A 288,358-nucleotide genomic window follows, 5' to 3' on the forward strand; every position below is an offset into this window, starting at 1 on the left:
CACTGATATAGATGTGATGTATTTAATCAAAGAAAATGCCAATAAAAATGATTGTTTAATTTTTTTTTTTAAACAGGTTACGTTGGCACTAGTATTGGCAGTAGTGCCCTTCCATTTCTGGTGTTTTCTAGTAGTTTTAAGATCTTTGAGCTTCTCGTTGCTAAAAGTGGTGTAATTTCTGATATTTATGTATATGTTTCTCTCGTCTTTGCTTGATTTTGCTCACTAGAAAGTGTCACTCATAGAAATTTGAAACCTTGGCAGCTATGCACAATCAGCCTCGTAGCTGTGCACAATTAAGAAAAGAAAAGCAGTCTCAAACACAGCGTATGCTAAAGCACACGTCATGTTCGAGATGCTGTTTTTCTTTTCTTAACAATGCACAACTGCGGGGCTGATTGTGGGCCTTGAGTTAACAAGAATACGGTTTCGCAGGATAAGGTGTTGTTGTGTGCCCGCTAAATTCAGCACACTGTGCGCTTGGTCAGACTTCAGTGAGTGCATGCCCATGTGCAGCTTATTGGGAACAGTGGTCATGGCCGCCAACACGCTCCTGTTGCCACGATCTTAGGGCACTTTCTCACCGCCGCATTTTCTCGGCATCTCGGGTTATCATGACTGCTAATTTTTCCAAAACTCGCATTCGTATGGGTCAGCCTTACTAGTGGTTTTGTTTCTCGTCGCTGCACGTAATCACTTTAGCAGGATTATGTTGCATATATTCCCCGGGCTGCAGGAGCCTCACCGGAGTGCGGCTATCTTGCTTGCCATCTCTCTAGCGCCCCCCAAATGATATTAATTATTTCTATATTTTTTTAATTGATATTTCTAACCTTCAAATCTTGGCAACAATATTCTTGCACTCAATATTTCCATTCCAAGATATTTCCAACTCAATATTAATGTAGTTCGAATTATTTGCCTCGATATTCTGCCTCATTACCATAGCATATGTTTAATTCCCCATTTTTGTAGTTTCTGCCACAGTCTACTATAATTTACTTTATCGAAGGTTGAACTTTAGTTGAACTTTAGTCAATACAGTAGACATAAAAAGAGAGAGTTTTCTTTAATGCCTTATCATTACTAATTTAAGGAAATTATTGTATCCGAAAAAAGAGGCATGACCGAAATCCAGTTTGGTTCCAATGTATAAGATTATGTTTGAATGACTATGGAGATAATTTGTCCAATAAATATTTTCTAAATATATTGCCTTCACAATCGATACTAGCACTTAGGCGATAATTATTTGGATCAATTTGCAACTCTTTTTTGTAGATTGGATGGTGGAATCTGCCCAATTTGTAGCACACATGCAAATAGTTGAAAAGTAGTTATCTCCATAAGGAGGTTGTGATTATTCTATTGTAATGGGTATATCATTAAGGCCTGGTGCACATGAGAATTACATTTTTTTAATTTAAATTCATGATTTCTTTTGCAATATATATTAAGTGTTGCTTTTGAATAATTCATCTTTGGATACTCGTTACAAGCATTGTTTGAATAGAGACCCTTAATGTGCTCAGATTTCATATGATATAAAGTAATCATTTGATATTCTATGTATCTTGCTTCAAAGGCAAAATCAGCGACCAATAAACTTTCACAATATTTGATTAAATATCCCCAATTAATTTCGTCCAAACTGCTTCACGGTGGCTCATCTGTAATTCTCTATTGACTACCTGCATCACATCTTTTGTATTTTAATGCATACATTTTGTTGTATTGAGAAAGGTTTCTGCAGTAAAAAAAAATTCCAGTGCTGCTTTTTTGAATTAGTAATTGTACAGTCAGTATAGCTAATTTGAAGACAATGGGTACGATTCCGATTCGGGAAACGAATCCGTACGACGATTCGTATTCGTAGCTGTTTCCGTACGAATCGTAGTAATCCGACCGAATCGCGTAGTACGATCCGTAGGTAAAACTCCGTCCGAATCCTTGTAAACCGTATGAAAGACAAGGGAAAATCCGCACGACATACACCCGTACAGTGAACCGTACGATTCGTAAACATGCCGTACGACCGGCCGAGTACGATCCGGACCAGGGACTGTGTACAAGATTCGTATGGTAAACGTCGCGTATAGCCAATTCGTACGTAGAGCCACACAATAACATAAGCACCGTACCCCTGAATTCAAGGGGTGTACGCACGGGGTGTACGCACCGTACACCTGCGTCCTTGGGGGATATGGACTGCATCCCTAGGCACCGTACACCGACATTCATGCCTTGTACGCACAGGGATATACGCACGGTACCCCTGAAATCCAGGGGTGTACGCACTGTACACCGAAGCACCGTACCCCTGCAACCATGGGGTGTACGCACAGTGAGGAGACATGAACAATTTGCACCTTGCCAGTAAGTTGAGAGTCAAATTTAAACCCTAGGTTCCTGGCAGTGGGAACTAGCAGTGGAGGCAGATTTAGCTCAGTCGGCCACCAGAGTACCGATCGAGGGGGAGTGGATTGATTAAGAAAACAAGACCTCGGTTTTGTCAGGATTTAATTTTAAGCAGCTATCCATCATCCACAATGAGAAATTTAGAAGACACTGCTTAAAATTGGCGAAAGCTGTCTCGCTGTGTTCCCTAAAAGAGAACACCAGTTGCGTATTGTCGGCATACGAGACAACTTTCACCCCACATTGTTCAACATTTACCATGAGGGGAGTAAGATAGACATTAAAAAGCGTCAGGCTCAAAGCCGAGCCCAGAGGGACACCACACATGGGGGGACTGGAACTGGAGACATGGGGGTGGAGAATCACTTGTTGTGAGCGAACCTCAAAAAATGAGCGGAACCAAGCCAAGACCATTCCCGTCACTCCTAAGTATTCAAGCCTATTTAGAAGAATCCTGTGTGACATCATATCTAAGGCTGCAGACAAGTCCAACAGCACCAGCATCGCACAGCTGTCCTGATCTAAAGTTTCACGTATTGACTCTGCAACTTCAAGCAGAGAGGCAGTCCATCGTGGACTTCAACTTCAAGCAGAGCGGTCTCCGTGCTATAGCCCAATCTAAATCCTGACTGGGAGTTGGGCAGATGGTTATTTGACTCCAGAAACTCTAAGAGTTGTCTCTGGACTTCCTTTTCAAGAATTTTGGCCCGTATAAGGAGTAGAGAAATTGGCCTACATTTTTTTTTTTAGCTCTGCTGGGTCAGCATCCTCTTTCTTTGGTTGGACATATGGATAGACCCCAGTCTCTAACAAAAAATTCCAGATAAAGTTCAATATAGGGTTGAACCAGGAGGCTAATAAAATCTGTCCAGGCAGGGGTCCAGCGGAGAGCCTGATTTTATTTTATTCAATTCCACCAGGGATGCTTCTGAGCAAAAAGGGCAGAAGGCAGAGCACATGCCCGGATGATGTGAGTATGTGTTGACAAATAAGATATTACCAAAGATGGAAAAGAGGAATAGATAGCTGGAATTTTGTTCTAGAAGAAAGTGGCTACATCTTCACAGAGAGCCAGTGAGGGGGGATAGTTCTGTTCAGGGTTTGTGGTTTAATAAAACCCTGGACTGTCTTAAAAACTTCCTTTGCGGAGTTCTCAGAGGACTTAATCTGCTTTGCGACGTAGCCCCTGATAAGCTTACATTTTATGCTGTGAAATATCCTCTCTGCTGCTTTGCACGCGCACTTGGCCATTGGCTCATAGTTTTTTCGCCAGGCACGCTCCAGTCTCTTACATAGGCTTTTCACCATGCGAAGTTCAGTAGTAGACCACAGGGCCGAAGGTTTACACCTGGCCAATTTCATGGTCTTAATTGAGGCTATTTTGTCAAGGGCTGAATGGATCCAACCGTTGAAGACTAAGGGGTCATGGCTCGAATCACCTGTAAGTTTAGGGGGAGTATTTTGTAACTCATAGATTCAGGTGAAATCTTCCTCCAATTTTTCCCGTCCTCAAATGTTGATCTGACCTGATTATTACAGGCAGCCCAAGTAAGTTTAAAATGGACCAGCCAGTAATCTGACCAAGTCACAGGTGAGGGATCCTCTGCCTGGAGTGTGTGATCATTGGTGAAGAGTAGATCAAGCGTGTGGCCAGCCACATGAGTGGGTAATAATACCTTTTGGAACAGGTTTAACTGTATAAGAGTGTCAGCCAGTTGAACTGCTAAGGGGCAGTTCTCGTTGTCCATGACTCATAACATAAAGGATTGAAATAAAGAACTTCAACAAAAATGTTTCTGAAAGTAGGACCTGCAACCATTTCATTTACACCTTAAAATAAGTATGCAGATGCTAATATCAAATAAAAAAAAATTATGAATTGGTTTCTATGAAATGGTGAACGTCATCATCCTCAAAATTTTCATTAAACCATGTATATTAAATGGTTTATCAGTAATGGTATTACTTTAAATCGTTTTTCTATGGAACCACATACCACTATAACATTTATCTCTACTGAATAGTGATGGCCATTGTCAATTGGCATTAAGTGGTGAAAAAGACAATCGCAGTGGGATTGAAATAATCCAATGGATAATTGGGACACATTTTATTCTTTCTCTTTTAACTTTAGTGGACCAAAACAGTTATGGGCTTATTGCTGTTTAGTCTAGTTGTCAGCTTCGTATGGCAGTCATCAAGTATAGTAACGTCTAGAAAGCCCACAATGTTTACATTGCTTGGAGTATTTTGGGCTCCAGAAGATAAAGATTTTATGAATAATGTATTTGTAATGATTAGTTTCATCCAGCCTTCTACCACACTCTTATTGATTTATTCCTTTAAGACAGACCCCCATTGTGAGACAGTATCAAGGAAGAAGCTGGGGAGGAGCGTGCGCAGCAGGGCACAACACAGTATGCTCTCTATACGACACACATGGCATATCACAGCACTGGCTCAAGAATTCCTCAGAATATTAGTAAGATCAGATGTTGTAGACCTCTACCTCTTATTGTGTCTCCTCTCACAGTTTGATGTGTTTCCATGTATATGGCTATTTACTGGAGTTAAATATAACAATGCAATAGTCCTAGCTCTTGTATCAGCTTTTCAAGTATGACACGCACATTGTTGACCTATTGGCTATGCCTATTCTTTTTGCAGATGCTGTGAATGCGTTATGACATATGCACATGTGTTACAATATATGTGTGTGTCTTCAGAATAACTGGGGTGTAAATTTCTTTTTACTTTTCAAATGACTGTTCGGTGTTGAGAAGCAGGTGGGTGAAGCATAAAGGAGTGTGCAGAGAGTAAGGGCGCAATAGTGACATGAGAAAATGCTAGTTAGGGCCGTCAACAAATGACAGATATCACAACTTGAGAAAAAAGTCAACCTAATGTATTTCAAGGACTACAACAGGTAATGGAGCAGCAGGGGGCGACTAAGGGACATGTGAAGGGAAAGCAATGGGGGAGCAGCTATTAGAGTGGGTATGCAGCACTCTAAAGAGAGCAAAAAAACACAGGCAGTCTCATGGAGTATTTGAGAAATTGGGTTGTTGGTTGAAGGGGTGATCCCTGATCAAACAACAGCCACAATTCCCATCAGGATGAACCACAACATTCACTAAACTAACCTGTTTTTAACCCTCTGGTAGGTTGGCACAAAAGCAGGCAGGTTTAACTTAAAGGCAATGTGTAAAGTATGTCTACAGCACACAAACAGTAATAAAGTCAAATCACAACAACAATTTAGAGAAATATAGTTCATTTTAATAAATAATTTGACACAAAAATGACTACAAACCAATCAGCAGAACTGAAGGAATTAATTTTTAAAGTGTTTGATAAAAACTGGCACCTAAAAAATCAAAGTGGTAACTGTAGACATCCCGTCATCCGGGACTGGTTCAAGGTAAAAAAATATTGCTGAACGTGTTTGAGTGCAGGTTGGAAACAAAAAGTGGATTGGGCTCGGTCGGTGCTTTACTTCAGACTTAGAAGAAATGTCAAAGAAAATGTTCTGAGAAGGTAAATTTCAGGGGAGCAAGGCTGCAGGAGGGGAGCTGCTTATGAAGTCACGGTGAAGATTTCTAAGATTGGTCTAAGTCTCTTCTTGGGAAGTTGAAAATAGTAGGGTGGGACGAGGCTGGAGGCTGTACCTGATGAGTGTTCCAAGAGGCCAGACAGCTTTGCTGAGGGCTCACTGAACCGCATTTGTTTCTGCAGATAGAACATAGCCGGAGCTAATGCAACTTCAGCCCAACTAGCGATGTCCCTTGAGCGGATAGATGAGCAGGTTTCTGCTGGTCTATCCTCTGTTCTCAGAGCAGTTTTTAGCCAAAAATCTTTTAAGTCCCAGGTTTTGGAATTTGGGTATCTGGGCACCTTTAGCACCACAAACAACAGACCAGGAGTGGAGGGGTCACCACTTGGGGTTCAGGACTCACTCAGGCTGGTTCTTGGTGTGGGTTCAAGATGGTGGGTGCCTGTTATGTCTATGTGGCTCTGCATAGGGGGGCCAGCAAACTAGCCCTTGGAGTCACTCTGGTAGTCCTTGGGTTCAAGCGATGAAGTAGAGCTCAAGCAGGATAAGGATAGGCCTCTGGTTCAAGACAGGCTACAGGCAGTAAAGCAGTCCTTCCAGGTGCAGTAAAGCAGTCTTGTTGAATATGCAGCAGGCCACAACAGCAGGCACTCCTTTGACAGTCCTTCTGCAGGGACAGAAATGAAATGATGCATGGATGTGAAGCTCCTATCTGTATACCTGGTGCATTTGAAGTAGGAGAAGTTTCTAGAGGTTTCTTCTTAAAGTTTTTTTAATCTCCTGACTCGCCTGCCCTGGCTCCAAGCTGGCAGCAGGGACAATGTAGTGGTGACATGCCCTTTGTGTGAAGGCAGAGCCCAGCCTATTCAGTTGCAATTGGGGCTGTGCCCAGCTCCGCTCCCTCATCCTGCCAGTAGCTGGCCCATTCAGGCACTCCTAATCCCCCTATTGTGTGACTCTCTGGGAGGAATTCACATAGTTCAACTGCCAACTATGCCCAGTCATGTGCCAGGGAGACATCAAATGGCAAAGGGCAGGAAAATCACAACTTTCTAAAAGTGCAATTTTCAAAAATGTAATTTAAAATCTGATTTACCCATTAAAGAGGATTTTTATTTTCAGTTACAAAGACACCAAACTTAAAATGCTTATCTGTTTCCAATCAAAAGTTAGCACTTTTTATATGTAATAAGGCAATCCAATGTTACACTATGGGGAGGTAGGCATTATAGTCGTAAAAAAATGTATGTAGGAGTTTTTTACTACCAGGACATATAAGACATAAAAGTACATGTCCAACCTTTTAATTGCAAACAACACTATGGGCTACCTAAGGCCTTCCCAATCAGGAGTAAATTACATGCACCAAGAGGTGAGTATAAGGCTTGGCAAGGGGGATTATATTGCCATATCGAATTGGCAGTTTAATGCTGCACTCAGGCTGCAATGGCAGGCCTGGGATATGTTTTAAGGGACCACTTAAGTGGGTGGCACAATTAGTGCTGCAGTCCACTAGTGACATATAATTTACAGGCCCTGGGCATAAACTACGCTGCAAGGGACTTATAATTAAATTAAATATGCCAATTAAGTGCAAGCAGTTTTACCATGTGTAGGGGAGTGAGCACAATCACGTTAGCACTGCTTAGCAGTGGTAAAGTCCCATGGCCAACAAAATTGAATTTCAGCAAAAATGGAGGGAAAAAGGCAAAAGGTTTGGGAGAAGACCCTCCTTAGGCCGATAGGTTTAACAAAGTGTTAAAAACAGTAGTTCCCTTAATATGAACAGAAGAATGACACAATCAAGCAATGAAGGGAATGTTAGAGAAGCTATTCTCTAGGAAATTGGCAAATACATGAAGAGCAAAACAAGCCAGCACATAAGAAGTAAGCAAATAGAGAGGCAATAAAGCCAATCAATGGTAAGCAGTAGGCACTCTCTCAGCCCACTGTATGTTTTTGCTATAGTATGCATATCTACATTTTAAGAGAAGCCTTCCGTCTGCCATCACTGTACAAATAAAATGTGCTTCTGGTATTATTTTTTAAATAGCAGGGGCACATTGTATTGACTGAGCCACAGTGAAATTTGCACATCGGAAATGTTCTATCCAAGGTAAGCTGTCATTTGTTTTATAATCGTTTCACTTGATTTAATTCAAAGTTCAATTATGCCTTAATTGTGAAAGAGGTACACATGATTTACAGAAGCTAAACATGTCCTTGTATTTACTTGTATTTGCACATGTGTGGCCAGGGCAGCTAAAATATAAGTGCCATTCCTAGACACACATTGGAAGTATTTGCTATAGTGGGTGAGTATAATTAGTTCTACCTTCCAAATAATATTATGAGTAAAAACGACATTTTCAAGTCTCAGGTAAAAGCTGACTTTTGCCTAAATGAAAATTACTGTACAATTGCTGCTAAGGAGAATGAGGAAGGATGGGAAAATGCATGTTCCTCTTTGGAGAAGAAATTATAGTGTGTTGGCCTCTGTGATTACTGCTTAAGAGAAATGTGCTATTTTTATCACCCTTGCACATGTTTCTGGTGGCAACGGTCCTCTTTGCATCATAGCTGGTTAGACTTCTGTCTTATGGAAGTACTGAAGATACCCACTAGTGCTGTTAATTAGATTGTAAACTACTTAGAGGAGGATGTCACTGTTTGTCTCCAAGTGCCACGTTTGTGTTTCTCTGTATCTGTATCTGCACTGCTGCCAGATTTAGAGAAATCTTCAAGGGCCCTACCAAGCCTTCGTATCCATTAATAATCAAATTACGCTGTCTGTAGCCCATGCACTAGCCCACTGATTTTACAAGTTTGTACATGGGAGCCTGTTTCCCTGCTTTTCTGCATGTGATAAAGCTCAGATTCAATGAAGCAGAACTGCCGCTGGGTTGTACGACATTACATGCTTTTACAATGCATGCCTTTACCTCACATTGTTTACAACACATGTCTTTACCACACATATACCTTTACCGCTCAGATAAGTAATAAAGTAGGTCAAATACATATAAATATATATGCATATACACACCCATATATATATACATGTATATATATATATATATATATATATATATATATATATATATATATATATATATATATATATAGAGAGAGAGAGAGAGAGAGAGAGAGAGAGAGAGAGAGAGAGAGAGAGAGAGAGAGAGAGAGAGAGAGAGAGAGAGAGAGAGAAATTCATTGAAAAAAACAAAGGTTACAGGGATGTTATAGTTAGGATGACATTTCGTATGAGTGAAATGTCAGCCTAACTATAACGTCCCTGTAACCTTGTTTTTTTTCCAGTGAATTTCTAAAAAATGTAAACTCCATTTCCTAACGATAATGCCCCTGTAACCTTTTGTTTTTGCAGTGAATTTCTATGGTTTTTCAAAATCTATTTTCTAACTATAAGTCCCTGTAACATTTATTTTATTTTCAGTGAATTTCGAAGGTTTTCTTTCTATTTCATAACTATAATGTCCTTGTATTTTTTCTATAATTAGATATTGAACATTACATATGCATGGTGCACCACTTATTGCTGTATTTGTCATCTATTAGTTCAAAAAGTACATTAATCATCTTATTTGACATCACAATTGCTGAGGACACACTGCGAATACCGTGGGTTTTTGACAAAGTGTTAAACACATATATAGACATGTTTTACATAAAGTTTGAGTCTAGCTGTTTAGTAAGATATTAACCTGACTTTTCCCTTTGAATATGTTTCTAAAAAAAATGGCAGCCGAAATGCAATTTTCTTGTTTGTGGTGACACCGTACATTCACGATGACGTCACACATTACTAACTAACTATGTCACTGCTTAAAAAACATGTTTGTACACATATTGTTCTAGGAAGTTCTTGAAAAACTGCATTTTAACCCTATTTTCTGTCTTCGCAATGACACTGATAGTCGTGATGCCTTTGGTAACCTCAACAATCGTGCCTTTATATGCCACATATATGCACATATTTACAGTATTTTAAACATCAGGGGTTTATGAATGCACTGTTTAAAGTCATATTTTTATAGGGAGTTTGCATAAAAACAATCTTTTAAACCAATTTTCTGTTTTTGCAATTACTCTCGTAGTTGCAATGCCTTAGGAAACCGCGACAATCGCACATTTTTTAAGTGGTGTAAAAAACATATATGCATACATTTTACGGTATTGAGAAACCATTATTACTGCACTGTTTAAAGTCATATTTTTATTGGGAGTTTGCATAAAAACAATCTTTTAAACTGATTTTACGATTTTGCGATGACTGATAACCACGCCGATTGTGCCTTTTTTAAGAGGTGTAAAATACATGTACGCACAAATTTTACAGTATTTTAGAGGTTCATTACTGCACTGTTAAAAGTCATATTTTGGTAGGGTGTTTGTATAAAAATAATCTTTCAAACCAATTTTCAGTTTTTGCTATGATGCCAGGCCCATGATGATGTCGATAGCCGCGATCACTGCCAATACATCGCAAAATGAAAAAAAAAAGCAGAAATTCAATAGCCACCACCACATACAAATCTTCTACCTGCAAACTAGATTATAATCAACACACTCAACACATTAAGACTTTATAATGGCATGTATAACTTCCTAATATCTCCATAACACAGTGTATAACTGTTTTGGTGGAACCTGTGACTGCATACAACACTGTATCAGTAAGTCTCTCTTCACTGTATAAGTATTTAGTGAGTCTGAGATGGTGCATCAGTCCATCAATGGTTCTGTAACAAATTGCATGACAGTCTCAGTGCATCAGTGACAGGGTGCATCAGTGTCTCAATGGGTAGGTAAATGGTTGCATGAGTCTCTCAGTCGATCTGTGAGTAAGTGCATAAGTGCCTTTGTGCATTTGAAAATAAGTATATAACTGTATAACTTGATCTGTGAGTGGATACATGAGTTTCTAAGTGGGTCTCTGAGTGGGTGCATGGCTCTCTGAGTGGGTCTGTGAGTGAGTGCATGTGTCTCTCAGTGGGTCAATGACAAAGAATGAGTGTCTGAGTTGTATTCTGAGTTGGTGAATGGGTTTCTGAGTAGGACTATGAGTGGGTGCATGAGTCTCTGAGTGTATCAGTGGAGAAGTGTGGCTCAGGGGTTAGAGGCAGCAGACCCAGAAGCTGAGATCGGTCCTGGACCAGGGTTCAATTCCCCGCCTCGGCGGGGTCTTGGGCTAAAAATTCCACGGACTCGATAATTCTCGCCCCGGTGCCTCCTCGACTCACGGGTTCACACTCTGCGACTCTGGGCAATAGCTTGCTTAATCTCCACAACGGCCCCTCGCGGCGGGATGCCTGACTTTCACCTTGTGGATACCCTGCTATCTCACAGGGGAATACCAGGAAGGGTTCCCTAAGCAAGCGCCGGGAAACCCACTGCGGGTAGCTGTGCGCTATATAAGCTCAACTACAACTACATACACATATCAGTCACTGAGTACATATGTCTCTGAGGGGGTCTGTAAATGGGTGTGTGAGTGACAGTATGGGTATGTGAGCATCTGAGTGGGTGTATAGTGTCTGAGTGGATCTGTGAGTGGGTGTATGAGTATCCCAATGGGTCTGTGAGTGAGAGCATAATTCTCTGAGTGGGCGAGTGAATGTATGCAAGCATGAGTGTCTGAGTGAGTCTGTGAGTGGGAGGGTGAATGTCTGGGTGGGTCTGTGAGTGAATGTGTGCATCTTTGAGTGGGTGAGTGAATGAGTGAGTGCATGTATATATAAGTGAGTCTATGAGTGGGGTGGGTGTATGAGGCTCTGAGTGTATAACTGAGTGCATAAGTCTCTAAGAGGGGCTGTGACTGAGTGTGTAAGTGACTATATGAGTGTATGAGTGTCTGAGTAAATCTATGAGTGAGTGTATGAGTGTCTCAATGGGTATGTGAGGGTCTGTGCATCTGTGAGTACATACATGAGTATGTGAGTGGGTCTGTAAGTGGGTGCATAAGTCTCTGTGTGGGTCTGTACATAGGTGCGTGACTCTCCAAGTAAGAATGTAAGTGGGTGCATGAGTATCTGAGTGGATCTGTGAATGGGTGCATGAAGGCCCAGGTGGATCTGTGAGTGAGTGTGAGAGTCTATAGGTAGGTATGACTGTGTGCATAAGTCTACGAGTGGCTCTCTAAGTAGGTGCATGAGTCTCTGAGTGGGTTTGCACATGGGTGCCTCACTTTCTGAGTGAGTCTGTAAGTAGGTGCTTGAGTACCTGAATTGGGTGCATGAGTGGATGTATGAGTGTCTGACTGGGAATGTGACTGTATATATAAGTGTATGAGTAGGTAAATGAATAGGTGTATAAGTGTCTGAGTGAGTTTGTAAGTGTGACAGTGACCGGCAAGTATGCACAAATATACATATTTTTTGTATTTCCCCCAATATTTGTAGTGTCACTGCAATAATCACAATGTCCCCATGATGGTACACGGAGGGCCGTTCTGGTGATCATTGTCATGAATATCATGCACGATTAAAAAATCAATTTTGGACACATAACATGTATCAATAACACCCCCATTTCTAAAACATGGTGTCGGAGTACCTCCAGCACGACCCCTTATGTTAGCTTTCACAGAAATTTTCGGCTCCAGGAAACATTCACAATTGATAAAATTCTGGCCCCAACTTTCTGTTCAGGTTGAGTCCGCCAATCACAGCATTCCCATTTGTGATCTACCATGAATTCATCGCAAAATAACTTACCATCATGAAAAACCTGCAAAATATCTATGGCCAGACATTGTTCAGTTTTAATTTCTTAAAAACTACTGAATGGATTTGCACCAAATGACAAATAGCATAATCTGTGTAACAAGATCTATCTTTCTGCCACATTTGGTACAATTCCTTCCAGCAGTTGGGCTGAAGGTTCGACAACACGTTCTTATGGGAATTAACATTACAAAACATACCCTTATTTTGCACTTCTATTTTTCAGTCCCCACTGCACGGATCACCCTCAAACTTTCCATAACATACAGAATCTGGGCCAGGACCTACAGCTTGGCCTCCTCAACTGTAGGTCCCTCCCTAAGCACTCCCACGAAATCAACCTTTTGATACATAACCATGCCGTCGACATACTGTTCCTTACGGAAACGTGGCTCACACCCTGCTCTGACTCTGACATTGTCAACGCTCTACCTCCTGGCTACCAAATACACACTCAGAGTAGACCCCTCGGCAGAGGAGGTGGCCTGGCAATAATCTATAGAGAACAATTCTCTTGCAGAACCGACAACGGTAATATAGAAAACTGCGAAAGCTGCCACTTTACCTTACAGATATCCCCTGTAACCTCCCTCTCTGGTCTACTGATATACCGTCCGCCGGGACCCCCAGCCAAATTCCCTAGCGCTCTTGCCGACACAGTTATCCAGATGGCAACCACTACTCCCAATTTTTTAATCCTGGGGGACCTGAACCTCCACCTACTTGACCCCAAGGATATAATTGCCTCCGATCTTCTCCTCGACCTCATGTCCTATGACATCCGACTAGTGAACGCAGAGCCCACCCATGAAAAAGGACATCTCCTGGACCCCATTTTCACCAACATCCTCGACCTCAAAACCCACACTCCCCTTCCCCTACCATGGACAGACCACTTCTTTATACCCATTCATTGGTATGTCCCTGTCCCACCCGCCCTTCTGCCTAAAACCCGGGTCACCGATCGGCGTTGGCACAAACTTTCGCCAGAAGAATGGACCACTACTCTCAGGGCCGCTATTCCCCCTCCGGCCGCTGACCCGGTCACTGCGGATAGTCAGTTCAACACCTGGCTCACCCACTCACTGGACGTTCTCCTCCCTAAAACCACCAGCTTAAAACGAGTCAAAAGAGTGAACCCGGCCCCCTGGTACACTCCTGATCTCAACCTTTTACGTAAGGAGTGCAAAAGAACAGAACGCTTATGGAGAAGGGATAAATCCACAAGTAAAAAAGCCGCTTTTCGCACCTCCTTACAAAATTACAAACTCGCCCTTCGTAATACCAAAAGCACTTTCTATGATGAAAGGATAAAAAACTCCTCCTGTTCCGCCAGGGAAACCTTCATCATTTTAAAGGAACTACTCAAAGTCCCAGAGTCCCGACTTGAGAAACTTCCAGACCCACAAACCTCGGAAGAGAAATGCCTCAACTTGGCCAAATTCTTTGATGACAAAATTCAAAAAATTCTCGCCTCCCTACCTCCGGTCGACCTCAGTCTCAACAATGAGGGCTACACTAATCGGGACCCAGTCACCCCCACCTAAATTCCCTTGGCCCAGTAACTATCGAAGAGGTTACAACGACGCTAGCTACAATCAAAAGCGGCTCCCCTAGTGACCCGGTGCCCCTACGTATTCTAAAAAAAGTGGCCCCTACCATCGCCCCTCCCCTCACGGACCTTATCAATTCATCACTGCTCCAGGGAATAGTCCCCCCCAGCTGGAAAGCGGCTGTTGTCAAGGCGCTCCTCAAAAAACCTTCACTTGACCCCCTTGACCTGGCCAACTATATGCCAATCTCCCTCCTCCCTGGAATCAGTAAAATTACTGAAAAGCTAGTCAACAAAAAGCTCTCGCAGTTCCTCGAGTCCAACAACTTGCTCAGGAACTCGCAAACTGGATTCCGCCCAGGTCAGGGCACAGACATCGCCCTGCTTGCGGCAGTGGAGGAGGCCAGAATCATCCTGGACGCAGGAGGATCAGTGGCAGTGATCCTCCTGGACCTCAGTGCGGCCTTCGATACTGTTAACCACCGGGTCTTAATCCAGCGACTCAAAAACATCGGTGTGGATGGTACTGCCCTGGCATGGTTCGCATCATTTCTAGACCACCGCTCCTTCCAGGTTTGGGAGAACGACACCCGCTCCCCCGCAACCCCCCTCCAGTGTGGAGTGCCCCAGAGCTCGTCGCTTAGCCCGACATTATTTAATGTCTACATGTCCACACTGGAGGAGGTGGTCATCCCGTTCGGAGTAAAAATCATCAGCTACGCGGATGACACGCAATTAGTGGTGTCTCTGTCACATCCCAACCAGGAACCATCTAACCTCCATAGCTGTCTTTCAGAAATTCAGGGATGGATGAATTGTTCGTCATTGAAACTCAACGGATCAAAAACAGATATCCTTATCCTTGGCCAAAAGGGGACCTCCCTTCCCCCTAACATCTGGCCCCCCTGTCTGGGTGAACCTCCAGTCCCCAAAACTGAGATCAAAAGCCTGGGAATCTGGTTGGAAAAAGATCTGTCCTTTAAGACCCAGGCCAAAAAAAACACTGGGATTTGCTTCGGGCTGCTTAAATCTATCAGGAAAATCCTGCCCCTTCTCCCCCCCCGTCTCCCAGAAACTGCTCACCCATGGCCTTATCCTCTCAAGGCTGGACTATAGCAATGCCATATATCTGGGGGCCCCCGAAGCAACCTTCAATAAATTGCAAAGGATCCAGAACGCCGCGGCACGGATCCTCACCAACACTCCGGCCAGATCATCGGCCAGACCGGCTCTGAAGTATCTCCACTGGCTCCCAGTGAGAGAGCGAGTCAAATTCAAGGCTCTCTGCCTGTCCCATAAACTCCTGCAGGACAAAGGTCCCCCCATCCTCAAGAAATTCATCAGGCCCTACAAAGCCGCAAGATCCCTTCGCTCTGACCCCAAACACCTTATTACTACTTTCAGAGTGAAGAGGGCACGCACTGGCGGACGGCGTTTTTCGGTGAACGCGGCCAGCCTGTGAAATGCCCTCCCCCCCAAACTCAGGATGGAGCCAGATTACCTCCGGTTCAGAAAATCTCTGAAAACTCACCTTTTCCCCTGATCTCCTCCCCTACATCATCCTCTTGAGTGTCCTGATCTTAGCGCTGGGATGCTTACGGGTTACTACGCGCTTTACTAAACCTTAAAAATAAATAAAATAAAATAAATAAATCTACTCTGACACTTTTTTGGAATATTTATTTAAAGATTGGTCAAACGATGCCAAGGTTCTAGGCAAGTCAAAATTAAAATGCTTTTCCTATGGAAACTAGGTCCTAACTATGACTACCTACCAGTGACCGCCAATAGGTTATAAATATATATATATAACCTTCTGGTTATTATAGTTAGGACCTTGTCTCTATTAAAAAAGCATTTTTTCTTTTCTCAAAACAAGTGGGGCGCTCCAGTCAGCTCCTATCTTGAACGTTTCGGGGTGATTCGGCAAGCGGGGGCCGAGAAAACGGGTGTCCCAAAACGTGTTTTTTCCATGTTAATTCCCGTTGGAAACTTTAGACACGGCTACAGTCAGAACTGCTGAACAGAATTACACTAATTTTGGCAAAAAGGTAGCCCTTGGTTTAGAAAGAGACCTTTTTTTTCAAAATGGTGTAAATCCGTTCAGTAGTTCCTGAGAAATTAAAAAAATAGAGATAAAAAAATGAATTTCCCATAGGAAACTTTAGACACGGCTACAACTCGAACTGCTGAACGGAAATACACCAAATTTGGCAAAAAGGTAGTGTTTGCTTCAGAAAGCATCCTTATTTTTAAATGGTGTAAATGCGTTCAGTAGTTGCTGAGAAAAGAAAAAATAAAAGTTTAGATATTTAGAGGCACAGAGGATCGGTGCACCCTCTCGATCACAAGCTTTATGCTAAGTGGCTGTCAACACTCCAAACCAGGAAGTGTTGGCAGCCATCTTGTGCCTTGGTAGAACAGAGGCACAAGAAAAAAGTAAAACAAACGTGCAAAACAAGAATAGGGGGCAGGTTGGAAACACCCTGACACCCTAGGCCTGCTCAGGGGGTCCCACTAGGACCCCCAGGGCCCAGAAAAGCATTTTTTTTAAAAATCGGCTGAATTCATGCTGGGTTCGCGAATCTGGCCGAGAAACATTTTAAAAAACTAAGTGTGGGCTCCTGCGCGTCGTTTATTTGAAGCCCCCGGGGGGCCAGGTGCCAGGGGCAGTAAAAAATGTGTGGGAGGTCCAATCCCCCCGACACTGCCCCAGGGACCACCGCTCCCCGGGGCTTTGCATAAATATTTGCGGGTGCACATGGCCCCCCTGCAGCCCCGGGGACCGCCATACCCTGGGGTTTGTTTTGTTTAAAGTTTGGGGGCCTCTAAGGCCCCCAAGCCCCGGGCTTAATTATGATCAGGGGGGCAAAAAAGAAAATACCTGTATGGGGGGCTCGAGCCCCCACATGCATTTGGGGCCTGCCACCTCCCCTAGGCACTAATATTTAAATTTGGGGGTCCGTAATGAACCCCCGAGCCCCAGGGACCACCACCTCCCTGGGTCTGTTCAGATGTTGGGAGGGGGGCAGCGCGGTACGGTGGTGTGTGTATAACTGTATACGCAAGTAAATTAATGTTTCATATTTTCTTTGCATGTGTGACTATGTGTGTGAGTAACTCTATGGATGAGTGGCGGTGTGTAAGTGTATGTCTAGGTGTATGAGTACATATGATGAGTGAGTGCCTGTCTGAGTTACTGTATAGAACTTTTGGTGAATGAGTGGATGTGTGTGTAAATCTTGGAATTAGTGAATGGGTATGTTGTAACTGGTATTAGTGTGTCCATTTTTTCAAAAATGGTATTCTGTATTTTAGAGTGTGTGTGTCAAAGGTTATATTAGGTTGAGAGGAGGTCTGCCACTCTATCACAAGGATGATGTCATCAGTGATGTAATTTGAGATGTCATGAGTGATGTCACTGACCATGTCATGAGTTATGTAATATGTGACATCATCAGCAGTGCATTGAAGGGGTGCGAGTTATAGTTAGCTGAACTAACTATAACGGGGGGTTTGGGTGAAATGTCCAACTAACTATAACGTCCCTGAAACCTATGGTTTTTTCAGTGAATATATATATATATATATATATATATATATATATATATATATATATATATATATATATATATATCATGTGATCAAGGGTTCTTGAGCCCGAAACGCGTCATCTGTCCATGCTCGACTGGATATATAAGGTTAAATAAATCATCTTGCCTGCAAAAGTGGTCAGTTTCTCTGTCTTCGCCGCTGCGTTGTGGTGGAAGTAGCTGGAGAGTTCTGTTCAAGATATATATATATATATATATATATATATATATATATATATATATATTACCTACTGGCGGTCGCCAGTAGGTATATATAGTTAGGATTTTTTCTCTATGGGATTTTTGAAAATTCTATGTCTAATAACTTTGGCGTTTGTGGACGGAATTGGCTGAAATTTTCAGGAAAATTGAACATTTTGTTTCTGAGCAGCCACTGAAAATTTGGGGGGGGTTCGTTAAGGGGGGGCTGAGAAAAAAGGGGGGTCCCAAAACACGTTTTTCCCATGTTAATTTCCATAGGGCGGTTGGCCTCACTTTTAGCCCGAACGGCTGAATGGATTTGCACGAAACTTGGCAAAATTGTAGGGACTGTTAGCCCGATGTGCCTTTGCTAGGTCTCAAGATATGTGCTCCAGTGGATTTTGAGAAATTAACGTTCAAAAAAATATATATATCTGTAAGCGCGTTCCGGGCAGCGTCCCGGTTCGCGTACTTGACGCGTAACGGAACTTCGCGAAGCGAAGCTGATTGGCTCTCTGGTGTCTGTCAACATTCTAAACAGTCCGGAGCGGCCGCCATCTTGTCTCTCGGTAGGATCGAGAGACAAGAGGAGGCCAAAACAAAGGGGGAAATGACCATAAGGGGGCATAGTAGATCCTCCCTGACCCCCTAGGTTTGATGTGGAGGCTTTAAAAGGGCCCCGCGGGGCAAAAAAAAAAAAATATATATATTTTTTTTTGCGTGGGGAGCGCCCGGTACACGCACCGGGAAGCGGTCCGGGGAGCGTACTATAAGAAAAAAAGAATGATAGACTATGATATTTTGAAATATTGTATGTTTATTGATTCTTTTTGTTGTTTTTTTTTTATTTTTTATTTAAGTAGCAGTATTAATGATTATTAAATATAAATGTATTTTTGGAATTGTGCACAGTATACTATAAGTCTGAGTTTACATTATAATCAATTTGGTACTAGTTTATGAATTACATATAAAAATAATTAAAGACTCAAACAATTTTTTAATATTAAATATAATTTTATTTTTCTGATTCTTTTTCAAAATGTAATAGAACGTCTAACATTTGACTGTCCGATATGTCCTCTTGTTGAGTGAACATAACTTCCCACATTTGACCTTCATCATAATGAAGTAAATAATCCACAGATTCTACACATTGTAGAAGTTCATGGTCTCGTGATTCATCCATGAATTCCAAGTCAATGGGTTCAATGATTTCCTCATTGTTCATGTCTAGGACAATTTCAAAGGAAACGTTCTGTTCTCCTTGCATTTTTGTGCTGAAATTTGAATAAAAAATAAATATATCAGTAGAGATAGGGCACTGTTGGGTTTAAGTTCAGACAGGTACTTTTGAGGCATGAAGTAGTACTATTAAAAAGTGCCTGTGAAAAAGCCTATGTAAATTCATATTTATACCACAGAAACCTAAATCAATCCATAATTATAATAAACAAGCCTTTCTCAATGTCTAACTCTTACAGAGGGATAGTGTATAACTATCTGAAAATGTTTTCAAATTTATAAAAGAATATCTTACCTTTTAAAAACAAGTTTAAGTTGTGAGTGAAAATGATCTTGCAATGTAGTTCAGGAAGTAGTAGTCAAAATGGCTGTGTTTCTCTCTCTTTTTTTTATATATATTCAGGTACATAACCAATCAAATGTCAGGTAAAAAAAGTAGAAAATGAAAGTAACATTTTAATTGGTTGTCAATTCCAACACTTCAGATGTGTTTTGTGAAGTAATTTACCTCAGGGTATTTAGAGAGGTCTACAGGCTAAATGGCTAAATGGAATTCCAACCAAATTTGTGAAAATGGTAGGGATTGGTATGTAGTATGAGTTAATCTATATTTGGTGACATTGTCTACAGGGTTTCTTCTGTAAATTACTTTCCCACCTTTTTTAATGGAGCGCTTCCCGGTGAGCGCCCCGGTACGCGAACCGGCAGCGTTACGGGAGTCCACCATTTCGGTCGAATTAAGATACAAGATGGAGGGCAAATAATGTTCAGAATGGGTAGAAGGGGGCACGGTAGACGTATCTTGACCCCCTAGGTTTTCTGAGGGTGGCTGAGGAGGCCAATATGTGCGGATTTTTTTTTTTTTTTAACATTTCGCGCGGTTAGCGTCCGGAGCGCGTACCGGGTAGCGCTCCGGGGAGCGTACTTTGGTGAAAATTAGTGAAAAAAGTTAGAGTAAAATAATAATTGTGAGTGATCAGATGTAGGGTAGCTCTGAAAAGAGCTTTTGGGTCCTGTGGCTGATTTAGGTACCTACAAGTAGGTACCAATGCACAGTCTTAAATTCAGGATGAAAATTCTGTTCCCCTCATCTGAGAAGTGAACTCCATCTGCTCTGTAGATATCTTGCATGTAGTAACGCAAGTTATTGTTGTATATGGAGCCCATTCCATGGTCTCTCATGTAAGCTGAAACAGACTTATTTACATGCTTCCTCGATTTCTCAATTTGTGGACAAAATTGGTTCGACCACCTCCATTTCTGTCTTTGGCATATATTTGAATATACCAAGGCAGTTTGAGAAAAAAGTGCCATCAATTGGTCAAAGGTGTCCTTTAAAAGCATTTCCAGACCTACCCCAGTCAAAGTGCCCAAGTCATTTCCTCCACAGTGCTCAATTAACAGGTCAGGTTTTGGCAAATGCATAAAGGTTTTCACCAATGGTATCAATTGGTGACATTTTAATCCTCTGTGGCTAATCCACTTAATTTCCACATTTTGTAAATTGAGGTTAGGTAAATTTCTGTTATCAGTATACCTTTGAGCCCAGGAGATGTAACTATGTCCAACAATCCAGACAGAAAACATGGTGAGAGGAGGTTCTGCTGCAGTCAGATGAAGTGTGGTAATGAAATGGCAGTTGAAAAAATAAGAGTTTAAAATGAAAAAAACTGTGGAGTTTCTGTGTTAATGAAGCAGTAGCAGTGATTGGTGGATTTTGATTGCTGAAAACAGAAAGTTAGGGTGCATGGATGAGTTCTTTGAAAGATGTAATTTGAATGGTCAAGAAAAAATCATTTTATGAAAGATTGCACTGGATATGCAGGTGTACTGAGAGTTCAGAGTTCAATTGAAACATTGTTGTGTGAACTTGCAAACATCAGAGGTCTTTCAGGAGGTGGTTGCTATGCAAAAAAGGCAGAAAGGGCAGAGGGGGGAAGGGTGTTGATTTGAAAAAGGTGAGGGAAGAGTTTGATTGGGTGACATGAGAGATATGTGTGATGAATTACAGCTTTTCTGTGCTTTTTATGGCTGCAGACTCTGGAGTGCATACCTTTTGCTCTGCTAAAGACAATTTGGTGTGTTTCTGAGACTGTTTTGAAACTCATAAAGTATTTGCTAAGGTGAGAAAAGATTCATTTAATTTAGATAGAGAATAGTGTGGTTTAGGGAGAAAATTATGAAGAAAGTTGTGTATTTAAAATGTTGCTTTGTGTCAAGTGTTTTACAAATAGATTTTGTTTCTTTGTGTTACATAGCCATGTTAAAAGTGACGCAAAAAAAGTGCAAGGGTCTTACAAAAATGCTTTCATGTGTCTTAGGGTATTTTAACTCACTTCCCCATGAATGTATGAATATAATTGCTTTACAAGATGTGTTTAAAAACGTTTTTTGAAATCAATTAGATTTCTTGATATGTACTGCTAGAGTTTCATAGGTTGCTTGGGGCATATTTTCAAGGCTTTTGAGTTCCTTTGATGTAATTTTTCCCATTTTAATTTAAGACCTTTCACCGTGGTGGAAGGTCCTTGTAAATATGCCCCCATCTGTGCTTGGCAAATTTTGATTTTAATTCTTTGACTAACATAGCCATGTTAAAAGTGACCCAAAAATGTTGCAAGGGCCTTAAAAAAAACGCTTTCATGTGTCTTAGGCCATTTTAAGTCATTTCCCCTTGAATGTAGGTATATAATTGATTTAGATGATGTGTTTAAAAACGATTTTTGAAAACAATTAGGTTTCTTGATATGTACTGCTAGAGCTTCATAGGTTGCTTGGGGCAGATTTATAAGGTCTTTGAGTCTCTCTGATGTTATTTTTCCCATTTGAATTTAAGACCTTTCCCCGTGGTGCAAGGTCCTTGTAAATACGCCCCCATCTGTGCTTGGCAAATTTAGATCTTGATTATTTGACTTACATAGCTATGTTAAAAGTAATCCAAAAATGGAGCAAGGGTCTTACAAAAATGCTTTCATGTGTCTTAGGGTATTTTAACTCACTTCCCCATGAATGTATGAATATAATTGCTTTACAAGATGTGTTTAAAAACGTTTTTTGAAATCAATTAGGTTTCTTGATATGTACTGTAGAGTTTCATAGGTTGCTTGGGGCATATTTTCAAGGCTTTTGAGTTCCTTTGATGTAATTTTTCCCATTTTAATTTAAGACCTTTCCCCGAGGTGCAAGGTCCTTGTAAATATGCCCCCATCTGTGCTTGGCAAATTTAGATTTTAATTCTTTGACTAACATAGGCATGTTAAAAGCGACCCAAAAATGGTGCAAGGGCCTTAAAAAAACGCTTTCATGTGTCTTAGGCCATTTTAAGTGATTTCCCCTTGAATGTAGGTATATAATTGATTTAGATGATGTGTTTAAAAACGATTTTTGAAATCAATTAGGTTTCTTGATATGTAGTGCTAGAGTTTCATAGGTTGCTTGGGGTATATTTAAAAGGCATTTGAGTCCCTTTGATGTTATTTTTCCCATTTTAATTAAAGACATTTCCCCGTGGTGGAAGGTCCTTGTAAATACACCCCCATGTGTGCTTGGCAACTTTAGATTTTGATTATTTGACTTACATAGCCATGTTCCATACAGTTCTCACCTTCTGCGTAGTCTTTGATATGCTAGACTCAATCAAGTGAAGTGGACATAACTTACTTCATTGGTAGGCCTTCACATGTATTATCTCCTCTGTACTCTTCAACAAGCGTAAATTTCATCTGCAACCCTGAGTAGGCCTCACCTTACACAAACCTCTGGATAGGCCACACCTTATCATCATCCTGAATCAATCATTTAAAATGTTAGGGACAGATTTATGATAGGTGTATGCCTCTTTTGCGTCACTGTGCGTCACTTTTGTGACGCAGCGGCGGTGCAAAAGATTTGCTATGTGGCGACATATTTACAACTTGACGCATCTAGGCAGATGTGTCATGCTGTAAAGTCCCGTGCCACATGAAACCGATGCAGCAGTGATGCAAACGATGCACCATGTTGCAAGACAGGCCTCACTTCATCTCCAACAAGATAAGAAGCTGAATCTTCTGTAAATGTCAACATTGTTGTATACACTGCTGAACTTCTGTGTACTCTTTGATATGCTAGACTCCATCTGCACTATGAGATACCTAAGCAAAGGAAACACAGGTGATGTGATTGTGAAATAAGGAGAAGAAACTCCACATTTTTCAATTACATCACCTGTGTTTCCTAAGTTTACGAATGACATTGTGCAGATGAGGTTTAGGCCTGTCCACGGACACAGAAGAGGTCTGGCCTTTGTTCAAGAGTGAAGTGGACATGACTTACTTCATTGGTAGGCCTTCACATGTATTATCTCCTCTGTACTCTTCAACAAGCGTAAATTTCATCTGCAACCCTGAGTAGGCCTCACCTCAAACAAACCTCTGGATAGGCCACACCTTATCGTCATCCTGAATCAATCATTTACAATGTTAGGGACAGATTTATGATAGGTGTATGCCTCTTTTGCGTCACTGTGCGTCACATTTGTGACGCAGCGGCGGTGCAAAAGATTTGCTATGTGGCGACATATTTACAACTTGATGCATCTAGGCAGATGTGTCATGCTGTAAAGTCCCGTGCCACATGAAACCGATGCAGCAGTGATGCAAAAGATGCACCATGTTGCAAGACAGGCCTCACTTCATCTCCAACAAGATAAGAAGCTGAATCTTCTGTAAATGTCAAAATTGTTGTATACACTGCTGAACTTCTGTGTACTCTTTGATATGCTAGACTCCATCTGCACTATGAGATACCTAAGCAAAGGAAACACAGGTGATGTGATTGTGAAATGAGGAAAAGAAACTCCACATTTTTCAATTACATCACCTGTGTTTCCTAAGTTTACGAATGACATTGTGCAGATGAGGTTTAGGCCTGTCCATGGACACAGAAGAGGTCTGGCCTTTGTTCAAGAGTGAAGTGGACATGACTTACTTCATTGGTAGGCCTTCACATGTATTATATCCTCTGTACTCTTCAACAAGCGTAAATTTCATCTGCAACCCTGAGTAGGCCTCACCTTAAACAAACCTCTGGATAGGCCACACCTTATCGTCATCCTGAATCAATCATTTAAAATGTTAGGGACAGATTTATGATAGGTGTATGCCTCTTTTGCGTCACTGTGCGTCACTTTTGTGACGCAGCGGCGGTGCAAAAGATTTGCTATGTGGCGACATATTTACAACTTGATGCATCTAGGCAGATGTGTCATGCTGTAAAGTCCTGTGCCACATGAAACCTGCGTCAGGTTTCATATAGGTGTTTTGTTGCAGGGTGGGCATTCATTTGCATGAAAGCCCTGTAAAACTAACACAGTGAAATTTAGAAGATTTCACTGAGTCAGCTTTATAGCATTGCTGAATCAAATCCTTACGCCTGTTTGAAACAGGCATAAGGAGTGATGCACCATGCAATGTGAGGCTTCCTCCTGTGCATTGCAGTAGACATGTCGCGCTTACGACGTGATTCCTGCAATGTGCTGCTTTTGCGGCACAGATGCGTGACGCATCTGTGCTGTTTTTGCTCAATGGTGCTCCACATTGTAAATGCGGCACATCATGGGTGGCAGAGCAGCGGTGCACGTTAACTGGTGCATCCCCGGGGATGTGCCAGTTAACATAAATCTGCCCCTTTACATTTAAGTATGAGCAGGGTAAAAAGAGTTGGTGAGGCTTATCGAAGGTTAAGAAGAGATGAGTCCTCTTCACTGAAAACTTGGACATAGGCCTCACCTCCTCAGCATCGCTGGACATGGCTAAATAATAATTGCAAAATGTTACTCTTGTTAAACAATTTTAATATTATAGTCTCTGAGATTTGTCTCTTACTCTGCAACATCTCATTGTTGTTCTCTTTCTTTAAAGATAACGACAACATCAACCATGAGTGATAATGAGCAATCCGTTGATCTCGATATTATCATTGAAATTGTGATTGAAACATCAGTGGAAGTAGATCCCTTGGATGTTTTAAATCCTGAGGATGATGAAGAACATGATGAGGATGCCGATTTGTCAGAATTGTATGACATAGGCTGGGAAGCTGACCTGCTTGAGCCTATGGAACTATAAACATTTATTTTTAAAAGTTACTGGAAATGAAAAGTAAACATGTAAACCGTTTCATTTAAAATTAAACACAACTTCAAAAACAGCTTGTGTGTAGTGTCTTTAATAAAATACTCAAATATGCTCATAAAATTAGTTCAGATTCACATATAAAACAGCACAGGTAAAATGTAGAAGCATTCCATTTCTTTGCTACTATTTGTAACTACTAAATTTGCCAATGCACTAAAAATTATTCTATGTAAAAATGAAAAGTAGTGTGTTAAATTTTTGACGACTGTTATTGATTTACTGTTTGGTAATAGTGGTTAATAACATTTTTTATTATATTTTACCACAGATTCAACTGCAGATCATTTCAAAATTAAAGAATGCCTTCGAAGGACAGAAGGCGAAAGGCTACCAAACATCAAAGACAGCAGCTTAAAAAAATATTGCAGCAGACCTCTACAATAAAAACTCGTCACGTCACCAAGAAAGGTCCGGGTAAGATAAAGAAATCATTCATAAGAAACATTTAAAAAAGTAGTACTACAGAAAATGTTTTAGTCCAGAAAAAGAGAAGCAATTTAAACGGAAAGGGAAGGCCAATCAAAAATGTTACTGCTAGAGCAGGAGATAACTCTGTTCATGGTAGTAGAAGGAAAAATCAGTTTAGGGACATTCGTAGACGAATGTTCCGCAACAGGATAATTGGCAATTTGTTAAAAAATATTAAGAAAGGTCAGCAGAAAGTGGTTTTTTATAAGAGAAAAAAAAAATTGAGAAAGTTATTGATCAGGCATTTGAAATTAAGTGAAAGTTATTTATTTTGATAATCAATAGAATTAGGAAGCTAAACAAGGCAATTTATGATTTCAAAAGAAATAGTAGATGGAAGAGAACAGTTAATCGTAGTAATTTTTGTGAAGTTTTTTCAGGAGAATGAATGCATAGTTCAAGTTGTGAGGCATTTTTTAATGAGGAGAGTTATTTCCAGGATAATGATTTGGTGCATGCAGTTGACATCAGTGGTCGAGCTTATGAGGTGAAAGATGGTTGTCCAGTTGAAAAAGAAAGACTTGTGACAACAGAGGCAGAAGAGGTGTTAGGTAATGAGGTTTTAGGAAGACGTCCTAAGGGACCTGTGTACACCTGGAAGTGTAGTAGTATTTGCAGTGTGCGACAGGATTCCATCAATTTGCTTTGTGATTTTGTACAGACATTTAATAAGAAAAGTTTGAAGCAGAAAATGAAGTTGTTGCAAGAATTAGATCCTTGCAGAGTGAGAGAAGTGACAGGTTTGCATGGTCATTCACTGGCTTGTCTTTCCAAGAGAGTATGCCAGAGTGTTTTTCATCATTTCAGGATGCTAGCAGTGCATCATTATAAAGTGAGGACATTAGTTAGAATGTTGTATTATGCTAAGAGTCCAGCAGTTATGCTTAAACAATTATGCACTGCTCTTTTGCATGGTTCTGAAATAGATGTGAAGAATATCTGTGAAGAAATTGAGTTTTGTTACTTTGGAAGTAAAGAGGAGAATGTTGAAATTGACCCAGAAGAAGAGGGTAATGTGGAAGATAGTGTACAGGTTTCCAGTACAGATAATTTTCAGAAGGAAATTGCCACGTTTCAGGTGAAATCAAGTGAGAGGCCTAATTTCACTTGTGTGTGTTGTCGACGCACTTATTATAAGAATCAGACTAAGTTAGTGGATTTATATGCAAAAAGTGAAAGGGAAAATAATAGTGAATGGAAGGATTTTGCAACATACTTGATGGTAGAAAATTGTTTTGATTTGGGATTGGATCAACGTGTGTGTACTTATTGTTGTAACAAATTAAATCAAAACCAGAAGCCTGCTAGAGCGGTTCATAATAATCTGGAATTGGTTGAGATTCCTTCTGAATTGAAGGATTTAAATACTTATGAATCTATTTTGATTCAAAGTATCCATCCCTTTCAGGCTATTGTAAGAATGGAGCCAAAGACAGGGGAATTGCCTCCATCAGATTTACAGAGAGGATTAAAGGGAAGAGTTGTTTATTTGCCTCTAGATTTGAAGAAAAACATTAATACAATTGGAGTGGAAAAAGTGGAAGAGGAACCTCTGGTTATCTTAGTTAATGGGGTTCCGACAAAGAGTAAGAAAATATGGCAAGATTTAGTGGATGTTAGGAAAGTCAAAAAGGCAACATTGTATTTGAAAAAAAACAATAAGTACTATAAGAATGTATATGTTGCAGAAGAGGAAGTAAGTGAAGAAGAGGATAGCGATTTGTGTGCTGGTCAAATTGAGAAAGTAGAACCCTCTAAAAGTGAAGAAATATATGAACATTATAGTGTTCATCCTTTGCATTCCAAGGAAGTCATGGGGAATGCTATTGAGTTGTTTCAAATGAAACAAGCCAAAGGGAGTCCCATTAGTGTTTGGGAGGAAAGTTTAGAAGCTCGGTGTTTCCCACAGCTATTTCCAACAGGTCAAGGAGGAAGATATGATGAGCGACCTCATCTAATTCCTGCTTCTGAATACCGGACTTTACGATTGTATGCAGAAGATCCTAGGTTTCGACAATGCATTCCCTATTTGTTTCATCTCCTGTTTGAAAGCGATCTGTCTGGACTGTCATATGCAGTGAACCATATCTTGAAAAGTGGTATACAGATGCAAAACATCTCGGCAAGTGACTTTATGGATAAAGTCAATGTGCAAGACAGTATTTTGGATTCTCACCTGATTAATCTCATGGCGTGTCAGCGTGGTACTAATGAGTACTGGTACCATCGTCATGGTGATTTAAAATGTATGCTGAGGAACTTAGGAACTCCCACATGGTTCCTCACTCTCAGCTGTGCCGAGTATGGCTGGGAAGACTTACTTGAATTTCTACGAGAGGCAAATGGAAACATTGAAAATATCGAATTCAAGACACCCGGAGAACTGTGCTCTTTGGATCCAGTGAATGTATGCAGGTACTTCAATCATAGATTTGAAGCTATGATGTCTTTCATCATGAACAAGAGAAATCCACCTCTTGGAGAGGTGTTGGATTTCTTCTGGAGAAAGGAGTACCAAGCAAGAGGTGCTCCTCATATACATATGCTGCTGTGGATCAAGGATGCACCTAAATTTGGAACAGATCCAGAAGACTTAGTGATGAGTTTCATAGAACAGTATTCTACATGTGCTGTTCCAAACGCAAAGGAGAACAAAAGCCTAAGAGAACAAGTTCTACGCTTCCAAAGCCATCGTTGCGGAAAGTACTGTCGTCGTAAATTCAGAAACAAGGACAAGTTCTACATCAAATGTCGTTTCGCCCTTCCACGACCGGTGATTTCTAAAGGAAGAGTGAACAGTTTGATGTCTTCGCTGCGACATAATCTGATGAAGAAATCACCTAAAAACACATACAATTTGAAAAGGAACGAAGAGTCCAAGTATATCAACGACTACAACCCAGTGATTTTGTCCATGTGGAATGCTAACATGGATATACAGTTCGTGGCTGATAACTGTATGGCTGTGGCTCGGTATGTGACATCTTACATCACGCAAAAAGAAAAGACAGAATTGAAGGATATGTGGGAGGACATTTCCCATGAAAAGAGCCTCAGTAAGAAGTTGTACAGTTTCAGTCTGAAGATGTTGTCACATCGAGAAATCGGAGCTTACGAATGTTCTGACCGGTTGTCTTCAGCAAGTCTCTATGCCAAATCCAGGAGTATCGTTTGGGCGAGTCTTGGTCTTGCTGCAACGCGTAATCGAGTTCTGAAACCTGTGTGGGAAATTGAGTATTTGGCGGAAAAGGAGCCAAACAGTACTGATATTTTGAAGACCAACATGTTGGATACATATTATCCAAATAGAAGCAGACACCTCGAGAATGTTTGTCTGTATGAGGTGCACAAAATTACATATTCAAGAGGAACATCAAAGAAGATATTGATAAAGGAGTGTATGCTGTAATTGGAAGTGAGGGATGTCTCGTCAAGCAAAGAAAATGCCACTTGGTAAACCATCGAAAATTGAGTGGCGAATCTCCTGAAAAAAAAGAGTTTTTCTATTTAGCACTTTTGCAACTTTTCAAGCCTTGGCGTGCAGAAGAGGAACTGCTTGGAGATTTCCTCTGTTACGAAGACTCTTTCAATGCCGCCAAGGAGACCATAGAATGTCCTGTTTTTCTCAAATATCTAGAAATGTTGAATGCGGAAATCGAGCAGGAAGCAACGATTGCAGCCGAGATTGCTAGAGACAGTTCTCAGGACAGTCAGAGTTCTGTTTCATTGAGTCAGGATCCACTAGGAGGACCAGTTATCGAAAATGAAGCTGCCACTGCCATGATTGAAGTGGAAAGAGCCATGGCACATGCTCAGGAGGATGCGGTTAACTTAGAAGACTTGGAAAGACAACTCAACGTTGAGCAGAGGAAAATATATGACGAAGTTACCAACCAAATTGATCATGGATTAAGTCATGAGAAGAAGGAGTGCTCATGTACGTCGTTGAAACCTGTCCGACTGTACGTGAGTGGAGAAGCAGGAACTGGAAAAAGTTTCCTCATTAAAGCAATTTCATGTTATTTGCAGAAAAGGACTGAGTCATCGCTGTCTTGTGTTGTCACCGCTCCAACTGGACTGGCAGCTCATAACATTAAAGGTATCACTTTGCATCGTCTACTGATGCTGCCAGTGGAGCATGATAACAAATTACAATACCACAAGTTATCTGGAGATGCTTGTTGTGAAGTTTCAAGAGTCTTGAAGAAAATGAAACTTCTTATCATTGACGAAGTAAGCATGGTTTCCAATGTCATGCTTGCCTTTGTGCATTTGAGAATGCAAGAAGTTCTCAAAACAGAGTATGATGTGTTATTTGGTGGCAAACACATCATTGTTTTCGGTGATCTTCTGCAGCTGACACCAGTGAAAGGACAACCTGTGTTCAAAATGCTCACGCATGAAGATACCAGGAAGTGCCTAGGGAGCATTGGCAACGTTAATATATGGTTAAACTTCAATTATGCTGAACTGCATGAAAATATGCGTCAGGCGAAGGATGAAGATTACAAGAATATTCTACAAGATGTTAGAATCGGAAAAGTGACCGAGCATGGGAAAGAAGCTTTACATGCACGATTACTGTCAAATTTGTATCCAGAACAAGACGTTGTGCCTGAGAATATTTTTCAGAAAATTACTGAGAAGAAATCTGGAATATGTTTGATGCCAACTCTTGCAGAATGTGCCATCTTCAACAACAAAATGTTGTATTTAGAAAACCAAGATATTGTGAAACTGGAAGCTATTGACAGAGTAGAGCATATGGGATCAACAATTATTTTGTCTGAGAATTTGAAATCAAAATTGGATTCATTAGAAAAGAGTATATCTAAAACTGCGGGTTTTGAAAAGACTCTGAATGTGTGCTTAAATTGCCGTATAATTTTAAGAAGGAATTTACATGTTGAAAGAGGTCTGGTAAATGGATCAATGGGTAATGTTGTTGATTTTGAGAAATACAGAAATAGGGATGAAATTGAATTTTTTAAAATTAAATTTGATGGCATTGAGGAAGTACAGCTAATTGGTCGTTGCTCTGCTAAGTTTTTGCTTGTGAAAGACTTATATGTTCGCCGTAAGCAGTTTCCTGTTTGCTTGGCATATGCGGTGACAATCCATAAATCGCAAGGTTTAAGTGTAGACAGTGCATTGGTGAATATTGGCAGTTCTGTGTTCAAGGAGGGTATGGCATATGTGGCATTGTCACGAGTCAGAACTTTATCAGGATTGTACTTGATTGAGTGTGATGTCACAAACATTTGTGCGGATCTAGACTGTGTTAAGGAATACAATAGGTTAAGAAGAGAGTATGCGCCACATTTGCCTCAATATCCTTTGTTTGAGAAACGTGTGGTAGGCCGGAAACGAAGAAATGTGACCAATAGTAGGGAGGTTTTAGCAAAAAGACGAAAAGTCGATGAACCCGAAATTATAAGCAGAAAGAAAATGGATTCTGTTGAAGATGTTGTTGGTTTTCAATTTGAAAACAGTTCTGGTGTCAACTGCTATGCTAATGTAGTGGTTAATGTTTTGTTTTCTCTAGAAACTTTAAAACAAGAGATTGTGGTCAATTCGGATCAGAGATTTTGCAGTTTGTTGAATTCTGTGTTAGAGAAATGTAGCACTGATAGAACAAAAATAGAAAGTGTGTCTGAAATTCGAAATCTGTTAGACAGATGTTCAGGTCAAACACAATTCTCTCAAAATATTCAGCAAGATTGTCAGGAGTTTTTAATGTATATGCTTGATGTATTGCATGATGAAGGTGTAGATGTAGATCACCTGTTTGGGCTTTCTTATCAATGGCAGCATGACTGCGATAACTGTAGGGTATCAAGTACTACTAGTGTAGACTCAGAAAAATTTATATATTTAACTTTGCCAGACAGTAAATCAGTGTCTTTTAATAAGCTAGTAAAAGCAGCTGATCACAACATGGAGTGTAGCCAATGTAAGTCTGAAATGTTGTCAACATTATTTATACGAACATATGGCCAGTATGTTATTTTAATGTTCCAACGATGTAGGCCTGATGGAACAAAATTGACAACTTTGATTAAAAATTTTGTGGCTTCACAGTTGTCAATATCAGGAAGGACTTTTGTAACTGCAGAAATTATATATCATGACGGTCCTTCAATAACATCAGGACATTACACAGCTTATTTAAAGTCTAGAAATGGCTGGTCATTCTGCAATGATTCTGTTTTAACTTTTAAAAAAAAATTGCCTTTTGACCTTAAAAATTCTTACCTGGTGTTTTTAAAACCAAAATTTTAGGGAAGGAATCTCAGGATTTGCTCTGAGGAATTTCAAGAGGTTCTAATGGCTCCTACACAATTTGGCCTTGAGGATAAGTGTAGTACAGAGTCAAAAGTTATTTTTGAGTTTTAAATAGTTCCTGGAAAAAAAGAAGGTTTTCTTACAGAAAGTGGTGGGCACGGATTAGTTAAAGGACAACAGAGTATTTCCCAAAGCAAACGGTGTTCTTACCATAACACTTGACGTCATGGAAAAATAGCTGCACTTTGAATGAGTTCAGAAAAACTGTTTCTTTTTATAAGCTAATTCAAGCAGCCAATAAAAACATGGAGTAGAGGTAATGTAAGTCTGCAATGCTGTCTAGATTATTTGACCAAACTTTTGGTTATAATGTCATTTTAAAATTCCAACTATATAAACCTGATGAAAGTAATTCTTCAACTTTAATTACAAATGTTGTGGCTACACAGTCGTTTATTTTAGGAAGAACATTTTTAACTGCAGCTATTATATGACATGATGGTCCTTTGACAAGATCCACTTATTACACAGCTTATTGAAAATGTAAAAAAAGCTGCTGTTTCGTAAATGATTCCTATTTGACTACGATACAATGTTGCCTTTTTACTTAAAAATATTCTTACTTTCTGTTTTCAGAAAAGAGAATTTAGGGTAGGTAACTGGTCTATATTGATTCTAGGGGTTGATATAATTTAATGTACTGTTTTAAATTGCTTTGTGATTAAAAGTGATGTAGAGAATTAAATAATTGTAGTAGTCATAGAGGTAGTGTAAGTCTGCTTCATAGTAAGCATTATCAGTGTCATAGGAAATGTGGAACATGAGTGAGCAAGAAGGGTAAGATATTACTAGTCCAGGATTGTGAAAGTGATCTTGAACGTTTTCTTTCTCAAAGTTGCGGAAATACAAAATGACGGGATTTGCTTAGAAGAATTCCAAGAGTTATAAATGGCTCTTACACGATTTGGCCTTGTGGAAACGTGTGGTAGAGAGCGAGAAGTCATTTATTGTATGTAACATATTTTTCAAAACGATGGAGGTTTTCTTTCAGAAAGTGGCGGGCTGAAAATAATAGCAGCACAACAGAGTGTAAGCTATTCATAGGACATCATTCGACGTCATAGAAAGTAAGTTAATTTTAAGGAGTTCTGATTTCTGATTTGTCATGTTGTATGGGTTTTTTAAACACAATCATTTTGATTGTGTTTTTTTTCCCCGCTGTTATATGATGAATACCTTCAAGTCACTGTTTTTAGTGAAATTTGATAAATTCTGAGAACAGCAAAAATAAACCATTTAACATGTATAATTAATTCTGTACTTTTTGTATTTATGATATACATTTAGAAATGTGTAGTAGACATGAAGAAGCTGAGGCTTCTGTAAGTGTCAAAGTTGTTGCATACAGTGCTCACATTCTACGTAGTCTTTCATATGATAGACTACATTTCCACAATGAGATACATAAGCAAAGGAAACACAGGTGATGTGATTGTGAAATGAGGAAAAGAAACTCCACATTTTTCAATTACATTACCTGTGTTTCCTAACATTACGAATCACATTGTGCAGATGAGGTTTAGGCCTGTCCAGAGAGATAGAGGAGGTCTGGCCTTTGTTCAAGAGTGCAGTGGACATGACTCACTTCGTTGGTAGGCCTGCACATGTATTATCTCCTCTGTACTTTTCAAGAAGCTACATTTCATCTGCAAAACTGAGTAGGACTCACCTGAAAGAAATCTGTGGATAGGCTACACCTTATCAGCATCTAGAAACAATCATTTAAAATGTTAAGGGCAGTTTTATGAAGGCTGTGTGCCTCTTTTGCGCCGCTGTTCCGTCACTTTTGTGACGCAGCAGCAGTGTAAAAGATGCACCATGTTGCAAGATAGGCCTCAGTTCATTTCCAGCAAGATACCGTCAGTTTAAAATGTATATAATTAGGACTGTGTAGGGGGCATGCAGAAGCTGAGGCTTCAGTAAGTGTCAAAGTTGTTGCATGCAGTGCTGCACTTCTGCGTACTCTTTCATATGCTGGACTACATCTGCACAATGAGATACCTAACCAAAGGAAATACAAGTGATGTGATTGTGAAATGAGCAAAAGAAATTGCACATTTTTCAAATACATTACCTGTGTTTCCTAACATTACAAATCACATTGTGCAAATGAAGTTTAGGCCTGTCCAGGGAAACAGAGGAGGTCTGAACTTTGTTCAAGAGTGCAGTGGACATGACTCACTTTATTGGTAGGCCTGCACATGTATTATCTCCTCTGTACTCTTCAACAAGCCTAAATTTCATCTGCAACCCTGAGTAGGCCTCACCTGAAACAAACGTCTGGATAGGACACACCTTATTGCCATCCTGAAACAATCATTTAAAATGTTAGGAACAGTTTTATGATGATTGTGCACCTCTTTTGCGCTGCCATTGCGTCACTTTTGTGAGACAACAGCAGTGCAAAAGATGCACCATGTTCCAAGATAGGCCTCACTTCATCTGCATCAAGATACAGTTAGTTTAAAATGTATATCTTTAGGACTGTGTAGGGGCCTGGAGAAGCAGAGGCTTCTGTAAGTGTCAACGTTGTTGAAAAACTGTTTGTCCTTCAATCTTTTCCCTTGTCTTTTCTAATTTTTAAATACATGTTTTAATATTTTTCAAATGTTTGTTCTCTCTTTCACAGATTGAAAGTATAAAAATAACAAGTGACTAAGTTAACGACAATTATAAGGTAAATGTTTTGTACTCTTTTCGTTACATTCCTATCACATTTAACTACTATTAGTTCCACTGCTTCATTTCATTTCTTTAACCCTCACTTTCCTGCCTTTGCTACTTCCCTCATTCCTTTCTCTATTACTTACTTACTCTACTCCTTCCACTCCTTTTCTCAGTCCCTCTCTTCTCATAGTTCCTCACTCTTGTTCACTCACTCCGTCTCTCTTACTCTTAGTGTCTCTGACTGATCACTCTTTCACTACTTGTTCATTATGTTTTCTCTGTGTAATTGAAACACACTAAGGGGCATATTATGAACACAGCCAATAAAATTATTGCTGCTTTTATCGGCAGAAAACTGCTGCAAAAGCGGCTTTAGCGGCAGTTTTCTGCCGCAAAAGCGGCTTTAGCGACACATTTCTGCCGATAAAAGCTGCGAAACGTTTATCGCCTATGTTGATAATATGCCCCTATGTTATTTACATTTCTTTGCTGTTTCAATCATTCCTTTTCTGTTACTTCTTCTTTTATGCTTTCTGTTTTTTCTCTCTGTTATTCCACATGTTTTAATCTTAATTTGATCATTCAGTCACATTCTCTAAGAAACTCTTGTTTGTTATTCTTCTACTCTCCTTTTTTTCTTTCACTTCCTTATCTATTTTGTTTTGCACAATTATACCCTCTTCCATCTTTTCTTCGGTAAATAGATCTATTAAACAGTATCTTTAGTTTAGTCTCTATAGCTGTCTTTCTTTTAACAGTACTCTCTGTTTCCTTCCCTTATACTTACTCTTCTTTTTGAAAAAAAAAAAATGTTGGTTCGCTCCCGGTTCGCGTACCGGCGAGCGAACCGGGACGCGAACTTAAAAAATAGCGGTTGGCAGAGTGCTAAACATTCTACCAATTTTTTTATAAAGGGGAGGTAGTTCTGAAAAGAACTTTATTTTATTATTTTTGTTGTTTTATATTTTTTTATTATTTTTCTGAACATTTTTTGTATTTTTTGAACGGTTTTATATTTTTTTGGGGTTTTTTTGGGGGGGGGGAAACGAAAACGATTCATTGTAAAGGGCTCAACAGGAGCAACAACAAAAAAAGAATTTATTGTTTGGGGCGTTTCGGACAATCATGATTGTCGATAGCTCTGTTGATTAGAGTGATGCTACTTTCTCTGTAGCATATCAACTGATTGCAACGCACGCACACTTGTTTGACTTCCCCGAACCTCATCTGTATATTTGGGACCGTCTCCCTCGCCTCTGGTCCCGTCACTTCCTGTACAACTGATCTTCTGGCCACAGAAGGGGGATTATCTTGCTGGTCACGTAACTGCGCAGCACTGTAGTTGATAGGGTGCCACCTCTGCATATGGCGATGCATTGTATAATTGCCGTAACTATATTTTTTATCTGTCCCTCTGGACAGACTTTCTTTACATATAAGGCAAGTTACGTACCGGGCATTGACTTTTTTTTGGCCCCGGGGATATTTAAAAAATTGCCAAATATAATTTTCTTTGACATGAGACCTCCTGGGCTCCTCACGCAAAAACTGCCTCTCTTCCTGCTCTTCCTCTTCTTCCTCTTCTTCCTCTTCTTGCTGAATGATAACTTCAGCAGGTGGTCCTCTCTTCCTTGGAGGTGGTGGAGGTGGTGGGGAAGCACCAGCTGAAGCTACTAATGAAGCCATTGCTCAGTGATCACAAAAGGTCTTCCTCTCACAAAGATGAATGTCAGAGTGAGGAAAGAAGGAGGGGTTTTCATCATTTGGGAAAAACAATAGTTCTAAACCAATGAAAAGTGTTACTTTTAGGTCACATGACCTAGTCTTACATCATTAGGAAACCAAAAGTGAAATGAACCAATGAAAAGTGTTATTAACAAGTCACATGACCTGTTGTGTTTACGTTACGCGCTTTGGGCCGCGTCCCGGATCGCTTCCGGGAAGCTGCGCTTCGCGCCTCGTTCGCGTACCGGTTCACTTCCGGGTACGCTAACGCGACGCGTCATATGATGTTTCACGCGACAACGCGATACGTCACGCTGACGCGACGCGTCACACTGTTGTTTTCTAACGCGCCAGTTGCGCAAACGGAACGTTTACCGGTTCGCGGACCGGGTCGGGGCACCATTTTGAGCTAACGGGAAGCGACCCGGTTCGCGGACCGGGAGCGAAACAAAAAAAAATAATAAAAAAAATACATAAAAAAATTGTATTAGAAACATAAAATATATTTTTCGAATTAAAGAAGAATACATTTTAAAGCTTTTGATATTTGCTATTAAAAAACCATTGAAATTCACAGAAAAAACCATAGGTTATAGACCATATATAGTTAGGAATTAGCATTTACAAAACCTTGAAAATTCACTGAAAAAAACATAGGTTATAGACCATATATAGTTAGGAATTAGCATTTAAGAAACCTTTTTTTACTCACACAAAACCATTGAAATTCCATATATAGTTAGTTGTACTAACTATATATCGCGCACCTGCAATCCACTGCTGATCATGTCACATATTACATCATTCATGACATGGTCAGTGACATCACTGATGACATCACTGATGACATCTCAAATGACATCACTGATGACATCACTGATGACAACATTCAGTGACTGTATGTTTCTGTAAAGTTAAAATATGTCTTACATATTGAAGAATGAGTGGATTTATAAGTGTCTGGATGAAGGATTTAGTAGGTGCATGACTGACTGTATGAGTTAGTGATTAAATGTGTCTCACTGAGTGCATGGGTTAGTGACTAAACTGTCTTAATTTGTGCATCATTATGTCTGTTGTTCTGTAAACTGCTGCATGTGTTGATCAGTAGCTATATGAGTAACTATATGGGTTATTGGTTGATTGCCTAAGTATTTGTATGGGAGACTGAGTGTGTGTGTGGGTGGCTGGGAGGTGTATAACTCTGTGCATAGATGTGTGAGCATTTGATTCACTAGATGTATGGGTTCAAAAGTGCATGTGGAAACAGCTGTATGGGCGGTTGACTGTGTGCATGAGTGTATTGGTGAGTGAATGGATATCTAAGTGCTACATGTCAAAGTAAGTACATATGTAAAACACAGTACATGTGAGAGTTGACATATATAAATAACTATGCAAATTCAAATTCAAATTCAAAGATAGCTTTATTCGGTATTTAACAAACACCATATAAGCAAGCATTACAAAATACAATTAAAACACCAACATTAAACATTTAAGTACAAAAATTCCTATTCATTGCACTGGTCATTCAATTTAGTCTAATATTAAAAGTTATAAAAAGTTTTCTAAAAACATTTGGTACAAAAATTAATTCATTAACTTGATAGGAGGTTGAGGTAAATATGACATATTTATGTATTATATGGTGTTATTAGGCACAGAATAATACTCCTACAAACCCTCAGCCTTCTACTCACTTCTCATAGACCCTCTACATCTTATAATGAACGACAAGAATTTTATCATCACTATAATAGTAAGCTCATCTTGGAGCAAGTACAATCTATGGAGGGCTGCTTTGCAACTTCTCACACCCCACAGCTTTAGTAGTGGCAACAGGTGTTTTTTTCTCCCCCAGTGATAATACTTGCAGAATAGGATGCAATGTATATTAGTCTGGGTAGCTACTCCATCACACGGGCATTTTATCAATTTCATAGACCAGTCATTTGGGACAGGGAACGTTATTAATCTGAAGAAAGAATCTGTCCTCAAACGTGCTAAAAGCATTCTGTGATAACAGGAGAAATTTGGGTCCAAGTAAGGATGAAGACCATGATCATGGAGTATCTGACGATGGGCTATAATAGTGGACTTATTCCCATCCAGATAATATCTCCTCTCCTCCAGTAGACCAAGACATGTCTCTTTTAATGCTTTTTTTGAGATTTGGGCACATGAGGTTGGGTCTAAAAAGAATTCTGGTTGGCCGATGGAGTTCAGAAATTTTTTGACATATGCCAGCCATGGCTGTTTAACGCCATTCACTTGCTGCAGACAATCTTGAATTATTTCCCTATTGAAGGTCGTGTCCTCGCATGTCCAGATCTTGTGCCACAGCATGACTGGGGCTATCTTTATCAGATCGCTAATATGTGATCTGTCCAGTTCGTTGTGGCAGATTGTAGTAGATGTGGAACGCGGGACTCCTAGGAGATACCTCAGGAAAGCATTCTCCACCCTTTGGATTTCAGAGCTATCTGCAAGTCCCCAGATCCCCGCCCCATAGACAGCTGTAGATACACATTTTGCTGCGTAAATCTTAAGTAGTGTGTCTACCGGTTTCCCGCCAAGTTTTTTGGCAAATTGCTTAAGCGCCCCTATTGCGCGGGCAAAAGCCAGATTTCGGGAGGTAATCGCTGCAGACCATGTCCCTCTATTGCTGAAAATAATCCCCAAATAAGAAAAAGTTTTGGTCATTGCTATCTTTGAATCGTTAACATAGGTTTTGCAGTCAGGTACTTTTTTTCTGGTGGTGCATGACATCGTAAAAGTTTTCCCCACGTTTATTATTAGGCCTCTAGAGCTCATAAAGGTTGCGAATCCCGTTAGTGCCTTTTGGAGACCCCGCTGGGTGCGGGCCATAATCACCGCATCATCAGCGTATAACAGTAGTGGGACTACGAGTCCATTTATCTTTGGGTAATCAACCTCCAGATTGTTCATAGAAACTGCTACCTCATTTATGTACAAATTAAATAAAAACGGTGCGAGAATGCAACCCTGGCGGACACCCTTTGCTATTGGAAATTTTCTGGTTTGCTCGCCATTTTTGCCAAATCTCACCGTAGCGCCTGCGTCTCTGTACAATTCCTGGATGAAACTTAAAATGTTTTTATCTATCCCCATTTTGGTCAGGGTTTTCCACAAAATTCCATGGTCCAAACAATCGAATGCCGAGGTTAAGTCGACGAATGTTAGGAACAGGTTCCCTTTTTTTGATCCAATGTATTTATTTATTATGAGGGACAGGTTTAAGCCTTGCTCTATAGTTCCCACGCCCGACTTAAAACCGTATTGGAATTTTGATAGTATCCCATTGCTCTTGGACCAGGTTTGTAGTTTGGTTAACAACACTCTGCCTGCTACCTTCATTAAATTATCTAACAGGGAAATGGGGCGATAACATTTTGGGTCTTGTCTATCCCCTTTTTTAAATATTGGGATGACTATCGCTTCTTTCCATGTGTTGGGAAAGCCTAGTTTGGTGTAAGCATTGAGGACATTTGCTAGTAAGGGGGCCCAGAGGTCTATGTTCCCTTTAAACAGATCGATGGGGACTCCATCAGGCCCCGGGGCCTTTAAACTTGCGCTCTGGGCGATCGCTTGTTCCAGGTCTGTAGGGGTGAACATTACATTTAGTGGAAAATGTCCCTGTGACTGTAAGGGAAGCTCTCTCCCCGCGTCCATCTCCTCTTGTGGGATCAAATCAAGTGATTCTTTCTTATAGAGGGAGGTAAAATGATTGACCCAAACGTCTTCCGATATGCCTATTTCCATAGAGTCTACCTTCCTATCCTGAAAAAAGGGGGCATTAATTTCTTTCCAGAAAGACGTGTTGTCCCTTAATGCACTTGCCTTTATCAAAGCTTCCCAAGCTGCGTTTTTAAGTTCTTTCTTCCTAGTTAGGAGGATCAGCTTATAAGCTTTTCTGGCCTCCTTGACTTGTCCGCTATCCCTAGGTACTGTTTTTAGGGCCTGTAAGAGTGCTTTGTGTGCATTAGTACAGGCTTGATTAAACCAGCCATGTATTCTCGTTTCATCCCCTGCCTTTATTTTTTTAATTAGCTTCGTATTTATTGTAGCTTTAATCTCATCATATGCCTGTACAATTTGCTCGGGGTTGGTACTTAGTTCCAAACAGGTAGTAAATTGTCTAGAATCTTTCTGTAATAAATCTTTTAAAAAATTTGTGGGTTCAATTTTTGCCCATTTAATGGCATAGCCATTTTTCCTGGCCAACGCCACTGAACGACCATGCAGTGTATTCGTAGTGCTTATTTTTTGGGTGTCAGGTTTCCCTAATTTGAGGGAAGTACTGATGGGAAAATGGTCGCTTATTGCTAAGCCCTCAGTGTCGAAACCCCCCACCCAGCCTTGATTCCTGTTTGAGACTAGGATAAAATCGATTATAGTGCCTGCCCCATGACCAAAAAAAGTTGTTTGAAAAGCTACGGGTGGCTGACAGAGTTCATTTATAAAGGCCAAATCCCATTCATGCATGAATTGGTTCAACAAATTTCCCCCTAAGGAATGGTCAAAATGCGTAGTGGGGTCCCCTTTTAAATCAAAAATGCCACAGTTTTTTGTCTGACTATAGGGACATAGATGGCAGTTAAAATCCCCTGCTATGAGTAAGCAGTCTGCCACCTGGCCGCCTCTCTTTAGCAGTGAATCCAGTTCCGCTATTAAAATTTTAACCTCAACTTTTGGCGCGTTATTATAGAGGTTTATCAGAAAAAAGGATCGCCCATTTGATTTGATGAGCAGGCCTTGTAGTGAGCTCCCTACTCCTGTTTTTGGCCCACTTGCCTCATGTATATTCTGTTCTAAGTTACAGAGGTTAGAAGTAAAGATGCACAGTCCCCCAGAGCCTCTGCCTCGGTTACCCTGGATCGAAGGAACGTAGAAAGTGCTAAAACCCTCAATATGGGTCTCAACTGGGTCCCAGCACTCCTGTAGGCAGATTATGTCCTGCCTCTCCATAAAAGTTAGGAATGACTGGTCCCGCGCTTTTTTCGCGAGCCCCGCAATGTTCCATGATGTTATTCTTAGCGAACATTCCCCCTCATCGGTTGGACGGGGTTCTTCCTGCCTGATTAGTGAGACAATGCCCACGGACGGGGCTTCAGTCTCGTTATCAATTTGGGTCTTGGTCGTGTCTACTTTGCTCAAGTATGGGATTATGCTGCTAATTTCAGTTGTGGGCCCTAGACCTCTCTCCCTCCGTGGGATACTGGGTTTTTCTATTAACTGCTGTCCTGACCAGTTTCCACCCCCCGTGTCTTCCACTGATGTAATCTCTGTTGTCGCGGGATTTGTGTTTTTTACCTGGGGAGGGACATCATAAGTCTTTAATTGGGCGACATTGGCTTCTACTACCCCTGTGATGACCTTTATTGGTCAATCGACCATGTCTAAGCAGTCGTATCTGTTCCTTGTGGGAAACCCCCCCCAATAGTCAACATTTTGGTTGCCTCTACTATGGTGCCAGGGGCGGGAATCCCAGCTTCTGTTCCAGGATTTATTGGTGTTCCTATTTCTGCTTCTATTGGTGTACCCCACCTGTGTCCAAGGCCAGTCTTGGACGCCATCCCAACCAGTTGTATTCTCGTAGTTGGGAGTATTTAACGGTGGGTAGAAGAAGGAAAGACGCTGTACGTCCACCCCCCCCCTTTTTTCAAGCGCTGGCCAAGAAGAAATATAGTCAACCATGGCAGGGTCGTCACAATTGACTATAACACAATCACCCTGTAGGCTTTTTTTCGTGTCCCCAATCCAAAACACTCTTTTAACTGAGTTAATTCTGCTAAGGTGCGATGGCTGTATAGGTCTATTTTGGCTAAGCCATTGCAGAACTTTATTTCTCAGTGACCACGGGGGCTCATCCGAGCCCTCTGGCAGTTCTGAGACCCCTGTTAAGACAACAGTGAACGGGGTAGCCTCAGGTGGAAGGTGGTACGGCCGCCTGAATCTAGAACCCGACCTCTGTTTCCCCTGAGTTTGAAGAGGCTGGGTTTTTTGTGATTTATATAAGGTCTCCTTTAGATTGGCTAACTGAGTATTTAAGGCCACTAGGGCTGGGGTGGGTTGTACGTTATCACTGGTGGTAACGGGTTGGCCCTTCCCCTCTACAGTTTGGGGTTTGGGGGTGTTTTGTGGGTTTTGTTTGACGCTTTTAGTAGTCTGGGTGTTTCCTTCTTTGTCTTGCCCACGAGGCTTTGGGCACACAGCTGGTAAGGTGGGTGGTTGAGTTGGTTTAGCCGGTTCAGCCGGTTTACTTGGCTGTTTATTTTTCCCCTCCCCCATATCTTGAGTACTCAGTGACTTCTGGGTGAATACAGGAGTATTTAATTTAGCAAGTTGTTTTTCAATTATCCTTATACTTTTCTCCAGGGGTTTCAGATGGTATTTTAACAATTCCCCCATGCTATTTGTAAGAAAGTCATGTAGTGTCACACATGTGGTGCATGGTTTTTGTATACCACCTACTGCACCTAGTGTATCTAGGTTCCCCATTAGCATGCTATTCTGTGGGGACGTGTTAATAATCACACTATTGGTTTGTGGTGGGGTTTGCAGCATTACGATGTTGTTACTATACTTATTCAGGTTACAGGGGTTCACACCATTTGGTGGAGCTGATGGAAGCTCATGTGGATTCAACCCCTTGTTTAACTTCTTAGGTATGGCACCCTCCCTATCCCCCATGGAGTTGGGTTCTAAAACCATTTCGTGATTGTGTAGGAGTTGTAAATCTGGTGTTTTTTCCAGATCCTCCACAGAATCAGAATCTGAACCTAGTGATAACTGTGTTGCTGACAGGTCCACAGTATTTGGAACTGTGTGAACTAATACACTTGCTTGATTCAACAGGGGTATCATCGGGCCCTTTTGCAATGGGGTTTGTGCTGAGGCCAACGGGCCCATTGATGATCTTTTCCTGGCCATTTCCAGTTCATGAGACACCCGTCGATCTATTATTTGAATGGTGTTATCAATGACGGCATTGGCCTTATTTAGGAATAGGTCAATGGGTCCAGTTATATCATTAATTTTATCTACCTTTTTACTTCTGGTGACTCTAGTCATGATCGTACGCTAAACTTCTCGTTCTTGAGGGACAAGAAGATAAGGCACGAACAGACAGGTCTCACTGTAGGCTTTTAACTGTGATAATAATAAAACCCCACAATTTTTAACAGAAAAAGTCTACAGATGACTCAGGGAGAAAATGCAAATACCGTGGCCCAGTCCAGTCTCTCACAGTCTGGAACGGGCTGAAACGGGCCCGCCCTTGGCCCGGGCTTCGCCTCGCGCTTCTCCTCGCGCGCGTCCCGCGTTGCGTGTAATGCGCTCCAATTTATGGGGAGGTTGGTACAAGGGGGCGTTACCGCCGGGGGAAGAGGCACCAGGTGTTGGAAGCAAAGGCTTCTGGGCCTCGCAGTCCCCCGGTGCAGGCAGCCAATGGAGATGGGGTCAAGCGCTTGCTGGGAGCTGACAGCCTCCGTCGAGCACAGGAGAGCTCCCACCAGCAGCGCGACCTCGATGGAAACAGGATACAGGCAAAAAGAGTTTTCACGGAAAGCGCTCCTCGCTTCTAGTGCTGTAGACGCTCCCACGCAGGCAGTGGTGAGTTTGTGAGTGGCACCCGCGAAGCGGGTGTCACGAAAAGTTAAAGGCCACAGGTAGGGGGCGTTACCGCCGGGGGAAGAGGCACCAGGTGTTGGAAGCAAAGGCTTCTGGGCCTCGCAGTCCCCCGGTGCAGGCAGCCAATGGAGATGGGGTCAAGCGCTTGCTGGGAGCTGACAGCCTCCGTCGAGCACAGGAGAGCTCCCACCAGCAGCGCGACCTCGATGGAAACAGGATACAGGCAAAAAGAGTTTTCACGGAAAGCGCTCCTCGCTTCTAGTGCTGTAGACGCTCCCATGCAGGCAGTGGTGAGTTTGTGAGTGGCACCCGCGAAGCGGGTGTCACGAAAAGTTAAAGGCCACAGGTAGGGGGCGTTACCGCCGGGGGAAGAGGCACCAGGTGTTGGAAGCAAAGGCTTCTGGGCCTCGCAGTCCCCCGGTGCAGGCAGCCAATGGAGATGGGGTCAAGCGCTTGCTGGGAGCTGACAGCCTCCGTCGAGCACAGGAGAGCTCCCACCAGCAGCGCGACCTCGATGGAAACAGGATACAGGCAAAAAGAGTTTTCACGGAAAGCGCTCCTCGCTTCTAGTGCTGTAGACGCTCCCACGCAGGCAGTGGTGAGTTTGTGAGCCAGTGAATGTGTGAGTGGCTGTATGGATCATTGTGAACTTGTATCAGGGATTGTATAAGAGAGTAAATATGTGTTAGTATATGTTTGAATAAGTAAGGTGTGTATAACTGTATAGTTGAGGAAATGGATGTGAGATTGATTCTTTGCATGACTGACTAGGTGTGTGAGTAACTCCATGGATGAGTGACAGTCTGTGAGTGACTGTTTACACTGAGTGTATCTAAGTTTTTATTAGAGTCTGAAGAGATTCATCGTATTATCACATGAATAATGTCATCAGTGATGTCATCAGTGATGTCTTTTGAGATGTCATCAGTGATGTCATCAGTGATGTCATCGGTGATGTCATTTGAGATGTCATCAATGATGTCATCAGTGATGTCATCAGTGATATCATCAATGATGCCATTTGAGATGTCATCAGTGATGTCATCAGTGATGTCATTTGAGATGTCATCAGTGATGTCATCAGTGATGTCATTTGAGATGTCATCAGTGATGTCATCAGTGATGTCACTGACCATGTCATGAATGATGTAATATGTGACATGATCAGCAGTGGATTGCGGGTGCGCGATATATAGTTAGTACAACTAACTATATATGGAATTTCAATGGTTTTGTGTGAGTAAAAAAAAGGTTTCTTAAATGCTAATTCCTAACTATATATGGTCTATAACCTATGGTTTTTTCAGTGAATTTTCAAGGTTTTGTAAATGCTAATTCCTAACTATATATGGTCTATAACCTATGGTTTTTTCTGTGAATATATATATATATATTACCTACTGGCGGTCGCCAGTAGGTATATATAGTTAGGATTTTTTCCCTATGGGATTTTTGAAAATTCTATGTCTAATAACTTTGGCGTTTGTGGACGGAATTGGCTGAAATCTTCTGGAAAATGGAACATTTTGTTTCTGAGGAGCCCCTGAAAATTTGGGGGGGGTTTGTCAAGGGGGGGCCGAGAAAAAAGGGGGGTCCCAAAACGTGTTTTTAACATTGAGTTTTCCATAGGGCGGTTAGCCTCACTTTTAGCCCGAATGGCTGAATGGATTTGCACGAAACTTGGCAAAATTGTAGGGACTGGTAGCCCGATGTGCCTTTTGTAGGTCTCATTATATGTGCTGCAGTGGATTTTGAGAAATTAACGTTCAAAAAAAGATATATATCTGTAAGCGCGGACCAGGCAGCGCCCCGGTTCGCGTACCTTACGCGTATCGGAACTTCGCGTAGCGAAGCTGATTGGCTCTCCGGTGTCTGTCAACATTCTAAACAGTCCGGAGCGGCCGCCATCTTGTCTCTCGGTAGGATCGAGAGACAAGAGGAGGCCAAAACAAAGGGGGAAATAACTATAAGGGGGCATAGTAGATCCTCGCTGACCCCCTAGGTTTAATGTGGAGGTTTTAAAGGGGCCCCGCGGGGCAAAAAAAAATTTTTTTTTTGTTTTTTTTCGTGGTTAGCGCCCGGTCCGCGAACCGGGAAGCGTTCTGGGGAGCGTACTACAATGAAAAATGAATGATAGTCTTTTCAAATGCTGTATGTTAATTGATTGTTGGATTTTTTGATTATTTTTTATTTCCTTTATCTTCCCAGGGAGTGACCAGGTACGCGAACCGTTGAGCGCCTCGGTTCGCGGACCTTAAGCGTTCCGGGAGTCCACCATTTTGTGTTTCGGTCGAATTAAGATACAAGATGGAGGGCAATTAATGTTCGGAATGGGTAGAAGGGGGCACGGTAGAGTTATCTTGACCCCCTAGGTTTTCTGAGGGTGGCTGAGGAGGTTTATATGTGCGAAAAAAAAACATTTTTTTAAAAAAATTTCGCGAGGTTAGCTCCCGGTACGCGTACCGGGTAGCGCCCCAGGGAGCGTACTTTGTTGAAAATTAGTGAAAAAAGTTAGAGTAAAATAATAATTGTGAGTGATTAGATGTAGGGTAGCTCTGAGAAGAGCTTTTGGGTTTATGGTACATTTAGGTACTTATAAGTAGGTACCAATGCACATTCTTAAATTCAGAGTGAAAACTCTGTTGCCCTCATCTGAGAAGTGAACTCCATCTCCTCTGTAGATATCTTGCATGTAGTAACGCAAGTTATTGTTGTACAGGGAGCCCATTCCATGGTCTCTCATGTAAGCTGAAACAGATTTGTTTACATGCTTCCTCGACTTCTCATTTTTTTTGGGCAAAATTGGTTTGACCACCTCCATTTCTGTCTTTGGCATATATTTGAATATACCAAGGCAGTCTGAGGAAAAAGTGCCATTAATTGCTCAAATGTGTCCTTTAAAAGCATTTCCAGACCTACACCAGTCAAAGTGCCCAAGTCATTACCTCCACAGTGCACAATTAACAGGTCAGGTTTGGGCAAATGCATAAAGGTTTTCACCAATGGTATCAATTGGTGACATTTTAATCCTCTGTGGCCAAACCACTTAATTTCCACATCTTGTAAATTGAGGTTAGGTAAATTCCTGCTTTCAACGTACCTTTGAGCCCAGTGAATATAACTATGACCAACAATCCAGACAGAAAACATGGTGAGAGAAGGTTCTCCTGCAGTCAGATGAAGTGTGGCAATGAAATGGCAGTTGAAAAAATGAGAGTGTAAAATGAAAAAAAAACTGTGGAGTTTCTGTGTTCATGAAGCAGTAACAGTGATTGGTGGATTTTGATTGATGAAAACAGAAAGTTAGGGTGCACAGATGTGTTCTTTGAAAGATGTATTTTGAGTGGTCAATAAAAAATCATTAAATGAAAGAATGCACTGGATATGCAGGTGCACTGAGAGTTCAGAGTTCAATTGCAACATTGTTGTGTGAACTTGCAAACACCAGAGTTTTTCCAAGAGGTGGTTGCTATGGAAAATAGGCAGAAAGGGCAGAGGGGGAAGGGTTTTCATTTGAAAAAAAGTGAGGGAAGAGTTTTGATTGGGTGACATGAGAAATATGTGTGAAGAATTACAGCATTTCTGTGCTTTTGATAGCTGCAGACTCTGGAGTGCATACCTTTTGCTCTGCTGAAGACAAATTGGTGTGTTTCTTAGACTGTTTTCAAACTCAAAGTATTTGCTAAGGTGAGAAAATATTTCTTTACTTTAGATAGAGAATAGTGTGCTTTAAGGAGAAAATTATGATTTATGTGGCGCAAATTGCTTGTAAATATGCTCTCACATGTGTATGGAAAATTTTGATTTTGAATGTTTGTGTTACATAGCCATGTTAAAAGTGACCCAACCATGCTGGAAAGCCAATCAAAAAATGATTTCATGTGTTTTAATGTCATTTTAAGTCATTTTCCCATGTGCAGTGTTTAGAAATTATGATTTGAAAATCGTTTTTGGGGAAAAGGAATTGTTTTTAAATTCATGACAAGGACATAATGGTGTATGGTTCTTTATAAGGCAATTGACTGTCCCTGATGTTATTTTTCTCATTTTAGTGTAAGACCTTTCTCTGTGGCGCAAATTGCTTGTAAATATGCTCTCACATGTGCATGGAAAATTTAGATTTTGAATGTTTGTGTTACATAGCCATGTTAAAAGTGACCCAACCATGCTGGAAAGGCAATCAAAAAACGCTTTCATGTGTTTTAATGACATTTTAAGTCATTTTCTCATGTGCAGTGTTTTGAAATTATGATTTGAAAATCGTTTTTGGGGAAAAGGAATTGTTTTTAAATTCATGACAAGGACATAATGGTGTATGGTTCTTTATAAGGCAATTGACTGTCCCTGATGTTATTTTTCCCATTTAAATATAAGAACTTTCTCTGTGGCGCAAATTGCTTGTAAATATGCTCCCACCTGTGCATGGAAAATTTTGATTTTGAATGTTTGTGTTACATAGCCATGTTAAAAGTGACCCTACCATGCAGGAAAGCCAATCAAAAAACGCTTTTATGTGTCTTAAGGACAATTTAAGTAATTTTCCCATGTGTAGTGTTTTGAAGTTATGATTTGAAAATCGTTGTTGAGGTAAAGGAATGTTGTTAAAATTTATGTGCGCCATATGCCCCCAAATTTCTTTTTTAGGGTTGCAGCAGGGTGTTCTTGAGACACCCCTGCACCTTTGGAATAAATTCCTAATTTGTGATGAGCAAATTGTTAATCGCAAATTGCACCTTCATTTATATGAGCCTCCTAGCCCATGGAAATGAATGGGTAAAATAGCAATTAGCAATTTGCTCATTGCAAATTAGGAATGGTAAAGAATTGCTATTTATTCCTTAAAATTCGCTATTTAGGAAATGCAAAATAGTTTGATGATACATAGGTTGATCTCTAACAAGATAAGAAGCTTATGGATTCATTTATGGTGACTGGCGCAATGAAGTAGACATCACTTACTTCATTGGTAGAGCTTTACATATATTATCTCCTCTGTATTCTTCATCAAGCGTAAATTTAATCTGCAATCCTGAGTAGGCCTCACTTTAAACAAACCTCTGGATAGGCTACATCTTATTGTTATCCTGTATTAATCATTTAAAATGCTAGGGACAGATTTATGATAGGTGTATACCTCTTTTGTGCCACTTAGAAAACATTGTCCATGGGGAAATGACTTAAAATGTCCTTAAGACACATGAATGTGTTATTTTAAAACGTTTGCAATTTTTTTGGGTCACTTTCAACATGGCTATGTGACTGAAACAGTCAAAATCTAAATTCGCAATGCACAGGTGGGAGCATATTTACAAGGAATGTGCTTCATGGGGAAATGTCTTATAATGTAATATGGGAAAAATGACATCAGAGACACTGAAATGCCTTATAGAGAAGCATACACCATTATGTCCTCGTCATAAATTTGCAAACCATTACTTTTCCCCAAAAACGATTTTCAAATTATATTTTGAAAACACTGCACATGTGGAAATGACTTAAAATGTCAATAATTCAAAATTTGCGATTCCTTAAATGCAATGTATCAAAAAAAAAATATGTAAAAAATGATATTAAGGATTTGGAAACTACCACCAACTTCTAGTTTGTGGTAATTTGCGAATTCTTTTCAAAAAGCATTTTTTTCAACAAAAAAAAAAGGTCCCATATGACGCCCATACATGCCATTAGGGCATGTAGGTTTGCCATATGCTCCCAAATTTCTTTTTCAGGGGTGCAGCAGGGTGTTCTTGAGATACCCCTGCACGCTTGAAAAAAATCCTATTTTGTGATGAGCTAATTGCTAATCACAAATTGCAACCTTCATTCCTATGAGCCTCCTAGCCCATGGAAATGAATGGGTAATTTGCAATTAGCAATTTGCTCATTGCAAATTAGGAATAGTAAAGAATTGCTATTTATTCCTTAAAATTTGCTATTTAGGAAATGCAAAATAGTTTGATGGTACATATGGTGGTTCATCTGTAACAAGATAAGAAGCTTAGGGACACATTTATGATGACTGGCGCAATAAAGTGCACATTACTTACTTCATTGGTAGTCCTTTATATGTATTATCTCCTCTGTATTCTTCATCAAGCGTAACTTTAATCTGCAATCCTGAGTAGGCCTCACCTTAAACAAACCTCTGGATAGGACACACTTTATTGTCATCATGGATTAATCATTTAAATTGCTAGGGACAGATTTATGATAGGTGTATGCCTTTTTTGTGCCACTGTGCGTCACTTTTATGATGCAGCGGTGGTGCAAAAGATTTGCTATGAGGTGACAACATTAAAAATTGATGCATTTAGGCAGATATGTCATGGTGTAAAAAAAAACGTACCACATAAAACCCAAGCAGCAGTGATGCAAAAGATGCACCATGTCGCAAGACAGGCCTCACTTGGGGCCATATGTATCAAGCTAATTAGCATTTGCAAAGATCAAAATTCTATGAATTTCGGCCTTTGCGAATGTTAATTAGACAAATGGTATGTATCAAACAACTTTGATGCAAAATAAGGAGTAGCAAAATTTGCTATTTCTTATTTTGCGATTGCACTGAAGCATTTGCAAATTTTGTGACTACTTAAATGCAATGTATCAAACAAAAACTATGTAAAAAATGACATTAAGGATTTGGAAACTATTGTGGTAAATTAGTGGTAATTTGTGAATTCTTTTCAAAAAGCTTTTTTTCAAAAAAACAAAAGGTGCCATATGACGCCAACACATGCCCTTAGGGCATGTATGTGTGCCATATGCCCCCAAATTTGTTTTTCAGGGGTGCAGCAGGTGTTCTTGAGACACCCCTGCACCCTTGGAAAAATTCCTACTTTGTGATGAGCAAATTGCTAATCGCAAATTAAACCTTCATTCATATTAGCCTCCTAGGCCATGGAAATGAATGGGTAACTTGCAATTACCAATTTGCTCATCGCAAATTAGGAATGGTAAAGAATCGCTATTTATTCCTTAAAATTCGCTATTTAGAAAATGTAAAATATTTTGATGATACATATGGCAGTTCATCTGTAACAAGATAAGAAGCTTAGGGATAGATTTATGATGAGTGGCGCATCACCAGGGATGTGACAGTCATCCTGCGCCACTGTTCCGCCACCCATGTTGTGCTGCATTTACAATGCGGCGCAGCATGGGGCAAAAACGGCACAGATGCGTGACGCATCTGTGCCGTAAAGGTGGTGCATTGCTGGAGTTGTATCGCAAGTGCGATGCAGATCCAGCAAGGCTCAGGGGTGCCCCATCTCCACAATGCTGCGTCAAGACCTATGCCAGCTTCAAGCAGGCGCAGGGTTTTGACGCAGCTTTCTCCTATCTGATTGTAAATGCGGCACACCATGGGTGGTAAAGCAGTGGTGCACATTAACTGGTGCATGCCTGGGGATGTGCCATTTAATATAAATCTGCCCTTTAACATTTAAGTATGTGCAGGGGACACAGAGTCGTTGAGGCTTATCCAAGGTTAAGAAGAGATGAGTCCTGTTCAGTGAAAAATTAGACATAGGCTTCACCTGCTCAGCATTGCTGGACATGGCTAAATAATAGCTGCAAAATGTTAATCTTGTTAAACAATTTTACTATTATAATCTCTGAGATTTGTTTCTTACTCTGCAACATCTCATTGTTGTTATCTTTCTTTAAAGATAAAGACAACCTCAACATGAGCGACAATCTGCAATCAGTTGATTTTGACCTCATCATTGAACTTGTAATTGAAACATCAGTGGATGTTGATCCTTTGGATGATTTAAATCCTGAGGATGAAGAAGAGCGTGATGAGGATGCAGATTTGTCCGAATTATATGATATAGGATGGGAAGCTGACCTGCTTGAGCCTTTGGAATTATAAACATTTATTTTTAAAATTTATAATCAATAAAAAGTAAAAAGGTAAACCGTTTAATTTAAAAATAAAGACACCTTCAAAAACAGGTTATGTGTAGTGTCTTCAATAAAATATTAAAATATGCTCATAAAATTAGATCAGATTCACATATAAAATAGCATAGGTAACATAAATATAAATGTCATTTCTTTTCTGGTATTTCTGTATTGTAAAATTGCCAATGACTAAAAAATCTTCAAATTAAAATGTCAAGTAGTGTGTTATGTTTTTGATCACTATTACTGATTTACTGTTTGATAATAATGTTTATTAACATTTTTTATTATATTTTTCCTCAGATTCAACTGCAGATCATTTCAAGATTTTAATATGCCTACAATACAAAGACAGATAAAGGCTGCAAAACGTCAAAGACAGCAGGAGAAAAAAAAAACGCAGCAGTCCTCTAACAAAAAGATTTATCAAGCCACGAAGAAAGCACCGGGTAAGAGCTCTAAATATTTCATAAGAAATATTTGTAATAAAAAAAATATTACTACAGAAAATGTTTCAGTCCATAACACGAGAAGGAAATCAAATGGAAAGAAAAGGACAATGAAAAATGTTACTGCTAGAGCAAGAGATAAATCTGTGCATGAGAGTAGAAGGAAACAACAGTTTAGGGAGATTCGTAAACGAATGTTCCGCAACAGGATAATTGGCAATTTGTTAAAAAATATTAAGAAAGGTCAACAGAAACTAGTTTTTTATAAGAGAAAAAAAAAAGTTGAGAAAGTTATTGATCAGGCATTTGAAATTAAACGTAAGTTATTTATTTTGATAATCAATAGAATTAGGAAGCTAAACAAGGCAATTTTTGATTTCAAAAGAAATAGTAGATGGAAGAGAATAGTTAATCGTAGTAATTTTTGTGAAGTTTTTTCTGGAGAATGGATGCATAGTTCAAGCTGTGAGGCATTTTTTAATGAAGAGAGTTATTTCCAGGATAATGATTTGGTGCATGCAGTTGACACCAGTGGTCGTGCTTATGAAGTGAAAGATGGTTGTCCAGTTGAAAAAGAAAAACTTGTGACAACAGAGGCAGAAGAGTTGTTAGGTAATGAGGTTTTAGGAAGACGTGCTAAGGGTCCTGTGTACACCTGGAAGTGTAGTAGTATTTGCAGTGTGCGACAGGATTCCATCAATTTGCTTTGTGATTTTGTACGGTCATTTAACAAAAAAAGTTTGAAGCAGAAAATGAGGTTGTTGCAAGAATTAGATCCTTGCAGAGTAAGAGAAGTGACAGGTTTGCATGGTCATTCACTGGCTTGTCTTTCCAGGAGAGTATGCCAGAGTGTTTTTCATCATTTCAGGATGCTAGCAGTGCATCATAACAAAGTGAGGAAATTAGTTAGAATGTTGTATTATGCTAAGAGTCCAGCAATTATGCTTAAAAAATTATGCGCTGCTCTTTTGCATGGTTCTGAAATAGATGTGAAGAATATATGTGAAGAAATTGAGTTTTGTTACTTTGGAAGTAAAGAGGAGAATGTTGAAATTGAGCAAGAAGTAGAGGGTCATTTGGAAGATAGTGTACATGTTTCCAGTACAGATAATTTCCAGAGGGAAATTGCGACATTTGACGTGAAATCAAGTGAGAGGCCTAATTTCACTTGTGTGTGTTGTAGACGCACTTATTATAAGAATCAGACTAAGTTAGTGGATTTATATGCAAAAAGTGAAAGGGAAAATAATAGTGAATGGAAGGATTTTGCAACATACTTGATGGTAGAAAATTGTTTTGATTTGGGATTGGATCAACGTGTGTGTACTTATTGTTGTAACAAATTAAAACAAAACCAGATGCCTGCTAGAGCAGTTCATAATAATCTGGAATTGGTTGAGATTCCTTCTGAATTGAAGGACTTAAATACTTATGAATCTATTTTGATTCAAAGTATCCATCCCTTTCAGGCTATTGTAAGAATGGAGCCAAAGACAGGGAAATTGCCTCCATCAGATTTACAGAGAGGATTAAAGGGAAGAGTTGTTTATTTGCCTCTAGATTTGAAGAAAAACATTAACACAAATGGAGTAGAAAAAGTGGACGAGGAACCTCTGGTTATCTTAGTTAATGGGGTTCCGACAAAGAATAAGAAAATATGGCAAGATTTAGTAGATGTTAGGAAAGTTAAAAAGGCAACATTGTATTTGAAAAAAAATAATAAATACTATAAGAATGTATATGTTGCAGAAGAGGAAGTAAGTGAGGAAGAGGATAGCGATTTGTGTGCTGGTCAAATTGAGAAAGTAGAACCCTCTACTAGCGAAGAAATATATGAACATTATAGTGTTCATCCTTTGCATTCCAAGGAAGTCGTGGGGAATGCTATTGAGTTGTTTCAAATGAAACAAGCCAAAGGGAGTCCCATTAGTGTTTGGGAGGAAAGTTTGGAAGCTCGGTGTTTCCCACAGCTTTTTCCAACAGGTCAAGGAGGAAGATATGATGAGCGACCTCATCAAATTCCTGCTTCTGAATACCGGACTTTGCGATTGTATGCAGGAGATGCTAGGTTTCGACAATGCATTCCTTATTTGTTTCATCTCCTGTTTGAAAGCGATCTGTCTGGACTGTCATATGCAGTGAACCACATCTTGAAAAGTGGTATACACATGCAAAACATCTCGGCAAGTGATTTTATGGATAAAGTGAATGTCCAAGATAGTATTTTGGATTCTCACCTGATTAATCTCATGGCGTGTCAGCGTGGTACTAATGAGTACTGGTACCGTCGTCATGGTGATTTAAAATGTATGCTGAGGAACTTAGGTACTCCCACATGGTTCCTCACTCTGAGTTGTGCCGAGTATGGCTGGGAAGACTTACTTCAATTTCTACGAGAGGCAAATGCTAACGTAGATAACATCGAATTCAAGACACCCGGAGAACTGTGCTCTTTGGATCCAGTCAATGTATGTAGGTACTTCAATCATAGATTTGAAGCTATGATGTCTTTCATCATGAATAAGAAGAATCCACCTCTTGGAGAGGTGTTGGATTTCTTCTGGAGAAAGGAGTACCAAGCAAGAGGTGCTCCTCATATACATATGTTGCTGTGGATCAAGGATGCACCTAAATTTGGAACGGATCCAGAAGACTCAGTGATGAGTTTCATCCAACAGTATTCTACGTGTGCTGTTCCAAACGCAAAGGAGAAGAAAAGCCTAAGAGAAAAAGTTCTGCGTTTCCAAAGCCATCGATGTGGAAAGTACTGCCGTCGTAAATTCCGAAACAAAGACAAGTTCTACACCAAATGTCGTTTCGGCTTTCCACGACCGGTGATTTCTAAAGGAAGAGTAAACAGTTTGATGTCTTCGCTGCGACATAATGTGATGAAGAAATCACCTAAAAACACATACAATTTGAAGAGGAACGAAGAGTCCAAGTACATCAACGACTACAACCCGGTGATTTTGTCCATGTGGAATGCTAACATGGATATACAGTTTGTGGCTGATAACTGTATGGCTGTGGCTCGGTATGTGACGTCTTACATCACCAAAAAAGAGAAGACAGAATTGAAGGATATGTGGGAGGATATTTCCCATGAAAAGAGCCTCAGCAAGAAGTTGTACAGTTTCAGTCTGAAGATGTTGTCGCATCGAGAAATCGGAGCGTACGAATGTTCTGACCGGTTGTCTTCAGCAAGTCTCTATGCCAAGTCCAGGAGTATCGTTTGGGCGAGTCTTGGTCTTGCTGCAACGCGTAATCGAGTTCTCAAACCTGTGCGGGAAATTGAGTATTTGGCGGAAAAGGAGCCAAACAGTACCGACATTTTGAAGACAAACATGTTAGATACATATTATCCAAATCGAAGCAGTCACCTCGAGAATGTTTGTCTGTATGAGGTTCTGCAAAATTACATATTCAAGAGGAACATCAAAGAAGATACTGAGAAAGGAGTGTATGCTGTAATAGGAAGTGAGGGATGTCTGGTCAAGCAAAGAAAATGCCACTTGATAAACCATTGAAAATTGAGTGGCGAATCTCCTGAAAAAAATGAGTTTTTCTATTTAGCACTTTTGCAACTTTTCAAGCCTTGGCGTGCAGAAGAGGAACTGCTTGGAGATTTCCTCTGTTACGAAGACTCTTTCAATGCCGCCAAGGAGACCATAGAATGTCCTGCTTTTCCCAAATATGTAGAAATGTTGAATGCGGAAATTGAGCAGGAAGCAACGATTGCAGCCGAGATTGCCAGAGACAGTTCTCAGGACAGTCAGAGTTCTGCTTCATTGAGTCAGGATCCACTAGGAGGACCTCTTATTGAAAATGAAGCTGCCACTGCTATGAATGAAGTGGAAAGAGCCATGGCACATGCTCAAGAGGATGCGGTTAACTTAGAAGAGTTGGAAAGGCAACTCAACGTTGAGCAGAGGAAAATATATGACGAAGTTACCATGCAAATTGATCATGGATTAAGTCATGATAAGAAAGAGTGCTCATGTACGTCGTTGAAGCCTGTCCGACTGTACGTGAGTGGAGAAGCGGGAACTGGAAAAAGTTTCCTCATTAAAGCAATTTCATGCTATTTGCAGGAAAGGACAGAGTCATCGCTGTCTTGTGTTGTCACTGCTCCAACTGGACTGGCAGCACATAATATTAAAGGGATTACTTTACATCGTTTACTGATGCTGCCAGTGGAGCATGACAACAAATTAGAATATCACAAGCTATCTGGAGATGCTTGTTTTGAAGTTTCAAGAATCTTGAGGAAAATGAAACTTCTTATCATTGACGAAGTAAGCATGGTTTCCAATGTCATGCTTGCCTTTGTGCATTTGAGGATGCAAGAAGTTCTCAAAACAGAGTATGATGTGTTATTTGGTGGCAAACACATCATTGTTTTCGGAGATCTTCTGCAGCTGACACCAGTGAAAGGGCAACCTGTGTTCAAAATGCTCACGCATGAAGATACCAGGAAGTGCCTAGGCAGCATTGGCAACGTCAATATATGGTTAAACTTCAATTATGCTGAACTGCATGAAAATATGCGTCAGGCGAAGGATGAAGTTTACAAGACTATTCTACAAGATGTTAGAATTGGAAAAGTGACTGAGCATGGGAAAGAAGTTTTAAATGCACGATTACTGTCAAATTTATATCCAGAACAAGATGTTGTGCCTGAGAATATTTTTCAGAAAATTACTGAAAAGAAATCTGGAATATGTTTGATGCCAACTCTTGCAGAATGTGCCAAATTTAACAACAAAATGTTGCATTTAGAAAAGCAAGAGATTGTGAAACTGGAAGCTATTGATAGAGTAGAGCATATGGGATCAACAATTATTTTGTCTGAGAATCTGAAAACTAAATTGGATTCATTAGAGAAGAGTATATCCAAAACTGCAGGTTTTGAAAAGACTCTGAATGTGTGCTTGAACTGCCGTATAATTTTAAGAAGGAATTTACATGTTGAAAGAGGTCTGGTAAATGGATCAATGGGTAATGTTGTTGATTTTGTGAAATACAGAAATAGAGATGGAATTGAATTTTTAAAAATTAAATTTGATGGCATTGAGGAAGTACAGCTAATTGCTCGTTGTTCTGCTAGATTTTTGCTTGTAAAAGACTTATATGTTCGCCGTAAGCAGTTCCCTGTTTGCTTGGCATATGCGGTGACAATCCATAAATCGCAAGGTTTAAGTGTAGACAGTGCATTGGTGAATATTGGCAGTTCTGTGTTCAAGGAGGGTATGGCATATGTGGCATTGTCACGAGTTAGAACTTTATCGGGATTGTACTTGATTGAGTGTGATGTCACAAACATTTGTGCAGATCTAGATTGTGTTAAGGAATACAATAGGTTAAGAAGAGAGTATGCGCCACATTTGCCTCAGTTTCCTTTGTTTGAGAAACGTCTGGTAGGCCGGAAACGAAGAAATGAGAACAATACTGGGGAGGTTGTAGCAAAAAGACAAAAAGTGAATGAACCTAAAATTACAAACAGAAACAAAAAGGATTCTGTTGAAGATGTTGTTGGTTTTCAGTTTGAAAACAGTTCTGGTGTCAACTGCTATGCTAATGTAGTAATTAATGTTTTGTTTTCTCTAAAAAATGTAAAAGAAGAGATTGTGGTCAATTCTGATCAAAGATTTTGCAGTTTGTTAAATTCTGTGTTAGAGAAATGTACCACTGATAGAAGAAACATAGAAAGTGTGTCTGAAATTCGAAATCTGTTAGATAGATGTTCAGGCCAAACACAATTCTCTCAAAATATTCAGCAAGATTGTCAGGAGTTTTTAATGTATATGCTTGATGTATTACATGCTGAAGGTGTAGATGTAGATCAGCTGTTTGGGCTTTCTTATCAATGGCAGCATGACTGCGAGAACTGTATGGTATCAAGTACTACTAGTGTAGACTCAGAAAGATTTATATATTTAACTTTGCCAGACAGTAAATCAGTCTCCTTTAATAAGCTAGTAAAAGCTGCTAATCACAACATGGAGTGTAGCCAATGTAAATCTGAAATGATGTCCACATTATTTATACGAACATATGGCCAGTACGTCATTTTAATGTTCCAACGATGTAGGACTGATGGAACAAAATTGACAACTTTAATAAAAAATTTTGTAGCTTCGCAGTTGTCAATATCAGGAAGGACTTTTGTAACTACAGCAATTATATATCATGACGGCCCTTCAATAACATCAGGACATTACACAGCTTATTTAAAGTCTAGAAATGGCTGGTCATTCTGCAATGATTCTGTTTTAGTTTTCAAAAAAAAATTGCCGTATGACCTTAAAAACTCTTATCTGGTGTTTTTAAAACCAAAATTTTAGGGAAATAATCTCGGGATGTGCTCTGTGGAATTTCAAGAAGTTCTAATGGCTCCTACACAATTTGGCCTTGAGGATAAGTGTAGTTCAGAGACATAACTTCTAATCATAGGACTGGACATCATGGAGATATATGTGCACTTTGAATGAGTTCAGAAAAACTGTTTCTTTTTATAAGCTAATTGAAGCAGCCAATCAAAACATGGAGTAGAGGGAATGTAAGTCTGCAATGCTGTCTACTGTTTTACATTGCTTTGTGATTAAAAGTGATGTAGAGAATTAAATAATTGTAGTAGTCATAGAGGTAGTGTAAGTCTGCTTCATATTAAGCAGTATCAGTGTCATAGGAAATGTAGAACATGACTGAGCAAGAAGGGGAAGATATTACTATTCCAGGATTGTGAAAATGATCTTCAACATTTTAATTGTGAAAGTTGCGGAAATGCCAAATGATGGGATTGGCTTACAAGAAATCCAAGAGTTATAAATAGCTCTGACTAGATTTGGCCTTGTGGAAAATAGTGGTAGAGAGCAAGAAGTCATTTATTGCATGTAACGTGTTTTTAAAAACGATGGAGGTTTTCTTTCAGAAAGTGGCGGGCTGAAAGTAATAACAGCACAAAAGAGTGTAAGCTGTTCATAGGACATCCTTGGACGTCATGGAAAGTAAGTTAACTTTAAGGAGTTCTGAATTTTGATTTCTGATGTTGTTTGGGTTTTTTAAACACAATCATTTTGATTGTGGTTTTTTTTCCCCGCTGTTACATGATGAATACCTTCAAGTCACTGTTTTTAGTGAATTTTGATACATTCTGAGAACAGCAAAAATAAACCATTTAACATGTATAATTAATTCTGTACTGTTTGCATTTATGATGTATATGTAGAACTGTGTAGGAGGCATGGAGAAGGTGAGTTTTCTGTAAGTGTTAAATTTATTGCATGCAGTGCTGCACTTCTACGTATTCTTTCATATGCTGGACTACATCTGCACAATGAGATACCTAAGCAAAGGAAACACAAGTGATGTGATTGTGAAATGAGCAAAATAAATTGCACATATTTCAATTACATCACCTGTGTTTCCTATCATTATGAATCACATTGTGCAGATCAAGTTTAGGTCTGTCCAGGGAAACATAGGAGGTTTCTACTTTGTTGAAGAGTGCAGTGGACATGACTCACTTCATTGGTAGACTTTCACAGATATTATCTCCTCTGTACACTTCAACAAGTGTAAATCTCATCTTGTACTCTGAGTAGGCCTCACCTCAAACAAATCTCTGGATAGGAGACATGTTATTGGCATCCTGAAGCGACACTTTTCTGAAACAAGAGCAATGCAAAAGATGCACCATGTTTTAAGATAGGCCTCACTTCATCTGCATCAAGATACTGTTAGTTTAAAATGTATATCTTTAGGATTGTGTAGGGGACCTGGAGAAGCAGAAGCTTCTGTCAGTGTCAAAGTTGTTGAAAAACTATTTGTCCTTCAATCTTTTCCCTTGTCTTTTGTAATTTTTAAATACATGTTTTAATATTTTTCAAATGTTGGTTCTCTCTTTCACAGATTGAAAATATAAAAATAAAAAGTGATTAATTTAACGGCAATTATAAGGTAAATAGTTGTACTCTTTTCGTTACATTTCTATCACATTCACCTACTATTAGATCCACTGCTTCACTTCTTTAACCCTCAGTTTCCTGCCTTTGCTACTTTCCTCATTCCTTTCTCTATTACCTACTTACTCAACTCCTTCCACTCTTTTTCTCAGTCCCTCTGTTCTCATAGTTCCTCAGTCTTGTTCACTCACTCCATCTCTATTACTCTTAGTGTCTGTGAATTACTTTCCCACCTTTTTTTTTGGACCGCTTCCCGGGAAGTGGCCCGGTTCGCAAACCAGCAGCGTTATGGGAGTCCACCATTTTGTGTTTTGGTCGAATCAAGATACAAGATGGAGGGCAAATAATGTTCAGAATGGGTAGAAGGGGGCACGGTAGATGTATCTTGACCCCCTTCGTTTTCTGAGGGTGGCTGAGGAGGACCATAGTTCTTCACTCTTGTTCACTCTCTCTGTTTCTATTAATGTCACTGTTTATGACTGATCAAAACATTTTTTTTAAAAAAAGAACAGTAACTATAAGGGAAGGAAACAGACAGTTATGTTAAAAGAAAGACAGCTATAGGGAGTAAACTAAGGATACTGTTAACTACAATCCACTGCTGTTGATGTTACTGACCATGTCATGAATGATGTAATATGTGACATCATCAGCAGTGGATTGTAGGTAACAGTATCTCTTATTTACTCCCTAGCGCTGTCTTTCTTTTCACATAACTGTCTGTTTGCTTACCTTATACTTACTGTTCTTTTTTTAAAAAAATATTTTTTTTGGTTAGCTTCCGGTACGCGTACCGGGTAGCGCTCCGGGGAGCGAACTAAGAGAAATAGAGGTTGGCAGAGTTCTAAATATTCTACCAATTTTTTTATAATGGGGAGATAGTTCTGAAAAGAACTTTTTTTTTATGTTTTTGTTGTTTTATATTTTTTTTAGTATTTTTTGAATTTTTTTTTACTTTTTTTGTATTTTCTGAACGTTTTTAAAAAATTTTGGGTTTTTTTGGGGGGGGGGGGAAACAAAAACGATCCATTGTAAAGGGCTCAACAGGAGCAACAAAAAAAAAAGAATTTATTTTTTGGGGCGTTTCGTACAAACATTAACATGATTTTGAATAGCTCGCAAAATCAAAGTGATGCTACTTTCCCTGTAGCAGATGAAATCGCCACATTCCACGCACACTTGCTTTACGTGCCCAAACAACATTTGGATGTTTGCGATCATCTCCCTCGCCTCTGGTCCCGACACCTCTGGAACAACCGATCTTCTTGCCATTGGGAGGGGATTTTGTTGCTCATCACGTAGCTGGGCAGCACTATAATTATTTGGGTGCCACCTACTCATATGCCGATGCATAGTGTGATTGCCGTAACTGTATTTTTTATCAGTTCCCCTTGACAATCTATCACCGCATATACGGCAAAACACGTAGCGTGCATTCACTTTTTTTTGCCCCTCAGGAATTCTATAGAATTGCCAAATGTAATTCTCCTTTCGATTGTACCTCCTGGGCTCCTCTGGCAAAAACCTTGACTCTTCCTCCTCTTCCTCCTCTTCCTGTTCTTCCTCTTCTTGCAAAATTACTTCTGCAGGTGGTCCTCTCTTTCTTGGATTTGGTGGAGGTGGTGGGTTAGCACCAGCTGAAGCTACTAATGAAGCCATGTCAAAGTGTAAATAAAGGGTCTTTCTCTCACCAAGATGAAAGTCAGAGTGAGGAAAGAAGGAGGGGTTTTCATCATTTGGGAAAAGCAAAAGTTCTAAACCAATGAAAAGTGTTCATTTTAGATCACATGGCCTAGTATTACATCATTAGGAAACCAAAAGGGAAATGAACCAATGAAAAGTGTTATTACCGAGTCACATGACCTGCTGTGTTTACGTTACGCGGTCGGCGCCGCGCCGCGGATCGCTTCCGGTTCGCGTACCGCTGCGCTTCCGGGTACGCGAACGTTGCACGTAATATGACGTATTACGCGAGAACGCGAAACGTCATGCTGACGCGAAGCGTCACGATGTTGTTTTCTAACGCGAGAGGTGCGCAAAAGGAACGTTTACCGGTTCGCGGACCGGGTCGCGCCTCCGGATTGAGCTAACGGGAAGCTAACCGGTTCGCGTACCGGGAGCGTAACAAAAAAAATAATAAAAAAAAAATTGTATTAAAAATATGTAAAAAATATTTTTCTATTTAAAGAATAATACATTGTAAAGGTTTTGATATTAGCTATTAAAAAACCAATGAAATTCACTGAAAAAACCATAGGTTATAGACCATATATAGTTAGGAATTAGCATTTACAAAACCTTGAAAATTCACTGAAAAAACCATAGGTTATAGACCATATATAGTTAGGGATTAGCATTTACAAAACCTTATTTTACTCACACAAAACCATTGAAATTCCATATATAGTTAGTTGTACTAACTATATATCGCGCACCCGCAATCCACTGCTGATCATGTCACATATTACATCATTCATGACATGGTCAGTGACATCACTGATGACATCACTGATGACATCTCAAATGACATCACTGATGACATCACTGATGACATCTCAATGACATGACTGATGACATCACTGATGACATCTCAAATGACATCACTGATGACATCTCAAATGTCTTACATATTGAAGAATGAGTGGATGTATAAGTGTCTGGATGAAGGATTTAGTAGGTGCCTGACTGACTGTATGAGTGAGTGATTAAATGTGTGTCACTGAGTGCATGGGTTAGTGAGTAAACTGTCTTAATTTGTGCATCATTATGTCTGTTGTTCTGTAAACTGCTGCATGTGTTGATCAGTAGCTATATGAGTAAGTATATGGGTTATTGATTGGTTGCCCAAGTATTTGTATGGGAGACTGAGTGTGTGTGTGGGTGGCTGGGAGGTGTATGACTCTGTGCATAGATGTGTAAGCAGTTGATTCACTAGATATATGGATTCAAAAGTGCATGTGGAAACAGGTGTATGGGCGGTTGACTGAGTGCATTGGTGAGTGAATGGATATCTGAGTGCTACATGTCAAAGTAAGAACATATGTAAAACACAGTACATGTGAGAGTTGACATATATAAATAACTGTGCATAAGAGCCAGTGAATGTGTGAGTCGCTGTATTGATCATTGTGAACTTGTATCAGGGATTGTAAAAGAGAGTAAATATGTGTTAGTATATGTTTGAATAAGTGAGGTATGTATAACTGTATAGTTGAGGAAATGGAGGTGTAATTGATTCTTTGCATGACTGAGTAGGTGTGTGAGTAACTCCATGGATGAGTGACAGTCTGTGAGTGTCTGTTTACACTGAGTGTATCTAAGGTTATTTTAGAGTCTGAAGAAGTTCATCGTATTATCACATGAATGATGTCATCAGTGATGTCATCAGTAATGTCAAATGAGATGTCATCAGTGATGTCATCAGTCATGTCATTGAGATGTCATCAGTGATGTCATCAGTGATGTCATTTGAGATGTCATCAGTGATGTCATCAGTGATGTCACTGACCATGTCATGAATGATGTAATATGTGACATGATCAGCAGTGGATTGCGGGTGCGCGATATATAGTTAGTACAACTAACTATATATGGAATTTCAATGGTTTTGTGTGAGTAAAATAAGGTTTTGTAAATGCTAATCCCTAACTATATATGGTCTATAACCTATGGTTTTTTCAGTGAATTTTCAAGGTTTTGTAAATGCTAATTCCTAACTATATATGGTCTATAACCTATGGTTTTTTCAGTGAATATATATATATATAGAAGAACACAGGTTGCCCCGAATGAGGTCATCGCACCAGCAGGGGTTACTGCACACAGCCACCAGCAGCAGAATCACTCAGTCATTTCCATCCAAGGTACGTATGTGACTGCCAAACGCGTTTCGAGCGAGTAACGCTCTTGATCACTGGCCCTCTTCAAATTATACAAGAACAGCGGTTTTGGAGTGGAACACACCTTATATTTAATTATTAGTCCCGCCTCCGTGGGCGTCAGCAAAGCAAGGCATCATGGTCTTTGTAGTATTGCCCATCGCTGCTTAGACCAATCAGTTCCATCAAAAACCCGGTTGGGCACCGCAATTCAAATTGAAAAGTTCACTAAAATGTCAACCCCAGTGGGCACGGACTCTCGGAGGGCTGCTGGTAATTCCGCCAATGAAAATCCGGCGGTTAGGCCCCCTGCTCTCCTCACGGCGCTCGATGTCGAATGCCAAGGACCCGCAACACAGCGGTGGGACATCCTCGCGGCTAGGCTTGCCGCTAAACATAGAAGAACACAGGTTGCCCCGAATGAGAACATCGCACCAGCAGGGGTTACTGCACACAGCCACCAGCAGCAGAATCACTCAGTCATTTCCATCCAAGGTACGTATGTGACTGCCAAACGCGTTTCGAGCGAGTAACGCTCTTGATCACTGGCCCTCTTCAAATTATACAAGAACAGCGGTTTTGGAGTGGAACACACCTTATATTTAATTATTAGTCCCGCCTCCGTGGGCATCAGCAAAGCAAGGCATCATGGTCTTTGTAGTATTGCCCATCGCTGCTTAGACCAATCAGTTCCATCAAAAACCCGGTTGGGCACCGCAATTCAAATTGAAAAGTTCACTAAAATGTCAACCCCAGTGGGCACGGACTCTCGGAGGGCTGCTGGTAATTCCGCCAATGAAAATCCGGCGGTTAGGCCCCCTGCTCTCCTCACGGCGCTCGATGTCGAATGCCAAGGACCCGCAACACAGCGGTGGGACATCCTCGCGGCTAGGCTTGCCGCTAAACATAGAAGAACACAGGTTGCCCCGAATGAGAACATCGCACCAGCAGGGGTTACTGCACACAGCCACCAGCAGCAGAATCACTCAGTCATTTCCATCCAAGGTACGTATGTGACTGCCAAACGCGTTTCGAGCGAGTAACGCTCTTGATCACTGGCCCTCTTCAAATTATACAAGAACAGCGGTTTTGGAGTGGAACACACCTTATATTTAATTATTAGTCCCGCCTCCGTGGGCGTCAGCAAAGCAAGGCATCATGGTCTTTATAGTATTGCCCATCGCTGCTTAGACCAATCAGTTCCATCAAAAACCCGGTTGGGCACCGCAATTCAAATTGAAAAGTTCACTAAAATGTCAACCCCAGTGGGCACGGACTCTCGGAGGGCTGCTGGTAATTCCGCCAATGAAAATCCGGCGGTTAGGCCCCCTGCTCTCCTCACGGCGCTCGATGTCGAATGCCAAGGACCCGCAACACAGCGGTGGGACATCCTCGCGGCTAGGCTTGCCGCTAAACATAGAAGAACACAGGTTGCCCCGAATGAGAACATCGCACCAGCAGGGGTTACTGCACACAGCCACCAGCAGCAGAATCACTCAGTCATTTCCATCCAAGGTACGTATGTGACTGCCAAACGCGTTTCGAGCGAGTAACGCTCTTGATCACTGGCCCTCTTCAAATTATACAAGAACAGCGGTTTTGGAGTGGAACACACCTCATATTTAATTATTAGTCCCGCCTCCGTGGGCGTCAGCAAAGCAAGGCATCATGGTCTTTGTAGTATTGCCCATCGCTGCTTAGACCAATCAGTTCCATCAAAAACCCGGTTGGGCACCGCAATTCAAATTGAAAAGTTCACTAAAATGTCAACCCCAGTGGGCACGGACTCTCGGAGGGCTGCTGGTAACTCCGCCGCTGTTCTTGTATAATTTGAAGAGGGCCAGTGATCAAGAGCGTTACTCGCTCGAAACGCGTTTGGCAGTCACATACGTACCTTGGATGGAAATGACTGAGTGATTCTGCTGCTGGTGGCTGTGTGCAGTAACCCCTGCTGGTGCGATGTTCTCATTCGGGGCAACCTGTGTTCTTCTATATATATATATATATATATATATATATTTCACTCCACAATGCGTAGCAAAAACCACGTCAACTGCACTCGCCTCGAGAAGCCAGGGATCACATTTCAAACCCCTCGTACCTCAAGGACAGCAGAGATTTCATAAACAAAATCAGTGATTTTGTTTGGCAGGAGGGCTACCTTCTCATTACTTTAGACGTGTGCAGTCTTTACACGTCCATTAGGCATGAGGATGGCATTAAAGCATGTTGGAAATTCCTTGGTTCGAGATCGATCTCATATTTGGATCACTCCAAAATGATTATCCAGATGATGAGATTTTGCCTAGAACACAATTTTTTTGTGTTCAATGATGTCTACTATAGACAACGACAAGGTTCGGCAATGGGAACTTGCTTTGCTCCCAGTTTTGCGAACCTGTTTATGGCAAGCTGGGAGCAGCAAGTTGAAAGGACCCATCAGATGTATCGCAGCCATGTGAAATTATGGCTGCGTTACATTGATGATTTGTTCATCATTTGGGAGGGCACACAGAGCGAGGCTGAGAATTTCATTGTGGACCTCAACAATAATGACCAAAATATCAGACTGGAAGGTCACATGAATACGGAGAGTATGGTATTTCTGGATCTACATGTGAAGGTGTGTGAGAAAAAACTGACCACTAGTCTATACCGCAAGGAAACTGCAGGTAACACCCTACTGCATGCAGATAGTGGACATCCGAAAAACTTGATAAAGAGCATTCCCTTTGGTGAATTTCTCCGGGCTCGGAGAAATTGTAGTACTGAGGATGAGTTTCTGCGTGAGAGTGTGTGTATGAGAGAGCGTTTTGCTGAAAGAGGTTATCAATCTTTCATTATCAATGCTGCACTGAAAAAAGCTTGTGCTATTAGTCACCAGTCTCTCTTAGTTTCTGACAAAGATTCTAAACCCCCTGACAGTAAAGAGACTGTCAGGTTTATCTCAACTTATCACTCAAGATCATGGCAAGTACATAATACTCTTAAACGCCATTGGAATGTACTTAGAACTGAAGTTACTTTAACTGATGTCCTGAATGAGAATCCCCAGATGACCTATAGAAAGGCTCATTCCCTACGTGACAAGTTAAGCAAAAATGAAGTGAGTATGCACACAACCAAACCTAATGACATCAGAGGCTTTTACACTTGCATGAAGTGTAAGGCATGTAAGTATAGTCATAACATCAAAAAAGTCTTTTTTTCAGTTGAGGCAGTTGAAAAAACTATTAGTAAACATCTTACATGCCTGTCCGAGTACTGTGTATATGTCTTGACTTGTCCATGTGCTAGAAAATACGTAGGGAGCACTATGTTCCCTGCGAAAAAACGTGTCCTTGAACACATGAGATCTATTGAGAATAAGGACCAAAATTCGCCCATTGCACGTCACTTTGAAGAACTACACAAAAGCAACAGAAATCTGTTGAGGTTCTTCGTAATTGACAAACTTCCGGCCATGAAAAGAGGTGGGGACAAAATTCGCAAGTTGCGACAGATGGAGAACAGGTATATCCTTGAACTAGACACCCTTATGCCCAGAGGCTTGAACTCTGAGGAAGAGATGAAATGGCACCTAGGGGAATAGGATACAGGCTGGTCTAGCTGAGTTTAAGTCCTGGGTCCAAGGTCAATACTGTGCCTACTGCTGTTTTTAATGTAAGGTTTATCAACTAATGTTTTTGTTTTCACTGTTTAATTCACTTAGCTGTTGACTCATGGCCACTCTGAGAGCTTCTTGGTATGCTTTATATTATGTATATGCTGATGGGCCCCCCCTTGTTTTTGTTTTTGTGTTTCAACTGTAGGCATTGATACTGTAAAGATGCAGGAAGAAAAATCGTTTTGAAGAGTGGATGCTGGGATTGGATCGTATATTTGCATTATTCTATTCTCACTTGGGACTATATATCACAGGAAACTATTAGAACATATTAGTTTTTCGCTAAGTATATGTGATACTAATGACTTGTGAGGTAACAAGTCGAACATAGGTGATGTAACTATGCACCATCACTATCAGGGTGTGGATTAAGTTGCTTCTCTCTTCGGCATTTGTATTGTAAGACTTGAGTTGTTATCAGGATGTAGCATGTCTTGAGCCTGCAATTTCGTGAGTATGCCACACGGGCAGAACTCATGCATCTTAACTCACTTGAGTTTGGGAGTAGTTATCTACAAGTTGTGATTATACACTTACCTCACTAGGGTTTTTCATTACAAATCAAGGTATGCCTACTCACTTGAGTTAATGCTATTCTGGTGCCATCTGAAGAATAAATGCGATGTTTTCAAAATATGTGTATAATAATGTTCCTTTGGATTAATGAACACACTGGCAATATTAATACGTTTATATTGCATAAAGCATATTATTTAGATGGACTGAATTGGCCAGTTTGTATACATAATGTTAATCTGGTGCTATCTGAGAACACTAACGTGATGTTTTCAGGATGAATGTATAATTTTGTAAAAAATTTTCCTTTGGATTAATGAACACACTGTAAATATTAACACGCTTAAATTGTACACAACGTATTAATTAGATGTACTGAATTGGCCAGTCTGTATATATAAGCGTACTACACTCCAAGATGGCCGACACATTGAGGCTTTGAGTCCTTTATCTATTTTGGTTACACTTTCACGTGAAACTTTATTTAATGTCTTTTCACTGTTTTTAAATCACCCGTGACCAAGGCGAGCTTCGTCGCCGAAAGGCGTTGGGTTGTTTTCCGTGTTTGTATCACGATGCTGCAATATAATGAATAAATCCATTTGGGAAAGCGCAACATGGTTTGAAATGTGATCCCTGGCTGCTCGAGGCGAGTGCACTTGACGTGGTTTTTGCTATGCATTGTGGAGTGAAATATTGACACAGGGTTACCTTTGCCCCTGACCTGCACCGCTGTCTTTGTGTCCTGGCGTTGCGGAGGATGTGAACTTGAATATATATATATATATATATATGTATATATATATTACCTACTGGCCGTCACCAGTAGGTAGTTATAGTCAGGATCAAGTTTCCATAGGAAGAACATTTTTTGTTTTGCTTATAATTTTTGCGTCGTTTGATGAATCTTCATGAAATCATCAAAACTAATTCTTTGTTTATATCAGCTCCTATGCTGAAAGTTTGGGGGTGATTGGTCAAGGTTATACTGGTATAGGAGTTCTTTATTTCATAACGACTACAGGCATCACGCTCCTACGTTGAAGTGCTTATTTGGTGCTTCTTGGGATATTCTTCTGGCACCATAGGTCGTGTGCTGATACAGAACCTAGAAGCCTGCCAAAGGTAGTACCTGATTTATTGCCTGATTCTGTGAGTGTGACATATGAAGAGTTACTTGGGGTTGAATACATGTTCTCTGTTTCTTTGACTATCTTCTCACTTATCTTTCTATACAGAATACCTAGCAGAGGCAGGTCCTCCAGTCCAGATCTGTGAAGAAACAGGATCTTGGTTTATTATTTTATCCCCTTCCCTTTTCCCTTGGGTACTCCCATTCTCTACATTGTAGTCAAAGCAGTGTGGAGGTGGTAGTGTTCGGGGTAGGATAGAGGCTACTCTCCACGACATCGTTCCTGCTGGCTGAAACAGAAAGGTTAGTGGCACACCTCTTACTTGGAGCTACTGACATCCATGACAGAGCCGCGATCCATCCACCTCGACACTGTTGCATGCTGGGAGATTCTTCAGGCTCGGCAATCATCGCGCTGAGCGGCAGTCTGACAGCTTGACCGCCTGACGGTCAGAAGCTGGTAACTGTGGACGCGAGGAGCAGCAAACTTGACGCTGGTCCAGATCCATGCACACAACTAAAGCGACGCGAACTTCGCAGAGGCGGCTGGAGTTTTTTGCCGTACTTTGCCTGGTCGTCCACACCCCCTCCAAAAAGCGGAGCGATCCAACAGCGGTAATCTCTGCGGCCCTCGGGATACGAAGACCAGCGACCGCGAGGCAGCAAGATTGGCAGGCAGTCACGAGTAGACAGCTTGCAGAGAAGAGGATGACGACTAGAGGGCAGAAAACAAGGCTGCTCTCGATGCAGACTGAGGGGGAGAAGCCAGATCAGCCAGAACAGCCAACAAAAGGTAAAAGGGACTTGGGGGTTATCAAAAAAACTGTTACCAAAGCTAATCTCACAAAGGAGGCTGCTTCGGACAATTCCGGCCGTCCTTCTTCAATTAGCCAGCATTTCCCTGTATTGAGAACTATATCAACAATGGCTAACGAAGGTAAGCGGGCAGTAAAAAGCACACCGATATTAACCCCCAAGCTCCCCCTGCAGAGAGGTTGATCCAAATGTCACTAGAAACTCAAGAAACAGTACTAAATGCAGAGACTTGGCAAAACGAAGTGGAAGGTGGTAATGAGCCGCCAATAACTTCTGCAAGAGAGGCCATAGGGGGTGGCGAAGAGCAGGAAGAAGATCAGAATGCCTTAACTAAACCCATGATTTTATCACCTGAAACACCACACCCAAGCACCGAGAAATTTTACTCTGTATCGGATGGGTCCCTATCAGATACGGGCAAAGAAAGCTCCCCTTCAACAGAAGATCCTCTGTCAGAGAGAGATTGCAGCGAGGATGAGATAGTTCAAAGTAAAATGGCCGACACAGTTTTAAGGAAGAGACAGACTAGGCGAAAGCAAAATCAGTTAAAATGGGACTATACTGAGTCTCCAAGCCTACTCTCGCATGGAAATACCTCCAGCGCACCGCAGTCTGCAACAGCAATAGCCTCATCAGCCCCCGAAAGGAATGTGGGCAATGTGGAGGCGCCTTCCTTGGCCTCCATCTTGAGCTCTATTAAGCAGTTTCAGGAGGAAGTGCGCTCAGACAACCTTTCCGCCAAAGCTGCCGCAAAGAAAATACAAAGTGGCATGAGGAAGCTTAACAAGTTTGCACAGACATTGGGGATCGGGTAGTGATGGTGGAGGCCAGGACCGAGATACTAGAAGAAGAGGCGGCAAAGGCTAAAGAACAGGGGAGCTCGCACGAGGTTTGCCTAATAGATTTAATGACCAAACTTGAGGACCAGGAGAATAGGCAGCGCCGTAATAATCTGAGACTACTAGGTATCCCGGAGGGGGTGGAAGGTGAAGACCTCAGAGGGTACATAGTTAAACTTTTGTGAGCCGCGTTTCCCGCAGAGACTTATTGGAACTGGGAGTTGGAGGTACAAAGGGCCCACAGATTCCCTTTTAACATGAAAACTCGATGGGGAGAGAACCAAACCAGTGAAAAACCCAGGGTCTTTTTAGTCTTCTTCGGGAATTTCCTACTGAGACAGATGATCTACGATAAGGCCAGACCAAACTCGCAGAAAGAGGCAAATGGGGTTAAGTTTTTTGCAAAGCCAGTTGAACGACGATGGAGGCTGCGCCAACTGATTGCCCCGAACCAACAACAAGGGGCACAAGTTTATCTAATGAACCCAGCTAGACTAAAGGTTCTGCACGAGGGCAGAACTCGAGTTTTCCTCTCAGAAGTCAAAGCTGGAGACTTTCTAAAGGAAATCACGGAACGGAAGCGGATTAACTGACTCATGATTTAGACTTATGATTTAAAAATCAAGAAACCCAGATCTCTGTTGTGTTTAACTTTTTTCTTTTAGGGTGGCTCGGTGGCTGGAACTCACACTTGACTTCCATCATACAAGGTCATCTTGACTGCTCAATAAGGGTGGGGTGTGGGGGGGGCACCTAAAAGCAGTAGGGGGATGGACACAAAGAGCCAGGTTGGAAAGGCCCCAATCTACAAAACTTCTTTTCTAGAATAAGTCGAGGTAGAGAGAGAAACAACAAGCAGGGAGGCAGGACAAATGTGAGATCCATTAATGAAAAATGAGTGGTAAAAATAAAATCAAAATAATATCAGTGAACATCTGTGGACTTAATGATTTGGCAAAAAGACAGAAAGTAGCACAAGGATTGCGGACACTGGGTCTGGATCTGATTTGTCTTCAAGAGACACATGTCGAAGGAACACAAAAGCATCTTTATAACTTACTAGGGTATAAATTAATTGGGGCTACTACACAGGGCGCAAGAGTGAAAGGGGTAGGGGTGTTAGCAAATCACAGACTTTCTTTACAAATAGATAGGGTCAAGTCCGACAGCCTGGGAAGATGGGTAATTGTTGGCTGCTCTCTGGCACCACATTGCACTTTTACATTATGCTCTATTTATGGGAGCAACCAAGATGATCCAGGAGTAAATAACTGGGTAACAGAGGAACTGGTACATTGGCAAACTCCTATTATTTTATGTGGAGATCTGAACCTAAATTTACCAAGTTGTTGGCAGGCAAAAAGTAATTGGAGATACACTGGTAGAAAGCCAAAGGTGTTTCAGGCCATGCTAAATCTAATTGAAACACACAGTCTGGGCGACGTTTGGGCAGAGCAGAGACCTAATCAAGATGGTTATACTTTCTTTTCTGCACCCCATCTGTCCCTTGCAAGACTAGATTACTTTTTGATTTCTTCTTCCCTGATCAGTTCTTCCCATATTGAAATCTCACCCCGGTTTATGTCAGACCATAACCCACTGTCGTTAACCCTGGATGGTCTAAGGCTAGAGAACCCAAACACAACCTGGACATTTGAAAAGGCACTCTTGTATGATGATAAATACAAAGCACATATGCAGGGGTGGATCCAGGAGTTTTTTAAGGCAAACTTGGGCTCTGCTCCTCTCATGATAGTGTGGGATGCATTTAAGGCCGGGGTCAGGGGGGAGACGCTTAGCTTTTCAATAAGGAAAAATAGAATGCATAAAGTACAGGTACAGAAATTGCAGGAGAAATTGACCACAGAAGAAACAAGATTAGCACAGGCGATAAAAACAGGAGGAGTTGAGGCAATTCAGCACGTGGTAGAAGCAGTGAAGGCAGAGATAGGTTCAGTCTTCTCAGAAAGAACGGCCGCAAAATGGGCTGCAACCCGAGGGAAAATCTATGAATGTGGGGAGCAAATAGGGCACCAGCTAGAATTAACAATTAGACAGCAGTCAACACTAAACGCGATTACCACAATTAATACAGAATCAGAAGGGGTAACAAAAGACCCGGGGAAAATACATAAAGCCTTCGAAGGGTTTTATAAGGACCTCTATGCAGAAAAAGATGTTAGACCATTCGAAGACAGGAACATAGATATTGCGGAGTATCTAGACCCTATACCCATGGCCAAACTCATCCTAGAGCTACAGGAACTGGTGGAGTACCCCCCCACGTGGGAAGAAATAGACAATGCACTTAGGAGTTTACCGGACGGTAAAGCAACCGGTATGGACAGTATCCCTGGAGAGTTCTATAAAGCCTTTGAACTACAAAGTTTTTACATCAGTGGATCTCTCAATTTTTGGTGGCACCCCCCCCTCCCATCATGGTCTCTTGCAAAAATCATAATCTTATGAAAAAAGACAAATCCCCGCAAGAAATGTCATCCTACAGACCAATAACTTTGAAATACGGACTCTAAGATATTCTCCAAAATATTAGCCAGTAGAATCTCCCATAACATACAGGGCTTAATTTCCGACTGGCAACATGGGTTTATCTCAAAAAAGGGAACTACAGAACATGTTAGAAGGACAATTATGCTGTTTGACGCAGCAAAGGTAGCAGGAGACCCGATCGCCTTAATACTGCTAGACGCCGAAAAGGCTTTTGATTGGGTCTCCTGGTACTTCCTATGGGAGGTCCTAAAGCAGGCAGGTTTTGGTCCCAATATGCTGCAGGCAATTCGAGCTTTATATAAAACCCCTAGAGCCACAATTATGATTAATGGAAAACTAACTGAACCAATAGAAATTTCACGTGGGACGAGGCAGGGATGCCCCTGCTCCCTACTGCTGTTTGCCCTTTTTATCAACCCACTTATTAATACAATAGAAGTAAACTCAGAAATACCAGCAGATATCAGACACGGCTTTAGCACTAAAATCATGGCATACGCCGATGATTTGGCGATAATCACTTCTGACCCTAAAAACGCTATCAAGGCTCTGGAAAATGAAGGTCATAAGTTTGGGAAAATATCGGGATATGCTCTAAACAAAACAAAGACTCAGATAATACTGAATGAAAATATAGCCTGGGTTGATCGGCTAGTTGCCCTAAAGCTAAATATGTGGGTGTGAACTTTATGGCCAACATAGATTTAATTGTAGAGAAAATCTGATTACGTTCTCATTAGACTTTAAAAAAGCACTTAAGAAAATTGATAGTTTACATCTAACTATAATTGGCCGCTGCAACGTAATAAAGATGACCTATTTCCCAAAGTTACTATATTTTTTTAGAACAATCCCTCTGGAATTTAATAACTCAATCCTTCATTTATTTGAACAAATATTTTTGTCAATTTATATGGGCCTACATATATATTACCTACTGCCGGTCACCAGTAGGTAGTTATAGTCAGGATCAAGTTTCCATAGGAAGAACATTGTTTGTTTTACTTATAATTTTCGCGTCGTTTGATGAATCTTCATGAAATCATCAAAACTAATTCTTTGTTTATATCAGCTCCTATGCTGAAAGTTTGGGGGAGATTGGTCAAGGTTATACTGGAATAGGAGTTCTTTATTTCATAACAACTACAGGAATCACGCTCCTACGTTGAAGTGCTTATTTGGTGCTTCTTGGGATATTCTTCTGGCACCATAGGTCGTGTGCTGATACAGAACCTAGAAGCCTGCCAAAGGTATTACCTGATTTATTGCCTGATTCTGTGAGTGTGACATATGAAGAGTTACTTGGGGTTGAATGCATGTTCTCTGTGTCTTTGACTATCTTCTCACTTATCTTTCTATACACAATACCTAGCAGAGGCAGGTCCTTCAGTCCAGATCTGTGAAGAAACAGGATCTTGGTTTATTATTTTATTCCCTTCCCTTTTCCCTTGGGTACTCCCATTCTCTACATTGTAGTCAAAGCAGTGTGGAGGTGGTAGTGTTCGGGGTAGGAGGGAAGCTACTCTCCACGACATCGTTCCTGCTGGCTGAAACAGAAAGGTTAGTGGCACACCTCTTACTTGGAGCTACTGACATCCATGACAGAGCCACGATCCATCCACCTCGCCACTGTTGCATGCTGGGAGATTTTTCAGGCTCGGCAATCATCGCGCTGAGCGGCAGTCTGACAGCTTGACTGCTTGACGGTCAGAAGCTGGTAACTGTGGACGCGAGGAGCAGCAAACTTGACGCTGGTCCAGATCCATGCACACAACTAAAGCGACGCGAACTTCGCAGAGGCGGCTGGAGTTTTTTGCCATACTTTGCCTGGTCGTCCACACCCCCTCCAAAAAGCGGAGCGATCCAACAGTGGTAATCTCTGCGGCCCTCGGGATACGAAGACCAGCGACTGCGAGGCAGCAAGATTGGCAGGCAGTCACGAGCAGACAGCTTGCAGAGAAGAAGATGACGACTAGAGGGCAGAAAACAAAGCTGGTCTCGATGCAGACTGAGGGGGAGAAGCCAGATCAGCCAGAACAGCCATCAAAAGGTAAAAGGGACTTGGGGGTTATCAAAAAAACTGTTACCAAAGCTAATCCCACAAAGGAGGCTGCTTCAGACAATTCCGGCCGTCCTTCTTTAATTAGCCAGCATTTCCCTGTATTGAGAACTATATCAACAATGGCTAACGAAGGTAAGCGGGCAGTAAAAAGCACACCGATATTAACCCCCAAGCTCCCCCTGCAGAGAGGTTGATCCAAATGTCACTAGAAACTCAAGAAACAGTACTAAATGCAGAGACTTGGCAAAACGAAGTGGAAGGTGGTAATTAGCCGCCAATGACTTCTGCAAGAGAGGCCATAGGGGTGGCGAAGAGCAGGAAGAAGATCAGAATGCCTTAACTAACCCCATGATTTTATCACCTCAAAGACCACACCCAAGCACCGAGAAATTTTACTCTGTATCGGATGGGTCCCTATCAGATACGGGCAAAGAAAGCTCCCCTTCAACAGAATATCCGCTGTCAGAGAGAGATTGCAGCGAGGATGAAATAGTTCAAAGTAAAATGGCCGACACAGTTTTAAGGAAGAGACAGACTAGGCGAAAGCGAAATCAGTTAAAATGGGACTATACTAACTCCCCAAGCCTACTCTCGCATTGAAATACCTCCAGCGCACCGCAGTCTGCGACAGCAATAGCCTCATCAGCCCCCGAAAGGAATGTGGAAAATGTGGAGGCGCCTTCCTTGGCCTCCATCTTGAGCTCTATTAAGCAGTTTCAGGAGGAAGTGCGCTCAGACAACCTTTCCGCCAAAGCTGCCGCAAAGAAAATACAAAGTGGCATGAGGAAGCTTAACAAGGTTTGCACAGACATTGGGGATCGGGTAGTGATCGTGGAGGCCAGGACCGAGATACTAGAAGAAGAGGCGGCAAAGGCTAAAGAACAGGGGAGCTCGCACGAGGTGTGCCTAATAGATTTAATGACCAAACTTGAGGACCAGGAGAATAGGCAGCGCCATAATAATCTGAGACTACTAGGTATCCCGGAGGGGGTGGAAGGTGAAGACCTCAGAGGGTACATAGTTAAACTTTTGTGAGCCGCGTTTCCCGCAGAGACTAATTGGAACTGGGAGTTGGAGGTACAAAGGGCCCACAGATTCCCTTTTAACATGAAAATTCGACGGGGAGAGAACCAAACCAGTGAAAAACCCGGGGTCTTTTTAGTCTTCTTCGGGAATTTCCTACTGAGACAGATGATCTACGATAAGGCCAGACCAAACTCGCAGAAAGAGGCAAATGGGGTTAAGTTTTTTGCAAAGCCATTTGAACCACGATGGAGGCTGCGCCAACTGATTGCCCCGAACCAACAACAAGGGGCACAAGTTTATCTAATGAACCCAGCTAGACTAAAGGTTCTGCACGAGGGCAGAACTCGAGTTTTCCTCTCAGAAGTCAAAGCTGGAGACTTTCTAAAGGAAATCACGGAACGGAAGCGGATTAACTGACTCATGATTTAGACTTATGATTTAAAAATCAAGAAACCCAGATCTCTGTTGTGTTTAACTTTTTTCTTTTAGGGTGGCTCGGTGGCTGGAACTCACACTTGACTTCCATCATACAAGGTCATCTTGACTGCTCAATAAGGGTGGGGGGGGGCACCTAAAAGCAGTAGGGGGATGGACACAAAGAGCCAGGTTGAAAAGGCCCCAATCTACAAAACTTCTTTTCTAGAATAAGTCGAGGTAGAGAGAGAAACAACAAGCAGGGAGGCAGGACAAATGTGAGATCCATTAATGAAAAATGAGTGGTAAAAATAAAATAAAAATAATATCAGTGAACATCTGTGGACTTAATGATTTGGCAAAAAGACAGAAAGTAGCACAAGGATTGCGGACACTGGGTCTGGATCTGATTTGTCTTCAAGAGACACATGTCGAAGGAACACAAAAGCATCTTTATAACTCACTAGGGTATAAATTAATTGGGGCTACTACGCAGGGCGCAAGAGTGAAAGGGGTAGGGGTGTTAGCAAATCACAGACTTTCTTTACAAATAGATAGGGTCAAGTCCGACAGCCTGGGAAGATGGGTAATTGTTGGCTGCTCTCTGGCACCACATTGCACTTTTACATTATGCTCTATTTATGGGAGCAACCAAGATGATCCAGGAGTAATTAACTGGGTAACAGAGGAACTGGTACATTGGCAAACTCCTATTATTTTATGTGGAGATCTGAACCTAAATTTACCAAGTTGTTGGCAGGCAAAAAGTAATTGGAGATACACTGGTAGAAAGCCAAAGGTGTTTCAGGCCATGCTAAATCTAATTGAAACACACGGTCTGGGCGACGTTTGGGCAGAGCAGAGACCTAATCAAGATGGTTATACTTTCTTTTCTGCACCCCATCTGTCACTTGCAAGACTAGATTACTTTTTGATTTCTTCTTCCCTGATCAGTTCTTCCCATATTGAAATCTCACCCCGGTTTATGTCAGACCTTAACCCACTTGTTAACCCTGGATGGTCTAAGGCTAGAGAACCCAAACACAACCTGGACATTTGAAAAGGCACTCTTGTATGATGATAAATACAAAGCACATATGCAGGGGTGGATCCAGGAGTTTTTTAAGGCAAACTTGGGCTCTGCTACTCTCATGATAGTGTGGGATGCATTTAAGGCCGGGGTCAGGGGGGAGACGCTTAGCTGTTCAATAAGGAAAAATAGAATGTATAAAGTACAGGTACAGAAATTGCAGGAGAAATTGACCACAGAAGAAACAAGATTAGCACAGGCGATAAAAACAGGAGGAGTTGAGGCAATTCAGCACGTGGTAGCAGCAGTGAAGGCAGAGATAGGTTCAGTCTTCTCAGAAAGAACGGCCGCAAAATGGGCTGCAACCCGAGGGAAAATCTATGAATGTGGGGAGCAAATAGGGCACCAGCTAGAATTAACAATTAGACAGCAGTCAACACTAAACGCGATTACCACAATTAATACAGAATCAGAAGGGGTAACAAAAGACCCGGGGAAAATACATAAATCCTTCGAAGGGTTTTATAAGGACCTCTTTGCAGATAAAGATGTTAGACCATTCGAAGACAGGAACATAGACATTGCGAAGTATCTAGACCCTATACCCATGGCCAAACTCAGCCCAGAGCTACAGGAACTGGTGGAGTACCCCCCACGTGGGAAGAAATAGACATTGCACTTAGGAGTTTACCGGACGGTAAAGCAACCGGTATGGACAGTATCCCTGCAGAGTTCTATAAAGCCTTTGAACCACAAAGTTTTTACATCAGTGGATCTCTCAATTTTTGTTGGCACCCCCCCCCCTCCCATCATGGTCTCTTGCAAAAATCATAATCTTATTAAAAAAGACAAATCCCCGCAAGAAATGTCATCCTACAGACCAATAACTTTGAAATACGGACTCTAAGATATTCTCCAAAATATTAGCCAGTAGAATCTCCCAGAACATACAGGGCTTAATTTCCGACTGGCAACATGGGTTTATCTCAAAAAAGGGAACTACAGAACATGTTAGAAGGACAATTATGCTGTTTGACGCAGCAAAGGTAGCAGGAGACACGATCGCCTTAATACTGCTAGACGCCGAAAAGGCTTTTGATCGGGTCTCCTGGTACTTCCTATGGGAGGTCCTAAAGTGGGCAGGTTTTGGTCCCAATATGCTGCAGGCAATTCGAGCTTTATATAAAATCCCTAGAGCCACAATTATGATTAATGGAAAACTAACTGAACCAATAGAAATTTCACGTGGGACGAGGCAGGGATCCCCCTGCTCCCTACTGCTGTTCGCCCTTTTTATCAACCCACTTATTAGTACAATAGAAGTAAACCCAGAAATACCAGCAGATATCAGACACAGCTTTAGCACTAAAATCATGGCATACGCCGATGATTTGGCGATAATCACTCCTGACCCTAAAAACGCTATCAAGGCTCTGGAAAATGAAGCTCAGAAGTTTGGGAAAATATCGGGATATGCTCTAAACAAAACAAAGACTCAGATAATACTGAATGAAAATATAGCCTGGGTTGATCGGCTAGTTGTCCCTAAAGCTAAATATGTGGGTGTGAACATTATGGCCAACATAGATTTAATTGTAGAGCAAATCTGATTACGTTCTCATTAGACTTTAAAAAAGCACTTAAGAAAATTGATAGTTTACATCTAACTATAATTGGCCGCTGCAACGTAATAAAGATGACCTATTTCCCAAAGTTACTATATTTTTTTAGAACAATCCCTCTGGAATTTAATAACTCAATCCTTCATTTATTTGAACACATATTTTGTCAATTTATATGGGCCTACTCAAATACAAGAGGAACTTATAAACTATTTTCTTTACCCAAGGAGAGAGGAGGCTGGGTGCTATCAAATCTTAAGCTATACTGCTGGGCAACTGTTTTACAGTACAGCCCGTTTTTGTTACATGAGAACATGGACCAGATACCCTCAGGACTACCCTCCCAGTACTTTACCAGGGGAAGACAGCAAGGGATGCCTATGGAGGCAGCCTGAATTTGGGTACTATAAACATGTTCGGTTCAAGGCTTGGAGGAATGCATACCAGATCTTTTCCAACTTCCGGAAACTCTTTGGTCTGGGCAGATTTAATTTCTATACCCCTTTCAAGAATAACTCGATGCTCCCTTTTATCTTTGGTAATTCATATCTGCAGAAATGGCATGGTGCTGGAATAACTAAACGGGGAGACCTGGTCACCTTAGAAGGGATCCGGCCTTTTGCGGATCTTAGGACACAGTTTGCGATTGAGGAAAATCAGATCTTCCTCTACCATGCTGTCAAGAACTTTTTAAATCGCAAGACTGGTGGCCTAGCCGGATTTCTTCAGGTAGAATTCATAGACAGAATACAGGACAGGAAGCCTCTCCGGATGGCACGATTTACTCTATCCTGAATGCTAAGATGCCTGACGATCTGGTGAGAATTGACATGAAGTGGCAGGTGAAACCGAACGTTAACCAGAATCACTTCTGCACGGCCCTGAAACTTGCCCACAAATATTTACTATCCACTAAGCTGCAGGTCCAATTTTATAAAACAGGGTTTTTTCTTTACATAACACCTAACAAAATAGCAAAGTGGGGAACTGGAAGGGGAACCCTTTGCCCCAGATGCCTTGAGTTTGCAGCAGACCAGATCCACATGTTCGCCACCTGTCCGAACCTAAAACCACTTTTAGAACAAATGCAACATTTTATCGGGGCAGTGTTGGGACAAGGCATGCAACTGACCCCGGCTACCATCTTATTGGGGCTGGATGACACTTCTCGGATCGGGGGACCCTTGATATTTGTAGCTATGACGGTCTATAGGATCTGCATCGCGGCCCATTGGAAAGATCTGAACCCCCCTTCCTTTGCACAATGGCAGGCAAGGCTACTGGCGACCTGCAACCTAGAGAGAGCTATTTATGCGAATAAAGGCAAGCAGGCCAAAAAAACTGGACTGGCAGTCTGGGGGCATTTAGCTGACTGGATTGATGGGGTACAAGACCAAATCTCTGTTTGGCCAAACAACCTTGCCTAGGAAAAATAGCTGCATCTATCAATAGAACGTTATCTTTTCTTTTACTGCTCTTCTGCTGCATCTATCCTAAATATTGAATACTGGTTAGTAAGCTTTTTCTTTGTTTTCTCTTTTTTTGTCTTTAACTTTATCTTTTTGCTTTACTTTGTGTCCTGTTAGAAAAACTGTGGAAGGAACTGTATGGTGTCAGGGTGGGGGAGGAGGGGGAGTGTCGGAAAAAAGTGATGGAAACTTTGTATTTTGGCTTTTCTTTGTGACGAAAAAATAAAAATTACAAAAATTGAAAAAATAAAATAAAATAAACATTTGACAAAAAAATCAGAGCTACCCTATCCCCAATATCAATCTTTTAAAAATATATATTTTCAGGAATCGCGACTCTACTGCGCCTCCACAAGCAAAAGTACGAATTCAATGCACAGCAACACATTCTAAATATATTAATATTATTTTCATACTATACTTGTCACAATCACTTTGTAAGACAATGTGCCTGTCTAACTGTGTAAATAACTGAGTCGATATGCCTGACTAAGACTGCAAGTATACATGTCAGTTTTTAAGTGAATGTGTCACTGAGGGCAAGAATCCCTAACTAGTTAGGGGGATCACTGCATGAGTTTCCGAGGGAGTCTGAGTGGGCCCATGAGTGTCCAAGGGGATTCATGAGTACTTGCATTACTGAGTGGGTGATTAACTCTGAGTAGATCTGTAAGTAGGTGCACAAGTCTCTGAGCTGCTGTATAATTGAGTGCATAAGTATTTGAGTGGATCTGTTAGTGCGTGTGTGAGTCTCTGAGTGGGTTTGTGACTGTATAAGTGTCTCAGTGGGCCTGAGCGTACGTGCATAAATCTGTGACTGAGTCTGTTGGTGAGGGGAAACACCCAACACATCGGCGTCAAAACATTGCGGTGCTATCGCACCGCCACTTTGACATCGTATGATCGATCACATCGCATGCTATTACCATGCATGCTACGACGCCGCGAGGCCATTAACATCGCATGCAATTACAACGCATGCTATGTTAAGGTGGCATTAGAACGCTACAGAAACGGGCTTTTCTAACAGGAAATTCAAGGGATTTATTGAAAAGGCACAGTGGCACGCAACAAGGATTTATTAATTATTGAAAAGGCACAGTGTCACGCAACAAGGATTTATTCATAATGCCGAACAGAAAATTCAAGGGATTTAAATAATAGGAGAAAAAAAGGAATAATGGCACGAGAATACAGAAAAACAAAAGCAAACAACTGACTACTGGGTATATGAATCATGCAAATCTCAATGAACACATCATAAACTAATATCACCACATGGTGTCAGGCTTACACAGCTGCCATTCTGAACTGCCTCTGCTCGCGCGCTGGACAAGGGCAGAGTTAGCGTTTCCTGCTCTTGCTGTAAATGTCCTCTTGTGGGGCTGTGCACAGCAGCGACAGTCGAGACCCCGCCGCACGTGATACAGTAATCATAGACTCCCCAACCCAGGGGACTTCCCTCCCACAGAGCTCTATTTTAAAAGAATGCAGCGGGGCCACACGGGCTACCTCCCTAGGGCAAAATCAAGGAAAGGAGGGGGACTTCTTGGAGCATACATGGCCCTGGGGACTGCCACCCCCAGGGCCAGCTCCTACTTTGTCCCAGGATGCCCACCCTCGGACATAGTTGTTTGCTATGGCTTGGCGGGAGCTTTACTGCTCCTGCTAAGCCACAGCAAACACTGCATTTTGATTCATATGAACCCAGAGGGTTAAATGTAGATGATGAATTGTATGTTTTTCTTTAACTGGTACATTCTTTCTTATGAATTCAGGGTTGAAATATGTCTTGTTGGACATGAGACTGCTTTATCATTCTTTTCTATTAAATTGTCTCCCATTTTCAGGTTTGCAATACATGTACGGAAGCCTATGCCAAGATGACCACCACAGAAAAGAAGTATACCTATCAGTGATGTCATCAGAGATGTCATTTGAGATGTCATCAGTGATGTCATCAGCGATATCATTGACCATGTCATGAGTGATGTAATATGTGAGGTCATAAGCAGTGCAGTGCTGGTGCGTGAGTTATAGTTAGCCAGCTAACTATAACTGCTGAATTTCTCTGGTTTTGTATGAATGAAATGTCAGCCTGACTATAACGTTCCTTTAACCTTTGGTTTTTTCAGTGTTTTTCAAAGGTTTTTTAAATTCTCTTTCCCAACTATAACACCCATGTAACCTTTGTTTTTTTCAGTGAGTTTCTAAGGTTTTGAAATGCTAAATCCTAACTATTATGTCCCTGTAACCTTTAGTTTTTTGGTAGGGCTGTATGAAAGAAACCTTTGCAGAACTGATGTCGCTTTTCCTTCACACTGCCATAGTGTACTCTAATATATGCCAACGACAGAAATGGAAGTGGTCAAATCAATTCTGTCCACAGATTGACAAAGCCAGGAAACATGTTAATACAATGGTTTCTGCATTCCTCAGAGACCATCGCATGGTCTGTATCTATAACAACAATCTGCATTTTGCTATTAATGGAATTATTAGAAATGAAGGAGTGCACTTTACATATGAAGCCAACAGGGTGTTTCTAAGTAACCTGAAACTCAGCATCCGGTCTTATGTATAGCAGCCGTATCCGCACATTCAATGCAACGCCTCTTGTCAGAGCCACCCTAGTACCCAAAATATGATGAAGTTTTTTCTAAAGGGATTTTTTGTTTAGATTTTGGGGATCTTTGCGATGACAACGCAATCCTCATGGGAACATTGCAGAAAAAAAATAAAAGCAAATATTCAATGACCACCAACACATCCAAAAATAATATGCAAAAAACTCAATTCTGAATATTACTTCACATATTACCAAGTGCATTCTTTTTTAAAACATGTTTAAACTTATATTTTTGTACAAGTTTCTTTCAAATACATCTTTAAGACCTAATATGCATTTTCACGGTTATTCTGGACATCACAATGACATCATTAACCCCAATGATTGTGCCTTTTTTATTAAGTCAAAAACACATATATATATATATATACACATACTACAGTATTTTACACACTAGGGGCCGGATTCACAGAACTAACTTAATCCTAAACTTACAACCATTTTGGTATTCACAGAAGGCACTTACTCATTTTGGTTTTCACAGAAGGCACTTACTCATTTTGGTATTCACAGAAGGCACTTACACATTGATGAGTAAGTGCACTTACTCATTTTGGTATTCACAGAAGGCACTTACTCATCAATGAGTAAGTGCCTTCTGTGAATACCAAAATGAGTAAATGGTGGTAAGTTTAGGATTTTTTCTTAAGTTAGTTCTGTCAATCGGGCCTTTAGAGTTTCTTACAGTGTTCTCTAAAGTCAAGCTTTTGGATAGAGTTTCTATAAAAACTATCTCTAAAATGTATTTTAGCTTTTTGCTGTGAGGCCGGAGATTGCAATGGTGTTGGTTGTCTGGAACCCCTCAGTTACGCTGTGAAAGTGGAAAACAAAAGCAAGAATTCAAAAGCAACCACCACATTAAAAAATTATAACTATATAATTAATTCTAACCATCACAGTAGAAAACTCACTATATGCATAACTCTATAAAAATGTATCTTAATCTCAATAGCTCTATGAAAATGCGTATTAATGATTCACTGATATATTTTTTTATATTTCTACCAATATTCGTGATGACATTGTTAGTCACAATGTCCCTACGATGGTACATCGGGGGTCACACTAGCGGTTACGTAGTCATCGCGAATATCATGCGAGATTGGAAAAATCAATTTTGGACACATAACTTGTGTCACTCAAACCTCCATTTCTCAAATATTAGGTTACAGTACCTCTACTCTAATCTCTTATGTTAGCTTTTTCAGAAATTTTAAGCCATGGAACCATTCCTGTGCAATAAAATGGGAGCCGCAACTTTCTGTTTAGGTTTCGTCCAGCTAATCAGAGCATTCCCGTTGGTGAGTGCATTCGCGAGTAACTGCAAAACCACCTCAAAATATCAGTAAACACTGATATCACTATAATTTTAAACTTATTTTCTCAACAACTACTGAACAGATTTACACCAAATAAGCAAAAGGCTCTTCCTTGAACCAACTTCTACCTTCCTGCCACATTTGGTTTCTATGGGATTTAACATTACAAACGCACTCATTTCGCGCACCATTTCCTCGGTCCCCACTGTACGGATCATCTCCAAACTTTCCATGACAACCAGAACCTACCTTGACACTGTTTTTAGGAACAGTTCATGAAGATTGTTCAAATGAGGCCAAAGTTCTAGGCAAGTAAAAATATGTTTTTCTATGGAAACTAGGTCCTAACGATGACTACTTACTGGCGACTGCAAAACTATATAGTTCTCTACATCTTTAAGTAAACTAAAGAGTCTCATCGTACATATAACTCTCTGCAAGCAGAAAAACAATATCCCACCATCTAAACATATGCCAAGTGGTCATATAAGTTAAAAGACACATTGACAAACACTTCCTAATACCAAGCTAACAAGTATTACTACTTTATTATTCATATGGAGGTGCAGCACATTTTCTTTACGAGTGGGCAGCGTTCGCGGAGTTGCACTACGCGGAATTCTGTGAGGTTGCATAAAAACTCTGTAGAATTTCACGGAATTCCCCTCTACTCTAGTGGCAACCAACCATTAGCTAATGGTTGGTAGCTCAACTACGCAGCTCTACTGTAACTCAGCCACACAGCCTGGTGCAAGGAGTGGATACTCAGAAGCTGCAGTATTCCATCCTCCCAGAAATGACTTAAAAAAGCATAACAATAGCTGCACAGATGGCCCAATAACAGTTATTTACAATGTGGCTGAACTGCACAGGCGACCACACTACTTTAGCTCTTACCTGGAGGAAGGAGTGGGACTTCCCTAATGGAGGTGAATTAATTGTTGATCTATTGGAGCACAATCTGATGTGTAGTGACTATGATCAATCGTTTCTTTCATCTCCTATTAAGAGCAAAATCGATGGGTCTCCCTTTTAAATACCCTAAGTATGCAAATGCCCAAAATGCATAGCACTAATAAAACATCCACTGAGACACATAAACATGTACTCACAGACCTACACAGACACTCAAAAACCCACACAGGGATGCACACACCCACTGATACACTCAAACAGGCACTCACAGACCCACTCACACACCCACACAGGTACTCACCAACCTACTCACAGACACAAACACTCACACACTCAGTTACAGAGGTAATTATACACCCACTCACAGATCCACACAGACACTCACACACACACACCCACATACTCACAAAGGTACTCACAGACTCACTCACACACCTACACAGCCACTCTCAAAGGTGACAGGTTACATTTAGAATTAAAAAGTTTAGAAAACCTTAGAAATTCACTGAAAAAACTAAACATTACAGGGACATTATAGTTAGGTGCAGATATCACTCATACAAAGCCAGTGAAATTCAGCAGTTATAGTTACCTGAGATAACTATAACTTATGCCCCCGCAATGCACTGCTTATGACCTCACATATTATATTACTCATGACATGGTCAATGGCATCACTCTTAACATCGCAAATGAAATTGCTGGGATTGCCATGGGTTTTGGGAGGAAAGTCATGTGTGAGTGGAACAGAATGAATGGTTAACCAAGTACATAGTTTTTTGGAAACATTATATGGATGATCTTTTTTTATTTGGGATGGTCTAAACAAGATCTGTATGATTTCCTAGCACACATTTTAAACAACGTTAACAAGCACGAAGGGTGAAGTGTGATACCGATTCAGGTATCATACGGGGACACTATTACCCCACATAGCCAGTGGAATATATTGCTGGTGGACTTTTTAATTATAGTTTTTATCTGATCTAATAATTTTATGGATTGCTTCCAGTAATCTGTGTACCAAGAGTTTAAAGGATATTACTATATTTGAGCCCTAACTAAGTTCAAAATCATTTTTTAATTAAAGGCAATGGCTGGATGTCTTTTTAAAAGGATATTTTATGAATATGAATTGAAGGAAGAATAAAAAATATTTGTCAACACAACTGAGGGTTTGTGGACTACTAAATTTTCAGGAGCACCATTCCATTATTTTATGCAAACATATATTAAACTATATACTTAATTTAGCCTTCACACACCACATCCATGACACAGAAAACTTCCTAGATGTCTCTATCAGGATTGTCACTGAGAAGTACAGACTGGCCTCTATCACAAAAGCACTACAGGGAACAGCTTTCTTCATGCTCACTATCACCACCCTCAAACACTGAAATGGAGTAACCCTTTGGGGAACTAATGGAAGCCAAACGGAACTGCAGTACAGCAAATGCATATGAGGCAGAAGAGAAAAGAATGATCAACAGATTCAAGGCCAGAGCTTGGCCTTTGAAGGCACTTAGAGCAGCCAGTGACAAAGTTGCTCACATGAGTAGAGAAAGCTTATTCACCCAGAAGATGAGGGGTGCCCAGGACACACATGCCGCTAGGCTCATCACCACTTTTTTTGTGTTGCATTTTCACCCTAAGTGGGAAGGGTATGCCCAGACATGGGTCCCGTGCTTACTATGCCTCTGGAGTCAAGCTATCCTGGCTGATGAGAGCTGAAAGCCCGAAACCAGTCCTAGGATGCTTGATTACAGTCCAGGGAATCATGGCCTGGCAGTTCGGTCTGGACTGTTCCCATGAGGCACAGGGTCAAGACTGATTTGCATATGGCTATGTCTGAACTAGGGTGGCGTGGTGCGCAAAATAACAATGGATTAAACCCAGATCTGTGACTGGGGGTGAATATTTGACAATTTTCAACATTCCATCCATCATCTTTTTGTGTTGCATTTTCACCCTAAGTTGGACAGGTATGCCCAGACGTGGGTCCCGTGCTCACTACGCCACTGGAGTCAAGCTATCCTGGCTGATGAGGGCTGAAAGCCCGAAACCAGTCCTAGGACGCTTGATTCCGGTTCAGGGAAGACATGGCCTGGCAGTTCGGTCTGGACTGTTCCCATGTGGCACAGGGTCAAGACTGATTTGCATATGGCTATGTCTGAACTGAGGTGGCGTGGTGAGCAAAATAACGATGGATTAAACCCATATCTGTGACTGGTGGTGAATGTTTAACAATGTTCAACAGTCCGTCCATCATCTTTTCGTGTTGCATTTTCACCCTACGTAGGAAGTGTATGTACAGACGTGGGTCCCGTGCTCACTACGCCACTGGAGTCAAGCTATCCTGGCTGATGAGGGCTGAAAGTCCGAAACCGGTCCTAGGATGCTTGATTCCGGTCCAGGGAAGAAATGGCCTGGCTATGTCTGAACTGGGATGGCGTGGTGAGCAAGATAACAATGGATCAAACCCAGATCAGTGACTGGGGGGTGAATGTTTGACAATGTTAAACATTCCTCCCATCATCTTTTTGTGTTGCATTTTCACCACGTATAACAGTAAATCCACTGCCATCAGGAAGATATTCACAAAACATTGGCATCTAATTAAATCAGACCCTGTGATAAGGAGCAAAATGAAAACACACCCTATGATTTCCTATCATAAATCCAGATCCTTGAGGGGCATTCTGGTGCATAGCCACATGAGTACACAGACCAGGAAAGGAGGGTGGCTACAGGAGCAAGTTGGCAGGTGCACATGTAGTTCTAACCAGAAAACATATAGACTGCCCACTGGGAAAACTTGGCACATCAAAAAAATAATCACATTTGGGAGCGACCACTGTGTTTCCATCTTATAGTGTCTGTGTGGACATATGTATGTTGGCAGCATCATCTGTCCCTTAGGAAAGGAATCTTAGAACGCTACAGAGCGAAAAAGAAATCTTGACACTAGTTATCCGGTTGCTAGACACCGGCAGAGAAAACATACGCAGAATGATGACCATTTTTGGGATTGACATGATCAAGAAGAATTTTTGTAGTGGTGTCAGAAAAAAGAAATTAAGACTTCTCAAAGCTGGGTACATTATATTGCTGGGTAGCAGCCCACCAGGAGTCCTTGAGGAAGATGAGGAACTTTATGTGCAGCTAATGTGGTAGTATTTATCTGTTTATCGTTTTTATAAATATTTTCTTTTACAGCATTTTCTTAAAACAGTTTTTGTGATGTTTTTGGCAAGACCAACACGTTGATGGAATAGAATAGCACTGATAGGGATTTTATTCCCTATTTCTTGTTTTGCTTTATTCTGTTTTGTTTAGTTTTGTTCTGGTTTGTCTGGTTAGAACCAGGCCAAATGGTATGGTAGATAATATTGGACCAACTGTGTTTTCTTTTTCTGTCTTCCCTCTAAGAATATACCACTATTCACACCATATGCCAAGAATAAGTAGTAGATATTGGAAGTTTTGTTCTTTTGTATATTTATTCCACATCACACATTAGTTAACCCTTTCGGTGCTCATGACGGAATGGTTCCGTCATGAGCACCAGTGCTCCTGTGCTCATGATAGAAACATTCTGTCCTGAGTACAGGGGCACGAAATCCTTGGCTGTCCAATGCAGAAGCAGCTAAAAACTTTTTCTTTTTTTTTTCAATGTAGCGCTCAGAATTTGTGGTGCTATACCCTTAATCCTATGTATTTGGCCCTTCCCAGACACAGGCCTTTGGCCCACCCACACAAGTGAGGTATCATTTTACTCAGGAGACCGAGGGGCACGCTGGGTGGTAGGACATTTGTGCCGGCAAGATAATCCCACACAAAAAAGTGTGGAAAAAGTGACTTATTTCAGCGACGATTTAAGTTTGCAGGGGATCCTGGGTAGGGAAACATTGGGGGATCCATGCAAGCCATACCTCACAGGACTCCTCAGGGCGTCTAGTTTTCAGAAATATGTGGGTTTAGTAGGTTTCCCTAGATGGCCACTGAGCCCAGGACCAAAAACCCAGGTGCCCCCCTGCAAAAGCAAGTCAATTTATGATAGGTAATTTTGAAGTCTCCACAATACGTTTAGGGCCCTTGCCTGTCGCGGGTACTTGACCCACCCACAAAAGTGATGTACCATTTTTATAGGGAGAGCTGTGAGAATGCTGGGTGGTAGGAAATGTGTGCCGGCATGGTGATCCCACACAAAAAAAGTGCGCATGAAGTGATTTATGTCAGCAAAATGTGCATTTTGCAGGGATTCTGAGTAGGGACATTTTGGGGGATCCATACCTCACTGGACTCCCCAGAGTGTCTAGTTTTCAGAAATGTCTGCGTTTGGTAGGTTTCCATAGATGGCCTCTGAGCCCGGGGCCAAAAACCCAGGTGAACCCTGCCCTGCAAAACCAGGTTGTTTTATGATAAAAATGAACTTCTGGATGCTGACCTAGATGTCTAGGCTGTTCCTTGGTGATTGCCGTCATTTCCTGTTCCCTTCAAGAGCATAGCATAGAGCTGGTGTGGCGATTTGCGTGAGCTCATGTCTCACAAGCAACCAGCAACACTCGCATCCTGCCATTATATAGCGCCGATGGGGGCTGCGCTGCCTTGGTGCTTCTGCCTGAGCCCACACTGTGAGCAGTCGTTGCCACGAATTCCCCCGGCAGGAATCGGCAAAGGGGGCGAGGTGCCACCGGCTAAACTACCGCCGGTGAAGGCTCCCCAGCAGGGGACTTGTGGGCCTGCTGCGCCCCATTCAAATCTTCAGAGTTGGTTGCTTCCCCCCTGCTGAGGTGTCCCGGTGTGAAGGTGTGGCAGTGTAGTGGAGACCAAGTGTGGCCTACGGTTCAAGAGAGTGATCGGAGACAGCCTCGGTTCCAGCCTCATCTCCAGTAGGGCTACCAGTCCTGGAACCGTTGTTAGAGGAAGCAGCTATTGCGAGGAGAGGAAAACAGCCCTCTCTCAAATCAGGGCTCTGACAGCCTGGGTACCTGCAGGCTGCCTTTGTATTAATTTGGACTTTGCTTTTCCAATGGTTAAGCCAAGGAGCAGGTCGGCTTTTGGTTGTCCCTGGAGAAAGAGTGGACCATTTAAAAGAGAGAGTAAAGGAGCTGACGAAAGCGACCTCATAGATTTTTGTGGAAATCCTGCAGGACAATTACTGGAGGTAGTCTTTTGACCTGCTTATGGGCTTATGTGATCCTGCATCTTATGGTCCTGTTTGCCTGACCGTGTGATTATTGACTTTAACTTTCGGCAGATTATTTTCTACTAACCCCACCAACTGCTGTTTTGACACCCGTGAGGTTGGGGGTGGCTTTCAGAAGGACGCAGGGATCCTCCATAAGTGTACAGATTGAGGGCGGTGAATACTTGTACATTTGATGCAGCCCCCACAAAAGTAGGTGTAGCTCATCGAATAAAATATCTCCCCCCCTTCCTCCAATCCTAAGCCTCATTAGCTATAAAGTTGGCAATCTAGGCATGTCATCAGAGGTCCTAAGACTTGGTTGCCTAAAAATTGCAAGTGTGTTATCTCTGGGATAACGAAGTAAAGCTATGACGGAAACATTGCAAATCCTACCTATGAGCCTACTTGAAAAATCACCCAATCACGAAGCAGTGAGGGGGTAAATTAATATTGAGATGTTCTTGACCCCGGAGGAACCAGGAAAAGAAATAAGGTCTCTCAAAAATACAAGGGATGGCATTTAAAAACATTAAGGGGCCAATAAATATTATTGAAAAGATTAGGAACAGATTAGGAACAGAACAATTGATCAGGAAAATCAAAATGAGATCAGCACATATTGGAGTTCCATCAAGATCTCATATAATTACAGACTTTTTTACTCATTCATTACCTCAAGGCTCCAAGCCAATCGGAATAGAAGTAGAAGAAAAAGTAAAACAAAATGGAGCGGAGGGAGAAAGAGAAAACAAAGTAAAACAACAGAAGGCCCAGATGGAATCAAATGAAACCAACTAGCCATCTCAATCCGAAAACCCAATTGGACAACCCCAATTGGATCCTGGAAAAGGAAATTACATCCATGAATTTACACTCCCGGATATAAGCATAAATCAAAACCCACATAAAAAGTGAGGTTAAGTGTCCCAAAGAGACGCTGGAACTGTTTAACAGTACTCTAAGTAATCCAACAAACGTGGAAGATAATCTATCCCACTCTCCAGTTTTCCCGTTTCTGTCCCCCGTCCATATTGATTCCTACCGCAAACAAGAAATCCTATTGGATGCCTTTTTCATCTTTCAAAAAATACTTGCATCACATCTGCTATTGTTTGAGAAATCTACAATAAATATAGATCATCTTCTGGAAATGCAGTAGACGGTGTTGCAATATCTAGCAAGCAGACCATCAAACTAGCCTCCTTGGTGAAAGATCACAATCTAAAACAAGGCCAAGGGAAGAGCCAGAGATTCAAAAAATAACTTGAGGCACAGAGGAAATAGAATCCTCTTAATGAAAAAAAGAAAAATATTGATCTTAAATTAGATAAGCCAACTGGAAAGTTAGGAAAGAAAAATAACGAAAAGAAAAAGGAAAAGATAGAAATAGTATACTCCCTAAGGAAATTATTTAAAGAGGTAATAGTAAATCAAGAAGAACCAACAACATTATCAAAAAACTTCAGAGGGAACACCCTCCCTAATTACCCGATCTTTAATTTAAAAAAAAAGCCAACTCAACAAGAACTAAGTATAACGGATCCATCAATAGAGTTAAAGCCAAATGAGGAGTTAGAGCAAAAGTCAACTTCAATAAAGAACTCACCTACCAGAATGAAAGTAGCCACCATAAAGAGAATGAAAAGGGGCAAACGAATACTCAAAAAATGTGGAAAATAACATTTGAGGGTCTTGATAGCTCCGCTAGAGTAAAAAAAAAGGAAAAAGTGACTAACAGGAATAGAGAAATATGTTCCCTTGTGCGTCCCCAGAGCAAGTTATAAGCCAACCTACTAGTCATGACCCTCCGCAGGAATTAAATCCCCTTGTACCTAAGTTTAAAACCATCGGCTCAATTAAGAGCACCCACTAGCCGCAACAGTCTATAAGTTATATTGACACAAGTACAGTGCCAACAGCACAAACTGGCCTTCGAATTTCCTCTAATATGCTTGAGAAACTGACCTTTTTTCGACATCCTTTGATCCACTAAACTGACAGAAGATCGTAAAGTTACTAAGAAGCCTGCCCTCTCTACCATCGCTTATCAGAGATAACGTTGGTGACTTTCCCTGATAGTCTGGACAACAATATAGCCCGAGTGGAATCCTGGTCTAATGTGATTCCAGCTATTGTTTTGAAAGAAAGTGAACAATCACATAAATAGGGATTTGATGTAATAACAGTAGGAAACAAACCTGTGCCAGAGCCTTGAACAAGGTATAAAGGTAATTACCAGACCACAAAAATGTTATAAGAACAATGCAGCCTGGGACATCCGGAAAAATAAATAATAAGCATTGAGGATGGAGGTAGACGGATATGGAATCAAGATGATGATCATCGCACAAGTAACACTCATAATGATAACATATGGTTGTGGTTATCAAACAACTTGAAAGGAAATAAGCAAGAAAAGTCTGCTAAACTCCCTTTTTAATAATAATTCCACCATCGTCTCATGGAACCTAGCAGGGCTAAATCATGACAAAATATCTCGGTTGTTAAATATCGAACCCTCAATAGTTTGCCTACAGGAAACCTGGTTAGTAGATCACTTTGACCAATAAAACACCTTCGTCTTTAATACTACAGCTACAAGGACCAGACGAGGTCATGCAAAGGGAGGCTTGGCTATCCTGCTAGAAGAAGATCTAAACTAAGGGGCCCATTAGGATGGCGGGCGGATCGCCCCCGGCAGGCTGGCGATAGCCACCGCCGGCCTGATGGGGGCGATCCACCCACCATCCTACCCAGAATGACCCCCTGCCATATTAGCATGGCGGGGAGTACCGCGGCGGATGGAAAGACCGTCCGCCACTTTTCCGCCCCAATCGCCTTGCGGCCGGGCAGAAAAGGGTTTATATGGTGGCGGTGTCTATTAGACACCGCCAGCCATATTAGGATAGGCATTTGTGAATGCCTTTCCGTGGCGGGAATGCCGCCACGGAAAGGCATGTGGAGTCCCCCTGCGGGGGCCTGTTGCGGGCTCCCAGGGACTCCGGGGGGTGGGGGGTGCACATGGGATGCACAGCATGACAGGCACCCACTGTGGCGGGCGTTTCCTAATATGTACAATGGGACCCCCGCCCTTATGGCTGGTGGTCCCATTCAGCGGTAGGAAAGTCCGCCCGTCATCCTAATGGGGGCCTTAGTCTTTGAAGTAATTCATTTAACTAGCCCTAATGTTCAATGCCTTAAATTAAAGCACTTAGATAAAAATCCCTGCGTTAAGCCAATACTTCTTTTTAATATGTATGTTCCTCCTGGGTTTGAACATGACACAATACTCTTAAATGTATTTGATCAAATAGATATCTCCCTAGTTTCAAACTAGAATGCACAGATACTCCTAATGGGAGATTTCAATGCAAAAATCTCTACTTCTTTACTGTATGCATTTCGGAATTCCAAACTTGAAGAAACTTGCTCTATTCCAGCGGCAGTATTCCCAGACCATATTAAAGCTAATAAAAGGGGGGAAATTATATTGGAATGAATCAATTAATTCAATGGGATAATTTTAAATGGGAGAATGAGAGGAGATGTGCCGGGTTCATATACCCTAAAAGGTCCAACAGTGCTATCTATACTGGACTATGTCTTTAGCAATTTCGACTTGTTCAAATCATTTCACAGCTTCACAATACAATTTGTCCAAAGTAGTGACCACGCAATACTTCTTCTAGACATAGACCTCCGCCTTCAGCAAGCTTCTACATGGCATCTATCACATGGTAGGGGAGAGGTGTTACTCAAACAAAACCAGCCCGAATACTTTAGAGCAGCGAGAACCAAAAGCAAATTTACAAAGAAATTAATAAGATTATTAAGTTCCAGTTGCATGAGTAGATCAACAAAAGAGTCAACACAATCACTAATTTTGAATGCTTTAAAACTCTGATATCTACTACTATGCAGAGGAAGCCTCTTTCCAATATAAAATAGCCCATAAATGATAAAAGATCCAACAGTAAACCTCCTTTCTAAGAAATTAAATCAGCTGATCAGGTTGCAATTTACAAACTTCTCTCCTGCTTGGAAGGCGGAAATTCCCACCCTGGAGAAAAGACGAACAAGGCTTTGCACGAAAGAGAAAAGAACAAAACTGGATAGATGCTAGGTAGACCTGCAAGAAGAAGTGCCTCTAAAATCTTCTAAAGCCTTTTGGGATATAGTTGCAGAAGCCAGTGGAAAAAAACACCACTGAAAGCAACTCCAGTCTCCCTCCAAAAATGTGGGTCACTTATTTATCCAAATTATACGCGGAAAATCTACCATCTGTCAATATTGGGAAATCTCTATGCGATGGAACCGACAGCGAGACCGACCAGCAGAAAATGCTGCCTACTGATCAGCAAATTGCCTTATAAATAAGGAAAGAGTGAAACACAGCAGCAATGGGACCAGACAGGATCCTAGTGAAAGTCCTTAAAGAAAACATCGAAGGATGTGTTGTGTGGCGTTTTAGGCTCCGAGTGAATTTTTCCGATTCTTGCCCTTATATAGGTACAATTCACATTGCCCTTATATAGGCATAGAAATCAATCACTTATTTAGGCATAGCCCATGCAAACCAAATACAGGCCTGGCTACTTCCACCCGTACCAAACGTCACAACGATTTCTTGGAAAATCGGCTTAAGCAGTTAGGGAACTTCTCCTTGCTCGAATATTGATTTGTCCAAGAACTCATGTACTTTGCAAGGAAGATTATTCCCTAGGGATTCTTTCCTGATGTTATTATGCCCGACTTTACGTCAAACTATGGCATTCCTAGACACCTTCGAAGGAATAAATATACCTTCACTTGCTCTAGCAAGACATGGTGGTTCGGAGCTGTTCAACTATCTACTTGCCCGACGTAGCTTGCTACAGCAAATGCCAAGGGAAGCCGACCCTCCAGCTGACGCACTGATCAAGAGGCTGCCTTTCTCTTGCTGAGAATCCAGCTCCAGTGTTTCCAAGCTCCCCTTGCGGGGTGTTGGGAAATCGAGTCCCGAGACAGAGATACCAGACCTCCTTCCTTCTAAGTAAGGTAGGGAGCTGATTAGAAGTTATAGAAATCTTGGATAGATTCTTGGCAAAGAATACTAAACCTATGCTACAAAATACTTACTTCTTACTGCGTACTAGACTTAGGTCAGGTACATTGGGGTAGGCATATTTTAGAAACACCAGTTGAGTATTTTAGTCATTTTTATTTATGTATGTTTTTTTATATGGCTTAGAACCATAAAATGCTCGAACAGTATTATGTTATAATATTGTTCTCGCTGTACGCATTATACTTTGCAGTCTGCATAACGATTGTAGCCGTTCACTTCTCTAGCATGAGAAAGAAGACTGTTCAATAAACCCTTTTTATTGAAAACGCTCGTCTCTCTGTTTTTCTGCAACTCTGTAGAAATGAAGCATGCACGATTGATTGAGTGAAATGCTTATATATTGTTTCCGCGACTCTAGAGATATATTTTTTATTCTTGGGAAACAAAGTTGTAATGTTTATGCGGTTGTCAGAAACTAATTCCTTCTTGTGAATTCGAGAAAGTTTCTATTGACCTCTGAGCTAGCTGGCATTCGAGCTAGCTTGCATTCACTATTAAGTTTAATATATTCGATAGAGACCTAGTCAACCTCAGTTCTACGTCTAATCTATTGGATATGTTATTCCAATGCGCAGAGCCTATTGGGAATATAGGAACTAGACTACATGGCACCCAATGTTTGAAAGGCACTAATTTAATGCTAGATACTAAAGTAACTCAGTCGTGCTTTTCTCAGAGACCCCTTTTCCTGTAAAATACTCCAATAGATGTCTGGAGTGTGTAAAAGGATAAAATATCCGCCATAACTGTGTAGGACGAAAATCCTATGTAATAGTTTTTGGTTTGTTCAATGTTGAAGGATAAAGTGTTCCAAAATATTATGCACCTTATCTTTGTTTCCTTGAAACTTGCTCTGCAAACTTACAGTCAACAAAATGAGTGACCCCGAGAACGGTGGAGCTACAGGCAATAATGCCGTAGCAGGTTTTGACATCACAGGTTTCCAAGAGACCGATGTGGATCCTATAATCATCCCAGAAAATTTAAGGAAAGCCATCTCTATAGAACTCATAACAAATGGCCTATCTTCAAGAGGTGGTAGGGTAATTTTTGTAATAGAGGCACATGAATATCGTCAGACAGAGGTATTCTATTCATGGATAATCTTCCCTGTAGCAAATCCAGTAACATATGTGTTTCACTTCTATAAAGAAGAGGAACCTCCAATGGAATACATTCCTTTCGAGTATATTGAAATTCCACTAACATACCAAGAGCATGCGCTCTGGTTTAATGACGCCCCACATCATCAAAATCACATTACCAGGCTCGGTCCACTAGATAGACCAGGAGCAACATGGCCGGTATTAGTCAGGTATACACCACATCCTGCCACTGAAGAAATGTCAGATGCAGAACTATTAGTTCAACTAAAACAACTAATTAAAATCCATAGACAATTGGTTCAATATGTCATGCGGACTCTAAGAGTCCAACTTCCTAAAAGGATTCCACAACACACCCCTTACCAGGGGAACACAAACAAAATCACACCACAGACTATACAATCAGTCATTGGTAAAATACCCACAAAAAGGGAACAAATTCCATTCTGGATAGCTCACAAAATTACTCAGATCAAGGCAGTATTTCCTGATACTACCCCTCATGAGAAACACAGAATTTTAACAATATATTTACCAATGGGGATCGCACCACACCTGGATGACTGCGACACTTGAGGTACAGTATTTGCTGCAATCTACCAAAACATATTCTGTTCCCTCTATGGCGTTAATACCAGATGTCCTGAAACAGATTCAAAATGAATATGGGGCAGAACCTTCTTTAAATCTAGGTATGAAATTACTGAAAGATTTCAAACAGGTCTCAACAATAATATTAGCTAATATTAAAGGTAAAGCAGCATCAGTGGTGATCCGCCAAAAGCTAAGAGAATTTGATGTAACTGAGCAACCACAAGAACTAGCCAGAATAATTGACAAATCCTATGAAGAACTAGGTAGAGACAGTTTGGGTGGTAAACCAGTGAAACCCCAACTGACTGAAAGTCCTGAAAAGGTCTTAATTAAAAACACTCTCACTCTTCCTAAAAAGAAATGGGAGAACACTAAACAAACTTCTAAAGAGAAGCGTTCTCAATCCAGGGGGAGGTCTCCTCAAAAAGAGTCCTCTGAAAAGAGATATAACCTCAGGAATAGGGATAATTTGAGAAAAACTGATAGATATCAAGATACTGATACACGTTCCTCTCGTACCTTTCAGACTTCATCACAGAAATCCGAAAGAAGAGGACGGTCAGAACAAAAGGAAGAACGCGTGAAGTCCAAAGACGATCAACACATTCCAAAAAATAAGAAAACTCAATTCACCAAAAAGAAGGTGGCAGGTCTAAAAATCAGACATACCGAGGATCTTGAGGACACAACTCAAGAGTGGGGAGTGGGCTCAGACAATGTTGGACAGCGCAGCAGAAGTAACCGTAGCTCGCAAGATCTTGAAGGATCATCTGGAGACAGTGGACTTGAATGAGTACATCAAAGTTGAAACTGCTGATACCAGGGTTAGTGTCCCACACGAGCTATATGAAATAACACTACGGATGGAGGGGGATATAACTGGAAAAATTAGAGCATTCTTTTGGGAGAAGCTCCCTAAGGGTTATGACATTCTTCTAGCTGAACAAGACTGGCCACCTGAATTTGTCAGGGAGTGCCCACATGGCGAAAACATCATTATGCCAGCTTCTTCAATCATATTCCAATTCATAAAAAATACACCTATGCCAGGAAATGGGCAGTAGCACAGGCTCCTGCATTATACAGAATTCATGTAGGATGGGATGAGGATTCTCCTCACCATAAAATCCAATTGAAAACTCAACCAACTGCACAAAGGCAGTATCCAGTTAAGCAAGAAGCTAAAAAACAGGTCAGGGAGATATTAGATCAACTTGAATACCAAGGGGTGATGGAAACATGCACCTCGTCAATGAACAATCCTTTGTTTCCTGTCTCCAACCAGACAATACATATCGTCTAGTTTTGGATTACAGACATCTAAACTCTTGTTGCAAAACTTTTGCAGTACAAAATGCACACAGTGCAACACTAATGAATACCATTGTGCGTAAAAAATATAAAACCACATTAGATTTTTTTAACCGTTTCTTCTGTCAAAACATTGCACCAGAAAGTAGGTATTTGACCACTTTCTCAATTATGGGGACACCGCCCCGATTCTCTCGTCTCCCCCAGGGATTCAAGAATAGTCCAGGGTTATTTTCAGCCACAGTCACAGAGTTACTACAAACGTATGATGATGAGGCACTATCATATGTCGATGACATCTATCTAACAGACGATGATTTGGACAGGCACTTGAACAGGGTGAACACCATCTGAAGGTACAAATTCAATTTCAAGAAATCACGAATTGCCCATTTAAACGTTCTGTTTCTAGGATGTGAATTATCAAGTGAAGGCAAAAGCCTGGCAGCCATTTTTTTTTTAAAGTGCGCGCTGCTCCATCCTCCAAAAATGCTGAAAACTTACAGTCAATTCTACGTTTCCTAAATTTTGGAAGAACTTACATTCTAAATTACGCAGAAAGGATTAAACCTCTCTACAAATTAATCAAACCTGATTTCAAAACAATTAATTGGACTCAAAAACACACGGAATTGTTGCGTTCAGTACAAACAGACATGTTAGCAACAACACATTTACAAACACGCGTAAACGTACGTAACCTAGTGATCCGAATCATTCCAGGAAGATGCGGATTCACATACTTAACCTTTAATGGAGGAGAAAAAGTACCTATTGCTTATAAATCACACTTGAACACACAAGCAGAAATTAAATTCACTTCTACAGAAAAAATTCTGACAGCGGTTGAAACTGCAGTAGCAAAAGATAGAGCCCCTCGCACAGGGTAAGCGCATACTGGTCATTACTCCTGTACCTGCCTTAGAGGCAGTGACAAAAGCGAGCATTCCAAATGCAAGGGCTTTACATCCGAGATGGATACAATGGGTTAATTCTCTTGCTGCAACAGACATTGAATATGTTTTTGACCCATATTTGAAAACACAAGAATTTCTACAATACGAACAAGAATATCCTCTGCCTACTGAGATTCTGCCTCTAGAACAGCACATATGTATAATTTATACAGACGGATCAGCACAGCCCGCTGTTGGGGTAAACAAGCTTATAGTGCTGCGTGCATGATCGTTAAAGGTCGCTGGCGACATGGCAAATTCCGACCAATGGTCACTAAAACTCAATCTCTAGAAGATTGTACAGCTCAGTGAGCTGAACTACAAGCATTCAAGATGGTGCTTGAAAATACTGATCGTGAATTCCCCACACTCATAGTGTGCGATTCCTATTATTGCATTCAATCTGACAATGAATACTTGCAGAACTGGATTCAAAACGGTTTCAAATTTGCGAAAGGTGGCACAATCAAGCATAAATGACTTTGGGTACAAGTAGTTTAGTTACGACAAGAACTACAAAAAACTCATGTGATACATACACTGAGTCATCAGCGTGATGGCGTTCACGTTGCAGGGAATTCATTGGCTGATGAAGCCACGAAGGCAGCTGTGCAAACGGCTTCCGTAGCTACAATCACTCGTTCAAAAACGAAAATAGACGGCGAAATAATGCTAGCTGTCAATGCTTCAAGCAAAGACAGTGGTAAAACATAGGGGGCGTGGCTAAGCCGGCGACTGTAATGGCCGCGCTGATCTCTCCGGAATGATGTAGCCAATCCGATGCTGTAGGTCACTCTGGCGACCCAAAAATTGATCCTGCTAGACATCGGAACCCCACAGTGCACGGGGGAGACTCTTTACCCGGTGATATGCCCCGCCTGCACCATGAAATCAGCTGAGGCGACCGGAGGCTCGCACCACCGAAAATGAACAAGATGGCGGCCGGAGATGGCTCCCCGCGCTTCTCCTGGTCGCAGGCGCTGTGACTGACGGGCTGGGTTGGCTGTGCCCCGCGGGGACTGAGCTGCCCGTGGATCCTGGTGGCGGCGCAGGGAACTCCAGGAGCACCCAATCCTTTTAAAACTTGTTTAAACTTTCTCAACAAAAACAACCAACATAATACAAACAATCAGCTGTGCACCTAGCCACGCCTCAATTCTAAGCAACAATCACACCGCCCTCAAGGCTGGTAGCACGCAGTTCATTAAGCTACCATCATGCAATATGATGAAATCTCTAAAACCACAGAACATAGAGCAAGTACTCTAGCGTTTGGTGAAAGTGAAACAGCACGAATCTATGCCTTAATCAATGAGGACCTCACACAAGCAACATCCAATTGCACCAAAGAACAATGCGTCAAACAGTTGTTATACTTGTCAAAGAAGGAAATAAACCAAAAACTTCACGCCAACACATTAATTAAGTACCACCGTGCATCGCGCATACCACGAGGACTTAGGATCTCACTCAAACCTTCATTATGCAAGAATTCCAAGGACTTTCAGCTAAAATGGAACACCATTTTAAACAAATGCAGTCTAGACCTTATTTTATTAATAGTGGAAGAATGATCTGGCATACTCACTGACCTATCTAAGGAAATCAAGGAACTTGAAAAGGAGCTTGAACAATCAATTTTTTCAGAAGATCTAACTAAAACATTGGAAGACATTAAGACACAACTTGATAAACACGCTAAAGATATCAATGAGAGAAAAATTTGCAAGTTTCGACGTGATACCTTAGACTACAAATTGGATGAGGTGTACACTTGGGCGGACATATATGCCCAACGACGCCGCAATAAGCCACACAGCCAATATACAGACACCTCCTCGTCAGGCAGCGAGACACACAACCACCCACCAAGAAACACCACCTCCGTGACCACAACAAAAAACACTCAAGTTACAACTCAGGACACCGACCAACCAGTCAAAGCATCCCAACCAGGAAGCCTTTTTTAGAGGAGGGCCCGAAGAAACCGAAGACCCAGGCGGGGCAAACCAGCAACAAAAAAATCAAACCGAAACGAGAAGCTTCAAGAAAGCGAACAAAAAAAAGAATCGCTAGTCATTAATATCTCGGACACGACTTTAACACCATATGAGGTTAAACTTCTACAGAAAGGGACATCATTCATTCCCACACACTCCAGCAACATGCTTGAATTGGAGGTTAGTACTTTCAAATTAACTAGAAAATTACGACTAAGACATTTCTTCAGCAACGTGCTGACACCGACAACGGATGTTAAACCTGATCAGTTGCTTGGTTTACGACCCAGGAGCACATATATACCACCATGCAGTCATAAAAGCATTGACACCTTCGAAACACTTGTCAAACAAGATATTGCGAAGATCAACTTCCAAAAGAAAACTACATCGAATATTACCCAGAAAGATAAGGACACCCTCAGAAAAATAGCCAACAACAAACAAATAAAATGCCTCAAAGCGGATAAGGGCGGTGCACTAGTCATAGTCAATACCAGTATGTACACGACAAAAGTAAAGGAACATATATCAGACTGCAGCACATACATGCCACTTGAAGGGAATCCACCTTCTGAATATAAAACTGAATTGATGAAGCTTCTCCAAAAAGCCACGAATGAAGGTATCATTGACGAAAGGACAAGCAAATACCTAACAGTTGAACATCCACGGAGCCCAACCATAACAATGCTCCCCAAGATACACAAAGACTTAATTGACCCACCCTTCAGACCAATCATCTCCACTAGAGGTTCTATCCACGAACCGGTGGGCAAATTTCTAGATCGCCATCTACAACCATTGGTAAAAAAACAAAAAAGTTACATAAATGATACAACAGAATTCTTGGCTAAACTATCTGATGTACAAATCAACGAAGGAGAAAACCTTATATTATGCACAGCAGACGTAAGAAGCCTATACACCTCAATCCCACATGGCGGAGGAATTGAGGCAGTGGAAAAAGCGATTCTAAATAGTGACATTCCTTCTGACCTACAACCATTCCTAATGGAATTAATGATTTACACATTATACCACAGTTACTTCTCCTATGACCAGCATTGGTATGCACAACTGTCCGGGATGGCTATGGGAAACTGCGCTGCACCAACCTACGCCAACATGTACATGGCAGAGTTCGAAAATTCGTTCATTTATGACACTGACATTTGGAAAGACAACCTCAAATTATTCGTCCGGTACATAGACGACTTGTTCTTCCTATGGAAAGACACAAGAGAAAAACTGGAAGCAGCACTCATCGAATTGAATACCAAAGATGAAAGGATTCAATTAACTTGGCAAATCAGCGATCACATCATTAATTTTTTGGATGTAACCATCGAGCTCACCAAAGGAAAAATAGAAACTGACTTATTCAGGAAGAGCACTGATCGCAATAATACCCTGCACTATACAAGCTTCCACCAGAACTCTTTAAAAAAACATCTTCCTTACAGTCAAATGTTACGCATTAAACGCATAACATCTGATCCTACGACCTACAACACCCGCATTAAAGAAATGGCCATAAGATTTCAAAACAGAGGGTACCCTCAAGAAATTATATCTGAAGCAACTGACAGAGTCAATACCATCTCACGCAAAACAGCTTTAACCCGTACCACTAAAAAAGAAGACAACAGGATGATAGTGGTTTCTCAGCATTCCACTCAGAGTAGCCTCTTCAAAAAAATCATCTTAAACCATTGGCGCATACTTGCAACTGAACCTGACTTTAAGGAATTGTTTAGCAGTCCACCTATTTTTGCCTACACTCGAGCATCTAACTTGAAAGAAATACTATCAAGAGAATCCAAAGAAACGATCATTTACAATGGCACACGCCCTTGCCACAACTGCAACAGTTGCAATAATATTATAAAGGGAAATAAGATCGATCACCCAATGAAAGGAAACAGCATCAAAGTGAATGTTAATGCAACATGCGATTCCATGAATCTCATCTACCTATTAAAATGCCCGTGCGGGAAAATCCACATAGGGAAAACCGAGAGAAAAATCAAGGTACGGCTCAATGAGCACAAGTCTAATATACGAACCAAGAATGAACCTTCCAACATAGCCACGCACCTTAATGAATCAAGGCATAATATTGCCCAACTCAAATTCATGGTACTAGAAATGGTGGAAAAAAAAGAAGGTAAAGACAACAACAAAGCGTTATTGCAACGCGAGACCACCTGGATTTACTGCCTTCAGTCGTTGAAACCGTTCGGTCTCAATGACCGCATTGAACTTAGTTGCTATCTGTAAATATAACAACTTTTGATGCACTGTATCTTTTGATGTACTTTCTTATGTATTTTTCGTACATTTTTTGTGATGAACCACATCACACAGACACACCCACTATTGACCCCGTCAATGCACACTTCCCCATGTTTTGACCCCACCAGCCACAGATTCACCGTCAGTAGTAAATGGCCGCCACTTTTTACATGGTCAGCCGAGTCCCGTTTCTATGTTCATGTCTCTATGACATCACAAACTTCCGAGTCCCACCAAGGTTTAAACTCTCCCCTCGCGGGCACACAAAGTAACCTTGATTTCCCCGGATTTCCAGGGACGAGAGGAGTCTATCATTCGAGACGCCTTCAGCTTCACACGAAGTAAGTCTACTTATCACCCGGTGAACATTAACCTTCACCTACCCTCCAATCGCCCTAATCCCTTGTTTCCTTCCCCGAACAGATTCAACCACAAATCATTTTCTGCATTTCACAGCCACAAGAAACACCCGGTACATTTTTTTTTCCACACTCTTTGTAAAATACATTACGTGATGCAATTCGACTACCGTTTTGGTTAACAACATTTGCTTTTTGACTCTTTATCAGATTAATGTTTTGTTCATGACTGTCAACGTGAAATCTAGTGATGTACCTCATGTTAAGATTAGCGTATTTGAACCGTATCATTTTTTACCAACAGAGCTTCTTGATAAAGGGCGTTGCCCGAAATGCATTGGAGCGTTTTGTGCTTCTCATTACCAATGAACTTTGGAGATATATAAAATGAGGATATGAAATGAAATATCTACAAAATAAAGACTTGGCATTGATAAACTAACTGAGTTTGTGTGGTTATCATCTGAATAAACTTACGGAGTCAGTCCGGCCAGACGACCCAACACGGTGTGCCCAACAGCAGGGACACACTCACTTTTGTTTGTGTGCTAGCAATTTCTATCAATTCAGCGTATTTGGACGGTTACGCCACCTCCAGGAGCACCCAATCCTTTTAAAACTTGTTTAAACTTTCTCAACAAAAACAACCAACATAATACAAACAATCAGCTGTGCACCTAGCCACGCATCAATTCTAAGGCGCAGGGGAGCGGGCGGCGCGGCCCCGCCCAGATCATTTTCCTACCGGGAGCAGCCGCCGGAGTGAGAGGAGCGAGTGGGCCGACAGCTGCCGTGTACGTTGTCACAGCGGAGGGATGCGGTGAGTGATGGATGCCCCTAAAAATCTCTCCGACCGCGCTGGACGCGGCGCCGGCAAGAGGCTGCCTTTCCCCCCCTTATCCTCCAGTATTCTGGCTGCCTCCCCCGTGCTACCCCCTCCCCCGCTAGTGGTGCAGGCTGGCTGGGGTGACGGGGGAGAGCGGACTCAGCGATCCTGGACTGGTGGCCAGGTCGGTACCCCCAGGGCCCCCCTCGGCTACCATCTACGTCTAGGGGAAAGAGGCTGAACTCCCCATTAAGGACAGCTGAGAGGCGACTGAACAGAGCGCCCTGAGGCCTGTGCAAATTGCTGCTGTGGCTGACGTGGCAGCAGAAGGCTCCACAGTAACTTTGCCCACTGGGAATTGCAACGCCTGGGGATTCACAGTATTGCCCCCCCCGCGCAGCACCAGTGGGCCTCCCCCTCTCATCCGCTGCGCCCTGGCCCCGCTGTGGCATACCTGTCCAGGCTGTTCTTGCTTCCCCACTGACTGGGCTCCCCTCCCACAACTGGCAGATTACAGCGGCATCCTCAACAATGGAGCACTGAGGTAGAAATGTAAACCTGACACCTACCAGTGCTGACCACTGTGGCCCCGGCCTGCGACATTGGCCGGGTCCCCCCTCGTGGCACACCCCTCCTAATGCTATAATTGTCTGCTGCCGGCGCACGGACTCTAACCAAGTGGGCACCGCAATCTGCGCCTTTGTAGCACCATTTTGCTGCAGCTTGTGACTCTCCTTCGTGACCCCCCCCGGCTCCATCCGGCGGGCTACTGCGGCACGGGCCGCAGAGACTTAAGGCAGAGTCAGCTCCCCTTTGACAGACCAGCGGACGCGAGCAAGGGACCTGCCGTCGCCATGACGACGGGCGGCCAAAAACAATCTATGTCTGCAGAAGATGCGGGACAGCTGGGTCCCCTGCTGCTGGAAATGCGGGCGGGTTTTAAAGCACTGGACATCCGATTTGATACCCTAGACAAACACATAGCTGATCTAGGGGCCAAAGTTTAAGTACACGATCGCCGCTTCGACATGGTGGAATCTCGGACATCGGACCTGGAGGACGGCATGGCCCAGTCCCTGAAGAGGGTCGACAGAATGGAGAAGATACTAAAGGAAGTGGCAATAAAGAACGAAGACTTGGAAGCCAGGAGCCGCCGCAATAACATTCGCCTCGTGGGCGTTCCGGAATCTACAACGTCTAGACGTATGGACAATCTAGTGGAGACTATCCTGGTGGACCTCTTTGGTAAAGAGGCGTTCACCCCAGGATTCAGGGTGGAACGCTCACACAGGTCGCTTGGCCCATGACCTAACCCTGGCCTGCCTCCTAGACCCTTTATCGCCAGGATAATGAACTTCCGGGACAGAGACACCGCACTGTGGTTGGCCAGAGAGAAGGGCGAGCTTAACTGACAGGGCTCCAAATTGTCCTTATGGTGCAGGATGCCCGGAGGATGTTCCAGGGCGTCAAGGTGACCCTTCGGAACTTAGGGCTGAAATATGGTATGTTATACCCCGTCAGACTACGTGTGGACGTTAACGGTCATTCCCGCATATTCGAAAGCCCAGCGGAGGCACAGGATTTCTGCCACACCTGCAAACTCAATGTCAAGGGCTCTTCGGACGCCTCCCCCGTGCAGAGTGGATCTGAGGCCAGTGCAGACCTTTTTTCCACATCTGGCCCCGGCTGACTAGTATCCTTTTGGACATTGTCGCCATAAGTGGTCCTGTGAGAAGTTGGCCTGATGTATGATGTCTCCAGTTCTGGGGGCACCTTATATCAGTCCAAACAATCCCTTATGGTGGTGGTTGTAAGTCAACCTTATAGACAAGCTATCCTAGGGGTAGCATGGACTAAGCAGCCTTAAAGGCTTAACTTCAAAGGGCGAGTAAAGCGAGCTGTTTTACCATATACAATCCTGTAATATCAAATGAAAGGACACCTCACAAGTTATATATTATCAAAATATATGTATTTATTCTTAGAATAATCCCCACTACTCTTTATGAGTAATGAAGCACAAGCGTTTAAATAAAAGCACAGTTAAACATAGACAAGTTGCACGTTTTGGATGAGGCCGGTGGCCACTCAAACCATATATCAATAAAGTGGTATAACAATCGCTAATCGATCTGGGGTAAGGCCTAGGGCCTTGGGAATCGCTTGGACTACGATGCACTAACAGCAGTTAGGGCGGGAGTAGCCCACGGAATTCGGGTGCAGTGCAGAAAGCACAGGCATGCACCAATGCAAAGTCAATGGTGCGTAAAAGTTATCGAGTTACAGTTTTAAGAGTCTTCCGACTGGCCTAGAAGGACAAAACTTTAGACTTAGACACTAGAGGTGTAAAACACTACAGGAGCACCGGCGTTCAAGAGTTACCTGACCCACAGGAAGCGGGTGCACAGGTACAAAGGTGTGTCGGGTTTCGTCACGAAGATCTAGGGTGCCTGGAGATGAAGATGCTGCAGGCGTCCAGAAGAGAAGTGTCCGGTGCGATCCAAGGGTGGATCAAAGTTGTAGAGTACCTGAAAGCAGAGGGGACAGAGTCTGGGTCACTAGCCAGTGACCAGGAAGGAACCAGGCAATGTCGGGCGCAATCATGTCGATGTCATGTAGCTTCTCTCCGCTGCCACGTGTTCTCTGGGACACTGAGGATGTCCTGGAGTGAATCACGAGCTGTCCCACGAAGGCTCTCACTGTCGGCGGTGTCGGCTTTAAGATCGGAGTCAACAGGCCTTGACAAATCCAACCCACACAGGAATCAAAGATGGCTTAACACTCGGACCAGCAAGGTCTGAGCGGGTGCTCCTTTTCAGGGGAGCTGGTGCCAGTCTGCAGCAACCATACCAGCTGCGTAAATTCAAGGTTTTGTCGGTACTGGGGCCACTAGCCAATGGGCAAGAGACCGGACCAACGCGTCGAGCAGAAAGATGCAAAAGGGCCCCACGCAGCACTCGTCGAGTGTGGAGGGGTGAGCTTCGGTGCACAAGCTGCTCGGGGCTTGAGCTTCTCAGACTCCAATGCACAGCTCCGAGGGGGCCTTGGATGCTGCATGGTCAGCGCTTCGTTGTTTCTCCAAGATGGCCGCTCCCACGCTTCAGGTCGCCTCCACGGGTCTCAGCTCTGCTGGGACTGTGGATCGGGCTGTTAGAAGGCAGGCACGCTGGGTCTTGTCGATCTCTGTTGCTCGAGTTCCAGCGGGAACTGCAACAAAGCAAATGTTGAGGTGCTGGATGGTGCCTGTTTGCACAGGGTGGTCACTCCTTGACCACAAGGGAGATTCTTCAGTCTTCCACGAGGAGTGGGATGTCGAAGGGTCCAGAGTTTCGTTTCATAAGTTTCAGTCAGGATAATCTGATGTGCATTGGCACTGCTCCCACCTATATTCCAAATCTGGGGGCTGGATTACCTGCTAGGTCCCTCCGATGGGTACACCCCTTTCCCTTTGTCCAGCTTCGCGCCAAGACTGGGGCAGGAGTGCCCCAGAACCGGTTTGACTGGAATCTGCCCAGGGACACCTTGTGCGCCCCAGGCAGTGTCTAGTTTCTTTCAACCCTCCCTGCTACAATCCACTATCTCCTGTCTGGGGTGATGTGACACCTCCCCGTGACAGGAAACCCTTTGTCCAGGCGTCCTCGGCCGAGTTTCGGTCAGCAGCAGGAGGCCAGACATGTGTCTGTGGCAGCAGCATCCATTTTGTGATGCTGGGGCTCTGGTTAGGATTAACCGCGTTTTCAGTAAGTAACATGCCTGCACCATCTAGAAGGGTGGGATGCTATCCCCATTACCAGGACTGGCAAGGGGATAGTATTCCAATGTGTATGACACCAAACACGATATGTTTTGATAAAGCCAAACCAGAGTTGCAATAACCGTAAGGATTATAATGCCCTTAAGAGTATATGGTATGGCAGTATCACTGGAACAGCATTAAGGAATTGGTCCCAACACTGCAGACAGGCTCAGCTCCTGCTAGAGCACCATCTCACATAAAACCATGCACTCTGCCTCCAGGACTGTAAAGGCCTGCCATAGGAGTGACTGATAGGTATAGATGTGTCCAGATATAGGTTTAGACATAGGTATACTACATCTAAGCAAGGGGTGGGTACACCACCTTGCCCCAGCTGTGGGAACAGCCAGTTGTGTCAATTTAAGAACCAGCCAGGGGTGGCAAAAGATATGCTGCAGCCCCTGGTAGGCCTTGGATGCACCTATGCCCTTGGCACCTAGAGTGCACTGGTTAGGGGTTGACAAGGTGTCCAGTACCAAATTGGTTATGTACCTATAGTACATGTCTGTGAATTTAAAGAGAGAACAGCAGGCTGGGGGTCTGATTAGCAGGCCCACAGCCACATTAAGTCGAAAACCAGTGAAGCAAAAAGCAAAAATTGGGGTGACCATAGGATAGCAGACCCTACTCTCCTACACAACCCCCCCCCCCCCAAACGCAGGGACATTAAACTTAACCTTGACCAGATAAGTCTCCATGTTCTAAGTGGAAGTACCTGGAGAGACCATCTGCATTACCATGGTCAGTCCCTGGGCGGTGCTCCACTGTAAAGTCCATCCCCTGTAGGGAAATGGACCACCTGAGTAGTTTGGGGTTTTCACCCTTCATCTGATTAAGCCACAAGAGGGGCTTATGGTCTGTCTGAATTAGGTAGTGAGTACCAAACAAGTATGCCTCAGCTTCTTCAGGGCCCAAACCACAGCAAAGGCCTCCCTCTCAATGGCTGACCAACGTTTCTCTCTAGGGGTCAGCCTTCTGCTAATAAAAGCAATGGGCTGGTCTTGACCATCTACATTAAGTTGTGAAAGCACAGCTCCCACCCCAACTCAGAAGCATCTGTTTGAACAATGAACTGTTTGGAGTAGTCGGGACTCTTAAGGATTGGTGCAGAGCACATGGCCTTCTTCAGGTCATCAAATGCCCTTTGACAGCTAACTGTCCACTGAAACTTTTTGGGCATCTTATTGGATGTCAGATCATTCAATGGTGTCACAATGGACCCATAGTTCTTTACAAATTTCCTGTAATACCCAGTCAGGCCCAAGAAGGCTCTGACTTGTGTCTGGGTAGTTGGAGGAGCCCAGTCCTGTATGGCCTGGATCTTGCTCTCCAATGGTTGAACTTGACCCCCACCTACTAGGTGGCCCAAGTACACAACCTTGCTCTGCCCTATCTGGCACTTGGTAGCCTTGATAGTCAGGCCTGCCTTTTCCAGGGCCTCCAGAACCTTCTTCAGGTGGATCAGGTGATCCTCCCAGGTAGAGCTAAAGACAGCAATATCATCTAGATATGCTGCACAAAAGTCATCCAACCCAGAAAGGACTTGATTTACCAACCTTTGGAAGGTGGCAGGTGCATTCTTCAAACCAAAGGGCATCACCACAAACTGATAATGTCCACTGGGGGTAGAGAATGCTGTTTTGGCTTTAGACTCCTCAGCTAACCTGATTTGCCAATAGCCAGCTGTCAAATCAAAGGTGCTCAGATATGTGGCAGAAGCCAGCTTATCAATGAGCTCATCTGCCCTTGGAATGGGATGAGCATCTGTCCTAGTGACAGCATTGAGACCTCTATAGTCCACAGAGAATCTCATTTCTCTCTTTCCATCTTTGGTATGAGGTTTTGGTGCAAGGACTACTGGGCTGGCCCAGGGGCTCTCTGATGGCTCAATTATTATTATTATTATTATTAATCGGGTTTTGTAAAGCGCAAACAACCCGGAGGCCTCGTAGCGCTGAGTACTGTCATACTGAAAAGGAAAAAGATTAAATAAACAGATGCGTTTTCAGAGCCTTCCGGAATTTTAGAAGGCTAGGTTCACTGCGAAGGGAGGTGGGCAGGGAGTTCCATTCCTTCGCGGCATTCCAGGAGAAGGAGCGTCCGCCCCATCTTGTCCGTCTGACTTTACTAACCGTAGCCAGAAAAGCAGTGCTGGATCTTAGGGATCTGTGAGGAAGATAGGGTTTTGCCAAGGAGCAGATCATAGTAGGGGCATTCTTCCACATAGCTTTGTGCATAAAGCAAAGAGATTTAAATAGCACTCTAGCCTTGACAGGGAGCCAGTGCAGTTTCCTCAGGGCGGTGGTGGCTGACTCTCGTTTGTTGAGGCCCAGCAGGAGGCGAGCTGCAGCATTCTGGATCACCTGTAATTTTTTGGTTGTGAATGCGGGGGCACCCAGATATAGCGAGTTCCCGTAATCCAGACGGGACAGGATAATGGCTTGGACCATTATTCTGCGGGCTTCAAAAGGAAGAAGAGGCAACACTTTTCTCAACATGCGCATTAGCCCAAAGCATGTGGCAGAAAGAATGGTAGCCTGCTGCATAAAGCTAAGGTTGGAGTCCAGCCAAGTGCCTAAGCTCTTTATGTGGCATTTCGGTTGGGGTATGGGCCCCATGCAAGGTGGCCAATCTGACAGAGGGCTGGGAATGGTTGGGTTACCCAGCACCATGAGCTCAGTTTTCTCACCATTTAATTTCAAATGTGAGGTGGCCATCCATTGAGCTACCGCTACCAAACAGTTACTTAGGTTGGACGGGGAAGGGTCTGCTTGATTCATGGATACAACTAACTGTGTATCATCGGCATAGGTTATTATATCTATGCCGAAAGAGAGCACTATATCGGCTAGTGGCTGCATGTAAATATTGAAAAGGGTAGGGCTCAATGAAGAGCCCTGAGGTACGCCTTGGTCCAGGGGCCAAACTTTGGAATAAGTAGTACCCTCAACTACCCTGAAAGATCGATTCTCCAGGAATGACTGGAGCCACTGCATGGCCTTCCCAGAAATTCCGATCTGATTGAGGCGGTGAAGAAGAATATTGGTGTTAACAGTATCGAAGGCGGCACTGAGGTCAAGCAACATAATTGCTGCAGTGCCGCCTTGATCCATTTGCTTCCTGGCCAGCTCAGTTACCGCCAGGAGGGCCGCCTCAGTTCCCAATTTTGGGCGAAAGCCCGCTTGGGAGTCGTGGAGGAGATGATGGTTCTCTAGAAATTGAGTAATGGATGAATTGACATGTTTTTCTAGGAGTTTGCTGATCCACGGAAGGAGGGAAATAGGCCGATAGTTGGCCATATTCCCTGGGTCTAGCGTGGGTTTTTTCAGCAAAGCCCTAACCTGAGCACATTTCCATGCAGTAGGTACTGAACCTGTGGAAATAGATGAGTTTAATATATTGAGAATGACAGGTTTGATAATGTTCTCGATTTTTACTAACTGATAGGGAGGGGCAGGGTCTGTAGGAGATCCGGATTTTATTTTCATCATAATGGTTGCAAGTGAGTTCTCGTCCAGCAGTGGAAGCTCATCCAGTTTTGGAGTCGTGATGTTAGATAAGCTGGTTCCAGTATCTTGGGATAAATTAGGTGGGCTAAATGCGGAGGCAATTTTTTGTATTTTGCTGTGGAAGTATTCGGCTTGGCTTTCACAGCGGGCCTGAGCTGTGCTCGGATCAGCAAGAACCAAGGGGATATCAACCAGGAATTTTGCTATTTGGAAGATTTCTCTAGAGGAGTTGGATGCAGTTAGAATTTTTTCCTCGAAGTATAAGGTTTTGGTTCGTCTGATTTCTAATTTATATTTTTTAATGGCTTCAAGGTGTGTGGTTTTGTCTTCCTTACTACGGGAAATCCTCCAATTTCTTTTGAATCTTCTGCATACCCTTTTTAGTTCCTTAAGTTCAGAAGTGTACCAAGGTGAATCCTTGGACTTAGTTTTTTCCTTAAGAACTTTGATAGGTGCGATAGAGTCCAAAGCTGTGCACAGCCATTTGATGTAGTTCTCATATTGTACTGCAGGGTCTGTTGCCCTTTGGGGGGGAGCGGCCGAGAGTAAATTGGCCCATTGGACTGGGGAGACTTTGGACCAGTCTCTTCCAAGAAGGGTTGTACGGGGAGAGGACTGAGTCGGCGTAGCTGTAATCCACTGAATAGGTATTAGACAGTGGTCTGTCCAGGTAAGAGGTAGTGGGGTCCCTACTTCTAGTCTGTTATCATTGCTGAAAACACCGTCAAGAAGGTGGCCCTTTTCGTGCGCAGGCACGAAGCCTTTCTGTGTAATCTGGAGGGCTGCCATACTGTCCAGAAATGCTTTAGCCATGGGGTTGCTAGGATCATCTAAATGAATATTTATATCTCCTAGTACCGAGAAATTGGATCTACTAACCACGGAGTTAGCTATTTTTAACTGGAGTGATTCAATGAAATCCCCTATTTGATTGGGGGGGCGATAGATAAGTACACCAGAGAATGAATCTGTAGGTGAAAGTTCAAGTGTGAATAGCATGCTCTCGCAGTTGGAGATATCGGCCGATAAGGTTCTACAGAGGTATTGATTTTTGTGAAGGATGCCTAGTCCTCCTCCTCTACCTTCTGATCTGTCCAATCTCTGTAAGGTATATCCCATTGACAGAATAGAGGTGATATCCATATCAGTAGTGTCTCTTAACCAGGTCTCCGTCAGAAAAATTGCATCTGGTTCATTTTCCTCCAGCAGGAGAGACATTTGTGTGGCATGTTTAGTCAGTGACCGGCAGTTTAAAAGAAACATTTTATAGATTTTGCTAGAAGGGGAGTTATCTAAGTAGCTGGTCAGTGAAAATTTACAGTGTAGACATATCCCGGGTGAGGAGTCCGGGAGGATAGAGTGCTGACAGATGTGATTGGTCGGAGGCATTAAGTTTTTTAACGTGATAGCGTCATACCTTATCAATCTGCCCCGCTCTGTATCACCTCGCACAGGGGGTATGGCCCCTGGTCCCGTCCGGTCGCGGACGGGCACAGACGGGCTTGCCTTTGGCGCGCCTTTGGCGCGCCGCCGGCGCGCCCGCTGCGCCCGCCCGCTGCGCGGACGGGAGATTTTGACGTTTATATCCAGTGTGAGGGGCGTGAGGAGGGTGGGATCGCCGATCAACTAGACCGCGATCCTACCCCTACCCAAGATGGCGCCCAAAATGCTTTCAGCGCCGAGCGCCCGAACTAGTGAGGCTTCCCAGCTGAGGAGGGGGTGTGAGGCCGCCCTGGGCAATATAATGCTTGCACCAAGGTAAGGCCAACAGGACCTCTAAAATCGGCCTGGTTAAAATATTTACAGTATTTAAAAAAAATAAAGCTTGAATCAATCAGTCCTGTTCGTTTTCCAATTTGAAAGGAGCAAGAGTGCTCAAGGGCCCCCGGCTTCCGCCTCAGGGGAGAAAAGGAGTATAGCAATACCCGGAGTGAAAGAAGAGGGACTCCTTTTGTATCCTGGGAGGGCGGGATCGCCGATCAACTAGACCGCGATCCTACCCCTACCCAAGATGGCGCCCAAAATGCTTTCAGCGCCGAGCGCCCGAACTAGTGAGGCTTCCCAGCTGAGGAGGGGGTGTGAGGCCGCCCTGGGCAATATAATGCTTGCACCAAGGTAAGGCCAACAGGACCTCTAAAATCGGCCTGGTTAAAATATTTACAGTATTTAAAAAAAATAAAGCTTGAATCAATCAGTCCTGTTCGTTTCCAATTTGAAAGGAGCAAGAGTGCTCAAGGGCCCCCGGCTTCCGCCTCAGGGGAGAAAAGGAGTATAGCAATACCCGGAGTGAAAGAAGAGGGACTCCTTTTGTATCCTGGGAGGGCGGGATCGCCGATCAACTAGACCGCGATCCTACCCCTACCCAAGATGGCGCCCAAAATGCTTTCAGCGCCGAGCGCCCGAACTAGTGAGGCTTCCCAGCTGAGGAGGGGGTGTGAGGCCGCCCTGGGCAATATAATGCTTGCACCAAGGTAAGGCCAACAGGACCTCTAAAATCGGCCTGGTTAAAATATTTACAGTATTTAAAAAAAATAAAGCTTGAATCAATCAGTCCTGTTCGTTTTCCAATTTGAAAGGAGCAAGAGTGCTCAAGGGCCCCCGGCTTCCGCCTCAGGGGAGAAAAGGAGTATAGCAATCACTCCAAGGTCTAACATTTTCTGTACCTCAGCCTTTATACAATCCCTGACATGGTCAGGTTGCCTGTAGATCTTATTCTTCACAGGCAGACTGTCACCAGTGTCCACCACATGGGTGCACCAGTTAGTTTGACTGGGTGTAAGTGAAAACATGTGTCTATGGGCTTGCAGAACCTGTCTGCAGTCCATCTGTTGCTGGTCAGTGAGGCTGCCTGCCAAGGCTACTCCATCAACTGAGCCATCTTCAGGGTTTTGGGAAAGCAGGTCTGGGAGAGGGTCACTCTCTTCCTCCTGATCCCCATCTGTAGCCATGAGCAAGCCCATGCTTTCCCTGTGAACACATGCTTTCAACCTGTTTACATGGAGCACCCTGTGGGGGCTCCTAGGGGTTCCAAGGTCTACCAAGTAGGTGACCTCTCCCTTCTTTTCCAGTATGGTGTAGGGTCCAGACCATTTGTCCTGGAGAGCTGCTGGGCTCACTGGCTCCAAGACCCACACCTTCTGCCCTGGCTGGTACTCAGTCAGAACAGCCTTTTGGTCATGCCAAGCTTTCTGTAATTCTTGGCTGGCCTCCAGGTTTTTGGATGCTTTCTCCATGTACTCAGCCATCCGGGAGCGGAGACCAAGTACATAGTCCACAACATCAAGTTTAGGCTTTTTGAGAGGTAACTCCCATCCTTCCTTGACAAGACAGAATGGACCCCTCACAGGGTGGCCAAACAAAAGTTCAAAAGGGCTGTAGCCAACCCCCTTCTGTGGGACCTCTCTGTAAGCAAAGAGTAAGCAGGGTAAAAGGATATCCCATCTACGCCTGAGCTTTTCAGGTAATACTTTTATCATTCCCTTTAGGGTCTTGTTGAATCTCTCCACAAGCCCATTGCACTGAGGATGATAGGGTGTGGTGAACTTATAGTTCACACCACTCTTTCCACATTGCTTTTAAGTATCCAGACATGAATTTAGTACCTCTATCTGAAAGTACCTCCTTTGGAAAGCCCACTCTGGAGAAAACTCCAAGTAAGGCTCTTGCCACAACAGGAGCTGTTGTGGTCCTCAGGGGAATTGCCTCTGGGTACCTGGTGTCATGATCCACTACCACCAGTATAAATCTGTGCCCAGATGCTGTTTGGGGATCAATTGGTCCAACAATGTCAATTCCAACTCTCTCAAAGGGCACCCCACCACAGGTAGAGGTATAAGGGGGGCCTTTGTGGTGCCACCTGCTTTGCCACTGGCTTGGTGTGTGACACAGGAGCAACAAAACTCCTTGGTATCTTCTGACATGTGAGGCCAGTGAAAGTGAGGGACAAGCCTGTCCCAAGTCTTGTTCTGGCCTAAGTGTCCTGCTAGGGGAATATCATGGGCCAAGGTTAGAAGGAAGCCCCTAAATTGCAGAGGTATGACCAACCTCCTGGTTGTACCAGGCTTGGGGTCTCTAGCCTCTGAATAAAGGAGCCCATCATCCCAATACACTCTATGGGTACCTTGAGCATTCCCAGCAGCCTCAGCAGCAGCTTGCGGTCTGAGGGGTTCAAGTGAAGGGCAAGTCAACTGAGCCTGCCCCAGGTCTGCCCTTGAGGGTCCCCCTGTCCCCAGAAACTCAACCTGATCAGGTTCAAGCTCTTCAGAGACAGTCTCCTCTTGGATCACAGAATCACCCTCCTGTGAGGTCTGATCCTCAACCTGGGGCAAGTGGGAAGGCACTGCCTTGACACTCTTGCTCCTTCTCTTGGGTTGTGGTTGGTCTATTGTTTCAAGATCCACCACAGGTTCAGGTAGGCACTTCTTGGCCTGGGACCTGGTTACAGCAAGGACATGGGCTGAAATCCCTAGCATTTCTGCATGAGTCCTGTACTCCACTTCTGACCATAAGGATTCCTCAAGATCATTGCCCAACAAACAATCAACTGGGAGGTCTGCACTAACCACAACTTTCTTTAGGCCAGTTACCCCTCCCCAGGACAAGTTAACAACAGCCACACTATGTGTAGTAGTGGCATTGCTTGCATTGGTCACTAGGTAATTCTCACCTAGTATCATCTGTTCAGGGTCCACAAAGTTAGGTGTCACCATAGTGACACTGGCACAAGTGTCCCTGTATGCCTGAGACAGCTTCTCATTGATTAAAGGCGTCTGCCTGTACTTGCCCAAGTTATTAGGACTTACAGCAGAGGACATGGCTATGTCCCCCTCACAGATCAGAACTGCCTGAGTAGGGACTCTGACTAAGCCAGTTTCCCTCTCAGTACCCAGGGTTAACCCCACTATAGCCTTGGGTTGTGCACTACCACTGCTAACTGTACTAGGGAGTGCAGGTGTCTTAGGGACTGCAGTGGTAGGGGCTGGATTTCTCTTAGTGCATTCACTTCCCCAATGAGAAGTGGACTTGCAAAAGTTGCACCAGGGTTTCTTTGGGCCATCGTTCTTCTTTTTCTTGTTACCATTTTGGGAACCACCCTCCTTATTACTATTTTGGGGGCCTGTAGAAGAAGCAAAAAGCAAAAATTGGGGTGACCATAGGATAGCGGACCCTACTCTCCTACAGGTCCTTAATAGTATTTCTTGATATATTGTCATTATTTATCCATGGTTATTGCACTCTGGATAGCGAACATCCCCCTATTTGGTGTACACCTTTGCACTGTGATTATTGTGTATTATGCACCCCCAGGTTTAGTTGTTACAACCGTTATGTGTTTTTGGGTGCTGTGGGCTGTTTTGGATAATTGGATGTTGGCTTTCCGACTGGGTGGGAAGGCTGGGTGGGGGGTGGTGGGATGGGAATTGTTCAATTTGCATTGCACAAAGTTTAGACTTTTTATGATTATTGGCGCATTAGCAGAGCACGGACCTAGACTGCTCTTTCTTGTTGCATTTACCACGCAGCTATGACACACGTAGGACACACAACTGGCCCATCCACTATCACCCTGGCCACGTGGAATGTTAGAGGCTTAAACGATACCCGGAAGAGGCGGCAGGTACTGCATTATTTAAACCGACACACCGTGGACATTGCCCTGCTACAAGAAACTCACCTCCCCTTAACGGACCGTTCCCGGTTGGCTGCCGCCTGGGGCCCCAATTGTTTTTTCACTAATTATAGTAAATATGCCAGAGGTACTTCTATTTTGATTCACAAGCAACTCCCCTTCAAGTGTCACTCAATCATACACGACGACTCTGGTAGATTTGTTATAGTGGTGGGCACTCTTTACTATTACAAAATCGCGATAGGTTGTATATATGGCCCCAACACTGACTCCCCCGATTTCTTTCATGACTTGTATGTGAAATTATTGCAATTGGGCCCCGTTCCCCTGTTGATAGGGGGGGATTTTAATGTCACATTTGAACCTCGCCTAGACAGCACCTCCACCGCCCCAGACCCGAAACCTTGAGCGCGCAAATCTCTACATTCCCTATGTGACCGCCTCTCCTTAATAGATCTGGGGCACGCACGAGATCCAAACCACGTCACATACACGCACTATACGGGCGCCAGTAGTACTTGGACAAGGCTTGATTATTGGCTAGTCACTCCCGAGTTCTCCAGCTGGTTCCACGATATACATACACTGCCCAGATCATATTCCGACCACTCTACTGTACTATTGCGACTGCATGTCCCCCGCCCTGAAGGTTACGAACGTCAGTGGCGGTTCCGGTCACGAGCACTAGTTGACGAACACTTTAGGGAGGAACTACATGTAGCCATCAAAACTTATTTTGATATAAGCACAGGCTCAGTGGACTCAGAGGCTGTTTTGTGGGAGGGCTTCAAAGCATATATGAGGGGCGTGTGCATATCTGGGGCACGCACGAGATCCAAACCACGTCACATACACGTACTATACGGGTGCCAGTAATACTTGGACAAGGCTTGATTATTGGCTAGTCACTCCTGAGTTCTCCAGCTGGTTCCGCGATATACATACACAGCCCAAATCATATTCCGACCACTCTCCTGTACTATTGCGACTGCATGTCCCCCGCCCTGAAGGTTACGAACATCAGTGGCGGTTCCCGTTACGAGCACTAGTTGACGAACCCTTTAGGGAGGAACTACATGTAGCCATCAAAACTTATTTTGATATAAACACGGGCTCAGTGGACTCAGAGGCTGTTTTGTGGGAGGGCTTCAAAGCATATATGAGGGGCGTGTGCATATCGAAGGAGTGCTGGGACGCTCAGAGACCTGCGGAATGCCATGTCCAGATTAGAAATAGACCTGGCCGCGCTGGATGCCTCACAACTAGCGGCTCCCGACCCTGGGTATGAAGCCAAGAGGGCAACCTTTCTATTGCAGTATAGTGAAGCGGCCGACAAAGAATTTTATATAAGGATAAATACCACAAAGCTAGAGTATACGGAGAGGGGGAGCGTCCCGGCAGGGTCTTAGCCCAGATGCTTAGACCTCCGTACACACAATCATACGTCACAGAGCTACGCTCAGAGGCAGGGCATACACTTACAGATCCTGTGCAGATACAGGAGGAATTTCTGTCCTACTTTAAACTGTTGTACACTACTAGGCTGGGATCTGACCGTTCTGGCCAGGAAGAATACCTTTCGGAAATAGCGTTAGTTTTCCTGGAAAAATTCATGCAAGATTTTCTGGCAGGACCCTTACTGATGACAGTATTCACTAGGCAATCGACGCATTGAACACATCCACTGCCCCGGGGCAAGATGGGTTCACGCCCAAATTTTATAAAGCATACAAAGACCTATTGACCCCACATTTATTGGATATGTACGCGGAGGCCTTGGAATCTAAACAACTCCCTCCCACTCTGAGAGAGGCGTAATAATTTGGCTCCCGAAACCGGGCAAAGACCCCTCCATTGTAGCTCTCACAGGCCACTATCATTGTTAAACTGAGACTATAAAATTCTAGCGAAAGCATTAGCGTGCCGTTTATCCCTGCTCGTAGAATCCATAATCTCCCCGGCCCAGTCCGGATTCATCCTGCATCGATCCACTGCCTTTAATCTACGCACCTTGTTTAATACACTGCACAGATTACCCCCGGAATCACCCGCAGCGGCGATTTTATTGGACACCGAGAAAGCTTTTGATTCTCTAGAATGGCCCTTTTTCCTTTCTATAATGCAGCGTATGGGTATGCCCCAAAGTTTTATTGCAACCACAGCCTTACTTTATACAAGATCTACTGCTAGACTGCGTTTAAACAAACGCTATCTGCCCCCTTTGTTTTATCGCGCGGAACATGCCAGGGCTGCCCCCTTTCCCCCTTATTATTTATTTTGGCTATGGACCCGTTGATCAGGCACTTTCAGGAAAAACATCTCCACAGAGGCTTGGTATTCCGAACGGGCCCTTTCTTGGTCTCCTTATACGCCGACGACACGATTTTATATGTTTATGACCCCCCCAGACTAATCTCGATCCACTACTCAGAGAGATCCAGCGATTTGGCACTTTTTCGGGCCTAAAAATTAATTGGTGTAAATCAATCATCTTCCCACTCACTGAGGGATTGGATCGATGTGACATGGAGTTCCCATTAGAATGGTGTACTGATTCCGTGAAATATTTAGGAATTCACGTCCATCGAGATACTGAACGAATAGTGCTCCGGAACTACGGTACGGCGATTTCTCAACTAGAGACGCGCATCGATTCCTGGCTTCAACTTCCACTCTCTATAGCGGGACGCGTTGCCCTCATAAAAATGATAGTCCTTCCCAGATTTTTGTATTTGTTTCAGAACATTCCGATTCCCCTAACCAATACATTTTTGACCACTCTGCGGTCCTTACTGATTAAATTAGTCGGGGGTAACAAGACACCCAGAGTATGGTGGCAAATCATGACCCTCCCTCATGACCGGGGCGGGTATGGTGTACCTGATTTGCGTTTGTATTATTTAACTGCGCAAACCAGTTTTGCACACTCTTGGTACCACCCTGATGTTAGAATTACTTATCTTCGCCCTGAATCGGATATGGTTTTCCCTGATTTGTTGACTTCAGTGATGCACACAGGGGTCCCCCGGGAGCCCAAAACTATACAACCTGTTTACACTACCAGCTGGGCATGGCAGACACTCAGTAAAATTACACAGGAGAGCACTCTTTACTCCTCCTCTCTCCCCATAGTGAATCCCCCTTTCTGCCCATTACCTCCGAAAAGCTAGTCCAACGGACTTGTGCTAAATTCAACTTCCACACCATGGGAGATCTCTTCCCTGATGGCCATATCTTTGACCCGGAAGGCATGCCCGCGCTTTCGGGAGCAACGTTCATGGACAGATTTGTATTGGCCGGGTTGCGTGCGGCACTACGTGCTAAGTTCCCTAATTCTCCGTTGGAACCGCCCTACTTTTCCCCTCTCACATTGGTGATAACCAGTGACAAGGCACTGCACCTCATTTCACAGCTATATAAGGCCTGAGATGATGCAGTTAGATGACTCGAGAGTTCGCTCCATGTGGGAGTCTGACCTGGGCATTTCCATCACAGATGAGCAATGGTTGGCATGCTGCAAGGTCACTGGGACGGTACCGTTAAATAGCAAGCATAGATTGTTACACTTCAAATTCCTCCGTAGACTGTATGCTACACCCGCTAGAACACATAGGATAGACCCCTCCAGACCGCACACATGTCAACACTGTCAAGCGCCGCACGCAGACTTTGCACATTTAGCCTGGAGCTGCCCACGAGTTCACGATTATTGGATGGAAGTCCATAGACTCCTTAGTGTGATGATTCAAATACCGCTGGAACCGCTCCCAGAGATTGCGTTATTGGGGTATGTGGTACAAATACCATTGAAAGTTCGTAGGTTTGCCGCTATTGCCTTGCTCTTGGCCAAAAGGGAAGTTGCAATATCCTGGGGCGGCAAGAGGGCGCCGACGAAGAAGGGATTGATACAAAGTATGGCAACTTGCACGACACATAGTGATCTGTATGCCACCACTTGTCCTATATCTTCAAGACCCAGGGATATTTGGGGTCCTCTTCGTGTCTACCTGATTTCACAGCAGCAACCTCTCCCCACGCAATGAAGTCAGGGCATAGAGCCAGCGTGGATTGGCTGAGTGGCATGGCGCCTTCCTAAACATATTTTTACATGTACAGGATATTTTATTACGAACGATTATGTATATAATTGACAAATGATATTACGCTGGAGAGGTCGGTGGAAATGCCGTTGATCGCAAACTGCTTATGTTTATTGCCAGTTATTATGCTGTACAGAGAGTGCGTCGTTATATTCCGAAGTGGAGGGTATCTCGAACTGTCAATATTGAGGTGTCTCTGCTATGTGCCACTATTGAATTTTGTGCTTTGCTTTGTACTTTTGAAAATTGCAAAATAAAGTTTTTAAAAAAAAGACAGTGGTAAAACATTACCAAAAGGCTTTCCACTCAAATACTCATACATAAGTGATGCAAATAATGTTCCTTTTGCTCAGATCCCTGGAGTGGGGGATAGGGTAATTCCAAAAATGGAACATAGATTAGGACTAATCTTAGCAGCACATTAAGGGCTCGCCTCTGCACACGTAGGTGTTTCCGCTACAGTATTGTTATTAAAACAGAGATACTGGTGGCCGTGCATGAGGGAACAAACCAGAAACTATGTTTTGGAATGTGAAATCTGCGAAAAGATGAAAGTCTCCACAGTGAAACGTCCTGCGCAGGCGCCCCTGTTAATTTCAGACAAACCATTAGCTTGTGTTTACCTTGACCACTGCGGTCCCTTACAGAGGGATGGTAACTATAAATATATCATGGTTGCAGTGGATTCATGCTCAAGATTCATTTGGATGTGGCCTCAGCGCTCGGCTGACGCTTGAACTGTGATAAAAGATTTGCAAGTCTTTATCGGCACATACGCAGTCAGCACGCTACATGCTGACCAGGGTCCTGCGTTTAGCTCAAAAGCTTACAAGGAGGCCATGGCCAACCTGGGTGTTGCATTGCGGTATTCTAGTTCATTCCATCCTGAGGGAAATTTGGTGGTGGAGAGAAAAAACCAGGACATTAAGCAATCTATAACAGCTAGGGTATTAGGCTCGGGTGACGGGTGGGTCAAACATCTAATATGTGTCCAACGTAGTCTTAATAATCTGCCAAGAAGTTCTCTAGGGGTAATCACTCCATATTAAATCCTTTTTGGAACTAGATAGATTGTACAGACCTTGATCGTCACACTTCAGTGGTAGAACAAAAACCTTTTGATATCAAAGACCATTTGGCTGTTTCACAGGACTTAAATGAAATTAGAAAAAGCAATGTGTTCCTTAAGCCAATGACCACTGAAGAGAAACCACCCGTCCCAGCAACGCCTGCCTGGATTCCAAAGATTGGGGGATCTAGTCAGAGACAAGATCACAGACAAGAAGGAATTTGGGCCTTCTTTCAAACAACCAGTACCTGTCCTAGCAATCCACGGATCAAGAACAGTAATACTGCCGCCCCTTGCTGGTAAAAAAGAGAACAGGTTTGTGTTCATTGACCAGGTCAAACCACATCATGTGGCCAATCATAAGTAGTAGGCGAAGTGGACTCCAAAGATGTAGCAGACGCCCGAATCTGCCTATTATCCAAGAGGTTCAAACTGAGAGACTAATTACTTTTGAAGACTCTGCAGTGCAAAATAAAGGACTATGCAACAAAGCCATGGAACTTGTACCTCTTGAGACCGAAATACCAGTTCATCATGAAACGGCTGAAACGGCTGTCCACAATGAAATAGCATCTGCCTATACAAATATGACAAGTGATCAAGTGGTTCCAGCGATTTCGAGGAATCCTGACGCACTACCCACAATTGACAGAACTGCCTCTGGCTATTTCATTACTGATTAATTGTCCTAGCCTTTGGTAAAAACTGTACGCTCAGTTGGGGTAGCACTGTAAATGATTGTATTATAGGTTTGTAAATGTCATTGTAAATAGATCATCGAACATACTTCATATTACAAACCGTATAAGTGCAATGAAATTCTGTAGTAAACCACAGACAGTGCAGTAGGAGGACAAACATTTTAATTTTTTAATTCTTGTAAATATGAAATTTGTAAATATGAAACTTGGTTTTGTATATAATGTGTTTTGTTTTTAAGTTATATATATAAAAAATTTTATATACTCCAATAATCAACTATGAATGTATAGCATACTTGTGTGATTTTAATTTAATCGAATAAAGTGTTTTTGACTCTGACTCTGACTCTGACTCTCTATTTCATTAACTTTGATATGTTTTCTGAGGATCCTAGTGAACCTGAAACAACACCAGTAAAAAGAACTTTTAAAGAACAAGCAACAGAACTTTTTCGTCACCTGGAAAAGACTTATCTGGTTTCACCATGAATTGAACTCTGGATTGTGTTGGGTGTAATGTTTCTTCTACTTTGGTTGACTCTGGTATTTACCTTGGGAATGCTGATCAATGGGAGATATAGTAAAAAGGACACAGCAAGTAACAACATGAACTTACTCCTCAAACTCCACAAATCATCCCATCGTGAACAAAGAGACTTGTCATCAGTGAACATCACAGCTGTTCCTATACCCGGTGGTATAGCTTGGGACAGAGCTGATTATGACATCTTTGGTCCTACAGAGCTTTTGAAGATTCTACACCAATTCAAGGTTTCCTTGAGTGACTTTATTTCACCCAGCACCTTCTCTGATGATTGGGACTTTGAGACTATTAATAATATGATGTCAGACTAAGAAATGTCTGCAAAATTTACAAATCATGAATACTTAGAAGGTTCATCAGATTATGAACAAATGTAGTGTTATAATCACTATAGTCATAATTTCTTGCATAATTCTGCAAACCCAAGAAATGTACTGAAATTTAACCAATGGAAACATTGTCCTACGCCACCGAAGGGTAGTTCAAAAACATTTTATGACAAATTTCCATTATTTTCAGGTTTCAATGTTTCAAATCCGGAAACATTTTACTTTAAAAATGTAAATAAGACAGGTATGAAAAGTATGGTGACTAATAATAAGCAGATTTATTCTGCAGCCTTTTATGCTCAACTTTCTACTTTGGGCTTTGACTTTTGGAAGGACAACATTGAGACAAAAACTATCTTGTGCACAAAAGACTGACAGGTGCAGGGATTAGAAGCTCTATTAAGAGCCTGCATCATCCCAGAACAAATAATGTTTTTAAATGACACTGTTCAACAAACATCTTGTCTTGGATTAGCTAAGAAAAAAGATTTAAACAAACCGTCCATACCTACACCTACACCTGATAGTAAAAACACTACAGAGGAGGTGGTCAAGGTGCATACTATTTTTCTTCAAAACAGAACAGATCCTAATTGGAAAAAATGGTTGATCTGGCCCACAGACACAAACAACGGTCAAGATAGATTCCTGAATAAGGTACAAGGGTTCAAATTCACTAGGCCAGATCCAAGATATATCCAGAGACAACATCCAGGGATAGTAACATCATACAGTGTGGGAAAACTGTGCCTTGAGTGGCTACAAAAATCTACATTGAAGGAAGTAAAACATCACTTATCTTTACTTAAAGATGGCATTGATGTGAGGGACTTCTTACAAGGACCTACTAAACCACGTCATGAACGTTTTATATGCACCGGTATCTATGCCATTTATAATGAAGCATGGAAAATTACGCAAGCAGAGACTTTAGAATGAATACGAGAAATTGATTGTATTAACTTAGAGAAATCTCTCTCTGTAGTTGAAAATTTATTAACGACTCTGTCATCCAGAATATATTCTTTGGACAGCATAGTATCTTCTGCCATAGACATAATGGAACAGGACGTGGTCATGTTACAACATGGTCAGTCACAATTGCATTCTATAATGCTATTGGGCTGAACATTACAAAACCTTCATTTAGGCTATGTGCCTTGCTGTCTAATCAACACCACGTCATTGTTTTCTGAATTTAACCTTACAGATAAACAAATCACACTGGCACAGAGGGGAGCAGACTATACGCGCTGAGCATTGAAAAACTGGAAAGATTGCCATTAACTGTTTCTGAGAAACCATTAATAGAATGGATAATACATGGTACAATCACTCTGCCTGTTACAAATTTCCATTTTCAGTATTGCTTAAAACATATACCAGCAGGCGTATATGAAAGGTTGGGTAAAGAATACATCAAGACATCCTGGGATTTACCTTATACACACAGATGTTGGAGTGGGGGGAAAGAAGTGTTTCCTAGTGGTACAAATTGCGAAAATGCACTAAGCGGTTCACTCCTATGTCAGGGTATTAATTTACACGGGGCCTGCGATGGTTCTTCGAACAACTTATCCTGCCACCTGCAAGGTTCTCCAGCTGCAGTGATTGATCCAATTTTTAGGCAGCTTTCTAATGGAAGCTACATTATGTTGAATGATCACAGCTGCTGTGGCATGTTGCCAGGAACCCCCTATCTCGTAACTGTGTCAGCTAGGGTCACTTGCTGTATGCAAGTACTGTTTCCTAAAACCAAGACAGACGGGGAGTCGCCATTATGGCCTTCACTGAACATCTCTTCTATATGAATTGATACTTTAAGCAGAATGAAAGCCAATCTTTTACAAAAAACTGTGCCACTGACCTCGGCCAAAGAGATGTATGATCTGCAAGTTGCAAGGACTTCTGCAGAGATACATACCCTTTTATCCACAAACTGCCCTATACATTTCTCAGAAATGTTAGGTTGTATCTTAAACATGACTGATACGAGTGGTATTGTACATGTATTTAAGACAGTTTTTTCGGGACTGTTAGCACCCTTGGAAGCAGTCCTAGCCATATTTCCAAACTGCGTGCACTCTGTGTTTGGCGGACTGCCTCTCATTTTGGGACTCATAGCAGGGATACTATTTTTGCTCCTTCTGCTCCTTTATGGCAAGCCAACTCACCTTCGACACCTAGATCACCTTGGAGAACACTCTCCTGGCAATGAAGTGTCGTGAGCGCATGATACAAATACTGGGATTGACTCGTTTAAGAGATTTGAATACCCCGTGGTTTCTGTCATTCCGACCAATCTGGCAAGATTGCATCCTACCTGTTCTACGATGCCTGCTATGTGGAGAAGAATGCGTGCTAGACATTTGTCTGACACTCCCATCAGTTCTGCCAACGGAAGTTGATACTTTGCTTGAACCAGTAAGGGCTCATGCACTGTGTTGTCCCCAGCGGCTACCAATCCTAATGACGGCCTTCGTTGAGATCTCACAGACGCTAAATGCTGACGGTGAGATATGTGGAGCAACAGGCGCACAGGTACCATCTACTTCGAACATTGCTAATGCGACTGACGCTGACGGCGATGCTTCTCATCTATGTGCGGTTAATCTGCTTAACAAGGTAGTCCAACTTTCACCTACAATAGTAGACAAATTCTTTACAGACTCAGAAGATTTGATGTTTTCTCCTAACAATGACACTGACTTTTGAAGTTGGCACACAGTGTTCTGAGAAACTCTGAATTTCACCTTTGTTTTTCAGAACAACATTCTAACTTTGGAACTCTATTTTTTTTATGATCAGACTTTTTTCCAAATTTGTATCTTTTTCCTTTTTTTTTTTTTTGGGCACAAAGTAAATCTGCTTAAAGTAGAACTATTCATAGAGAACTAGATTTCTTTGAAAACTTCCAAGAGACAATATTTGACCTTGTCCACACTCAAACAGTTTTTATATTCTGCCATGCAATGGTCTTGAATTTTTTCTTTTGTATTTAAGAGCCATTTCATAAATGTATTTTCATGATTCATTCGGATAGCATTTTCAATTTTCATCTATATGCTTTGAATGAAACATTGTTTTTAAATGCGTACCGCACAAATGCTCTTTTTCATGTACAACCAGTACCAATGCGTTTTTATGTACTTTGGGTGGGTTTTAACACATCATGTTTAGATAGAAAAACTTACAAAATAGATCACCTGATTAATTGCAACACCAAGTACGTTATATATATCTTGGGATGTGACTGCAATAAAATCTATGTAGGCAGTACAAAAAGAGCCCTCAAGATCCGAATCCAGGAACACGTACGCGCAAGACGCAATGGGGATCTGAGACATCCTATGACCCACCACATGCGTGAATTTCATAAAGACACGGACAATATGTGGTTCATTGGCATTGATCACGAGCCTGCTCATCCAAGAGGAGGCAACAGGGAACTTGCACTGAGACAACGAGAGGCAGGCTGGATATGCAGATTGCGCTGCATTGAACTCGGCCATAACACAGAGGATGAACTGCACTTTTTCCTTGAATAGGTAGTCCTTCCCCTTGTCCGGGATAAGTCCCGGATAAGTCTCTAGAACTCATTAATAAATAGTTATCCCCACCCTAATTACCATCTAGAACCACTCTGGAAACAGACGTGTAAATACTAACAGGTATGCTGTTTTTGATCCAATGTTTGAATTTCTGAATAGTACACATGTATAAATAACATTATCTTTCTGCAATGTATATATTATTATGTGATGTTACACCCCCAAGCAGAGTACAATTTATACATTGTTATCATGCTTGACTGTACAACATAGATCTTTATCCTCTTCATATGAGCCAAGACAATGCCAATGTAACATAGAATAAGATTACTTCTGATGTTATGATTCCCGTGAAAGATCAAAGTGATTACACCTATTAAAAGCTGGATCACCAGGATCTCTTCCTCATGTTCTAACTCACCTTCGTTTAAACACTTATTTGGCTTCTTGTGCTTTTTCTCTTTCTTTAGCTCACTTTCGATATCGATCCTATTTGGCTAATAATAATACTCATATTAATTTAAAATGGTGTACAATATCGGGCGGAAACTTTCTTCTGTGCACATTGTGTATTATTGATACCTTATATTGTAGGTACTGGGCTCATGTTATCTCACCAACCACATACGAGCAGCACATGGGGCATGTTTGAAGCAGGTATTTTACGTCAATCTCGTTCGGTTCTTCCATTTACCATTCACTTAAAAATAGTGAAATGTGATGGGGTTCGGAAGTTATGTTTTTGTCCAGGCATCTGAGTAGAAGTTAGCCGTTTATATTTCGGAATCGACTTAGGCACCTGAGAGGTTTTTGTTTATTGTGGCCAGTTCGTGATTACTTTAGAATCATTTCGCTTATATTAACAGGCGCAAACAAGTACCTTTACTTTTAATTTCGGCATATACCATCGTACAACCGCATATCAGGGTTGTTGAATTCTTTTAACCTTTTCTCTTGTATATAACTCCAGAAGACTTAGAATAAACCCATTTTCATCGATCAAGATGCAATTACCATTAGACCCCGTATTACGGGATACACTCAAAAATGGCCGCCGTATTTGCATGTAACTATAATGTTACAGCGAGGCTTCTCACTCTTGGATTTCGCGCGTCAATTACAGGTGTTGCCAGTTACACCTCATTGGCTTGACTATAAATACAGAACTGCCCTCCCATCATGTCTGGGCTGTTCGGATTTCGGATTTCGGAGAAGGCGAAGGCTTTGTGGATGTTCACAGGTCGATTTATTACGATCGGTAAGGAATCTGATCACTTGCTGCTGCATATTCCCGTTTTTTGAGTTTAAAAGGCGAAGATAGTGTCACGCTGTTCTTACTCTGGGCAGCCCACTAAGCTCCTGACTTTTGGATTATGGGGCCCATGATTACGGGTGGTTGACTTTATAACTATGATTACAAGACCTTTTCCCTCCCGTATGGGCGGAGGGATTCCCATAAGACAAGGGGCTTGGTAACGTAAAGGCACCTTATTGAGAATTAAGATACTTAGCAATAAATGCAGGCTAAGTTTTAAAATGAAGACAGAATTTGCAATATGACATCAAGCCATAGGCTTGTCTTCTAAACTTTTAATTGCTCGTTGTACTTGACCATTGTGGTTGATATGCCACTTACCTGTTTCAATCCACTTTTCTCCTCCTTTTTTCTCCAGACCTGCTGGTATTCCAGTGCCCACATACAAGTCCTAGTGATTTACATATTGGATTAGTCAGAGAACATTAGAAACTGACACAGGTAATAGTTATAGCAGACTTTCAGAATTGACTTTTTTATGGGTTTTGTTCTTCATTTTTATTATGATCCTGGAGAGCCCTCCCTCTCTTAGGGACATAATGTCTTATGCCCCTGTGTTATTCTCTTTTGGGCTTATCAACTTTATTTATTGACTTGGTACAAGAGTTTAAGCACACTGCTTATGCTAGCCCTTATACATTCTTGAGCCCTTTTACCTTATATCCTCCCAATGTACTTATACTTTACAGATTATCTTGATTGATCTAAAATTCTTCATCATTATGTGGCAGAACTGAAACACAACTATATGAAGTCCGCATCACCCACATCATCTGATTCCAATTCCTAACATAGAAAGTAAGTCTTTATGAACTACCCTTGGCGTTCCATATGGGGTTCATAGTATTGCTCCCAAAAGACCTTATGCCCCCTAGAAACAATCTAGTGTTATCAAGTTAGCTTCTCTCTACATCTGTCCGCTACTGGATAGTTCATCTTATATCTTCCCTTTTCTCTTTTCTGTTCAACCCGGAACCCTGTTGATCCAGAATAGAAGACTTAGCCCAGGCCTTCCACAATATTTTTACGAAGACATTGTCATTGGGAAAGGCGCCACACAGAATTTCAACTTTGAAGACTCTAATTGGAAGCACTGTTTTCAATTTACAAGGTACCTAGTCCTATAAACACTAAAAATTGTCTTCTAATTTGTTTTCTCTGGTTTGTTGTGCACTACTCCTTAAGCTCAAGCTTTCTTATTTCTCTTTCCCCCAGCCTCTATTATTATAATGCAACCAATACTCCTGAGATATTCTCAGAATTCAAACTTAAGCACTCTCACATGAGTCTCAATTTGATTTTTGTTCGTTGTTTTCCATTCTTAACTTTCTCTCTCCTCAAATTCATCCAGCTGAAATGTTTTATAACAATATATGAAAATGTTAAAATTGAATGTCGGGGACATCAAACAAATGCATATTAGGTGACTTATGAAACCCCCTCACCTGTAGTTAGACTCCAGCCATCTGTCCAACAATGTTTTTATTAAATGTGAATTTAGGTCTACTAGTGTCCATGCTTATCTAAGTTGGTTCTTAGATGTAAGCCTAAATTTTTTTTTATGATGTCTGTGCAGTATATTTGTCTCGGTCAATCATGTAGTATGTGTATGTTATGTAAATTATTATGTGTAAATTCTCGTTTTTAACAGATTTTCACTGTAAATATGTTTGTATTAACAGCCCTGAAGAAGTCCCATAGGGACGAAACGCGTCGGCTGTATGGTGCTAACGTTGGAAAAATAAAGAATTTTGAAAACACAAGAAAGACATCATCTTTGCATGATTTATTAACAAAATTGTTATTTGAATAATTCTGTGGTGCACCTTTGCGTTTGTTTACTTGTATTCAGTTCCTTAGGGAAAAGGCACAGTAACGGTGGGTGCCATACAGTGTGCACACAAACCCCAATTGTAATTTGAGGGAAATATACATTTGAATAGGGGGGATAGGAGATCAGGTGCTGTTAGTAGAAAGGGTCCATCGTTACGGTTCAGTTTTTCTCATCATGTTTAGATATGTTTTAATGTGTTTAGAATTTAGTAATGTCGTTCCTAATAAAATGGAGTGGGTGTTGTGTGACGTTTTAGGCTCCGAGTGAATTTTCCCGATTCATTCCCTTCTATAGGTACAATTCACATTGCTCTTATATAGGCATAGAAATCAATCCCTTAGTTAGGCATAGCCCAGGCAAACCAAATACAGGCCTGGCTACTTCCACCCGTACCAAACGTCACAACGATTTCTTGGAAAATTGACTTAAGCAGTTAGGGAACTACTCCTTGCTCGAATATTGATTTGTCCAAGAACTCATGTACTATGCAAAGAATGACTATTGCCTGGGGGTTCTGTCCTGACGTTATTATGCCCGACTTTACGTCAAACTATGGCATTCCTAGACACCTTCAAGGTATAAATATACCTTCACTTGCTCTAGCAAGACACGGTGGTTCGGAGCAGTTCGACTATCTACTTGCCCGACGCAGCTCGCTACAGCAAGTGCCGAAGGAAGCCGACCCTCCAGCTAATGCACTGATCACGAGGCTGACTTTCTCTTGCCGAGAATCAGCTCCAGTGTTTCCAAGCTCCCCTTGCGGGGTGTTGGGAAATCGAGTCACGTCCGAGATACCAGACCTCCTTCATTCTAACTAGGGTATGGAGCTGATTAGAACCTAGAGAAATCTTGGATAGATTCTTGGCAAAGAATACTAAACCTATGCTACACAATACTTACTTCCTACCGCATACTAGACTTAGGTTAGGTACATTGGGGTAGGCATATTTTAAAAAGACCAGTTGAGTATTTTAGTCATTTTTATTTATGTATGTATTTTTATATTGCTTAGAAACCATAAAATGCTCTTACAGTATTATTTTATAATATTGTTCTCGCTGTACGCATTATACTTTGCAGTCTGCATAACGATTGTAGCCGTTCACTTCTCTTGCATGAGAAAGCAGACTGTTCAATAAACCCTTTTTATTGAAAACGCCCGTCTCTCTGCAACTCTGTAGAAACGAAGCATGCACGATTGACTGAGTGAAATACTTATCTATTGTTTCCGCGACTCTAGAGATATATTACTTATTCTTCGGAAACAAAGTTGGCATGTTTATGTGGTTGTCAGCAACGAATCCCTTCTTGAGAATTCGAGAAAGTTTCTAGTGCCATCTGAGCTAGCTGGCATTCACTATTAAGTTTAATATATTTGATAGAGACCTAGTCGACCTCAGTCCTACGTCTAATCTATAGGATATGTTATTCCAATGCGCAGAGCCTATTGGGAATATAGGAACTACACTACAGATGGACTAAATTCTTGGTCCCCCCTATTTAAGTACTGCTGTCGAACTGGCCAAATTCCGATCTCATGGACGGGCAGTATAGTGGTTCCTTTTTTGAAAAAAGGTTCCAGTTTTTCCCCGGAGTAATTATCGCCAGATTGCCCTCCTTGATGCTTCAGGAAAAATATTTGCTGTCAGCTTTTTGGATCATCTGAACGACTGGACTATAGCTAGGGGGTAATTCCTATGGCACAAGCATGCTTTCGTCAAAACCACTCTGTGATTGATAATATCGCTATCCTGCAAACTATTATTGATAAATATGTAATTAGTAGTGCTCAGGTAGTCTATAGTTTATTTGTAGATTTTTCTACAGCTTTTGACAAGGTGGATAGGCCTTCCCTGTGGAGGAAACTACTGAAGTTAGGTGTTCCAATAATTCTGCTAAGAATAATAGTATTGCTTCATGCAACCACATGGTGTAAGGTACAAATGGGAGGAGATAAGGGCTTAACTCAAGAGATTTCCACACAAAATTGCTTCAAGCAGGGATGTTGACTTGCCCCCTCCTCTTTTCACTATTCCTTAGTGATTTACCAGACTGTTTCCAGGAGTAAATAATTTCCCACCTCAATTATCAACACAATAAATCCACCTTTTAATGTATGCTGATGAAGTTGTTTTATTTGATTTAACCCCAATTGGGCTGCAGCGTAATATGGAGGCTCTTTTTAATTACACTGTGGAACATTTTTTAAGAATAAATATTTCAAAACAATAATAGTACCATTTAGGGGTAGGAAAAAGCTGTACCTTTTACCTGGAAACTAGGAGGAACGACAGTAGAAATAGCATCTACTTACATCTATCTAGGGAGAGTTTTTTCTCAGTCCACTGGTACTTCTTAGCAACTTCAACGGACTGAATTAAAAACAGTTTCCCATGCTAGTGCTATAAAAAGTTTTATTAACCTACTGGGAGGCAACATTTGTTAGCTCTCCTGGAAGTTTACCGAACCAAGATTACCCCTCTCCTAACATATGGTTTATATATATTCCTATAACTCATTGTTTTTTTTTAAATCTCAAGGAGGGAAAACTCTTACATATGCTTACGACTACAAGCCAAGCCACTCCCGTTCAGGCACTCCGACTGGAATTAGGTATAGGGAGGGCATACGCGAGAGCTATAGCAAACCTTGTTGGATGGGCTTACAACATAGTGCATGCACCTGATGGTGCATTAAGAGCAATTATACATCAGGAAACTTTTAAGACTGATCCAGGAGTATATACATTTTAAACAAAACTAAGAGATTGCTTTGGAGAACTTTGCTCCACGAACCTTTTACAAAGTTGGTCCCCGGAACTCTTGCAGTTCTTTTTGAAAAAATCTACTCCGAGGCTGAGCTATGAAATAGATAAACTTTATTGTCAACAGTTACCGCATTACAAGCTCGCATCAGCTAGGGTGGAGTATAAAGAAATCCCAAAATATTTGAGTTTTGCATTTGACCGTAAGGTTAGGCGTTGCATCCTGATGCTAAGACTGGGAACATTACCGTTAAAAGATATAACAAAAAAGTGGGGCGTAAACTTTAACAAAACCGGCCAATGTGATTTGTGTAATGGAGGAATCCAAGACTTGGCACATATTCTATGTGTCTGTCCAAATAGCAGCTTGGCTGATGCACGCTTTCGATTTTTAAAACCAATTTGTACAAAATATAATATTTTTAGAACTATAGATTTGATTGGGATTATAAGAACCCCACCTGATGAATTTGAATGTTAGAAAGTTTTTTAGTTTTTTTAAGTGTTAATGCCGCTATTTTAGAGATATATAAGATCAGAACAATACTCTTTTTTGCTTATAAAGAGTTTCACGATATATTGTAATACTATAGGACTGGAAATCTGTATACATTATTTTAACATATTGTGAATCTCGGATGAGGTCTATATCAATCAATAAATGTAATTTATTTTCAAGTCTCCACAATACATTTAGGGCCCTTGCCTGTTGCGGGTACTTGACCCACCCACACCAGTGAAGTAGCATTTTTATTGGGAGACTTTGGGGAACGCAGGGTGGAAGGAAATTTGTGTCAGCCAGGTGATCCCACAACTTTTCCACATAGAAATCTCAGAAAAAGCAGGTTTTTTTCAGCAAAATATGAGGTTTGTAGGGGATTCTGGGTAGGAAAACTTTGGGGACACAACTCCCTGGACTCCCCTGGGTGTCTAGTTTTTAGAAATGTGTGGGTTTGGTAGGTTACCCTAGATGGCTGTCGACCCCAGGACCAAAAACGCAGATGCCCCCTATCTATCAGAAAACATCCTGGTTTTGCAATGGGGGCATCTGCAGTACTGCTCTTGTGCTCAGAGGCCATCGGGGGAACCTACCAAAACCAGACATATCTGAAAACTAGATACCCGGGGGAGTTCACGGAGGCATGGTTTGCATGGATCCCCAAATGTTTTCCTACCCAGAATCCCCTGCACAGCTCAAAGCGACCCTTGACCCTGTTCTCAGGCCGGTCGCTCACCATGCCACGCAGCTCCACCTAACTGTGCCGTGTCTCCCGCCCCGCTGCTGTGGGGAGTTCGCGCCCCCTGGACATCTTCCCTGTCAGCCTCTGGTAATTCTTTTCCTGCCTTCCTTTCAACTGTTCTGCTGTTCTTCTCTGTCGTCCTCTGTCAATTATTTTAATACCACTTTCATCTGTTCTCATTGCCTTTCTCTGCCCTTCTTTCCTAGCTCATTCCCGCCCTCTTGCCCTGTTCCTGCCTCTTCTTCCCGCTCGCCTTCCCGCTGCTGCATCCCCTGTGGCCCTGCCCCCCTTGCTCGCCAATTCACACATATACCCGCCTCCCAGCTGCTCCTCTCTCCCACCTCCCCTTCTTAATGGTGGTCCCTGTGTGGCCCCGCAGTGGGCGCGCTGCTGGCGCGCCAAAGGAGCACCTACAGCAAGGCCGTGTGCACCCGTCCATGCCTAAACTGCGCCCAGCGCCAGACCCCTAGGCTCCCGAGAGCGCTACGACACCCGAAGCCGCTACAATGCCAACCTCCTCGATGCACTCGACGCCGGCCAACCATCCACCTGCTTTCAGGCCTCCCCGAAGCTCACCCACGGACCCTTCACCTGCGGAAACTGCAGCTTCACCAGCCAAAGAACACCAGCAGGTCCTGCCCCTTCTACCAGGACAAGTCACAACCACCTCAGATGCATACTACTCAACACCAGCTCAGTCCACAAGCACGCCATCAAACTCTGGGACCTTCTCGACTCATCCTCCCCGGTCATTGCCTTCTTGACAGAGGCCTGGATGAGCCTCTCCTCAGCGCCCGACATTTCCATAGCCATCTCGGACGGCTACAAGATCACCCGCAGGAACTGCAAGAACAAACCAGGAGGAGGAATCGCCATCGTCCACAGGAATACCCTCAGAATTTCGACCAGCACCAAAGACACCACCAGCACGGCCAAACACCTGCACTTCCAGATCCACATCGATCACAACACCACCCTCAGAGGAACAATCATCTACAGACCCCCGGGACCCTGATCACGGTTCAGCGTCTCCATCACAAACGTCGTCAGCATGCACACCCTTGCCTCCACAGACAACATCCTCCTCGGAGAGATGAACATCCACCTCAATACTGCCAATCACAGCAACTCCACCACCATGATCGACAACCTCGCCAACCTTGGACTCAAACAGCTCATCATGACACCCACCCACTCCGCCGGAAACACGCTTGACCCCATCTTTTCCGCCAGCAACCACGTCACCTTCAGCCACACCACCGAACTCCACTGGACCGACCACCGCGGCATCCACTTCTTCAAAAAACACACCATGCACAACCACCCGCAACAAATGCCACACCACAGCTGGAACAGGGTCACAGAAGATCAGCTAATCACCACCCTCGCCCATGACCCATCAACCAACCCCACCGACACCGATACAGCCACCCGCAACTTCAGGCAATGGATCGATGACTGCGCCAACACTCTTGCCCCGATCAGGAAACTCTCAAACAGACGCACCAACAGGAGGGCCATCTGGTTGACCACTGACCTTCAGGCTTCCAAGCAGGCTTGCCGAAGACTTGAGAAGAAGTGGCGTCACGAGCAGACACCAGACAACCACGCAGCCCTCAAAAACGCCAGCTGTAAGCACCATCAACTCATCCGAACCGCCAAAATGACCTCCTTCAAGGACCCAGATCAACAACAACATACACAACAGCAAAGAGCTCTTCAACATCGTGGAAGAACTCGCCAACCCCAGCTCCAGCTCCAATGACACCCTGCCGTCGCAAGACCTCTGTGACTACCTAGCCACTTTCTTCCATCGCAAGATCACAGACATCCATGACAACTTCAACACCCAGACCCCACTGACAGATGCCGACACTTCAGACTCCCTGCCCCCAAGCACACTGGCCTCCTGCTCTCCTGGCACCTCGTCAACGATGACAACTCCATCAAAATCATGAACACCATCCACTCTGGCTCACCATCCGACCCCTGCCCCCACCACATCTTCAACAAAGGGAGCTCCATCATCGCACCCCAATTTCAGAAGATCATCAACAGCTCCTTTGAGACCGCCACCTTCCCGGAGAGCTGGAAACACGCCGAGATTAATGCCCTACTCAAGAAACCCAAGGCGGACCCAAAGGACCTCAAGAACTTTCAGCCCATCTCCCTGCTCCTGTTCCCGGCAAAAGTCATTGAAAAGACTGTCAACAGACAACTGACCCACTTCCTACAGGAGAACAATATCCTGGACTCATCCCAATCAGGTTTCAGCACCAACCACAGTCAATCAATCAATCAATCACTGACACTTGTAGAGCGCGCTACATACCCGTAGGGTCTCAAGGCGCTGGGGGGGGGGGGGTGCCGCTACTGCTCGAACAGCCAGGTCTTCAGCTTCTTCCTGAAGGAGAGGTGGTCTTGGGTCAGGCGCAGATCGGTCGGGAGGGAGTTCCAGGTCTTGGCGGCCAGGTAGGAGAAGGACCTTCCTCCTGAAACCACCCTCATCCCCACCACCAACGACATAAGGACCCTGCTGGACAAGGGTGAAACCACGGCTCCTATCCTCCTGGACCTCTCGGCCGCGTTCGGCACCGTCTGCCACCATGCCCTACGCACACGCCTCCACGACACAGGGATCGGCGACATACCCTGGACTGGATCACCTCCTTCCTCACCGTCAGAACTCAGAGAGTCCGCCTCTCCCCTTTCCGATTCAAAGCCACCAAGATCACCTGCTGCGTACCTCAAGGATCATCCCTCAGCCTGACCCCTTTTAACAACTACATGGCACCGCCGCCAACATCGTCCGATCACTCAACCTCAACATCGTCTAGTATGCCGACGACACCCAGCTGATCTCCTCCCTCACCAAGGACCCGACAACTGCAAAAAAAACAACCTCCAAGAAGGAGTAAAGGCCGTCGCAGAATGGATGAAGACCAGTTGGCTGCAACTGAACTCTGACAAGACGGAGGTGCTCATCCTCGGCTCCAACCCCACTGCGTGGGATAACTCCTGGTGGCCGGCCATGCTGGGAGCTACACCACCACCCACCAACCACGCACGCAACCTGGGGTTCATCCTGGACTCAACACTATCTATGACCCCGCAAGTCAACGCTGACTCCTCCTCCAGCTTCAACGCCCTCTGCACGAAGGAGTAAAGGCCGTCGCAGAATGGATGAAGACCAGTTGGCTGTAACTGAACTCTGACAAGACGGAGGTGCTCATCCTCGGCTCCAACCCCACTGCGTGGGACGACTCCTGGTGGCCGGCCACGCTGGGAGCTACACCAACACCCACTAACCACGCACGCAACCTGGGGTTCATCCTGGACTCAACACTATCTATGACCCAGCAAGTCAACGCTGGCTCCACCTCCAGCTTCAACGCCCTCTGCATGCTTTGCAAGATCTACAGATGGGTCCTCACCGGACCCAGAAGAACGGTCATCCAAGGCCTCGTCAGCAGAAGGCAGGCCTATGGCAAAGCCCTCTACGCCGGAACGACGGCCAAACTCCAGAAAAGACTTTAACGCATAATGAACGCCTCTGCAAGTCTCATCTTTGACATTCCCCGCCACAGCCACATCACTGTCCACCTGAGAGACCTGCACTGGGTCCCCATCAACAAGAGGATCTCCTTCAAGCTCCTCACCCATGCTCACAAAGCACTCCACAACACTGGATCAGCATACCTCAACAAACGCCTCAACTTCTACACCCCGAACCGCCAGCATCGCTCCGCTGACCTCGCCCTCGCCACCATCCCACACATCCACCGAAAGACCACCGGCATCAGATCATTCTCCCACCTCGCCACCAAGACATGGAACACCCTCTCCACCCACCTGCGACAGGCCTAAGACCTCCTGATCTTCGGAAGACTTCTTAAGACCTGGCTGTTCGATCAGTAGCAGCACTCCCCCCTTTTCAAGCACCTTGAGACCCTGTGCCTCATGGGAACAGTCCAGCCCGAACTGCCAGGCCAGGTCCTCCCTGGACTGGAAACAAGCATCCTAGGACCGATTTCGGGGTTTCACCCCTCATCAGCCAGGATAGCTTGACTCCAGTTGCATGGAGAGCACGGGACCCACATCTGGGCATACCCGTCCCACTTGGGGTGACAAATGCAAAAAGACCAATTAATGGATAGAATGCAGAACAATGTCATTCATTCAACCCAGTGCAGAGATCTGGGTCTAAATCCATCAAGACTGATTTGCATATAGCTGGGTCTGAACTGAGGTTGCAAAGTGAGCTAAAGAATGATCATGGACTCAACCAAGATCTGTGACAGGGGGTGAGTGTCTGAAAAGTTTCAGTGCTCCTTCCATTATCTCCCTGTGTTTGCTTTGGTCGCCCTAAGTTGGCAATGTATGCCCAGACGTGGGTTCCTTGCTCACTTTGCCACTGGATTTAAGCTAGCCTGGCTGATGAAGGGTGTTACCCAAAAACGGTCCCAGGATGCTTGTTTCCGGCTCAGGAAAGACCTGGCTTGGCAGTTCGGGCTGGACTGTTCCCATGAGGCACAGGGTCAAGACTGATTTGCATATAGCTGGGTCTGAACTAAGGTGGCAAAGTGAGCTAAAGAATGATGATGGATTCAACCCAGGTCTGTGACTGGGGGTGAGTGTCTGAAAAGTTTCAGCGCTCCGTCCATCATCTCCTTGTGCTTGCTTTATTCCCTCTAGGAGATGTGTGCCGGCACAGTGATCCCATACAAAAATGTGTACAAAAAGTAATTTTTTTCCAGCTAAATTTGAGGTTTGCTGGAGATTCTGGGTATGAAAACTTTAAGGGATCCATGCAAGCCATACCATTCCCCTGGGTGTCTACTTGTAAAACAAGTATAGGTTTATTAGGTTTCCCTAGGTGCTGAAAGAGCTAGGGTTCAAAATCAGCAGCTAAGCACTTTGCAAAAAGGGGTCAGTTTTCACTGTAAAAATGTGGTGTGTCCATGTTGCTTTTTGGGCAGTTTCCTGTTGTGGGCACTAGGCCTACTCGCACAAGTGAGGTATCATTTTTACTGTAAGACTTTGAGGAATGCGGGGTGGGTGAAATTTTGAGGATTCATGCAGATTCCAAAACTTTCCATCACAAAAATGTGAGGACAATGTGTTTTTTTAACAAAGTTTGAGGTTTGCAAGGTATTCTGGGTAACAGAACCTGGTGAGAGCGACACATGTTACCCTATACTGGATTCCCCTGGGTGTCTAGTTTAAAAAAATGTAAAGGTTTACTAGGTTTCCCAAGGTGCCGGCAGAGCTAGGCTAGGCATTTAGCCAAGAAAGGTTCAGTTTTTACTGTAAAAATGTGGCGTGTCCAAGTTACCTTTTGGGCCGTTTCCTGTCACAGACACTAGGCCTATCCACACAAGTGCGGTATCATTTTTATCAAAGGACTTCGAGGAACGCAGGGTGAGTGGAATTTTGTGGATCCACGCAGATTCTAGAGCTTTCCAGCACAGAAATGTGAGGGAAATGTGTTTTTTAACAAGGTTTAAGGTTTGCAAGGGATTCTGGGTAACGGAACCTGGTGAGAGTCACACAAGTCACCCCATACTGGATTCCCCTGGATGTCTAGTTTTTAAAAATGTATAGGTTCACTAGGTTTCCCTAGGTGCCGGCAGAGCTAGGCTAGGCATTTTGCCTAGAAAAGTTCAGTTTTTACTGTAAAAATGTGGCGTGTCCAAGTTACATTTTGGGCCGTTTCCTGTCTCGGACACTAGGCCTATCCACACAAGTGAGGTATCATTTTTATCAAAATACTTTAGGAAATGCAGGGTGAGTGGAATTTTGTGTATCCACGCAGATTCCAGAGCTTTCTATCACAGAAATATGGTGAAAACGTGGTGTGTTGTTTACAAAGTTTGAGGTTTACAAGGGATTCTAGGTAACAGAACCTGGTGAAGGTCACACAAGTCACCCCATCCTGGATTCCTCCTGGGTGTGCAGTTTCAAAAATGTATAGTTTTGCTAGGTATCCCTAGGTGTTGGCTGGCTAGAGTCTATAGCTAGGCACTTTGCAAAAATGGGTTAGTTTTCACTGTAAAAATGTGGTGTGTCCATGTTGCGTTTTGGGTCAATTCCTGTTGTGGGCACTAGGCCTACCCACACAAGTGAGGTACAATTTTTCCCGGAAGACTTTGGGGAATGCGGGGTGGGTGGAATTTTGTGGATACACTTAGATTCCAGAACTTTCCATCACAGAAATGTGTGGAAAATATTTTTTTTTTACAAAGTTTGAGGTTTTCAAGGGATTCAGGGTAACAGAGAACCTGGTGAGAGCCACACGTCACCCCATCCTTGATTCCCCTGGGCTTCTAGTTTAAAAAACTGTATAGGTATGCTAGGTTTACATAGATGCTGGCTGAGCTAGGGTTCAAAATTCAAAGCTAGACACTTTGCAAAAAAAGGGTCTGTTTTCACTGTGAAAATGTGGAGTGTCCACATTGCGTTTTGAGCTGTTTCCTGTTGCAGGCTCTAGGCCTACCCACAAAAGCGAGGTACCATTTTTATCAAGAGACTTAGGTGAACACAGAATTGTAGAGAAACTGTTATTACCTATTGACATTTGATGCATTTCTACCTTCCAAATGTAAGACAATGTGTAAAAAAGAAGTCACTTTGAAAAACGTCCTATTATTCACATGCCAGTCTGGGTACCCACAATTTTGGTGATGTGCAAATAGCTACTGTTTCTAAACTCTATATTCTTTTCCCATTTTGGAAATAAATAGGTGTCTTTCATAGTGATGTTTCACTGTTTTTATTTTCCCAAATGAATTGCTATATACCCGGTACACAATAAAAAACCATTGAAAGACACTGCTCAGTTATTGGCTCTGGGTTCCTCTGGTTCTTGGTGAACATACAAGTCCTATATATCCCCACAACCAGAATAGTCCTGCAGATGTAAAAGTATATTTCTTCCAAATATCTGTCATACTTGAAAGAAGTCACAGGTGAAAACGTTGGCACAAATGGCTGTTTTTTTTCAACTAACTTTCAATGTTCCCTATGTTTAGCTGTTAGTTTCTCTGAAAATAACTTGATGAATCTACACAAATGACCCCTTGCTGAATTCAGAATGTTGTCTACGTTTCTGAAATGTACAGATTTCCAGGATCCATTATTGTTTTCATACCCATTTCTACCATAACTGGAAGGAGGTTGAAAGCGCAATAAATAGCAAAAATAGGCTATGTCCCAGTAAACTGCCAAAACTGTGTAAAAAAAGATTTGGTGTGTAACAAAAGTCTGTCAGACCCTGAAAGTTGGGAAGATTGTTATAGATGCTTTCTTGTGCAGCACTTTTTCCAATGTTTTCAAAACAAAACAAACTTTAGCTGTATTTTTGGCTAATTTCTGGGTCCCCTCTAGGGGAATCAACAAACCCTGGGTACCTTTAAAATCCCGATGATGTTGGAAGAAAAGTACGCAAATGCGGCATGGTTACCTTATATGGTCAAAAAGTTACAGGGGCCTAAGCGCAAACTACCCCAAATAGATGCATGTAGGCTATTTTCCTCATCCTCGAAGGGAGGGCAATTTATAGAAAATGGTTGTGTGAATCCTAATTTCCAGAATGGGCGACTTGGCCACATTATACTGCGTACATTATATGAGGCTTATTTATTGAATAGGCCACTTGGCAGGATTTTCTAGTGTTTTTGAGAAATACATATGTTTATTTCCATTGATATAACTGAGATATATTGCATAATGTGAATAATACTTGGAATAACAATAATTTATTTATGTATTATGTACATTGCTCTTTGTGAATATAACATGTAGTAGGATTTCTTTTTATTCATGTGCTAGATACGATCACCCACTTGAACAGATTTTATAATAATAATTGTGACAGCATTGCACAATCATCCCAACTCATTAATTTTAAAATGATCGGCTAGTTATATTAAGCACCCTGGGACATCAGGATACGCCCTTTTGGGCATCTAATGCTTGATGAGAGAGGATTTATTTTATATTCACTAATCTTTTTTTATAGCTAATTGGACACATTGTGTGTTTTATGGCTGTGACGAAGACCCTAACTAAGGGTTTGAAATGCGTTGACAAATAAAATCTTTGCGATACAATCAGTGCGAGTTTCACTTCTGACTTAAATGTGATGCTCTTTTTCTTGAATATATTGCAGTGGGATCTGCACCCACCATCTTGCACCAGCCTCGCCATGGTAGATACAACTTGATTCGAGCAATATGTGAGGTTCTAAGCAGTGCATTGTGGGGGCGCAAGTTATAGTTAGCTCAGCTAACTATAACTGCTAAATTTCTCTGGTCTCATATGAGTGATACCTGAGTCTAAATATAACATCTCTGTACCTTTCTTTCTTTCAGTGAAATGTTAAGGTTTTTTACTTTTCTGTAACCTTTGGATTTTTCAGTGAATTTCTATGGATTTTTAAGTAGTAGTCGCGTTTGCAGAGTGGTGGAGAAGGGAGGCTGGGTCTCTGACTAGCTTTCAGGAATCACACTGTGCAAGACTTACAGGAGGTACCAGGAAGACTTCTTGGCCCCCTCAAGGTCCCTCGGGAGTAAAGTGGTCTTCATCCCCCAACCAGTAGTCAGTAATGCACCACAAACTGCATTTGCAGAGTGGTGGAGTAAGGGGACATGGACTATGAAGACTTCTTAACAATCAAACTGTGTGGGACTTACTGGAAGTAACGGAGGGGTAGTTGATCCCCAAGGGAATCCTTTGGCGCCAACTAAACCTCCTGTTACCTCCAGTAAGTTCCACACGGTGGGATTTCTGAGACCTCATAGGAGGCCATGCCCCCTTTCTCCACCACTCTGCAAATGAACTTCCTAGAGCACTACTAGTCTGGGGATATTTTCCCCTTGGCTATTGAGGATCCTTGGGGTAAACTACTCCTCCTGTTACCTTCAGCAAGTCCCACACAGAGGGTTTGCTGAGAGGTATTCAGTGGCCACGTCCCTTTCTCCTCAAGTGAGTCTATCTTTGATTCAAATTAAAAGCAACAATTTTATCCAAGTGGAAAGATGGGCATAAATCTTACACTGCTTGCTCCGCTTTTCAGTTGTGACTCGTTGTGCAATGCCTCCCACGAGGCGCTGGCATCATCATGACGTCAACCCGGCCCCGCTTGACTGGCGGTGGGCTTCTTTCCGCAGCTGGGCACAGCTGCCATTAATCCACAAAAAAGGTATGCCCCAAAGGAACGCACCTCCGGCAGTTGAGTATACAAACTTTTAATGAGCATAACTTGCACGCTAGCAGCAGCAGAATGACCACATCAGCAAATAGTCCCAGCCAGACGCGTTTCGGGAACTGAGTTCAAACACTACGAGAACCAGAATTCCATTAGGTTGGTTACGCCCACAAGGGCGGGGACTCAGAATTGAAAAGTGTGCGAAAAAAGTGCTGTCTTTGCTTTCACGCATCACAAGCCATTGAAGAAGGGAACTTAGTTCCCGAAACACGTCTGGCCGGGACTATTTACTGATGTGGTCACTGGAGTGGGAATAGTAGTATTTTTCCCTACGCTATCCAACACTTTCCCTACTGTTGCACTCTCTGGAGTGGGAATAGTATTTTTTTACCCCTAAACTATCCAACGCTTTCCCTACTGTTGCACTGTCTGGAGCGGGTATAGTAATTTTTACCCCTACGCTATCCACCGTTTTCCCTACTGTTGCACTCTCTGGAGTGGGAATAGTAATTTTTACCCCTACGATATCCAACGCTTTCCCTACTGTCGCACTCTCGGGAGTGTGAATAGTAATTTTTACCCCTACGCTATCCAACGCTTTCGCTACTGTTGCACTCTCTGGAATTGGAATAGTAATTTTTACCCCTACGTATCCAATGTTTTCCCTACTGTTGCACTCTCTGGAGTTGGAATAGTAATTTTTACCCCTGTGCTATTCAACGCTTTCCCTACTGTTGCACTCTCTGTAGTGGGAATAGTAATTTTTACCCCTACGCTATCCAACGCTTTCCCTAATATTGCACTCACTGAAGTGGGAATAGTAGTATTTTTCCCTACGCTATCCAACACTTTCCCTACTGTTCCACTCTCTGGAGTGGGAATAGTAATTTTTACCCCTAAGCTATCCAACGCTTTCCCTACTGTTGCACTTTCTGGAGCGGGTATAGTAATTTTTACACCTATGCTATCCAACGTTTTCCCTACTGTTGCACTCTCTGGAGTGGGAATAGTAATTTTTACCCCTGCGCTATTCAACGCTTTCCCTACTGTTGCACTCTCCGGAGTGGGAATAGTAATTTTTACCCCTACGCTATCCAACGCTTTCCCTACTGTTGCACTTTCTGGAGAGGGAATAGTAATTTTTACCCCTACGCTATCCAACGTTTCCCCTACTGTTTCACTCTCTGGAGTTGGAATAGTAATTTTTACCCCTACGCTATCCAGCGCTTTCCCTACTGTTGCACTCTTTGGAGTTGGAATATTAATTTTTACCCCTACGCTCTCCAATGCTTACGATACTGTTTCACTCTCTGGAGTTGGAATAGTAATTTTTACCCCTACGCTATCCAGCGCTTTCCCTACTGTTGCATTTTCCTGAGTGGGAATAGTAATTTTAAGCCCTATGCTATCCAACGTTTTCATTACTGTAGTTTTTTTTGGACTTTGAATAGTAGGTTTATTTATTTAGGTATTTAATATTTTTTGTATTATCTTAGATAATGTAGTATATGATTCATTTTAAAAATATTGAAAGTATATTTAATTTTTTTAATAATTAAACATAATTATCTACTTTTTATTTATGTTATTAATTTATGTCTGTAGATGTATTTGTAATTTATATTTTTTAATTTATAAATTATTAATATAATTATTCAAACTTATTGTCAAGTAAGTATATATTATATATTTTATGTATATGTTTAATGAATGTTGTATTATTATATATGTATTATTTATTAATTGTGAACATTATTAGATATTTTTAACTATGTTTATTTTATATATAAGTATTATTTATTTTATTTTATATTTCTTTTTTACAGAAATAAAAACAATAATAATAATATGACTGGGGTAATTCTGGCGCGGACGGCGGGCCGATCGCCCCTGCCATCCTAATGGACCCCTAAGTGTGAGAGGGGAGAGAGAGATAAGGAAATATACTTTTGCAATTTCAGTATAGCTTGAGCAACATCACCAGCCGATAAAGTGGAAGGCCATCAGGATAGTTCAGTTCAAGGGAAATTCAAAGTTCAGACTGACAACATGTCATGCCCATATTTGCAAGAATAATAGCCAGCCAGACTGGCATAGAGAATGCAGCAGCAAAAGGCTCTCTTCTCATCAAAAGCAGCTATTACTTAGTTATATTCCCACGAAAGTTATTATACTACATAACTTTCAAAATTCCAACCCCCAATTGTTTCAGTTTCCCAGTTTTACCCGATTCTATTGGTTAGGTTCATGAGGTGATCATTCTCCAAGCTAGTTCATCCAGAACTTAACAAATCAGTCCAATGTTCATCTGGATTATGTGTTTTTGCTTCGGAAGCATGAATACAAATGGTAACCTCTATATAGCTGTATGCTCGCTTCCACATCAGCTTGCAAAATAGTCAACACAATTATTCATAAAAAGAAATACTCTATCCCTAGAGAGGACATTCTATGGATATGCTGTACACAACTAAACTAATCAAATCAGCATTTTAGAAATAATGAAGGACAAAATACATTCTTTTGAGGTCTATAAAAGAAAAAGGAAATAACTCTAGCAGGTTTGAGGTCTTCATTGAGAAACCTTAAATCGCTGGTTCTCTGAAGAATAAAAAAAACTACTGTTAAGAAAATAGAGAAAATACATAGGAAAACAATTTTCAAAAAAATTAATTATCCTTATTTAAACTCAAGATTATACTCTAATTACAAAATGTAGGTTATTAATAATCAATCACTATTTTATTAAGGGAAAGAAAAACATAATCAAGAAACATTTTACTTTAAGCATTCTCATTATCATTTTTTCTATAATTCTACTTGAAAGTTACTTAATACAAGTTTCTCTCTTGCGTCATATAATTTTCAAAAACACATCTCCCAAGCTTTCTGCATGCTAATCATATCATTGCAGCTTTTGATGACTAAATGTGTTGTGTTTTTACTTGCACATTTGCATGTTGCACTTTTATGAATCTTCCATGTTAATAATTTTCCACACTGTTAGTTATGTTTATTGTAACACACTTATGAGCAGATTTGATCAAGGAAGATTATCCTCAAATAATCGTGCTTCATCACTAGATAAAAAGCTAAAGAAAGAAGGGGTTAGGTAAGGATAAAAGGATGGAAAGAATTGTGAAAGGAAGGGTGAAATGAAGAAAGAGTGAAAGAAAGGGTTGAATGAGAAGTAGTTGTGGGGATTGAAGGGAGGAAAGAAGTATGAAAGGAAATAAAAAGAGATATCATGGATAGGTGGGTCAATTAATAGAAGGTTCTATATGTTGGATATAAGGGAGATATGACTGAGGAACAAAATCATTGATGAACAGAGGTATGGATAGATACAAAAAGAAATGAGTACAAATCCCCAACCTTAAGATCTCTAAAGTAGTTACCCTACAAAGCGAGAATACAACTACAGATTGCTTGACTGACGCACAAAGCCCTCCACTTCAAAGCCCCTGGCTACTTGGCTCAAAAACTGGAACTATCAGGAGGGGGGAGACCCTCAAGAAGTGCAAATTCTCTACTACTGAAACCTCAGACCTTTCACAAAAAGAAAATGAGGCTCAGAACCTTTCTCCGGTGCGGCACCTAAGATCTGGAACTCTCTGCCACCAGAAATTCGCAGAATCCCCTACACAGCTGCTTTTCAAGCATGAAGTCAAAACAATCCTAACAAACAAGTTCCTGCCTTAATTGGTCATGGCTCATCTGTTTGAAAAATGCCCTTTTTTTGTTTTTGCTGTTCTTTGTGTTTGTTTTTTCGCTGTTGTTGTTTTACCTATCAATTGTAATGTCTATGATTCTCTGCCTTACCTTTTTAAGTAATTTTTGGTTGCATCCTTGTACAATCTAAGTAGCATTATGTTACCCTCTCTTACGCTTTCTTCAATGTCCCCTTATTTTGTTTCCTCCCTCCATTACTGTGAAGCGCTCTGATACCCATCTGGGTCTGGTTCGCGCTATTCAAAACTTTTCTAAATAAATAAAATAACAATAAATAAATGGATGGATGGATGAAAAGTGAAAAGAAAAAGAATTGTTGGAAAAGATGGGGAGATGGGTGGATGGACATATGGCAGACAAGTTAGTAGGGTGAAAAGATGTGTATATGGATAGGTAGAGGGAAGGTAGGATGGAATGATAAATGGATAGATTGATGGGTGAAAGTAGGGAAGAGTCTATGGGTGGATGAACTGGTGAGTGGATGGATAGGTGTTTGAATGAATGGATGGGCAAACTTAATATTGAGGCTGGATGGGGAGGACTGATATATGATGGCAAGATTGATGAATGCAGGGGTGATAGATACTCTTCAGGGAAGGCTGAGTTTGCGCTCTTCAATTGCTCTGTGTCATTGGCGATTTAGTTGAAAGTGGGGATATTTTAATTTTCTGGATACTGCCTTAGGGATAATTATATAGAGAGTGGGCTGTAAGTCATCGTGATAGACTCCCAGGGAGACAGGGTCAGATGAGGTGGTGCTGGAACAGTTAGGGTCTCCCCCATAGCTCTGGGGAGCTTGTGCCTCTGCCTCAAGTTCCCTGCAGCATGCTGAGTTGTTTTGAACCTCGGCATGTCAATCCCCTGTGACCATCGAAGGTACTTTTGTAACATGAATTGAGACCCAAAGTGAGGCTCTGTGATAACCAGGGGGCACATCATGTGACCCTTTAATTGAGCATGGCTTCAGTCAGCTCACCTGTAGAAGGCTGACAATGGGGCAACCATACTGCTTCCAACGGCCCCTCTATCTGTCCCTGCTACAGAGAGTTGTTTACTGATCTCTCACTTTTTAAACTGGGGCTGCCAGTTCCAGGCAGCTGGTTCGTTCGCTCTTCCATTTGGGAGAGGGATGTTGCTTGTGTGTACAATTAAGCATGTATGGAAAATAAGTGTGGAGCATGTATGTTGCATGTGAACTTAGTCACATTGTGTTTCCATTTTGTATCCTCACTTTAGACAAGTGATCCAGAAAAAAGAGGGTTGACGAGATCCCAGACAGAGGATATATAATGAAAGTCTCTTGCAGGACATTCCAGGAATCCTATGTAGTGGGTCATACTGGGGAGTAAAAAGGCAAGAAGACAGAAAGCCCCTTTGAACCCTGGGAGTTCTCCCCTACCTTTCGGTAGTTCATTGTATTGTGGACGATCTATGCCCTCATAGGTTAACACGTAGCTGAGTGGGTCAGGCTGGCCTTGTTTTGAGTTGCTCCTTACCAGGTACTCCAACTCCCTAGATAGATTTATTTTCCCGTATCCTAGATCCCCACACCAGTGGTGACCATGAAACTATTTGAATTCTAGGGTTAGGGTAATTGCTGCTAATGCGCTTTTATAAGGTTTGGGAGCAGTAATTCGCGGGCTCTAATCAACGACTGTCGAGAGTTTGCTTGGACGCTCCTTTGTGGAAGACCGCTGAAAGAAAATGCTGCTGGGAAGAAGGAAAGCTGCAAAGAAGCTAAGGCAAGGAGATCTGAAAACATTAATTCCTACCTCTGCGAAGGACTTGCTGCTCTGCAAGGTTGAGAATCATGGATCCCACGGTGACCACACAGTAGCTGTGTATCCCTCGTGGACAAAGGGTATTGAGAAACTCGTGCCCTGCATATTACCAGTGCTACAAAACCAATGTCACAGACTCTGTATTGCGAGTGTGATGGTGTTAAAGCCAATCCGTCCCTCTCCCCCAGGAGCTCGAACCACCACCTTGTCTGAGGTCCAACATGTTGCCAGTAAAGGGAAAGGGGTGGGATGAGAGAGAGAGAGAGAGAGAGAGAAAGAGAGAGACTCTTGTACTGCGGTAGGAGGAACATCTGGAGTGGATTCCTAGCTACAGCTTCACGAGTCAGAATGATCAAGCTTAGGTCTCTACCTACAGCTGAGAGAACACAAAATAGCTTCAATCAGAGAAAGCAGGTATGAGAAACAAACACCACAGTCTGGCACTTACTTGGTCAAAGCTGATAGCAGGCTGTAACTAAGAGCTGAAGACGTAGACTCCTGCTGTTGCTGTACCGGGAGGAAGGTGACTGGCTGGCAAATATGACTCAACAGGAGGGTAAGCAAGAGAAGCAACAGCAGGGGAGAGCGAGAACAAAGGGAGTCAAATAGGGGGAAACAACAAAAGAGAAGGAACTAGTCGGAGCCAGTTGTGAACTAATTGAAAAGGTGCGGAGTCATAACAAGTGATGTTGCCAGACAAGTGACCTCAGTGTTAGTCAGGCCTAAATTCTCTGACCATCACTATTGAACTGGAAGTGTGTTGGTCTGTGTGTCAGTCCTCTAGCGGCTGAGGCAACAACTTTCAATCTGGAAAATCTAGTTGTATGTGTTGGACAATGTAATTGTCATTGTATTGTGTGCCATGTCTTCAACGTTTGCCTTCCTTTATGTCCTATTGAGGTCCATGGTCTCCATGAGAGGAGGAGGTTATTTATCGGGATAAAACAGGATGGATTGTCCTTCGAGTGTTAGTTACTGAAGCAGTGAGTTGGAACTATTTTTAAAGGCATATGCTCATAGTCACATTTGAATGAGATGTATACACATTGGTGAATGGAAATTAATATATGTAATATTGTTATTTTCAGTTACCCCTGACGAAGGGCCCCAGTGGCACGAAATGCATTGGGTTTCAATACTCTGCTTTTGAAGAATCTTGCATCAGTACGTGTTCGTGAATAGAGGTTCGGATGGCCCATCTGGAACATGAGAAATTTGGGTAATAGCATTCCTTGCATGTGGATTTGAACTTGTTCTAAATGAAAGATTGGATGAACAATGGAGTAAAAGTGAAATGAAACATAACGTGGCAAAGATATTAATGCAACGGCAGTATCGGCTGTGCCATTGGATTTGGGGGCTAAATGATGCCCCTATTTAATCTGACTGCCAGGAAGTCACATGACACTAAAGAAGGACTGGAAGGCCCCCACAGTTCCCTCCCTGCAAGAAATCTAGAGTGCCAGATGAGAGTAACAGCTCCTGAGGTGCTACACCAAGGACTATGTACTCATTAAGGACAATGAAGAGTGGGATACAGTTTCAGTTGTAAGTTTGGTTTTTGGGCCCCCAGAAAGATCCCAGCTGCAAAATATGATGCTCTCCAAATAAAGCAACTTCATCTAATCTCTCCTCACCTATGCTGACTTCCACTGCATGTGCACACTTCGCTTTGGCGCAAGAGAGGCCGCTTATGCCTCCATCAGTCAGGCGAGAGGCTGGATTACTGTTTCATGGACTCCATGGACTGTGCAAACACCCCATGTCGAGATGTGCACCCTCCCACATGGCAATGGCCAGGGCCGGTCCTAGCCATGGGCGGTATGGGCAGCTGCCCAGGGCCTCGCGCTCAGGGGGGCCCCGCCGCCGGCCCCGCAGTTGCGTGAATAATAAATGATGAAGGCCTGGGGAAAAGAGCTGCGCAGTGGTGAGCACAGCACAGTGCATTCTTCCGTCCTGCCAATAATATCGAGAGTGTGTGTGTTACTCTGGAGGGCCCCGCCGCCGGCCCCGGCATGGTGTTTTATTCATGTGTGAATTTCAAGGGTTTTTGAGGGATGGGGGATAAGGGTGTGTGCGCGCGCTTACGCTTATGTAAATAAACACAATCACATCCCTGGCTTCCTGTCCTGTATTTTCTATGAAAGTACAAACCGCGTCATGTTGGTTGTAAGCTTTCAGTGAAAGGCTTGTTTACACCTAACAGTGCACTAAATGTACATCGGTGTTTGTTTCAAGCTGACGTATCCAACTTTAAAAAAATGACAACGTAGAACGGCCAACTTGATCCGGGTAAAAAAATACACCGAAGGCTCTTTTGTGTCTAGGACTAGCCTGACATTAACAGGTAAGGAGAGGTGGCTGAGGGGAGGAGGAAGCATCCAGATCAGACTGGCATGGCACAGTAGTACAGTGTTAAGAAAAGTGTCTCGCTGCTGCTTTGAGGCACAGGGGAGGTGTTTTTCCATCCCATGGGCCTCGAAGCACTCGATCAGGTTACAAGGCCATCTGTGGGGCCCATTTCACTGGGACTTGGCACATTATCCAGTGCTGCGAAGCCCAGAGCAGGTGGGCCTCGCAGCATTCCATTAGGGCCTAGGCTGCAAGGTCCTGGTGTGGGGCCCCCTTTGCAGGGCGTTATATCCATTAGGAAGTGCTGGGAGGCCCAGGGCAGGGTTGCAAAGATTTATTTTCTATAGTCAAGTTTCTTTTATTTTGCCAAGTCTTCTTTACTTAATTTTCACTCATGCTTCCTTTTGTTTTTGCTTGTGGACACTGTTCTCAAAAGATGAGGATTATGTTATTGCAAAGCAACATTCACCCAGATTCATCATGGTCCCGATTTGCGAGTCCTTAATAGCTATTCATAAGGAATCGCTATTAAGGACTTGCAAAACGGGATTCATGTAGGAATTGCAAAAAATATTGCGATTCCTACACACCCCTGAAAAGCAAATTTAGCCAGATGTTGCGCACACACATGTCCAAAGGACATGTGTGTGTGTAACATACCACTCAGAAAAATGGACTAAAGTGCATTTTTCGGAGTTTTCGCTATTTACCACGAAGTCTGACTTCGTGGTAAATAGCGCCCAGAAATTGCGAATTCGCAATTTAAAATTGGTTAAAGAATTGCATTTAAGGAATCTCAAATAGAGATTCCTTAAATGCAATTCCTCGCAAATATGCGATTTCGCAATTAGCGATTTTTGCATTTGGGATGATGAATCCCAAATGCAAACATTGCACTCGCAAAGGGCCAGATTCTGAGAATCTGGCCCTTTGCGAGGCGAATTTTCTTTGATGAATCTAGCTGTAAGTTTCTTTCTCATGTGCATTTTCAGAAATTATGCTTTGACACATAACTGTGCAGTACACCCCAATCCGCCCCACTCCAATCCACCCCACCCCAGCTCACCCCACACCAATCCACTCCACTTAATACAATCCACACCAAACCAATTCTCCTCACTCCACCACATTCCAATCCTCCCATCCCAATCTGCCCCACTACAATCCATAACAATATGCCCCACTCCAATTTCCTCCAATCCAATCCAAAACAAGCTTCCCCACTCTAATCCACAACAATCTGCCTCACTCCAATTTACCCCACTCCAATCAAAAACAATCTGCCCCACTCCAGTTTACCCCTCTCCAATCTAAAACAATCTTCCCCACTCCAGTTTACCCCACCCCAATCCAAAATGTTTTGCCCACTCCAATTTACCCCGCTCCAAAATATTTTGCCCCACTCCAATTTACCCCACTCCAATCATAAATATTTTGCCCCACTCCAATTTACCTCACTCCAATCCACAACAATCTGCCCCACTCCAATACACAATAATCTGCCCCACTGAAATCCACAACTATCTGCCCCACTCCAATCCAAAACAATCTGCTCAACTCCAATTCAAAACAATCTGCCCCACTCCATTCTGCCCCACTCCAATCCACAACAATCTGCCCCACTCCAATTCAATCTGGGTCACTACAATCTGCCCCACTACAATCCACTACAATCCGCCCCACTATAATCCACCCCACCGCACAACATTCCACCCCACTCCATTCCAGTCTAGTCCACCCCACTCCTGTGGACCACACTCCTGTTCACCCCACTCCGCTCCACCCCACTCCACCCACCCCATTCAGTCCACCCCAATCTGCTCCAATCCATCACCCCGCCCCAGTTAAATCCAACCCACTAAATCCAATCCCTCCAGCCCACCACATTCTAATTCACCCCATCCAGTCCAATCCACCCCACTACACCAGTCCAATCCACCTCCTCCAGTCCAATCCAATCCACTCCCTCCAGTCCAGTCTAATTCACCCCACTCCAAACCACCCTACTCTAGTCCAATCCACCCTACCTCAAACCAATCCAACACACCCCATTTCAATCCACCCCTCTACAATCCAATCCAGTCTATCCACTCCAATCAACCTCACTCCACTAAATCAAATTCACTCTACAGTCCAATCCACCCCTAACTTCTCCAATCCAATCTACCCACTGTCTCAATCCACTCCATCCCACTTCACCCGATTCCAACCCACTCCACTCTACGGCACTCCACTCTATCGTGCTACACTATATGACACTGCACCGCCACTGAACCACTGAACTCTACTCCCCTCTACTCAACTGTATGACACTGTACTCCCTCCTACTCCACTCTGCAACACTCCACTCCATCAAATCCAGTCTGACACTCTACTCCCACCACTCCACTCAAGGTCACTCTGTGCCACTAACTTTTAACCATGTGGAACAGCAGCCACGCTAATGTACAACATGCCAAATACACATTGCCACATTGCCAAAACCAATTGCTCTTATAGGCGAGACCTATTGGCTTTGCCAATGCTTGTTAAAGGTTATGTTATTCTGAGCCCTTGCAAAGAATACCATGAAAAGATGCACACAACACATTGAGTATAAACACAGTAGTGAAACACACAATACCTATGTAATGGTGTGATAAAGGTATTTTTAGCTGTCATTTGAATTACCACTACCATATAAAAGTGTTTAATTCCACTTTTTCTAAGGAGTTGCTATTATACTATATAATGACGCTCACATATTGGATCCTGGAAGGATGATTGTCCAACACATAGATTCAAACTACTGATCTGCAGTTATACAGCCGTTATACAGTTATACAGATGGGTGCAACTCATAAAACTATTCTGCTATCATCTGTGAAGATACAGAGGTCTTTGCTTGCCTCCTCTCCAGGCTTTGTTGGTCAACAGATTTACTATCCAATCCAGTTACTAAATTAACAACCACACACAAGGATCTAGGCCTTGCACCTATTTAGCCTTGTTTGTTGCATGTACTGAGTACAAACACACTTTACGGAGCGCTGAGAGGGAATGAAATAAAAAAAACACACACTTACCTGTCTGCCGCTTGCCATCACCGCTGCCTCCTCTCGGTCCTCTCCCCCACTTCCAGGGCAGGAAGCAGGATGCATCCCACTCCCAGCCTCCTGATAGTGGTCTGAGCACCATGGATCGGCACTCAGCTAGAGAATGGGAGGCTGGGCATGTTCTCCATGCAGGCTGTAATGCAGCCTGCAAGGAGACCATGCAAAGTGCGCATTAATGTTTGGCCAGCCCCAATGGCCGGCCAAACGTTCATGCGCACTTTAGGGAGTGCAAACCACTCCTTCACTCCCCTGCTCTGTCAGTAGAGCAGCCACGCCCGTCCCTCCTGCAAAGCTGCCGCAACAAGCAAAAAATAAAATAATAACTTAGATATTATAATTTCATTTTTCCTTAATTGACACTGCTTAAAAGCACTGGGGCGAACCTCCTCCACCACTGGATGTCGGTTTTCTATGATGTCACTTCATGTGATGTCACATGAAAATTGGAGGGGCCTCGCATCTTTCATTTCGCCCAGGGCCCAACAATTCCTAAGACCGGCCCTGGCAATGGAGCAGATTGCACATTAAAAAAAGCCAAACCAGGGACAAAGAAGGTATAACACTGCACCCCAAGAGGACGTAGTCACTACAGCAGTCAGGGAGATCTACTAAACATACGCTCAAACGAATCCTTAAAATGCCCCCCCCCCCCCGAGATAGGGCAAAGGGACAATGCAAACTTAAGCTGGACTGCCCCCCAGATTACTGTATGTAGTGTTTTCCATAGTACCCCTACCTTCAATAGCTGTCCTCTATATGTACAGTAATTGTGTTATGTTTTAAGATTAAAAGTGTTTTTCCTGTTTCAAAATTCTAAGTATTGGGCTGGACATTGATTTATTGGCAGTTATCAGATATGTATTGTGTTCTGAGCATTTCACCCCACACCACTTCTCCTCTTGCCCTGGTACAAACATTAGCTGAACATTGCCAGTTAGGAGCCGATGTGAGCAGTCCAGCCCCTTAGTTTCTTGCAGTGACACTGAAGCACTAGAAGCAGAACAGGCAGTGCTTTAAATCGAAATATAGCAGTGCAGCCACTCAGGGCCCGAATCCCAAAGGTAAACTTAGACTCTGATCTAGGTTTACTACTTTGGTATTCACAAAGGCCAGTCACTACTAGTAAAGTTACTAGTAGTAACTTACCTTTGTGAATACCAGAAAGTAGTACACTTAGACTTAAGTTTTCGTTTACCTTTGTGGATCGGCCCTCACTGTCTTGAGTACCTGTTTGCTCCGGAGAAGTGCTGTATTGCTACGAAGTCCAGGTACTCTCCCTTTCAAATTAAAAAAAGTGCAGGAACTCAGTACCACACAGTAAGTACCTGCCCACTTAAAGCAATATTAAGTGGGTATGTTTATGGGATTCGCAAGGTGCCCCTCTCTCCGCAAACATCACTGCTGTGATCTTTGAAAAAAGCAGGTGCCGCGCAAAAAAAGAAACCGCAGCAGCGTCAGGCTTGGCTTTGATCAGGAGTGGGTGGCATACTTTGGCTCTCGGGCATGGTAGAAATGCCAGCTCGTCAGAAAAAAAAATCCTTGGCTTCACGAGCCTGGGTCTGTTTTTTTTAGGAAGACGCATCTCTCTTTCTAGGCAGCAGAGCGCGCGGACGTGCTTCACTTCTCTGTAAACACGACACGCTGCCAGTGCCGTCCTGCTCCGCCATGACTAACCCGTGCCTTGACTCATCCACGCCCACAGGGATTTCTTCAGGCTCGCGAGCACTTGGCATTTGAGGATGTAAGCAAGTTTACCCTGCAGATGATAAGCCTGTGTGGGTTTATTGCCCACTGGATATGCAAGAAGCTTAATCCGTTCTGTGGGTCGATGCGTCGTGCTCGTGCGTGAAGGCTCCCATGTCACAGCAAAGTCTTAATTAGGGATACGGTTATTTTTATCTGATTACAAAGTTCTTTGAAGTAGAACAATCCTCGTGTTTTTCCTCAAGGGCTACCTGAATATTTAGGAAAATAACAGTTTAACTGTGAACTGTCATATATGTGATCAAGAGTTCAAGGTACGCATACAAGTATGTTCACAATAAAGGAGTACATCTTGCTGCATTGTAATCGTGCATCTAGATCAGGGATACTCAAAATATGGCCGGGTGGAGGTGGGGGGCTGCATGTGGCCCTCCTGACATTTATTTGCGGCCCCCTGGTGACCAGCAGCACTAGGCTGCTGTTCACATGACAGAGCCGGAACATTCGAAAAGCTGTGAAACAAGTATACCTTATTCACACATTAACTAAACTAAATGTAAAGAAGCAAAGCATGTTTCCTAGACAAATAATCTTTAGCATGAATCTGCTTTGCGTCACCCTAAACCCCCTTTTCACACCCCAACACTCTCCCGGATGGCATTGGTGCAGCCCTCGGGAAGCCACAAAGAGTAGTTTGTGGCCCCCGGGCAAATTTTTGCGAGCCCTTACTGAAGTTGAATACTACATTTAGTGGTTAACCTGTTTTATTATAGTATTCGAAGACTATTTTATGCCAATTTTAATATTCAATAGTGTTCTTTTTGGGAAGGCTAGTGCATGAAGACTACTGATATGTGAGTGGTACTTCTTGAATACTAACAGAATACTAAGCACATACTTATTTGTAATTGTATACTCTTCATTTACAATGCAGAACATTTAGTGAATACAAACAATCTGAATACTACTATACTTTACCCAGACTACTATTAACATTCTAGTCAAGCTGCATGCTGAATGGTAGATCGGTGCCTTATTTATTACATTATTTTTATGCCATATTTATTATACTATTGTGGCCTTTTAGGGTTTATGGTAGTGCTGGGGGATCATGCAGGGTAGTGATTGAGTGTAGGGACCGGACTGAGGTTGGGGGAGGGTCGTGCTGGGGGTAGTGTTTTAGCGTTTAGGGTAGTGTTGTGGTGCTTGTGTAGTGTAGGGTAGTGTTTTAGGTTTTAGGGTAGTGCTCGGGGGTCGTGCAGGGTAGTGTTTGAGTGTGGGGACGGGACTGGAGGTCTGGGAAGGGTCGTGCTGGGGTAGTGTTTTAGGGTTGTGTTGTAGTGTTTATGTAGTGTAGGGTAGTGTTTTAGGGTTTAGGGTAGTGCTGGTGGAGGGTCGTGCAGGGTAGTGTTTGAGTGTGGGGACCGGACTGGGGGTTGGGGAGGGTCATGCTGGGGTTATTGTTTTAGGGTTTAGGGTAATGTTGTGGTGCTTGTGCAGGGTAGTGTTTTTAGGGTTTAGGGTAGTGCTGGGGGGTCGTGCAGGGTAATGTTCAAGTGTAGTCATATACCTTTCCATCCCTGATGTTGATTGTCCCACGGCAGGCTTTCCAGCTGCAGGGAAGAGGATGTATGTGACTTGTCAAGAGGCTACTGTATTCTCTGTTGTTATTCAGACTGACAACTCCCTTCAGTAGGAGGTCCCTCTGGACTTACAGCTGCATGGAATAGGGCGGGGATAATGTAAAACTATCCAGGTGAAGATTAGAGTTTGCATGCTCCTCGTTGTATGCTGTCAAACCGGGTGTTATGTGACATGATGAACAGCTCTAGGTACATGTCTCATCAGACCTCAGTAACATGTTATACATTACTTTAAGTTACATATATTTTGAAATAAAACAAACATGCATGTTTAATACAGTCCTGCAAAACTTTTCCAGGTATACATAAAAGACACTCAGGTTTTTGATTCAGCAGGCTGAACGTGTTGCTATCCGTAGCTGAAATTCATGTTGACTAGTTACAGATAGTCTGCACTGTATCATGTATCTAGTATATTCGCTTTGGGGCATCCACTGCTCTGCTATGAAGTACATTCATGCTGATTCCAGTTACTTCTTAGAACTGGTTATTTCTACCTAATTGTGTCCTTTGGATTCAGCTGGTACTTTTATTAAACCAGAGACATGTCCCTTATTTTCCCCTCTAAACGCGTGGCACAGAAAACATACCCAACTACATAATCAGAAATCCATTTTCAACTGGTTAACAGGAATTTGAACGAGGGATAGATGTGGCTGTGCTGGATGTATGACGTTACAACGCATACTTTTATCACGCATACCTTTACAACGCGGTTTTTACATCGCAAACCTTTACAACACATAGCGCTTAGAGGTGCTGGATAGTGGTAAGTATAATTTTCTATTCCAACTCCAGTCCCCGTGGACACTAGGGAAGGTGTTGGATAGAAAATTAAACTTATTCCCTATCCTAGAGCGCCCCCCAGCGCAATGCGTTGTAATGGTTTGCGTTGTAATGCCTGCGTTGTAATGGTAGTGCGTGGTAAAAGTTTCGCTGTAAACGTTGTTTACCGGCTGTGGTGTGTGCTTGATGACAAAGTCATTGACACATTCCTTTACCTGAGATCTTCCACCTCATTCATAGCAGTCTCCCACGGAAGGCAATATTGAATTTAAAACCACCCAAAATAAATCAACCAAAAGCAAATAGCCATGACTGAAGGATAACTGCTGCTTCTTTGAGTATCATGAGAAAGCATTGCAGATAATTTATAATAGAGACATTTTAACATGCAGAGTGCGGGTGGGGCCAGGCTGCATGTCCAGGCATTGAGGGAGCAATGCTTTGAAAGTCAGCACATTGCACCCAAATGGAAAGTATGTTATTTATGTATAAGGAATAAAGTACCCCCTGGAGTAATAAGTAGGGCTCCCGGTTTTATGGTATTTATTTTTTTAACATTTGCTTCTGTATTTATCCATATTTATTTTGGACCATTTTATCTGTATTTAACCATATTTATTTTGTGCTGTGCGTATAAATGAAGTTGGAACACTGTACATCTCCATATTTATTTAACTGATAGACGCGCACTCATACTTTGATGCCTGCCGTGTTTTAGCTATTTAGGCTGGCAAATTTTACAAAACAATACATCCACTGTATGTTGGCATATGCCATTATTTCCCTCAGCGTGGGATCCAAAACACTATCACTCCCTGCCACCTTCCGTAATCAGGGACTACAGCCCCAGCTAACAATGCGGCTGACGCCACCAACGTGATGCGCCAGGAGGCGCGTGGGCCATAAAGGCGCTGCCAGTTTCCCGCAGTACGGGATCCACAATGCCGTCAGCACCAGGAAGAAGGCAGGGCTGGGCTACCCCTCTTTCATCTACCAACAGTTAGAGTTTAAGTGACTGAGGTGAGTGTCCCATTACTTCGAAAAGTCTTGAAGTGTTAATCATGGGGAATCGCACATGGACACTGACACTGCACCCTGCTACCACTAGTAAAGATAGCATGTTAGAAAGGATTGTTAGCATTGTTTCTGGTGAAATTGAACTCACTTAATGACATTTATTCCTGGGAAGTGAGGCATTACTGAATGGTCAAACAGCACGAGGTTCGCCAGTAGATTCAGCTACCCAATCCGCAGCCAGTCAAATGCCTATAACTACACCCAGCTTCACGATATCCCAGGGAACAAGTGCTAACAATATGGCTCTCTCTAGTGGCAGCTTTAAGGGTGCTGATTTGCCTGAATCACAGTCAAACATGGACACATTAGCATCCGCCGTAGTTCCAGTGGCCAAGCGCAAAAGTAAGCCTGAAAAGCCCACCAGTTCTAAAATAATACAACCCACTCGTTCAAGCTCATCTCGTACTGTCTTAAGCTCATGGTCTGTCCCTGCCTGGTTCAGCCCTATGCATCATGCCCTGGAACAACACCTCCCACTGTTCCCTGGAACACTCTGTGACATTCACCTGGACCCCGACAAGGACTGCCACATCTGCTCTTGTACCAATGACACAGCAATCCGGCTGCAGACTGAACTCTTCCTCTTCAGATTAACTTTGCATTCCCCCAAGGACTCTGGTTGTCCCACCACTGGGCAACCACGAAATGTGAGGTGAACTGGACATGTACCCCTCCAGGCCGACACTCCCCAGAATGTGAATAAAACATTCCAAATCATACAGATGTGTCATTCCCATGTTCACTCACGTGTACAAGTATGGATGAATGTAGGGACATTGATTGTGACAAAAGGTACACCCTGGTAAATGACATCAATGCGTATGTTTGTTCCTGACCCACATGGCTAATTAGATGAATGTGAAGGTGTGAACTAGCTGTGGCCTCATCGCACATGAACAACTATCTTGCATACCCCAATGTAGCATCACGTCCACGTATCATATAGGGCTGTGTGTGTAAATGTCAGAATCGGAAGCCCGTCTGAAATAGTGTCCCCTTTCGCATGTGGCTACGGAACATCTCTTTGCATGACATACTCACAAACATCAGTGTGGACACAGTCAATTTTAGTGGATCATATTGAAACACATGGCAAGAAGTTCTACACAATACTCACATTGCTGAAGACACGTAAGAGCACATGTCTACCAGCAACTATCCCAAACACAATGTCTGCCTCACAGAGGTGGTGCTGCCACTAGGGACTCACCACCACTGTACATGCAGCAGTCTGTCCCTCCCTGTGTACAGACAATGCTCATTAAGGCACACAATTTGTCATACTAATCAACACTCATCACAGTTGTACACTGGGGAAGTTGCGTAGACTTTATTGGCATGTGCGTGTCAGTACGGGCAAGGAGTGAGCCACAACAGGCAGACAAATGCTTAAGACACTGACAGGCAGAATGCGAATGTGTCGAGGTGCATGATATGGGGAGGCAAAAATGAACACATATCCTTACAGTTGGCAACGGTCGCAGCCCACCTTGCCTTGCTGGTCGAGTCATGTGATGTTTGGCGTCTGCTCATAGCCCCAGGTCAGGGAACACGACTCACAGCCCATGGGATCTGCATGGAGCTGTACCACCGGACTGTGCTGACTGTTTGCTATGCTGACAGTGAGCAGGTGGAAGGGACCAATAGGGTCACCTGTTGTGCTACATTGCCATGTGTGTGGTCTCCCTCCAGCAGTATGTCAGTTTTGGGAACTTTGCCAAACAATGCTGTGCAGCTCTGCCCATGGGGCTGCAGCACCTTGCACAGGTGTGTGACGACAAGTGTAGGTGCACGCACATGCATTCTGAGTCCGAGCGAATGCAGACATGTCCACTGCTGTTCTGGCTTATGGGACTATTCCTCCACGATGCAACACGGTGTTGGGACCTGTGCTCTGGGTGTCAATCAGTTATGGCTGTGGGAAAGGAGTTACTCGTCCATGAATGCGAGCGCTGCTTCAAAGGCAATCAGTTCCAGAAGTATATCGTTCTCGAATTCAAGGAACACGAGGGAGAGTCAATCCATTAACTGGTCCGGACAGATGTGCTTCAACGTTCAACCACGCAGTTTCACCAATCCGCAACACAGCCCAATAGGAGAGCGCCTCAATGTGGTCACTGCACAGGATGATTTATGCAATCTCCCATCCACTGCTGCCGGCACAGACACCACATATCAAGGCATCCCCTGTATCCCGGTTGCACTCCTGTTGGTGGGCCAATAGGGGGCACACACACAAGTCATAATCCAATTCAGCTACCATTGTGTTGAATAGGCAGACCTCCATGGGCCACTCGAATGTGCATGATCGACAGTGGAACAAGGGCTGGACGCATGTGACGTATGCAAGCCGGAAACTTAGACGATAACTGATTCACCAAACTGCCATTGGAAGAGTTCCCAACAGATACAGCAGTCGTGCATGGTACAGTTCCACGTCACTGGGGTTGTGCATGCCCCCGGGATTGTATGCCATTGCTTTGTTGGTCTTGTACCACCAGCACTCCTCCCACCAGCGGCAGTTCTGTGGACGATATGCCACAGCTCGCAGCAATGAGTTGTATCTGTCTTCAACGTTTGGCTGAATGGGTTGTTTTTTACCAATGTGTTGGGGGCCTGCCATTCAGGTGTAGCTCAAGCAGGGACAAGTGTGTGTGAGGTGTGGACACGTTGCCCTTTCATTAGTGCAGTTTGTGGTTTGGGAGTCGCCAGAGTCTGGTATGGTATCTCACTCACGGGGTGCCGGGTGCATCGAAGACCTAGGTAGGAGGTTCGATGTCATTCCGCCTTGTGTATTGAGACAAGGGAGCTTACATGCCTAATTTTAGTCTGACTACTGTTTGCATTTCTGAAATGCGATGTGGCCTTTGTGCTGAAATTGTTGCCAGGCCTTAGATTTAGGGTGCACCAATTGCGAAACACACGCAACGGTTGGCATGTATAAGCCAAGGGCCTTGCGCTCCTTGTTCAGTCTCTCTTTCTCTCTCTCTCTGTCCTTTGATGAGTGCAGTGCACATTTTCTCATCTGGGATATTGTCTTACAGGCTGTCACTTACGGATTGTCCAGAGATGACCCGCCATGACTCTTCCAAATAGTTGTTTTGTGATAAATTTGATTTTGATCCTACCTAACTTCTAGAGAAAGGGACACTATGAGTCTAATATGGAGGTCTTAGGACTGGCACCTGAAGCCTGCCCCTATGTTTTAGTGCTGGCAGGGGTGCCAACCTTTAAGAAAGAACAGAGGGAGACTTGGCATCAATTAGACAAAAAATGTGTGGACTGGCTGTCCAAACATGGAAGGTTTAAGGTGTCAGATATGAATAACATCATCATGGTAAGAAGAGTAGGGTGGGTTGGGGTGTCAGCGAAGAACATCGAGGGGACTGCATAGTGATTAACTTTTGCAGGCCATCCATGGTTAAATCATTATTGAGGGCACCGGAAGACTTTACTACCACCTCCGCATACATCTACCCATTACCGTTGGGTTATTTCTATAAACCGGTCCCTGCGCCCTTGTTAAACAATGCCCCCCACCCATTCACGCACAACAGGTTCCTACCATTGTCCGATCTGGATAACCAGGATTGACTAATGCCACCTTTGGTAAGCAATGAATCCACTTTCACATTGAATATAGATGTGCATATCCTAGAGCCAATTGAAAATGTTCTGTTAAATAAAGTAACTAATGATTGCAATTTAAAAGTACTAAGTTGAAATGTCGCTGATTTCGAGTCAAAAATATATTGCCAGATTGGCTAGATACAGCACAAGAGCAGGATATTCTTATGTTTCAGGAGAACTGGGCTACACAAGATTTATATATCAAAGGGTTTGAATGTTTTAATACTCTTGCCCTCATTCCTAAGCTTGGTCGTCTATCTGGTGGCCTTTCAATTTGGGTCAATATAGCTGCTGGAGGTAGTGTAAAGGTTTTAGACACTAAAGGTGACAAAGTTCAAACATTAGTAAATAGAAGGGGGGTCTCTATATGTTTAATGCATTTTTATAATAATTATTTTTGTTCTGCACCCAACATAAATCTTGTTAATTTCTTTAACTTTTTTTCATCCCTACAACAACATAACAGGTAATGCAGTTGGTATCTGTTTGAGGGGGTGATTTTAATGCCAAAATTCCTAGGGATATCACCTCAATTACAGGATCTAGTACTAAGATACATTAATGTAATGGGGCATTGAATTACGTGATCATTTGTTTATCATAATCTGATCAATGTGATGGTAATTGCTGCTGTAATGACCTACCTGAATCAACATTTAGAGGAAGGGGTAGTGCCTCTACTATAGATTACGTTTTTTATTTCCCCTATCCTTGAGGATTGTTTAATGAAAGCCAAAGTTGTTACGACTATTCATGGTGACCACAATCCTCTTGTAATAAAACTGAGAATTGTTCCAAAGCCGATATACAGTAATGAGTGTTGTGCCAGGAACCTGACACCTCTACAGATAACCTAAGATTGGTTTGGTGAGGGGTCTGCTACACAGATATCTTTTCTAAGATGGTTAGGGACTACCCGAGTTTTATTGATTCATGTTTGTCAATACATGACTTTAATCCGGAGGTAATTGGTGCCTTCTCAAAACTATGTGAGTGAATTAAAAGTTATACTATCTAAACCAATCCCGGGAGTACAACATTAAGATGCAATTAATAGATTGCTTTGTAGGGCACTATCAATAACCCCCAGAAATCCTTCCCTTGTTAAATCATTAAGGAAAAAATATAAGGTAGCCGTCTCACAAAGGAAAGAAGAACTTGTGAATGAGCGCTGGAACACACTAGCAAAGGCTGCCATACTAAATAATGGAAATGTTTTCTGGGCTGCGGTTAAAGACATGGGATCCCTTGGACCACCATTGTCTTCGATATGCTGCAATATAACTAGTGAGGCATAGGTAGCCTATTCTTCTATGATCTACTCAGTACCAACACAGATTGAGGCATCTATAGAATATCAGGCCTCCCAGGAAATTTCAATCTCTTTACAGGAAATTGAAGATGCTATTAATCAAAGTATGGGAAGTGAAGCCCCAGGACCTGATGGGTTCCCCATTGATCTAATTAAGTTTAAACCTGAGTTCTGGGCACCGCTTTTATGAAAGGATTTTAATAATTTAACTAATGCCCCACTTCCAAGTACTTGGTCAAGAAGTACTATTGTTCCAATCTTCAAAAAGGGCGGCCCTTCCCAGCCTAACTGGTATAGGCCAATATGCCCGATAGATTATAGGATGAAAATCTTAGGGAGGATTTTGTATATTAAGATAAAGACATTGGCTGAGGAGGATTGTATTTTACAACCGTGCCAATTGCGATTTAAAAGTAATGTAGGTACTAACAAACTATGCCTGAATCTCAATTTAATTATTGGGAAGTATACTATAGCCTAGCAACCCTCTATATATTTGGCTTTTATGGATCTCACCTCGGGCTTTGATTTTGTTCACTGGTCTCATTTATGGTCTACCCTTCTAGAATATGGTTTAGAGGAGGTTTTAGTTAATTTTTTAGCCTATCTGCATAAGGACCTGAGAGCTCGTGTGAGGATTAATAAGAGTGGGGAAGTTTCAGAGGACATCAGAGTCGACAGAGGAGTAAGGCAGGGGTGTGTCTTGGCCCCACGGATTTTTATTCTATATACTAATGATTTAAATAAATCTTTGATCGTACTTACTAATGATGTTCCCAGAATTAATGGTAAGCCAGACCCTACTGTATGCATACGATGTGGTCCTAATGGGCCGAACACCTAATGCCTTACGTATATTAGTGCGGGGCTTTGTACATTTTATGGGTGGTTTAGATTTGGGTACTAATTTAAAACAATCATTTATCATGTCTTGTGGGCCAAAAAAGTATCTTTTAAATACTATTTTTATAGACAATCAAAAATTACAATGCACCAGCACTTTTCCCTATTTGGGGCTATTTTTTTCAGCCAATAGCTCTTCGGTTGACCATGTGGTATATAGCAGAAATACGTTTTCAAAAGTTATTAATCAAATTCTTGGTTTACCACAGCCCAAAAGGACAGGGATAATGTTAGCGCTCTTAAAACATTTCAAAACACAGTGCATTCCAACGGAGACATATGGCGCAGAGATGTGGGGCTACACAAAGAGTAATAGTATCCAGCTTGAAGAAAATAGATTTTGTTGAAAAATCCTGGGAGCATCAATCTCCACCTCACAATATACTTGCCATGCTGAATTAAAATTGCACTGTGTTGAAGATTACGTAAAGGCTCGCCCTGCCCTTTTTGGCTCGCTATCTGGAAAAACCCGGCAGCGTCCCTCACTAGTGAGATAATAAGATACTGTCTGTGACAAGGGAAATGAAATACCATGGCTTGCCGCAGTGAGGGAGAGCTTGAGTAGTATTAACCATGCATTGCTTTTTACAAACCCCACCAAAATTGATGGTATGAATTGAAAAGTCCTCCCTGTGGCTCTTTATGATCATTACAGAACTATAAGACACAAAAGAGAGGCCCAAGAAAACGACTGTAGCAATCTATATGCCAATTTGAGATATATGAAATATACCATCTAGTTATCTTTTAAAATCAATAGGACCTTGGGAGCGAGGACTCCTCTTCCATTTAAGGGCTGGCACAGTTACCTTATTATTGTGTTTCCCTTTGGGGTACACTGCTATTTTAGATTAATTACCATGCCCATGTGATGATAAGAGTGGGCAAACAACACTCCACTTCCAATTTTTTTTGTAAGTTTTACAAAGAATACACTAAACAGTTTCTGATCCCATTAAAAAAAAAAATCTCACCTATTCATTTAGATGCAGCCTACATGCAAATTCGCAAGTTGGAAGATGATGAATTAACTGTTCATGTAGGCACTTTCCTATAAGTTGCAGTACAAGCCCTAAACACAATGTGCAATTTATGAAGCTCATTTTATTGAACTAATTTGATATATTGCGGCATGTGTTATGTGAACTTAATTGATATTATCTATGGATTCGTTTTTAATTAGCTCACAATACCTCAAATGATTTATATGGCTTTTTATTGTTATCTATTTTTACTTGTCTTAATATGTTTTGTTATGTACGATTATACCTTATTGTTTTTATGACTAATGGACTTGTGTACTCCCTTCTGTTATTATGCAACTTGTGCTTTTATGGATATACCAATATCCGAATAAAGGTTTTTGTATTGAATTGAATTAATACTCACTTTAAAGTAGAACAGATTTCTGTATTTATCCACTTTTCAAAATAAATGCAGACAGAAAACACATTGTTTCCTGTCTGTATTTATCCGTACAAATCCGTAAAAATGGAAAACAGGGAGCCTTACTTATAAGGATCCTGCAAGTCAGTGAGGAGTTCCATAGCCATATAGCGCAACGGAGTGACGACTTTGTTCCTTTAAAAGATTGAAGAACTACGTGGTGACTTGCATTATCCTTATCAGGTATACCAGGGGGTAATTTATCCCATTTATTACCTGGCTTCACCATCACCTATTCCACCAACCACTTGAAACATTGGTGTGTAGGTCTTTCATGTGAAAGAGTGAACATGTTTGTGAACATGAAGAATTAAAATAAAACGTATAGTACAAAATTAAACACATCATAAACCTGTTGGGTATTTGTAGCAAACATATATTAGAAAAGCACAATACTGGATTACCTTAAGAAACAAAGGGGGACGTCATCCTCTCCTCTTACAGGAATCTAAACTTGACGAGACACAAGCCCTAAAACAAAAAAGTGACCAATTTTGTGATCTTGCTTGCTCAGCAGCGAATGGCAAAAAGAGTGGAGTCATCACCTTAATAGCCCAAAAATCCGGAATCACTCTAAGTTCGTTCGACTCGGACTCACAGGAAAGATGGTGCATCACAAAATTAGTTAGCAATAGCAGTGAGTTCTATGTTGTTAATGTATATGCACCTACCAAAGATGAACAGCACAATACTTGATTACCTTAAGAAACAAAGGGGGATCTCATCCTCTTACAGGAATCTAAACTTGACGACACACAATCCCTAAAATTAAAAGGTTATCAATTTCCTGATCTTGCTTGCTCGGCAGCAGGTAGCAAAAAGAGTGGAGTCATGACCTTAATAGCCAAAACATCCAGAATCACTCTAAATTCGTTCGACTCGGACTCACAGAGAAGATGGTGCATCACAAAATTAGTTAAGAATAGCAGTGAATTCTATGTTGTTATGTATATGCACCTACCAAAGATGAACCTGCCTTTTGGGAAGATGTCTACACTCAACTAGGGAAAATCCAAGGTACAGCCACTACCATACTAGCTGGCGACTTCACCCTACCCCTAGACCCACACATAGATAAAAACTCACAGTTCTCATTCCACCCGAACAAATCACACAAAATACTTAAAAAGATCGGCGCAAAATCCAATCTTGTAGACGCTTGGAGAATCCAGAACCCCTCAGAAAGGGACTGTACTTTCTACTCCTTTCACCATAAATCCTACTCCCGTATTGACTACATCTTGATCACGGGTACTGCAATGTGTAAAGTTGACCAATCCACTATAGAGCATGAGTAATATCGGATCACTCGTACATTACTCATTCCATCACTGACCACGCATCAAGCAAACAGCAATCAATGTGGAGGTTTAATGATGAAATTGTTTCTTCTCAAAATAACATTAAAAGCATCACATAATCTATTCATAACTTTCTCATAGATAGTAAGGAAGGTGAAACATCAGATCTCACACGGTGGGAAGCTCTAAATTCCATAATAAGAGGTGACATCATTAAGATAAGAGCCTACATGAATAAGGAAGCTAATTCCAAACTTGCCCAACTGGAGAAAGAAATTGCAGATCTAGAAAAAACTCACACCACTAGCAAAGACAACTATACTCTCAGTATAATCCTAAATAAGAAATACGAATACAACAAAACCATTAGTACACATACTGGAATTTGGATTTAATAAACAAAAAAGCATTAAACTATGCGAGTCTAATAAGGCGGGCAAATCACTAGCATCATACTTAAAGTTTAAACTTCAAAGACATGCCATTAACTCCATGAAAGAGAATGAAAGTAAAAATACTACCAATCCTGACAGAATATCTGAAATCTTTAGAGAATTCTATCAGAAACTATATGAGGAGAACTCCGAAGTTAACAACTCAAATTGCAATTTTTGTTTTTAAATATCATCAAATTACCGTCCCTCACAGAAGAAGAAAAGAGCTCAATTAATGGGACAACCACAGACAATGATATATTGGAGGCCATAAAAGATCCCAAATCTGGCAAAGCCCCTGGCCCAGATGGGTTCAATGCTCAATTCTTCAAAACATTTTCTTTGTCCCTAGTTCCATCGCTCTCTAAACTATATAAATACTACTCTGAATCTGGCCAGGTCACAGGCACCCCAGCAGAAGCCATTATAATAGCATTACCCAAGGAAGGGAAATAACCTCTTCTTCCGAAAGGTACAGGCCGATCTTGTTGCTAAATCTGGATTGCCTCAATCCTGTCCAAACGCATCAAACAATACATCTCAAAATTGATACACAAGTCAGCTTCTCAAAAGCATAGACTATCCCGTGATAACACAAGACTACTTTGTCATACTATTGAAAAAGATAAAGTATTAAAAACACCCACCGGAGCGATCACACTCGATGCTGAAAAAGCTTTTGATAGGGTAGACTGGAGATATCTATGTGCAACGTTAGAGAAATTTAATCTAGGGGACAACCTGATTAGAATGATCATGGCCATGTATTACCAACCAAGTGCAAGAATCAGAGCAGGTGGTATAATCTCCTCCTCCTTCAATCTAAAACAAGATACCCGGCAGGGCTATCTTCTTTCTCCTTCACAATTCCTCCTAGTATTAGAACCCTTTCTCCAGCATCTCAGACAAATTCCGTGCATCACAGGGATCACCTTTGACAAAACCACAATCAAACTCGCAGCGTACGCTGATGACGTGCTTATTGTCACAGATAATGCCTCCTCAGCCATCCCAGCTCTAATGAGGTCAATCCAACAATTCTTGTAAGTGTCGGGATATTCTCTCAATGAAGATAAATCAGAAGTCAAGCTTCTTAATCATTATGGCAATTGGGACATCCTAGGTTCGTCCGGTCTAGCTTGGCAACAGGGGTGCATCAAATATTTAGGACTAGAATCCACAAACGAGCTGATAACCACTCTACATATCAACGAGAAAAACTTAAATAAGAAAATTAGCTCACTTCTCGACTCGGTCTCCTAAATTCCTCTTATGGTGGGGTAGAGCGGAAACAATAAAAATTATGGTCACTCTATTAGCTAACTACCTCATTAGTATGCTACTAATGATGTTATCTGATGACTTTATAAACAAATTGGATAACGCCTTTAATAATGTCCTGTGGCAAGGGAAGAATCCAAGAATCTCACTGTAGAAGCTTAGACTATCAAAAAATAAAGGCGGTATCAGCTTACCTAACTTCCAGAATTATCAAACTGCTTACCTATGCAAGCAGGGATCCAATTGGTTCAACAACCCGGCATACGAACCATCGTGGCTAGCCATAGAAAGATCCCTCATCAAGAATGCTCCTCTTGCAGCTTTAGCTTCTATGCATACAACACACCTACCACACTCCAAGAACATTATACGAAACACAAAAAATGCCCTCCGCCGCTTAGACACGCAATCAGATGTGAAAACAAAAACTCCAATCTTACTTCCTTGTGGAACAACCCCAGTATCAAGATTGATGGCTCCCCAATCTTCTGGTCAAATTGGTCAGATAGTGGAATTAATCTATTGGAGGATTTATATCTAGACTCAGCACCACTACCATGCTCAGTATTACCAAACCAATTCAATTTAAGACATTTGGAATTTTGCAAACTACTGAAACTAAAAGTTCAGATCTCTAAAAAAATCCCTCAAAGTGTTAGTTCCATCCCTACCTATCTTATTAGTCCACTTAACTAGAGCCGGCCATATGGTCTCAGGCATATATAAACCTCTGTCACCAAGCTTAAACAAATCTCTCTCACGCAATCAAGTAAAATGGGAAACAAAATTTAATACTAGAAATGTGGTCTTTGACTGGGAACACATTACCAAATCTCCTTTTTCTAACAAGATATCACCCACACTATCACAAACTAAATATATGATTATCAACAGTACATATTGGACACCTTCCAGACTTTTTAAAATAGGGCTCACTCCTAACTCCAACTACTGGATCTGTGATGAAAATGTAGGTAACCTAGCACACATGCTTTTCGAATGTACAATCCTAAGGACTTTCTGGAGTAAAATAATGGATTGCATTAAACATACTTTCAATATTACTCCTTCACAGGAGTTCTCATATGTCCTTCTTGGCTAGTTAGACAACCAACTAAACACCGATAGAGATCGCCATCTAATAGACCTAATGCTTACCCTAGCATGCAAACATATCTACATAACTGGAAGAACTTCAAGGAGGTTTCTTTCTGTGCATGGCAGGAATGGATCACCTTCCTTAGAGGTGCTGATAATGTGACACTACACTCTCCCCCTGGCACTCTAATATAGACCAATTTGACACTTATTGAATACGACACTTCTTAGCTACGAGCCACCGTAAACAATCAGGAGAATCCTATACTCCTTTAAAGAAATTCTCTTTCACAGCCAACTTACAGTATAACACATTCTCCATCTCGATATACTCCCCACCCACATAGCACCATCATACTTTTTATTCTAACATGTAGGATTTCTATCCAATACATAATCATTCTAGAACCCACACATCACCTTCGTTAATGATACTTCAATCACTACCGCATCATATTTAATAGGTAGACAGTAGGTGCCATAACGCTGACAAAATGATTATTGTGATGTACTGTTCCGAACTAAGACAACATGAATCTATTGCTTTACACATCGTATAGCAATTCTTTGTTGTTGGTAAACTCCAAAGGTCAATGGACCACCATTGATCCCAATCAACTTCCCACAGTGTCTGCTCCCACCCTCTGTATTCCTACTCCATGCTCTATCTGTATATTTACTTATTTTACCACTGTACTTCTATGCATATGTACTGTTTATCCGGTATCTCAGAAAATTCAATCAAATATTTTAACAGAAAAAAAAGAAATAGCAAAATAAAAGTCAGTGAGAAAAAAACTGCAGTAGCTTGTAATGTGTAGAAACGTACAGAAATATAAAAAAAAGAAAGTAAGCATATTCTCTCTGCTTGTCACTGTAAACTATTAAAATAGAGCAGAAGAAAGAAAAGCAACCAAACCCTTTCCTTGCTTTATGTACCTGCTTCAATTGTGCTCCGTGGCCTGACCTGCCTTTCACCACCGCTGCTGGCAGCAGTTATTGGGATGTCAGAACTCAACTGTAACAACTTATAACAGTCGAGTGGTCTCTTGTTTGTGCGTCACAAGCCAGCGAGAGACTGCAGATTATACAGGGATTACAGAATCCCATGAATTATATTGCTCCAAACATTACATTACTTGACCTGCTAGGTAAAGATATAAAATGCTCAACAACCAAAGAGCTCAAAGAAAGCAGAATGTCAAGATTGAATGATTTTCATTTTTGTTGGTCTGATTGAAGGCAGCTTTATCTCGTCTTGCAATGTAATTATTTAACAACAACATGGACTCTCTCGAAACATGTATGTAATATGCAACCGTTTTTGAATTCTGATTGGTGGTATATCTTGGCTTCCAGAGAAAGGGGCTCATTAGGATGGTGGACGGATTGGAGTCCGTCCGCCATCCTGGTGTAAACCGGGACTATGCATGTGGCGGCCCCACACACCGGATCAGGATGCGACTGCCACCGTGGCAGTCAGATCGTGCATCTTAACATTGCGGCTAATGCTGCTGACAGCAGCACTCGCCGGGTGTGAAAACAACATGATGTGCATTTCACAGCACTACGATGCAGGCCCTACACGGTGCCTGCCACGTAGTGCTGTGAATTTAGTGGGTACCATAGGTACCCCCCAAGTGCACCTTTGCCTCCCCCAACAAAAGGGGAGCCCGCTACGGGCCTCAAAACCCAATCCCCACCAACCTTCATCGTAATTTGGAAGACTGTGCCTGCTAGGCACCGCTGCCATTTTACTGGTGTAGACCGCTCCGCCAGGAAATCCGTAGGATTACCTGTGGCCGTTCCGTGGCGGACGGTGTTTGCGACCGGCACGATGGGACTCCCTTGTCATCCTAATTTGGCAGGGGGAAAATCGCTGTCGGCGCACGGAGAGACCGCCGCCGCATAGTAATCCTAAAGAGCCCCATAGATTGAATGAGTACTATTGTATTTTTGTATTTCAGTGGGGCTGCGGAATTTTATTTTGTAAGTCTGGGTTAGAAACAGCTTTAGGTGTCTGTTGGCCTCATGTCATCAACAAAATAATTATATTATTACTGATATCATCATTATTAATATTATTATTATTATTATTGTTGTTGCTATTATTTACTGATAATTATACATATGGATGCCTTGGATCAGACTCCTTCAGCAAATGATTCATTAAAGTATCCGTCACATTGTGGATCTGCACACAGCATGACTAGAATAGGACAACTGGTGAGCCCTTGTCAGCCACAAGGTTTGCTGCCAGTGTCAATAACTTTTTGGATAAGCCTACTAGGAGCCATTTTTCGTTTCGAGTGTCATACAATGAGTATGACGACTTGTTGCCTTTCTTCGCATTCACAGTGGGAAAGGAAATCAGAAGAGCAAAAGAGTCTGTCATGTCACCCTCGTGTTCAGTAGCAACTGCCCCAACAGAACTGCCATCAGACTCTCCCTGCTTATGGCTGCCAGAAGGCAGGAGCAGCTGGGAGACCTTCCAAAAGCTTTGTCTTGATTTCTATGGACCACATGGCACTCAACAATGGGTGCCAGTAATGTGAAGTAATGTGAGGCGGCCGGGCAGTGAAATCAATTGTTTCAGTTATGAGCACTGTGCAAAAATGCATTATTACATTAAGAGAATCTCAGTCTATATGCTCACTGGGGAAGTGTTAGACCTGGCAATTTTGGGGCGTTTTTCCCATCTTTGTGCTTCTGTCCTCCTGTTTTTGGCTGTGTTGTGCATTTCATTTTTGATGCTTTTAAAACTCTGGACAGTTTACCACTGTTGATCAGTGCTAAAGTACCTGTGCTCCCTGTGTAAATTGTGATTGTAATTGGTTATTCAGGATTGGCATATCTGATGTACTGCTAGTTCCCTAGCAAAGTGCACTGTATGTGCCCAGGCCCTGTAATTCAAATGCTACTTGTGGCCTGAAGCACTGATTGTGCCACCCACGTGAGTAGCCCTGCAACGACGAATCAGATCTGTCACAGCAGTGACTGTGGGGGCAGTTTTAAACTGCCATGTAGACCTGGCAAGTGCACCCACTAGCCACACCCTAACCTTCCCTTTTACTAAATGTAAGGCACTAGGCCGAAGGTAGCCTCGTGGACAGGGTGCAGTGTATGTAAAACGTAGGACATGTAGTGGTGTATTTTACATCTCCTGATAGTGAAATGCTGTTAAATTCATTTTTCACAATTGCAAGGGATGTTTCTCCCATAGGCTATCATTGGATCTGCCTTGTAACGTCTTACAAGTATAACTTGTAATGGGGAAGAGATAGAGATTTCAATTTGGGTGGTCCCTGGACTCAAAATTCAAAAATACATCTTTTAGTGAATTTGGTTTTTTAATTGCATATTTGAAAATGCAACTTTTAGAAAGTGGGCATTTTCTTGCATTGCCATTCAATTACCATTCTGTGCTCCTGCCTGACTGTAGAATCCACATCTGAGGGAGGGTGACAGTTCAACTGTTTGTGCATTGGGTCTAAACAGACACACAAAGGGAGCTGGGGTGTTCCCTATGTATCCTGATAGCCCATCACCAGGCTGATGGATCTTTCTGAGCTAGAATGGTGGGAGGAGTTGTCACTGACACCAGAATAGGGCTGTGCTGGTCCTCACACAAAGCTGTCTCCACCCCCCCTGTGGTGTGTGGAGCCAGGTCTGGGAAAGACAGGGTCCTGTGCACTGCAAAGACTTTCCTTTGAAGTTTGCCTACTTCAAAGGCAGAACTGGTATAAGAAGAGCTGAAGAAGCTGTCAGGAGGGTCACACATGGCTGTGTGCTTTGATGTGTTTGTCTACTGCGTACTGTTTTGGGCAGTAAAAGAACTGGACTTTGCTTTCTGTATCCCGCTTGCCAAGGATCTCCACGGGCTTGTGTGTGCTTGCTGTTGTTAAGCAGTCTCAGGGCCATCCAAGACTTCATCTGTAGCCACTGAACTCCACTGCCGGGGGGTCTGCATGCCAAATGGTGCCAATTCTAGTTTTGGGCCCGTGCAGGTGGTTTTGCTGCAAAGGACTAAAGAAAATCCATGCATAGACCTTCAGTGCCTGTTTTCCTGATCCAGCACCGCCATGCGGCTGAAAAATCAACACATCGCTGCAGTGTGTCTGAATAATCAACACAGCGCCTCCCGTGCAGCTGAAAATGTTGCCGTAGCTCGAGTCCTGAACAACGTGTCTCTGACGTCCAAGGCACCTGCTCCGACTCCGACGCAGGCCTTGCTATGTGGCTGAAGAAACTGATGCATCACCTGCCACCCAGCTGGATAATCGACGCAGCGCCTGTTTTGTCACCACTGCATTGACTCAGCAGAGCCGGTTTTTTCAACGCTTTGCACCTGTGCTCCAAGTTCTTCATCGGCTTAGCCCAGTAATAAGGAAGTAGGACTGAGTGTCCAGAGATCAATGCATCACCTCCCCTGACAGAAAGGAATGGATGCATCACCTCCCTTGACAGTAAGGAATCAATGCATCACCTCCCATGGGAGTAAGGAATCGGCGCATCGCTTTGCTTTTCCGGTGCCTCATCTCCCCAAGCCTGTTTTTGTCTTTGATTTTGATCTAGCCCAGGTGTTTTGTGATAAAAGTGATGCATCCATACTTTCCTATGGACTGAACAATTCTGTACCTTTTAAAAGTGACTCCCTTACCCTGACTAGAATAAGGGTCGCTACATGGACAAGGCACAAACCACTGCCAACTACAGACCCCCCCATTTCTAACAGGAAGTGAAGTGGCCAGTGGTAAACAGGTGGCACTGCTAGTGGGGCTTCGGTGAAAGATTTTTTTTCATTGCAGGAATAACTGTGCTTAGGGTATCCCTCACCCAATATGGCAACTCCTTCTCAAAATGTAATTTCTGATAATTGTCAAGAGATTCTAATTTTGAAGCTCTCACTATTAAGTACACAGCTCCTTTGCAGGCCAATCTAGTACTACTTGACTTCACCTGAACCAAGGTATGATGTTATTTCTTTAACATATGACAGAATATGGACCAAGGACAATATTTCACTAATTGTAATTTATTTTCTTTGCACAATGTTTTCAATACTTCTATTTTCATCACAGCACTATTTCTACTAACAGGCCCAATCAATAGCAGCACTCATATGCCTACTGACATGCTCACTCAACAGCTTGGATCATCCGCATACCGTAAGTAACAGTGCTCTTTCACTTTAAGGAACTTCCTTAATGGCAGACACAGCATTGGTCACTCTTCCTATTGCGAGTGAACTGGTTACACCAGATCCAAGGAGGTGTCATGTTCTTTTACTACTTTTGAGTGAAGTATAGGGGCACGGTTGGGTGATTTTCTAACCTGCAGCTCCCAGCTACTTCTTGTGTAAATGGTACTTTGATTTTCCATAGTGGTTCTAGTTTGTCACAAATTGCTGTCTACTTGCCTTTAACTCCCTGAGCTGCTTGATCTCAAGAAGTGTGTTGGATTCACTTTTCAGTGGTATTTAGCGCTAATGGCTTCTCCCGCTTCTATTCCACATCCCATTCCAATGCTCATTTCTTCTGGTGAGCCTGTTGAAGCAGAAGAAGACTCAAAGACGTCCCTGTCTGTTGACAGCTGTGGCCTGTGGTCCGATGTACTCATTAACGCACCAAATGCCATACTGGGAATTATAGTTGTGGTATTTACATCAACTAGAGAAATCAGACGATCATAAAGAACACTAGCATGACCCTGTTTATTATGAAATGGAACATATGGTGACCTTGAAGGATTCGTTTCTTGAATGTATATCTTGCATCAGTGTCACTGAATCACTGAGTTACAGAACATATTTTTAAAGTCCTGTGTGTGTCCCATGAGATTATGTCACAACTGCAGCATCCTCCCAGGTAGCAGTCAATTTCCTCATCACAGCCGTCACACAATCAGCCTTTCTTAGGAAGAGAGTCTAGTGCAATTGCCATGGCACAGCAGGGACTAGTGAATACACTCTGCATTGTTGCATTTGTTTTAAACAGAATACGTGACCAAACATAAAATTACCCCTCCATATTTCTTTAATATAATACTAACGGCCTGATGCCAGGCCATATACCATGTGTCGTACTTCGCAAGGAGATTGTTGGAATAAAACAAGGATGCAAAACAGGATGTTTTGGTGCTCAAAAATATTCTTGAAGTTTCAAAGGTTCTGTTGGGAAGTCAGAAATATATGCTCTTATATTTGTTAATAATTGCCCTTAATGTTCGTTATCTCTGCTTGTCTAACAAACCCCTTACAAATACAACCAATGTATTTGTGTATTTGTAGATGCACATCCACGCCAAAGAGTTTCTTGGAACTTTTGACACATACCTAGGTGCTACCATCACAGGTAATAGCAATGGGGTGGGGCGTGGGAAAGTCGACAGGTGACAGGATAGGAAAAGTAAAATAAATAAAACTACTTACTTTGCGCATGCCGCATCGCTAGATCGGTGAATCGGCCAGCGCAAGGTACGTTGTTTTATTTATATTTTTATTTTACTTTCCCTGTCCCGTGGTTTGTCAACCCCCCCCCCCCCCCACCACGTCACACAGCTGTTACCTGTGCCAGCCTGCAAATAAAGGATGTTTATTCTTACCCGACTTAGTGGCACTCTCTTCGATTTTTATAACCAGATCGTTTTCATTTGATTTTTTTTGTGGACAAATCATTCATGTTGTTTGTGACAAACAAAAATCAAACTGAATAGCAATAGTCATATCCATATTGTTATTCACCAACATGGCTGGGCAGGCCTTTTATTCCACCAGGGTTATCCCTGGTGGACTGGAGCCCTATAGGTCGGTTTTGAAAGCCCCAGAGCATCTCCTGGCACTCTGTCACTTGCACCAGCTCCCTGAGGTTAATTGCAGCAGGCACAAGAATTCTTCAAGAGAGAGAGAAGGGGGGGGGGGGGGTTAGAGATAAAGTGATCAGAGAGGTAGATGAAATAGAGTAGACATTGACAGAGAGAGAGAGAGAGAGAGAGAGGATTGGTAGATGGATAGAGAGAGATTGCACAAGGAGACACATAGGGGTGTGGCTGGTTTGAGCATTTTTTGCCATGCTGCTATTGGTTTTCAAGTCTGGCCCTGATCACCAACTTTATACCCCCCTTCCCCATTGACCCCAACAGAGAAAACAACCACACCGCGGAAGTTATTATTCCAACAAAAATATATTCCGCACAGGAAGGTTAGGTTCGCTTCTTAAAGACGGATTAAATCATTTGCATTGCATTAAAACAACCATAGCAGTTAGGGTAGGAATGTGTGAAGCGACCGCTACAATTTATGTTGGAGATAATAAAAATTCATTCTAGAGACACAAGTTCCAAGCTCACAAACGAACAGGGCATTAAGCCACGGATAGTCCTTATGATAAATAGTTATGGAGAGGGCCTAATATTGAGTCGAAGTCAAAGTTTATTTGTGAAAGCTTTGGATTGTCTTTCTACCGCGAAAACATTCCATTGTTTAAAGAACCAATGTGCCAGTGGGGGAGGTTTCTTATTATTCAGTTAGCAGCTACATTTGTTGTGACAGCTCCCAGGCAGTTTCACATCAATATTTTGTCTGCTTTAGTTTGATATTTCAACATGGGGTGTGCAGCCCAAGCAGGATGTTGTCTTTATGCATCGGAAGGGATTTGCTACTATTTTTATCATAGCTGCTAAGATTTAGGCCCTAAAGGTTTTAAGATGTTTACAACCCCACCACGAGTGCTGAAAATCACCTAATAGTGTGCATCGTCTTCAATAGACACCCGACACTTGGGGGTACAATTTCTGTAATTTAGAGGGATAGAGAAACCAGTCATAGACTATTTTGTAGTGTACTTTTCTCCCCAATGTGCTGTGTACATTTTTAGGACTATTCAACCAAAAGACAGATCACAACTGGTCGTCTAAAGCTTTCCCAAGTGTTTCAGATCAGTGGCCTAATGTGAGTGTGGGGATATGCTGCTGGTATATAAAAGAATAGAGTAAAACATCATTAGTTGGCCTTTTGTGTTTCCTACTATTTTAACACAACTTTCAAGAGGAGTGGGCTCCAAAGTGGCCACCAGCCTAATTTCAGGATGCAACACCCTGTAAATAGTGATAGTGCTCTGTTTCATCTACATACATTTTTGCTTGCACGATGAGACTTATAATATCACAAGACCAAAGAAGAGATCTGAAGACAATTCCCCATTTTCCATTTATCGAAGCGCCAGGTTGTAATGCTGGGGTGAAAGCTGGGTTGTGATGAATTGGTGTGAGAGGAGACAGAAATGCAGGGGTATATTTACCAATCTTTCCTGGAACGCAGGGCAGTAAGGGAGGTAAATCTTTATTGCAAGAAATTAATTAAAATCATTACAAAACACATGAGCAACATGGATCAACAATTAAAATTCATCAGAATCAAAAGATCAGTATTAAAATAGTTACAAATACTCAATACTAACATTCATTATATCAACTGAGTAGGACACAAAGAGCAATTGCGCCATTGCATACATAATATTCATTAAGAAAGCTCCAATATTGGTGATAAAGCAAGATACAACCCTTTGGAGTAAAATACTATACCTTATTTTTACAAGCTGCTATGAAAACAACCCCCCCCCCCCCCCCCGATGGGAAGTAACATAGTACCATTATTCAAGAAGGGAGATTAAAAATTGCGAGGAAATTATCATCAGATAGCCCTTTTAGAGGGGGTGGGCAAAGTCTTTTGTAAATGTCTCCTGACTAGGATTAAAGAATGAGTGTAAAAAAAGAAAATCATACCTACGGAGTGAATTAGGTTCAGGAAAAAACATGGAACTATTAATAGTACAGCAGCCCTTCAGGTTATTGATGAAAAATATGTTTTAGTGAGAGGAGGAGTGACTTACACGGCTTTTGTGGACTTTTCCACAGCATTTGATAAAGCAGATTGACCTTTGCTGTGGATAAAAGCTCTTAAGACTTGGTATGCCGGGCACACTACTAGAGTTAGAGCCATATGTATCAAGCACAAATGCGTTCGCAGACGCCGAAATTCGCAGAATTTCGGCCTTTGCGAACACATTTTTGCTAAATGGTATGTATGTAGCAAATCTGCGTGCAAAATAAGGAATCGCAAAATTTGCGATTCCTTATTTTGCGATTGCATTTAAGGAATCGCAAATTTTGCGATTCCTTAAATGCAATGTAAGAAGCACCAAAAAAGTACAATTTCGCCTTAAGGAATCGCAAATTACCACCAACTTCAAGTTGGTGGTAATTTGCAATTTCTTTGAAAAATGCACTTTTTTATATTTTTCAAAGTGCTATGTGAAGCACATACATGCCCTTAGGACATATATGTGTGCCACATGTGCACCCATGCTTATTTCAGGGGTGCAACAGGGTGTCCTTTGCACACCCGTGCACCCTTGAAATTGCATTCTCAATTTGCGATTCACAAATTGCTAATCGCAAATTGAGAATGTCTTCCCATTCATGGTATTCCTTAATTGCGAATCGCAATTTGAGATTCGTAACTAAAAACTATGTAGGATTCACAACATTTATTGCAAATCTTACATACATAGCATTTTGCGATTCTCTAATAGCGATTCACAAAAAATTGCTATTTGAGAATCGCAAAATGACATTTTGATACATATGGCCTTAAGTCATTTCCCTCCACTCTTCCACCTGGTGCTGGTACTACTAGGGGCCCAATTCGGATCTCGCTCGGAAGGGCACCAAACGCAATCCGGCCAGAAAAAGTACGAGCCGTTACGCGTGTTTTCCACAGACTCGGACAGCTATAGGAGCGAGCAAGTCCGATGAGAGCAACGCAAAATTCACCGACCGAATCGTTTCCGGGTCCGAACCGCTCCGTACGTCTCATCCGTAAGCAAACCGTGCTGTGCAATGGATGCGATTTAAGACCCAGCCAGTACGATGCAAGCGTCGGACAGCTGGTTCGAGGCGAAGATTCTGGCTCGCAAAACATCTGGGACGTTGCCTTTGGGGGTCCGCGTTGGACTCCTTGTCACCCGCAGCCTTACGACTCAGACCCAGGGGGAGACCCAAGGGTCTCCCCAACACAAGCATGTACAGTGCGGATGGCACCGATGCATACCCACTGTAGGGGGCGCCTTTGTGCGAGACGTGTCCATTCAGTCAATGGCAGCCCATGGACGCGTCGTACGACCAGCTCCCATTGACTTCTATGGGAGTCTGACCACATCGCACTCTCCCAGTCGGACTGCAGGAGTCCGGCTCAGTCGGAAAACACTCCAGTTCCGGCTCGGTCGGAGAGCTTTCCGACCCAGATCGGAATCCGGCCCTAGGTGGTGAAATAGGGCTCTTGCAGGAAACACCCACCCTAAATGACTAAATCAAGGGTGCCTCTTAGCACAGTTACTTTGCTCTCTGTGTATATATCAGAACTTCCCAGCCACCTGATACATAGCAAGGGCATCACTCCGATATATGTAGGAAAATCAATAGTCTGCCTGTTATATGCAGATGACATAATAATTTAGGTTCTCACCCTGAAAGGGTTAAATATCCATCTACAGGCATTGCAACAGTTTGCAGGTGCCCATTACTTAAAGATTAACATTTCTTAAAGCAAAATCATGTGTTTTCATGAGAGAAAAAAAACAAAATACAGAAATTTTGCATTGCTACATGATGCGCAAAAGCTTGAAATTATGAAATCGTACACTTTTCGGGATAAGGTCATGTGTGGGAATCTTAGTGAAAAGGCTCATATTGAAAACAACTTGAGCAAGGCCCATTCTCAAGCTAAAGGCTTGGGCACTCTTTATAGGGCAACCGGGAAAGAACACTTCTTGCATCTTTTAGAGGTCTACCAAGCAAAAAATCCCTGCCTCTCTGCTCTATGGACTGGAGCAGATTGAAGTAACCAAATTGAGCTTTCTAGACATGATCAAAGGACAAGTCCTAAGAAACTAATCTTCTATTAACTGACGAACCCCAGTGGTGGCCCTAAGAATGGTAATGGGAATGAGGAGTGCCTCTGTTCAGGGTCTGGCGGGGCTGGTAGGCTGGGTCGCCTTCCTAGCAAGGATGATACACTAAGGGCCTGTATAAAGAAAGACATTTTGATGGATTCGAAGTAGGAGTCAATCATGTGTAGAAACTTTGCCTATTCTGTTGATATGCTTTAACTAAATTCTAACTTGGTTTCTGCTTTAACTAGGCAGCAATTAAAAGCTAGTTGAAAACAAGCTACATGGTCCTTAAGGTTTCCGTTTAACAGGGAGGCATGCTTCAAAAAAAGGGGCTTTTAGAATATAATAGACTTATTTCTACCAAATAAAGTGCAACCTTACATCACTTGATATTAGCTGCATGGGTTGAGACGCTTCTGAATTTTTTTGAGGCAGGGTATGCTCCTGCTTAATCCCCTTTTGGCCAAATGGTATAGAATCTTGGCTGAATATAATCTATGTTGAAATGGTCTCCAAGAATACAACCATGTTCTCTATGTTTGCCCAGCACTTTTATTATGTTGTTAAAAATGGTTGAGACCTTTAAGTCTACAGTTATCCATATTCTCTGTCTCAGATGCGCTACAGTCAAATTCAAATTCAAATTCAAATAAGCTTTATTCGATATTTCATAAAATATCATACAAGCATACAAATACAGAAAATAATTTAAAACAAACAGTTTGATCAATTCATTAAAATAAGTAAATAGAAATGGCAAGATCAAGAGAACCAATCTTAGCATGATTAAAAGTTACTTAAAAAAGAAGCAATCGATTAGGGCCTTGATACATAGAGAAATACAATTATTAAGAACATATTGGGCTTTTTCCATTTTACATGACTCAACAGTTGTTTAAAAACTAACTAATGTGGTGCAGAGTGATACCACGTGGTCAACAGAGTCCCCTTTCACCAAGTGTTATTGTTCAGTACTCTGGGGCTCGGGTAAAAATCAAACAAATCCCAAGTAGAAATAAGGCCATCTCCAGGTTTTGATTGAGAACGTCTTAAATAGGGGACAATGTTCCTGTGTTTAAATCTGACTAATATCAGGTCTCCCGAAATGTCTTTAGGCAATCTGCCTAACCACCCCACCCTCCTGACGCTCAAAATTCCGCCATCTAAGGCGGGCGGCAGCGGTCTGTTGTTGTTAAGCCAAAAGATGGTCTTATTTAGCAGATCCTCGCTTGTTTCGTGATTGCCCTGACCAAGTTCAGGCACCCCGGAAAGAACGGACACGTAGGGGGCAGCTTCAGGGGGTAAATTTATTCGATGCCTTTTTACTTGAGGATACCTAGAGGCTTTGAAAGGGGCACTAGTAGGCTTAGGAGTGTTATTACGGCCCCTTGGAAAGGGTATGCTCAAGGAAGAGTCAATTGTTCGTGCTTTCCTGTGTTCAGTGGAAGTAGGCTTGTCAGGGTTTGTAGAGAGCGTGGAACGTGGGGAAACAGCAGAATTTACAGTCGGTGGGTAAATCCTTTTTACTATTTGTTCAACACTGGTCAACCTGTCTCCCAACTCCTTAATTTTAGTAACCAGGGGTAACAGAGCTACATTCAGCAATCGCTCAAATTGGGCCAATAGGGTCGATTGAAGGGGGGGAACAGGATTATTTAATGTAGTCCCTGCTTTAGATGGCGTTAATACAATTGGATTGGCAGGGAAGGATGAGGAGCTACAACACATCAGATCGACATTTAATGGATTCTCTTCGTTGTTAAACAGGATTAAATCGGTGGATACGGGTACAGCCTGGGTGGTACAGTTTATGAGATCAGTGTCTTTCCCCACTCTGGGGGGGGTTAGTATATCAGGGACATAGTTTGTGCCGCACACGGCATTAAGGTCTTCCCAAATAGTCATCATGGGTGGACTACGTAAGGCCCGATTACGACACTGGGCAATTGAACATAATTATGTATAAGGTAAAATGTCTCTGTACCTCTTATGATAGGACCAAGTGGGGTGGCCCGCCCCGTCCTCCTCAGGTCCTCTGAGGGCCCGCCCTTTGCCCGGGCTTAGCCCGGCGCCGCCCGCGCGCGTCCGCGACGCGGAGCGAGCTCTCTCCGTTTATGTGCCTCCGGGCGCGACTGACCAGGAAGTGGGCGGTGCTAAGTGTCGAGGTCGCTGGGAGCTGTAGTTTCCCCCCACGGCGGCCGTGCTAGGTGGTGAGCAGCGGCGGCGAGGGAAACAACCAGCGTCAGGAACCCAGCAGTAATCCCCGTGGCAAGAGCGACCCTCCAGGTAGGTCGTCAGCAGTGTCCCCCGCTCCTCTGTGGGAGCTCTCTCCGTTTATACGCCTCCGGGCGCGACTGACCAGGAAGTGGGCGGTGCTAAGTGTCGAGGTCGCTGGGAGCTGTAGTTTCCCCCCACGGCGGCCGTGCTAGGTGGTGAGCAGCGGCAGCGAGGGAAACAACCAGCGTCAGGAACCCAGCAGTAATCCCCGTGGCAAGAGCGACCCTCCAGGTAGGTCGTCAGCAGTGTCCCCCGCTCCTCTGTGGGAGCTCTCTCCGTTTATGCGCCTCCGGGCGCGACTGACCAGGAAGTGGGCGGTGCTAAGTGTCGAGGTCGCTGGGAGCTGTAGTTTCCCCCCACGGCGGCCGTGCTAGGTGGTGAGCAGCGGCGGCGAGGGAAACAACCAGCGTCAGGAACCCAGCAGTAATCCCCGTGGCAAGAGCGACCCTCCAGGTAGGTCGTCAGCAGTGCAGTGCGCTACAGTCACTTTATGTACCTATGAATGAAATGTTTTGCTAACAGAATTTTTGACTTTTTAAAGTGTTTTTTAAATCTGTATTAATTCTCTCGTACATATATTACTTGGGTTTTTAATGGTCTTTAAGGAACCCATTGGTTATGTGGTTTATATGCCTATATATATTCTGGTTCATGTCTTATGTGGATCTCTTTGGATTTTCGTAACATAAATAAAAATAAGCTTGAAAAAGGGAAAGAAAGTGCAATTGTTCAATCAGATACATAACACTCATTTGAAAGGTCCTCACAGATAAGATGACCTAAAAGTTAAGGGTTAAAAACCAGGGAAGCAACTACTTGCAATTATTCAATTCTTTACAAACAGATTTCATAAATGTTTAAAAAAGCGGGATGTCAACAGACCTGATGCATCTATGAGACAGGTTTCCAATGCTATCTGACATGTTCTGATGGATAAGCATCCGAACATGAGTTTCAACCAGTGTTTTCAGGGTATAAGGAGGCAGGGCAAATACAGATGACATGACTCAGTGGTCTTGTTCTTGCCCCACCCTACTATACCAAAATTCTATCAAGGGTATTAGCCCAAAAGGTAGCTCACTAATGCTATTTCCAGTCCAGTGGCCAGGGCTGCTTAAGATAGCGTAGAACCATATGCTGTTCATATAACATGGGGAACAACTTAACATGCAATTGTTTACTTAAATCATCGATGTCCTGCTCAATTGATAGCTTTTTAACCTCTTTGTTAATTATTGTGGAAAATAATTTATCGGGAATCTCCTTCATCCAGAGGCCCCTGGCTTCTAGTTTTAGTTGTTTTACAGCCATTTCCAAATAAAGTAACCAGCTAGAGCCTTTATTTATCATTGAACAAAGATAAGCCTTCAAAGTATCCAGGTCAGGTCCTTTTAACTTATGACAATAGGAAATAAATCTAATTTGCATAAGCTTTCTGGTCATGTTAAACTCTTGTCTTTGTTTTGCTTGCCAGTAGAAAGGCTGAATGTCTCGCGATAACACATTCTCAAGCCAGTCACACAATGTATCTTTTAAAACAATCATGTCATACAGAATTCTTCAAATGTGTTTACTCTCTCTCACTGTACAAAATCGACTTATATCCATACATGAGACATTCTTAAACAGATAGCAACATATTGTGCTTCGAAATGCGGCTGCATTCCTAACTGATGTCTTGTGCAGTATTGAGTATTCCTTCCCCTCTAACCACGCCCCTAAATATTTGTAGCAGGACACATTCTCAATGGATTCATTACCAATCAGCCAGCATCCTTTCTTTACTTTTCTTCCAAACACTATAGTCTTTGCTTTAGACATGTTGATTTTAATATTGTTGCTCATGCAATATCTTATAAGAATTGACTTTGGAGTCCCACTCTGTTTAAATACAAAATAATAGTATAATCGGCATACTCTAAAATGCTAACCTTGACGCTTGTTAACACATGCTAGCAGGCTCTTTTTGGGGGAGGGACTTTACACAAGTCTGTGTATAAGTATAAGTTAGAAGGAAGAGGGGCCAATAAAGAACTTTGCTACAGCCCTATGGTTGTAAAGATTTCCCCTAAAGAGTCCAATTTGGACGCAAGTCATGTCTTTACCCATGTGTTTGAGTATAGCCCAATGATAGGCCTCAAAAAAGGTTGCAGAATACACCATTTATTACAGTTTCCCCAGAGCTTACTGTGGTAATTGGGGGCAGGATTTCCTTGGTTCTAGTCTATAAGTGATGCAATGTTTTACTGTGAAGCTATTGGTTCCTAGAGTGTTCTGTTTTGGAACCAGGCTTGTATGCATTTGAATAGTGGGGGTTGTTTTGTTCATCTCCTTGGCCCCTTGCACAAGCTGCCTTCGTGAAGCTCTGCAACATTAAATATATTGGTTAATAATAATCTTTGGTGTGTCTTTTCTGACCCTACACTTACCCCTGTTGACCTTGTCAAAAGCTGTGTTAAAATAAATAAAAGCAGCATAAATCAATTTTACTTTACCAGCCAGGGTATTCTCCACAAGAGTAGAAGTGCAAGCACATCGTCATCAACGCTACAGTCTCTGACAAGCCCTGTTTGAAATAAAAGGATACTTTTTTTCTTAGTAGCCCACTTGGCCAGCAGCAAACATGGGAGTGAACTGAAATCCATGGGTGGATGCATGGGACTGCTCATGCTCCACCCATGGGACGCCTGCCAAGTTGAAATGTAACGTAATGCAGTGCAACTTTACAAATCCATGCAAATCAAGCCTTGCCTGGCTTTGTAAGTTCCAAATAGGCTTCTGCCTTGCCCGGCGTCGCCTGTTTTCACACTTTCATTAACTCACAAGTTCAAGCTCAATTATTTTTACAGTTCACTTGGTAGACACAGAGGGAAAGTTTTTATCCACACTATGGATTGTGTTTATTGCGATGAGGAGGAAAGATACAATAATCATGCACAACATCATAATCATATTGGGTATGCCAATCTCATAGGGAAATATGCACCCATGTAGTTATTATAAGTTTACAAGGCCGAATATTTAAAAAAAATGCTTTTCAGATTGTATAGGTAATTCCATAAGGTTATTATGCCACAGATTTGAGGGAAGCAATATACAGAATGTAATGAATATGACGGATGCATTACATTAATTCATTTTTATTAGAAAGTGGGTCTCTAGTGAAGGGTAATTCACCCTGTCCAAGTAGTGACCACAATCCTATTCAGGGTAAGTCAGTTAAACACCATAAATTAACCTGTGCTCACCTTCTGACAGCTTGGCACAGAGAAGGCAGGCTTATTTTAGGAGGAAATGTGCAAAGTATTTGTGCAACTCACAAAATGTACGTATGGTCATTATACAGAAAACAGAAGAACCCGAATACATCTAAATAGTGTCCTATATACAATTGTGTGTGTGTGAGGGAGCGCTGTCAAGTGAGAATTCCAGCCATACTGGCGATGGCCCGTGTATATTCAGGGTACACCATCTTTCTAATATGGGGGGGGGTGGTAATGTCCATTCTCAAACCACTGGGTATGTCTGTACCCCCAAGCTCTTTAGTCTGTGCAGCAACTAAGGGATTTCTCGGCTAGAGTCTGTTATGATTTCTTGGTGGCAGGTTTACTTTTCATTTCAATCACTACTTTGAGCGGAGCGACTAATTTCCAGGTCCTGGGGCAATTATGGGCAGAAACATGTTGACCATCTACAGGGGTCTATTTGATTATAACCCAGAGTTCTCTCTTTTTTAATCCTATCCTCGTGGAGGACTGAATAAAATTGATTCGGTCCTTAGGAGATAGTTTTTGCACTCTACCCCTCACGCACCCCATAACATCGCTCATCTTCAAAACACCTGAGCTCCTCCCTGCAAGAGAGTTATAGCCCACATCTCGGACGTCGCAGACCAGGTGTGAGGATGGAACCCAATGATGAAGCAGGTCACCTTCAAGTGAGTGACAGTTCTTTTCCTGAAAGGAGTTCTCCCCTACCAGCTCTCCCTCACCAACACATACAATCATAAATAGGACACTATATAGATGTATTGTGGTTCTTTCGTTTTCTATTATATGACCATACGTGCATTTCATGAGTTGCATGAAATTTAAGGAGCTATGCATCATTGGTCGGGCCCCTCCCCCTAGATACTTTGGGGCCCATTAGGATGGCAGGCGGATTGCCCCCGCCAGGCTGGCGGTAGCCACCGCTGGCCTGGCGGGGGCAATCCGCCCGCCATCCTCACTGAAATGACCCCCCGCCACATTAGGATGGCCGGGGGGTCCGTGGCAGACGGAAAGACCGTCTGCCGCTTTTCCGCCCCGGTCGCCTTGCGGAAAAGGTTTATTATGGTGGCGGTGTCTGTTTGACACCTCCAGCCATATTAGTATGTGCCCAATCTGATGCCTTTCCGTGGTGGCGATGCCGCCACGGAAAGGCATGCAGTCTTCACTTCGGGAGCCCCCTGCGGGCCTCTGGAGTGAAGGCGAGGTGGGGGGTGCACACGGGGGGTACCTGTGATATCCCCCAGTATTTGCATACACAAAGCGGCAGGCACCGCGCGGTGCCTGCTGCTTTGTGTATGCAAATGGATACATGCATTTTTAGCATTGTGGCGGGCGGTGCTGAGAGCACCGCCCGCCACAATGTTAAAAATGCGGGATGCACCCGCCACTGTGGCGGGCGCATCCTAATTCCCCCTACTGGACCCCCGCCCTTATGCCGGGCGGTCCCGTTGTCCGATAGGGTGGCGGGCGGATAAAGTCCGCCCGTCATCCTATTGTCCCCCTTTGTGTGGATAGAAAATGAAGTATTTGTGCAATACGACACACAGTAACACAATGAAAACACCAAAAAACACTCCACACTAGGTTAGAAAAATAGATATGATTTTTATCAATAAAACAAGACCAAAACGACAAAAATCAAAAGAGTAGAAGTAGAGATGAGAATTTTTAAAGACTAAAAGTACGAATATCGCTTAGAAGCAATAAGCACCTATGAGTGTTATCTGCTCGGAGCTAGACTGTAGCAAAGTCAAGAGTTCAGGCCAACCACAATGGAATGCGGGCCAGATACAGGAGATATGCAAGGCCTGCCAAACAAAATACAGTGATCCTGGTCGCAACAACGAGATGTGGGGTGTAATGCGCCAGTGTCAATGCTGCATTTGGGTGATGCGGCGATGCGTTAGTTCCTAAGATGATGCACCGAGCTGAGAGGCGTTGGTTACATAGACGATGCGTCAATCTTCCCATACTGATGTGTTGGTGAAGTGTTGGTTCCAATGTGATGATTCTTTAAGGTGATGTGGTGGTTCCGAGTGTGATGCACCAATTCTGCTTCTGCAACAGCAGTGATGCATCCGTTCTGCTACACGCAGACAGGAGATTCAATAGGGTGGCTATAGCAAGCACCTGGGTCCACTTCTAATCAACCAGGTACAGGAGCAGGTGATATGATTATGATATCCCTGAGTTTGTTTTAAAAACAGGAGGTAAGCCAACAAGCCCTTGGAGATCACTCTGGGTTCAAGGAAGAGTCCAGTTCATCCTCCGCAGTGTCAGAGGGCAGCACAGCAGAAAAGCAGTTCTTACAGAGCAGCAGTCCTTGTAGCAGCACAACAGTCCTTCATACTGAGTTTTTTTTACATGTCCAGAAGTGTCTGTTTTGGTGGGGTCATAGAACTAGTACTTATACCTGGTTGTCCCTTTGAAGTGGGGGTGATGTCAAAGAAGGGTCTTTGAAGTGTACAAATGTCCTTTCTTCCTAGCCCTGGCTCGAATTTCACTACAGGGGGTAATCAGCCATTTTATTTTTGTGGGGACAGAATACTGCCTATTCAGCTCCTACCTCCCATCCTGCCCAGGATGCAGATGCGCACTCTAACACACCTAACCTTCTGTGTGTGGCTGTCTAGAGGGATTGCAAACAAGCAAGCTGTCATCCACCCCAGACATGTTTTGGAGACAGGCTGCAGGCACACAGAGCTTTGAGAGCACAGAAAGGTCCACTTTGTAAAAGTGGCATTTTTAAAATAGTAAGGTTAAATCCAACTTTGTCAGTAAAGAGGATTTATCATTACTATTTAAATGATATAAAAAAGGACAGAGCTACACCTTCTCAATCAGGAATTATAGCTTAAATGTGTAATAAGAATTCCCAATATTAACTTATGAGAGGAGTAAGTCTAACAGTAGCAAAAATTTATTTAGGTATTTTTGACTACCAGGACATGCAAAACATAAAAGAATATGTCCAACCTTTTATTTATACACCCCCTTGCCCTACGGGCTATCCCGGGTCTACCTTAGGCATGACTTATGTGTAATAAAAGCGGAGTTTAAGGCATGGCAAGGGGTTTAAAATGCCAAGTCCACATGGCAGTAACATTGCACACAGAAGCTCTGCAGTGGCAGACCTGAGACATGTTTAAAAGGCTACTTGTGTGGGTGGCACAATGAGAGCTGCAGGCCTACTAGTATCATTCAATATAAAGGCCTTTGACACAAGAATTGCACTCTACTAGGAACTTACAAATAAATTAAATATCCCAATTGTGGATAAAACAATGTAACCCTGTTTAGGGGAGAAGAACATGCACTATAACACTGGTCAACAGTGGTAAAGTGCCATGAGTCCTAAGGCCAACAAAAACAAGGTCAGAAAAAGACCGTTCAGAGAGGGCCATTTTCCAACAAAGTCTCGCTCCAGCCTAAAGCCAGGTTAGACTAATCAATACCTTGTTGGACTTCCTTGCTTAGGGTGATAGAACATGGACAATGGCCCACTACTGCAGGGGCACTTGCCAGTTTTATGCCGCTCTGAACCCATGTGGATCCCTTGGTCTATACTCTTCGGGGCCACTGAGCTAACCCATGAGGAAATCCTTCTCCTTGCCTTTTTTTAAAGCATTTCCTAATCTTGAAGCTAACTGGATGAATGAGGACCACAGAGGCTCGGTCCGGACCACAGAGATTGATGGCGGCGTGAGGGACGGCGTGAGGCTTGGTGAGAAATCGGCGAGTGGCTTAAACCCGGCGGACGTGCTTTGTTTTGGACACTGCGGGCTGCTGAGAGGCAGGAGAGCTGCTTCGGTCCCGTCTTGGTTTTAGCCCCCGCTTTTGTTTTACTCACTCAGCGGAGGTTCCGGACGTTGGTGTGGGGAGAGCTGGGAGCGCTGAGTGACCCGGGCTGTGCCATTTTCCTTGGGTTTGCTCTGCTCACAGAGCACGGCTCATGACAGCTGTTTGGACCCACCGGTCTATCCCATGAGGCTCTGGCGGAAGGGAAACAAAGTTTTGCAAAGGTCTGCAGAGGGCTAAAAAGGGTGAAGTGACTGATTCATGGTTCTGGCTGTTGGGGAAGGAGTGCTCCTCTGCTGGCGATGGGCTGAACAAGGCAGGGAAAAAAAAGCAGACCACTTGAGGCGCTTGTTTCCTCTTTATCAGCGGACCATTTGAGGCGCTCTGGGGCTCTGACGGGGCGCGAGGACGCGCAATGCTGTACTGTTGGTCTCCCCCGCCGCCGCTGCCTGATCTAACCTTGTGCGCGGCCGCTGAGCGGGGAGACTACATCTCCCAGGGCCCCTTGCATCCGGATGCCACCCCCATGCTGATTTTACGCCAGGCGGCGCACTAAAGGACGTCAGAGTTCCCGCATCGCGGGACGCGCGCGGGCGACGCCGGGCTAAGCCCGGGCAAAGGGCGGGCCGTCCGGGGCTGGAAGAGGCCAGGCAGGGACCCACTATTGACATTTTCATTTTCATCTAAGGACAGTAAGCATTAAATTAATATCGGACTGCAGCGCTGGCTGTTGGGGGCTAATACATTAATTGTTTGCAATGAGTAAAAGGAATGTGGGGGACAGGGTGGTGGGGACCCTTGATGCGTTTTTAATAAGAGCCGAATCGGTTTTAATTCATGAAATTGAGGCAACCGAGCGTAGACTTTCACTTGAACCGATTTTTCTAAGGGGGGGTCCTTACCTAATGCCCAGTTGCCAAATATTCAGCCCACTTCTGACACTGCTCCTACAAATGAGCGGTCCCCATTGAGGCCACTAAGTTTGTCGCCTAATAGCCCTAACCTGGTCTCTCCACAGTCCCAGATTAGTGTTGGGGGCCCAGCTATGGTAACTACTAGAGGGAAGAAGGCCCTTGCTCGCACTGGCATGGAACCTCCAAATAAAAAAAGGAAGGGGCATGGTTTAAACAAGCAAAAGGAATTGCCTGGTACTATCAAATCAAGCGGGGCTTTTGTATCCGGTATTCCAAGTAGTAACATTGTAGATACCACCACCACTGCTAACACTACCCCTTTGTTGAACCAATCCGACTTTAGCTCCCTTTAAGGGAGCAATTAGTAGCCTTCATCGACCCTTTAATGGAAAGACTAGACTCCATCGATATTAGGCTTAAAAAGATTGAAGAACCTTTTTCACGTACCCCCCAAGAGATTCCTGTACAGCTAAACCCCCGGGTAACAGGAGGGGTTGTCCCAATGCGAGTGGGGGAAATTCATAAGGAACAAGAGGGTACAATGGTGAATGCACAGATAATAGTGGACAAGGTGCAACCAGTAGGGAGGGCTACAGGCACAACTCACAATGATGTTAGGAACACTAAGCCTATGCCCCAGCAGCAGTCTGCTGGGGCTGAGGGAAATTGGAGGCAGGTGGAGCTTAGCAACGATGGCGGGTCAAACAAGATCAGCTTCCTCCACCTCCCACCAGAAGCAACCCCATATTCGGTCATTTTAGTGAACGTCCCCCCTCTAACCCCGGGGTCACGCAACCATTGGTCCACCCTTAGAAATAAGGCACTACACTATTTGAGTAAGAAAACTGGTATTGGGGAAGACTTATTTTATGAGTTCAAAATGGCTAGACACATAACATGGGTCGGACATTCAACTAAATCTATGCCAGGCGATTGTGTGGTTCTAAGCTTCAGGTCACCTGCTTTGGTTCGTCACATTTCGAGTTATCTGGGCACTCACCTTTTACTGCAGATGCGATTAGACTGCTCCCCCTTGGCTTCTTCTATAAACAGCACACAAGACATAGAAAAAGGTTGATTACCATCAAACGTTATTCAAAAGGGCCCGATCCATTGGGAAAAGGAGAAGACCCCCAGTGAGTGTTTCTTTTCCGTAACAGAGGAGGCCAATTGGTCAGAGGATGAGGAGCTGCATAGCTCTGATATCGACGGTAGCAATCCAGAGTCAGAGAGTGACCCAGAGGTGGAGCTCCTGGCAATGGCAACGGCTGTCAAAGTTATGGTCCCTCAAAAAAATCAAGCAGAACTGATATGGGACCATTCTCCAACAACATCGCTACAAGAAAATTCGAACCAGGGGATGAGCCACGGGCAGAACCAGGAGGCCACACAATTCTCAATGTTGTCAATGATGTCAATGATGGAATCAATTCCTCAAGGGATTACAGCGCATCGGGAGGAGAGAAGGTCGGATAGCCTCAAGGCCCAAGCAGCGATGAGGAAAATGAAAGGAGTGGTGAGAAAGCTTTCAAAGGCCTGTGTGAACGTAGGAGACAGGGTCTCGAATTTGGAAGAGAGGGTAGTTGCTACTGAAGTGGAGGTGGCGGCCGCCACGAGCAAGGTGGAATCTTTCGGAGCACAAGCACAGGATGTCCGGTGGAAGCTGGAAGAGTTAAAAAACAGGCTAAGGAGGAATAATCTAAGAGTCCTTGGGATTCCTGAAGGCTGTGAAGGGCAGGATGTTAAAGCCTTGATTGTCAAAATCTTTGAGCACGCGTTTCCAGATGTTGGTGGGTGGAACTGGACCACTGAAATTCAGAGGGCGCATCGGACACCGTTCAAGCTGAGGCAGAATGCTAGAGCGGGAGATAAGCCCAGAGCAATTCTGATCTATATAGGAAACTTTCTGTTGAGACAGTCTATTGCAGAAAAGGCGAGGCCAGATGCCAGAAGAACTTTCGAGGGGGGCTCTTTCTTTGTAAGGCCCGACTTCTGTCACACCACCGTCGAACGGCGCTGGAGATTAAGACAATTAATCAAGCCCTTTCAGGACAAAAGAATACAGGTGTACCTTATCAATCCAGCCCAGCTAAAGGTAATCCATCTGGGCAAGACAATATACTTTTCCTCAGAAATTAAAGCTCAGGAGTTTCTGGACTCAGTATAGTAATAGACTTGATCAATCTAGTATCTTTAGCCAGCTCTCTAACTAGTTCTTTAATGATCCGTTTAAAAGAATGATGAAGTCTAAGGGGGGCAGAACATCGGCTATTAGGGGCAATGCACGAATTCTGAGGTCAGGTTTTTCTGATTTCTTGGTGTTGTGATTTGATGGTTTATTGTTTGATTTTGAGGTGGGGTTTATTAAGTTGTATGTAGTGAGTCCACTGCTATGCTGCATCCATCACACGCACAGACTCAGTCTGCGCGCTCCACTAGGGAGGGGGTTTGGGTTAGGGTCAAGGGGGGAGGGGGCTCGGAGTGGGAGGGGGGATGTGGGGGGGAGAAAGCAAAAGAAAAGAAAGTTCATGCAACAAATGTGTATATTAATATAACTGGAATGTCGAAAGAGAAATGGTGTATTCAGGATATGTGCAGGAGGACTTTTGATTGGTTAGAATGGTGGTTATGTTCTTTGCAGGGTTATGTCTAGGCTTAGGGTAGTAAGCCTGAATATAGGCGGTTTGAACAATTGGAAAAAGAGGGGCAGGTTCGAGGAGTATATCAAAACAATAGGGGCTGACATTTTATGCCTACAAGAGACTCACCTACCCTGGAAAAAGAAACACTGGTTAAACTTAAGGGGGTATGAAGTCTTGTCCTGTTCCTCGCAGACATCAATGATAAGGGGGGTAGCAATCATCGGCAGGGTGGGCCTGGGGGGAGCAAAAAGATGTAAGGCCAACGCACTGGGAAGATGGGCAATATGTGAAATGAATCTAGGTATTACTGTATGCTCAATATACGGTTCTAATTTGGATGACCCGGGAGTGAGGAATCACATAGAGAGGGAATTAATTAATTGGCCAGCCCCTATAGTAATCTGTGGCGATCTCAATATTTCAGCAAATTTTGAAAGTGGCACCCCATACACAGGTCGGAAGCCTCGGGTATTCAGAGCAGTGTCTTCCATAATGCAATCTCATGGGTTGAAGGATGTGTGGGGAAGTTTAAAGAAAGATGATCTCGGGTTCACATACTTCTCACACCCATTTAATAAGTATACAAAATTGGATTATTTTATGATATCGGCTACCCACCTCTCTAATGTGGAAATTGTAATGCTCCCTATGATAATATCAGATCACAACCCCCTTGCTCTAACGATGGTCATTAACAAACAATTAAAAAAAGCCAGACCCTGGACCTTCGACAGAAAGCTGCTAGTGGATAGCAATTATATAGCACACGTGAAGGACTGGTCTCAGTCATTCTTTGATGCGAATAGGTACAGCGCCTCTCGTGTTGCTGTCTGGGATAGTTTTAAAGCAGGTCTGAGGGGGGAGACCATCAGCTACACGGGCCGAATGTGGAAGAGGGCTAAGGAAGAGAGAGAACGCCTCTTGGGAAATCTGGCAGAGGCAGAGGAACAACATAGGAGGGATGTATACCAAGGGAGGCAGGGTATCTCGAGTTTAGAACGGCTGAATATTATGAAGGCTGAAATTCATAGGCATATGGCTAAAAAAGCTGCGGCAGAATACCAAACCCGGAGAACCAGGCTATACGAAACAGGGGAACAGGCAGGCAGGGCATTGGCTTTACGGATAAGGCAGGCCACATCCAAGAATATCATTACTGAAATTAAAGAAGGGGGCCGAACCTTTAACAAACCAACGGAAATCCTCGATGTCTTCAGGAGATTCTATCAAGATCTATACAAGGAAGAGTCGGGCATTGACGACTCGAGTATAAATTTCCCAGAAATGGGTATTAAACTTGCCTCCAGTGAGAGGGAAGTCTTGGAACAGGGTATTACTATGGACGAATTATCCGAGGCACTACAGGATTTAGCAGCTGGCAAGGCAGCAGGGCCCGATGCCATACCCCTGGAGGTTTATAAATGCTTGAGGGAAGAAACGTCACCTCTACTCTTGGATCTATTTAACGGGGTCATGAATACTGGTGTTATTCCGGAGTCTTGGACTAAAACCAATATTGTCGTATTCCACAAAAAAGGCAAACCTAAGGAAAGCCCAGGCTCTTACAGGCCAATATCGTTAATAAACAGCGATAATAAACTATATGCAAAGATCATGGCGACGCGGTTGGGGGGGATCATTGGGACTCTGGTTTCTCCCTGGCAGCATGGTTTTGTCCCGGGCAGAGGTACAACTGACCATATAAGAAGAGCTATTACACTGTTCGACCTCCATGCTGCGGGGGGGGGTCGCAATGATCCTCCTCGATGCGGAAAAAGCTTTTGACCGCGTTAGGTGGAGCTTTTTGTGGAGAGTGATGGAAGATAGAGGATTTGGTCCCAGATTCCGGCAGGCAATTCAGGCCATGTATCTCAATCCTACTGCGAGTATTCAGCTTATGGGCGAGAGCTCTGGGCAGATTCATATAACGAGGGGCACGAGACAGGGGTGCCCGTGTTCACCCATCCTTTTTGCTCTATATATAGATCCCCTAATAACTCTCATAATGAATAGCATCAGTATCAAGCCAGCTGTCACTAATGGATTCCATACCAAGGTCCTCGCATACGCGGATGACCTAGCCATAACCACCACGGATCCTGACAGTGCTATGAGGGGAATAGTTAGTATCACTACTTACTTTGGGAGGCTATCTGGATACCGTTTAAATGTGGCGAAGACGCAGGTACTATGTTCTAGAAATATAGCTAAACAGGATGACAGATATGTGGATTCAGTAGTGTACTTGGGGATAACAATCAATGCTCAGCCAAGGGATATTATTAAAGATAACTTTGCACCGCTATTGAAAACGATGGAACAGGATCTAAAAAGAATAGATACACTCCACTTGTCAATCATAGGCAGGGCCAATGTTATTAAAATGACGATGTTTCCGAAGATTTTATATAAATTTAGGTCTATCCCTTTTAAAATAGACGAAATATTGATTAAGGAAATGGAAGCTATTTTCATGAATTTTGTCTGGCAATACGGCAAGGTGAGGAGATCAAGTAAATTCATGTCTCTTCCCCAGGAAAGGGGTGGGTTGGGAATACCAAACCTTAGGTTTTATAACTGGTCTTGTCTTCTCACAGAAATGGCTATACTCTTTTTTCCAGAGGACTCCACGTACAGCCAGGGAGACATCCCTTCTATTTTCCAGTTGGCCCTTGGGAGTGAAGTACATGGGGTACTGCTGAGGAAATTCGACAAACGATACTTTAAGGCATCAGGGTACAAAATATTGGAAGACATTTGGGGGTTATGGTCGTCTGTTCAGAAAAATCTGGATATTCCAAGGTACAATCAACATACTTTACTCTGGAATTCAGGGCTATTCCCGTATTTAAGTAGCGATGGCCCTTGGAGACACTGGGAAAGACAGGGGATTACTACATTGGGTCAAGTAATGGTAAAGGATGTATGTAGGCCCCTGGAACTTCTGAGGTCACGGTACTCATTACAAGGGAGTCAAGAGCTCAAGTATATACAGCTGGTAAATACAATTAAATCAAAAAGGCCCTGCATAAGTGTGTCCAAAGGATGTGCATTACTGGATTACATGAAGGGGGGGTGGCTGTAGAATCAGGGAAATATACAGGCTATTCTTGGAAGTGCTCCCCGACGATATGGTTAAGACAGAGTCAGCTTGGGCCTCAAAACTGGGGGATCCAGATATCGACTTGGATAGAGCCATTTTAATGGATAAACGGTTCCTGCGATCTTCAAACCTAAGAGCGCAGCACTTCAAGACCCTATTTAATCTATATTACACACCGGCGAAATTATTCAATTGGGGTAAGAGGGCTGATAACAACTGCCCTAGGTGTGGTAATGGGCCAGCCGTTGTTATGCACATGTTTTGTAGCTGTGAAAAACTAGGGCCCATTAAAAAGGAGATTGAAGCGTTTTTAGAGGGGCTGCTAGATGCCAGAATAGATCTATCCCCGACACTTTTAATAATAGGTTGTGATGCCAAACTGGGTCTAAGTCTAGAGATGGAGGCGCTCGTTTTTATATCAGTTGCTGTTTTTAGAATATTAATTGCTGCTGCCTGGAAGGATGTCGAGGCCCCAACCTTCCAAATGTGGATCTGTAGGATGCTAGGGACCCACAATATCGAGTCAGAACTGTATGCATTAAAGGTTGTTAAATCTAGAGAAATGGGGCAACGGATTTGGGCACCAGTGGCTACATGGAGGTTGTCGAGGGGTGGGGTCTCATAATGTTTTTAGGAGCCAGATTTCGATATGATTGCCATTCTCTTAATCTTTGTACCGTTTTTTTTATAACATTTTTTGTACATTAATTGTTCTTGACTATATATCATGCGTATTTTTCCTATCTCTATATATATTATCTTGTCTAGTGTATATTGTATTGCTATGAACTTTCAATAAAAAAATTAAATAAAAAAAAAAAAAGACATAGAAAAAGGGATTTTTGGGCACCGCAGGATTCTGACATCTGGAATGACCATCCCATACAGATCAATAATCGTTATGAGGTTTTATCCTCACTCAAAGATATTGACTGACTGGGAATTGATGAACGGCCAGGCTTAGCTAGGGGAGTTGAGATGAGAAGTGACATAGACCCTCCGACAGTAGAGTGTCCTATGGGAACTTAGATGGAGAAGTATTTACCTACTGAACCCGCTATGTCACCAGACACCCCAGTCCTGAATCCCTGTATAAACGCTGTTGAGGCAACTTCTAGGTGTGGTGGCCCGGCAACGTTAAGAACTTCAATGACTATTTCCTCTTGTGAATATAGCAGGGCTGGAATCAAAAGTCTCGTCTGCTGATTGGATAACTTATATAGAAGACTCAGATATCTGGGCATTCCAGGAAATATGATATATTGATGGGGTCTTTCACGTCGGCTATTTGAATTTCTTCAAACCAGCAATAAGGGGTCATAGGGGTGGAGCAGTTGGTGAACTGACCTGTTGGGTGAGACAATCTGAGGGGATAAGGGTGGAGGAACCACTAGATTCAGAAGACGGCAGGCTTAGTAAAGAGATTGATGCACTTTGGGGGATCCCGCAACTGGATATCGAGCCTATTAGAAAATGGACTGAGGCCGCACTTCAAATGAAAGGGTTATGCCTGGAACGAGGCCTAAAGGCGGTTAACGGTAGGACTAAGTCCGATGCCAAGGGGGCGGTGACATTTGATAATAGTAGATCCAAAAGCCGCATCGACTATAGCCTTGTGAATGTGGAGAAATGGATACTAGTTCTAGATATGGAAGTGCAATGTAACCTGAAAGTGACCACAACCCCTTGGTTCTTAAATTTGATGACAGGAGTTTTTGTGGTCCAGTATTGATGGATGGTGACACTTGCCCCAATACAGTTATTATTGCGAGTGTTTTAAGAAGGGTACGGTGGGCCAAGGTAGCAATGGATGGAAAGAACGTGGCAGAAATTAGGGCTCAAGTGTCTTTAAGGGAACTTTCCGAATGCGGCTCCCAGGAGGTCCTAAATGCCAAGTTGGGGGGAATCCATAGTGACCTCTTTAGCGGCCTAAAAAGGTTTTTCATAAACGCTGGACCTGCTAAAAAGATTAGTATGAATAAAGCTAACTCGTGGTATGACAACACGTGTAGGCTAGCTCACAAAGCTCTAGTGGTAGCCATTAAATCTAGGATCCATGGTACTATCAAGCAGTTTAGTGTAACTTATAAAACGGCTATCAGACACGCCAAGAAAGAATGGGATGAGGATCGCTGGCGTTGTCTGTTGTTAGCATGTAGAGGCCGGAATATGACCCAATTCTGGGATCTTATTAAATGGGGGAATGGACATCGGTCAATAATCCCGAATAAAAATGTCGAACCGCAGCAATGGGTTGTCTTCTTCGAAATACAATTCCAACTGGTTTCAGAGCGGTCAAGGGTTGTCCCACAAATCCAAATTGATATCCCCCTGCTGTTTAACACAAAAGAGGTAGAGACAGTTCGTAACCTCATGGCTGCTGGAGCGATTCCCATGCAGTGCTGGGCCGTAATAAAAACGGGTGTGGTCATGACGAGCTCAGCTCGTCATGAGCACCTGAGAGGTATATGCCATGACGAGTTGAGCTCGTCATGAGCACCGAAGGGGTTAAGTCTATCCCAAGTGGTAAGGCACCGGGGCCTGATTGCATTCCCGCCGATTTATTCAAACAGCATTTTAATTTATGGATACCCTATATTACAAATTTAATTGATTCGATAGCTGGTGGAGCCCCTATTCCTGCATCATGGTCCGGAGCGGAAATCATCCCTATCTATAAGAATGGTGATCGTTCCGCTCCGGCCAATTATAGGCCCATCAGCTTAATTGACGCTATTCAAAAGATAACAGCACATGTAATATTGGGTAGGATCCAGGGCTGGAAGTCTGAAAATTACATTTTATCTCCTTTACAGGCAGGGTTCCGATGTCATATGGGGACTTTGGATCAGGCCTTCAGATTTGTCCTAATATATTCGAAGGAGGTCTTTTTGGGTAGGGGAATGCTCTTTGCTGCCTTTGTGGATCTAAAATCTGCCTTTGACCTCGTGCCAAGAGCAAAATTATGGGAGGTCCTATTGAGATTGGGGATGCCTAAATAGTTAGTCTCCCTCGTGGTTAGACTCCACGAATCAACGTATGCTCAGGTTCGTTGGGGGAAACCGGGCGAGGTTACTGAGAAATTTGAGGTAGGAAAGGGCGTCCGACAAAGGTTTGCTGGCACCAACCCTGTTTTCTCTATTTATCAACGGGGTAGTGCAGTATTTTGTTGACCAACCAACGGACGCGTCGATGCTCGCCGGACAAAAGGTGCCTCTGCTCATGTTCGCAGATAACACGCTGATTCTATCCAAGACGAGACAGGGGTTGCAGTTAGCTCTGTCTTGTTTTGAGGAATTTTGCCACGAACATGAGCTTGTGGTTAACGTAGGGAAGACTAAGTTTATGGTGCTCCTTGGGTCCAAGCCCGTTAACGCACGAGTCTTTATGGGTGGGAAACCTCTGGAGCAGACAAAAGTCTTCACCTATTTGGGTGTCACTTTTGGCGATAAGTTGAGCTGGGATCCCCAAGTTAAGATCCTCGCACTGAAACACACTTAATTAGCGGGAGCATTGACCAAGGAACACGGCCTATCATTAACTAAGCCAATAGCTCCAGTGGTCAAAATTTACAGGACTAGAATCATTCCAGCTATTTTATATGGTGCTGAAATCTGGGGGTTTTGTAACCTGACCCAACTGTCCACAGCCCAGAATAAATTTATGAGATCGGTTGTGGGCCTGCCCCAATCGTCCCCCCGTATTCCACTGCTGTTTGACTTAGGCTGTCATAGTATTGAGGATACTGCCCGTTATAGGCCGTTGGCCTTCTGGAGGCGTCTCTGGATTACTCCAAAGCTCCGCCTCTTTGCTAGGGCTTTGTCCGAAGTAAGGGGATTGGATCGCCTGCATAGGAGCCCATGGCTGATTGGCATAAAATCTCTCCTTATTGACATGGAGATGAGAGAACTTTGGGAGAGCCCTGAATCGGTGGAATTTCCTTCAAAAGAATCCTATCAAGCAGCATATTGGGAGCTAATTAAAATAAGGAAGTTCTCCTCTGTCACTAGCCCTACTCTGTCTAGAGATTTTTTAGATCTAAAAGATGAACCCTGCCTGGAAAGCTATTGGGACCTTATATCAAAGCCATCAGACCGCAAGCTTTACCACCAATTCAGAATTGGGTCATTGCCACTCCGGAAGTTTACATGTAAGTGGCAACCAGGAATTGGTGATAAGTGCCGATTTTGCCCGGATCATACTGAAGATATTGACCATCTCATAATTGTATGTCCGGTCTATCACAAACCCTGTAGCTTCTGGCTAAAAGCAGCATGTCGGTCCTTAGGGACTAGCTCTGTGATGGCCGCTAAGAGGCTGTTGAAATCTGGCTACAATGAGATCGCAGTAATAGGAGTAGCTGAGTTCCTGAGTTGGGCATGGGTGTTGCGGATGAAAAATAGGGGGCCCTAATAGCTAAGATATTTCCCCTTGGGGTATCGAACGAACTACGTGGAATTATGTATTTTTATGGCTTTTTATGATGTGCTCAAAGTCTTGTGCGTGGGATATATTTAATCTTATATTAGGAACTGTTTTAATATGTAAATATAGGTATTTTTTTTTTTTAAACCTTACTGAGATACTTGTAAACCAGTCTTAGGTCTTGGTATTGTCTCTATGTGTTTGAATCTACTTTTAATATACTGACTGTTCTGTCTTTTAAGATGAATAATCGCAATAAAGACTTTTTGAATTGAATTGAATGAGGCTCCCAGGTCAATTCTCTAATACATCTCGGCCTCAGACAGTCAGAGTTTTCAACAGACTCAAGAACTTTACCCTGCACCAAGATCTTCATCTGGACCAAGAAGAATCCCTGACCAAAATGATTTTCAGATAGGCAATGTCTTAGAGGTTAATCTCTTTACAGACTTGTCATGATCCGTGGCTGCCCAGCCCTCAGACTACATATTTACTGCTTCCTCAACATTTATGCATACAGAAAATTGGTTTGGTAGACTCTTTGGAATTTATGACTCCTTTCCAGAAGGCCAACACCTAAGATAATGGTTGCTCTTAAGCCTTTGTAACACAATCATATATGTAACTTATTTTTGGATATTCTCCAAATTGGGGTTATAGCACTCATGTTTATGTAGAGACAAATTGAGAACCACTATTACTTTTGCTGCTGCCATGTGATCCTTGCCAATAGTCATGGAATCAAAGGAAATGGAGAAAAGGCAGATTGTAAACTATTCTGCCAGTTCTTCTACCCCCCTCCATCACCTGTGGCCTGCAGATTGGGAAATCTTTAGCAAAAGATTGAGATTTGTGATTTGGATTGTAAGGCTTGGAGTGCCAACCTTCTGTCATAGCATCTGGAAATTGTTGCCGCTTAGGTACATGTCTTATAAATACGGGAATACCCAGCTCTCTCAATATGCTTAGGAATTGTCAGTCTGCTCCATAGAGAATGTTGAGAAACATACCAGGTTTGTTTCTGCGCTTGAGTTTCACAAGACAGAGAGATGTGTTTATGAGTTTGGCCTTATGCCCCACATATTTTTAGTTGATGGAAGTTGATAGTTCTAAAACAGTTTAGGAACTTTGAAAGTGGAATACATTTTTGAAATTGAGGGGCTTAATTACAAGGAGCTTGTGCCACTAATGCATCAACATTTTTGACGCATAAGCCATGCTGTCAGTACTCAATATTTACAGGCTGACGTATTTTGGAGGATGAGTCAATTGGATCACTGACAGAATATCGACGGACAAAATATCGAGCTACAGGAATATCGAGTCCACAATATCGATGGACAGAATACTCTGCAGCCTATCTCTACAATGGTAAGTACAAAAATATTGAAACCAAAATATTGTTGTTTAAAATATCGTTTTTTTAACATGTCTTAAAAATAATTAAATAAATATAATTAATGAAAACATTGTTAGAATTATTAAAAAATTTAAAAACTGATAAATGATAAATGTAGTATAAAAAATAAACATACATATTTGCTTATATATATTAACTTAATATTATTAAAAAATTATGTTATTTAATTATAAAATGTTAGAAACATAAGAAAAGTTATAAATACATATATAAATATATATAAACCTGTAATATAAATATAAAAATAATATATATATAATACATTAAAATATTAAAATTAATAGTTATTTTAAAAAATATATATTTTACACTATATTAACTATAAAGTAGGGAAATGTTGGATTGCATATGGGATAAAATTACTATTCTCTCTACAGAAAGTGCAACAGTAGGGAACGTGTTGAATAGCGGAGGGGAATAATTTACTATTTCCACTACAGCAAATGCAACAGTAGGGAAAGTGTTGTTTAGCGGAGGGGAATAGTTTACTATTCCCACTCCAGTGAGTGCAATAGTTGGGAAAGTATTGGTTAGCTCAGGGGTAAAAAATACCATTTCCACTCCAATGGGTGTAACAGTAGAGAAAGTTTTAGATAGCGGGTGGGTAAAAATTTCCATAACAACCCAAATGAGTGCAACAGTAGGGAAACTGTTGGATAGCGGCTATGTAGAAATTACTATTCCCACTCCAGCGAGTGCAACAGTAGGGAAAGTGTTGGATAGTGGGTATTTAAAAATTACTATTTCCACTCCAGTGAGTGCAACAGATGGGAAAGTGCTGGATAGTGGGTGGGTAAAAACTACTATTCCCACTCCAGCGAGGGCAACAGGAGGGAAAGTGTTGGACAGCGGGTATGTAAAAATTACTATTCCCGCTCCAGCGAGTGCAACAGTAGGGAAAGTGTTGGATAGTGCGTGGGAATAATTTACTATTTCCACTCCACCCAGTGTAACAGTAGGGAAAGTGTTGGATAGCGGAGTGGAATAATTTAGTATTCCCACTCCTGCAAAATAATTAACAATTTTTTTTTTATTATTTACCTCCAATATATTCCCCTATAAATGTCAACACCAATTTTGCAAAATGTTACACAATTAACATAATTATCTAACAATTCATTAATTAACTAATAACAATGAACAAGCAAATTAAAAACAAGTAAAAATAAATTTGTTCACACAATTACCACTATAAAATAACTTTAAATAAATATTGTATATAACAAAAATACAAATGTTATTAAAATTAAATGACTTCCCACCTTACTCCCCTATCAACCCATGACCAACTCATAAAAAAGTACACAATTAACACATTTACAAATTATTTATTAATAATTAATATCAAACTAATTAATAACATTGTCAACACAATTAACAATATAAAATATTAAGTACATACATATTAAATAATACAATTATTAATTATAATTAAATGACTTCCCACCCTACCCCCCTATAAAACCAGAACCCGCTCCTCAAAAAATTACACACTTAACATATTTACCAATTAATTATTAACAGCCAATTAATAATTAAGTTCTTAACAAATGAATTAACACAATTAACAATATAAATTATTAAACACAAAAATATTATTTAATTAAAGTATTAATTATATAATTAATTTAAATTACTTCACACCCTATTCCCCTATAAACCTACAACCCACTATGGAACTAAAACGCAATATTTATGTTTTTTTTTTAAATGAATAACTTCTATCAAATAGTTATTAAATATATTATATTTCAATTACTTCCCACCCAATTCCCCTATAAACCCACAACCCGCTTCGGAACTAAAATACACAAAAATGAATTACCATAAAATGTGTTACTTGTAAAAAAGTCAAACGTACACTACAAAAATAAGCTATACTTTTATCACTTTAACTTTCAAAACACTGAAAAATCGACATTATTAACATCAATATTTTTACTAACGATATTACTAACATTGATATTAATTAAAACAATATTTCTTACCTGCATGTCGATATTCTGGTCGAGGATATTCTTGATGGTCAATATTGTGTCATATTGATATTTATTGATATAATGGTATATCGATATTTAGACATCGATATTATGTCTGCATACCGAGTCACTTTTTGTAGTTAAGCATGGTCATGATAATGTTATCACTATTTCACCTTGTAATATATCATCTAAAGCTGGTGATGGCCCAACAGACCCTGGCCGGGGAAATGTCAGGCTACTGTCCTGGAATATTGCGGGCTTACGCTCAAAGCAAGAAGACCCGATTTGGCTACAAAAGCTAAAAGAGTATGATATAGTGGCCTTACAGGAAACTTGGTCAAGGGATAATGTTTTTTGGTTAGATGGTTATACATCATTCTTTGTTAGAGCCCAGAGTTCCCCGGTAGGAAGGGACAGAGGGGGCCTGATGTTTCTAGTGTCCGTTAATGTAGCTGGTAGTATTAAGGAGATTTCCAGCTCCTCACACTATTTTCAGCTGTTGGAAATCCTTCTTCCAGATAAAAATAAGTTAGTTCTGATAAACTGCTACAATTCAATGCTGGGGGGTCCCCCAAATTTTGTTTTAGAAGGTTTATCTTCTTTTTTAACTGATTATGTCTCAAAGCAAACCACTTTTGTGCAACTCATATTAATGGGAGATTTTAATTTTCACTTGTGTGGGTTACATTGCCAGATTGAGGTTGCTGATGGCCCTGATCACACGACTTTGCCACATTTTGAGCATAGCTCAAAGGGTTCAGCTATGGAAGAGTTGTTATCATTAAATGATTTATATGAACCAGGCTTTTTTCATTCAAATGATCGTGTGGTCACATATAACGCAAGGGGAAGTGAGTCGATTATTGATTATATTTTTATGTCACCAGGTCTTCTCCATTATGTATTCTTTTATAACGCCATAGTAAGCGGGTTCAGTGATCATAATCCGGTGTCACTAGTCATGGATGGGTCTCTTGGTTTACTCAAAGGTGCCTTGTTGGCCACATCTGTGAAGGATGTTAAGAGCAAAGATCAAGGGAGGCGACTAAAATGGTGTAGAGTGTGTCCTGAGGACTTTTTAGGTCTGATTGAACAAGAACTAGCAGGGGAACTTGACACATGCAGGGATCCAGACATGGGGGGGAAAGAGGTAGTCGCCGCCTTTGAGGCTATCTGTTCTAGAGTGGAAGACGAGCTCACAGTTAGCCCAAGGAGGGGACCGGCCCCACTTCATGGATGGTTTGATCATGCATGTTCTAAAGCTCACTCTGCACTGTTGACAGCGCTTAAACATACTCCTAGAGATAAGTCACTGGTAGCCAAACTGAGGAAGAACTACGCTGAGGTGGTGAAGGCAAGGAAAAAGACTATAAAAGAAGATGCCTGGGACTCTTTAATGGATTCTACTACCCTTAAACAAAGCTCTAAATTCTGGTCAATAATTAATAACCCTCTATTTGCCCAATCTCGAAATACAGATCTTGAAGTAAATATCCCTGAAGCAGACTGGCTTAAACATTTCTCTGCAATTTATGGGAGTAATGAAGTCATTGAGACATTTCATATGCCTTGCCACTCCAATTTGCGGCCTAAACTAGAATTTAATGTAACTGAAGTTGAAGTAGCGATAAAAGGTTCTGCTGGGAACAAAGCCCCTGGTCCGGATGGGGTTCCTTTGGATCTTTATAAATTAAACCCAGAGATGTGGGCAATGATATTAGCGAATGTTTTTAATTGTGTACATATTGGGGTTTTTCCCAAAACATGGTCATGCTCAATCATAGTCCCTATTTTTAAAAAAGGGCAAAGAAGTGACCCCAAATGTTACTGCCCTATATCCTTGCTGGATTCTTCTATGAAGATCCTGGGCAAAGTTTTGCTCGCTAGAATTAACAAGTGGACAATGGAAAATGATATCCTGTCCAATGCCCAGTATGGTTTCCGTTCAGGAAGAGGCACAGAGGACCAATGTTTAAATTTACATTTGATAATTTCAAAATATACAAAGGCAGCAAAGGGGTCAATTTGTGTGGCCTACATGGATCTGTCAACAGCATTTGACCTAGTTAATAGAGCTAAGCTGTGGTCCATGTTGTTAAAATCGGGCCTTGACCCACCTCTTGTCTACTTTCTGGCTGAACTTCATAAAGACTTAAAGGCATCCATTAGAATGAACCAAGAAGGAAATCGCACAGCCTGGTTTAAATCGAGCAGGGGTGTGCGCCAGGGCTGCATCCTCGCCCCCATGCTGTTTACGTTATACATAAATTCTTTGGAGCAAAAACTTTTAACTGCTTCTGTGGACATACCGCGTGCAGGAGATACCCGTATCCCGGTTCTCCTGTACGCGGATGACGCTGCATTAATAGCCCGGACACATTTAGGTCTGAAAAGACTATTAAATACTTTCAGTGATTTTATGTCCTCACTTGACCTAGTGGTGAATAATTCTAAATCGCATGTTATGGCATTTGGGGCTGTTAAAAATAACACCAAATCCTTTTTTTGTAACGGCGAAGCGATCACTAGTGTCAAAGTTTTTACATACCTTGGCATAATTTTTGATACTAAGGGAAGCTGGCTTCCACAAATGATAGCCAAAACTAAAGCGGTGAGGAGCTCGGCAAATGCAATTTTAAGCTTTTCAAGAAGACTTGGTGGAAAACCAAGCGGTGCATTATTAGCCTTGTACAAGGCAAAAACACTAGCAATAGCAAGGTACGGAGCAGGTCTGTGGGGTTATGCGAAAAGTGAAGTTATCCAAAGGGAGGAAAACAAGTTCCTTCGGTCTATGTTAGGGCTCCCCCAGTCGACAGCCACTTTTTCAGTTCATCAGGAACTTGGATTAGGGTACATTACTGATATCCTTTCCATGGCACCTATTCTCTTATGGATTAGGGTTTGGACTAATAACAACTTAGGTCTGAATCATACAATATTGATGGATTGTTTAAAACTTGATAAATTTAAAGATATTGACTGGCTGTCATATATTCAAAAGTGCTCAATAGTACTTGGACGCCCTGAGATTTTTTCCTCCCCTTTGGGTTTAAAAAAAGCAGACCTAGAGTGGGTCAAGCTTAACTTTACTAAACTGAAGAGCTTGGATCGGGAGGAAAATCAATTAATTAAACCCACTGTCAGAGCCCATTTTTTGACGATTACCTGTTTAGCTATTCAGCCGTACCTTGCTGTAGTAAATATTCCTTTTCACAGGTGGCTTCTGGTTAAATTTCGATTTAACGGGATTTACATGGTTCTCTGTGACAGCCATGGTTGGTACAAGCCTGAGGATGCACCTGTGTGCAAATGTGATAATTTTTCGGTACAAGACAATATGCACCTAATGTTGTTCTGCCCATTCTATAATACCCCAAGACAGAAGTACTTGGTCCCCATATTGAAAGGTAAAGCTTTCTTACAGGCAAAACCAGCTCTCTTGTATTTACAAATGTTAGATCACCCTTGGTTATGTTTAGTGTGGCTAATTATCTTGTTGCTGCTGATAGGATCAGGAGGAGGAGAATGAAAATGTAACATTGGGGTCCGTGTTGGAGGACAAACTGTTTTTACACATGGAAATTTTTCCTGTAACTATTTTAATGTTTGTTTTTAAATTTTGTAAAAATAATGAAATTGTATTGTATGAAATTTTTATGTATTTTGCACCGTCCTTTTCTTGATTGATTGTAGCATGCTTTTATGATTTTTAACTAAATCGAATAAAGTGGTTTTTGACTTGACTTGACTTGTAGTTAAGCATAAAAAATAATCTGCTTTGGAACCGCCTGAGTCACGTATGTATTAGTATATGCAAGGTAGACGTTCCATCGTAATTTTCATTGTAAAACAGACACATGGATATTAATGAGCTTTAATAAAAGTGTTATATTGCCTTCTTGAGTTGGGCAGAGGCCCAATGCCGTCGAAACACTAGCACCTGTGAAACCCACGCATAGGAGATGACGCATTGACATTGGTATATAAGGAGAAGCCGGAGAGAACAGTGTGGCAAGTGCAAATACACCATGGAGGTGCTCATAGTGCATCTGGGGGTTGCAAGGAGATGATCATCATCACCACCACAACCACCCACCCCTCCCCCTCTCACCACCACAAAGGCAGCGCAGAAGAAGGGAGCACATTTGTCTCCAGCTGACTACTCTAATTGATCTCAGGATGGATGAGGCCATCACTTACTACTGACTTAGAAAGGAGTCCATCATCCAATTGCTACACCAGATAGCACCAAGCTTCCAGGCATGAACTCCCAGGGCCACCAACATCCCTCCCCAGGTGCAGCCCATGGCTGGACTACAAATGTTGTACAAAAGGGGGTGGTGATGGACGGAGCATATGAACCAATCAAACACTCACACCCAGTCAAAAGATCTGGGTTTAATCCATCACCGTTCTTTAGCCCACTCTGCCACCCCAGTTCAGACATGGCTATATGCAAATCAGTCTGACCCTGTGCCTCATGGGAACAGTCCAGCCCGAACTGCCAAGTCATACCTTCCCTGGACCGGAAACAAGCTCCGAGGACCGGTTTCTGGCATTACAGCCGTCTTCAGCCCGGCTTGCTTGAATCCAGCGGCAAAGTGAGCAAGGGACTCACGTCTGAGCATACCCTGCCACACTTATGGCGGCCAAAAGCGGTACAAAAGGGGGTGGTGATGAACGGAGCATCTGAACCAATCAAACACTCACACCCAGTCAAAAGATCTGGGTTTAATCCATCACCGTTCTTTAGCCCACTCTGCCACCCCAGTTCAGACATGGCTATATGCAAATCAGTCTGACCCTGTGCCTCATGGGAACAGTCCAGCCCGAACTGCCAAGCCATACCTTCCCTGGACCGGAAACAAGCTTCCGAGGACCGGTTTCTGGCATTACAGCCGTCTTCAGCCCGGCTTGCTTGAATCCAGTGGCAAAGTGAGTAAGGGACTCACGTCTGAGCATACCCTGCCACACTTATGGCGGCCAAAAGCGGTACAAAAGGGGGTGGTGATGGACGGAGCATCTGAACCAATCAAACACTCACACCCAGTCAAAAGATCTGGGTTTAATCCATCACCGTTCTTTAGCCCACTCTGCCACCCCAGTTCAGACATGGCTATATGCAAATCAGTCTGACCCTGTGCCTCATGGGAACAGTCCAGCCCGAACTGCAAAGCCATACCTTCCCTGGACCGGAAACAAGTTTCCGAGGACCGGTTTCTGGCATTACAGCCATCTTCAGCCCGGCTTGCTTGAATCCAGTGGCAAAGTGAGCAAGGGACTCACGTCTGAGCATACCCTGCCACACTTATGGCGGCCAAAAGCGGTACAAAAGGGGGTAGTGATGGACGGAGCATCTGAACCAATCAAACACTCACACCCAGTCAAAAGATCTGGGTTTAATCCATCACCGTTCTATAGCCCACTCTGCCACCCCAGTTCAGACATGGCTATATGCAAATCAGTCTGACCCTGTGCCTCAAGGGAACAGTCCAGCCCGAACTGCCAGGCCATACCTTCCCTGGACCGGAAACAAGCTTCCGGGACCGGTTTCTGGCATTACAGCCATCTTCAGTCCAGCTTGCTTGAATCCAGTGACAAAGTGAGCAAGGGACTCACGTCTGAGCATACCCTGCCACACTTATGGCGGCCAAAAGCCATACAAAAGGAGGTGGTGATGGACGGAGCATCTGAACCAATCAAACACTCACACCCAGTCAAAAGATCTGGGTTTAATCCATCACCGTTCTTTAGCCCACTCTGCCACCCCGGTTCACATATGGCGGCCAAAAGCGGTACAAATGCCCCGTCCATCACCACCCCCTTTTGTACCGCTTTTGGCCGCCATAAGTGTGGCAGGGTATGCTCAGACGTGAGTCCCTTGCTCGCTTTGCCACTGGATTCAAGCAAGCCGGGCTGAAGACGGCTGGAATGCCAGAAATCGGTCCTTGGAAGCTTGTTTCCGGTCCAGGGAGGACATGGCTTGGCCGTTCGGGCTGGACTGTTCCCATGAGGCACAGGGTCAGACTGATTTGCAAATAGCCATGTCTGAACTGGGGTGGCAGAGTGGGCTAAAGAACGGTGATGGATTAAACCCAGATCTTTTGACTGGGTGTGAGTGTTTGATTGATTCAAATGCCCCGTCCATCTCCACCCCCTTTTGTACCGCTTTTGGCCGCCATAAGTGTGGCAGGGTATGCTCAGACCTGAGTCCCTTGCTCGCTTTGCCACTGGATTCAAGCAAGCCGGGCTGAAGACGGCTGGAATGCCAGAAACCGGTCCTCGGAAGCTTGTTTCCGGTCCAGGGAGGACATGGCTTGGCAGTTCGGGCTGGACTGTTCCCATGAGGCACAGGGTCAGACTGATTTGCATATAGCCATGTCTGAACTGGGGTGGCAGAGTGGGCTAAAGAACGGTAATGGATTAAACCCAGCTCTTTTGACTGGGTGTGAGTGTTTGATTGATTCAAATGCCCCGTCCATCACCACCCCCTTTTGTACCGCTTTTGGCCGCCATAAGTGTGGCAGGGTATGCTCAGACATGAGTCCCTTGCTCGCTTTGCCACTGGATTCAAGCAAGCCGGGCTGAAGACGGCTGGAATGCCAGAAACCGGTCCTCGGAAGCTTGTTTCCGGTCCAGGGAGGACATGTCTTGGCAGTTCGGGCTGGACTGTTCCCATGAAGCACAGGGTCAGACTGATTTGCATATAGCCATGTCTGAACTGGGGTGGCAGAGTGGGCTAAAGAACAGTGATGGATTAAACCCAGATCTTTTGACTGGGTGTGAGTGTTTGATTGATTCAAATGCCCCGTCCATCACCACCCCCTTTTGTACCGCTTTTGGCCGCCATAAGTGTGGCAGGGTATGCTCAGACGTGAGTCCCTTGCTCGCTTTGCCACTGGATTCAAGCAAGCCAGGCTGAAGACGGCTGGAATGCCAGAAACCGGTCCTCGGAAGCTTGTTTCCGGTCCAGGGAGGACATGGCTTGGCAGTTCGGGCTGGACTGTTCCCATGAGGCATAGGGTCAGACTGATTCGCATATAGCCATGTCTGAACTGGGGTGGCAGAGTGGGCTAAAGAACGGTGATGGATTAAACCCAGATCTTTTGACTGGGTGTGAGTGTTTGATTGATTCAAATGCCCTGTCCATCACCACCCACTTTTGTACCGCTTTTGGCCTCCATAAGTGTGGCAGGGTATGCTCAGACGTGAGTCCCTTGCTCGCTTTGCCACTGGATTCAAGCAAGCCGGGCTGAAGACGGCTGGAATGACAGAAACCGGTCCTCGGAAGCTTGTTTCCGGTCCAGGGAGGACAGTTCGGGCTTGGCAGTTCGGGCTGGACTGTTCCCATGAGGCACAGGGTCAGACTGATTTGCATATAGCATGTCTGAACTGGGGTGGCAGAGTGGGCTAAAGAACGGTGATGGAATAAACCCAGATCTTTTGACTGGGTGTGAGTGTTTGATTGATTCAAATGCCCCGTCCATCACCACCCCCTTTTGTACCGACTACAAATGTTGGCATCAGGCTCATTCAAGATCACAACAGGCAGAGTGGCGGGTATCTCCCAGCCATATTTCTCAGCTTTTCTTCCCTCTGTCTTGGACTCCATCATCCGCCTAATGCTACAGTACCTCTTCTTCCCAAACACAACAATTGCAGCTAGAGATCAAGCAAGGCCTCTATGCCACCTTCGGTTAACCCCATGTGTTGGGTACCATAGACTGCACACATGAGCAACTGCTTCCCCCTGCAGCAACATCCCATCTCAACAGGAACATAAAGCACACCTACTCCATCAATGTGCAGGCCATGGTGGACCATTAGAGGATGCTCACAGACGTGCTGGCCAAAACCCAGGGAGAGTGCATGACGCATACATCTTCAGGTACTCCATCATCAATCAATGCTTCTGGAATGGGCAATATGGGGATGGCCTGCTTGTAGTTAAGCAAAACCCAAGTACCCAGCAGACCCGCTCCCAGTCAGAAATGGATTACAGCATACCCATCTCTGTGTCTGTCTGAATAGATCGGTCCATAAGTATGAGGGATGTGTACCAAGCATCAGGTCATATGTGTCAAGCAAAACCACAAATCACACATGTCAACAAACCTAAAGTCATCAACATGGAATATTATCCAAAATGGACATGGCACTGCAGTATACTCAGGACACCAATCTTAACACGGATCTCCTAGAGCTATGAGAATTAATATAACGCACACAAGTACACAATCATCTACAACTTCTACTTCTACACATGCATGTGAACAGAAAATGTATTGTGGCAACTCATGTAGTGCACAGCTCCTCATGACAACATTAGTCTGTCCCACGTGACCATTGCCCACATTGCAATACATATGTGTCAAGTTTTGGGAAATTGTTAACAAGCCATTCTTTCAGGAAACCATTGGTAGCTCTCTAGAATGAGTATCAAGGACCCCCGGGTGCCGTATTTGAGGCTGAAATAATTACAAAAAGGGGGTGGTGATGGACAAAGTATCTGAGTTAATCAGAACACTCCTACCCAGTCAACAGATCAGGGCTTGATCCATCACCGTTTTTTAGCTCACTGCACCATCCCAGTTCAGAACCTGGCTATATGCAAATTAGTCTGTCCCTGGCCCAGTGCATCATGGGAACAGGGCAGACCAAACTACCAAGCCAATTCTTCACTGGAAAGGAAACAAGCTTCCGGGGACCGGTTTCTGGCATTACAGCCGTCTTCGGCCCGGCTTGCTTGAATCCTGATGGTGCAATGAGCAAGGGACTCATGTCTGAGCATACCCTTCCACACTGATGGTGGCCAAAATAATTACAAAAAAGGGGTGGTGATGGACAAAGTATCTGAGTTAATCAGAACACTCCTACCCAGTCAACAGATCAGGGCTTGATCCATCACCCTAAGCGTGGAAGGGTATACTCAGATGTGAGTCCCTTGCTCATTGCACCATCAGGATTCAAGCAAGCCGGGCCGACGACGGCTGAAATGCCAGAAAACCGGTCCCCGGAAGCTTGTTTCCTTCCCAGTGAAAGAATTGGCTTGGTAGTTTGGTTTGCCCTGTTCCCATCATGCACTGGGACAGGAACAGACTAATTTGCATATAGCCAGGTTCTGAACTGGGATGGTGCAGTGAGCTAAAAAACGGTGTTGGATCTAGCCCTGATCTCTTGACTGGGTGAGAGTATTCTGCCTAATTCAGAAACTCTGTCCATCACCACCCCTTGTAGTTAAATATTTTGTCCACCCTAAGCGTGGAAGGGTATACTCAGATGTGAGTCTCTTGCTCATTGCACCATCAGGATTCAAGCAAGCCGGGCCGACGACGGCTGAAATGCCAGAAACCGGTCCCCGGAAGCTTGTTTCCTTCCCAGTGTAAGAATTGGCTTGGTAGTTTGGTTTGCCCTGTTCCCATCATGCACTGGGACAGGAACAGACTAATTTGCATATAGCCAGGTTCTGAACTGGGATGGTGCAGTGAGCTAAAAAACGGTGTTGGATCTAGCCCTGATCTCTTGACTGGGTGAGAGTATTCTGCTTAATTCAGAAACTCTGTCCATCACCACCCCTTGTTGTTAAATATTATGTCCACCCTAAGCGTGGAAGGGTATACTCAGATGTGAGTCCCTTGCTCATTGCACCATCAGGATTCAAGCAAGCCGGGCCGACGACGGCTGAAATGCCAGAAACCGGTCCCCGGAAGCTTGTTTCCTTCCCAGTGTAAGAATTGGCTTGGTAGTTTGGTTTGCCCTGTTCCCATCATGCACTGGGACAGGAACAGACTAATTTGCATATAGCCTGGTTCTGAACTGGGATGGTGCAGTGAGCTAAAAAACGGTGTTGGATCTAGCCCTGATCTCTTGACTGGGTGAGAGTATTCTGCTTAATTCAGAAACTCTGTCCATCACCACCCCTTGTTGTTAAATATTTTGTCCACCCTAAGCGTGGAAGGGTATACTCAGATGTGAGTCCCTTGCTCATTGCACCATCAGGATTCAAGCAAGCCGGGCCGACGACGGCTGAAATGCCAGAAACCGGTCCCCGGAAGCTTGTTTCCTTCCCAGTGTAAGAATTGGCTTGGTAGTTTGGTTTGCCCTGTTCCCATCATGCACTGGGACAGGAACAGACTAATTTGCATAGAGCCAGGTTCTGAACTGGGATGGTGCAGTGAGCTAAAAAACGGTGTTGGATCTAGCCCTGATCTCTTGACTGGGTGAGAGTATTCTGCTTAATTCAGAAACTCTGTCCATCACCACCCCTTGTTGTTAAATATTTTGTCCATCCTAAGCGTGGAAGGGTATACTCAGATGTGAGTCCCTTGCTCATTGCACCATCAGGATTCAAGCAAGCCGGGCCGACGACGGCTGAAATGCCAGAAACCGGTCCCCGGAAGCTTGTTTCCTTCCCAGTGTAAGAATTGGCTTGGTAGTTTGGTTTGCCCTGTTCCCATCATGCACTGGGACAGGAACAGACTAATTTGCATATAGCCAGGTTCTGAACTGGGATGGTGCAGTGAGCTAAAAAACGGTGTTGGATCTAGCCCTGATCTCTTGACTGGGTGAGAGTATTCTGCTTAATTCAGAAACTCTGTCCATCACCACCCCTTGTTGTTAAATATTTTGTCCACCCTAAGCTTGGAAGGGTATACTCAGATGTGAGTCCCTTGCTCATTGCACCATCAGGATTCAAGCAAGCCGGGCCGACGACGGCTGAAATGCCAGAAACCGGTCCCCGGAAGCTTGTTTCCTTCCCAGTGTAAGAATTGGCTTGGTAGTTTGGTTTGCCCTGTTCCCATCATGCACTGGGACAGGAACAGACTAATTTGCATATAGCCAGGTTCTGAACTGGGATGGTGCAGTGAGCTAAAAAACGGTGTTGGATCTAGCCCTGATCTCTTGACTGGGTGAGAGTATTCTGCTTAATTCAGAAACTCTGTCCATCACCACCCCTTGTTGTTAAGTATTTGAGGCTGAGGCATACACTATGGTTTTTAAAGAATTAGAAGTAGCAGATGGTGTCCCAGCCGATCTTTTTAAATCCAATGTGACACTATGGTCAAAACGTCTGGCCCATGTTTTTAATATGGCATGTAAATTAGGCCTGCCCAGATCATGGTCTGAGTCAGTCATCGTCCCAGTTTTTAAAAAGGGTAATAGAGGGGAGCCAAGCAGCTATAGACCAATCTCACTCATAGATTCTGTTGTAAAGGTGCTTGGAAGAGTGGCACTCAGCAAACTTACGGTCTGGTTAAACAAAACTAACACACAATCGAACCTACATTTCGGCTTTAGGAAAGGAAGGGGTTCCAATGACCAATGTTTGAACCTGCACCTATTAATTGGGAAGTATACCATCGCCAAGAAGGGGACATTGTACCTGGTGCTCATGGATCTTTCCTCGGCCTTTGACCGAGTGAACAGATCCAAGATATGGGCTATACTAATCAAACTAGGTGTGGACAGAAACATGGTTTATTTCCTTGCCGATCTGCATAGGGATTTGACAACCAAAGGGTGTCCGGCAGGGTTGTATTTTGGCTCCCCTACTTTTTACCCTTTATATTAACAACTTGAATTTAGTTTTAGGGGAAGCCAGCAAAGGGGAATGGCTGATTCCAGCCCTCCTATACGCAGATGATGCTGCACTATTAGCAAGAACTGTGGTTGGTTTACAGTGTCTTTTAACTTCCTTTGCTGTATTTATGAGATCCTTAGATTTAAGTATAGATTTCTCAAAATCACACTCAATGATAACCGGCTCTAGGTCTAAAAGGGTCAAAACTCTCCATTGTGAGGGTAATGTGATTATTAGGGTTACTACATTCCCTTACCTAGGCGTTATATTTGATGAGAGAGGTACATGAGTCCCGCGAATGAACAAAAAAGAAATGTATTGGCCAGATCTACATCTGCGGTCCTAGGTTTTGCACGTAGGTTAGGGGCTAAACCAATACTAGTACTGTTTAAGGTATACAGAGCAAAATGTATTTCTATTGCAAACTAGGTCTCGGATATATGGGGTTATAGAGAAGCAAAGGAAATCCAAACAGTTGAAAATAAATTCTTAAGAAACTTGCTATCGGTGCCACAGTCAACACCATCAAACATAATTCATCAAGGGACTGGAAAAGGCTTGGCGGCCAACTTAATTGAAATGGCACCTTTACTAAAATGAATTGCAACTTGGTTAAACCCTGAACTTGAAATGAATCGCAAAATCCTGAGAGATTGTTTAGCTTTAGACCAAGCTAGCAGTATTCCTTGGTTGAGTCATGTGAAAAGGCTGGCAGAGCAATTGGGACGACCAGAACTATTTTATTCTCCAGAAAAATTAGTAAAGGGAGACATGCAGTGGGTTAAGAAATCTTAGTTATATATGGCACTTATGGAAAGAGATGCAAGGGGGTTGGTAAAACCAACGGTTCTTGCACATCAATTGTTAAAAACGTCTTGTGCAATTGAACCTTACTTAAATGTGGTAACCAATTCTAATCATCGCTTTCTCTTAATAAGATTTAGGCTGAATCAGTTACACTTTCTACTTGCCGAACCTCCGGGATGGAAAAGGGTCGAAGACCTAGGCGTCTGTACATGTGATCATTTTTACGCCCAGGACACATTGCATTTCGTTTCATTCTGCGAGCACTTTTTGAATAGTCGGAAACGTTTTATTCTCCCAATTTTAAAAGGTAAAGGATTTTTACAGGCGAAACCAGTGCTAATATATTTACAGATGCTGTCTAATGTCTGGGAAATCTTTAACATAGCAGGTTTCCTCACAGCAGCAGTCAGAATAAGGAGGAAAAAAGTGAGAGTGATTCCCATGACCTAGTTCATAACAATACATTTTTAACAATCAGGTTTTAAAGTTGGTTTTTAAACTGTTCGTCAACCTTGAGTATGTAACCAGTGCAATATTATTGTTACTAACTAACGTCATACTATGTTTTTAACTTTTGTTTTACTGTGTAGAATGCTTTTATGGTTTTGAATAACCGAATAAAGTAATTTTGACTGACTCACTGTTGGTAGCAAAGTGCAATTATTCCCAGAAATATAGTGGAAGGCAGACAATGAATAGCGTAACAATCCATGTGACATGTGTGAACTGCACCACATGTATGACCCAACATCACATGGGCAAGTAAGTGTACCATATAAGGCCTGTGCCAATGTCGTGTAGGCCACCAACAACATCTGTGCATTACCATGGACATTTGCCTGAGTCAGTGTAAACCATGTCGGTTATGTCATAACCTACCTAGGGAGTATCGACTAGCCAATTATCAGATCTCCAATCTGTCAATTAACACGTAGTAGGAGCACATATAACACAGAGTGGCCACAACCATCTCCAAATAGCCATCACAGAAAGTTACAGGATCAGCATATAAGTCAGGGTGTAGAAGTGTGCTATGTCTCAACCCATGCTTAACATTTTCCATTGCAAAGAGTTATGGAGGAGACACGTGAACACGTTTGACCAACTCCATGAGTAACAAAGAATGTATCTGTAACAGCGACCCAAAGTATTTTACTATTTCAGTTGACCAAGGATATGGTCTCCAGCCATGGCTCATGACCCCATATGCACACCCCCAGACGGAGCCGGGGAGGAACTACAGCCAGGTACTCTGCAAGACTTGCAATATTGTTGAGTGCACTTGTCTGTGTCATACTGCACAATATATGTGTGCAGACGAATGGCCTGTGGGAGGGGAACCAGGAACAGCAGAACACAGTGGAGGAGGAGGAAGAGGATGTTGGAGATGTCCAAAACTCATTGGCTGACAACAGGCGCTGCACACACATTGTTCAACAGTTCTTCAACTGAATCACATATACAGTGATGGAGCTATAACTACCATATCATGAATGTTCAACTGGCAAATAAATGTATGGATCTAATATTAGTCTTTGTGTTCATGTCTCAGAAGACAGCTACACACCCCGATCTCATCAACTAGAAGTAGGCCTCAAAAGTTTACAATCTTGTTATCAGACCTGTTAATAAACACGGGCCCGTTCCACACATCTATCAATTTCACATATACCTGAAACTGTGTACTGCACCATGAATTCAAGGAGTCACTCATATGCGCACTGCTGACATTCAGATGTGAAACATGCAAAGTCTTCAAGCATGTCTGCCAAAAGGTTTTGAGCAGGAAAAGGGATCCCTGAAAGTGTTTACTTGCATTGTACCAATCTATACACTCTCCCGCATACAAAGGGCTAGTTGGGTCAGGTAAAATAAACGCATTGCCCATTTGACCAGTGAGGCATCAGTCAAAAACAACAGTTTAGTCAGAACATTGATGCTTCATTCGGAAAGGTGACACTTAAGTAGGAAAGGTTACCCTTTAGGAAACTAGATGCTTGAGTAGTAAATGTGATGCTTGATTAGGAAAGGGGATGCTTTAGTCGGAAAGGTGACGCTTAAGTAGGAAAGGTGACCCTTTAGGAAACAAGACGATTGAGTAGTAAAGGTGACGCTTGAGTGGGAAAGTGACGCTTTAATCGGAAAGGTGACACTTTAGTACGAATGGACGCTTTAATAGGAAACGGACGGCTTTAGTAGGAAATATGATGCTTTAGTAGGAAATGTGTCACTTTAGTAGTAAAAGTGATGCTTTAGTAGGAAGTGTGCCACTTTAGTAGCAAAAGTCAAGCTCTAATAGGAAACGTTCCACTTTAGTAGGGAAAGGTATACTGTAATAGGAAATGTGACACTCTGGTAGGAAAAGTGATCATCTAGTAGGAAACGTGACGCTCTAGTAGGAAGAGTGACGCTCTAGTCAGAAAACGTTATGCATCAAGCAGGAAATTAAGCAATATCTCAGCCATGCTGCACACCAAGAAGTGTGAAATTTCTTTCACTTACAGTTTTTTTTAATCTCTGCTGGCTGTTGGATGTGCTGGGTTTGAGCACTTGTGATTTGGTGTGTTATTTGGTCATGTTGGTGTCTGCTGTTCCTGTTCTGTAAGTTTACTGTCATGTGTGTATTGTTTTTATATTTTGTAAAGTTTGTCCACTGTATTGTCGGGTGTCTGGCAATTTAAGAGTTAGTATTGTCAGGGGTAGGATTTGTTTTTGTTTGTTTTAACTGGGCTAGTGGGGGTCGGAAGATGTTGGGCAGGCCCAGATTAAAGAACCTGTCAGAGGAGGAATCTGGAGAGCTGCTGTGACTGTTGGTGCGGTATCTGCCGCATATGATCAGCAGTGGAGTTAGGGTAAGCCAAGGCTACCCTACATGTGAGAGACGGGAGCAGTGATAGTAGATGGAATATCAAATGAGTAGGATAGTCAATGTCCAGAGGAGCATCCACCAACTAAAGCACAGATGGACCGATGCTGCTAGCCAGGAGGCTGATATCCTTGATCACCTGGGGATTGAAGTTGGTGGGGCTACAAGTATGTCCCTATATGCCATGAGCTCATAGGTGTGTGGCTTTCGGAGCGATCTTTTAAAGTTTTTTCTTCAAGAAGGCCCGGATATGTATATGGGTTTGTATAGCATAATACGGGCAGTTTCAATGTAATGAACAGAACATGCTACAGGGACCTGTTTAAAAACGGCATTACAATAGGAACAACATACCATGCAGTGCAGGGGAGGCCCATTTATGCAGTGGAACCCATCCAGCACTATGCAGAGAGTATTATCATCAAGCCATCACGGTCATTACTGAGTCCAAAGTGTGGGGGCCACCCACTATGTATGTTGTATGGGAGCGCACTCACATGTCCTCAGACAACAGGTTTAACAGAGTGTTTGGTTTAACTCCATGATGGGCACACATACGTGTAATTAAAGACATTTTTTATTCATTCTTGCATAAGCATGTACAGGCCTTGAATGATCATTGTTCATTCACAGTGCACTAGTCACACGTTAGGTGCATGGTGAGGAACACAAACAAGCATGTGTACTGCCTGTTGTGTGTAGCACTGTAAATAACATGTATTGATATTAGAAGGCCCCAGCATCATCATATCATGTGGTGCATGGTCAGTCAAATTGGACTGTTCATATTGCCATCAAAGCCAGGCTTCCTTGAACCATGTAGCAAGCTAGGCTGGTCTTGTACCTTGTCTGCAGTGCTCAGTTTGTGCTGGTGCTTTCCGGTGCTTAGCACCGGCACTTATTTATCAGGCCCGAACTTACACCTAGGTGCCACTGCCAACTCACAATAATAACTTGACTGCACCTCGTGTGTCGTAGTAAGTATAATCAACAGTAGTGTTGTTTAAACTTCGCACTCTGTCTCCCGGGTCGTCTCCCGGGTCCCTGGTGATGAGTGCTGCTGCTGCTGAGCTGATCATAAATGCATGCCAGTTTGCCATCAGTTCATTCTTTCCGGTGGGCGGGCAAGTGATTCGGCTAAATTTGCTTCTTTTGGGTGGGGGCTGCACCAGGGTGCGTACCGCTTTTCAAAATTCCACACCATACACGTATTGCATTACTCACCGCCCTACAGTTCATCAGGACGTCCAGGGCACTGTAATTTGATGCAGGCGCATCCAGCGTGTGGTGCTGCAGTGTGCAGGAGCAGGCCTCTTCTGTAAAGAAGTGCCAGTTCCTAAGTAACCCAGTAAGTAACAAACCTACGCTGCTATTTCTTGAGCATATTCACTAACAGACTTGGTGTAAACAGAATCTGAGGCTCTGAGCTAGCAATCATGCCTCCGGCGCTGTGCATTGTGTGCAATGCCCCAGCCCATGAGGCTGGAAGGGCAGGGCCTTCACCTTATATGAGTAGCAGGGTAGAGAGAATGCCCAACTGAAAACTAAGATGAAAGAAGTTGGGCATTTTTTGGGTCTTCTAAATTTGTATGAACATGCTGTTGAGCATATTAGTCTTTACTTCACCATTGCTTAACTAGTAGGCCTTGGCTAAAATGAAGCGGGTAACATATGCTATTCATTGCTTTTATTATTTCCACTAAGTGAAGCATTACCCTTCCTCTCTCTCTTACCTTCTGACTTAATTGACTCTGGTGTACCATATCCTAAAACAAACGCAGTGAGAAGGGTACACTGGCAATAGGATCTATTTATCTATGTCCTAATGTAGGTGCTACAGTTTAGAGAGTGTTAGCAAATCCGGCATGGGATTTAGAGAAGTATGTGATGTTGCAAGCACAAATTTAGAATTGAATTTCTAATGAGCTGTGGATTTTCACAATAACACAGACTCCTTAGTAATGATCTGTTTGTGATTTATAAAAAGCAATTTGGGTTGTATTGACTTTTCCATCTGCAGATTATACTGAATGACCACCAGTGGCAGTGTTGCATACCAGAGTATCTCTGCATTTGCCGAGACTAAACAAAAAAGACATGAAAAAACTGAAGTCTTCAAGCATACTGCATCATTTTACCAATGTATGTAGTAAGTAAAACTCACCATCATTCCTTTTGGCATTAAGACGTTCACGGCATCTAAATGTCTTCACTACCTTATAGTGGGGTCCTCTGCTTGAATATAATTTCTGTCAAGATGGAAGTAATATGGATCACATTATTTTAGTCATGATAGTTAATAAAAGTCTGACTGCCTCCAAGGCTACCAAAACCTGCTTTAGATCCTGGTGCTAGCAATATTCCATCAGATGAAATTACTGCCTTTGTGGCTGGAATGTATTACCTTACGTTAGTGTGATAGTCATTTTGTTGACTTGACTAACTTACATCTGAAGTATTGGTGTTTTTCTGTTCCCTGTTCAACTGGCCCTGATTCATCACTTTCGGATTCTGTATTTTAGTACCTGTTATCCACAGTATGCAATATGTCGGGGTGCTGCAGTTGTGTATTTGGATGATGTGCTGAAATGCAAGTTTATTAATTTCCTACATAAAGCCTCGTGGCTCAGGTGTCAGTATGCCAGTTGCTGTGGGGGTATGGACAAACCAACAAAAACTGAGTCGGGTCCTTCCTAGAAAGTCTCACATGTAAAAGTGTGATCCTTGCAACCAGCTCCTGCTTGTTAACTGTGCCACCGTAGACAGGAGAACACATAAGACCCAGTCTGCTGCTCGCTTTCTTAATGAGACCTAACAAAAAACAAATATGTGCGCAAGGTATGACACCATTTATCTTCGCTTCCTTTCTTTGAAGGAGGGGGCCCAGTGATGTAAAGTATATATCCAATATTAGGGTTAGAACATGCAATAAATATCTAGGAGCTCCCACTCCTCCATGAGAATTAGCCCTCCCTGTACCCACAGCCAATGCCGCTTAACGCTTTTGTTCTTTTCCATTTTTTAATCTTTAAATAATCTACTTTTTTCTCCAAATGCTGCTTTGTCTAATGGAATAATCACAATCAACTGAGTACACCATAAATTAACATTATTTCGAGCCATTTTTTTCACCATCAAAATTTTATGGAAACGTTTTAATGCACTACGTTATCAAGCCAGTTTATAAGATTGTCACAGCCTGCAAGTAAAAGTGCATTCATTTCTATGTTCACTACTTTTAACCACAAAGCAAACACAAGCCAATATTTCAGAAGGAATTCCAGCTCTTTCCACCCTTGTTGGATGTCACATCGGATAATAATTATGTTGTGCCCTGTTATGAAAACATTTGATGTATAAGATCTGTAAAATAAGTGCAGAATACAAATCAATCACACTATCGCTGCTGGCACAGCTGCAAAACTACCAATTGTGATATTAATAATATCTTTATTACAGTGTATCACAATTATTTTTTGAATACGTGATTGCAAAAACTATTAATTTGTTGGCTAAAGAAAACATCACTGAACACAATGAAAAATAAGTCACAGAAACATCAACTGATATTTTTATTTTGGTTTGCTGCAAAAATAAACATAATTTAGCAGGAAAACTGAAAAACTGATATTTCACTTTCAAATTGTATTTGTTGTGCACACAATTGCCTCATCTACATATTCCACTATGCTCGACATTTACTCAAAACACATTATGTAACTGCATCTGGAAGAGTTCCTATATGTCACTGCTGATACCAAACACATATCCACAGATAAACAGTAGACGTATGTGCTAGAAAAGATACCATAATTCATGTCTACAACAGCTTCTAAATTTCACACCTCTTGACAGAGGAACACCATACTGCTTATCCATTAGCAAGTAACATTTCAAAAGAAGAAAGTCCATGTAAGTTTGCATTGTAACCTTCGAATAGGATAGCAATTACCACCCACTGGGAAATGATTCCATATGATGGATGACACATAATCTTAGTCTTATTAAAATGTGACCTCATTAAGGCTTTTTATTTTTCTTAAATAAGGATCAACCCCTGCACTTGTCTTCAGAGGATTATATCAGTTCCTAATTAATATTGCAAATTCCTTTTTTGCCAACTGTTCCTCATTTTTCCAAATATCCGTGGGAGCTGTAAGAACAGATCCTATACCAGAGCATTCATCCATTTTACAATTAACTCAATTCTGTTACTACTAGACATAAACGGATACATATAAGGATACTTAGACAGGGTTTGTCAGTTTAACATTGCTGTGGGCTTGGCTTGCATTAAAGAGAGACAGAGAGATACCCACAGCAACAACAGGGCTAGGTTAGTAAAGTGTTTAAAAATTGTGAGGCCCGTCTCCTTGTGCAAAGACCATGAATAGATTGATTGGGGAGACTCAACAACTGCCTAAGGGACTTTTATTCCTGATAATGGAGTACCATTGAATGCATATAACCACTACACCCATGCCATCCCAAAATCTCCCAAACTCGTCCCTCTCCCAACACTATCTACCTCTCCAGTGACTTTTTCCAGCTCTTACTGTGACTGGACAACTCTTCATGTCACTGACCCTAATTTCTCTATACAGTCAACCTCTCTTACACCATTATTCACATCCCCTCTATTACTGTCCACTTCACCTCTTTTGTATCCTTCTCCCATCACTGCCCACCTCTCTTATCACTGCTACTGTTCATCTTTGATCACTCTGTATTCTCAAACTCTTCTCATAGTTTCATGCCACCTTTCCTGGCTCATATTCATCAATGCCAACCACCTGATGACACTTAAAGCCTGGTAATGGAGGGACAGAAGTTAGTAGGATATGTCACTGTGTCACTGACTCTTCCCTGTGATGTATTCCTATAGGTACTGTATCGATTCCCCTATTCCTGACCCTGGTTTGGTTAATAATTAACTAGCAGTCATCCAACGGTGCAAAAACCGTTATCTGATTAAGCCACACCACGGCACAGAAGCGCGTTATCTGATTAGGTCATAACGCATGCCATCTAATTAGACAAGCGATATTCCTCCAGCCCCTGATAAGGCATACGGAGTTCTCAAAACAAATCAAACCTACAGCGACCTGGGAAATTCCCATAGCCATTGTTTTGATTTCACCGAGAACTTCAGCAAAGAATGTGCGAACGAGCCCGTTCATATGACATCCTTATTGACGTATATATGTCCATCCTTACGTCAATCTCGGCACCTTTCAGGTATAAATATTACCGACATTGCCTTAAGCAAACACATGCGGTGGTGACGAGATCGGAGCAGCGAGACGTGCTGAGGAGCCCAGCAGAGAGCGAAGCCCACAGACGCTGCTCCGCCTTCCTGACGCGCTGAGAACGAGACGCTGCCTTTCTCCTGCCGAGAAATCCAGCTCCGGCGCTTCCAAGCAGCCCTCGCAGGCAGCTGGAATATCAAGACCTGGGATAAGAGATACCAGCCCTCCATCATTCTAGATCTCAGGTACAGAACTGAATAACCCCTTGCTGAGAATTCTCGAATCAGTCCCTTGGCAAAACAAACTTAACTTAAACTGCTACTTATCTACTCCCGCCCACGTATTAGGCTTAGGTCAGGTACACTGGGGTAGGCGTGGTTAGAAGGACCATTTGAGTATGATTAGTCAAATGTATATATGTATGTATCTATTTTATCCATTTTAAAGTATCATATGGCTCAGAAACCATATCAATGCTTTTACAGTATTATTTTATAATTCTGTCTCTACTGTATGCACTTTACTTAACTACAAGTATTGCAATAATAGCGATTCATTTCTCTTGTATGAGAAAAGAGACTGATCAATAAATAACATCTTTTATTGAACCACGCCCATCTCTTATTTCTCTACAAACTGGTGAAACTAAGAATGCACGTACTGACTGAGTAAAATAAGTTGTCTATTGTTTTCACACAACTCTAGAGATACACTCTTGATTAGGGGAGAGCAAAGTTGTCATGTTCTATGGTTGTCAGAAACTAAATCCCTTCTTGTCTATCCGGGGAGGTTAAAATCCTCCTTGCCTATTCGAGAAAGTTTCTAGTGAACTCTGAGCTAGCTGGCAAACACAAAACTTTAAGTCTAATATCGTCGGTAGAAGACCTAGTTAACCTCTGCCCTAGGTCTATACTATTGAAGATATTATTCCAATGCGCAGAGCCTATTGGGATAATAGGAACTACACTACATGGCGCCCAAACGTTTGGATAGGCGATAAAACTAACGCAAGACATTAGAGTAACTCAGTCGTGCTTTTTCACACAGACCCCTTTTTTCCCATAATACTCCAAAGACGTCTGGAGTGGGTGAAAGGTCATATCCGCCAAACCTCGCAGGAGGAGACTCCTATGTATGGTTCTTGAAGGATGAAGGATACACTGTTCCAAAATATTGTGCATCTAATCTTTGTTTCCATAGAAAGCTGATCTGCAAACAAACAGAATAACCTTCTTGACAATAGTATGTCAGAAACTGAAGAAGAAAGGGAGACAGTTAGACTAGCAGCTGAACTCCTAGAAGCAGACAATACTCTGCTGGAAAATGACCCAAATGCAATACTCATCCCGGTCAACATAAGGAAATCTATAACCTTAAAACTTATAGAAAATGGACTGACACCAAGAGGTGGTACAGTCATATTCGTAATTGAGGCACACGAATATCGGCAGACAGAGGTATTCTATTCATGGATAAACTTTCCAGCAGCAAACGCTATAACAAAGGACTTCCACTATTACAAAATAGAGGAACCTCCTAGTGAGTACACTCCTTTCGAGGAAGTGGAAATACCACTCAAATTCCAAGAGCACCTGCTCTTGTTTCATGGCGCCCTAAAACATAATAATCACATCACCAGGCTCGGTCCACTAGGTAGACCAGGAGCAACGTGGCCGGTCCTAGCCGGATATACACCACATCCAGACATTGAAGAAATGCCTGCACCAGAGCTTTTAGCACAGCTAAAACAATTAATAAAAATACATAGACAATTAGTCCAATATGTAATGCGGACTTCAACAATCCAACCAGCAATTAAAATTCCACAGCTGACCACTCATCAGGGGAACACAAATAAAATTACACCTCAGAACATACAGTCCTGTCTAGGTAAAGTACCCGCAAAACGGGAACAAATTCCTTTCTGGCTAGCACAAAAAATCACTCAAATAGAGGCGGTGTTTCCAGATACCACCCCTGTTGAGAAACATAGGATTCTGACTATCTGTCTCCCAATGGGAATCGCACCACATGTGGAGGACTGTGACACTTGGGGAACAGTCTTTGCTTCCATTTACACAAAAACACATGGTGTACCATCCATGTCAGTAATACCAGATGTGCTAAAACAGATTCAAGATGAATACAGTCCAGAACCCGCTTTAACTCTCGGTATGAAACTACTGAAAGATTTCAAGCAGGTCTCGGCAATATTATTAGCCAACATAAAGGGAGAAGCAGCAAATGTGGCGATTCGCCAGAGGTTAAAAGAGACAAATATAGCAGACCAACCATCTGAAATTGCCAGAATCATAGAAAAATCCTATGAAGAACTAGGAAGAGATAGTTTGGGTGGAATACCAGTGAAACCCCAACTAGTTGAAAGTCCTGAAAAGGTATTTATAAAAAATAATTTAAACAATCAAAAAAAGAGCTGGGATGGAAATAAACAATCCAATCCTAAAGAAAAAAGATTCCAGTCCAGAGGAAAGTCTCCTTGGCAGAGAGAAAGATCTCCCGACCAAGGACGCAAGTCTCCCCAACGGGAGCCCTCTGTGAAAAAATTCAACCTTAGAAATAGGGATAATATAAAGAAACCTGATAGATATCAAGATATTGATACACGTCCCTCTAAATCTTTTCAGACTTCCTCGCAGATATCGGAAAGAAGAGGACGATCAGAACAAAGGGAAGAGCACGTCAAGTCCAAAGACAAAGAACCTGCTCATCTGAACAAAAAATTACAATTTCCAAAAAAGAAGGTAGCCAGTATTAAAGTAATCAACAATGCCGAGAATACTGAGGACACAGCTGAAAAACGGAGAATGGGCTCAGACAATGCTAGACAGCGCAGCAGAAGTGAGCATAGCTCGCAAAGTCCTTATGAATCATCTGGAGACAGTGGACACGAATGAATACATTCAGGTGGAAACTGCAGATACCAGAGTTAGCAAACCTCATAAAATATATGAAATAACATTGCGTATAGAGGGGGATTAGACTAGAAAAATAAGGGGACTATTTTGGGATAATCTGTCCAAGGGCTATGACATCCTTCTAGCTGAACAAGACTGGCCTCCAGAGTTTGTCAGGGAGTGCCCACATGGCGAAGAAATAATTATGCCTGCCTTCTCAAACCATATTCCAATTCATAAAAAATATACACTTGCAAGAAAGTGGGCAGTAGCTCAAGCCCCTGCCTTATATAAAAATCATGTGGGATGGGATAAGGACTCTCCTCCTCACAAAATCCAGTTAAAATCACAACCTACTGCACAGAGGCAGTACCCGATTAAGCAAGAAGCTAAAAAACAGGTAAAAGAGATCCTAGATCAACTTGAATACCAGGGGGTGATTGAAACTTGCACCTCACAAATGAACAACCCTTTGTTTCCTGTCTCCAAGCCAGACAATTCATATCGTCTTGTTTTGGACTACAGACACCTTAACTCATGTTGCAAAACGTTTGCAGTACAAAACTCGCACAGTGCTGCACTAATGAATAACATAGTGCGCAAAAAATACAAAACAACCTTAGACATTTCTAACGGTTTCTTTTGTCAAAATATAGCACCAGAGAGCAGATATTTGACGGCGTTCTCAATAAATGGCACGCAAAAGAATTTCTGTCGTTTGCCCCAGGGTTATTCTCAGCGAGGGTAACAGAGTTACTACAAACCTATGATGACGAGGCATTATCTTATGTCGATGACATCTATCTAACAGACGATGACTTGGATACTCACTTGAAGAGAGTGAACACCATAATACTTGGGTTCGCAGCAGAGGGTTACAAATTTAACTTTAAAAAGTCAAGAATTGCCCATCTAACAGTCCTGTTTTTAGGATATGAACTATCAAGTGAAGGCAAAAGCCTGGCTGACAATTTCCTAGAGAAATGTGCTGTAATCCAAGCACCCAGAACACTAAAAAACCTACAATCAATTCTAGGCTTCCTGAATTTCGGAAGAACTTACATTATAAATTATACAGAAAGGGTCAAACCCCTTTATGATCTAATAAAACCAGATTTTAAAAGAATCAATTGGACTCAAAAACACACAGAAATTTTGAGATCTTTACAAACAGACATGTTAATTAAAACAAAATTACAAACACGTGACAACACACGCAACCTTTTGATTCGAGTCATCCCAGGAAGATGCGGATTCACATACCTGACCTCTAATGAGGGAGAGAAGGTACCAATAGCATACAAATCACATTTGTACACAGAAGCTGAAAAAAGGTTCAGCATTAAGGAAAACATTGTTCATGCAGTTCAAACAGCTGTAGGAAAAGAAAAATACCAAGCAGACGGTAGACAGGTTACAGTCAGAACAGCAGAATCAGCTTTTGAGGCATTAACAACACCATGTAATTTACCGACAACAGCACTAAATCCAGAATGGATACAATGGGTAAATTCTGTTGCTACAGACAAAGTAAAATACTATTTTGACCCGGAAATGAAAGAATTAAAATATCTAGAATATGAGAAAGAATACCCTCTGCCAATCGACATTCTGCCTTTACGACAGTACGCCTGTGTAATACATACAGACGGGCATGCTCAACCCTCAGTTTGGGGAGAGCTGGCTTACAAGGCCACATGCGAAATTGTAAAAGAAGTGTGGCGTGGAGGTAAATTAAGACCTCTACTTACAAAAACACACTCAGTGGAAAATAATTCAGAACAACAAATGGAAATAATTTCATTAAAAATGGCGCTAGATAATGCCGATCGCGAATTCCCGACACTTATTGTGTGCGATTCGTATTACTGCGTCAAAACATACAATAACGATTTGAAGAAATGGATTCAAAATGGTTACAAAGATGACACAGGTGCAACAATAAAGCAAAAAGTGCTTTGGGAACAAGTAGTTCTTTTACAGAAAGAACTACCAAAAACTCACGTGATACATTCACTGAGTCATCAGCGTGATGGCGTTCACGTTGCAGGGAATTCATTGGCTGAGACAGCCACAGCGGGAGCAACTAAACCGGCTTCCGTACTACAAAGAAGCGTGCAGTAAAATACATTGACGGTGAAACTGTGCTGGCGGTGAAAACGTCATCAAAAGGCGACTGTTCAGCACTACCGATCAATTATCCACTCAATTATACATACATAATCGATGCAAACTCAGTCCCTTTTGCTCGAATCCCTGGAGTGGGGGATAGAGTGATTCCAAACACGGACAGGAGAGGCTTGTTAATAGCAGACGCACATATGGGTGAGGGTCTCAGACACCTTAAGCTAAAAGATTCTCTGGAAGAATTACAATCAGTGTACTGGTGGCCAGGCATGAGTCTGCATCATCACATTTTTGTAAAAAACTGCCCAGACTGCAATAGAGATCGCAGTGGCGAGCGGGGAGGACTATTGCCATGGCATTTCACTCCAGATAAACAACAACAATAAGAAAGCCCCCATCAAAAAAAAAAAAAAAAACGTTATATTAACATAAAAGACTAATTTTCACTTATAATGTAGACCCCAGCGCTCGGCTGACGTCTGGACTGTTATAAAAGGATTTGCGAGTCTATAATGGCATATACGCTAGGAGCATGCTACGTTTTGACTAATGTATTCCTTTTAGCCTTCAAGCTTATGGGGAAGCATGGCCAAATGAGCATAGCATAGCGGGACTCTTCTCACTTCCTTCCTGAGGGATACGGGATGGTGTAAAGAAAAAACCAAGACATAAAGCAATCTATAACGGAAAAGGTATTAGGTTCGGGTACTGGGTGGGTCAAACATCTAATAAGTGTCCAACGTAGTCTAAATAACCTGCCAAGGAATTCTCTGAAAGGGTTCAGTCCGTACGAACTATTGTTCGGGACTAGAATGATGATCCAAGATCTTGATAGTCAGACTTCAGTGGTTAAAGACAGAAGCTTTGATATCAAAGATCGTTTGGCTATTTTACAGGACTTAAATGAAACAAGAAAAGACTTCAGCAACATAAAGTTGAAACAACAGCCAACAACCACTGAAGAGAAACCACCTGTCCCAGCAAGGCCTGTCTGGATTCCAAAAGTCGGGGATCTAGTCAGAGAGAAGATCGCGGTAAAGAAGGAATTTTGGCCTTCTTACAGAAAAGCAGTTCCTGTCTTGTCTGTCAACGGGACAAGATCAGTAGTACTACCGCCCCTTGCTGGTAAAAAGGAGAACCGAGTTGTATCCATCGATCTGGTTAAACCACAATCATGTGGCCGATAACAAACAGTAGGCCAAGTGGACTCCCAAGAAGTAGCAGAACACCAATGTTTTCTACGAATACAGAGGCTCAAACTGGAAGACTGATCACATTTGGGAAATCTACAGTGAATCAACAAGGACTATGCAACAAAGCAATGGAACTTGAACCTCTTAAAACCCAAATTAAAACTTTTCATCAAGAAACAACAACCTATGATGATGTAACTGCAGACTTTGCTAATGAAAGAAAGCAAAATCCAAAAGCAATTGGAACAATTGACAGAACAGCATCCGGCTACTTCATCAACTTCGATGATTCATCTGAAGACCTGAGTGAAACAAAGAAACAGCCATCAACAAAAACCTTTAAGGACAAAGCTAAGGAACTTTTTCAACAGCTGAAAGAAACCTATCTGATCTCTCCATGGATTGAATTTTGGCTGGCCTTCGGTGCATTTATCCTCATTCTTTGGCTCATCTTAGTACTATGTTTGGGACATTTCATTGAAGGAAAATATGCTAAAATGGACACAGCAAGCCAGAAAATCAACTTGGTCCTTAAACCACACACATCTTCACACATCGAGAAAAGAGAACTTTCTTCAGTAAACTTCACAGCCAATCCTATACCAGGCGGTGTAGCATGGGACAAAACTGATTATGAAATATATGGTCCGGTTGAAATCCTGAAGTATCCACACCAATTCAAGATCTCATTGAGTGACTTTGTAAAACCAAGCTCATTTGCGGATGATTGGGACTTTGAAAGTATTAATGATATGATGTCTGATCTTGTGATGTCTGCTAAATTTACAGAACATGATTATTTGCAGGGTTCGTCTAATTATGATCAGATGTTCTACTACAACCATTATGGTAACCATTATCTACATAAATCTGCTCAACCTAGAAATGTTTTAAATTATAACCAATGGGAATATTGTGCTACTCCTCCAAAAGATAGCTCAAAAACATTTTATGATAAATATTCATACTTTTCAGGGTTTAACACAAGTAATGCAGAAACATTTTATTTCAAATTGTCAAATAAGACAGGTATGAAGACCATGCTTACAAACACAAAATTGATATATTCCGATTCATTCTTTGAACAAATGAATACATTTGGGTTTGATTTCTGGAACAATAATATTGAAGCAAAAACTGTTTGGGGTACAAGAGATTGGCAAGTACAAGGTATAGAATCATTGTTTAGAGCCTGCATGATCCCAGAACAAATTATATTTTTGAACGACACTATTCAACAAACTACCTGTCTTGGCTTAGCCAAAATCAAAGATTTGAACAAACCGTCTATTCCAAAGCCAACAGTGAACAGTAATAGCTCTATAGATGTTGAGATAGACGTAAACCATATATTAAACCAAAACAGAACACATCCTGAATGGAAAAAATGGTTGATCTGGCCCACAGATACAAATAACTGTCAAGACAGATTCCTGAACAAAGAACAGGGGTTCACATTGACTAGGCCAGACCCTAGATATTCCCAAAGACAACATCCAGGGATAGTAACAACCTACAGCGTGGGCAAGCTCTGCCTTCAATGGCTACAAACGTCCACACTGGCTGAAATTAAGCAACACCTAACTTTACTTACAGAAGGTGCTGACTTGCGTGATTTCATATTGGGACCACGCAAACAGCGTCAAAAACGTTTCATAGCGGCCTCTATATATGCAGCTTATAACGAAGTCTGGAAAGTAACTCAAATTGAGACAGCAGAAAAAATACGGGAAATTGACCGTATTAATTTGGAAAAATCACTTTCTGTGGTGGACAATGGGTTAATGACTCTGTCCTCCAGAATATATTCTCTGGACAGCATTGTGTCTTCAGCAATCGATATAATATCGCAAGACTTACTGATGTTACAACACGGTCAGTCCCAATTGCGTTCTATTGTACAGCTTGGCTGGACGTTACAAAATTTGCGTTCTGGCTATGTGCCTTGGCGTTTAATCAACACAACTTCATTATTTAATATCTTTAACCTCACTGATAAACAAATCAGTTTGGCACAGAAGGGTGCTGACTATACAATTCTGAGCATTGAAAAACTTGAGAGATTACCATTGACAATGTCAGAACGACCTGTCATTGAATGGATAATACATGGGATAATAAATATTCCGATAACTACTTTCCAGTTTCAATTCTGCCAAAAATATATACAGGCAGGCCAGTATGAAAGGTTGGGTAAAGGATACATTAAGTCAATATGGAACTTGCCCTATACACACGAATGTGTCAGCAATAAAGGCCAGAAAGTGTTTCTCCGTGGCGATAATTGTGCAAGATCACTGAGCGGTACACTTCTGTGTCAGGGTATTAGTTTGCACGGAGCCTGTGAAGGGACTTCAAATAACCTTTCATGTTACCAGCTAGGCACACCTGCAACACGAATAGAACCATTCTTTAGGAGACTCTCGAACGGGAGTTACATTCTAATAGTAGATCGCAGATGTTGTAGTTTGCTGCCCGGAAAATCTTATCTCATAACTGTGACTAGGAAGGTCATGTGCTGTGAACATGTATTGTTCCCCAGCGAGTCTGCAGACAGGGAGGCAAGGTTATGGCCCGATTTGAAAATTGCTTCTATTCAAATAGATACTTTAAGCAGAATGAAGACTGTGCTCCTACAGACGCCGACAAGGCTCACGTCATCAAAAGAAACGTATGATCTCCAAGTTGCAAGGACAACAGAAGAGATTCATTCATTATTATCAACTAATTCCCCCATACATTTTGCAGAAATACTGAACAAAATCTTAAATATTTCTGATACCACTGGTATCTCCAGTGTATTTAAAGCAGTGTTTTCGGGTGCTTTAACTCCATTCAAAGCCATCCTGGGTATTTTTCCAGACTTTGTCCATTCCATTTTTGGCGGACTTCCACTCCTTTTGTGACTAGTAGCGGGTATTCTATTTTTGATCCTGTTATTTCGCTATGGCAAACCATGTCACAGACAAAACACCTGCGACAAGGGAAGAAATGATCCTAGCCATTGGCTACCGGGACCGGGTAACTAAAATCCTTGGACTATCCCGGCTCAGAGACCTGAACATGACTTGGTTTCTTTCATTTAGACCAATGTGGCAAAGTTGTGTTATGCCTGTATTAAGGTGCTTGCTATGCGGCGAAGAATGCGTGTTGGACACCTGTCTGGCACTACAATCGGATGTGCCAATGGACGCAGATACCTTGTTGGGTCCGGTAACGGCTCATGCATTGTGCTGTCCCCAGCGGCTATCAATCCTGATGACGGCATTCGTGGAGTCTTCACCACTACGATTGAGGGGTAGTGAAGTACAAGATGAAAGCAGCATCGATCAGGTACGACATTCAGTCAGCTATGCTGATCCAAACATCAATGGAGGCAAACATGCTCAGGCTCATGAATGCATGGTAACAACCTTTTCCGAATTAGTGGAACTTACGCAAGAAGCTGTTGACAGTTTTTTCAACAGTCTAAATAATATGATGTTTTCACCAGAGCAGCAGGAATAACTTTGAGCAAACTAGCACTTGGAGTTCCCTACATGCTGAATTTGGCCTTCAACTTTTTGAAGAAAAGCGATATGAAAAAAAAAATATTCTCATAATTTTTTTTCAGACTGCAAGAACTTTTTCCCCAATTCGACAATATTTACGATTTTTGGGACACGTATCTTCTGCTTAAAGTAGACGTTATTCTTAGAGAACTAAATTTCTATTTTTAGGTAGTCACAAGACATTCGCTATGCTAGCACTGTTATACATAAATTTATGATTGTGATGAAATGGTCTAGCACTTTTTTTCTGTATTAAGAGCCATTTCATGTGTGGTTTTCGCATTTAGATTATGCTGAATTTTTAACATATGAGTAGCATTATTAGACTGCTTGTGCTTATAGTATACGTGACAGTACATGTGATTGTGTTTCGTATATTTTATAAAATCCAATTTTCGAAATGCATATAAATGTATTTTGGGGTGGTACGGTATACACAAACACTACTGATATTCACTATGCCTAGATTTGTAAATATGGACATAGTCTACGTGGAGTGGGTGTGATGTATTCCTATAGGTACTGTATCGATTCCCCTATTCCTGACCCTGGTTTGGTTAATAATTAACTAGCAGTCATCCAACGGTGCAAAAACCGTTATCTGATTAAGCCACACCACGGCACAGAAGCGCGTTATCTGATTAGGTCATAACGCATGCCATCTAATTAGACAAGCGATATTCCTCCAGCCCCTGATAAGGCATACGGAGTTCTCAAAACAAATCAAACCTACTGCGACCTGGGAAATTCCCATAGCCATTGTTTTGATTTCACCGAGAACTTCAGCAAAGAATGTGCGAACGAGCCCGTTCATATGACATCCTTATTGACGTATATATGTCCATCCTTACGTCAATCTCGGCACCTTTCAGGTATAAATATTACCGACATTGCCTTAAGCAAACACATGCGGTGGTGACGAGATCGGAGCAGCGAGACGTGCTGAGGAGCCCAGCAGAGAGCGAAGCCCACAGACGCTGCCCCGCCTTCCTGACGCGCTGAGAACGAGACGCTGCCTTTCTCCTGCCGAGAAATCCAGCTCCGGCGCTTCCAAGCAGTCCTCGCAGGCAGCTGGAATATCAAGACCTGGGATAAGAGATACCAGCCCTCCATCATTCTAGATCTCAGGTACAGAACTGAATAACCCCTTGCAGAGAATTCTCGAATCAGTCCCTTGGCAAAACAAACTTAACTTAAATTGCTACTTATCTACTCCCGCCCACGTATTAGGCTTATGTCAGGTACACTGGGGTAGGCGTGGTTAGAAGCACCAGTTGAGTATGATTAGTCAAATGTATATATGTATGTATCTATTTTATCCATTTTAAAGTATCATATGGCTCAGAAACCATATCAATGCTTTTACAGTATTATTTTATAATTCTGTCTCTACTGTATGCACTTTACTTAACTACAAGTATTGCAATAATAGCGATTCATTTCTCTTGTATGAGAAAAGAGACTGATCAATAAATAACATCTTTTATTGAACCACGCTCATCTCTTATTTCTCTACAAACTGGTGAAACTAAGAATGCACGTACTGACTGAGTAAAATAAGTTGTCTATTGTTTTCACACGACTCTAGAGATACACTCTTGATTAGGGGAGAGCAAAGTTGTCATGTTCTATGGTTGTCAGAAACTAAATCCCTTCTTGTCTATCCAGGGAGGTTAAAATCCTCCTTGCCTATTCGAGAAAGTTTCTAGTGAACTCTGAGCTAGCTGGCAAACACAAAACTTTAAGTCTAATATCGTCGGTAGAAGACCTAGTTAACCTCTGCCCTAGGTCTATACTATTGAAGATATTATTCCAATGCGCAGAGCCTATTGGGATAATAGGAACTACACTACATCCCCTATACCAATTACACAACCAATATCCTAAAAACCAATACAGGAATCCCAATAGAGGGAAAGTCATCCCCAATACCAACATCCTTTCAGAGTACTAATGAGGAGCAATTTTTCCCTGGGAAACCCCTCACCATCAGTCATGGGATATTTGGAAGTCTGGGTTTTGCTTCTTTTCCATGAGCCATGATTCTCATTGACGAGCAATTCTAGTCAGAATAGTGCAGGTACCAAGCTTGCAATATGGTCCTGCACTTCCAAATGACGAAATAAAGAATGTTATATTCCCTCTACTAATCTGGGCCCTGTGCCTTACTTACAAATCACAACTTTCACTGTAACATTTGACAAAACTGAACACTCGATCAGAAAAAACAAAGACTTATTTCTGACTGCGTTCTGTGGTGTGTGATGCTCCTGATAAGATTAGACCCTTAAAGGGAATCTACTACTACAGAATTGCTGAATATTCGAAACCCTAAAGCAGATACACATTGCTTATGGCACCCTGAGAACCCGCAGTGTATATTTGCTCACAATTGTTCCATGCCACAAAATTAGACTCAGTTAAAAACAACATAAACCCGTACGTGACCCTTGTCAATGTATTAGTCATTTTAGCTAATTTATTCTGAAATTGTGCTGGAAATGCGCTTTTGATTTATTCTTTTTAAAAATGTTCAAGGGGCTGGGGAACCTCCTATCCAAACCTTACTTGGAGGAAGGCTCCCTTGCTGAAATTCAGATCGGGTATAACATTTAACTTTCAGCAGTGCCAGTTGAGGATGTGGGTGGGGCTGGCGAAAGAGGGTGTGGCCTCTGACAAACATTTGAGCACCTGCACTTCATATTGTACAAATTAAGCACTGCTTGTCTGCACTCTGTGCACCTAATATGTGATGTGTCAGGTATTATCTTAATACTCAGCAACATGGCTTACATTGGTTCAGCATTAGGGCAATCCAACTTTGCCTAACATTACATGTCCAATATACACTCAATACCAGCCTTTTGTGAAGTCAGTGGACTGTACTTCATATGTACACATTAGACATGCTCAGCATTCACAGAGCAATGAACCATCTTTTTATCTTGTAGCTGAACCAAACTAGAGATGTGTAAGGGGTCTCTTCAGTCAGTGGAACTAAACGTAACTTTGCATGTGGAATTGCAACGAATTTGGACCATGCAGACAGTGAACAGTTTTTCTAAATTATTTGTCTTTCTATTGTGTGTTCACATCATATCATGCACATGCCTGCAGACTACTTTATTCTACCCTGGCAAAATTGGTACTGTCAATCAGCGTCTAGACACTGTTTGGACTCCAATGGACTTGGGTGACCATATGAGTAGGTTTGGAATACTCAAACATGATTTTCTACTAGTATAAATGCTGCAGAGGTATTTGGGATGTGCCATGGTTCAAATGTATACTTCATGCTAACCAAGCCAATGGTCAAGTAGAATATCCCCACTTGTTGAAGGGATTCTCACTCCATACCAATGACTTACTTGGGTTCACCAATTATCCCACATTTATCATGATATGTGAGAACTGTCATCCAGCATCATGGGTACCTGTGCAGCCCTCAGAGTACTACATATCGGTGACATGTTAGATGGGGTGACAGAGGAGCATTTTCCAAAATGGCATGGTGGTATACAGGATGTTGTCACGAAATTTGATGTGCATATAGATTTGGATGGATGAACTTCAATCTGGTTGTCTAATGCACATTGCTAGTTTATGCGTGCACATGGCAATGTATGGTCAATTTTATGTGGCTGGTCCACACAAGCTGTAATGATTCCTACCTCAGTGCAGACTGAATAGGTATGAGTCAATGTGGGACATGTCACCAGTCCACACATGCTAATGCCCTAACTAGACCAGTTCCCATACCTATGCAGTGTTTTGTGAGGAATAAGGCTAATATGTTAAGGGCCACAGGCCTGTATGCACTGTGTTACAGCATACAGGTCATTTCACATTCCACCATCTGCTATCATTACCAATACTGTATCCCAAGGATTTCTCACCATTGATCATTTTTGGACAATAACCTGTAAGATCCAGCACAATATGCTAAAATATCCGAGATCGCCAGTATGCATGCACGCACTCATCACATGGAGTGAAAATGAGTTGATGTGCATCTAGTTAATAATCCATACAGAAATGTATGGACAGACATTATGGTAAGAAAAGGAGCACATGTTCTTGTTTGATTTTCATTACATGATCTATGTAAAAGTGTTCCAGTTAAGTCCATGTGTTATTCTTGTAGAAGTGTCCAACAGGTCTTTTGAATCGGCGGTAACTAGCCACACTCCGTCTATGTTTCAACTACCTTGCACAGAGTCAATCTATAGGGCCTATTACGGTGGCGGGTGGAGTATGTCCGAATGCCACCGCATTGGAGCATGGGACCGACCGGCGATGTTGCAGCGGTCCTGCCATTCAAATTAGGATGCGCCCACCACACTGGTGGTCGCATCCCGCATTTTTTACATTGTGGCGGGCGGTGCTGTGAGCAGCACCCGCCGCAATGTAAAAAAAAATGTTGTGCATTTGCATGCACAACGTGACAGGCACCATGTAGTGCCTGCCAACTTGTGAATGCAAAAGTAGGGGGGTACCATAGGTACCCCCCATGTGCACCCCCCATACCCCCAACACCCTGGGGGCCCGCAACAGGCCCCAAAAAGCAAGAACCGGCTTTCATTCAATGGGGGCAACGCCGCCATGGAAAGGCTGATCTCCGCCTGCATCATAATATGGATGACGGTGTCTTGCAGACACCACCACCATAATATGCCACTTTTCTGCCCGGTCGTTGAGTCGACCAGCGGAAAAGCGGTGGACGGTCTTTCCATCCACCGCGGACCCCCCAGCCATACTAATATGGCAGGGGGTCAATTAGGCATGGATGGTGGGCGGATCGCCCAGCCGGGCCAGCGGTGGCTACCGCCGGCCCGGCGGGGGCAACCCGCCCGCCATCCTAATGGGCCCTGAAGCTGCTATGTGTGTGGCCTTGTGTAAATGCCATAATAGTGAAGCATTGCTCAGGCACAGTACATGTACTTGCTGCCCATTAGTCATTTCACTTAGGTAATTGGCCATAGATCTTACCCTCATGCATGTGGCATGACAATCCCCAGGTAGTACCTAGAACAGTGATACTCAAAGGACAGCCAGTGGGCCGCATGTGGCCCTCCTGACCTTTAAATGCAGCTCCCTGAGCAGCAGCAGCACTGGGATGCTGTTTACTTGACTCAGCACTAACATTCAAAAATATATATATACAGCAAGCACTTATTTAAAGGTCAATTGCTGTTAAACAAAAGGAAGTAACTAGGCCCTTAACTTTAGGAAACCCTTCATTTTTAAAGACAGCAAACATGTAAAAATACGAGAGTCTTTTCAAAATCCAAAAAGTGTATTTCATTGACCTGTAGAACCATTTCACCTTAGTAAATCAAATGATAGCAGTGCATTCAGAAGTACTTTTTTTAAATTGTTGGTTTACAAACATGAATTTAAAACGTTCATGCTCCCCCTCCCCCTGACAACCATGCTATTAGTAATTATATCCAAGCACAGGGGATGGTTTTGTACAGCACACATCCTGAAGTCATGTATTTCAAGGTCCATTTAAACGTAATAATGAAGAAAAAGGAGCGAAACTGAAAGAAAAAATGGCCCATGGTCACACAATTTGGTCAGGTGGAGAAGCCAGGATTCATCCAAGGTTTTCTGGTTTCACATTGTACAATTCAGTTCTGCCAGTAGAAATACATGCTTCGCTTCCCCAACACCCACTTTACATCCCCCTCCCCATTGGCATCAGTGTTGCCCTCGCTCACACCAAAGACCAAACTTTGGGCACCCCCGCCAAAATGTTGGTGAGTACTCATGACCTAGATGGACCATGTGTACCTTTCCATGTGTCCACAACATCATTGTTCATAATCTGTCTTCATATGCACATGGGTATATTTTTATGCGGTCAGACACTGGCATTTCCTGTACCTACAAGACCTACAAGGCCAAGACCTGAGTAATTTAGCATTGTCATTTTAGGAGAAGTACTTGCTTCTCATGACGGTCGGGCATGATTCATTCCATAGATGTCACTGTATGGCTGGACGTCTATTGGTGCTGCTAATAGTAATTCATGCATGTAATTGATGACAATTTGGACTATTCAGCTTGGTCTGATAAATATGTCCTTCCTCTACAACAGAAAACATGACCCTTAATCAGGAGAAATCCTATTGAATCCGCCTGGAGAGGTACAGACACATATGGCACATTGCTAAGGCATTCAAGCACATGGGGCACAATTTTAAAAAAAACAAGAGATGCAGGGAGCTGGAAGTCGCAACCTCAAGGATAAAAAGCAATGGACAGGACAAGCACCATGCCGCAAGTGGAGGATTCACATGGAGGTGATCTGGGGGCAGTTCCAGAAACCTCCACAGCCCCACCAGAAGCGGCATCACGGGCGATCACCAGTACATCCGCTCAGACAACTGAGATTGAGAAGCGGTTGCTAAAGGTACAGCAAGATACAAATTTAAGGCTGGCAGGACTACAACTGCAGGTGTCAACCCTATGCAACTAGTTTTCACCTTACAACAAACTGTGGACCATATGGACCACCAAATTTAGGCCCTCCCTTCAACCCTCTGTAAGTTATAGTGCTTTTTCTTATTGTTTAGACTTTTAGCATCAGTTCGGATAAGTTTTAGAATAGTGATAGGTTAGTTTTAGTGATTTTAAGATGTATCTGTTTTTAGGTAGGTATACAGGCGGGTAGGTTGTTAAGTGGGTGGGGAGTTAATGTTTAGTATGTGTTTAGATAAAGTTTAAAACATATATATTTCTTTAGGTTTTATTGTTTAGGTAGTTTGTGCATGGTGTAGTTCATGTTTGTCTCATGTGCAAATGTGCATTAAGTGGGGTGCATGGTTGATGTTTAATTAGCCTCTTGTATATGTATAGAGTAGGATAAGTTAAGATTAGGTAGGTAAGGTTAGTTTTAAGTTAGGGTAGTGTAAGTAAGTTAGGGTAGGTTAGTTGAAACGTAATTAGATGGAAATAATTAGTGTAGGTCTTAGATTTGCAGAATGTAAGTTATTTTGGGTGTGTAAATAAATTATCTTTTTGCACTTTCACAACAGCTTACATATTAACTGTGAGGCAGTTGTCATATCTGCTTAGTTTAGACTAAGCATATGCTGTAGGCTTTCCAGGCAGTGTTTGAATACATTTATTTATATTGTATTTATTTATTTATTGAATTTATTGAGCGCGACAGCTACCCGTAAGGGTTTCCCGGCGCTAAAGAGAGGTGCAACAAAACTTCGACCAGAGAAGCTTATTGGTCAAAAAGCCAGATTTTCACAGCTCTACGAAAGCGCGTGTGGCCGTTCTCCATCCGAATGTCCAAGGGAAGTGAGTTTCACAATCTGGGTCCTAGATTTGCAAAAGAGCCTCCGCCCATTCTGGAGAGCCTAAACTTGGGTACACTGAAGTGATGATGCGATGAGGAGCGGAGTGAACAAGCAGGGGTATAGGGAGTAACAAGGGCCTCAAGGTATAAGGGAGCTACCCCAATTTTAATCTTGTGCATGAAGCTCAAGGCCTTGAACTTTACACGATTTTTGAAACTGAGCCAATAGAGCTCTCTTAGGCATTCTGAGATGTGGTCACGTTTCCGGCAGCCGCAAAGAAGCCGTGCAGCAGCGTTTTGGACCAGTTGGAGGTGGCGTGTGATGGCCTTGGTGGACCCCAGGTAGAGCACGTTGCCGTAGTCCAACCTCGAGGTCACCAAGGCACTCACAACAGATCTCTGGGTGTTAGAGGGAAGTATCCTAAAGATTTTACGTAGCCACCGCAGAATGGTAAAGCAGGTGGCTGCTACTTAGCAGGTGGCTGCTACTTAGCATGTGTTACTAGGTGGAGCACCTAAGGAGTAGATCATGTAAAGTTTGCAATAGAGTCACTTAAAGGATCTTCAAACATGATAGTGCACTATATGTGGCACTCTTGCTGTGAATAAACACACAGCCCAAAACAAATATTAACCTACTGTTGCACTGTATGTATGGTTGATGCTGCATGTTTTCAAGTCAAACCTTTGTGAGTAATCTAGTATGTGTTTGGTGCCACACTGATGGCAGTCACTTACACACTCTCCCTAGCACCATGTTGTTGTCATATCACTGCTGTTTCTGGCTAGTATGCATGGAAGTATCCCCTACCTTGGCAGAAATCACATTCAGTCTTATCATTGAGTGATAGCTTAGTATAGCACTTCATGCATGTGACCTTGGGCAAGTACTTGCTAGTTTAGATACACATAGAGATCACATAAACTATTTTGCAATAACTGTGCAGATTTACCCCTGGGGTTATGAAACACACAATTTTCTTCAGATGTTAGGTAGTGTCTTTAGGGTCAGCACATCCACCATTGTCAATTCAATCCAATCATGACCAGAAATACAACACACTGGTTCCGGTAAGTTGTTTTATTGACATGTTAAGCAAGGAGCAAGAGGCAGTCCTTGTGGGCAACAACCCCAACATAGTGTGTGAGCCATTGGATGTCCTGACATAGTCCATGGGGAATATATGTCATGGTACAAGTGGAGTATAGGAATGTTGCAATGAGGAGAAAATGGCCTATCTTCCCCATTAGGGAAGATAGACTAAATAGACAGCCACAACCAAGTGAGATCAACTGGTGGGATAGCAAAGGGTGGACAGGATCAGTTGTAAAGTATACCGACATGTCCATAAGCACAGGTAAACAGGGAAAGCGGCCATGTAGCACAGAGAAATGCTACCGGCCAGTTTTGTCCTGGAAAGATGGGAAGTCCACATCTTCATGCTCTGATGTGTGTGGTGCTTCCCATGAGGGAGTTGTTGTCAGTGCCAATGGCGATGGAGGCATACAGACATCAGGAGCTAAAGATGTGGATCCCTGTCCCCAGCAGCATTTCTCTATGCCAAGTGAGGCAGCTGAGCACTAAGAAGGGTTTGCTGGTTTGCGGGACAGCCACAAAGTTGTGGTGTAAGGCACCCATTGTTGCTATGCAGGAGTCCTGCTTCTGCTCCATGGACTCCAGGATGTTTTAGATCAATCACCCCCAGCTGGTTGGCAACCTCGCTGGTGCCACTTCTGCAGGGCAGTTGTTCGTGCCCCTTCCTCATGACACCAGGAATGTCAGCCAGGGACTGCTCCAAGTAATGGAACATAGGGTAGGTGCCTCTTATGGCCTCCAAAGTGTCCTTATTGGGAATGATGTGCTGAAGCAACAAATGATGGATGGAATGCTGCATGAATCAAACACCCACCCCCAGTCAAGTGCTATGGGTTAATTCCATCATTCTTTTGCTGACTATACCACCCTAGTTTGGACCCAGACATATGCAAATAAGTCTTGACCCTGCTCTACATGGGAACAGTCCAGCCCAACCTGCCAAGCCAGGTCCTCCCTGAACTGTAAACAAACATCCCGGGACCGGTTTCGGGTTAACATCCCTCAGCAGCCAGGCTGGCTTGGATCTAGTGGCACAGTGAGCAAGGGACACACGTCTGGGCTTACCCATCCCACTTGTGAAAGTGCTGTAGCAACAAATGATGAACGAAATGCTGAATGAATCAAACATCTATGTCCAGTCAAAAGATCCGAGTTAAATCCATCATTCTTTTGCTGACTACACCACCCCAGTTTGGACCCAGCCATATGCAAATCAGTCTTGACCCTGCTCTTCATGGGAACAGTTCAGCCCAACCTGCCAAGCCAGGTCCTCCCTGAGCTGGAAACAAGCATCCTGGGACCGTTTTCGGGTAAACACCCCTCCTCAACCAGGCTGGCTTTGATCCAGTGCACAGAGAGCAAAGGACACACATCTGGGCATACCCATCCCACTCAGAGCGAAAAGTGCTGACGCAATAAATGATGGACAAAATGCTGAATGAATCAAACATCTAACCCCTGCCAGTAGATCTGGGTTAAATCCATTGTTTTTTGGCTCACTACACCACCCCAGTTTGGACCCAGCTATATACAAATCAGTCTTGACCCTGCTCCTCATGGGAAGAGTCCTGCCCAAACTGCAAAAGCCAGGCCCTCCCTGGACCAGAAGCAAGCATTCTGTGACCAGTTCCCAAGAGGCAGTGAGGCACAGAAGGGGCGGTGGGGGTCGGGGAAGTGGACTTAAACTTACATTAAAAAATGTTTAAAACCACTTACCTGGCGCTGACCGCATCACTGACTCTGCGATGCGGTAAGCGTAAGGTGAGTGTTTTAAAAATAAATTAATTTAACTTATTCCATTGTATGTCGATCTATCCGACCTCCATCCACCTGCGCTAAATCCCACCACTCTTACCTGTGCCGGCCTCCACTGTGTCTTACATGTACATTGTGCTTTCATGTGGCCAAAGGTTCAGTTCTTGACACATATCTTGCATACCGCTTCACAGCTTCCAACCTTGACACACTACAGGAATGTGTGAGAGCATGTACTTGCCATGGGTTTTCTATTTGTGTGTACTCATGTGTTTTCAATACACACACAGTTGGCTCCATATTAATAAACTGTGGCCACTGTGTAGCAACTCTTGATGGGGTGGGCCCAGACACACTACGTAGATTGAGAACACTGACACTCAGGTCATTTCACCATTGACAGAGTGGGTCCTCTGCAGTTTCACACATCTTTTTACTCAGGCTCCCTCACTTGTACGCGTAAACACCTCCTATTCCAAACCAGATTATAGGTCAGGCACTCAACTTACTGCCACACACTGATAGTACCCAGATGACACATTGACTCTCATGTGCCTACAACACAAACAATATGCATGACCATATCGAGTGGACCGACATGACTTGCTTTTTTTTAGGGCTATGGGATGAGCTGTAGCCCACATGGTAGAATTGGTAGCATGTACTTAGCCAAATTTGCCCCGACAACTGGACCCATCCACCTCATCCTCATACCATCTCAGACTCTTTCCCTTTGTGGTGGCAACCTAGTTTATCCTATACCTTGACAGATCCCTATTTCACATCCTCCGACTTTGATATATGTAGCATGGTGAGACATTTTGCTTTCAGTGTCCCTCCTGCCACGTGCTACTTCTTTGCCTAGGGCCTCATCATATGCAGGATGTGCTTCCACAATGGTCTCTTCTCTGTCATCCCTTCCCAGCTGTGACTCAAGTGTGAGCCTGTCAGACACAACAGTGCATGTGTCTTGGTCAAGCTGCCTTGCTGTACACCTTCTCACCTCTTTGCTATACAATGTCTCACCATTCAAACACAGTGGCAGCCCGGCATGCTCAGAAAGCGCCTACAATGCACTGCACTACAAGAGGGCCACCTGAGTCACACAGAATCTTTTCTTTCAACACACGTGGTCCTCTGGTGTGCAGCACTTGCGTTCACCCATGCACCCAGTCTGATTTTGGTAATGATAGGACATTGGCAGGTCTGTAACATAAGAACTGGCCCCTGTGTGCTGTTACCACCCCCACATAGGGACAGCTGCATGCTATGTAGTTTCATGCTTTTTACTAAAGACGTGACTCCTGGCATATTCGTATGTGTGAATCGTTCACATGCTCCACACCTGACACCCCTCTCAGGTGGGAAGTTTCTCTTCTGACAATCCCATTGCATTTCATTGGTTTTCAGTCCAGATTTGTATTCATGGGCCCAAGTTACACACAATGGCATCATGGTGTAAGGTAGCCTGCATTGTAACACTCAGGTTGGGCAGGGTTAATTTAAGAGTTTTGGATGCAGGACAGCACAGTAAGTCACTTTGCTGCACTGCACTGAGTCAAAAGCAAAAGGCAGGAATGTGCAGTATTGATGATATACAGGGCATTTCTGTCCTTTCTGCCAGCAGCGGCATACAAATTGGTGTCTAGAGCTAATGTAGACACCCTTGCACCATGGTACAAAGGTGTCTGCGTTGTTGGCAGGATTGTTTTTGTGCAGGAAGAGACGCCTTCCTGCACAAAAACAATCCACAGAGGTGTTTTGCTCTTTCTATCTGTGCTGCAAAATGCTGCACACAGGGAAAAAGTAATAAATGTTAAGTTAGAAATGTTCACATATTTGTATTGATCTGTATAAGTTAGCATTCGCTGCACCATTTTCTTTGCAGGCGTCATTTTAGGCTGTTCAAAACCTATCTAGTTTAATTCAGAGAATTGTCTCGGTTAGAGTTTCGTTTTTGCCATGCAGATCTGTTCCTGTAATGAGTACACTGTTCCTATTAGCGCATTCCTTTCTCACTAGATAGAGGCCCTTTCTCACTTGTCTGGTGACGTGCCCAACTGGAACAACCTTGGACTCTAACTTGGTGTTAGATGATGAGCTCCGAAACGGTTTTTCTTTGTATTCCATTGCTTAGCTGCACCTGCCTGGAAAATTCCACTCAGGGCGTATTTCAGTCCAGTTGCGAAATGTACATAATATATCTTTATGCTTGTTGATTTCAGTCCCTCTACAGCACTCTTAGAGACAAGGCACCTCTCTGAGTCTATCTAATAAACAGTTATTGGTTTGTGTTCTCTACTGTCTGACCGACTCTTCAGTAGGTATGGAAGGATGAGAGGTGGTCATTAGTGACCTAGGTGACCCTAATGTGGCCTTTTCCTTCAGTTGGCACCCAAACAGGGACTCCTTCAGATGATTTATTCATCCTTTTTCCTTAGACAGGGGAGGCCGAGGACATTGTCGGGTCAGACTGACGGTTCGGGGATCCCTACAAGAAGAGTCTTTGTCACTCGCAGCTGATCCTTCTGTCCTGCTGGACGGTGCCTCGCCCAGCAGTCATCCCGACTGGAGTCCTGAACAGCGAAAGCCTTGGATCTAACCATTTGGTCTGAAGAGTCGGCAGTGGAGTATTGGTGTGTTTGTGATACCGACATCAGATGAGTTTGTTTTGGTTGTGGATATGGTACCATTGTGGTCTGAGTTTGGTATGGTCTGAGACCATTTTTGATCAAAGTATTTGTAATTATTTTGCAAGGTAAAAAGTAACGCACTTCTTTTCTTTTTGAAAAATGCCTAGCCTTTGTAAAATGTTGTATTTGTGTTGTCGTTGTTGTTCTGCCGATGCTTGTTTGGAAGAGGCTCAACCAGCGCCTCCTGAAGGCAGCCCTAATTTTGATATGTACATGAAGCATGGTCTTGACCCTATTATGTTTAGTAGATTATATCACAAATATATTAGGGACAATTCCGAGTTACGGTGGCTGCAGATGAGCTCTTTTGTTGAGCAAAAAATTGGGTTTTTATAGGAGCAATTATTTAAGAAAAGAAGTTTGATTCCGTCAGAACATGGCAGAAAGAGGCTAAACAGAGATGGCTGAAAATGGAAAGAGATGCACGGACGGGAAGAATGCAAACATTGGTGCAGAAATCTGTGGCATATGATATAGTGAAACAAGAGTCTGGAATTGAATGTGAAGATAGGATATTTTGGTTGCATATTGATAAGTCTTATTTGACCAAGGAGGAAGATCATACCTTTGTAGAAGAGTTGTTAGATACTTGACCCCCACTTCTGTATGCCCCACAGAGGATCTATCCTGGCGTTTCCTTACAGTTTACAGCAGCCTGCTGTGTCTGCTTCGGCTGTTTCTGTATCTACGTCTGTTGGTTTGACGACTTTGGCTACTGCACCCCTGCTCCTTCTTTGTCCTTGTCATCTTTTGCAATTGTGACCCCCAGTACATCTGCTGTTTCGACTTCTGTATCTTCTGTTTCTTCTCCTCCGGTGCAAGCACCGGCAACAATTGTACCTGACATTACTATTGCTTCTCCTTCCATGGGTTTTCATCCTCCGGTATCTTTGAATGTTGAGACGCCAGTTCGTGGACTTGAGGATAGAGATTGGATGAAATTTAAGGAGCCAATATGCCCGTTAGTGTGTTCTGGGGTAGGGGATGACGAGAAACAAATAATAGCTGACACAGCTGCACGGTGGGCTCGTAATATGATTTATAGTGTGGAGGATGTTTGGGAAGTTATGCGAGATTTTAAAACCCTTTATACAGCAACATGCTCTTAAGCACATGTCCGCCAAAGTTGATTAATCTTTGGCAGAAATACTTTGGGAGAGAAGCGCCTCAAATTTGATTTGAAATCAAAGATTGTGTATATACGGCTGACTTGGAGCCAGGCCAGGTATTTGGGAATGTCACAACTTCAATTACCTAGACTGCATGAGAGGAGGCATACTCAGGTATCCTGTTTCCGATGCGGGCGGTACATCCCATATATCACCCAGAACTACCTGAGTTGACGGACCAGCGCAGCAATGTTACTGGACCGGCTATGGAGGCCCATTTTCAGGAACAATGGGATTATACTCCTGGAAAATGGGTGAGGTTCTAGCCCTTAGGACTCACTTACCTGATCCTACGAAGAATCCTACAGTGTATTATAAAGAATTGACAGAGGCCGCCTCTTCTACTGTAATGACTCTTGCTGATATTTAAATGTTTTTTGGTCCCCTTGTTCCGGTTGATATTTGAAGACAGGTTCATACACAAAACCATGTCGCAGAGTTGGGTGGTACATGGGATGTGATTGTGGGATGGGATCAGGAGAGGGTGCCAGGTGATACATCCTGCGCCAAGATACTTGGGTTGCCAGGCCTCATTATAACATACATGCATTCCTTTATTCCACCTAAGAAGGTAAATTGGGACAAATTGACAGCTTGTCGGCAGAAGAAGGATGAAAGTTTGTCTGATTTTTTTACTCAGTTTGAAGATACGTTTTTCGACTATAGTGGGCAGGCTATGACTATTGAGGGCGGAGTTCGATTGTTTGTTGATAGATTTTTTTCTAATCTCCTTCCTGAAATTTTGACTTGTTTACATGTGTCTAAGAGTACTTGGTCTACCAATTCCCCCTCTGGTATTTTGAACATGGCCCAGTATTATGTGTATCGATATCAGGAGGAAAAGGATAGAAAACATAAGAAACATTAGGATTTGAAGACAAAGGTGTTGATTCAGCAAGCGTTTAGGGGAAATAGTAGGGGTTGAGGTGGTCCTCTTAGATAGCTTCCGTGTACTAGTAGACAACTCTTCACGACACCCTTAGTACCAAATCAGTGTGCATAATGTAAGGAAAAAAGTTATTGGCGTAGCTAGTGCCCTGTGCTTTTACAGAAAGTTGCAGCTCCAAGAGGGCGCAGTTCTGGTGGGAAAGGTCATGGGACAGAGGGAGCTCAGAATGCTAGAGGTTTCACAGGGTTGTTCTGATAATAATTACTTTGATGATCCTCATGACAGCCAGTATTATCATGATTACTATATAGATGTGGCGACGGGTTTGTTCTATAGCTAGGACAGTCAGGGACAGGGAGTGGGACCAGTGCAGATACCTGTAGATCAGTGATGTCCTTATTTGCAAATCTCGAATAAGGAATTTTTGGTGGACACAGGTGCAATAAAGAGTTCTGTTTCTCGACATATGGTCCCTGGGGCAGGCCTGTCTGGCCACAATAATGTTTTGGTAGGGTTTTCAAGTGTAAGCCCCATATCATGTTCCCTTCCATTGACTGTCGGTCCTTTCACTGTGAAGTCTCCATTTTTGTTGACATCGAACTGTGGTGAGAAACTTATGGGTTTGGATTTGCTGAAGAAGTTGTATGCTACTATATATTGCTCTCCTGTAGGTGTCTATATTAAACAGTGTTTGCCTCAGGATGCACCCCTTCCAGCTGAATTTGCTGATGTCCCACCCACTCTATGGGCTATAGGTGACACGGATGTTGGCCTGTTGCATATACTACCAGTGTCTATATAAGTTAAGAAGACTGTTGTTTTGCCTCGCATTCCTCAGTATAAGATACTGCAGGCAGGAGAACGGGCTCTTCTTCAGATTATTCAGAATTTGATACAAAAGGGAGTAGTTGAAGAAACGTCTGGCAATGTGTGCAATTGTCCTGTTCTTCTGATCCTTAAGAGGGCTGCCCTCAGGCTCCTCTGAGGACGCTGATGATGTTTATCGCTTTGTGATTGATTTGCGAGTGGTAAATAAAATAGTAGTTCCACAATTTCCTGTAGTTCCTTATATTACTACACTTTTTGACAATGATCCCTTCTGCTGCTAAATTATTTTCTGTTATTGATTGAAAAAGGCTTTCTTTAGTTTTCCTATTCATCCAGACAGTAGATATTTTGTTTGGGTTCACACTAGCTGGTAGGCGCTTTAGTTTCTGTTGTGCTCCTCAGGGCAAGACAGAGAGTTCTAGTATTTATAGTCAGGCAATAATAGTTCAGTTGGATTCACTGTCACTTCCTCCAAGTAATGTATTAGTGCAGTATGTTGAGGACCTCCTCATTGCTTCCGATACGAACAGGGTTGCAAAGATAGTACAGTCAAATTGTTGTTGTATTTGGCCCATCAAGGACATAAGGTTTCCCTTTCTAAATTTCAGTATTGTCGACAGGAGGTCACCTACTTAGGTCACCTACTGTCGAAGGAGGGTAGAAGGATGACTCCTGAGCTTATTAGTACCATTGTTAAAATGCCCATTCCACAAACTCAAAGAGATGTGCGCGCTTTTACAGGTATGACTTCCAATTGTGAACAGTGGACACCTAATTATTTGTTACTAATCAAACCACTGCTTGAATTAACAACAAAAGAAGTATATGAGCCTTTGCCTTGGCTGCCCGAATGTCAGCAGTCTTTAGAGCCATTGAAAACTGGACTTTGTTCGGCCCCAGCGCTTGGCACACCTAACTATGGCAAACCGTTTGTGCTCTATGTCCGCAAGATTGCTGGCTGCGCGCTTTCATATTAACACAAGCAATGGCCTTTTTGCTTATTTCTCTGCTGTGATTGATCCGGTCACGAGAGCCCTCCGGAGTTGTCTGAGAGCAGTCGCGGCTGTGGCTACCTCAAACAGGCAATCAGCTGGTATTGTACCTGATACTGACCTCACAGTCATGGTACCCCATGTTGTGGATACACTTTTGAATAACAGAAAGATACAGCACCTCACCGGTGAACGTCTTACTGGCTATGAATTGACTCACTTTGCTAAGCATATTTCAATTAAAAGATGTAACACTCTGTATCCAGCCACGTTACTACCCATCCCCTCTGAGAACGGTGCAATCGACAAACATGATTGTATCTATTGGACGGAAGAAGAGACAAAGGGATGGGTAGACCTGACTGATTTTCCCTTATCTGACCCCAAGGAGAACTATATGTTGATGGCTCGTGTTTTAAATTACCAGATAGTACCACAACGGCAGCTTATGCTGTCCCTACGTTACGCACAGAAGTAGAGACATCACGGGTTCCCTATCAGTCGGCTCTAACTGCTGAGCTTGCGGCTCTTATTCGAGCTTGCTAATTGAGTCAGGGACAGGTTGTCAATATTTATACTGACATCCAGTATGTTTTTGGGGTTGCGCATAATTTTGGACAACTCTGGGCAGATAAGGGGTTCTCTGCTTCCCATGATTGCAAGATTCAGCAAAGGGTACCTTATATTGAGGCTTTTGTCTGCTTTAGCGCTCCCTAAGAAATTGGCTATTATTAAAGGTAGTGGCCACAGAAAGATTACTGATGTCGTCGGGAGGGGAAATGCTTTTGTAGATGAGACAGCTAAGGAAATGGCCTGAACAAAGATGAAGCATATGTTTGTACCAGGTCCAGCTAGGTGGGTTCCTCAAGTTGTCATGTTCGAGAATACCCTTAAAAGCCTAAAGGAGATACAAGGTGAAGCCACGATGGAAGAATTATTGGTATGTCAGGAAATTACAGCACAGTTGAATGAGGAAGGGTGTTTGATTATTAAATGGGGCCAAACAGAAATGATTGTTGGCAGATGCATATGTTCTTCCTGTGGTTACTATTGCACACTGTCCGGCGCACATTAGTGCAAAAGGCATTTGTGATCTGATAGCTCCTGCATGGCAGAATGATAATATCTCCCAGACAGCTGCGTACTTAGTGAAATATTGTATGAACTTAATGATACATTATCCAGGCAAGGGTACCCCAACACCACCTGGTAATTTTGCACCACCCACATTTCCTTTTGAGGTCCTTCAGATGTACTATATTGAATTATGGAGATGCAACAATCTTAAGTATGTGTTGGTGGTTGTGTGTGCGTTTAGTAAATGGGTTGAGGCTTACCCTCCTAAAGATAATACAGCCATTCTGACTGCAAAGGTACTCCTGAAGGAGTTCTTTCCTCGTTTCAGCCCAGAGTTATCTGGAATGACAATGGAAGTCATTTTAATGCAAAAGTAATTCAATTGCTTTGTGAAGATCTCCATGCAAAGAAAACATTTCCGTGCTGCCAATTATCCACAGGCAGCAGGTCTGGTTGAGAAGTACAATGGCCTACTACGAAAGTGGAGAGAGTGAACGTGCCCGAGAGAACGCCTGTCAGACCACAGGCTTCTGGACGTATCAATGTCCGAAGGGCCAGTTGTGGATTACTTTTGGATTGTGTGATACTTCTTACAGCCTCGACCTTATATACTCGATTTTACACATTGACATTGAATTCACATTGCTGCTCCATCATGGGAAAGTGAATACTTAGAGAAAATCTATCATCTAGGGTGGGTGGTGGCAGCTCCCACTCGGACCTGTTTGATGTGTTGAGGCTCCATTTACGTTTTACTACTTTTAAAACTGCATTTTAATATTTTGGTGCCCGAGTCCTGCGCAGAGGCGCTTTCGTTTATTTTATTTCACTGCCCTGATAAATCTTTATTGTTTGTGAAACGCTTACCTGATCTACCTGTTGGGGTGCTGGGGTGTGCCTTCCCTGCCCTGTTCCACCGCGGCTGTTGTGCCGATTGAGTGGAGGGTGGCCGGCCATCTTGAGTGTAGTCCTGGACCCCGGCTGGACCAGTGGCAGCGTTCTAGCTGGGGGAGGGAGGTGCACCCATAAATTGAGCTTCAATTCGAGACACTTGCAGCTAGGGTGGGTGGTGGCAGCTCCCACTCTGAACCGTTTGATGTGTTGAGGCTCCATTTACGTTTTACTACTTTTAAAACTGCTTTTTAATATTTCGGTGCACGAGTCCTGCACAGAGGCGCTTTTTTTTATTTTTATTTCACTGCCCTGATAAATCTTTATTGTTTGTGAAACGCTTACCTGATCTTCCTGTTGGGGTGCTGAGGTGTGCCTTCCCTGACCCGTTCCACCGCGGCTGTTGTGCCAATTGAGTGGAGGGAGGGCGGCCATCTTGAGTGTAGTCCCGGACCCCGGCTGGACCAGTGGCAGCGTTCTAGCTGGGGGAGGGAGGTGCACCCATAAGTTGATCATACCCTTTCGAACGTGGTAAGCCAAAGGTATGCCCGTCTGCGCCCGTCCGCGCCCCGGGCGCGCCTAGAGCTGGACATGCTGCCCGAATTTTTTTCCTCTTTGACGGCGGCTCAATAAGGTATTCTCAGGTGGAGCTATTTGCACTTAAAACTGCCAAATGCAGTGACACTTTGTCATGGGATGTTTCAGATGGCGTCCCAAGCTTTTGCCCTTCTTTTGACTTTGGCTCTTTTCAAACCCTGGCTGCTCCCACTCACGTTACTAACAATTCACAAACAATTGCTGCAGCTCTCATAAATGCGCGCTCTATGAGCAAACATGCCGCTGACATTTTTGAACTCCTGTCCGAGGGCCACCATGATATTTTGTTTATAACAGAAACGTGGCTTAATAACTCCAGTGCCCCCGTCATTGAGCTTGCCATCCCAAGAGGTTTCAAAATCATCAGGGCTGATCGAGCAATGGGGAGAGGGGGGTCTGCTATTGTATTTAAAGACATAATGGGGCACATGCATCACCTATTTAGGAAGTGGAAACGGTGCGAATCGGTAAATTCGGCCGTTTGCACTTCCTAAATAAGTTTTTGGGGTGCATCATACTTTTTTGTGGAAATCGCTATTTTTAGTGATTTCTAAAAATGCGATTGCTTTTAAGGAATCGCAAATATGCGATTCCTTAAAAGCAATGCATGATTGTTTTTCAAATTGCAAATTAGCAATTAGGGGGTGCAATTTACCACGAGGTTGAACCTCGTGGTAATTTGCGAAAAGTTATGGAAATGCTCAAAAATGCATTTTTTAAACTTTCATGTTACAGACACACATGTCCTTAGGACAAGTGTGTGTGAAACATGCACTTTAAAATACATCCTTTGGACCCCCCTCTGCACCCTTGCAATGCATCAACAAATTGCGAATTGCAAAAAAAAATGCAAAACGGCATTGATTCCTATGGGCCTCTAGGCCCATAGGAATCAATGTAATGCCATTCCTTAATTGCGAATCGCAATTAAGGAATCGCAAATTCCGAAAATTAAGAAATCCTAAAATATTTTAGGATTTCTTGATGCATAGGATTTTGCAATTCCTAAATTGCGATTCCTTAATTTTCGCAATTTAGGAAATGCAAAATCCTACAATGATGCATGTGCCCCATGGTCCTTTCACAGCAGCTCTTCCAATGAGTTAGGCGATGGGGAGGTTCTTCACTTCTCTCTCACCCTCTCACCTCATTTCACGCTGGGAGGCACGTTGGTGTGTCGTTCCCCAGGCCCTACTGGACCGTTCCTTAAGATGCTGGCGGATGTGATTGTGCCCCGAGCCTTGAGGTTCTCTAGATTTCTTCTTTTGGGCGATCTCAATATCCACGTGGATGCGGGTGAGCTACTTGACTCCAAAAACCTGTTGGAGTCTCTTAGCCTAGCCCAGCTAACTCAATGGGTCACATTGCCCACACACTCGGGGGGCCGTATTCTGGATGTGGTGTGCTCCAACTTTGCCTTAATGTTATCTGACACTGAAACACTTACCTGGTCCGATCATATGCTGATCAGGTTCTTCTGGCCCTTAGAAAAAGCCCCTTCCAACAGCATGCCCAATACTTGTCATCAGAAGATTAATCTTCCTGCTTTGTCCAATGCTCTCCATCTGGGTCGCCCGGCGTTAGTCTCTGAGTTGACCACTGCTGTGCAGCGCTTTAACACCTGAATTAGCTCCGGGGTGGAGACCTCCGCTAAACGGAGCGTTAGTTCTAAAAAACTCCCCGCTCCCTCCAAACCCTGGTTTTCGCATGCTCTAAGAGAGCTGAAGCTCGGCTGCAAAAAACTGGAAAGATGCTGGCGGCTTTCCTATTGCCCTACCACTAAGGGGATATTACGTGCGGCTCAGAGTGAGTATTATGCCAGCATTAGGATGGCTAAGAGTGAATACCATGCGGGCAGGATCACTAAGGCCAATAATAACAGTAGGGACATTTTTGCTATTGTCAACAGCTTTCTCTCCCCCTGCGCCGAGCAACCAATAGTGCATATTGCATATCTGCATATTGGTGTGAGGATTTGTCCTACTTTTTTGAAAACAAAATAGCAGGGATCCAGGCTAGTCTGCGCACTGCCTATCTCAGGCAGAGTTTTTCAGCTCTAGCACTCTCCCTACCTTCCTTTTCCACTATTCACGTTTTCAGCGAACTTTCCCCACCATCTGAAGTCGATACCCTAGCTGTTCTAAAATCCATGAAATCTGGATCACCTACTGACCCCTGTCCCGCGTGCGTTCTTGGAGGGGTGGCGAAGGTACTCTGTCATGAGGTCACTGAAATCTTAAGTCTTTCCTTTAGGACGGCGACAGTCCCTGATTGCTGGAAGCAGTCTAAACTTCTGCCACTGCTGAAGTAGTAGGGCTTGGACCCGGCAGTTCCAGCTGCCACTCAATACCAGCTGGTTGTTCCACGTTTTAAACGATCTCGCCTTGGTAGACAATCTATTGCTGTGAAAGCAACGGTGGCCTGGAATTCTCTACCTCTGGCTCTTCGAGCTAATCAGAATTGTAATCTCTTTTAAAAAGCACTCAAGACCCATCTTTTCAAAATGACGCTTTAACTCTTTCTCCTCTATCTGTAGTGTCTGCCTCTTCACATCTCTCTCCTCGCACCAGGATACTCCAGAGTAATTGAGCGTGCTACAAAACCACCCATAACATAACATAACATCAATATATCGAATCTATTATGGCAGTTAAAACCACAATCCTTGATATGAAACTCTATTCTTGAGCCTTGAAAAAGCCCTGCAGGTGAAACACGCGTCGGCTGCTGCTGTCTCTACACTCATGTATTTGAAATAAAATATACAAGACTTGATTGGGAAATGTGACTGGAGTACTTTTTGGAATTGACTCCCAGGAAATTGGACCAATGACTTCTCTGGAAATTGTATATTGATGGGAAAAAAATTCTCTTTGCAAACTTCTAACATGTGTTACATGCTTAATTGGATCATAGAAATAATGATTGGGTGTGCTCTTGGCCAGTTAACCGAGTGTTTACGTTCTATTAACCAACGGGTGGTAAGTCCCTACCTTTCATACAAGAGGGACCTGGCCACGATATCCAGCCCTTCGAGAATGTCCTAGTACAAAACTTTCAGAGGAAGAAAAGTTTGGAGCCGTGCTAGAAGGGGCCTAAACAGATCCTGTTGGTGACACGTACTGCTGTAAAGGTTACTGGCCGTAAGAACTGGGTACATATGACCCACTGTCGGAGGGTTCCTTTACCTCTACCCTATGATCAGTTGGTCAAAGGCGGCATCGGGGACTCAGAGTGTGAGCAGGTGCCTCGGTTTGTCCCATTCAGCGATGTCTAGCTAACGTAGACGCAAACAGATAAAGAAAATGAGAGTGTACTGAACGAGGCAGTTCCACCAGAAATACGAGCTTTCAAGAAGCCTCTGTCCTCTGATCCTACGGTGCCTTGGTTTACTAGGTACAATTTTCACCCTCAGCAGAGAGAAGTTGCATCGAAGGACGGAAACGATTAGGGATGGACTGCATAAGATAGGCTGTACTGAGTTATAGTGGCAATGGAGATTTGTTGAGCCTAGTGAAGGATTCTGTTCACCTTAGTTTAGTTGCTTGAACATTAGAGAGGCTAGACCAAAGTATACCATGGAGGTTTCACAATAAGAAAAGGTACCCCGTAATTGCTTTAAGGTCCAAGAGGAGGGGGAAACAGCAAACATTAAAGGAGATACCTCTCAACTGACCTATATTTCTTTATAATCTGGCCTCTTAGGGCTCATTAACAGCAACCAACCCAGGATCAGTGACATACAACAACATTAATTCAAAAATATATATTTTTTAATTGTTTATTTTTTCATTTAAAAATATTTTATACTTTATTATGTTACTGCCATTCATTATCGATCAAAAAAATGTTTTCATTATTATCTACACATACATATAGCACTTAAACAGATAAACAAACAATTGCCAAGATACCACCAAAGCCTCTAACATTTTGGTATGCAAAAATACTGAATTGTGTAGTGCATTTGATATCAGCACTTGCACAGTGAATAGGTACTTGAACAGTAGGTTAGGGTAACATTGCTTCTAATTATACCAGTGTCTTCTTCTGTGACTGTGTTGGAGGCAAGGTTACAAACATTTCAACTCTAAAATAAAAATACAATCTATAAATGCACAGATAACCCCACACTCAACCATCAACACTTCACTCTCACCTATCAAATGATCTCATTCACACTAAGCCGTATATGCAGACATGCAACCAGCAATATTGGAAAACTTTGATAGGAGGTTAGGCACTCCAGATACCATCCCTATCTATAATTTGTCTGGTCATGAACTTTAAACAGAAGATATTAGCCTCCTTAGTAAAGGGCTGTCTTTTGTCCCCAGCACGCAGCATGACTCTTTTAAACTTAATAAAAATATTCTTTTTTTCTTCAAAAAACTAGATTGAAGAATTTCGTACTACAAAAAATACCGCCAGAACAAGAGAACAACTACTCGGGATGCAAACCACCTTCATAATTTACTCCATCTTTGGAAATGGTAGGCCCTGAGGTCGCCATCTTTGAAAAGTCAGTTATCAAAGAACTTCAAAAAGTCACCAAGTATGTTCCCAAAGTGACCCCTAATCTCACTATACTAGAAAAAGCAGCCTTAAAGAAACTGCAAGATAACGCAGACATCACCATTAAACCTTGCGACAAAGTAGGCGGTATAGTGGTGATGGAAACAGATCAGTACTCTAGAAAAATAGATGCCATGCTGCAAGTACCAGAACACCATCAAAGAATAAATAGAATGGTCTTAACTCATCTTAAAACACAGATAGAGACCATCACATTGAAAGCATTCATGGATGACTACATTAGTCAAAAAGAATTTGATTTTCTCAACAATAAGAAAGCAGTTACGTCTGCCATTCGGAGTTCCAAAAACGCATACAAATATAGTTGATCCACCCTTAAGACCTATTGTCTCATCCATAAACTCATGCACGGAACCACTTTCCAAATATGTGGATGCTTTTTTGTGCCCCCTTACCATGCAATATGCATCATACATCATATATAAAAACACAGGGCATATGAAAGCTGCAATAGAGCATAAACCCTTTAATCAAGAGACACAGCTGCTAGTCACCCTAGACATAGAGTCGCTGTATCCCAGCATTCCCCAGAACCTGGCCATTGAGTCTGTAGCAGCTCTTTTGGCCAGAGTCCCTGGAGACAGACCGGATAGGTTCATCCTATAATGTCTAGATATTGTCCTACATCATAATTACTTTGAATTTAAGGACAATTTATACCAACAAATTAAGGGGACCAGCATGGGGGCATCTTGTGCCCCCAGTGTAGCAAACATCTTTATGGATGAATATAAACAGAAACATATTTTCAACAAGATAGCCCCATACTACGGGAACATAGATAGCTGGCACAGATTTATAGTTGACATTTTCTTCATATGGTCTGGAGAAGAGTCAGATCTATTGAATTTCATTGAATGGCTCAACCTTAGTGACAAGAATCTTAAGGTCACAGCTAAATACTCAGCTGAGAAGGTTGAGTTTTTAGATTTATGGATAATGGGCAAGGAAGGAAGAATTGAGGTAAGTCTGTATAGAAAACCTACAACTAAGAATACCATCTTAGAGCACAGCAGCTTCCATTCACCAAGTCAAAAGGACTCTATCCACTTCGGGGAATTCCTCAGGAGTAGGTGGAATTGTACCAACGTCAGAGAGGTTATGGAGCACACAGGACAACTTCAGAAATGGCTTCTCCTTCAGGGGTATCTGAAACACCTTGTGCGCCAATCTCTGAAACGTGCTAAGTACTACAACAGGGACGCCTTTATTTCGGGCAAAGCAAAATAACCACTGGACACATTGGTGTGTGTAGTTAATCATACCAATCTGAATTAGACGATCGAACAGATTTTGGTAAAAAATGTTGAGGATTCTCATGGTTAACGAAGAAGAGAGTCAACTCCAGAAACCAATTGTGGCATACAGAAGGAGCCCTAATCCCAGGGTCAAGCTTGTGCATATTAGACCCAAAACCAAGGAGGCTAACGATAAAATACAATAGATAATCTACCTCCAGTTCTCGGTAATCACAGGTGTGGTCATTGCCATGCCTGTGACTTGGCCATTACCATGCAACTATGGTCCTATGGAAATAGATCAGTAAAACTGAGAAACTTCACAAACTACACAAGTAGCAATGTAGTCTACATTATTCTTTGCCCTTGTGGTGTAGGATATATAGGAGAGACAGGCTGGGAATTCCGCACACGGTTCTCAGAAAACAAGACAGCCATAAGGACACATAAGATACAGGCACCTATGGTTAAACATTGCCTTGACTGCAACCACAGAGAAAATGAGCTGAAATAGCTCATTTTAGACCATGTTAGACACAAACCTGGCTATGACATAGTGAAGATCAGAAAAGAAAGAGTGAACTTACTGGATTTTACCCTTGATACAGTCCGCAAAGGACTGAATGAGGAGATTGTCTGGATAGTAACTTGAAGATTCACATCGCCATTATGATAAATCTGGCCTCATGATCTCCATAAACTTAGGTTCTTTTGCCATTATTTGTAGGTGATTTAGATGGACGAGAGCTCTATATTATCTTACATGATCTTGCACTAAAGACTTTAGCAGGAACTGACTCGATACTGCATGGCATTGTTTACAATGGGAATGACTACTTCATCTGATATATCTGTATATTACCTTATGCAGGAGATCTTGATAGGTACTGACCCTATGTCATAGGGTAGTATAATCAAACCGCAAGTATATCATCACATTACGTTAGTCAGCATATCTCTCATTCACACTTTTATCTATCTTGTACATTTCCATGGTAATCAAGCTTTTGTTGATAAACTGTAAACTGAATGTTGTCTCTTTGCTACTCGTGATGACGGCAATAGATGGACAGTGATGGGTGGATACTAAGCATTTTGTATGCCTTACTTGGTAGAACGTAGTAGGACTTGGCCCTATGTCGGAGGGTCCTTTTGGCAAATTAAGTGATAACATGTGCTCGGCCGAGCCACGGAACCTCCCATCTGTAGGCCGTTGAGTCTACATCCTTCTGGTATGGGAGGACTTCTACTACCTCAAGCCTGCATTCCTAGCTCAAGTTAGACTAGCCTTGTAATCTTATCTCAGGTAGTTGGTGATGAAACTTCACTTTCTGAATCAAATTGAATATGATCCATGTGCAACACAAATGCAAATAATGGTATCATCGGCAATGGGTGAATAAGTTCTAGGTAAACTTATATTACATTTATATCAGTATATGTACGGATTCAGCCATAGTCTTTATTGGTAATTATGTATGGAAAATCAGTATCCCCTTTATGGCACTTATACCGGAGCTAGTAATTACAATAGATCTTACTTTGACCATTCCAACATGGCGATGCTGGTTGAGGAACAATCAGCATTAACTTCTCAAAATGCTATGTGATTTCATTTGTGCGAGAACATGAATGGTGCCTTGACCATGCCCCATAAATAAGGAAATAAACACAAGGGTAGCAAGACTGATGGGAGAACGGCAGCAGCGTGGGCCAGTGTGTATTCGTTTACCGATACGTCGCATGTTCGGATTTCAGGTAAGCTAGGGACTCTTAAGTCGGGGCATGGCTGATATCATTCTTAAATTCCAGCTCAGCTTTTAGAGACAGTGCTCGCTTCTGTCAGCAGTCTTTTAGACGCATTTATTTCCTATATCTATCTGGTCTACCATTCCATCAAGTCTGACCTGTACATCTCGGTCCACAACTCAATATAGCTGTATCTCGGTGTTGGTTTCACTTCAGTTTATCACCGAGCATGTAATTTTAGAACACAATGTAGGTTTATTTTCCAACACTACAACTGTATAGTTCTATAACTGTGGTATTTAGTTCCAGGACCTACGCCATAGCTTATCAGTATGCGATTCAAGGAAAACAATAGCTGGGTCTCATATTTGTCAGATAAGCTGACTTAACAGTGAGCCTTTAATAACGCGACAGGTCTTATTGCATTTGTGGCATTATTGCAACATGCACGTAAATGCTTTCATTTTCTTTGTGTATCTTAGATGTCCAACTAAGCGCAGGATACTAAAAAAGAAAACATTTATTCACCTTGTACAATCAATGCAGTCCATAACATTTTCTTTATTGCAAACTGGGTAAGATCTCATAACTATAATTCAGTGGCATAGTCGCCTTTTGAGAACATTGAAATGTGTACGATATCCTTGTCATTATTTCTCTTCTGTTAGAAATGGGGGTCTCTAGTTGGCAGGGGTTTGCATCTTTGTCCAAATAGGGACCCTTCTTCCTATGCAGGATAAGAGAGTTACACTCCTAAAATAACCCCTGCTCACCCCATTGGTAGATAGGCATGAGCAGTCAGGCTTATCTTAGAGGCAGTATGTAAAGCATTTGCACATTATCAACAGTAATAAGTGTAAGCACTACAAAAGGACACCACACTAGTTTAGAGAAATATCCAATATTTTTATATACTTAAGACAAAACCAAAAACAATAAAAATCCACAATACAGTACTTTAAAATCTTCAGTTATCAAAATATGCTTGAAAAACAGTTCCTTGATGTCGATAGCTCTGTCCGGGGCTATCACGGCATCGTGAGCAAACAAATCCAATCAATTCTGGCTGACTGTGGCGTTGCGGGCCAGCTACAGTGTTGGGAAGACCTGCAAACTGTACCTTTTTAGAAATGCAGGGCGTTGGCGACCTCTCGTTGAGCTTCCGAAAGCACGGCGTCCGCAGTCGTTGGTTCCGGAGGTTGTTGCAGGAGTCATCGGGTCCTCAAAGTCACATGCGTTGCAGATCAAACTCCTCTCTGTTGAAGTCAGGAGTGCGTCGTCAGTCATCAGGTGCTGCGGTACAAAGTGCAGCTGTGCGGCGTGCGGTGCCCTCATGTCGCTGTATGAGCAGCAGCTCGGTGGCAGTGTCAGATGGCGTAGTTGGTGACACCAGGGTCGCGGTGCGAAGTGAATGCGGTGCTGGCAGGTCATGCTGCAAGCAACAGCAACGTCATTGCTGAAGCGCTGTCGTCAGCTGTCAAACTGGAGTCGATGGCGTCGGCGCCAGTAGGCCACGGTTGCAGTGTGGGATGAAGGCAGAGCGTCGTGTAACTTTATAAGCGGTGTCCTTGAACCACGGTGAAAGCAGCAGTTCAGGGTGGAGCGGCATTGTCTGGGATACCAAGGCATAGTTGTGAAGCAAGGCGGTGCGGAGTGTGGGGCTCACAGGTCATGGTGCTAGCAGCTGCTCGGTGGTGGCAGGCGTCGTCGATGAGACCAGAGTTACGGTGCAGCAGTGCCGTCAGGACACGGAGTCAGCAGCATCGTCGTCGATGTCGTCAGGTTGCTTTTTCTTCTGTTGCAGCAGAAAACACACAGTTCCCAGTGCTGAGGGCAGAAGAGTTTGAAGTCTTTGCTGGTCCTGAGACTTCTTGAACAGGGAGCATGCTCTACCTCAAGCCCTTGGAGAAACTCACAAAAGTAGATTGCAGAAAGTTCAGTCCAGTCCTTTCACTGCCCAAGACAGAAGCAGCCACTGCAGGCCAACACAGCAAAGCACACAGCAATGTGGTAGTTCCTCTTCACAGCTTCTCCAGCTCTTCTTCTTGGTAGTCTACTTGGTTCAAAGGGGTTCTAAAGTTCAGGGGTGTGGGCCCCAATATTTGTATCCCAAAATCCTTTGATCTCTTAGGCAGAGAGTGTCTGTGCCCAGCCAGAATCAGTTCTGCCTTCTCTGATGTGGCTTCCTGGCCTGGCAGGAGGTGGAGACGGATCACTGACAGAATAACGAGGAGCAAAATATCGAACTGCCAACATATCGATGAAAAAATATAGAATGAAAGAAAATCGACTTTCTATCTGCAGACAGGTAATTAAAAAAATATTGAATAAACAAATATCGTTGTGAATAATATAGTTTGTAAAAATATCCACTTTTTTAAATGTCTTAATAGTAATGTAAAATAATGAATATAATTAAGTAAAACATACTTAAAAATACTTAAATAACCTTAAAATTAATAAATAATTAATGTAATTTAAAAAAATAAACATGCATTTTTATTTTTAATACATATATATGTTAACTTAATAATATTAAAAAATAATAAATATATTTAGTTTTGAATAGCGTGAGGGTAAAATTTACTATTCCCACTCCAGTGAGTGCAACAGTTAGAAAAGCGTTGGATAACCGGAGGGTAAAAATTACTATTCCCACTTCAGTGAGTGCAACAGTAGGGAAAGCGTTCAATAGCGGATAGGTAAACATTACTATTCCCACTCCAGAGAGTGCAACAGTAGGGAAAGTGTTGGATAGCGTAGGGGTAAAAATGTATATTCTCACTCCAGTGAGTACAACAGTAGGGAAAGTGTTGGATAAAGGGAGGGTACAAATTACTATTCCCTCTCCAGAGAGTGCAACAGTAGGGAAAGTGTTGGATAGCGGGTAAGTAAAAATTACTATTCCCACTCCAAAGAGTGAAATAGTACGGAAAGTGTTGGATAGTTGGTAGGTAAAAATTACTATTCCCACTTCAGTGAGTGCAACAGTATTCCCACTCCAGAGAGTGCAACAGTAGGGAAAGTGTTGGATAGCGTAGGGGTAAAAATTACTATTCCCACTCCAGAGAGTGCAACAGTAGGGAAAGTAATGATTTAATAATTGAATATATATAAATTAATTATCAATAGCAATAAAAAAATATTAAACATGAATTACCAATTACAACTTATGCAATAAATAATTATAAATACCAGTACATATTAATTATTAAAAATGAAAAAGTCATAAAACATTTTACCAATTAATAATTAATTAACAGTAAATTATTTATCAATACCCAAAAATAATTTCAATGATTATGTCTTTACAATTAAATTGCTTCCCACCCTATTCCCTTATAAACCCACAACCCTCTCCGAATAATAAATGAATACAATTAATATCATTATCAATTAATCAATTAATAAAAATTATTAACCAATGAATAAAAATTAATTACCAATTAATAATTAATTGCCAATACATTTATTATCAATATCAATAATTAAAATACATAATTACTTAATTACAATTAAATTACTTCCCGCCCTATGTTCCTATAAACCCACAACCCGCTACAGAACTAAAACGCAAAATAAAATTAAAAATAATGAAAAATACCTAAAAATTAATATTTAATTTATATAATTAAATTACTATCCCACCCTATTCCCCTATAAACCCACAACCCACTACGGAATTAAATTACGCACAAATTAAATAACATAAAATTCATTACTTTAAAAAAATGCAAACACACATTACAAAAATAATACATACTTTTAACACATATAATAACACTTAAAACACTATGAAAAAATTGATATTTTAAACAACTATATTATGACTGTCGATATTACTAACGTCGATATTCTGAAAATCGATATTTCTTACCTGAATTTCGATTTTGTGCACCACTATATTTTTGCAATTCGATATTCTGTCCATTCTATATAAAAAACTCAATATTCTGTCCAGTCGATATATTCTTTTTTCTACATTGTGACTAGTTACCGGTAGAGAGGACATTTCAGAGGCAGACTAGCCCATTCAGGTGCAAGGTAATCTCCTCCCCCTACTCTAAATGCAGCCCAGGTGTATTCAACTCTTTCCTGATCAACCTAGACTATCCGGAGCCACTCCTGCTCCCCAGCCCTCTGTCAACCAAAACCCAGGCAGTCAATCCACATTCTAGCAGAGGCACACTGGATGACTGAGCAAGAAAATACCTACTTTCTAAAACTAGTATTTTCAAACACAGAATGCGAAAATGACCTTCACTAAAAGATGAATCTTTTAGAGGCATACTAAACTTTATTTTCCTACTTAATTACCTGGGCCAGTTATGTTTATAACATATTGCTCCACATTCTGTCTTATGGGGAACAGGTAGCCTTGCAATAGTGAAAAACAAATTGGCAGTAATTCACTATCAGGACATGCCATACACACCAGGGCAAGTCCTACCTTTCACACACACTGTACCCTGCCCACAGGGGTACCTTGTTCCTACTTTAGGGGTAGCTGACATGTAAGAAAAGGTTAGGGCCTGGCAAGTGGGTGCAGTTACCAAGTCGACATGGCAGTACCGGACTGCACACAGGCACTGCAATGACAGGCCAGAGGCAGATTTATGGGCTGTTTGTGTGGGTGGCATAATCCAATGCTGCAGCCCACCAACAGTATTGGATTTACAGGCCCTGACACGCGCAGTGCACTTTACTAGGGACTGACACATAAATCAAATAGGCCAATCATGGAAACACCAATCCATAACACATTTTACCACAGGAAGCACACGCACTTTACCACTGATCAGCAGTGAGAAAATTGCGCAGAAACACCAAGCCAGCAAAACCAGAGTCAAAACCAGGAGGTCAGAAAGCAAAAACTCAGGGGAAACATGCCAAAAGATGCCAAGTCTAACATCTTCCTAGAATGAATCGGCACCTACTTCGACGTTAAGCATCAATACTGGGCCCTCAAAGGCCTGGTGACTTTATTCGGTCAATTGTAATCAAGAAAGGCTGAAGAAATTATCTTTTGGTGAGAGACAGGGGCAGCCTTTGGAGAAGCTGTGCCTTTAATCTCTATATATCTCTGTTTCAACAATACGAGTTCTTTATCTTTACTTGGTGAAGGATGTCTACCTATACTCAATTCTCCTTTATTTCCTCACTTAGGGGCTCATTACGATGGTGTAATGATCATCAGCACCAGGCCGGTGGTGTCGATCTTTACACCAACTTGAGAAGTACCCGCAGCCATATTACGATGGCAGTGGGTATTGCGGCGGACGGAAAGTCTGTCTGCCGGTTTTCTGCCGGCAGTCAATCGTTACGATTGCCGGCCGGGTGGAGCAGGGGCTCTAATATGGTAGCGGTGCCTATCAGGCACCTTCCGCCATATTAGGATGTCGATTGTTAAAGGCCTTTCCATGGTGGCAACGCTGCCATGAAAAGGCTGGTGGGGATTGGTTTTGGGGGCCCGTTGCAGCCCCCCTTGTGTCTGGGGGAGGTGGGGTGCACTTGGGGGTACCCCCTACATTTCGCCGCACCAAGTGGCAGGTACCTTGTGGTGCCCGCCATGTGGTGCAGTGAAATGCTAGGCATGCGATTTTAACATTGGGGCGGGTGGTGCTGTCAGCAGCACCCGTCGCAATGTTAAAATGTGGAATGTAACAGCAAGGGTAGCGCTTGCATCCTAATTCGCGGTGCGGGCCGCCGTATGTCTGGTGGCTAGACCCAACACTGTGGGGATGGCGGGCGGACTCAGGTCCGCCCACCATCCTAATAAGCCCCTTGATTCTTGATCACATCTTGGCCATATCTTACTAGGTTGCATGGCACAAGGATGCATGCCTATTGGAGGTTGGTACCTGTGTTTACATAGATAGGACCACCTTGGATGTTAAGACGTGAGCAACTCCACCTTTTTCACACGGGATGTAGGTTCCTTTTTTTTTTTTTTTTTTTTTAAATATTTTTATTGTAAACAGGCTGACAAAAAATTCCAATACATATAAATATCCGGGAAAAAAGAATTCTCACGATATACATATCAAATATATAGGAAATAAAAAATGCAAGGATTAACATTGATAAAGCACCACATTTGCAACAAATTCATAAAACGCCAGGAGGAAGGTAGCTAGTATAATTCGTAATAAATCAGATAATAATAAAGCTAAAAAAAAAAAAAAAAGGTCAATTCAGGTCAAGCAAAAAGATTCCCATTTTCTTTCAAATTTAGCCAAAGAGCGTCCTCCCCTTGTATTTGCTAAAGCAAGATCCATAGAATATATTTCCGTAACTAATGCCCACCATTCCCAGACAGTGGGTGGGTCCGTGGCGATCCAAGCCACGGAACCACCATAATAAAAATAAGATTTGAAATATTACAGAAAGTGACATATGGACTAGTTTATACTCTAAAAAAACCAAATCAGTTATTAGTGGGGCATATAAGCTACTTGTAAAATATAAAACAAACGATCTGTCAAAAATAACGGAAAAATGGGGGCTCCACTTGGCTTAAATGTCACCATGAAGCAAATAGAGAACTCGCTGTCTAACATTAATAAGCTTGTCAGATCCTCTAGCCTTAGGCTACAGCAATTTAGAACAACTTGTATGCTCTATTACACTCCGGCAAGAATTTCCTGGTGGTCTTCTAACCCTGACTTTACAGACCGTACAAAATGCCCCAAATGCTCTGAAGTAGCGGCCAATTTAGTACATATGTTATTCTCCTGTCCCAAGCTGAAGTCTTTTTGGGATAAGGTCCAAGATACATGCAGATTCAAGAAGTTCGGGCTGCCCACACTTTCTGCCCCTTTAATCCTGTTAGATTGTAATACTTCCTTAATCCCTCAATCTCCCTTGGCAACTATATCAATTTCTTGTGCTAAACTAACTATCGCAAGGGATGTAGGTTCCTATTACATTAATTCTTTTAAAACTTTTCTGAATTGTTATTAACTGCAACCTTCCCTAATTTAAGTGTCTAAAATTATTGCACAGATAACCCCCGTCCATTTTATTAGAGATCTAGCTGACTTTATTTTGGTCCTGATGAAGGTGGTTTAAATGATGTCCCACCGAAATGCGAGTAGACCATAATTATACATGTGGAGAGTCCTCTCAGAGAATAATACACCAGAGGAATCTGATGGCTGATACAAGTCTCATAAAGAATTATATAATCTGTCTCTGTCAAGCTGTATGGATCTCCGCTAAGATTGTATCTCTTTAGTGTATGAGTGTTAGTGTGAATGAAATAGTTTGATAGGTGAGAGTGAAGTGTTGATGGTTGAGGAAAAAGGTATGCCACATAGCATAAGACTAGTCTCCTGGAACAAAAATGGGTTATGAGATAATGAAAAACAAAAAAATGTAAATGAACTTGGGGAAAATGTAGAAATTATGTATATCCAGGAGACCTGGTTATGTGGCAAGACACTAATTTTTGATGGTTTCTGCCAGTTAAATCGACTGCAAAGAAGAATAGATTTGGGCGTCCTGCGGGTGGAATAATGACCCTGGTGTCTACAAGAATTTTAAAAAAAAGTAGTGGAAATAACTGTAAAATGTAAATGGCTGCTAGTTTGTAGAATACTTTTATCAGAGTGTATAAATCTAGATACAATACTGATTATAAATGTGTATAGGCAATGGGCCTCCATGGAGCAATATGTGGAGGAAATGGCTCTTTTTAAAGAGGATCTGGTTTCTCTATGTGAAAAGTACTGTAAGGACACCATTATACTTCTTTGAGATTTTAACCATAAACTACACACAAAGAATGTAGATTGCTGTTTCCAAGAAATACTAGAGGCGTATGACATACCGCAGGCAACATTCCCTGAATGTTTACTTGGTGCAAAGGACACACAGTTGGCTAACTTCCTAGGAGCTAAAAATCTCTTCTGCCTAAACGGAAGGGGCCCCCAAAGACTGTCCCGCCAAAAGAACCTTTAAACTGGGTGCACGGAGCTGCCCTATTGACTATGTTTTTTTGGCACCCTGGAACTTCCACTTAGTCTCGGGGTTTAGCATCACAAATAGAGAAGGGAGTGACCATAATGTGCTATCCCTAGAGTTTCCTGAAGTGCAGTTTGAACCCCGCCCTCAAGTGTTAGAACAACAGATGGATTACCCTAGACGCCGCACAACTAAACTAACGGAAGAATACATCTCAAGACTAATAAGGTTGCAACAAAATCTAGATTTAGAGACAGTTAGTGGACAAACCCTAGACTGGTATGTAAGAAAAATCGAGGAGGTTGTCCAAATACTCTGTAAAGGATTAAGAGATGGAAATGGGGGAAACAACAAAACCAAAGTGAGTAATAGAAAGATAGGGAAATTAACAGGCTGGGTTACAAAGGAATGTCTGGAGAAGAAAAGAGAAGTCAGGAGAATGGCACGCCGGTATGCCCGAAATGGGAATCAGGCCAGCGGAAATGCTTTAGTGGCCCTAAAAAAAGAGTATAACATGCTAACAAGGAGGGTAAAAAGAGAATTTAAAGAAGGATGTTGGTTAAAACTTCTAGAGAGGATTGAAACAAGGAACCTACGCCAGTTCTGGAAACTAGTGAATTCAGCAGCAGAAGGCCACCGAGGGGCAATGAACTGTATTGTTGAAGAGGCTGCCTGGGAGGAATATTTACAGGACCTGTATAGCGCAGAAACAGATGAGGAAGAGAACCTGCACACAGACTGGAGCGGTCTGGTAGTAGGAATGAAACCCACGTTTTCTGTTGATGAGGTTAGAAAAACAATAAAGTGTTTAAACCTTACAAGAGCGGCAGGCCCTGATAACCTCCCGGCACTGATAATTAAAACACAGCCAGACTGGTGGGCAAAATTCTTCGCGGATATGTTCCAAATAATTCTTGAAGCCCGGAAACTCCCCGACACCTGGAAAGGGGCCATAATACGGCCCATACACAAGAAAGGGGATATGCATAGTCCTAAAAACTATAGACTAATCAATTTACTCGATATTTGGGAGAAGATTTTCGCCAAAATAGTGCTAGGCAAATTAAAAAACTGGGTAGAAGCAAACCTAATTATCCCTGTGGAGCAGGGAAGAATAAGGAAGGCCATTCCACAGTAGACCACTGTTATGCACTTTGGGCACTGGCCCGGAAGTCGATAGAGCAAAGGGGAAACATGTTCTGTTGCTTTGTCGACTTCTGGGCAGCCTTCGATTCAGTGGACCGCGGGAAACTTTGGGAGTGCCTGATTAAATACGATATTCCAGTTGACCTACTAGTGATATTAAAAGAACTACATAGAGGAAACTGGGCCCAAGTAGTAAAAGATACACAGGGGGCACTCACAAGGAAAATAGCCATAGATAATGGACTACGACAGGGCTGCGTGTTAGCCCCTCTACTGTTTTCAATCTTCCTAGCAGACTTGACGGCAGTATTGGAGGTGGAGAAAAGTGCTAGCCCCAGAATGAGTGGTAGGAAAGTCTCATGCTTATTGTATGCAGACGATCTCGTCATCACTGACCAGACAGAGCTGGGACTACAGAGGAAATTAAATGCTTTTAATGAATACTGCAAGAGTAAACTGCTAATAGTAAATATGGATAAAACAAAGGTTATGTGCTTTGGTAAAAGGATAAAGAGCTTTTGCTGGCATCTAGATAAAACTAAATTAGAAATAGTAAAAGAATATAAATATCTGGGCCTATGGTTTGAATCATCCCTAAAATGGAACAAACATGTAGAAATCCAAAATGCAAAAGCCTCTTCCTCCATTTGTGGTTTGAAAAAATGTAACAAAACCTATGGAGATATGTCACACAAACCCATGCTAAAAGCTTTCACAGCCATGGTTCCCCCACAAGTATTATATGGGGCAGAGGTCCTATTCTTTAGTGGTAAAGGGGATTAGAATCGGTAGGAAGGTAAAGCTGTAAAAACGCTACTGTCCTTGCCAATGTCAGCCATGCTACAGGCAATTAGACTTGAAACAGGATTGATAGGGTGGAATACCCAGGCCAGAATGGCGGTGGCTAGATTTTGGAAACGCCAATCCCTAGAGGAAGCCCAAAAGGTGTCACATTGGTGTAGTGAGGAAACCCAACATAGCAATCTAAGATGGGCAGCTGAGGCAAAAAAGAAGATAAAAGAGACAATTTGTTACCTAGATGTGGGTACAACCCAAAACCCCTTAGAGGCAGTTTTTACAAAAGAGGCCCTTAGAGCACAAGGAAGGGAGTACTCGAGAATGCAGGACTTAGGTTACCTAAGAAATAAAAAATCGGTAAAAAACATGATAGAAGTATGGGAAACCGATACAGGATATCCATACCTAGAAGCACTCCCGAACTATGGATTCAGGTGGGATATCTTAAAAAGGAGAATTGGCATTATTCCTTGGCGAGTGGAGGAGAAAGTCACGGCAGAAATTATGTACCCGGATGGTATATACAAGTGCGGTATGGGGGCTAAGTGCGAGATAATGCACATCCTTCTTGATTGTCTCAGGTATGTAGAAGTGAGAAAACGGATTCTGCGACCTATATTCATAAAATATGACACAAGATTGAGAGCCCAAGCAATTAATCTATTGCTAAGAATGGAATACCTAGAAATAGCTATAGCTCTGGGTTACTATCTGAAAGAATTATATCAATTGGTAAGGGGAAAGCTCAAAGAAGTGTAGTGAGGAACCCCAATTACCTTGTATATAATAAAAGTAGAAGAGTAATTTTAGGCGGGACAAGCCCCATGGGTTTTAATATCTCTTAATATCTTTATGGCAATGATGTACTGCAGAAGACAACGAACAGCCATATTTTAAAAGTCCAAGGTGATTTTGTTTTTTAGTTGAATGCATTGAATGTTTTTATACGTGTTAAAGATTTTAAAAAGCTGTGCATTGTTTTATCAGTAATGGACTATGTATAATACCTTGAATTTTATGCGATTTTGTTTAAAGACTAAGGTCTAAATAAACAGAGTTTCTCTCTCTCTCTCTGATGGTTGAGTGTGTGGTTATCTGTGCATTTATAAATTGTATTTTTAGAGTTGCAATGTTGGTTACCTTGCCTCCAACACAGTCACAGAAGAAGACACTGGGATAATTAGAAGCAATGTTAACCTAACCTACTGTCCAAGTACCTATTCACTGTGCAAGTGCTGATATCAAACACTCCAAATAATTCAGTATTTTTGCATCTCAAAATGTTATAGGCTTTGGTGGTATCTTGGCAATTGTTTGTTTATCTCTTTAAGTGTTAAATGTATGTGTAGATATTGATGACATTGTGTTGGCTCAATAATGAATAGCAGTAACATTATCAAGATAATATTAAATATTTTTATATGCAAAAAAAAAAACAATAAAAAATATATATTTTAGAATTAAAGTTGTTGTATGTCACTGATACTAGGTTCGTTGCTGTTAAATATAAAGAAATATAGGTCAGTTGAGAGGTCTCTCCTTTAATGTTTCCCATGGAGGTATACCATCTTAATCGACTTGGGATACATCAAAAGAGCTTAGGACAGAGCAAGCTCCATCACTGGTGCTCAAGAGTGCCAATGTATTGATGGACAATAGGTATTTGTACCAGTGAGGCTCTGACGTGCACTGGGCACTTGTATATTACCTTAGCACTTTGCTCCTTTTTCGTCATTCATTATGCATCCCTTTGGTAGATTGGTTGCCAAGGAAGATCATCCTGTACTTCTTGTCACTATCATAATATGGTGTTGACCCGCAAACAGAAAATAACATGTGTTATTCTTGTGGTTTTGATGTTAATGATATAATGTGGGGTGTCATGGGTTTTGGAGAACGATCAAGATGTGCCTGTACGTACCAAGGTTGAGGTTATCTCCCCAACAAGAAAGAAAAGGACAGCCCAAAGCAATATATTTTTAGATACAGACAAGAGATTTTTTGGAGAAGGGACAGCTTGTTACCCCACTGAATCTGTTACTAGTTTATGGACTGCATATACATTGTCCCTTGTCAATTATACATATGCTCGTCCACCGCAATTTACAGAAGTAAGAGGAGTTTTTGGTTTTGGTTATCCAGGACCTTGTTTATTTTACACAAAGCCACTGGGGATGGGTTATCCAGGTTGTGATAACACATACTGCAACAACTTTTATATGGAAGAACAGAATGTCACACTGGTAGGTTGGCATTACAATGAATTGATAGTCACCCGGGAGGCTGGTTATTATCCCGCTTGTTGTACTATTGTGAACAGCACAGACACCTCTTTGTATATCAACTATTCTGGAATAGTGTTGTACCAAAGTATTATCCCGTTAGTGAATGACAAAGACCCGAGTACTTTCGGAATAAACACTATATATGCTGCAGTAGATTATGAAGGGCCGATTTATGAACACCCAGGGTTCTGCTTGTTGTCTAATGGTACCTATTCTAATGTCCATATTGGCACAGACGAAATGGCTCTTGGAATGGTGTTGCCTTTGGGCGTGCCCTGTAAATATGCTAAGCCTATTGTCCGCTGGGTAAAGAGGATGCTGACCAAGGAATTTTGTGAGGGAGTAACCAATATAGAGATCAATAATTATAGTAATGCCATACATTTTGGACACATCCTTTCTTCCATTTTCCCTTTGGGTGGTACTTCTATGGCCAGGGGTGAAAAAGCTACAGGATATTTTTGGTGCAAGTTGCAAATTGTATCCAATACTACTGTGGCAACTTTACACGACAGCACCACTCAGTTGGAAAGTATGCAAATATGTTCTAAGCAGACCAGATATGCGTTAGACTTCATCCTACCTAAGAGTGCTGATTTATGCACAGTGGTAGGAGACTGATGTGTAGTCGGGATAAAGAATATAGAAAAGAATATCTCCAGGCATAAATTAGACATCCTCAAGAACGTCAAGGGAATGGAGAGTGGACATTGGATTTGTTCTCTCTTTGGTGGTTGGGGTTGGTTTCTTGAAAAAATTATTTGCCTGATTGTGATATTGGTGCTTTGCTGTGCTCTTATTCAGTACCTCCCTTTCTGTTGTCCTTATTGCACCACTGTTCTTACCCCTAAGCAGAGAAAATCAATTCATGATATTAATGCTGCAATTATGGTACAGAAATAAATAGACAACCTTCTGCAGATTGATTGATGAGGGTATTTTTTAGACTTCTTCCCTCCTCACAGTTTCTTTCCCTGATGCTGAAGAAAGGGAGTGCTCATAAGTATTTGTTGTTCTTATGGTTTATGGTTTTCTGTTTTTGTCTTCCTTGTTGCTGTGAGAAAATGTTTTACCTTATGCTACAATGAGGGTCTGTTAAATAAGAAATATTCATGTTTACGTATTGTTCTGTATAAGTTAGCATTTGCTGCGCCATTTTCTTTGCAGCTGCCATTTTAGGCTGTTTGACACCTATCTAGTTTACTTCCGAGAAATTTCTTGATCTGAGTTTAGTTTCTGCCATGTAGATCTTTCCTGTAAGGAGTACACTGTTCCTATTAGCGTATACCTTTCTCACTAGATAAAGGCCCTCTCTCACTTGTCTGGTGACAGGCCCAACTGGAACAACCTTGGACTCTGTAACTTTGTGTGAGATAATGAGCTCTGAAACGGTCTCTCTGTGTAGTCCATTGCTTAGCTGCACCTGCCTGGAAAATTACACTATGGACGTGTTTTAGCCCAGTTGTGGAACGTACATAATGTATCTTTATGCTTGTTGATTTCAGTCCCTCTGCAGCACTCTTAGCAACTGGGCAGACTGGGCTCCGCTCTGAGTGTAGCTAATAAACAGTTATGGTTTGTATTCTCTACTGTCTGAACGACTCTACATTTAGTATGGAAGGCTGAGAGGTGGTCATTAGTGACCCGTGTGACTCTAATCGGGCCACTTACTTCACTTGTTCTGCCTCCCCTGGGGAGATCCACAATTTTGATGCATTCCCAGGTTTACAGATCTTTGTAAATCTGGGACTGTGTCAATACCCAAGGGTGTTGCATGAGATAACCCACCACAATGGCCATGAAATGCCTCCTTGATGTAGAGTAAGGCAACGCAGCGCTTTGTGCTGTCTTTCCTTATTCCATATCTATGAGGCCATGCAAAGTCACTCAGGGTGGATTTGCGTTGCGTTGCGTCATAGATAGGATTGAGAGGCCTGCACCACAGGAGCATCATAAAAAGTGACACCTTGGTGGCACAGCCCTCTTGTAAATAAGGCCCCTTGTTTTTTGCTTTGTATTGTGGGACTTGTAGTTCTGGTGAATCATTGTATACATTCCACTACAAGTTCCAGTATACAAAAGTGAACCTAGACTGGTGCTGCACTTCACACATAGAAGGGATAAACGTGAGGGACCTGGACTGGGCTGTGCCACACATGACTGGGTAGTGTGACTTAGATCAATGCGATTTTTACATGACCCAGATTCCTGCCTTTGCCCTACACACAGCACAGTGGAGTGCTGGGACCTAGCTATCTGCACTGCATAACCTGACCGTTTTTCCCACATTGCCCCTTGTTGCAACTTACCCTGCGTTCCTCATGGGCTTCACAGTCTTGTCCCGAAACTCCTGTCACCAACTCCTCTGCGATGACAGCTGCCAACAGCTCCTCCTGTAGCGTCGGGCTTCCACCTCCAGTCTGCATGGCTGCCTTCAGGTTGCTGGCCAGTTCCTCCTTCATCCTGTGCTTAGAGTCATGCCAGCATTCTTGCAATCATGACTGTCTTCTTGACTTTTCCCACACTGCTGCTTTTGGCCACTATGGACTCCCAAATGGCCTCTTTCTTGCCTAATGGCAATGTTAGGGTGACAAAGAGCTGATATTGGTGCTCTGTCACCTCAGTGATCAAAATGTCATTCTCCTCCTTGCTGAAGTTGCACTCCCTCTTTCTCTTCCCCTGGGAGTCTGTCTGGACATCCCGGCTGATGCTGGGGTTGTTGTTTGAGTTGTTGTCCCAGATCCTGCTCTGATCTCCCCGCTCCATGCCTGCCTTTTAAGCTTGACTCAATGAAAAGTGAGGCTTGGGCGGTTATTGTCTCTTTATGTGCCGCTAACCAGCCTTATGTCAGTTTTCCACCTGATGCGTCAGTTTCCGCTGCAACAACATGCCTGAGGCAGCATAATTTTTTTTGCATGCTACCTGATCCTTACGCCACGGGTGCTCCATATGTAAATATGGCGCAGCAATGGTGTTTAAAATTGACACAGCGAATCGTAACTCATTTTAACGCATTGCTGACGCAACACAGCGATGCGCAGTTCTTGAAATGAGGAACAGAGTTTGTATAGCTGAACAAGTCTCAAAGTTGTTAAATTAGCTAAACTGCACCGATCATTTTAAACAATGTGAAATATGGGAACATGAATTTGTGTGTGTTTGTGGTTTTGTCTTTAAGTACACATTGCCTTTAATCTTTAGTTTTGACCTTGAGTAATTGCTCTCTTTTGAGGTTATGTCTTCTAATAAAATGGAAATGTTTAGGACTGATGTGCTACTTATTTCTCCATATTATCATAGATCCAACATATACCAATGGCATGAGGTGAGTTCTTAATCTGGCCTTTCCTTTTATTGGAGAACACCTAGCACAGAACAATTTAGCAAGAACCACATTAAAGATACAAAACGGCAAAAAATCAAAGCATTCGTAATAAGACAAAGAAATCTTTGAAACAAACTCAAAATGAAATCTAAAGAAAGCTTATGATAGAAGAACATAGAACATAATTTTCAAAGGAAATCAGTGCCAGCCAGCACTAAGTTATCTATAATTCTTGGGTATAAATTAATCGTAGTAATGCTTGACTGATCATCCTTAAACCCGAGGTGAGCTCGCTAGAGGCAATTTTAGATAGCCTCGGGATTGAGTATATGTTAATTAGCATTTTGGAACATTCAAGATGAATGCGTTTCCCCGTCACTAAGTATGTCTACCAAGTGGCACAAATGAGTCTTTTCTTGCAGTGGAACTGGTGCAAAGTTTAATATGGCTCGGCTCCTGAATTTGCCAGCATAGGAAATTATAGATTGGTTCTTTAGACCTGCCGTTATTGGTCAAGTCCACAACGGCCCGATGCTCCACTGTATTAGGGGTTTCGCATGGTTTTATTACCGAGTCCCTTTCCTGGAATCCTTGATTTTTTGTCATCCTAGCTAAAAATCCTTTAGAACTCCGCTCCCTAAGCATCCAGGTTGTCTGAGCGAACACTGTCTGACAGATAGTTTGAATTTTGGGGTGTCCTATGAACCCTGTGGGAAATGCCTTACTGGACATGAAAACGAAATGCTCTAGAAGCTTCCTTGTTCTTTCTCCTTTTTTTTCTTTTTTCTTGTTGAAGCCCCTCTAAATTGTTTGGCTTCTAATATCGAAAATACCTCCTAAATATCGTTTAATATTTCTCCTTCCCTTCCGGAGTCTCCTATCTGAAAACACCAGTCTGTGAGGTTGCTACAATGGCTTCCTGCCTTTCCTCCTCTTTTGCTAGGCTATTACAGGTTTAGAAACTAGTGCTAGGACTGTGGCACCCAGTCTGCTGCGTCAACTCCATGCACCTAGGTAGGCTTTTACATAACGTTCCACATGAATACTCTCATCTACAAGTTCTAATCGAATACTCTTCGAACCTTGGAAGGATGGTGTTTATACTGCGCTATCCATTATTCTTAGTGGCGTCGATGGTCAGCAATGTTAGGGGGAGGGCAGTGGTCGAAGTGGGGACAAAAAAGTAGGGGCACTGTGGGTGGATAATCAGGGGGCGGGAATAACCGAAGATTGGATCAGTGGGCGGAGTCAGGGGTCTGGCTAGAAGTAGCAAAACATACCAATTTGTAGTACGTTTAGCATTTCACTGATCAGTTACAGCTTATAACGTTATTTAATTCAAACAATGGATAAATATGTGTATTTGAGGTTTAATTAAGGAAAAAGCAAACACTCATAGGGAATACAGGTTTATGTAAAGCGTGCAAAATATAAGCAGGAACAACTAGTTACCTTACTGCCTTTACTCTCATTGTTCAGAAATCCATGAGTATTTTTTGTTTCAAACATTGAGGACATGAATACAGGGCTCCTCCAGTACACATGTGTTAAGCAGGGCTCAGAAAAGAAAGGGACTCTTCAGGAGAATCTAGACTCAAGGAAACCCACAAAGGCTCCTTCATATTCATGTCAGCCAGCTAGCTGCTCAATCATAATATAGCAAAAAGAACAAATGGTGGATAGAATGCAGAATAATGTCATACATTTACCCCAGTGCAGAGATCTGGGCCTAAATCCATACTTTTTTGCTCACCATGCCATTCCAGTTTGGAACAAACCATATGCAAATCGGTCTTGATGCTGCGCCCAATGGGAACAGTCCAGGCCGAACTGCCAGGCCAGTTCCTCCCTGGACTGGAAACGAGCATCCTAGGACCAGTTTTGGGCTTTCAGCCCTCATCAGCCAGGATAGCTTGATTCCAGTGGCATTGAGAGCACAGGGCCCGCATCTGGGCATACCCGTCCCACTCGGGGTGACAAAAGCAAAAAGAACAACTGATGGGCAGATTGTAGAACAATGTCATACATTCACCCCAGTACAGAGATCTGGGCCTAAATCCATTTTTTTTGCTCACCATGCCATTCCAGTTTCCTCTTCTGTCCCATCACTTCTCCTGCCCCGTCCCTTCTCCTGCCCCGTCCCTTCTCCTGCCCCGTCCCTTCTCCTGCCCCGTCACCTCTCCTGCCCAGTCACCTCTCCTGCCCAGTCACTTCTCCTGCCCCGTCGCTTCTCCTGCCCCGTCGCTTCTCCTGCCCCGTCGCTTCTCCTGCCCCGTCACCACTCCTGCCCCATCACCACTCCTGCCCCGTCACCACTCCTGCCCCGTCACCTCTCCTGCCTAGTCACCTCTCCTGCCTAGTCACCTCTCCTTTTCTGTTGCCTCTCCTGGCCCGTCACTGCTCCTGGCCCGTCACTGCTCCTGGCCCGTCACTTTTCCTGCCCCGTCACTTTTCCTGCCCCATCACCGCTCCTGCCCCATCACCGCTCCTGCCCGTTCACCGCTCCTGCCCGTTCAGCACTCCTGCCCCATCACTGCTCCTGCCCCATCACTTCTTCTGTCTCATCACTTCTCCTGCCCCGTTCACTGCTCCTATCCGTTCACTGCCCCTATCCGTTCCCTGCTGCTGCCCGGTTACCGCTCCTGCTCATGACTAATCACCGCTCCTGCCCCGTCACTTCTCCTGCCCCGTCACTTCTCCTGCCCCGTAACCTCTCCTTTCGCCTCTCCTGTCCCGTCACTGCTCTTGCCCAGTCACCGCTCCTGCCCAGTCAATTCTCCTGCCCTTTACTTCTCCTGCCCCATCACTTCTCCTGCCCCGTCACTTCCCCTGCCCCGTCACTTCTCCTGCCCCGTCACTTCTCCTGCCCCGTCACTGCTCCTGCCCCGTCACCTCTCCTGCCCAGTCACCTCTCCTGCCCAGTCACCTCTCCTGCCCAGTCGCTTCTCCTGCCCTGTCACCACTCCTGCCCCATCACCACTCCTGCCCCGTCACCACTCCTGCCCTGTCACCACTACTGCCCCGTCACCACTCCTGCCCCGTCACCTCTCCTGCCTAGTCACCTCTCCTTTCCTGTTGCCTCTCCTGGCCCGTCACTGCTCCTGGCCCGTCACTGCTCCTGCCCCATCACTGCCCCCGCCCCGTCACTTTTCCTGCCCCATCACCGCTCCTGCCCGTTCACCGCTCCTGCCCGTTCAGCACTCCTGCCCCATCACCGCTCCTGCCCCATCACTTCTGTCTCATCACTTCTCCTGCCCCGTTCACTGCTCCTATCCGTTCACTGCCCCTATCCGTTCCCTGCTGCTGCCCGGTTACCGCTCCTGCTCATGACTAATCACCGCTCCTGCCCCGTCACTTCTCCTGCCCCGTCACTTCTCCTGCCCCGTAACCTCTCCTTTCCTGTCACCTCTCCTGTCCCGTCACTGCTCTTGCTCAGTCACCGCTCCTGCCCAGTCAATTCTCCTTCCCTTTACTTCTCCTGCCCCTTTACTTCTCCTGCCACGCCACTTCTCCTGCCCCGTCACTTCTCCTGCCCCGTCACTTCTCCTGCCCCGTCACTTCTCCTGCCCCGTCACTTCTCCTGCCCCGTCACTGCTCCTGCCCCGTCACTGCTCCTGCCCCGTCACTGCTTCTGCCCCGTCACTGCTCCTACCCCGTCACTGCTCCTGCCAGTCACTGCTCCTGCCCAGTCACTGCTCCTGCCCAGTCACTTCTCCTGCCCCGTCACTTCTCCTGCCCCGTCACTTCTCCTGCCCCGTCACCTCTCCTGCCCCGTCATTTCTCCTGCCCCGTCACTGCTCCTCCCCAGTCACTGCTCCTCCCCAGTCACTGCTCCTGCCCCGTCACTGCTTCTGCCCCGTCACTGCTCCTACCCCGTCACTGCTCCTGCCAGTCACTGCTCCTGCCCAGTCACTGCTCCTGCCCCGTCACCTCTCCTGCCCCGTCACTTCTCCTGCCCCGTCACTTCTCCTGCCCCGTCACTTCTCCTGCCCCGTCATTTCTCCTGCCCCGTCACTGCTCCTCCCCAGTCACTGCTCCTGCCCAGTCACTGCTCCTGCCCAGTCACTTCTCCTGTCCTGTCACTTCTCCTGCCCATTACTTCTCCTGCCAGGTCACCTCTCTTGCCCCATCACCTCTCCTTTCCTGTCGCCTCTTCTGCCCCATCACTTCCCCGCTCCGTCACTTTTCCTGCCCCATCACCGCTCCTGCCCGTTCACTGCTCCTGCCCGTTCAGCACTCCTGCCCGATCAACGCTCCTGCCCCATCACTTCTCCTGCCTCATCACTTCTCCTGCCCCGTTCACTGCTCCTATCCGTTCACTGCCCCTATCCGTTCACTACTGCTGCCCGGTTACCGCTCCTGCTCATGACTAATCACCGCTCCTGCCCCGTAACCTCTCCTTTCCTGTCGCCTCTCCTGTCCCGTCACTTCTATTGCCCAGTCACCGCTCCTGCCCAGTCAATTCTCCTGCCCTTTACTTCTCCTGCCCCGTCACTTCTCCTACCCCGTCACTTCTCCTGCCCCGTCACTTCTCCTGCCCCGTCACTGCTCCTGCCCAGTCACTGCTCCTGCCCCGTCACTGCTCCTGCCCCGTCACCTCTCCTGCCCAGTCACCTCTCCTGCCCAGTCACCTCTCCTGCCCAGTCACTTCTCCTGCCCCGTCACCACTCCTGCCCAGTCATTTCTCCTGCCCTTTACTTCTCCTGCCCCGTCACTTCTCCTGCCCCGTCACTTCTCCTGCCCCGTCACTTCTCCTGCCCCGTCACTGCTCCTGCCCCGTCACTGCTCCTGCCCCATCACTGCTCCTGCCCCGTCACTTCTCCTGCCCCGTCACTGCTCCTGCCTTGTCACTTCTCCTGCCCTGTCACTTCTCCTGCCCATTACTTCTCCTGCCCGGTCACCTCCCTTGCCCCATCACCTCTCCTTTCCTGTCGCCTCTTCTGTCCCGTCACTGCTCCTGCCCAGTTCACTCTGTGTAGAACATTGACAAATTACACAAGGGGGCAAGTTCCCCACAGTACTCTGTTTGGGGAAAGCTCCTCTGTTATGCCCTCCTCTTTCTTGAGCTCGCCCATGTGCTTCTCCCCATTACTTCCCCACAAGCGGCCTCCGTGTTGCTTTCCACCAATCCTTGGATTGCCTTTTCTCCTTCCTTTCCACTCTTGATTTTGTGTCCCCTTCAGCTCTCTCCATCTGTTGCTCCTGCGTCCCTACTGTCTTGCTGCAGTGCCCCCCCACCCTCCCGTTCACTTACAAAAAAACACACCTTTGCACATTCATTTTTTTAGTTACCTGGTACAACTTGGATCAGTAATAAAAAGGTTTTTAAAGCAACACGTAATTTTGTGGGGTCTCACATGTATGGTGTGTGCGCCTATAAATATACACAGGTGGCCATGTCGAAGGCTTTCCTATTATTATTTTTTCACTTTAGCCACCCTGCATTGATTCACTGATGCTGTGAAGCGTTGCTGAAAACCGTTGCCATTTATAATGGCTCAAACAGGCGAGACCTAACGGCTTTGTCTGGCATATGATATGCAAAAAGGCAGGCAGTGGCGGGCGCATTGTCATTCCAAAGGGGATAATCAGACTCAATCGGAATGACAATGGGCTTGCCCTCAGCCTGTGAGAGCTCAGGGAGGGGCTGCTGCAGCCTCTCGAGCTCAACAGAGAAGTGCGAGCAGCCCCTGGGCCACCACACAAGCTGAATGAAAAAGTTACTGTTTTAATGAAGTACAACTATTCCTGCCGTCCCGGGATGCTTCTTTAAAAGAAAGAAGTAGGGGAACGGACTACAATATTTTTTTTAAGTAGGGGCACGCCGTGCCCTTCCGTCCCCGCCCACTTCTACCACTGGGGGAGGGGTGGGCGGAGCTGCAGATTACTTGAAAGGAATGCGGATTGTTATAGGTACTAAGGGATATAAGGCCCAATATTTTGTAAAATAACCAACAGTTTTAAAGACTTTCAAAACAGAGAGAGGGAGAGTGTGTGTGTGTCATTTTGTCTGTGTGTGTAAAAGTTCCTGGTAAAATCCGACAGACACCTTACTAAACTCGACTGAAAGCACTTGCATCCAACCGTTTCCCAGATATTGATTGGGAGCTTGAAACCCCCCAACCTCCCCCCCCCCCTGAAGCTACATCCCTAATTATTCTGTTGCTGCCAACCACTTTTCTTGAATATGATGGCAGCAACGTTTGTTCAGTGTTATACACCTGTGAATAGTTTGGCTTTGCATCAACCAGGTGCCTCAGTTTTGCTAATGCACCCTTTCCCATTAGAGGAGTCTGAAGGATATGGTAGAGAATGTCGTCTTGGCTGTAATTGCGATGTATTTGCCCGTTCAGACATCTAATGGAAGCCACCTTCGGGGTAGGACCAAAGGTTATCTGGGCCATACCTGATTCTATCTTGGCTGACAGCATAGAACACATTGCTATTTCAATAATGTCCTTTTGTGTAATATCTTCCCAGGGCACTTCGAGTACTGATTTGTTACTGACTATTGAACCCTAGTTAGGTATCTGTTGACACAGACAACCTCTGAATCTGACCTGGAGGTTAATTAAATCTGCTACCCCGGCTCCCCTATTCTTCTCTCAATTTTACATATTTGGGTGTTTCATTTAAACCCTTCTGTACTTAATTCACTGGGGGGGGTACATTTCTGTCAGAACCTTTTCCTCTTTAGTTCAGAGAATCATCCTTAAGAACCTCCTTGGTTTGTAAACTGACATCTAGAGTATTCAGCCGAAATTTAGGTCCAAGAACTGTGGTGAATTTGACTTTTTGTCTTTGTAGACCTGTGTATGGTCGCTTACATGATATGGACTTAATACGTTTCCTAAAAACGTTTTTCCCATTGAGTCTGTTAGAAGCCGTGGATTGATCTCCATGCCATTTAATCCCAGACATTGGTATCAGAAAATCCCATTACTGACTCACTCCTTTGGATGGTTGTGTCTTTCATTCTGACATCAGAAAAGTTATGAGTAGGGAGCTACCCTTTCTGTCAGGAAAAGGATTGGGTCGACAATTGTGCAAAAACGGAGTACCTTTTCCTGATTTTATACCTTATGTGTGGTGTGCCTATCCCCGTCGGGGTGACCACCTACATGAAAGAGATTGTGCAGTGTTATCTAGGTTACCAAATTTACAACGTGATCTATCAAACCCTTCGGTGTCATGGGGGACCATATATGAATCAAAGACTTGTTTAAAAATTGTCATACATTTATTGATAACATTTTGTTAAAAGGATCATAGTACCACAATACTGTTACATGAAAAAACAAATGCAAGATATATATTCAATTAATACAAAAAATGTTTATAACACATTCACTAAAACAATTTTAAGTTTAAAAACTGCTTGTATAGCAATGTTTACCACAGACATATTTATACATAGTAGTAGAACAAAATCTTAATAGGAACAAACTGTTGACGCGGCGTT

The sequence above is a fragment of the Lissotriton helveticus genome, chromosome 2_1 (assembly GCF_964261635.1).
Source record: "Lissotriton helveticus chromosome 2_1, aLisHel1.1, whole genome shotgun sequence".
NCBI classification, from domain to species: Eukaryota; Metazoa; Chordata; class Amphibia; order Caudata; family Salamandridae; genus Lissotriton; species Lissotriton helveticus.